This window comes from Sorex fumeus, unplaced genomic scaffold, assembly GCF_029834395.1.
Source record: "Sorex fumeus unplaced genomic scaffold, SorFum_2.1 ptg000093l, whole genome shotgun sequence".
Lineage (NCBI taxonomy): Eukaryota > Metazoa > Chordata > Mammalia > Eulipotyphla > Soricidae > Sorex > Sorex fumeus.
This window is the reverse complement of record NW_026606150.1, coordinates 9,791,354-10,067,777: the sequence shown is the minus strand read 5'-3', so window position 1 is coordinate 10,067,777 and position 276,424 is coordinate 9,791,354. Positions and strand designations below refer to the sequence as shown.

Below are 276,424 nucleotides of genomic sequence, written 5' to 3'. Positions count from 1 at the left end.
ACACATGGGGAATCAACACACACAAAAGGACAACACAGACACAATAGAAACAAATCCTTATAGAAATGACAGCTACTTGTTTCACTCAGGGCACCCCAGGGGGATCGGGTGAGAGCCCTCCCCGTCCCAAAGGGCCCAGCCCCAGCAGCCGAAAACCTCCACAATCCAATCACCGCCACACTCAAGGCCATTCCACACACTCTTGGACTGAGCCTCACGTAGAGTGACCATATTCCTGGATTGTGTGGCCACATTTGCGGCCGCATGACACATCATAAAATACTCCCTACCTATTCTCCATAAGTTCCACACCACATTTGATGGTGTTCAAATGGTAGGCAACAAATCATAGAGGGAAATATATATATGATTATATACATGTATATATAATTTTAGATATATATACGAAAACTCACATCACTCAACCTTTAACAACATGTTAGTGATATTCTAAAAAATATCTTAATGTCCCCTGCCAAAATAGAACAATCTTCACACTGTATCCTCTATGGATACTTTTTGTAGCATTTTCAGCAGTTTTCCATAACAGACAATACAAAATATATTATTTCGGTTGTGCCTTGGGACAGGGATTGGGGTTTGGGATGGAAACATCCCAAATTTGGTGATGGGAGGGTGTAATGGTGGTGGGGTTGGTGTTTGAATATTAACTGTAATCAAATATTGTGAACCACCTTATAAAATAAAAAAAGAAAAGAAAAAGAATTGATCTGAGATTCCAAACCAATGCTTGAAACCCCCCCAAAATTAAGTGTGTGATGTAATCAATCTTCATGATTTATATTATTAAGGATTATATTTGCTTTATCAGACTAGAATATGAATTTTGTTATGTATAGTTGCACATATCATATAACATTAAATGATGACCTATGATTTCGTGAACCAATATGAGGCATTAAAATATAAGCTAGTGCTTAAGCTATGATCCCAGAGACTCAGAAACAAATCTCAGAACCCAGCAGCTTTTGGCAGAAATGCATCCTGACTCTGCATTAGGTTACCAGCCCTGGGCCACCCCAGGTGGGAAAAGGTGCCAATCCACTGCCTGTTCCTACTGGCAGCTCAGGGTCCGCCATCTTCCAGATGCCAATAGACAGCCAGGTAGGGGCCCGCAGTGATGAGATACACAGGGCCTCATGGGATGGGGGTGGAACCGAACCTTTCATCCCCTGCCCCTATGAGACCCTGAGTCGCCGCCCACGAACGGGCCCTCTGGCTACTCAACAAGCTACTTACGCCATGATCCCAGAGACTCAGAAACAAATCTTGGAACCCAGTGACTTTTGGCAGAAATTCCTCCAGATTTAATTATTAAGATTTCAGAATTCCAAAATTGCGCTACTGCAGCCATGTGACATCATATACTATTCAAAATCAGCAATAGAAAATAAATTGTCTGATGCGCAGCTAGATCCAGCTCCTAGAAAGCTGGTTTTCAACCCCTGATCTGTGCGGGACGGGCACGGAGGCCCAGCTCTGGGCAACAAAGCTGAACGGCTCCAGTTCCAAACAGGTACAGCCCGCCCCCAAAGGCCTGGGACCCTCTCTGGGCATGCGCAGCTAGATCCAGCTCCTAGAAAGCCAGTTTTCAACCCCTGATCTGCGCGGGACGGGCACAGAGGCCCAGCTCTGGGCAACAAAGCTGAACGGCTCCAATTCCAAACTGGTTCCGCCCGCCCCCAAAGGCCTGGACCCTCTCTGGGCATGCGCAGCTAGATCCAGCTCCTAGAAAGCCGGTTTTCAACCCCTGATCTGTGCGGGACGGGCACGGAGGCCCAGCTCTGGGCAACAAAGCTGAACGGTTCCAATTCCAAACAGGTACAGCCCGCCCCCAAAGGCCTGGGACCCTCTCTGGGCATGCGCAGCTAGATCCAGCTCCTAGAAAGCCGGTTTTCAACCCCTGATCTGCGTGGGACGGGCACGGAGGCCCAGCTCTGGGCAACAAAGCTGAACGGCTCCAATTCCAAACAGGTACAGCCCACCCCCAAAGGCCTGGGACCCTCTCTGGGCATGCGCAGCTAGATCCAGCTCCTAGAAAGCCGGTTTTCAACCCCTGATCTGCGCGGGACAGGCACGGAGGCGCAGCTCTGGGCAACAAAGCTGAACGGCTCCAATTCCAAACAGGAGACGTTCCCAACTCCTCGCCCAGTGCTAGGGACTCTTTCCGGAATCGTGGCTGCTAATGCGGCCACGAAATATTTTCCCACTATGTATGCCATAGGAACCATAAGCTACCTTCTTAGATGGAAACTTCTCTATTTTATCTCAGCCAGTAGAAACACAGTAGCCAATAACTCATAAGCCTATCTTAACTCACACTGCATATCAAGCAGAATAGTAACAGTGAACGTGAAGGACTAAACCACACCTCTCACAATGGTAAAGCAACGCAAAAGCCCACCAAACTTTCATATTGAAGAGTCTAGCCCAGATGACACCAACAGTACTGTAGTGTTAGAGAACCTCTCTGACAAGGAATTCAGAAGGGAGCTACTTAGGATGCTTAGGGAATTAAAAGAAACAATGGAAAGCAATGCCAATAGAAGACAAGAGGATCTGAAGGCAGAAATGAGGAAAATGCAATGAGAAATGTCAGACCTGAAAAATCTCGTAGGCGAATTGAAAAGCTCAGTGGAAGGCCTCAGCAGCAGAGTAAGAGCTGCTGAGAACAGAATCAGTGAGCTCGAAGATGAAGTTCAGAGACTCTCCAGAAAAGAGCAGAAAATGGAAAAGAGACTCACAATTCGGGAACAGATGGCAAGAGAAGATCGTGATGAAGCCAAGAGGGGTAACATAAGAATTATTGGAGTCCCAGAGGTACAGGAAGAAAACCTTGATGAAGAAGAAACTGTCAAAGACATCATTGCTACAACGTTTCCAGAGCTGAAGAAAACTTGTGACCACATTCAGGAGGCCCGAAGGGTACCAGCTAGAAGAAATCCGAATAAAAATACCCCAAGACACATTCTGATCAAAATGACCAAAACCTTAGGCAGAGACAAAATTCTGAAAGCAGCAAGATCAAAGAAAGAAATCTCTTACAAAGGAGCATCCTTAAAATTCACAGCTGATTTTTCTGATGAAACCCTAATGGCCCGAAAACAGTGGTGGGACATAGTGAAAAAACTCAATGAAATAAATGCCTCCCCAAAAATACTTTTCCCAGCGACTCTCATTCATTATAGAAGGAACAACACACAGTTTCACAGACAAACAACAGCTCAGGAACTTCATAGACTCAAAACCATGGTTACAAGAACAACTAAATGGGCTACTTTAAGGCAAGAAAGGCCCGTCAAATACACCAAATTTTAACAGAACAATGGGACAAAATCCCATAACAATAATCTCTCTCAATGTCAATGGGCTCTGACGTTAGCTTGCGGTTGCCTGAGGCATGCGCCAAACCACGCTGGCGAATTAGCTCAAGAGTTTTCGAAGATAGGCGATTTTTGTGGCTATCTCTCTCTTGGCGTTCCTCGCACATTCATGGAGGTGCTGAACCAGTCGATCGTATTCCTCGTCAATGTTGTCAACAATGGCATCTTCCCATGTTGCCGCAATAGTACCAAAGAGTTCCCAGTTGGTGGTGATTCTGGGAGTTCTCTTTTTGAACTTTGCAGCCCTTTCTCCCCGCTCTGTGAAGTAGAATTTTGCACGAAGGAGACGGTGGTCCGATCCCGTTCGAAATTTTGGGACAAAATTGCAAAGCTTTGCAAAGCAGTGCAGAGATGCGATCAAGGAAGACCTCAAAGAGAGAAGAGCAGAAGTACTGGTAGATGCGGCAGAAGCCGGGAAAAGTATTCATAGCGCCCGCCTGTCCTTCGCCAACTATAAGACCAAGATGACTGCCCTCCGACGTCCTGATGGATCCATCACATCCTCCAGAACGGCAATGGAGAAGATTATCCATGACTTCTACTCAAATCTCTTCGATAGCCATGTCCACTTGCCGACATACCAAATTCCACAGGATGGGTACGTCGTTCCTAACGTTCTCCCTTCCAAAATCCGACACGCCATTTCGTTGGTAAAGAAGCAAACAGCACCCAGCCCAGACAAGGTCAGACCTGAACACCTGAAGAACCTGCCGTCAGTACTCATCAATACACTGGCTCAGCTCTTCACTCGCTACCTGTCTGAATGCAAGGTTCCGTCCCAATGGAAAACCAGCAGGACCATACTACTGTTCAAGAAGGGAGACATCCATGACATTGGCAACTATCGCCCGATCTGCCTATTGTCTGTCATCTACAAGCTGTTCACTCGAGTCATCCTGAATAGGATTGGCAGAACACTAGATGAAGGACAACCATGCGAGCAAGCAGGGTTCCGCAAAGGATTCAGCACCATCGACCATATCCACACGGTAACCAAGCTCATTGAGGTTTCTCGGGAGTTCAAGATGCCGCTCTGCTTAACGTTCATTGATTTAAAGAAGGCCTTTGATTCTGTTGAGACGGAAGCGGTCATTGAAGCCCTAGCCAATCAGGGCATTCAAGCCCAATACATCAGGATCCTCCATGAGCTGTATTGCGGATTCACTACCAGGATCTCACCATTCTACAAAGAAGTGATCGTTGATGTCAAGAGAGGGGTGCGGCAGGGTGATACCATTTCACCAAAACTCTTCAGTGCCACCCTCGAGAACATCATGCGACGACTGGAATGGGAAGGAATGGGAGTGAAGATAGATGGTCGGCAACTACACCACCTCCGCTTTGCTGATGACATTGTTTTCATAACACCAAACATCAGCCAAGCGGCACAAATGCTGGCCGACTTTGACCGTGAGTGTGGAAAGGTAGGACTACAGCTGAATCTTACGAAGACAATGTTTATGAGAAACAACCTTGTTCCTGATGCCCCATTCACTCTCAATGGAACGACCATCTCCGAATGCAACAGCTATGTGTACCTAGGTCGAGAGGTCAACATGAGAAATGACCTGGCACCCGAGCTGCGCAGGAGGAAGAGTGCGGCTTGGAACGCCTTCAAGAGCGTCGAAGAAATAGCTAAGAGGACGAAGAACCTCCGGCTCCGGGCACATCTCTTTGATTCCACTGTTCTTCTTGCATTAACATATGCCTCAGAGACCTGGGCCCTACGCAAACAAGATGAGAACGCCATTCAGGTCTCCCAAAGAAGAATAGAAAGAGCTATGCTTGGAATATCACGTTTCACTCAAATGAGAGAAAGAATCCGGAGTTCTGACATCCATCGACGATCAAGGATCAGGGACGCTGTCTCATATGCCAAGGTGTCGAAAATCAGATGGGCTGGTCACGTAATGAGATTTAAAGACGACCGTTGGACTAGAGCTGTTACTGATTGGATTCCACGGGATGTCAAGAGACCGCGTGGCCGCCCACCTACCAGATGGTCAGACTTCTTTGTCAAGATCATGAACGATCGGTTTGAGGCCCTCCATGTTCCCGGAGCGAAGAGATGCCATTGGGCTACACTAGCACGTGACAGGGACAAATGGAGACGTTACTGGTGCCCGCTCGAGCAAATCGACGACTAACGGGAAGTTAAGTGATTAAGTGAAGTGAATGTCAATGGACTAAACGCACCAATTAAAAGACATAGAGTGGCAGGATGGGTTAGAAAATTGAACCCAACATTCTGCTGCCTGCAAGAAACGCATCTCAATCGTCAAAGCAAACACAGACTCAGAGTCAAAGGCTGGAAAACAATTCTACAGGCAAACAGCTCCCATAAAAAAGCTGGGGTAGCCATACTTTTATCAGACCACATCGATTTCAGAGTGAGGAAGGTCATAAGAGACAGTGAAGGCCGTTTCTTATTGATCAAAGGATCTGTACAACAGGAAGAACTTACAATAATAAATGTATATGCACCTAATGAGAGACCAGCAAAGTACTTAAAACAACTACTCATAGATTTGGAAAAAGACATCAATAGCATCACAATACTAGTGGGAGACTTCAACACTGCTTTGTCACCTCTTGATAGATCAACCAGACTCAAGCTTAGCAAGGACATACTTCATTTGAGGGAAACAATGGAAGAAAGGGACTTAGTAGATATATACAGGACACTTCATCCACAAAAAGCTGAATACACATTCTTCTCAAGCGTACATGGAACATTCTCCAAGATAGACCACATGCTGAGCCACAAAACATGCCTCCATAAAATTAAGAAGATAGAGATTGTATCAACAATCTTCTCAGACCATAATGCGCTGAAATTAGAAGTAAATCACACACAAAAACAGAAAACTAAATCAAACACCTGGAAATTAAACAGTGTACTATTGAACAACCAGTGGATTAGACAGGAAATCAAAGAGGAAATCAAAAGATTCCTAGAAATGAATGAAAATGAGAACACGAGTTACCAAAACTTATGGGACACAGCAAAGGCTGTGTTAAGAAGAAAGTTTATAGCTCTACAAACATTCCTCAGGAAGGAGGAGCAAGCACACATAAGTAACCTAACCTCACAGCTTAAGAGCTTGGAGAAGGACCAAAAAAAGGAGCACAACCCGAACAGGAGAAAGGAAATAATAAAACTCAGAGCAGAGATTAACGAGATGGAAACCCAAAAATCAATCCGAAAGATCAATGAAACTAAAAGCTGGTTCTTTGAGAAAATTAACAAGATCGATAAGCCTCTAGCAAAACTCACAAAGAAAGGGAGAGAGAAAACCCTAATAAACCGAATCAGAAATGAAAAGGGGGTCATTACAACAGAAACCACAGAAATTCAGAGGATCCTCAGGGAGTACTTTGAGAAGCTTTATGCCACGGAACATCAAAACCTCGAGGAAATGGATAAATTCCTAGACTCCTACAGACTCCCAAGGCTGAACCAAGAAGACCTGGAATACCTGAACAGACCTATCACCATCAAGGAAATTGAAATGGTAATAAAAAGTCTCCCCAAGCACAAAAGTCCTGGCCCGGATGGATTCACTAGTGAATTCTTCCAAATCTTTAAAGAGGACTTACTCCCAATGCTCTTTAAGCTTTTCCACGAAATTGAAATATCAAAAACACTTCCGAACAGTTTCTACGAAGCAAATATCACACTGATACCAAAAGCAGACAGAGATACCACAAAGAAAGAGAATTACAGGCCGATATTCCTGATGAACACAGATGCAAAGATCCTCAACAAACTACTAGCACATAGAATCCAACTACTCATCAAAAAGATCATACACCATGACCAAGTAGGATTCATCCCAGGGATGCAAGGATGGTTTAACATTCGGAAATCAATCAACATAATCCGTCATATCAACAAAAGAAAAGATAAAAAGCATATGATTATATCAATAGATGCAGAGAAAGCATTTGACAAGATCCAGCACCCCTTTATGATGAAAACCCTAGCCAAAATGGGTATAGAGGGGACCTTCCTCAACATAATTAAAGCTATCTACCACAAGCCTACAGCAAGCATCATCCTCGATGGGGAAAAACTGAGAGCCTTCCCTCTAAGATCAGGGACGAGACAGGGATGCCCACTCTCTCCACTGCTGTTCAATATAGTACTGGAAGTACTTGCAATAGCGATTAGGCAAGAAAAAGATATTAAGGGCATTCGGGTAGGAAAGGAAGAAATCAAGCTCTCACTATTCGCAGATGATATGATACTCTACTTAGAGAACCCAATAACCTCCACCAAAAAACTCCTAGAAACAATAGACTTGTATAGTAAAGTTGCAGGTTATAAAATCAATACCCAAAAGTCCATGGCTTTCCTATACGCAAACAGTGAGAGAGAAGAAAGCAACATGAAAAAAACAATCCCGTTCACAATTATGCCCCAGAAAATCAAGTACCTAGGAATCAGCTTAATTAAGGAAGTAAAGGACCTGTACAAAGAAAACTACAAAACGTTACTTCAGGAAATAAAAGAGGACATGAGGAAATGGAAAGATATCCCCTGCTCATGGGTTGGGAGACTTAACATTGTCAAAATGGCAATACTACCGAAAGCATTGTATAAATTCAATGCAATCCCTATAAGGATACCCATGACATTCTTCAAAGAAATGGAGCAAACACTCCTGAAATTTATATGGAACAATAAGCCCCCACGAATAGCTAAAGCAATTCTTGGGAAAAAGAAAATGGGAGGAATCAACCTCCCTAACTTCAAACTGTACTACAAAGCAGTAATAATTAAAACAGCATGGTACTGGAACAAAGGCAGAACTGCAGACCAATGGAACAGGGTTGAATACACTGACATCTCCCCTCAATCATATGATCATCTAATCTTTGATAAAGGTGCAAGTAATGTGAAGTGGAGTAAGGAAAGCCTCTTTAATAAATTGTGTTGGCATCACTGGATGGCTACATGCAAAATAATAGGCTCAGAACTCTGCCTAACACCATGTACAAAAGTAAGATCAAAATGGATTAAAGACCTCAACATCAGACCAGAAACCATAAGGTACATTGAAGATAAAGTTGGCAAAACCCTCCATGACATTGACGCTAATGGTATCTTCAAAGATGCCACGCCACTGGCCGAGCAAGTGAAAACAGAGATAGATAAATGGGACTATCTTAAACTAAGAAACTTCTGCACTGTGGGAAGCTGGCCCTTTAACTGACCAAGGCCTAAGTGCCTGTGCTACGTGACCTGCAACAGGCACAGCCTGTGCCACGTGACTTGCAACAGGCAAGGCCAGTGCTAGGTATGGTTACCTTGAGGCATGGTGATAACAAGAAGTAACTATCTCTTGCCTAGTATGTGATGCCTATAAATCATACGGACATGGCCCTTTGTGTAACAAACCTCCCTAACCATATTTGGGCACGACCTTCTGTGTAGCTGCCTCACTAATGAATATATACTCTGATTGCCCCCAATAAAGTCTGTCCCTTTTTCTCTCTGTTTCTGAGCTACATTCTGTCTCTTGTGTCTCGTGTTCATTCGGTCGGTCCTTCTCAGCACCTACGGATCCTAGGGCCACCTCCGCAGGCCAGAGAGTGGTCTGGCGGGGCCCCCCGCACTGCACCTCCAAAGAAACAGTGACCAAAACACAAAGACAGTCTACAGAATGGGAAAGGATATTCACTGAATACACATCTGACAAGGGGTTGATATCCAGGATATACAAAATACTGGTTAAACTCCACAAGAAGAAAACATCCAACCCCATCAAAAAATGGGGCAATGAAATGAACAGAAACTTTCTCAAAGAAGAAATCCGAATGGCAAAAAAGCACATGAGAAAATGCTCTACATCATTAATCATCAGGGAGATGCAGATCAAAACCACAATGAGATACCATCTCACACCTCAGAGACTGGCCCACATTCAAAAGAACAAAAGCAACCGATGCTGGCGTGGATGTGGCGAGAAAGGGACACTCCTTCACTGTTGGTGGGAATGTCCACTGGTTCAGCCCTTCTGGAAAACAGTATGGACGATTCTCAAAAAATTAGAAATTGAGCTCCCATTTGACCCAGCAATACCACTCCTGGGAATATATCCCAGAGAGGCAAAAATGTATAGTCGAAGTGACATCTGCACTTGTTTGTTCATTGCAGCACTCTTTACAATAGCCAGAAACTGGAAGAAACCTGAATGCCCAAGAACAGATGACTGGTTAAAGAAACTTTGGTACATCTACACAATGGAGTACTATGTAGCTGTTAGAAAAGATGAAGTCATGAAATTTACATACAAGTGGTACAATATGGAAGGTATCATGCTAAGTGAAATGAGTCAGAAAGAGAGGGATAGACATAGAAAGATTGCATTCATCTGGGGGATATAAAGTAACAAAGTATGAGATTAATACCCAAGAATAGCTGAGTTCAGCACCAGGAGGATTACTCCATAACTTAGAGGCCAGCCGGGTATCCTAGAGGAAAGGGCAGCTCAGATAGAGAAGGGAGCACCAAATAAAGGATGTTTGGAGGATCCTCCCAGGAAGGGAGATGCATGTCGAAAGTAGACTATGGACTGAACAGGTTTGCCACTCAATGCCTCTTTTGCAGACCACAACACCCAAAAGGAGAGAGAGAACACAGGGGATTGCCCTGCCACAGAGACAGAGGGGGATGGGGGGATGGGGGTGGGGGGATATTATCCATGGTGGTGGAAAATGGGCACTGGTGGAGGGATGGGTATCTGATCATTGTATAATCGAAACCCAAGCACAAAAAATTGTAAATCTACAACTGTAAAAAAAAAATTTAAAAAAATAAAGGGAAAAAAAAGAAAATAAATTGTCTAATGTTGCCTTTTTGGCAGATATGAGTGTTGGGGTAAAATCCCAAATAATAAAGGTGAGTCTAGTGTCAAAATATTGAATGTAATCAAAATAGAGAGAGAGTAATGTGTAAATTTCTGCCACACATGTAGAGGAGGATGTGGGGTGGGGGGTATACTGGGGTATTTGGTGGTAGATAATGTGCTCTGGTGAAGTGATGGGTGTTTCATCATTGTATGCTGAGACTTAAACCCGAAAGCTTTGTAACTGCTTTCACAGTAATTCAATAAGTAAATTTATTAAATAAATAAATATTTTAAAAATAAAGTATAAGCTACTGGCAGAATGTCCTGATCCCGTGCTAGGCTGTCTTCACCGGGGCACCTCAGAGGGGGCTGGGTTGAGTCTCCCTCCTTGCCCCAAGCAGAACCCCGGCAGCCAAAAACCTCCAGAACCCAACTGCCATCATACACAAGGCCAGTCTCTACACACTCGGACGAGCATCACCCAAGATGGATGAACCTCACCCAAGAGCAGACCAGTCCTGCCAGATATGCGAGATCCCATGACTAGATCTCCAAGCCCGCTCGGATCGGGACTGGGCCTCCTCCGCCCAGATCCCCAGTTTTCCAGGAGCTTGGCAGTCACACTCACAATCTGCCCCTGGCGCCATGTAGTCTCATCAACAGCCAAGACCCAGAGACTATAAACTAAATCTCCTGGAAGAGAACGACACAGAATTTTCTGGACACTATATTCTATCCGTAACAAGCAGTACAAAACAAATCATCTAGCATGCCTTCTCAGCAGGTTTGAGTGGTGGTGGGAGTGGCGTCGAAATACCAAATGTAACCAAAGTAGAGGGAGTGTATGGGGGAAATTGTCTCCCACACAGGCAGGGGAAGGGTTGGAACAGGGGTGGGGTTGTGGGGGCGAATATTGGGGATTTTGCTGGTGGAAATGTGCACTGGTGAAGGGATGGGTGTTTGATGATTGTATGACTGAAGCTCAAACATGAAAGCTTTGTGACTGTATCTCATGGTGAATCAAAAAAGGGGGGGATAATAATAAAATAATAAAATTAACATTCTGAGTAAACAAAGTTTTAAAAGTAATAAAATTTAAGCTACAAAAAATAATAAAAAAAAAAAAAGAAATAACACCTACAAAGCCAGTATATGAAACTGCAGAGTTTCCATGCACAGTGAAGTAGCAGCGGATCTAAATCTCTCTTACAGTGCTATAAAAGGAAGTAACTTCCTGGGGATCAACTGTGTGCTGAGGTCACCAGAGAGGGAAACAGCAAGAGAACACTGAAAGACCAGCACCAGGGTGGAAGAATTCACTCTCTCAGGCTGGCCATCTCACCACAGCCTTATTCAGACTCAGGGCAATCCATACAGCCACGGGAGCGTGGACACACCAGCCACGGGATCACGCAGCCACAGTCACACGCAGTGGACGGTCACATGCTGTACCACAGTGGCCTATACCTGGGCTGTGCCTGCACCTGGTCTCTCCTCGTGCACGTGCTCCTTCTCTTTACGTGGTCCGGGGTCTCTGGTGCATGTGCTTCTTCCCTTCGCGTGCTCTGGAGCCTCTCCGTGCATGCGCTCCTTCACGTGGTCTGGGACCTCTTGGTGCGCACACTCAGTCGCTGCTGCTTCTCTCCCTGCAACAATCCTTGCTGTTTCCTGTCCACCTGCTCCTCTCTTGCTGCCCGGTCTGGCTGTTGAACCCCCATATGTTGCCAGGGCAAGACCAGAGGCTCTAACCTCAGCACTCTTCACATTTCCAGAGAGCCCATGGGCTTACGAATCCCTTGGACCTAATCCTACTTCTCTTGGTCTAGGAGTGCTCAAAACCTCTTCTTCCCTGTGTGCCAGCATGTATCCCTGGCGCGGCCCAGTTCTCCCAATGGCCCAGCTCTATGTGCCAGCACACGTCCTTGGCATGGCCCAGCTCGCCCTGTGTGCCAGCACATGTCCTTGGCATGGCCCAGCTCTCCCTATGTGCCAGCACATGTTCCGGGCATGGCCCAGCTATGCCAGCACATGGCCCTGGTATGGCCCAGCTCTCCCTGAGACCTACCTATCTTTGTCCTCTTCTCCTGGAGAAAGTGACTTTTCTTCTCACCAGCGCCCCCTGCTGACAAGCAGGCATCACTACTAGCCTTCCGACTGGGGCGCTTCTGCCCTCCTGAGCACTTCACCTGCTCTCTGCTCTGGGTACTGGAAACCTCGTTTGTGTGGCCCTCCCCTCCTCCCTGTCTAGAACCAGTGACCCCACCTTCTGAGCTGCACACTGGGCAGTGTGCACCCCTAGCACCTTCCTCAGAAACAAACTCTGGCTCCAAGCTGGCAGGAAGCTGCCCCAGTTCCACTGTGCTGTGGCTTTGCAGCCCTCTGTCCCATCACCATGTGCCCCTCACAGCATGCCCCAGGAGAAGTCCTCCAGCTGTGCCGGGTGCAGACGCATCTGTGGGCCGAGCCAGGCCTCCACTGTGGACTCAGGACAGGCTGCAGGCATCACGCAGCCTCGAAGAGAAAGGGGCTCAGATAGGAGCTCAGATCCTTGGACGGAGGTGGAGAGAGCGCCGTGGGGAAGACACTGCCCTGCACATGGCACCTGGATCTGATCATAAGGACCCCCAAGCCACATGTCCCCCTGCACCAAACATATACCCACCATACCACACAGGTAGACCATGCCCTACACAGACCCCACCTGAGAGAGAGGAGACTGTTCCACACATAATCACCAACTGTACACACAGGTGAGACCATCCCCTCAACATATACATCTGTCCACATAGGTAAGACTATCCCCTGTGTGATATCATCCTTCACACAGACCCCACCTGTCTGCACAGGTAAGATCATCCCTGACACAGACCTTACCTATCCACACAGCTGAGACCTTCCCTCACCAGAACCAACCTGTCCACACAGGTGAGACAATCCACTAATAGACTCCACCTGTCCACACAGGTGAGCTTGACCCCTCAAAGACACCACCTTTTCATACATTCCAGAGCGTCCTCACCATATAACCCACCAGTTTATACAGGTGAGGCCATCCTCCCCATAGACTCAGTGTGTCCACATAAGTTACCCCCTCAAACAGACACCACCTGTGCACACAGCTAAGACTATCCCCTCGGGGAGACTCCTGCCCAATAGCTGAGACCATACACTAACAAACCCCACTTGTCCTCATGGTTTAGACCATCCCCAACAGACTGCACGGGTGAAACTATCCTCTAAGAATACCCACCTGTTCACACAGGTGAGACCATCCCCTGCACAGACCCCACTTACCACACAGATGAGTGTGTGGATATTTCACACAGACACTACCTGTCCAGACAAGTGAGACCATTTCCCCACAGACCCCACCTATATGCACAAGTGACCCCCCATCAAACACAATCTGGATCTGCCCTCACAGCTGAGAACATACCATAACATACCCCACAAATCCACACAGGTGAGACTATGTCCCCTTCAAACACCACCTATCCAGACAAGTGATACCATTACCCCACAGACCACAACTGTCCACACAATTGTCCTCCCCCCACCAAACACAGATCAACCGGTCCACAGAGGTGAGACCATGCCCTTCACAAACCCTACCTGTTCACAAGATGAGACCATTCCCACACAGACCCACCTATCCGCACAGGTGAAACTATCCTCCACATAGACTCACCTGTGCACAGGGTGAGACCATCCCCTACTTAGACCCCACCTGTTCACACAGGTGAGACCAACTCCTATGCAGAACTTACCTGTCCACACAAGTGAAGCCATCTCCCACACTGACCCCACATGTCCACAGAGGTGAGATTGTCCCTAAAACATCCCACCTGTCCACACAGTTGATACTATCTCCCACAGAGGCCCATTCTGTCTATACCACAACACCTTCCCCAATGAGACCCTACCTGTCCACACAGGTGAGACCTTTCTATACACAGACCCACCTGTCTACATAGGTAAGACCATCCTCTACACAGACCTCACCTGTCCACACAGGTGAGATAATTCACCACACAAACACCACCAGTCCACACAGGTGAAACCCTCCACCCCCCCACACTCACATACTTATCCCACCTGTCCACACAGGTGATACCATTCCCTAATAGACCTGACTTGCCCGCATAGGTGAGACCAGCCCCTTACACAGTTATGAGCCAAAACTAAATAAAGAAATAACATGTGTCCCAACATGTGTACCAGAGAGAAAAAATATTGGAGATAACCAAGCAAACTATGTTAAGAAAGTAGAAAAGGGAGCTGGGGAGATGGTACAGCAAATTGGGGTCTGCCTTGCACACAGTCAACCCAGGTTCAATTCCTAATGCTATACATGGTCCCCCAAACCCTGCCATGAGTGATCTCTGACAGAGCCAAACAAGCAGAAGTAGAAAAGGAACAAAGAGGAAAAGAACAAAGAAGGAAAGGTGACAATGAGTAAAAAAGCTTTCAGGTACTTAACAAGGACAGAGAGATGCTCAATGAGGTGGAGAACAGAATTGGCATGTGTTCTGGTTCAAGTTCGAGAACACATGGCCCCCCCAAGCACTTCCAGGAGTGATCCTGAGCACAGAGCCAGAAACAGCTGTCAGTCATAGCCAGGTGTGTGGCGCGGGCTGGAGGGATAGCTAGATGGAGATAGATACGGATGTAAACGAAGACCTGTAGAATCTAAAGCTGATATTCGAAAAGACTAAAGATACTGAAAACAATCAAGAGAGGAAAAGGAAGAAGAGAGAATGTGCTAATCAATCCGGAGCAGGAATACAGACAACACCAAGTACAGATCCTCGGGCACAGGGGATGAGAGGCTGGAGGGGGTGGTGCATGGCACAGGTGCCTGGTCAGACAGCGTGGCACAGGTGCCCGGTCGGACAGCATAGCACAGGTGCCCAACTGGACAGCATGGCACAGATGCCCGACCAGACAGCGTGGCACAGGTGCCCATGCAAATGGCAACAGCGAATCCTGCGTGGCGCAGCACAGAGAAGAAAACCATCCTTTCCTTTTCTTTTTATTGCATCCTGAGAGAGAATCAAAGTGACCCTTTCACTAATTATTTTCATCAGATCATTCTATTCTGTACGGAAGTCGATTCCGTGATGTGTGTCAACCGCACCTCCAGAAAGCTCAGAAAAATAAAATAACCCTACCACCAGGAAGGAAAGAGGCTAGTGCACTGCCTAAGAACATGCAGAGAAATCTCACCTGAGGACGCCAGAGCCAAGTGCAGCCCCCGCCCAGGCAGGGCTCCCGGTGCCTGCTGACCTGAGACTGCTCGGTCCTACTGAGAGATGCAGGGAGGCTCTGTAGACGCCCAGCTTCCGGGCCAGGGACGCCAGGACGCGCCCATCCATCTCATTAGGGTGCGATCCTGATACCAGCAGAGGGAGGGGCACTGGACAGATTGAAAACCTCAAAGTCATCCCATAAACCTAGATATAAAAAGTATTTATTAGCAAAGCCAATCCAATAATGACAGGCTGTACTAGTGGTATTTGCCTCGGGCACACAAGGATTACTTATGTCTCATTTTATTCAGGGGGCGGCAGGAGCTTTCCAGCTGAAGGGCCTGGGGGACACACCCTGAAGACCAGCCCAGAGGTGCTGGAGGTGTTGGAACCTGTCCAGGGCCTCGTGCCTGCCAGGCCTGTGCTCCAGAGCTTTGCACTGACCCCCTAGCCCCCAGGACTACTTACACTTTCAATATCCACATCGGTCATTTTGAACAAAGGGTCAGTTCACCGAAGAAGGACATTGAATAAAGTTCAATAAAGTTCACTGGAGACGTTTTGGCAAGTTAGAGTGAAAGGATCTGCCTTCATCGATGAAGTTTTCACCCAACAGGGCTGGGGCGGTCCCTTAGTGCAGGTCTGACACCCTTCTCTGGCACCTGCACACAGTTACATGAGGGGCCTGGATTGATAGGACGGCATGCAGAGCACCGGCCTTGCCCGCGGACAACTTGGGCTGGACCCCTGGCATCCAGCTTGTCCCCCAAGTTTGCCAGGAGTGATCACTGTGCGGTGACCTGGGGAGGAGTCGTGCCTGAGTGTGGCTTAAAAACAAATAAGCAATCACAAGAGACCTTTCGTTTATGTACCTGGCTTTGGGGGCCACACCGGCGGTGCCCAGGGCCTACTCCCAGCTCTGTACTCCAGGAATCACTCCTGGCGGGGCTCAGGGGAGCACACGGGATGTGAGGACTGAAGCCAGGTCGGCCACGTGCGAGACACATGCCCTCCCCTCTGTACTATCACTCCAGTTCCTGCAACAGGATGTTTAGTGTCACTGTATCCCGGCCACCACCAAAGGGCCAGCCTCCCTCCACCGCTGTCCCTCTCAGCCCTCCCACTTATGTGAGCTCAGGTCTGGGGGTTGGTCTTCGCTTGACGTTGTCTCGTCCCTGCGTTTCATCAGGCCCCCCAGGTGAGGCGTCTGCCTGTGCTTGTCCTCCTCCAGCTGACCTGCCTCCCCGAAGGCAGGTGTGTGTCTTTCCTCACGGCTGAAAAGCCGCGCACCTTTCCCACGCCTTCTTTTTCTACTCATCTGCCGCCGGGCCCTGGCGCGGTTCTCTTGCAAGTGGTTCTGCAGTGAACACAAGCAAGCATGTCCCTTTTCAAAGTGGTGCCTGTCTGTTCTCAGGACAGAACTAGGAATGCATCGCTGAGTCGTATTGTTACCGAGGAAGCAGGAAAGAGGGCACTCAGGTGATCAAGAGGAGCTAAAATTATTTTTTTATTTATTTTGGGGGGGTTGTTTTTGTTTGGATTTTGCTGCTGTTGTCTTGTTTCAAGGCCACACTTTTGTGCTCAGGACTTCCTGGCTCTGCACTCGGGCGTCACTCCTGGGGGGGGGGGGGGGGGGGGGGGCTTGGAGGACCATCTGGGATGCTGGGGATGGAAATCAGGGGGCTGAGTGCAAGACGAGCGCCTGCTCCCTGTCCTGTCTCTCCACCCCCACCATGAGGCATTTGAACCTTGCTTCCCTGAGGCACGAGCAAGCCAGATGGCAGAACCAGCCCAGAGGCCAGCATCCTTCGCTGCTGGGGCCAGAGCAGAGGTGCTGCCACAAACTGGCAGGGCGGGAAAAGCGCCCACACACGGACGATTCAGACTGGTCGACAGCAGAGACTGTGAGAGGAAGACAAGGACTCAGAGCAGGGACGAGGCGTGTGGGGCAGGGCTGGGCGGGGGGCAGACGGGGTGGGAAGGGACTGTGGCAGGAGCAGCTGAGGGGCAGAGCTGCGGTGAAGATGTGAGACTCGCCTTCAGCGGCTGTCCACGTGCAGACGCAGCCCGGAGGTGCCCAGCCTGGAGCTGCTCCTGGACAGAACCGACGGTCTCATGGTGCAGCCTCCCGCACACAGGGACCTCAAGCTCGCAGCGTCCCCTGTGACCATTGATCCAGACTGCGGGCGAGGCCCATCTGCTCTCCAGAGGCCACGAGGGGCTGAAGCCCCTTCCTTCTCCACCGGCCAGGCCAGCGAGCAGCTCCAGGTCTCAGTGGGTCTGGTGCCGTTCAGGACTGGCACATTGCCTGAACCCTTTTTCATTTTTTCTTGGCAGACGAAAATCACCAGAGAAAAACAGAAAAGCAAAGGAGCCATAGTAGAGAGGGGAGAGCCGTTGCCTTGCACGTGGCTGATCCAGATTCTATCCCCAGCAGCCCATGTGGTCCCCTGAGCTAGCTCTGCTAGGAGGAATTCCTGAGCACAAAGCTGGGAGTCACCTCCAAGCACCGCTGGGTGTAGCCCAAGACCGAAAAGGAGGGAAGGAAGGAATGAAGGAAGGAAGGAGGGAGGGAGGGAGGGAGGGAGGGAAGAAGGATGGAAAGGGCCACTCCCCACACACTCGGGATGAGCCTCACGCATGAGTGAAGTCCATCCAAACCCAGGTAATGTGGAACTTTGTGACCCTGGACTCTGGGCTCAACAAGAGTGGGAGAAGAGATCCTCTGTCCATTTCCCCCAGTCTCCAGCAACCCAGGGGTCACTCCCATAAGCCACCTTCTGCCGGCGCCAGATAATCTCATCAGCCACCATCCAGATCACATGGCTTTCTCTCCCAGAAGGGAGCAACATGAAGCCTGCCATAGCCATGCCACTGAACTCCGCAGCAGGCTGTTTCACTCAGAGTGCCCCAGAAGGGGGCGGGTGAGAGCCCTCCCCGCCCCAAGAGACCCAGGCCTGGCAGCCTAAAACCTCCGCAACCCAACGGCCACCACGCTCAAGACCGCTCCCCACACGCTTGGGCTAAGCCTCACGCATGAGTGAATGTATCCCTGGACTGCGACGCGACACCTCATAAGACACTCCCTACCCATTCTCCATATGTACCATGATACATCTGATGTGGTGCAAATAGTAGGCAACAAATCCTAGAGGGAATTATAAATATATATATATGTGTGTGCATATATACATATTTTCAGATATATATACAAAAACTCACATCACTCAACTTTTAACATGTCAGTGATATTCTAAAGAATGCCTTAATGGCCCCTGCCAAACTAGAAAAATCTTCACACTGTTTCCTCTATGGATACTTTTTTGGAGTATTTTCAGCAGTTTTCATAGCAGACGATACAAAATACATCATTTCTGTTTTGCTTGAGACAGGAATTGGGGCTTGGGATAGAAACAGCCCAAATTGGTGGTGGGATTGGTGTTTGAATGTTAAATATAATCAAATGTTGTGAAATACCTTATAAAATAAAAAAATTTAAAAAAGAAGGGCGGGCGGGAGGGAGGGAGGAAAGAAGAGTCAGACTGGAAAAGGGTAGATGCGAGCACGTTATGGGTTTGAATCTGGAGAATGCATTCTGCTGTGATGAGGCCCAAGACAAGCTGCCTCTAAAAAGCACAGTTGAAATGACATCTGCACTTCTATGTTCAGTGCTGCACTGTTAAGGTAAAGGTAAAGGCCCTCCCGTTGATCGTCGATTTGCTCGAGCGGGCCCAGTAACGTCTCCATTGGAGACTTTGTTGTTACTGTGTCTGGCATATCGAATACTCTCGGTAGCTTGCCGGGCTCTCCGAGAGGGGCGGAGGAATCGAACTTGGGTCGGCCATGTTGGCCGCGTGTAAGGCGAACGCCCCACCCGCTGTGCTATCGCTCCTGCACTGGTAACAATAGCCAAAATTTGGGGAAAAACCCGAGTGCCCGAGAACAGATGACTGGTTAAAGAAACATTGGTACATCCACACAATGGAATACTATGCGGCTGTTAGAAAAGATGATGTCATGAAATTTACATACAAGTGGTTCTACATGGAAAGTATCATGCCAAGTGAAGTGAGCCAGAAAGAGAGGGACAGACATAGAAAGACCACTCATCTGAGGAATATAAAGTAACAGAATGGGAGTCGAACACCCAAGAATGATTGAGCTAAGTACCAGGAGGTCTGCTCCACGGCTTGGAAGCCGCAGCAGATGCTGGGGGAAAGGCAGTTTAGATAGAGAAAGGAACACCAAGTAAAGAATGTTTGGCGGACTCGCTTGGGATGCGAGATGCGTGCTGAAAGTAAACCATAGACCAAACATGATTGCAACTCAATGCCTCTTTTGCAAATCTCAGCACCCCAAAGGAAAGCGAGAACAAAAGGGAATGCCCTGCCACAGAGGCGGGATTGGATGGGATGGGTGGAGGGTGGAAGGGATACTGAGATCATTGGTGGTGGAGAATGGGCACTGGTGGAGAGATGGGTACTCAATCATTGTATAACTGAAACCCAAGCACAAAAACTTGTAAGTCCACAACTGTACCTCATGGTATTTCACTAATAAAAATTTTTTTAAAAAAGACAAGCTGCCTCTGTCATGTCTCCTCATCTTGTTGTGGTACTGAGACCTGCTGACCATTGCAATTATCAGGAAAGAGATATTAATGGTATCTTGATGGGAAATGAGAAAGCTAAACTCTCTCTAGGCAGTCAACGTGAGAGTATACTTAGAAAACCCCCAAAGACTCCACAAACAGTTCCTGGGAATAACAGACCTGGAGGTCCAGCCCTTGGCCACCAAAAGACAAGTCAAGGCTGAAGGACCACCAGAGGGTCCCATCCACCACTGGCGCCCTCCCTGCCCATTCACAAGTATCCAACTTCTGCAATATGACACAATCCGAGGGACTATGTCTTCATGGAATTTTGTGTTGAAGACAGTAAAGATGTTAATGCAAACTTCGAAAACTCTAAACTTACATTCAGCCTTTGAGATGACGAGCGTCACAGCGGGGGAGGGGTGGGATGTAGATTTTCCAGAGGTAGATGGAGCACATGATGATTCACAGGGCAGCGACATGAATAAATGGAGGAAGAAAGGCCATCATCACCATAATTTGAGACAGAAAAAGACTTCTCTGCAAGATTTCATAACTGAGAACTCTGAGTAGCTCTGAAGGCTGATGCTGCATCTGCCTCTGTAACCCATTTTTTAATCTGTTGGGATGTTTTCTTTCTTTTTAATTTAATTTTTGTTTTATTCAATCAAAACACTGTGATTTGGGGCTGGAGTCATAGTACAGTGAATAGGGCTTGCCTTGCACATAGCCAAGGCCAATCCCCCTTAGCCCTTAGCCCCGAAGTGACTCCTGAGCCAAGTCAAGAGTAATCCCTGAGCATAGCCGAGTGTGGTACCCAAAAAAGCACCATGATTTACAAAGTTATTCATAAATGAGTTTTAGACATACAACATTTCAGCACTGTTGTTCCCACATTCCCTCCCATAACCGCCCCCTCCAGCCTGCCTTCCTGGCAGACACCTCTCAAAGTTTGGTTGCCAAGGTTTGGGTCTCCTGATTTCAATGCTGCTGACGCTTGGGTTTGGATATCTGGCTCTATCACTTCTTAATAAGCTGGAGCGATAGCACGCAGGTAGGGCGTTTGCCTTGCACTCGGCCAGCCTGGGTTCGATTCTTCTGCCCCTCTCGGAGAGCCCAGCATCTCGGTACTGCACAGCAGAGCCTGGCAAGCTCCCCGTGGCGTATTTGACATGCCAAAAACAGTAACAACAAGTCTCACAATGGAGACGTTACTGGTGCCCGCTAAAGCAAAATCGATGAATGGATGGGAGAACAGTGCTACAGGCAGTGCTACTCCTTAACACCAACCTTTGTACCTTGAGCCCCTGACCTGGCCCCTGTTGCTTCTCATCTGTCTCTCCACACCCTCCACCATTTCTTTCCTTATCCCTATATTCTGAGGCCAAGGCTGATCTTGCAACCCCCCTTAAGACATCACATTTCCTCATCCAGTCATTCTATGTACTACACATAAGTGACATCATCCTGTGTTTATCCTTCTGGTTTACTTCATGCAACATGCATTTCCGTTCCATCCATGTTGCAACAAATTGCATGATTTCATCATTCCCTACAGCTGTGTAGTATTCCTTTGTATCATATATATATATATATCACATCTTCATGATCCACTCATCTGTCATTGTACATACAGTCGCTAAGATTTGGAATCAACCTGTTTGTTTTAAAACTTCACTAAGGGTTGATATGTACCATTCAATGGGGTGATTTTAAGTCAGTTAAGATAAAAATGTTCTGCGTGAACATTTCCCAGATTTCCTAACACCGTTGAGGTCCTGGGCAACTGACATCATGGTTATGATAAAGCATTTCACCTGCTTCCTTTATTTCATAACTTAGATAGATATATTTCTGTTAGATGTCATCTAATAGAAAGCTCCTTTTTTACAATGTAGGAGCACTGCTATTTATTCAGCCATTGATTAAGCTGATTGAATTGGGTATGAACTCCACATTACTTTTTTTAATTTTTTAATTTTATAAGTTGTTCACAGTGTTTGATTACATTCAATATTCAAACACCAATTCCACCACCATTACATATTCCCACCACCAAATTTGGGATGTTTCCATTCCAAACCCCAATTCCTGTCCTAAAACACAACCGAAATAGTATATTTTGTATTGTCTGTTATGAAGAACTGCTGAACATGCTTACAAAAATGTGTTCATAGAGGAAACCATGTGAAGATTGTTCTAATTTGGCAGGAGCCATTAAGACATTCCATAGGATATCACTAACATGTTGTTAAAGTTTAAGTGATGTGAGCTTTGATATTATCTGGAAATATGTATATATGCATATATATTTCCCTCTATGATTTGCTGCCTACTAACTGAACCCCATCAAATGTGGTGTGGTAATTATGGAGAATAGGTAGGGAGTGTTTTATGATGTGTCGCACGGCCGCTTTCAGGAATATGTTCACTCATATGTGAGGTTGTCTTCATGAGATTCAGCTGTAGTACGATCTTTCCACACTTACGGTTGAAATCGGCCAGCATTTGTGCCGCTTGACTAATGTTTGGTGTTATTAGAATGATGTCATCAGCAAAGCAGCGGTGGTGTAGTTGCCGACCATCTATCTTCACTCCCATTCCTTCCCATTCCAGTCGTTCTCGAGGGTGGCACTGAAAAGTTTCAATGAAATGGTATCACCCTGCCAAACCCCTCTCTTGACATGGATTGTCACTTCTTTGTAGAATGGTGAGATCCTGGTAGGGAATCCATAATGTTTATGAGAAACAATCTCGTTATTGATGTTCCATTCACTCTCAATGAGACGAACATCTCCAAATGCAACAGTTATGTGTATCTAGGTTGAGAACTCAACATAACGAATGACCTGGCACCTGAGTTGCACAGGAGGAAGAGAGCAGCTTGGAACGCCTTCAAAAATATCAAAGAAATAGCTAAGAGGACGAAGAACCTCCGGCTCCGGGCACATCTCTTCGATTCCACTGTTCTTCCTGCATTAACATATGCCTCAGAGGCCTGGGCCCTACGAAAACAGGATGGGAACGTTATTCGGGTCTCCCAAAGAGGAATCGAAAGAGCTATGCTTGGAGTATCATGCCTCACTCAAATGAAAGAAAGAATCCGGAGTTTCAACCTGCATTGACAGTCAAGAATCAGGGACGCTGTCTCATTTGCCAAGGCGTCGAAAATCAAATAGTCACAAGTTGCCCCCCATGAGCGGCTCTCCGGCACAGCCATAACACCAGACGCACAGAAACCAATCTCATAATTATCTGGCTCTTTGCAGAAATCCAAAATCGCACAGCCACTATTGCGGCCACACGACATTATATGATTCTCAGAACCAGCTATAGAAAACAAAGCTTTTTCAGCAATTCTGATTGTTGGGGGAGAATTCTAAACAATAATGGCGCATCTTTTGTCGAAATAATGAGTGTAATCAATGTAGAGAATAGTTAAGTAGAAATCATCTGCCTCACAGGCATTGGGAGGGGTGGGAGGAGAGGTATATTGTGGTTCTTGGTGGTGAAAAATGAGTACTGGTGAAGAGAAAGGTGTTTGATCATTGTACGACTGAGACTTAAACCTGAAAGCTAAGTAACTTTTCCCACAGTGATTCAATAAATAAATATAAGAAGAAAAAATAAATAAAATTATGAAAAAAAAAGAAAATCAGATGGGCTGGACACGTAATAAGATTTGGAGATGACTGCTGGACTAAAGCCGTTACTGACTGGATTCCACAGACATCAAAAGATCGCGTGGCTGCCCTCCTACAAGATGGTCAGACATCTTTGTCAAGACCCTGGATGATAGGTTTGAGGCTCTTCGTGTTCCTAGAACGAGCAGACGCCATTGGGCTACACTAGCACACGACAGGAACAAATGGAGACGCTACTGGTGCCTAGTCAGGCAAATTGATGAGTAACAGGATGTCAAGTGATCGAGTGACATGTGAGATTCAGCCCAAGTGCGTGGGGAGCGGCCTTGAGCATGGCGGAAGTTGGGTTTTGGAGAGTTTTGGCTGCCGGGGCTGGGTTCTCTGGGGAGGGGAGGGCTCTCACCCGCCCTCCTCTGGGGTGCCCCGTGTGAAACAGTCTGGCATGGAGTCCAGTGACATGGTTATGGGGGCATCATGTTTTGCTATCTTTCAGGAGAAGCAGCCGTAAGATCTGGACAGTGACCGATTACGAGATCATCTGACAATGGCAGGAGGTGGCTTATGGGCGTGACCCCTGAATCGCCAGAGACTGGGGAAGTGGGTAGAGGATCTCCGCTCCTAGTCCCGTTGAGCCCAGAGTTCAAGGTCACAAAGTTCTGCATTACCTGGGTTCCGGAGGACTTCACGCATGCGTGAAGCTCGGCCTGAGTGTGTGGGGGAGCAGCCTTGAGCATGGCAGCAGTTGAGTTGTGGAGGTTTTTAGCTTCACTTGGGGCAGGGAGGGTTCTCATCACCCCACTCTGGGGCACCCATGTGGAACAGCCTGGTGTGGAGCCCGGTGGCATGGTTATAACAAAGATAGCCTCATGTTATGCTATCTTTCAGGAGAAGCAGCCATGTGATCTGGATGGTGGCCGATCTCCATATTACTTTTTTTTTAAATTCCATTCTGAATGTTAATTTTATCTGATTATTTTATTATTTTCCCCTCTTTTTTTGATTCATCGTGAGACACAGTTACAAAGTTTTCATGTTTGAGCTTCAGTCATACAATCATCAAACACCCATCCCTTCACCAGTGCACATTTCCACCACAAAAATCCCCAGTATTACCGCCTTCCCCGCCACCGTTCCAACCCTTCCCCTGCCTGTGTTGTGCTTATATAGCTGAGCCAGAGGTGGTTTGTGGGCATGGCTACCACATACCTAACTTTTGGCCATTTAATTTCTTGGTAAACTTGGTCCCAAGTTGTTGGGGTCTGGCCAGAGGCACAGCAGCAATTTTGGGGTATCAGGAATCCTGAAGGCACCATCAGGCACCATCCTGATGCACTCACCCCACAGGTACAGGTTGACCTGCTGGCGGCATCATCCCCCTAAAAGAAAGTTCTTGACTTAGGGAAAGATAACTAGGTTTTAGAAAATGGATGAAATACATTGGTTGATTACCAATCAACCGTAACCTTTTCCCTCTGGTATATCCTTCAGGATTGTTCCACTGAAGTTTTTAAATTTTGCTTCACATTATTGTATAGAAGTAATCACTTGTCAGTGTCCCAGACGTATCTTAGCTAAAACTAGCAAATTCCCCCACTTAGATGATTTTTGAAGCCTAGACATTGGAATTGTTTGACCCTTAAACTTTTACATTTTTAGCATGGAGGATGAAGAAAGGCTGTACAATGTTTCTTGAGTCTGTACATTTAAACCAAATTTGTATTTGCACTGTAAGAGAAACAAGAGAAAAAAATGTTCATACACCATTGGATTTTGTAATCTTTATTTTAACATTCAGAGTCTCCTACCCCTGCGCCTGGCTGTCCTCACTGGGGCCTCTTGGAGGGGGGCAGGCTGAGTGTCCCTTCCCCCTCCCCCGAGCAGAGCCCCAGCAGCCGAAGACCTCCAGAACCAGCCACAGTCATGCTGAGACCACTCTCCACACATCCGGACAAGCCTCATGCGTGAAGGAACCGGCAGAGGAACCCAGGCATGCAGGTCCCGGGGCTGAGATCTCCAAGCCTGCTTGGATTGGGACTGGGCCTTCTCCTCCCAGATCCCCCATCTTCCAGTAGGTAGGCGTCACACCCACCAGCTGCCGCCAGCGCCAGGTTGGTCCCATCAACGGCCAAGACACAGAGACTATAAAACCCAGCTCCAACTCCCGGAAGTGCGTGGCCACATTTGCAGCAGTGCGACATCTTATTATCTCATTTTTCCTTTGGAGAACCCAGCAGGTAACCAAAAGTATCCTGCCCACATGGCAGAGACTTGCAAACTTCCCGTGTTGTACTCAATATGCCAAATATCAGTAACAACGATGGGTCTCATTCTCCTAACCCTGAAAGAGCATTGAATATGGCTCTTTTAAAATCTCAGGACTGGGAAGAAGGAGACGTTACTGGTGCCTGTTCGAGGCAATTGACGAACAACAGGATGATCATAATCGTGATTTATTTTTTTTATTAAATAATTTATTTCTTTATTGAATCACTGTGGGAAAAGTTACAGAGCTTTCGGGTTTAGGTCTCAGTCATGTAAATATCAAACACATTTCCCTTTAAAAAGGTAAGGTAAAGGCCCTCCCGTTGATCGTCGATTTGCTCGAGTGGGCCCAGTAACGTCTCCATTGGAGACTTTGTTGTTACTGTGTCTGGCATATTGAATACTCTCGGTAGCTTGCCGGGCTCTCCGAGAGGGGCGGAGGAATCGAACTCGGGTCGGCCATGTTGGCCGCTTGTAAGGCAAACGCCCTACCCGCTGTGCTATCGCTCCAGCCCAATTTCCCTTTACCAATACTTATTTTTAACCACGAACCCCAATAGAACCCCACCTCCCACCCCTCCCAATTCCTGTGAGGCAGATGAGTTCTAGTTAATACTCTATCAACTTTGACTAGATACATTGTTTCGATAGAAGATGCACCATTATTGTTTAGAGTTTACGACCCTCCCCCCAATCAGACATGCTGAAACAGCGTTGTGAAATTATTTGCTTTCTACAGCTGGGTTTAAGAATAAAATGATGTCGCGCGGCCGCTATTGCAGCCGCGTGGTTTTGGATTTCTGCTATTTTACTTATTAACCCTGGAAGTATTTCTATTAAAAGTTAGATAGTTAAGAGATTGGTTTCTGTGCTCTGGAGTCGTGGCCGTGCCGGAGAGCCCCTCGTGGGGGGCAGCTGGTGACCTCGGTCGGGCGTGAAAGACGGCCCAGAACGCCCCCCTTCCCATGAGGTCCCTGCCACCCCCACCCCCGGCTCAAACCTGCTGTCCACAAGGCTCCCGTGCGGCCGCCGTCTTTCTTTCCAGAAAGGAGCAGGCGAGTGGGTCAACACCCTTTCCCCTCCGGGCAGGCATGCTGGCGCGGTTTAACACATAGTCCATTTGCTTTTCTGCTCCAAGCGGGTGGCTTTCTGTGCTAAGTCCTTGTGCTTCTGGGGCTGTGGCCGTGCTGGAGAGCCGCTCGTGGGGGGCAGCTGGTGACCTCGGTCGGGCGTCTAATCGTGATTTTAACATTCAGTTTATATTAGGGTTGAAACCCTCAATTAATATTCATGACAGTGGGGTTTTTTTTAATTTCTACATTCTTTCTAAAAACTGTTGAAAGATTTATTTAAAAAGAATAGACCTATATAGTAAAGCAGCATGTTATAAAATCAATGCACAGAAATCTATGGTTTTCCTTCATGCAAAGAATACAATAAGGAGAGAAATTAAAAGTTCAGTACATCAAATTGTGCCTCAGAAAATGAAGCATCTCGGAATAGCTTAACGAGGGGTGGAATTCTTATACAAAGAAGACTAGAAAACACTGTTAAAAGAAATAAAAGAGGAGCTAGAGACACAGTACAGGGTTATTCACTTGCATGCTTCCCATGATCCAACTTATGGCTCCACATATGTTCCTCTGGGTCTGCCAGGAGTGTGCAGAACATATTCAAGACAAGCACCCAACCTTCTCTTGTCTTGCCCTACCCAAGACACGCTCAGGCCCCAGGTGCTCAATGTTGGTAAGTTAGCCCTGAGCACAGGTAGGTGTGGCCCCAAAACAGAAGAGTTAAAAAGAATGAATAGAATGGACACCAGGAGGGGGTGGAGCAACAGTACAGTAGGGAGGGTGCTTGCCTTGCAAGCGGCAGACCCGGGTTTAATCCCCGGCATTCCACATGGTTCCCCCGAGTACTGCCAGGAGTAGTGCCCCAGTGCAGAGCCAGGAGTAACCCTTGAGCATCGCCAGGTGTGGCCCCAAAACAAAGCAAAAGAACACTAGGACCATATGGTTTGCCAGGGGGCTGATTCGGGTCCAACACATCCAAGCGTCCTACCTGCTGTGCTATTGCTCCAGCCCCAAGGTTCTCAATTATGTTAAGCAGGTGACACTCGAGGACAGCAGAGTCACAGAAGCCATGAAACACGAGAAAACCTCAGTGGCATTGTCTTGTGGCTGATGGAATCCAGAGAGACAGAGATCTCAGCCCTAATGGCCAATGGCTTGGCCAGCTCTCCTGACAGCAGGGCAAGGAGCGTCCAAAGCAGCAACAAGGAAGAAGAAGCACAGGCAGGAGATGGAGGAGCCACAGGAGCAGAGAGTGCGGAGCTGGATCGCCCAGCCCTCGAGACCCTCCTGACAGGCAGCACTGAGCTTCCAAAAGCAGCTCTCAGAGATAAAAATGCAACATCCTCCAGAGAACACACAAGGGTGCGTGTACTCCCCGGGGACTTCCTGCTGGCCTCAGCAAGCAGGCAGGTCCCAGAGCAAATGTAGAGCAGCTGATGACACACGGGTCACACCCAGGTCTCAGGAGGGAGATGAGGAGAAAGGCCCCAAACGTGGCGTAGCAGGAAGGACGACACCACGTGCCCAGTGGCAGAGCAGAAAGAGGAAGTGGCCCCGTGACCAGCAGCTCAGCTGAACTGCGGGGATATAAGGCCCCGCCCCCAGCACCCTCCTCACTCACCCCTCCTCTCTCCTACTCACCTCCTCCACCTCTGACCCCGTCCATCTCACTCGCCAGAACCATGGGCTGCTGTGGCTGTTCCGGAGGCTGTGGCTCCAGCTGTGGGGGCTGTGGCTCCAGCTGTGGGGGCTGTGGCTCCAGCTGCTGTGTGCCCGTGTGCTGCTGCAAGCCTGTGTGCTGCTGCGTGCCCGCCTGCTCATGCGGGGGCTGTGGCTCCAGCTGTGGGGGCTGTGGCTCGTGTGGGGGCTGCAAGGGCGGCTGTGGCTCCTGTGGGGGCTGCAAGGGAGGCTGTGGCTCCTGTGGGGGCTGCAAGGGAGGCTGTGGCTCCTGTGGGGGTTGCAAGGGAGGTTGTGGCTCCTGTGGGGGCTGCAAGGGCGGCTGTGGCTCCTGTGGCTGTTCCCAATCCTGCTGTAAGCCCTGCTGTTGCCAGTCCAGCTGCTGTAAGCCCTGCTGTTGTTCGAGTTGTGGCTCCTGTGGCTGTTCCCAGTCCTGCTGTAAGCCCTGCTGTTGTTCTGGCTGTGGCTCCTGTGGCTGTTCCCAGTCCTGCTGTAAGCCCTGCTGTTGTTCCGGCTGTGGCTCGTGTGGCTGTTCCCAGTCCTGCTGTAAGCCCTGCTGTTGTTCTGGCTGTGGCTCCTGTGGCTGTTCCCAGTCCTGCTGTAAGCCCTGCTGTGGCCAGTCCTGCTGCTGTGTGCCCGTTTGCTGCCAGTGCAAGATCTGACTTTCCCTTTTCTTAGACACTCTTAGTAAAACTGATCCAAGCCTAAGAGTCCTGCTCTAATCAGGCTCCTCTGCCTTTCCCTGACAACCTAGGAACACCTTCCTCCCAAGGATGCATAGTTCTCTCGGACCTCCTGCAAAGAAGTGCAGGACCTCTGACCCAAAATGGCTTCCAGGGCTCCTCACCCCACACCCTGCTACCCCTTGGCCAGCTCTTACAGCTGGCCGGGCCCACCCTGCCCAGTCCCAGCATGCCCGGGCCCTGCCCCATCCCCACCAGCCCTGTCCCTTACCCTGGGGCTCTGACTGTACCTGATCAGCCTCCTGGAGCTGCTGGTGCAGCCTGGCTCTGTCCTCTCAACAACCAATAAAGCATTTATTTGCCCTGGAACCCCACTCTGCCGTGTCTGTCTGTGTGTCTGTGTGACCGTGTGCCGCTGCCCAGCCCAGGGGGCCATCTAGACATGCTGTGCATGCTGCCTGGACATGTTGTGTGTGTGCCGCTGCCCAGCCCAGGTGGTCCCTGGACATGGGCATGCACTCTGCGCAGCAAGGGGCAGTGGGGGTGGTTGTGCGCTGCTGCTTGGCCAGGGGACCCAGAGATGGTCAGCCGGCCTGCACACAGGAAGCTGGGTGCAGGCTCACACACTGAGATATGAGCAGCCCCAGGCTGGCCCACCTTGGACCTGGAGCCATGGCTAATCTGGCCTCTTGGCTTTCTGTCTGCACCCCACACTGGGGTCGCTGATGAGAAAGTAGTTTGTCACGTGGGACTCAAACCTCCATGGAGCCATGGCGACATGAAGCACTCCAGTCAGGTCCATCCAAGAAAATAGACAGACCAAGAAATGGGAAGGAGGGAGGGAGTGGGGGAACACCACCTGAGATGCCCGAGAGACCCTGAGTCCCCCCATGTGAGACCCTCAGTCACCCCAAGTGAGACCCTGAGTCTACCCATGTGAGACCCTGAGTCTCTCCTCGTGTGACACCCTGAGTCTATCCCCATGTGAGTCCCTGAGTAACTCCCCATGTGAGATCCTGAGTCTCTCCCAGTGTGAGACCCTGAGCCTCTCCCCATGTGAGACCCCCCATGTGAGACTCTGAGTCTCCCCATGTGAGACCCTGAGTCTCTCCCTGTGTGAGACCCTGAGTCTCTCCCTGTGTGAGACCCTCAGTCCCCCCAAGTGAAACTCTGAGTCTATCCCCATGTGAGACCCTGAGTTTCTCCCCGTGTGAGACCCTGAGTCCCCCCATGTGAGACCCTGAGTCCCCCCATGTGAGACCCCGAGTCTCTCCCCGTGTGAGCCCCTGAGTCTATCCCCATGTGAGACCCTGAGTCTCTCCCCGTGTGAGCCCCTGAGTCCCCCCATGTGAGACCCTGAGTCTCTCCCCGTGTGAGATCATGAGACTCTTCCTGTGTGAGACCCTGAATCCCCCCATGTGAGACCCTGAGTCTCTCTGATGTGGGATCCTGTGTCCCGCCATGTAAGACCCTAAGTCTCACCCCGCAGCCCCCCACTCTTACTCACTTCATAACTCAGCTCATCTACACCACCTCAACGGCCCCCTGCTCACCCCCGATTCCTGCCCTGTCCGGAGGTGCTGTCCGGTCCCTGATGTGCTCTGGTCATCAGTCATACAGGGCTACTTCAGGGTGCACTGTCCCTCTGCGGAGCCTGAAAGGCCGCCTTTTTCAGATCCCCTAGAGGAGTGTCCACCCTCTCTGTAGTCAGCACAGCTCTGTGATGGGTGAAAGCAGGGCGGCTACAGGCTGCATGAGGGGGAGGGTGTGACTGAGCTGCTGCCCTGTAGGGTTGGTGACTGTGAGGGGTAGCAGGTGTGACCCCGCGGTGCTGCATGCATCCCCCAAATGCAGATTCAGACCTGCAGAGGCGCGGGGCTTTGGCCCTTCACTCATTCCCGCCCAGTCCAAGCAGCTGCCCGGCCTTAGCTGCGGACCAGAGGCTGCCAAAGTCACCAGGTCCCCCAGAGAAGGCACCGAGCAGAGAGCCGTGTGCACACGAAGGATGGGGGAGTGACCAGAATCTGGACAGCCCGAGAGATGTGGGAAAACAATGAGGAGGGCACAGTGGGGACACCTACACAGACAGGGGAGGGGACAATCACTGGCATGGGGAACACACACACGGGGGTACACGGGTACAGCCAGAGAACTGGTGGACACAGAAGGTGAGATGAAGCCAGGAAGAAAAGGTGCTTCTTCAAATCCTGAACAGTGCAGGACGGACTCCTGACACTGATGAAAGGGAAGAACAGGACGCCAGGACTGTCCCCGCTGTGTGAGGAGGGCCAGAGCCGCAGGAAACCGGGACTGTCCCGCTGTGTCAGGAGGGTCAGAGCCACAGGACACAGGGACTGTCCCCGCTGTGTCAGGAGGGCCAGAACTCTAGAACGCCACGACTGTCCCCGCTGTCTCATCTGTCTTTCATATCGGTTTGTCTTCCAAGCTACGGTATTTGTGGATGACAGAATAACTCGTAAGATGAAGACTGAGTGGGTCTTTCCTCAGGAAACAGACAAGTCGGTAAGGTGGGTGACAGACGCTGCCTTCAGGCTCCCGCTGTGACAGGGCAGTGAGGATGGATGTCAGCATGCAGGGAAGAAGGCAACTGCAGGGAGTTGCGCTGTACTGTCCAGGGTCATCCTCAGGCTCTCTCCAGGCTTTGTGCTCAGGGCTGACTCCTGGCTCTGTGCTCAGGGCTCACTCCTGGCTCTGTGCTCAGGGATCACCCCTGACTGTGCTCAGAGATCACTCCCGGCTCTGTGCTCAGGGATGACTCCCAGCTCTGTGCTCAGGGCTGACTCCCGGCTCTGTGCTCAGGGCTGACTCCCGGCTCTGTGCTCAGGGCTCACTTCAGGCTCTATTCTCAGGGATCACCCCTGTCTCTGTGCTCAGGGCTCATTCCTGGCTTTCTGCTCAGGTGCACTCCTGGCTCTGCTCAGGGGTCACTCCCGACTCCTAGAGGAGCTCAGGGGAGCCTGTGGGGTGCTGTTGGTGGAACTGGGACCTGCCACGTGCATGGCCATCACCTCACCCCTGTCCTGTCTGGCGGGCCCAGGTACATGGAAGAGGCAGATGGTTTCCTGTGCCTCCGGATGCCGCTAGGTGGCACTTGCAGGAAGAAGCCCCCTGGTGCATGTGCATCCCTATGACATCCTTAACATGTGCTTCCCTGAGGGCCAGTGGCCCGCGTGGCTGGCTACCTGAATGGAACTAAAAACTCATCTGCGGTCACCAAGCAGAAGACCAGAGAGCCGCGCCTGACATATTTTGCGGAAGGGCTGCTGTCCAGCACCTGGCACGGTGGGCACAAAGGCCGTGAGAAGCACAGCACACCCCGTCGGGTTGACCGCGCAGCGCGCACTCCCGGCCGTGCCCACCAGAGGGAGCTCGAGTGCCGGGCAGCACCTGTGCCCTCTCCGGGCACAGGTAAATGGGGGCAGAGGGACAGGGCAGAGACCCCTGCCCAGGGCTGCAAATCGCAGCTGCTAAGAACTGCCATCGAACCTCCCCTGAAATAAAGGGAAATACAAGAAAACAGTGTGAGAAAACTAATGCAATAGGTTCTGCCCTGGGAAACGGGAGGAAAGTAACCCGGAGTGTGCAAGGCCTAAAGCGAAGGGCTCAGGGCAGGGTCTACCACCAAATGCAAGCCTGCGTGACCACGGGAAAGTCCTACCTGAAGCACAGGAAGGAAAATAAAGCTAGGGAAATAAAGCTAGGACCAAGCACGAGAAACGCAGATATTCAGACCTATTTCTGGATTTGCAGAAAGGGAAGGAAGAAACCACAGAAAAAAAAGAAAATCTTTGGGGTCTCCCACTTGGTGGCCTGGAGGCCCAGGACTCTCACCAGGCCGGGGTCAGGATCAGGCCCTTCGGTGCTGGGGACCCCGGGCCTGCACCGAGACACACACGTGCCAGGCACGTGCCTTAACCCTTGTACTACCTACTGAATCCAGAAATCATCATGTATTTATTTATCAGGAACTGGACCACACCCTGCGGTACTCAGGATCTATTCCTGGTGGACAGCCACTCCAGGAAGGGTTCAGAATAGAACCCGCTGCCTCGACCACTGGACTATCCACTGGAGTTGGAGCGACAGTACAGCGGGCAAGCATTTGCCTTGATCCCTGACGTCCCATACAGTCCCCAAGTATCACCAGGAGGAAGCCCTGAGTGCAGAGCCAGGAGTAGTCCCAGAGCACCGCCAAGTATGGCCCAACAACAACAAAAAAAAAACAAACAAAACACTTTTTTGATTATTCTTCTTGGCCCACCACACCCGTAGGTTCCCAGGGTTCACTCCTGCGTCTGCACTCAGGTGTCTCTCCTGGCAGGGACGGGGAGACCATGCTGAGTGCTGGGCATGGAACCCGAGCCGCAGGAGCCACCCCAAAACAAAACAAAGCTGACAGGGGGGTATGGTGCCGCCAGCAGGTCAATCTGTACCCGTGAGCAAGTGCATCAGCAGCCTGATGGCATCTTCAGACTTCCAGATACCCCAAAATTGCTGCTGTGCCTTTGGCCAGACCCCAAAAACTTGGGACAAAGTTTACCAGGAAAGTAAACAGCCAAAAGTTAGGTATGTGAGAGCCATGCCCACAAACTACCTCCGGCTCAGCTATATAATTGGAGGCAAGGTCTTTCTGGTTCCTGATCAAACTGCTTAATGGCCATGATCCCAGAGACTCAAAGACAAATCTCAGAACCCAGTGGCTTTTCGCAGAGATGCATCCGGTCCCCGCAACGCATTACCAGTGCTGAGCCACAAAGGGAGGAAAGGGTGTTGTCCCTCTACCTGCTCCCCCCTGGCGGCTTGGTGGCCATCCAGAGGCCACTGGAGAGTCAGGTTTGGGCCTGCAGTGATGAGACACACCGGACCTCATGGGATGGAGGTGGAGCCGGCCCTTTCCTCCCCACCCCAATGAGAACCGGAGTTGCCATCCATGAATGGCCTCTCTAGCTCCTGATCAAGCTGCCATGATCCCAGAGACTCAGAAACAAATCTCAAAACTCAGCGGCTTGGGCTGGAGTGATAGGACAGCGGGTAGGGCGCTTGCCTTGCACACGGTGGACCGGGATTCGATTCCCAGCATCTCATATGGTCCCCCGAGCATCACCAGGAGTAATTCCTGAGTGAAGAGCCAGGAGTAACCCCTGTGCATCGCTGGGTGTGACCCCCCCAAAAAAACCCAGCGGCTTTTGGCAGAAATGCGTCCGGACCCCACAGTAGGTTACTGTTGCTGGGCCACTCCAGGGGGAAAAGGGTGCTGTCTCTCCGTCTCTCCACCTGTTTCCCCTTTTTGGGTTGGTGGCTGCCATCCTCCAGAGGCCATTGGACAGTCAGGTTTGGGCCCGCAGTGATGAGACACGCAGGGCCTCACAGGATGGGGGTGGAGCCGGCCCTTTCCTACCCACCCAACAAGACCTCGAGTCACCGCTCACAACAGCCTCTCTGGCTCCTGATCAAGCTGCTTAACAGCCACAATCCCAGAGACTCAGAAACAAATCTCGGAACCCAGCAGGTTTTGGCAAAAATCCCTCCAGATTTAATTGTTGGAATTTCGGAATTCCAAAATCGTGCGGCCACTACTGTGGCCACATGACATCATATGTTATTCATAACCAGAAATAGAAAACAAATTGTCTACTGTTACCTTTTTAGCAGGGCTGGAGCGATAGCACAGTGGGTAGGGCCTTGCACACAGCCAATATGGCTGACCCAAGTTTGATTCCTCCTCCCTTCTTGGAGAGCCTGGCAAGCTACCAAGAGTATCTCGTCCGCACAGCAAAGTCTGGCAAGCTACCCATGGTGTATTCAATATGCCAAACACAGTAACAATAAGTCTCATGATGGAGACGTTACTGGGCCCGCTCAAGCAAATCAATGAACAATGGGAGTACAGTGACAGTGAAGTGACCTTTTCAGCAGATCTGAGTGTTGGGGTAAAATCCAAAATAATAATGGTGGGTCTGGTGTCGAAATATTGAATGTAATCAAAGTAGACATCACCATTCTACAAAGAAGTGATCGTTGATGTCAAGAGAGGGGTGCGGCAGGGTGATACCATTTCACCGAAACTCTTCAGTGCCACCCTCGAGAACATCATGCGACGACTGGAATGGGAAGGAATGGGAGTGAAGATAGATGGTCGGCAACTACCCCACCTCCGCTTTGCTGATGACATTGTTTTAATAACACCAAACATCAGCCAAGCGGCACAAATGCTGGCCGACTTTGACCGTGAGTGTGGAAAGGTAGGACTACAGCTGAATCTTATGAAGACAATGTTTATGAGAAACAGCCTTGTTCCTGACGCCCCATTCGCTCTCAATGGAATGACCATCTCCGAATGCAACAGCTATGTGTACCTAGGTCGAGAGGTCAACATGACAAATGACCTGGCACCCGAGCTGCGCAGGAGGAAGAGAGTGGCTTGGAACGCCTTCAAGAGCGTCGAAGAAATAGCTAAGAGGACGAAGAACCTCCGGCTCATCTCTTTGATTCCACTGTTCTTCCTGCATTAACATATGCCTCAGAGACCTGGGCCCTCCGCAAACAGGATGAGAACGAACGCTATTCAGGTCTCCCAAAGAAGAATAGAAAGAGCTATGCTTGGAATATCACGTTTCACTCAAATGAGAGAAAGAATCCGGAGTTCTGACATCCATCGACAATCAAGGATCAGGGACGCTGTCTCATTTGCCAAGGTGTCGAAAATCAGATGGGCTGGTCACGTAATGAGATTTAAAGACGACCGCTGGACTAGAGCTGTTACCGACTGGATTCCACGGGATGTCAAAAGACCGCATGGCCGCCCACCTACCAGATGGTCAGACTTCTTCGTCAAGATCACGAATGATCGGTTTGAGGCCCTTCATGTTCCCGGAGCGAACAGATGCCATTGGGCTACACTAGCACGCGACAGGGACAAATGGAGACGTTACTGGCGCCTGCTCGAGCAAATCGACGACTGACGGGAAGTTAAGTGATTAAGTGATTAATCAAAGTAGAGAGAGAGTAATATGGAAAGCCTCTGTCCCACAGGTAGGGGGAGGGTGTGGGAGGAGGGATATACTGGGGGTTTTGGTGGTGGAAAATGGGCACTGGTGAAGGGACAGGTGTTTCATAGTATGACCAAGACCTAAACCCGAAAGCTTTGTAACAGCTCTCATGATGATTCAATAAATAAAATCATAAAAAAAGGAGTTCATGCCCAATTCAATCAGCCCCATCAATGGCTGAATAAATAGCAATACTCCTACATTTAAAAAAGAGAGAGAGAGAGAGAGAGAGACAAAGCAGACAAAAGTGTTTCTTCTTTTGTCTTGTTTGTTCTGTGGGGGATGCAGCACAGGTCCAGGCTCTTCTGCTGAGGCCCCCACACAGGACCAAAGTACGACCCCACGGGCAGATTCCAGGCAGAAAAAGCGCTTTCAGCCCCAACCCCAACTGAACCCGCCCTTAGTCCCGCCCCCGCCCGGCCCCACCCCTCCCACCCTCGGCCCCTCCCCTACAGTGCTTGGTCCCGCCCTCGGCCCCGCCCTGCCCATGCTCGACCCCGCCCTCGCTCGCCCTTGCCCGCCCTCAATCACGCCCAACAGCTCTAAGCCTGCCCTTGGTTCCGCCCCTGTTTGCGCTCGGCCCCGCCCACACCCAGTCGCGCCCGGCCCCGCCCCGCCCACCCTCGGCCCCTCCCCTACAGTGATTGGCCCCGCCCTCGGCCCTGCCCCTGCCCGTGCTCGACTCCGCCCTGGCTTGCCCTTGACCGCTGCCCTCAGCCCGCCCTTAATCACGCCCAACCAACCGCTCTAAGCCTTCCCTTGGTTCCGCCCCTGTTCGCGCCAGGCCCCTCCCCTAGAGTGATTGGCCCCGCCCTCGGCCCCGCCCCTGCCCATGCTCGACCCCGCCCAGGCTCGCCCTTTCCCGCCCTCGGCCCCGCCCCTGCAGCGCTCAGCCCCGCCCTTAATCACGCCCAACCGCTCTAAGCCCGCCCGTGGTTCCGCCCCTGTTCGCGCTCGGCCCTGCCCACACTCTGTCCCGCTCGGTCCCGCCCCCACCAGCGCCCGGCCCCGCCCCTGTCAGCTCTTGACCCCGCCCTCGACCCCGCCCCCGACGCGCTCAGCCCCGTCCTTAATCACGCCAACCGCTCTAAGGCCCTGCCCTTGGTCCCGCCCCTGTTAGCGCTCAGCCCCGCCCGTGCCCGCCCTCGGCCACGCCCCGCCCGTGCTCAGCCAGGCTCAACCCCTGGACCCGGTGGACACCGAGTCACGCCCCCCAAGCCCGGCGTGGCCCACGGAGGCCTGCGGAGAGCGAGGGGCGGGGCCCATGCAGGCTGCGATCCCCGCAAGGTCCTGCACGCCCCCGCGCCGTCCGCTGGGATCCGGCAGCACTGACCGCCCGGTGCGGGGGACACACGCGCCCTGACTTCCGCCCCCCCCCCCCCCGCACAAAACGCCGAGGACAAGAACGGGCCGATCTGCCCTGTCCAGGAGCCTGCCCCTAGGAACGCCCGGCGCGCGGCCACGCCCGCCGTCAGCGCCCCGCCGCGCGGACCCCAGAGGCTCCGACAGATGCCCACGTTGCCTGGGTCCCCGGGCACCGCCCTGCACCCCGGGCACAGGCTGAGCAGAGCAGGTGCCGGGCGGCCGGCCCGCGGGGCCCAGGGGCGCCGTCCTCCCCGCAGGCGCTGGGCACCCGTTCTCCGACCGACCGCCCCCGGGCCGGGGTCTCCCCTCCCCCAGGGCCGCCCGGGCCCCACTGCCGGCGGGGCCCACCTCCAGCGAGGCGGAAGAGGGGAAGGGCCCTCCGCGCAGCCCCTCCTGGCCAAACGGGCTCCCTGGGGTCCCTGCGGGGGAGCCCCCACTCCGCGCGTCCGTCCGCGCTGCTGCCTCGAAGCCCGACGCCAGGGGGCGCGCGAGCAGCGCCCTCCGCCCACAGGCGCGGCGGGCCTGGAACCGCGGAGCGCGCTGGACGGCGCGTCCGGCCGCCCCCTCCGGGCCGGGACCACCCCGGGCGCCCCCTCTCCGCAGGGCCACTCTCGCGGGGGCTGCGGCCGCGCACGCCCGGCCCTCCCCGTCTCGCCGGGCCCGACACTCACGTGCGGCGGCGGGCAGGGGGCTCCCGGGGTCCCCGCGCCGGGCACGCGCGCAGAGAGCGGGTCCCGGAGCCGCGGCGCCCCCGCCCTGCCGGGGCCACCCGGACGTGCCACTCCCGGGCAGCCCGGGGGGCGCGGCGACCCTCCCGCGGCAGCCGTCGGGCGGCGGGGCGCCGCGGGACGGCCCGGCCCGCGGAGGAAAGCCCGCAGGGCCCGCGTGACCTCTGCGCGCCCGTCTCCCCCCGCGTCCGCGACCCGCGGGGCCCCCGCTCCGGCCCCTCCGGCTCGCGGCGCGCCCCGCGCGCACAAAGGACGGGGGCGGCGGGGCGGGGGGCCTTTGTTCCCGCCGCAGCCTCCCCGCGGGGAGAGGCGCCTCGCGCTCCGGAGCCCGCCCGCCCGGCCCCGCGGAGGGAGAGCCGGCGAGGCGCGGGGGGCCCTCGGAGCGCACGCCGGAGGCCTTGCCGGAGGCGGGGTCCGCGCGCCGCACGTCGCGCGGCCGCTTTAAGAGCGGGCGCGGGGCGCGGGGCCGGGGCGGAGGGCGGAGGGCGGCTCGCCGGGCCCGGCCCCCGCCCCCCGGGCCGCCGCCTCTAATCTGCACCCGCGGCCCGGCTCCGGCTGACGTCACCCGCCCCGAGCCGCGCGCGCTGATTGGCTGCGGGTGACGTCAGGGCCTTTTTCGCTCCGCATGACCTCATCCCCCGCCGCCCGCCCAGCGCCCGGGCCTGTCACCGCGGCCGAGCGCGGCGGCCCAGCCGGCCCCGCGCCCCCGCCCCGCCGCACGCCCGCGCCGCCCGCGCCCGGCCCGCGCCCCGCCGCCCCGGCCGCGCCCGCCGTGGGATGCGCGCCGCGAGCGCGCGTGTCCGCCCCAGTGCGCGCGCCCCGGCCCGAGCGAGCGCTGCCCGCGGCGGCGGCCACGGCCACGGCCACGCGACCCGCGCGGTCCCCCGCTCCCTGCCCCGGCGGCGCGGGCCCCCCGCGGGCCCATGGGCGGCTCCGGCGAGCGGGCGCCCTGAGCGCGGCGCGGGTCCCCGGTGCGCGCCGGCGGCGGCGGCGGCGAGCGTGAGCAAGGTGAGCGGGGGCGCGGGGACCGGGGGGCGCGGGGACTCGGGCGCCGGCTGGAGGGCGCGGGGCCGGGGAGCGGGGACCGAGGCGCGGGGACGGGGGCGCGGGGACCCAGGCGCCGGGAGCGCGGCGCGGGGAGGCGGAGCTGCGGGGATGCGGGGCGCGAGGATGCGGGGATGCGGGGCGCGGGGCGGCTCTCCCGGGGGGCCCACCCCTTGCGCCCTGCGCCTTCGGGGCGGCTGCGCTCGGCAGGCCCCGGGAAGAGGACGCGGCCCCGAAGCCGGCTGACAGGGACGTCCCGGTACGGACGGACATCGCGGTGCCCGCGTCCCCCGCCGCCCCAGCGCCCGGGAAACCCTGGCCCGGCCCACCCCGCCCGCGGCTTCCCCGGGGGACTCCTTGACGAAGGACCCGCGGCCGCCGAGCCCCGCGCGCCCGCACCCCGCACTCGGCCCTCCGCGGGGCCCGACACCGAGGCGCAGGACCGGGGGCGGCGGGCCACCCCGGGGCCCTCGGGGCGAGACTGCTCTACCATCGCCCCGTGCGGCCGCGCGCCACCTTGGGCCTCTGCGGAACCGAGGCTGCGGCGCCCGCCACGGCTGGGGGAGGGGCTGGCAGTGCCAGGCTGGGCGCCCGCAGCCTCCCTCGCCCGCAGCGCCAGCCCCGCTCCAGGCTGGCCTCCCGGAGGGGAGCGGCCGACAGGGCCCAGGCTCGCCGGTCCTGGCCGCGGCCGCCGCGGGTGGGGGCAGGCGCAGCGCTGGGCCCAGCTGGGGTCTCCATCGGATGGGCAGCCGGGAGGGAGGGCAGGTCTGGGGAGGGGCGGGCCGGGATCAGGGCGCCCCAGTGGGTCCCGGGAGCTGCTGAGGCGGACTGCGGACTCCGGACTCCGGACGGGCCTGACCAGAGCAGAGCCCCGGAGTGGCCCAGCCAGCACCTGTGCCTTCCGCGGTTTCCCCGCCTGTGTCATATGTGGCTCCTGGGGAGGGTGTGTTATGGCCAGAGGGCCTGCGCCTGTGACACCAGGCCGGCTGCACCAGCCTACCTTTGCCTGCTGGGACTGTGGCTACTGAGGCCTGAGCGGGCCTGGGTCTTGTGGGAACTGTGGCCGTGGCCGGGCAGGGCCGGGTCTTGTGGAGACTGTGGCCATGGAGGCCGGGTGGGCCTGGGTCACTTTCCTGGGCCTCCCTGGTGTGGGAGGACAATGAGTGGACCCAGGTCGGTCGTGGGGACAACAGTGGGACAGTGCAAGGCCACAGACCGGTGAGGGGCACAAGCCACCAAACCAGACTTGTGGGGTCCTGAGCTCACCTCTCCAGGACTCTCCCAGCTGCCCCCACACCAGCTCAGCCTGGGACAGTGTGGCCGAGTGTGCTGGGGCCAGCTGGGGCGGTGAGGCTGAGTACTGCAGACCTTGGGGGTGCCCGTCCCGTCAGCTCCATGTGCCACTGCCCCAGGGGCTCCCCTGAACCCCCCCGAGGCCAAGGACACCCCTGGGTGAAACCCCCACCCACTGTCTCCGGTCCTGGCTGACCTGTGTGGGACAGTGAGCTCAGCCTGGCCTGGAGGGCTGCGGGAGGCGCTGCCCAGCGGGTGGTTCATGGCTGTGTGTCCTGCAGGGGGGAGATGTGCATGTGTGTGTTCACACCTGTGCACACTTGTACTCTGTGTATGTGTGTGCCACCTATGCAGTGTGTGTGCAGTGTGTATGTGCATGCAGTGTAGATCTGTGTGCCATGTGCACGTGTGTGAAGTGTTTCTTTGGGTCATGTGCCATCTGTCGTGTATGCTGTGTTGCAGTGTGTATCTGTGTGCTATATGATGTGTATGCATTGTGTACATGTCTGCCATGTATGTACCTGTGTTTGTGTGCAGTGTGTACGTGTGTATGCAGTGTAGGTGTCTGCCATCTGTGTACAGGTGTATGTGTGTAGTGTGTACATGTCTGCTGTGTGTGCGCTGTGTGTACATATACGTACAGTTGTGTCTTCCTTGTGTGTACATATGTGCAGTGTGTACATGTCTGCCACGTGTGTATGTGTATATGTGCAATGTGTAGCTAACTGCCGTGTGTGTGCTGTGTGTACATGTGTGAGCAGTGTGTATGTGTCTGCCTTGTATGTAATGTGTATGTGTTCAATGTGTACATGCCTGCCATGTGTATATGTGTATGTTGCACTGTGTACATGTGTGCCTTTCTTTGTGTGTGCCATATGTATTGCAATATGTGTGCAGCATGTATATGTCTGCACATGTGTGCAGTATGTGTGCATGCGTGTGCCTGCATTTGTACTTATCTGTGTGGTGCACTCATGAGTTTATTGTGTGCCTTGTATACATCTGTGTGCATGTGTCTGCATGTATGTGGTGTGTATGTGCATGTGTCTGCAGGTGTAGACACAGGAGTACACAAGCATGCACATGTGTGCACTAGTGTGGTGCAAACATGTATTCATGCACATGTTTGGTGCATTGTGTGCTTGCACACATGTCTGCATGTGTGTTGTGTGTCCATGTGCATGTCTGTATCCATGTGTCTATGGTATGTGTGGCTACATGTGTCTGGCACATACATAGATGTCTGCATGTGTGTTGTGTGCATGCGTACGTGTGTGGTGTCTGTGTGCATATGTCTGTGTGTGTGGTGTGTGGCTCCGTGCATCTGGTGCATACACGTGGATGCACATGTGTCTGCATGTGTTGCTGTGTGGTAGTAGCACAGCAAGCAGGTGTGCTGGACTGTGCGGTGGTCTACGTGTGGTGGGTCCTGTGGCGCCGAGTCCTGCTTTCTGGGTCCTCATGCTCTGGGCGGGGGCTGCTCTCCCAGAGTCACCGGCCTGTCCTGGGAATGACTGGTGTGCCGGCCGGCCGGCTCTGGACCAGCAGGAAGACCAGGCCTCTGAGGCTGTGCCCGGCGGGGGCGTAGGGGTGGGTGCGTGAAAGCAGGAGTGGGGGGTGTTCTGTGCGCCTCCCCATCAAGGCCTGAGCCCTCAGACCTCCCCCCACGTCTCTGGGGACTTATCTCCCGTGGCACCTTCGTGCCAGCAGCCTGTGTGCCCCAGGCCCTGGGGAAGCCCCTGGGAGAGGGCGTGGTGCGGAGGAATTCTTGCACCCCTGGGGGTCACCTGTGGGGTGGGAGCGAGCTGGGACTGGCTCCTGCCGCACTGCAGCGGTTGCCATGGTGACGCCTGAGGTGCTAACTTGCTAATGAGTCCCCTTGGGCACGAATAACAACACCCAGCCTGGAGGGAGGCCTGGGGAGGGGAGCCCCCTTCCCGCTGCTTCTGCCACTCCAGGTGCCAGACCACCCACCCCAGCAGAGCTAAGGTGCTCTGGTCAGACCCCCAGATTGAGGTGCCAGCACCCCACAGCCCTCACCCCGGCACCACACACCCCTCACCCCAGCGCCCCACACCTCTCAGCCCAGACCCCTCACCCCAGCACCCCACAGCCCTCACCCCAGCACCCCACACCCTCGGCCCAGAACCCCTCAGCCCTTACTCCTCAGCCCAGCGTCCCCAAGTCCCTCGACCACACCCCTCCGCCATCCTCACACACCCCTCTCCCAGCACTCCTGGAGCCCTGCTGAAGTCCCAGCCTCCCGGGCCAGACACAGGCCTGCAGTGGCCCCGCCCTCAGCTTCACTGCCCTCTGCTGGCCTCCATCTGCCCCCCATCTGCGGTCTCCTGCCCCCCAGCACCCTGCTCTGGCTGGCCCACTACCACATGCAAACGCTCCAGCTGTGGGCTCTGTGGGCTGTGTCCACGTCCATGTGGGTAACGTCTATGCTACATGTGCCTGTGTGTATTGTGTGTATACCGCGGTGTGTATGTCTCTGCATGTGGCATGTATGTAATGTGCAGGTGTGGTTGTGTGTGTGTGGTATGGGTATGATGGCTCATTCATGTGGTGTATGCACATATGTGTGCTGAGTGCATGTACGTGTGCACTTCTGCATGTGGGCTGCGTGTGAAGTGTGTAGTATGCGACCGTGGTGTGTAGGGGTTTGACATGTGAGATGTGGTGTGCACATGTGTGATTTAGGGTGTTTCATGTGAGCACATATGTGTGGTGTACCTGTCATGTGTGTTTGATGTGTGATTTTTGTAGTATGTGTGCACATGTGTGATTTAGGGTGTTTCATGTGAGCACATATGTGTGCTGTACCTGTCATGTGTGTCTGATGTGTGATTTTTGTAGTATGTGTGCACATGTGTGATTTAGGGTGTTTCATGTGAGCACATATGTGTGCTGTACCTGTCATGTGTGTCTGATGTGTGATTTTTGTAGTATGTGTGCACATGTGTGATTTAGGGTGTTTCATGTGAGCACATATGTGTGGTGTACCTGTCATGTGTGTCTGACGTGTGATTTTTGTAGTATGTGTGCACATGTGTGATTTAGGGTGTTTCATGTGAGCACATATGTGTGGTGTACCTGTCATGTGTGTTTGATGTGTGATTTTTGTAGCATGTGTGCACATGTGTCTCGTCTGGTGGTGTATGTTTGGCATGTGGTTTGGGTGGTGTGTTCATGTGTGGTGTGTATGACACATGTATCTTTGCTGTGTGGTTGGGTGGTGTGTGCACGTGTGCACGTGCATGCTATATATTTGGGATGTGCACATGTGCAGCTCCCAAGAAGGCAGAGGCAAGGGAGCATTAGGGGAGCATTCTGACCTCCACATCATCTGGGGTCCTGGGCTTGGATGGCGTCTGCAGACTGGGGGGCGGGGGGCGGCATGAGGGAGTGTATCCAGCAGCGGCCCAGCCACCCAGCCCTCCTCCCCGCGGTCCCTTGTGCCTGGCTGTCCCCAAGGCTGGCATGGTGGTGGGGAGATGGCGCGGCTTGCCGCTGAGACCAAGCCAGAGGTGACCCTGCTCCTCTCCAAGGACGGCCCCTCTGAGCTCCTCCTCGCCCTCAGGTGTGGTACCATGGCCTCCCACGCCCAGCTCTAGGCCACAGCCACCAGCCAGCAGCTGCTGCCCACGCAGGGCCACGCCCGCCCCCACCCACTGCCACACCATGGCTGGGGACCGGCTTCCCCGGAAGGTGATGGATGCCAAGAAGCTGGCCAGCCTGCTGCGGGGCGGGCCCGGGGGCCCGCTGGTCATCGACAGCCGCTCCTTCGTGGAGTACAGCAGCTGGCACGTGCTGCGCTCCGTCAACATCTGCTGCTCCAAGCTGGTGAAGCGGCGGCTGCAGCAGGGCACAGTGACCATCGCCGAGCTCGTCCAGCCTGCCGCCCGCACCCAGGTACCGGGCGCTCCTGACCCCACTCCCCGAGAGGCAGCCGCTGCCCCTTCGCCGGGCTCTCTGTATGCGAGTGAAGCCTGGGCTCCTGGCAGCACACACAGACACACAGGTGCACGTACAGCTTGGGGTCTGGAGCACAACATGCGCGCACACACGTGCACACATAACCTGGGTTCCTGGGGCACATGCAGGCACACACACGCACACACACGCACACATGTGCATACACAGCCTGGGCTCCCAGGAGCACACACAAAGACACAAAGACACACACACATACACATGCACACGCACACGCACAGCCTGAGTTCCCCGGGACCACACACGTCCAGGGGGCACACACAAATACCCACCCCACACATGCACGCACAGTCTTGGCTCCCAGGGGTGCACGCGCGCGCAGACACACACACATACACACACACTGCCTGGACTCCCAGGATCGCATGCGGGCCCAGGTGCCCAGCCCAGGACCCCAGGGGCCTGACTGGCTTCTCCGGGTGTGACTGAGGGCAGCTCCCTCAACCTGCAGCTTGTTCCAGCAGCCCCCTCCGATGACTCGGTTGTCCAGTGCCGGGAGGGACCGCTGGGCGGCTGGGCCGCTGGGGGGTGGCCTGCAGGCCGTGGGAAAGGCCCCGCCCCTGCACGGCTGGGACGGAGACCGCGTCCCGGGAGCCCCTCGCCCAGAACTGCCGCCTCCCCGCAGCGCGCCCTCCCATTGGCTGCGCGCGCGGTCAGTCTGCGGCTGGCGGCCTGCAGGGGCCGGGACCGGCGGTGGGTTTCCTGGCCGCCCGCAGCGTGGACACCCCCCGCCCTCCCGCCGCCCGGCCCGCCGCCGCCCTGAGTGCGCCCTGGCCCCCAGGTGGAGGCCGCGGAGGCGCAGGACGTGGTGGTGTACGACCAGAGCACGCGGGACGCCAGCGTCCTGGCCGCGGACAGCTTCCTCTCCATCCTGCTCAGCCAGCTGGACGGCTGCTTCCGCAGCGTGGCCGTGCTCACAGGTGGGTGGCCCCGGCAGCGCGAGCCGGCACGGGGCAGGGAGGGCGCGACACACACACACACGGCTCTCACGACCGGGTGCACTCATGCAGGCTCACAGGGGCACGCATGCAGCTCAGACACGCGCTCACAGACGCACGCGGCTGACTCCAGAGTGTCTTACATGTGCATGCGCAGGCTCACGCCCTGATGCTCACGTGTGTAAGCACAGGCTCATACCATAGTGCTCATGTGTGTATGCACGGGCTCACACCCATAGTGCTCACGTATGTATGTGCACACCCACAGTGCGCTCACGTGTGTAAGCACGGGCTCACACCCATAGTGCTCACGTGTGTACGCACCTGCTCACACCCACAGTGCTCACGTGTGTAAGCACAGGCTCACACCCACAGCGCTCATGTATGCATGTGCAGGCTCACACCCATAGTGCTCACGTGTGTAAGCATGGGCTCACACCCATAGTGCTCATGTGTGTACGCACCTGCTCACACCCACAGTGCTCACGTGTGTATAAACACATGCTCACACCCACAGTGCTCTCACGTGTGTATGCACAGGCTCACTCTTACAGTGCTCATGTATGTATGTGCAGGCTCACACCCATAGTGCTCACGTGTGTAAGCACAGGCTCACTCCCACAGTGCTCTCATATGTGCAAGCACAGGCACACACCCATAGTGCTCACGTGTGTATGCAGTCTCTCACCTACAGTGCCCTCGCGTGTGGATGCACACGCTGACACTGTGATCCCAGCACAGGCAGGGGGTGGCGTCTGGGTACTGGGCTCCTGCTTGGCTCAGCACCGTGGCAGGAGTGGCCGTGTCCGCTTCCTCACTGCCTGGCCTGGGCCCTGGGCAGTTGTTCCTGCTGCGGCACAGACGTGTCTGGGTGTGCCTGCCTTGTGTGCCTGTGGGAGCCCACGTCCTGACTGCTGTCCCCGGTGCCTAGCCCTGCTCCCCGCTGTGGTCTCACTCTGTCCGGGCAGGGCTGGGATGGTGGCCGGAGCTCGTGCACCTGAGGAACCCAGCAGGACCGGCTGGGCTGTGGACCTTCTGTTCTGCTGCTTTTGTGCCGCTTTGGGTTTGGTTTGGGACCACGCCTGATGCCGCGGTGGGGCTCACCGCCTGGCTCTGTGCTCAGGGGACAGTGTGGTGCTGAGGGAGGAACTTGGCTTCCCACTAAGCCACGAGTGAGGGGCACTGAGTGAGCACCTTCTGCCCCTCCGCCCCGCAGCCCTCTGGGGGGGTTCTCAGTGCTGGCAGGAGTCGCATGTGCGGTGGAACTGGAGTGGGAACTGGAGGGCTCTGGGAATGCCCAGTACTGGGAGGCACCCTTCCAGCTCTGGGTGAGGGCAGATCAAGACCAGCGGGGTCTTCCTGAGACTCAGGACCGAAGGGACAGGCGGGGGCTGGGCAGCTGCTGGCACAGTGAGAAGAGCCAGACAGCTGGACCCCACTGTGGGGCAAAGGGAACTGGCCCTTTAATCCCCCCCATGCTGTGGGCACCCCACCTCCGGAGCCAAGGTCACCCAGATGAGGGCTATGTGGGCCCTGCTCAGGGCATGCTGGTGGCTGAGACCACCAGGGCTGAGAGACAGGGCAGCGTGGCTGGCCTGGGACCTCCCCAGCACCCTGCGGTGCCCAGAACACTGCAGGGTAAGACCTAAAAACACCTGTCCCGCAGTGACCTGCTCTCCCAACTGAGGGGGGGGCTGGCCAAAGGGATCTCCCAGCCCTGCTATTGGCCAGGCTGAAAGCTGTGGATTGGTCGGCCACTGGGGGCCGGGATCTGCCTCTGGGGACAGTCAGATGGGGTCTGCTTCTGGGCACAGTGGAGTGGGGGTCTACCTCTGGGGACCCGAGCTCTGCCCCATGACTCCCGGGCTCCTCTGGCCAGTGTCCCAGCTGGTCAACCAGAAGCTTCTGCGTGCTGTGCCTGCCCCTGTGGGTGGAGTTAGGCCTTGGGGCACAGCCTGGGAGGGGACCCTCTTGGGAGCACTGTGTAACACCAGGGGGTGGGAGATAGGCCTGACCCTCACTGGGGATCCCTGTGGCCTGCAGCCCACGCCCAGCTGGGCCTCAACCCTCACCTCACATTTATGAGCATCACAGCAGCGTCCTTGGGGCCAGCCCCTAATTAGCGTGAGGAAGGACGTGGGTGGCAAGGCAGCTGCTGGCGCGGCCCACCCAGTCTCCCAGCTCCGCAGCACCCAACGCCACGAGGGGCTGGGTCAAGGCTGGCAGCTGGGCATCAGGGCTGGGCTGGACTGGGGCTGGGGTCCAGGCTGGGTGTGGCTGAGAGGTGCTGGGTGGGGTGGGGGGTGGGTTTGTGCCATGCCAAGCCTGACCCTGTCCACTTCCACTACAGGGGGCTTTGCCACCTTCTCCTCCTGCTTCCCCGGCCTCTGTGAGGGCAAGCCCGCCGCCTTGCTGCCCATGAGCCTCTCTCAGCCCTGCCTGCCCGTGCCCAGCGTGGGCCTGACCCGCATCCTGCCTCACCTCTACCTGGGCTCCCAGAAGGATGTCCTGAACAAGGTGTGTGTGGGCTGGGGGCTGAGGGCTGGCGGAGGGGAGGCACAGCTGGGCCCCAGGCCCTTGCTGATGCCCCTGGCCCGCAGGCAGGGCCTGGGGGAGTGGCCCAGCTCCTTGCCCCAGGCCACCAGTCCAGAGAGCCCACATACCAAACTGCTGAGGTCACTGGGCTGGCCTGGGTGAAAGAATCCCGGGCTTCAGAAATGGGGCGAGGAAAAGAGGGCGCAGACACCGCCTGCCACGGCCGGATTCCTGGGAGTCCAGGAGCTCGCCGCAGGCAGGGCGGCCGCGTCCAGGGTGGCGGTGACCAGAAACCACTTACACCCCGTCCTCCCACCCCAGGACCTGATGACCCAGAACGGAATAAGCTACGTCCTCAACGCCAGCAACTCCTGCCCCAAGCCCGACTTCATCTGCGAGAGCCGCTTCCTGCGCATCCCCATCAACGACAACTACTGTGAGAAGCTGCTGCCCTGGCTGGACAAGTCCATCGAGTTCATAGGTGAGGAGGCAGGATCCCCTCGGGTGGTGCTGAGGGGATGGGGCGTGGCCAGGCGCCAGTGGATGGGCGGGAGTGGGCGGGGCGATTGAGGGGCCGGTCATTCGTTGGGCGTGGTGGCGTGGGCGGGGCGCGGGTGATAAGGGCAGGGTGGGCGGGGCCATGAGGGCGGGGGCGGGGAGTTGTGGGCGGGGTGCCGACGGTGGGCAGGCCGCTGTGAGCGTGGCGAGGTTTGGGCGATGGGGGCAGGGCGGGCGGGGCCGTGCGGGCGTGGGCGGGGCGATGAAGGCAGGGCGGGGCGATGTGGGCGGGGTGCCGACGGTGGGCGGGCCGTTGTGAGCGTGGCGAGGTTTGGGCGATGGGGGCAGGGAGGGCGGGGCCGTGCGGGCGTGGGCGGGGCGATGAAGGCAGGGCGGGGCGATGTGGGCGGGGCGATGAGGGCGATGTGGGCGGGGACGAGGAGTTGTGGGCGGGGTGCCGACGGTGGGCGGGCCGCTGTGAGCGTGGCGAGGTTCGGGCGATGGGGGCAGGGCGGGCGGGGCCGTGCGGGCGTGGGCGGGGCGATGAAGGCAGGGCGGGGCGATGTGGGCGGGGCGATGTGGGCGGGGCGATGAGGGCTATGTGGGCGGGGACGAGGAGTTGTGGGCGGGGACGAGGAGTTGTGGGCGGGGTGCCGACGGTGGGCGGGCCGCTGGCTGTGAGCTAGGCGAGGTTCGGGCGATGGGGGCAGGGCGGGCGGGGCCGTGCGAGCGTGGGCGGGGCGACGAAGGCAGGGCGGGGCGATGAGGGCTATGTGGGCGGGGACGAGGAGTTGTGGGCGGGGTGCCGACGGTGGGCGGGCCGCTGTGAGCGTGGCGAGGTTCGGGCGATGGGGGCAGGGCGGGCGGGGCCGTGCGGGCGTGGGCGGGTGATGAAGGCAGGGCGGGGCGATGTGGGCGGGGCGATGAGGGCTATGTGGGCGGGGACGAGGAGTTGTGGGCGGGGTGCCGGCGGTGGGCGGGCCGCTGGCTGTGAGCTAGGCGAGGTTCGGGCGATGGGGGCAGGCGGGCGGGCGGGGCCGTGTGGGTGTGGGCGAGGCGATGAGGGCAGGGCCGGCAGGTGTGGGCGGGGCTGATGACGTGGGCGTGGTCATGCGGGCGGGGCGGGCGGGGCGGGGTGCCGGCGGTGGGCGGGCCGCTGGCTGCGAGCGAGGCGAGGCGCGGGCGGTGGGCGGGGGTGGGCGTGCGGGCGGGGCACGCGCGTGCCGGGCGCTCGGTGGAGAGGCCAGACAGACCCGGTGCGGGAGGGGGGAGGGCCAGGTGCCGAGCGGCCAGATCGGGGAGCAGCGCCAGGCGCCGGCGAGCCGCGGAGGGCGAGGACCGGGGCTGGGACGGACGGGGCGGGAGCCGCGGGCCCGCCGGGAAGGAGGGACCCCACCCGGGGGGGCGAGGGCGGGCTTGTGCAACGGCCGCCCTGCCCCCAGATAAAGCCAAGCTGTCCAGCTGCCAAGTCATCGTCCACTGTCTGGCCGGCATCTCCCGCTCCGCCACCATCGCCATCGCCTACATCATGAAGACCATGGGCATGTCTTCGGACGACGCCTACAGGTAGCCCCGGCTCCCCGGGCGCGGCGGGGCGGGCGGGGGCGGGGAGCCCGGGCCCACGCAGCCGTGCCCCCGCGCAGGTTCGTGAAGGACCGGCGCCCGTCCATCTCCCCGAACTTCAACTTCCTGGGCCAGCTGCTGGAGTACGAGCGCAGCCTGCAGCTGCTGGCGGCGCTGCAGGGCGAGGCGGCGCCCCGGCCGGGCAGCCCCGAGCCGCCGCCCCCCGGCCCCGCGGCCCCGCCGCCGGCACCTACCTCAGAGGGCGGCGCGGCGGGGGGCGCCGAGCCCCCGGGCCCCGCCGCCAGCCTGCAGCAGGGCCTGCGCGGCCTGCACCTCTCCTCCGACCGCCTCCAGGACGCCAACCGCCTCAAGCGCTCCTTCTCGCTGGACATCAAGTCGGCCTACGCGCCGAGCCGGCGGCCCGACCCCGGCGAGCCCCCGAAGCTCTGCAAGCTGGACAGCCCGTCGGGGGGCGCGCTGGGCCTGCCCTCGCCGGGCGCCGACGGCCCCGACGCCGCGGACGCGCGCCCGCGGCCCCGCCGGCGGCCCCGGCCCCCCGCCGGCTCCCCGGCGCGCTCGCCCGCGCGCTCGCCCGCGCGCTCCCCCGCGCGCTCCCCGGCCGGCGCGGCGCGCCAGACTCCGCGGCGCGCGCTGCCCGGCCCGCCCGGCTCGCCGCCGCCCGACGCGCGCTGCCGCTGCGGGCCCGACGCGCACTTCAAGCGGCGCAGCTGCCAGATGGAGTTCGAGGGCGGCCTGGCCGAGGGCCGCGCGCGCGGCGAGGAGCTGGCCGCGCTGGGCAAGCAGGCCAGCTTCTCGGGCAGCGTGGAGGTCATCGAGGTGTCCTGACGGCCCCGCGGGGCGCAGGGGCGGGGCGGGTGACGGCGGTTTTTATCGAGAAGCCAATATTTCGATTTTTTATTTATTTAAGCTGTCCTTCTGCAGTGACTGGCAGCCCCGGAGCTGTTTTTACTGTCTGGTATTTATTTAAAAACTGAAACACAGTTTCTAAGCAATACGGGCCGCCTGCAGTCTCGAGCCGGGGTCCGGGCCTGGGGTCCCCTTCTCCGCCCCCTCCCGCAGGACACTCTGACTGCCCAGCTTTCGTGCACTTTTTACATAAGAAAAAGGAAAAAAAGAAAAAAAATCCTTTGCCACAAACTGAGCCGCAGACTCTCCGCCCGCCCTCCCCCGCCCCGCCCTGCCCCTCTCTCCCCCTCTTCCCCTCCCTCCACCCCCCTCCCTCTTTCTCTGCTCCTCTCCCTTCTCCTCTGCCCCCAGCCTGGGGGGGGTCTCAGTTGGGTGCGAGCCGCAGGGCTGCACCCCAGGCCCAGGCACCAGGCCCCGGGGCAGTGGGGTCTCCTGCCTGGCCGGTTTCCAGGGATCTAGTAGAGAGCACAGGACAAAGGTGATGGGGGAAGTGTCTCCCAGTGAGGCGGGACCCCCGCTGGAGCTGGAGAGCCCTCCCTCCTGCCTGAACCCCAAGTCTAGTTTCAGGGTCACTAACTTCCCTGTGTAGATGAAGGGGGACCACCTGGGGGACCCAGAGTCCAGGTGTGTCCCCACAGGTGGGGGTGACCTGGGACTCAGGTGTATCCTGCTGGTGGGAGTGATCTGGGATCCAGGTGTGCCCTCGCAGATGCGGGTGACCCTGCAGGTGGGGGTGACCCAGAGCCCAGGTGTGTCCCCGCAAGTGGGGGTGGCCCTGCAGGTGGGGGTGACCCAGAGCCCAGGTGTGTCCCCGCAAGTGGGGGTGGCCCTGCAGGTGGGGGTGACCTAGAGCCCAGATATGTCCCCGCAAGTGGGGGTGGCCCTGCAGGTGGGGGTGATCTGGGATCCAGGTGTGTCCCGGTCAGTGGGGACGTCCCTGCAGGTGGGAATGATCCGGGACTCAGGTGTGGGTAACCTGAGTCTAGGAGGGTCCCATAGTTGGGGTCACCCAGGGCCCAGGTGTGGCCCCTCAGGTCGGGGTGTACCTACCAGGGAAGGGTGGTTACCTAGGACCCAGGTGTGTCCCAGAGGTAGGAGTGATCCTGCAGGTGAGGCCTCCCCCAGCACTGTTGAGGGTGGGGCAGATAGACCTCTGCTGGGCAGCTGGGTGGGAGGTACCCCATTTTGGCCCAGTCCCAGGGGACCCCTCTGGGGCCTCTGCACTCAAAGGTTTCCTCCCCCACATCTTCAGGGTTTTGCTCTGGTCCCTACCCAGCTGATTTTCTGGCCCTGGTGAGTGGGGGGAGGGGGAGCCACAGCCCCCCAGCCCTCTTGGTCGTGGGGCCCTCTGGGCTCCGGGGGCACCTGGCGAAAAGACAGGATGGCCCACGTTGGGGGTACAGGACTGGGTCCTGGGGAGCGTCCCTGCTGACCCCTTTGTTTTCTTCACTATACCCCTCCGTCCTGGTCCTGTCCACCCTGTTCCCAGAAGATAAGCTATCATCGTTGTATTTGCAATCTCTGGATTAGCAGTTTAAGTATTTATTATTGTTTAATTATTATTATTATTGTCGTTGTTGTTGATTATGTAAATTCGCCTTCTGTCTATCGCATTGGATTTCCGAGGTGACCCGAGTGGAGGACGCCCTGGTCCCTCGGCCGCGTCCCTGTGCTGTCCCGGAGACAGACACTGAAGGCAGGTCCCGAGCGCGTCCTTCCTTCCTGTTAACCCCTTCTCCAGAGCTGTCAGACTTAGGTGGTCCCCGGCTCCCCCAGGGAGAGCCGGGCTGGGCGGGGCTGTGCACTCCCTGGCCCCGCCCCCGTCCTGGGCTGGAGCCCCGTCCCCCAGGGACCTGCCCCTCTGTTATTTGCTGGAAAGTCCAGCGGAGGAGGGGGCAGCCCCACCCCTGACGGCTCCCGGTCTCTCTGGACTGGGCTGTCCCCCCTCACCCTGCCTCAGGACCCCTTCCCCAGTGCATCCACACCACCACCCCTGCTCCATGCCGCCCCTTCTTTTGTATTTGGAAACAATGTGTTGTAATAAATCCTGAGATGGGTGTTTTCTCCCTGCCTCTCTGCTGCCTTCTTCATGGTGGTGGGGGGAGGGGGCCTGGATCACGGCCCTGCAGCCCTGCAGTGTTGGGAGGGCAGTCCCCGTGTCCAGGGCCTTTCCTCGTCAGTGGTGAGGTTTTATTTGATTTTGCTTTATTTTGTTTGGGGCCACAGCCTCAGTGCTCAGGGAACCCAACGCAAAGACACATCCAGTCCACTGGTGAGACTTTGAATAAGGTAACAGAGAGACAGGCGCAGGGCCCCCCAGGCAGTGCTCAGGAGACCTGGAGTCTCCTGGGTGATTCTCAGCCAGGGCCACGCTGGGGGTGGTGCTCATAGGACCACGTGGTGTCGGGTGGACGCCTGGATGGACATCTGCTAGGTATAGTCTGAGCCACGGTGCTGTCTCCTGGCCCCAAAGGACTCAAAAGTCATCCACCCCACTCCCAGGGAGCATCCACAACACCCCCGAATGTGAGTGCATACGTGTGCAAGCGTGTACAGGTGTGGGAAGACCAGGCACGCAGCAGGTGAACACCTGTGTGGACCAGGTGTGCAGAGTGGACACACGTGTGCAGGTCCGTGCATGCAGGTGTGGTGTGGTCATAGCTGGAGGGAGGCGGGAGCTGACAGGCTCTGTGGGCCCGAGGAGGCGGGCTCTCCGATCCCCATCTTTCCTCCTCAAAACTGCAGAGGAGAGAATCCTGGCCTGTCCACCAGCGGGGCTATTTTTAGCTCGGGAACATCTATTTATAGCCTGGGCAGCCCCTGAGAGTCAGTGAGTCCTCGGGAAGTGGCTGCTGGCTGGAGGAGGGAGTGGGCGGGGCCAAGGGCCGGAGGGCTCTCTCAGGGCGCCCTGCAGGGGCAGGATGAGACCCCCAGAGCAGTGAGCAGGTGTTAGACCCAGGCCCCGCTCCTAAAGGTCAGCCTAGAGGTCAGCCCGTCCAAGACTGGCCAGCTGGTGCCTGAGGGGAGCTCGGGAGGCAATGTGTTGTCCCTGATAGTCCCCGAGGTCGGGTCCCTGGCCCTGGTCTCCAGGATGCTGGTCCTCGCTTGTCTTTGTCAGCTATCCAGCGCAGGGCCAAGCACCTTGGCACTAGTGTGCTTTGGGGTGTGGGTCAGGGAAGACCGTGGGCTTCTCTGCCTGTGGGTAGCTGTGCCGTCCGCAGGTGACGCCTGGAGCCCTCTGCTGGGCTGCACACCAGGAAGCTGGAGTCACAGACACTGCCCACCAGAGCTGGCATTCTTGCCACTGGGATGCCAGACGCGCTGAGCATCAGCCCTCAGGGTGGAGGAGAGGCCGGCTGCTTCCGGTCTGTGGGGTGTGGCCTGGGGCCGATGGCGAGGTACCGAGGGCTTGGGGGCTCTCTTCACTGCCAAGACACAGGAGCAAGAATTAAAGCATGCGAAAGACGTGGGCGCTCAGGGTTGACGGAAAGGTGACCAGGCCCTTCAGCAGTCACCCAGACGACCAGTGTTCAGGAGTCTTGGATGCCCAGTACGCAAATACTTCATATCAGGACCTCCTTCCACTGAACAAAGTGAATTGGCAGAATTTTAGGCTCCCTGAGTGGGAGAGAGTGAGTGTGTGAGACAGGGTGGAGAGATGGGCGGAGAGTGAGTGACAGGTGGGGGGGGTGTAGGTGGATGGATCCACGGTAAGCCAGGGAAGTGAGCAGCCTGAAGCATTGGTGAGTGATGGAGAATGAGTGGGTGGGTGGGTGTTGGAACGGAGAATGGTGGATGAATGGGGTGGATGGGTGCTAGGAGATGGCTTACAGAGGTAGTTGGGTGTTGAAGGGCAGGATGTGTGGATTGTAGAAGGGTTTTGGAGAGATGAAAGGTGTTGGAGGGAGGATGGATGGATAGACGGGTGGATGGTATTGGAAGAGAGGAAGAGAGGGATGGGTGGGAAGTGGGAGGAAGACAGGCAGGGAGGCTGAGTCACGTGGTTGTGGGTGAGTGTACAGTGCAGCCCACCTCCGGTCCCTCTGTGCATGTGGTTTCCTTTTGGATGCTAACGCGGGGACGGAGGCCAGCGGGTGGGCGTGGCAGGCACGTGCCCCTCCTCCAAGCCCCTCTGCTGTCTCCTTGTCTCCCGCCAGACAGTCGACTGCGCCCGCCCAGTAAACACACCACAGTCTGGCAGCCTCAGAGCCCCGGCTGGAGCCTTCATAGCCGAGGAGGGGAGGGAGGGGAGCCGCCTCGTGCCCCATCTCAGGAGTCAGAGAGACCTTGGGCTGCTGGGCGGAGCTGTCCTCAGAGCCCTGGAGCCCCCCTCAGCAGCCCCCAGTCGTGGCCCTGGGGAGAGGTGCAGACTGGGGGCGCAGAGCGGAAGAGGGAGGTGACTGGTCCCTGCTCCCGGGAGCACAGGCTGTTTGTTCATGTAGGGCAGGGCAAGGGGCCACCGCAGACCTAGGGGAGGACGGAGGGACAGAGAGCATGGACATGATGAGGCAGCTCTGGCAGTGGGGGCTGGGCTTGATGCTGGCCTAGGAGGGTCCCATACAGAGGTGGAGCCTCTCAGGTCCTAAAGTCACGAACTTGGGGATGTCCAGGAAGGGGTCCGGCATTGACCAGGACTAAGATAGGGACAGTCCTTGAGGTGCAGGCTCTCCTTACCCGCCTGTGTGCCCGCCTTTCTGGAGAGGGGCAGCTGCAGAGAGGAGGGGCCTGCAGGGAACTCAGCCCGACTCCTGATAACCTGGAACTTGTGTGGGAGGGTCCTGGTAGAGTGGGGGCGAGTGGGAAGTGTCCGGGAGGCGGGAGGCCGTGGACCAGGTCTGCTTGGGATGGACGGTGGCTAGGGGCTTCTGCCTCCACCGAATCCCTCCTCCTCCTCCTCCTCCTCCTCCTCCTCCTCCTCCTCCTCCTGAGTGTTGAGTGGGGCCAGCCACACGGACGCCTGCACGCTCCCAGGCTTAGGGCTCCAGGGACGCCCTGCTTTCCCCTCGGCACCTCCCGGCCGGGCTGGGTTACCTGCTCTGCGGGGCGCAGAGCTGGACGACAGACCCCCGGGGCGCCCTTCCCCTGGAGGAAACCCCCCCCCCCAGGGCGGCTGGACTGCAAGGGCGGGATTCCCACCCGGGACGGGGCGCGCCGCCCTCGCCTCGCCGCTGCGGCACCTCCCGGCTCCCGGGGAAGCGCCCCTCTGGGCGGCGACCCCCAGACCTTCCTGCCCCGCGCGCCGCCCAGCTCCACGGGCGATCCAGGGAAGGGCGGCTCACCGCGGCCGCCTTAGGGGTCCCTAGCCCGGTCCTGCGCTCGCGCCCCCGAACCCGGCCCCCGCGCCCCCTAACCCGGCTCCCTGCGCCCCGCAACCCCGCTCCCGCGCTCCCGCACCCCGCTCCGCGCGCCCTTGCGTCCTAGGCGGGCGCGGGCGCATCGCTGCGCCGGCCCCGCACGCCGAGGGCCCCCGTCTCGCCTCCGCCCGGCCGGCGCGGCTCTGCAGTGCCCCCGGCCACTGCCACTCGAGTCCGAGGCCCGCGCGCTCCAGGAGTCGGTCCCGCCCCGAGCCCGAGGCGCAGCGCAGCCCCGCGCCGCCCGGCCTCTCGCGCGCCCGCGCCGCCTGCTCTCCGTCTCCAGACCCTCGGACCAGGGAAATCGCCCGCCCGCAGAGCCGGGCACTGCGAAGCGACCCCTACCCCGCCCACAGCGCCGGCCACCTCCGGGCTCCTCCCTGACCGGGCGTGTCCCCTGCCGCGCCCGCCTCTTCCAGCAAGCCCCGGGCAGAGTCCGTCTGCATCTGCCAGGGCCTGGCCCAGGTGGCGTGCCTGAGAGCAGATGCTTCTGGAACACCCACGCCAAATCTTTAGAAGCCCCCTCGCAAAGCCGGCAATTGCGCCCCCAGTTGAGGACTGAACTGGGAGGGCTGAGGACTGGGGCCACCAACCCAGCTCTCCCCAGAACAAGCCTTCTGACTGGGGACCTGGGATGGGGGGGGGGGGGGGCGGGGAACCAGCCTGCACTGGCCTCTGAGGCTCATGGGGGCACGGAGAGTCCCAAGCAAGAGGACTGGGGCCTGAGAGGGAGCACTGCAGAGCAGGTGCCCCAGACAGACCTTCCCCCTGCTCCCCTGGCCTGGCAGGAACTCTCCAGGCAGGGTGGACCGGCTCAGAGGGTCCTCCAGAGGCAGAGGGTATAAGGGCCTGGCTCAGCTGTGGAAGGACGGTCCCTTCTCCCCCGAAGGCTCCCGGGAGGGCAACAAGGGCCCTCGGCTGGGGCCCAGCACCCAGCATGGTGCTTGAGGCTCTGCAGGCTGGGGTCCGGACTAGGTCGTGGGCGTAGAGGTGGTGTTTATGTCCAAATGTCCCCTCCACGCTCACTGTCACCGGGGCTGGACCCACAACCCCTGACTCTTATTCAGTCTGAGCCCGGGAGAGTCCTGGAGGGAGAGGAGGGAGCCAGCATCCGCTGACCATCCCTGTCTGAGCTCCCTGGCCAGCCATACAGGGGACAAGGCTGGTGGACATCCAGCAGGATTCAAGCTCCGAGTGGCTGTGACTGCTGCAGTTGTCCGACTCCCTGGAATCAGAGCGTCCAGAAATCCCCGAACCACTGCAGGCCGCCGGCTCTCACACCCTGCCATGATGTACAAAGGGTCCCCTGGGTGGGTGGCACCATCCACGAAAGAGGGATACATTGGGCACTGTGTGAGCACCTGTGGAGCAACTTATACCCTCACTCACCTCACCTATACCCTCACCACCTCACCCCTGCACTATACCTATACCCCACTGCACCTCACCCTCACCCCACACCAGCACCTTCCCTCACACCCACACCTCTACCCTCATCCCCACAGACCTATACCTTCACCCCCACACATGCACCCTCACCCCATCCCTGCTCCCACATCCCCACACCTACACTCTCACCCCACGCCTCCTCCCCCGCATCTCCTGGGCCATAGAAGTAGTTCAGGGGATGTTCAATCATGGATCCAAATCCTCCAGCCAGGAAAAGGCAGCACTGGGGATGGAGCTGCGAGCAACCGGGGCCCGTGGAGCATGAGGAAGGGGCAATGGAGGGGCTGCGGGAACTCCTCCTGCAGTGCTCAGTGAAAGCAGAGTTGCTGGACCAATGTCCCGGGAGGCAAAGTCGGCCCCAAGGTAGGGGTTGGTGTGGGGCGTGGGTGCTCCTGCGGAGGTGGAGAGGATGCTTCCTGCTGCCTGCTCCAGGAGCCCCTGGGCACCACTTGGCGTGCCTTCGGGCGCCCCTGCCACCAGGCAGCCCACAGCACCGCAGGGCCACAGCAGGAGAGCGCTGGTGGGATGGGGCAGGGGCGCTGCTCTCCCACGAGGCCGGGAGAGGCAGCCGAGCGCCCCTCTCCGCCCTGTGTCCTGCCCGGCAGACCTCTGCTCCTTCCGGGCCTGTTCCCGTTGCCCTCAGCACGCCCCTGTCCGCTCCCCTCCCGCCGCCAGCCCGGCAGGGCCCGGTGGCTTCGGGCAGAGGCGTCAGGCAGCCCGGTCTGGGCCCCAGTTTCTTTCCGTTTTATTCATTTGGGGGGACCGCACAGTCGTCCTCAGGGTTCCTCCTGGCCCTGTGCTCAGGCACCGCTCCTGAGGGGCGGGGGACCACCGGGTGCCGGAGTTTGAGCCCGGGCTGACCCTGCGCAGGGCGCGCGCCGTCCCCGCCGAACGACGGGGTACCCAGGGGCCGGGTGGCCAGGGCCCAGCGCAAACGGCGGGCGCAGGACACGTGGGTGCGCGCGGCCGGTGCGTGGGGCGGAGCCGGAGCGAGGGCGGGGGACGGAGCTGGACAGCGGGGCCGCAGGTGCGCGGGCGGCCGGCGAGCCCGGAAGCGGCGGCGCGGCCGGACTACAGTTCCCGGCGGGCCGCGCGCGCACTTCCGGCGGCGCGGGCGCGGCGAGTGTTTACTTCCGGCCGCCGGGCCGAGGCCGAGCGTGTGGGCGCGGGCGCGGGCCCCGCAGCCATGGACTGGCTCATGGGGTGAGTGGCCGCGGGCCCGGGCGGCGAGGGGCGCCTCCGCGGGCCGGGGGCGGCCCCGGGGGCGCGCGGGTCGGCGCGGGCCGGCGCGGGCCGGGCGGGGGCGGCCGCTCGCGCCCGCGCCGCGGGAGCCGGTTCTGGAGCCCGGCGGGACCCGGGCGCGGGCGGCTCGGAGGGACCGGGCGGGGGCGCGGGGCACTCGGGGACGCGGGGTCCTGGGGGGCGCGGGGCACTCGGGGACGCGGGGTCCTGGGGGGCGCGGGGCACTCGGGGACGCGGGGTCCTGGGGGGCGCGGGGCACTCGGGGACGCGGGGTCCTGGGGGGCGCGGGGCACTCGGAGACGTGGGGTCCCGGGGTCCAGGGGGCGCGGGGACCGGGGGGCGCGGGGGCCAGGGGGCGCGGCGCACTCGGAGACGCGGGGTCCTGGGGGCCAGGGGACACGGGGACCTGGGGGCGCGGGGCAGTCGGAGACGCGGGGTCCTGGGGGGCGCGGGAACCCGGGGGCGCGGGACACTCGGAGACGCGGGGTCCCGGGGGGCGCGGGGCAGTCGGAGACGCGGGGTCCTGGGGGCCAGGGGACACGGGGACCCGGGGGCGCGGGGCACTTGGAGACGCGGGGTCCCGGGGGGCGCGGGGCAGTCGGAGACGCGGAGTCCCGGGGCCCGGGGGGCGCGGGGACCCGGGGGCGCGGGGCAGTCGGAGACGCGGGGTCCTGGGGGCCAGGGGACAGGGGGACCCGGGGGCGCGGGGCACTCGGAGACGCGGGGTCCCGGGGGGCGCGGGGCAGTCGGAGACGCGGGATCCCCAGGACCCGGGGTGGGGCGCGGGGACCCGGGGGCGCGGGGCACTTGGAGACGCGGGGGCCAGGGGGCACGAGGACCGGGGGGCGCGGGCACTCTGAGACGGGGGCGCGGAGAGCCGGACACTCGGGCGCGGGCGCGGGGACCGGGGCGCGGGGTGGGGCCCTCCCGGCCGCTTCCTGTCGCCTCTCGGAATTGGACCGGCGGCCGCCGCCTCCTGACAGTTGTCCCGGCCCGCCTGGCCCGGGCGGTGCCGCTGCGGCTGCGCGGCCCGGGCCTTGAGTGGCACCGCCGGGGTCAGCTCTTGCCCTGGCCGTGGCCGGGTGGAGCCTGGACAGGCCGGAGGGAGGAGAGGCGGGGCGGGAGGGGCGCCCCGGCGAGCGCGGGCCTCGGGGGGCTCCTGGCCGGGCTCTGCTGACCCTGACCGGGCTGCTCGGTGACGGCACCTGGCCCGGCCCAGGGAGGGAGGGTGCTCTGCGGGTGTGCAGGGGTGTGCGGGGCTGTGAGTGTGCGAGTCTGCGGTTGTGCAGGGCTGTGGGTGTGCGGGCTTGTGAGACCTGGGGTGTGAGACTGCGGGTGTGCGGACTGGGGTGCATGGGGCCGCGGGTGTACCTGACGGCGCTTGTGCATGGCTGCGGGTGTGTGAGGCCTGGGGGGTGAGGGGCAGGTGAGTGGGACTGTGAGTGTGAAGCCCGGGGTGCTCGCTGTCTTTCGGACCACTCAAGGCTCCTGAGTTCTTAGGGGATCCTGAGCTCTGTGACTGTGGCTGTCACCCCCAGACTCGTCTGGATCCACTTGCAGGAGGCTTGAGTTGGTGGGCTCGTGGGCTCCCCTCCCCTGCCTCGCGGTGGGAGACGGGAAGCAGCAGGTAGCTGTGGCGTCAGGGGCGAGGGCTGGGCGCAGAGACCCCCAGAACGGGACCGGCCGGCCCGCCCTGCACCTCCCTGCCGCCTCAGGCCGCCTGATCCTTTTCTTGGGTTTCACCCCGTGAGCGTGAGCGGAGGAACTGTTTTCTTGCTAATCCCCAGCGCTCAGTGTCAGCCTGGCTGTGCGGGATCTGGTTCTGGGCTGTCGCTGCTCCGTCTCAGGTGACCTGGAGGGAGCTGGCAGCCCCGCCTGCCTTCGGGGCCCTGAGCCGGCCGCCCCCTGGAAAGCCTGGCTGGCTGCTGAGTAACGCTCGCCTTATCTCAGCCCGGTTCCGGCGCGGCTGGCGCGAGTGGGGACTTGCTTGTGGGTGCTGAGACGCCCGCACCCTGCCGGGTGCTCCGGAACCTTCCCTCTGCTTGGCACGGTGCTTGCTGTTGGAGGAGGTGGTGGCTGGTCTGTCTGTCCACAGGGAGCGCGTCCTGGCTGAGGATGGTGCCGTCTGCCCTTCCGTGCCCGGCTGAGCTCCCCTGCGGGAGGAGGTGGGCAGGCGGTGCCGTAGGGTAGGGCATGAACGCCCAAAGAGCAGTTCCTAGGAAGTCAGGAGCACCCGCCCTTCCCTCCCTGCCGGGGAGCGTTCCGGCAACCCCCACCTGGGGCAGGAGGGAGCCCTCACCCGAGGCCTTCAGCCCCCCCCCCCATGGAGGCATGTAAAACGCACTTGTGACTTACACAGTAGACCTCCGCCGAGGGTCAGAGAGATTCTTTTTATTGTTAAGATTTTCAGTCCTGTGACCCCATCTGGGATCGACACCCCAGTTTGAGAGGCAGAAGAGACGGCACAGGGGCCGGCCAGGTTCCTTGTCCTGGAGCCCCCAGGGCACCCACACACCCAAGGGACCCCGAGCGCAGCTCTGGCCGCAGCAGGAGAGTGGAGTGCGGCTGGGCGGCTGCCCTGTCCGAGCTCGTCTCTGCGGGCTCGGGCCGCCCTGCGCTATTTTCCCTGTGCCTTGCCTCCCGGCAGGGAGTCAGTGCCGGTGGCCAAGGCGGAGTCTGGCTGTGAGGTCAGCAGGCTGAGCGTGCTGGTGACTGCAGCGTCCTCCAGGTGTAATTTACGTGCCACCGTGCTGACTTGCTTCCCGCGGGGTCCGAGTGTCGAGCCACCAGCAGCAGTGGAACGCCAAGCTTTGCCGTCAGCCCAGAGGCTACTCTGCTGCTGTCTCTCCACCCAGGGCCTGTCCAGGGGGTCTCTCAGGGCTGGGCCAGTGGGGGCTCTGTGGCCTCTTACCGGGAAGGACCTTCTGTCTGCAGGCAGACCCCACAGCCGTGGGGACGGACCTGGCCCTGGGCCTCCAGCTGTGGCCCTCGCTTGTGCCCCTGCTGGAGCCCGTGTCCTCGGGGATGCTGGAGCTGCCCGGCCTGTCCACGTGCTTCTCAGCTGAGCCGGGACCCAGGGGACCTTTGTCTCGGGCTCCATACCCGGAGCAGCCTTGGGGAACTGCGAGGGAGGGTCTGGCCGGCTGCTCTCTGCCCAGTGCACCGTCATACTGGTGGCGGCTGGAGCTGGGGACGTCCCCAGCTGGCTGTGGGCTTGCGTGACTCGGTCCTCGGCTGCCCCCTGAGGAAGGCCGGGAGGAAAGGAGGGTGCGGCCCTGGAGGGGCGCCAAGACGCTTTCCACCGATTCCTCCAGGGATGTGCCCGGAGCAGGAAGTGGAACAATGAGACCGAGAATAAACGGGAGAGAGGAAGGAGGCAGTGGGCGGGGGGTGGGCAGGTGCCTTCCCACGTCAGGGTCCCTGACGTGCCACGCCCGCAGAGGGTGTCTCCGTGTCAGGGGGCCTGCGTGTGCGGGTTCTGACGTGGCGCAGGGCCGAGACAGGGCGGGCCGCCTCTGTCTGTCCCCACCATGTGTGCCCCTGTGCCGCGCTGCCCCCCCAGGAAGCTCAGCTGTCTGCCAGCCCCTCTGCTGCCCACAGCCCACCTGGTGGTCCAGAATCTCCTTGAGGGTGGTGGCCTGTACTGTCCGTGGAGCTGAGGCTGTCGGTGGTTGGGACCCTGCCAGCCATGGGGACAGGGCTTGTGCCTGCTGCCTCCCTGCCCAGCCCAGCTCCCTACCCGGGGGTCCTCCAGGTGTGTCCTCCCCCATCCTGTCCCTACCCCATCTGACGCGGCCTGGGGGGTCGCCGAGGACACTGCCGGAGGGATCGGACACTGGAGATTTCCGTGGGCCTGGGGCCGACGGGGCAGAGCAGGGGATCCCAGCCTGGAGGGCTTGTGTCGGAACAGCCCGAGGTGGTGCTTGCACATGGACCCTCTGAGGGGCCAGTCGGGTTCTTCCCTGCCCCCCCCCACCTGCTCCTGTCTGAGCACGGGGCCAGGAGGTGGCTCCAGCCCTGCCGAGGGCCAGCCCAGGGCCGCTTCTCACCCGCTCTGGCCCGGGGAGGGCCGTGCCCGCAGCGAGCGAGCCTGCGAGTGGGAGGCGGCCCACCGCCAGCCAGTCAGAGCTGCTGCTCCCCGGCCTCAGGTCGCTGGGTGTGCGCCCACGCGGCCACACATGGCATGCACTTGGTCACACGGATTCATCCCAGGCACGCGCGGGCATGTACACGGGCACACACGGAGACTCGTTTCAGGGCCCGGTGCAGGTCAGGGCTGGACGCGGGGCCCCGCCTGGCTGCCGGGGGCTGCGGTCACGAGGCCCTGCCCGGCCCCTGCAGCTTCCGGCCAGTGTGGCAGGAAGCAGGGCCCAGACTCAGCCGTGTGGTGCCGAGTGACTCGCTTCCCGCGTCCCCAGGCCTGGGGGCAGGTCTCACCTGGGAGGGGCCTTCCGGGTAGTGGCTCCCTGACTGCACCCCACTTTCTTTGTGCCGGGAGAGAGGCGGCAATGCCGGCTTGGGTGGGGTGGCAGGCCTGTCCCGAGGCCCCTTTGGTGTCCGTCTCTCCAGAGCCTCAGGCAGCCCCGGGGATGGCCAGTGGCCAGAGTGGGGCCTTGCGCTGTGGTCACGTGGGGTCCCGGGTCTGGCCCCCCCAGGCCTCGTGAGCTGCCCCTGGGAACTGGCGTGGCTCCCGCCTGCCCTCCCCTCCCAGGCGTGGCCTCTGCCATTTCCCATTCCGACTCTCACTGGCTGTCTTGGCCCTGCCCTGGGCTGTGCCCGCCTCCTGCAGTGAGGAGGGCGGGGCCCTGGGCTTGGTGCCTGCCTGCCTGGGCAGGGGCTGGAAGGGGCCGCGGGGCGTGGCACCTCACAGAGCGCCCGTGGGCAGGCACAGTGGGCTGCGGGGGGCCAGGCGGCCTCGCTGCGCTCGCCTGCCCCATGCGCCCTTCCAGGGTCTGTCCTGGACAGGCCTGCGGGCAGCTGGGTGGAGCTGAGACCTGCGCGTCAGGGCCTGTGTGTACGTGAGCCGTGTCTCTGTACACACCTGTGCATCTCTCCATGTGTGTATGTGCCTGAAAGCTTGCCTCTGTGTCTGTACCTGTCAGGGTTTCTGCATCTGTGGGCACGTCTGTTCACGTGTCTTGAGTGTGTGCGTGTCTGCGTACGTGCGTGTGCATGTGTGTCTGCAGTCATGTCTCTGTATGCCCCCTGTCTCTATACACATCTGTATGATTACGTGTCTGCGTGCATACACACCGACACGTGTCTGCCTGCACATCCGTGTGTGCATGTGTGTGCATCTCTCTATGACTGCACGTATCTGCATGTGTACGCATCTATGCGTCTGTACATGTCTGAACATGTGTGCACATCTGTGCATGTATCTGTACATGACTGTGCACATGTGCAGAGGGCCTCCCATACCAGTGACAGTCCCTCAGCCCAGCCTGCTCCCCACAGGGTGGGGGCTTCAGTCCACAGACTGCCCCTTCCCGAGCCCCCAGCTCCCAGCCCCCAGCCAGGTTGTCACCTGGGCTTCTGGATGACCCGCGAGACACTGGTTTTCACATCTGCCTCGTTGATTCATTCCAGAGTCACACGTATCTGACCATCCAGCCAAGCCTCCATCTGGGCCCGTTGCACCCACTCTGGGCCCCTACTCAGCCCCTCCTGTGCCAGTCATCCCTCCTGGCCCCGTCACCCCTCCTGGGCCCCCAGTCAGTCCTCCTGGGCCTGTCACCCCTCCTGGCACCCCACCCCGTGTTGGTGAGCTTCCCTTAGTATTTCTGTGACAGGAAGTCTGAGGGCCGTGTGCAGCTCTGTGTGAGGACCGGTGTGAAGACTCGCCCCACCCACCACTCTCGGCCTGTCTGGCCCTCCTGGTGGACGCCAGTGTCCAGCACTGCTACCTGAGTGTACTGGACTCTCCTCTGGATTCTGCCCTACAGCTTCTGCCTTAGACCCTGGCCTGCTCGTGGTGCTGATTCCATGTGTGTCCACGCCCACTTTGCTGCTGCCCTGTGGCTCTTCTCGGGACTCTGGACAGTGGTCAGAGTGAGCTGGCGCCTCGGAGCTGCCCTGGTCTGCACCCTGGGTCGGGGGAGCCGGTGCTAGCTGGGGGCTCTGGGGATGCTGCCCTGAGTGTCAGCACTGCAGCCTGGCGAGGGTGGCCACGGCGGGCGCCCTCCCGCACGGCTCCGTGGGGCCGACCCCCTTTATCTGGGCCTGGCCGCTCCACGCTTCCCGGGAGAAGTCTTGTGTATCTCTCCTTCGGTCCGTTGCTGACCTTGAAACATCTGTCGTGGCTGAAGGCACAGGGGCCACGGCGTGCTGGTCGCTGCCTGCAGCATCCGGACCTGTGCCCTGTGGTGTGTGGGGAGGGCAGGGGCACCTTGCCCTTGTCCTCAGTGGACGCTGGTGAGCTCCCGGCTTGGGGCACTCTGCAGTGGGATGCGGCTGATCTCACCCTGCGTCCGATCAAGGACGTTTTCCTCCAGAGGTTTCCGAAACGTGGCGGCTCCTGTTCTGGGACCTGCCTCCTGGGACCAGGCCGGGCTGCGGGCCGCAGGGTTTGCTGGGCCACAGGGTTGGGAGAGTCGGTTTGTGTTGGGGTTTTTGTGGTGCCTGGGGTTCAGAGCCCCTCAGCCTGCCAGGCCCGAGGATGTGGGGGGTCAGGCCCCTGGGGCTTCAGGAACCGCACGGTGCCAGGCCAGGACTTGGGGCTGTCTTCCTCACATGTGCCCTCACGCTCCCTCACGTGGAGCCGGGCTGTGCTTTGCTCAGGTCCTGCCACCCACACCTGCTCTGCCCCAGGAGGGGCTCTGTCCTTAGTTCAGATTTTCTTTTCTTGAGGTTGCTTTGGTCCTTGTGTTGGTGAAGCCTTGTGGAGCCCGGGTTCTGCGGTGGGGGGCGGGCACAGAGGGGGTGGACCTGGGGGTGGACACGGGGTGGCCACAGCGGGGCTGGGCCTGGGCATGGACGTGAATGGGCACAGCAGGGGAGGGGGGGTGGGCCCGGCTTTCTGTGCACGCCACACCGCCTCCCTGGCCTTTGCGCTGGGTCACTCGTGTCACCTCCTCCTGGCCCTGGTGGCGCGGGGTTCGTGCCGCAGAGAGCGAGCAGTGGGCAGTCAGGCTGGGAGTGCTCTCCCCGGACGGTCTGTGCTGTGGCCAGCCGCTCCTTCCTCCTTGCCTGCGGCTGGCGCCCGCCAGGGGCCCTGACAGGGGAGCTGGACTCGGACTCGCAGGTGGGGTTGCTGTTGGGACCCACTCTTGGCTCTGGGAGTTGAGCTCACTCCACTGGACCCTCCCTGGCCCTGCCCTGCCCTGCGCTGCTGTGCAAGGGGTCACAGCCGCGGCTCCGGGTGTCTGTTCTGTGCCGGAGGCGGGGCGGGGCGGCAGGGACTCGGAGCTGCAGGTTCTGTGCGCCTGCTTCCACCTCGTGCCTCTGATCTCCCTGGGACTTCAGGCTCCACCACGTGCGCCTGCCTTCCCACTGTGTCTTCCTGCCTTCCCACTGTGTGCGCCTGCCCTCCTGCGCGTGCCTCTATCTCCCCGCTACACCTGTCTGCCCTCCTGCATTCCAGTGTGCTCCTGCGCCTGTTTGTGCGCGTGTGTGTGTGTTTATGTGTCCATGTGGTGGACAGGCCCATCCGGGCCCTGGGCCCCTCCTCCTCCTGCCCCTCTGTGGTGCCACCAGGCCAGTGTCCTCGCCAGGTGCAGCTTGGGGCATTCTGGAAGATGCCTGCAGAGGGGAGCCCCGGTGTGGGGGCAGCCCTGGTGATGCCTCTCCAGCCTTCCCCCGGCTTGGCACCCAGCCAGTCAGCCCCCGTGCCAGGCACGTGGGAGGGGCTGGCCAGAGATGGGGGCTGGGGCGCCGGGGCGGTCCTGCGGAGCCAGGGCTGTGGGGGCTGTGGGCTCAGGGACCCTGTGGCAGGCACGGGTTTGTAGACAGGGTGGCCTGGGTGGTGGAGTGCAGGCCCTCGGCTCCCGGCAGACCCCGGGGTCTGTCCAGTCTCCCCCAGGCCCCCCTTCTCGGCCCGCTCTGGCTCCCAGCACGCTGCCACCCGCCTGGCATTGGGCACGCAGCCGTGCCCGAGTGGAGTGTGGCGCCTTTTAAGGCAAAGCTGTGCGGAGCGAGCCAGAGGGAATGTCCCGGCACTGCAGAGCTGTTTCCTTTCTTCTCTCGAGTAAACCATGAGAACTTTCTAGGCAGGAAGAGCAAAGGAGCTGTGGTGGGGCGCAGGGACTGTTCCCCCAAGCCCAAGGGCAGGCTGACACCTTCCTGCCGAGAGTGGGCGGCAGTCCTTCGCCTCTGCCCCTCCCTGCTGTGGCCTGGGGACCTCCAGGCTGCTCCTGTCTGCGGGCATGTCCCCAGGTCTGCTCTGGGCTCTGCCTGCAGGAGGCGCCACCAGGTGACCCGTCCCACGTGGGGGACTGTGAGCGTTCCCTGGAAGAGGCATCACCCGCAGGGATCCAGAGCTACCGGAGAACAGCAGGCCGGGACCTGGTGGTGATGGGCTGGGGGTCCCCTTGCCCCCTCGGCGTCCAGAAGCCCCTCTTTCATCTGTGACCCCCACGTGTCTTCCAGGAAGTCCAAAGCCAAGCCCAACGGGAAGAAGCCTGCAGCCGAGGAGAAGAAAGTGTACCTGGAGCCCGAGTACACCAAGGCCAGGGTCACCGACTTCGCCTTCAAGGAGCTGGTGGTGCTGCCCCGCGAGATCGACCTCAACGAGTGGCTGGCGAGCAATAGTGCGTGTGTGGGCGGCCCCCCGGGGTGCCTTGTGCGTCTGCGTGTGTGTGTGTGCGTGTACGTGTGTGTTGCACCTATGTGCATGTGTGCGCTCCTGTGCATGCATGTATGTACGCTAGTGCACACGTGTGTTCATGTGTGCATGTATGTGTTCGTGTGTGTGCTTGTGTGTGCTCATGTGCGCATGTGTGTGCGTGTGTGCATGAATGTGCCTGCTCGTGTGTATATATGCTTATGTGCATGTGTGCTTACGTGCATGCTTTTGTATGTACGTGTGCTCATGGGCAAGTATGCACTTGTGTGTGCGCGTGTGCTCATGTGTGCATGTTCGTGTGCTTGTGTGTGCATATCTGTGTGGTCATGCTTAGGTGTGTACCTACTGGTGTATGTCATGTGTTCGTGTGCACGTATGAGTGCGTACCCACATGCATGTATGTGTGCAGGGCAAGGCCTTCCCCTCCCTCCCCACCGCCCCGTGGCTCAGCCCCAGGGTCCCAGATGAAACTGTGCGCCTGCCTGGGGATTCTCCGTGGGCGTTGGTCCTTCCCAGAGGCCTGGGACCCCCTGTCCTGGCTCCACGTCCTGAGGGAGCACAGCTGGGCGTCATCCCCCCCAGGCCCATGCAGGGCCGGCGCCCAGCCCTTTGTGGCCTGTGCCTGCTCTGTGCAAGGGGACCGGGCACGGAACGGACTGCAGGTCCTCATGCCCCTTTTCCCACAGCGACAACGTTCTTCCACCACGTGAACCTTCAGTATAGCACCATCTCCGAGTTCTGCACCGGGGAGGCCTGCCAGACCATGGCCGTGTGCAACACGTGAGTGGGGGTGGTCGGGTGGCCTCCCCTCTCCTCCTCCCCCTCCTGGTGCTGACTCAGTGAGCAGGGTCCCCAGCCCCCATGTAGCCACAGTGGCAGGGCCGGGGCTTCTCGCGCCAGTGTGCTGGGAAAGCTCCCTTGGGAGTGAGACTGCGCTGGAGGCCGGCGTGCGGGAGGGGCGGGTGTGTAGGAAGGCACAGCTGCAGGACGGCATGGAGACCATGTCCACTCCACTGGTGACCAGAGGGGGGAGGCGGCATGCAGGAAGTCCCATGTGACCAAGTGGGAGTGCCCGGCCCTGGGGCGGGTGGGGACAGGCCGCGTGCTGGCTGGCGCAGAGTGCCAGGCTGGGCTGTCCGAAGTGCCCCGTGGTGCCTGGAGTCGGGCAGCCCCCACCGTGAGCTCCGAGCCGCCGGGAGACACGCGGAGGCCGCGAGAGCATGGGGCCGGTCTGAGGAGGGGCAGGCCTGCTGGGGCGAGGACCGCGTGCAGAGCCGGTGTCAGCAGCATCAGCCGCTGCACCCTACGCACGGCCCTGCCCTCGCCCTGCGAGAGGACCGGTGTCACGGCCCTCTGGGCAGTGCAGGGGCTGCTGACGTCTGAGCCGCCTGACGTGGGCCCCACGCGATGAGGCTGCTCCAAGCCTCAGCAGGATGTGAGCGTGTCTTGGCGAAGACGGCAGAGCTCCGGCGAGGAACGGAAGCTGCCGTCCTCAGGAGCTAGAACAGCACTGACCCTCCTGGAGTCGAAGGACGTTAGAGGGCTGCGCCCTTGGGATCGACTTCTCAGAGGGCAAGGCCAGTCCCCAAACCCAGCCTGTCAGGGAGTTTCCTGAGGGGTGAACCCTGGGTGAGGCCGGCCCGCACACAGAGGGGTGTGAGGAGGAGGAAGGGGTGCAGGGGAGAGCAGCAAGGAGGGGTGTCGGGAGGGGAGGGGCAGTGGGGGCTTCAGGGAGCGGGATAGTAGGGATGTAGGGACGGGAGAGGCAGGGACAAATGTAGGGAGGGGAGGAGCAGAGGAGGACCCGGAGGGGAAGTTCCGGGAAGGAATAGCAGGGAGGGGTGTGGGGAGGAGAGCAGGGCAGGGAGGGAAGGTTCAGGGCCGTGAATAAGGTGGAGGGAGGGGAGGGGTGGAGGGAGGGGAAGTTCCGGGAAAGAAATAGCAGTGAGGGGTGTGGGGAGGAGAGCAGGGCAGGGAGTGGAGGTTCTGGGTGCAGGAATAGCTTAGGAGCCCCTGGGGGGTGGGGGGGGAGACAGACCCTGAAGTGCCGCAGACAGGACGCATAGAATAGGGAGTCCGCCCTCTTAAAGGCTGGAGGAAAGGGTCCCTGGGACCGCCTGGGCTTGTGGTCCAGCTGAAGAGAGGAAGGAGTCCTTGGCCCCCCAGATATTGCGGTCAGCCTGGGCTGGCCGTGGCGGACGGCAGCACGGAGTGCCCTGTGTGACCGTCCCAGCGCTGCCCCGGGCCAGTGTGGCCCTGGCAGGGCACTGAACGCTGAGGAGGCACTGTCTGGGGCAAACTCTCCCAGTGTTCTCTCCAGCCACAGGCTGGCACCTCTGGCCTGCCAGGGCCCCGTGGGTGTCACTCGTGGTCACGGCTCATTTCTACCTGGCTGTCACTCGTGGCCCAGCAGTGCAGCTGGGGCCTGTCCTGCCTCGAGTGAGCCAGAGCCGGGTGTCCTAGGCCTGACAGCCGCAGGCTGAGGTGCCCACTGGCGGCCACTTCAGCCTTGCCGAGAAACAGGCCCATTGCCCACTCAGGAGAAAGCCTTGTCCAGTGGAGCAGACCCAGCTGAGAGCAGGGCGCTGAGTCCAGGAGGCCGCAGCCCTAGCCTGTTCCCGGGTGGGGCTGGACCCCAAGGAATCCGGAGCACGTCCTGGCCGGTGTCCCCACCCCACAGGACCAGCTGGTGCTGCTGGGAGCTTCTGTGTCTCTGCTGGTCCTGGGCAGCTTGGAGCTCCCATGGGCTTCCCTGGAGGGTGGCCTGGGGGCGGCTGGGCCTGTCTCCCTCCTGGTGCCCCAGGGTGGTCCCATGCAGGCAGCTCAGGGCTCAGTGGTCTCGCCTCGGTTGGGGCTGGGCTGGCCAGGGAACAGGTGGGCCCACCGTCCTGACAGCACGTGGGGCCAGGGAAGGGGTCCCTGAGGGCTGCCCCTGGGTACCTCCCCCACGGGTCCAGGCTGAGTGCCTGGTGAGGGTGGAGGCCCGGGAGCCGCATGTCTGGGCAGGGCCGGTCCCCAGGAGGTAAGGACCGGGGGACTTGGCCTTGTGTGTTCTGGGGGTCAGGGGTCATGGGGACATAGATGCATGCACAGCTGGTGTGCCCGAGCCGGCCCATCTCCCCTGCCCCCCGCGGGGGGCTGGACCCAGGGACTGGCCAGGGCCGCACTGTTGGTTGAGGACTTCCTGCCAGGCCTGGGCCTTGTCCCCGCTGGGCCTGGGGTGACAGCCTGTGCCCACAGGCAGTACCACTGGTACGACGAGCGGGGCCGGAAGGTGAAGTGCACAGCGCCCCAGTACGTGGACTTCGTCATGAGCTCCGTGCAGAAGCTGGTCACCGACGAGGACGTGTTCCCCACCAAGTACGGTAGGTGAGCGCAGGGTCGGGGCGAGGCCGGGGAGGGGCGCCCCAGTGACACGCCTGCCCCCCAGGGCGGGAGTTCCCCAGCTCCTTCGAGTCGCTGGTGAGGCGGATCTGCAGGTACCTGTTCCACGTGCTGGCCCACATCTACTCGGCCCACTTCAAGGAGACGCTGGCCCTGGAGCTGCACGCCCACCTCAACACGCTCTACGTGCACTTCATCCTCTTCGCCCGCGAGTTCAACCTGCTCGACCCCAAAGAGACCGCGGTCATGGACGACCTCACGGAGGTGCTGTGCAGCGGGGCCGGCGGGGAGGGGGCCGGCGCGGGCGCAGGGGCACAGAACCACGTGAAGGAGAGGTGAGCCCCGGCCCCGGCGCGCGTGTGCAGAGACGGTGACGGGGCTGCGTGTGCGCACACGCGCGGGGCGTGCTCGGCAGGAGGCCTGCGAGGGGACGCCGGCTGCGCTGACGGCCCCGGTGTGCGGGCAGCCGTGGGGCCCAGCTGCCAGGCGCGGGCTCTCCCCGCTCTCGGGGCTCATCGGAGGACGCGCCCGGCCCCGGGTGCTGGCTTCGCGGTCTGCTTGGACGCTTCCAGGCATCCCTCCCTCCCCCAGCCGCGCCTGGATCTGACTCTCGGCGGCCAGGGCCTGCCGCCCTGGTCTCTCCTCCGGACCCTGTTCCCCAGGAGGCCTCTGTCCAGAACGTGTGGGGCCCAGGGCCTCGCGTGGAGCCAGTGGCCGGGAGGGCGGGCGGCACGCTTGCTCCACTCACCTGCTTGGTGGGAATAAAAAGAATCCTGTCAGGTCAGTGCCTGTGTGTGCGTCTTGGGGACTTGCGGGGCCCCATCCCTGGGCCCAGCAGGCAGCGGACACTCGCTGGAGGGAGACCCAAGAAGCTGGCCCTTGGGGCCCAGGTACGCAGGACCCCCAGCCCCTCCGCACCGACCCTGTCTTCCCGCTCTGCAGGGGGCGCTGGGGGCCAGAACCGGGGCCGGGGAGGGGCTGTTCCCCGGAGCTGCAGTGACCTCGGGCCGCAGGGAGTGTCTGCTCTTCACATAGCCGGCGGTGCAAGGCAGGGCCAGGATATCTGACTTCCTCGGGGTCCTGGCCTACTCGTGCCCCCGGCGTGTGGTTCCACCACACAGACTGGCCCAAAGCACAGTACAGAGGGCTGCCCAGGGGCCTCGTCACCGTCAGGTCACAGCTTTGAGGGGCCCAAGGCTGTGTCTGGTTGCTGTGGGTCACGGCCCCGAGGGTTGTGATCAGGGCCCTGGGGCATCGGTCACTGTGGGTCATAGCCCCAAGGGTGTGTGTGGTCACTGTGGGTCATGGCCCCGAGGGCTGTGATCTGGGCCCTGGGGCATTGGTCACTGGTATGGACTGTGCATGTATCAGGGGACTCGGTGAAGGGGTCTTAGAGGATCCTTCATGATGGTCCCTGCTCTCAGGTCCTTATGGGAGTGATGTGGGGACAGTGCTCACATCTGATAACGGCTGGTACTGTGACTGCAGAAGGGTTGAACGGGTCCCCCCTTGCTGACCTCACAGCTCTGGAGTCAGGGCTGAGGGATGGACTCAGCAGGCAGGGAGTGCCAGCCTTGCCCCTGCGCCCCTCTGCTGCCCCCCGGAATGGGCAGGGTCCCGTGGCCTGAGGGACAGGGCCTGGGCCACGCGCAGCCACCACACCACCGCCCACAATCCAGTGCACACTTGGGGCCCTGTGTGGGCTGGGGGGACGAGGGGTCCTGACACCCTGCGCCCTCCGTCTCCCTTCCAGCCCTGCGCTGTTACTCCTCTCCAGAGACCGACACCAGGCACAAGCTGGTCACAGCTGGTCAGGCATGAGCCTGGCAGGGAGTGTCAGGCACCCCCAGCCCCCGCTGGCATCCGAACTGCCCGCCTCTGTGGGAGGCAGCCCCCTGCGCCCGCTTCAGGGCACGGCAGGGTGGGTGGGGCCCGTCCCCCTGGGAGGTCGCGTGGTAGCTGCCGGCGGGCTGCGGAGCGGGCATTCCCCGCCCCGCCCCCTCCCCCCCAGACTGCGTCCGAGTCTTCACTGAAGGAGTTTATTGTTCCGGAACTAAGGTTGCTCACAGTTACTGGAAGGGGGTACACGGGGCGGGAGTGTCCAGTTCTGACGTCTGCGTGTGTCCGGAGGACGGAAGTGGAGCGCTAACGAGAGGTATTGCTTTGGGGCCCCTCCGTGGAGGAGCCTCTTCCCGTGGCCTGCGCCCGCGGTCCGGGGGCCGAGTGTCGGAGGTCGGAGGTGGATGGAGCCGAAGCGGCGGCCCGCGCTGGGCGCCGCGGAGGCATGCAGCGGTTGGGTGGCGGCGGCAGCTCACGCTCATCGTCCTTTGCTTTGCTGTCTTCGTTTTTCTTTTTTTTTTCCTTTTTTCATTTTCATAAAAAACCCCCGCGGTGCTGCCATCGGCTGTGGCCTGTGTGGGTGGGGCCACTCGGGCCTTCGTCCTGCCCCTTGCTGCGGGCAGGCAGCCCGGGCCTGGACAGGGGCCAGAGCGTGCCCGGCCCGGGGCAGAGGGCTGCGGGCTCTGAATATAGAGATCTATTTATATGTGTGTAGAAAGAACCAAGAGCAAGAAACGGAAACAAGTCTCCCGCCCTCGCCACTCCCCACCCATCCCAAAAACAACCGAGAAAAAAGTTTATAAAAATATCTTGCAGGAATTCTTTAAAGTTTACAGTAGCGTTTCGGCGCCGCCCCCCCGCCAGCCCCCCCGCCGCCCCCCGCAGCTCTGTCCAGGAGCACCTCAGCCCGAGACAGGACGGATGGACGGATGGAAGAGGACAGCGCTGCCCTTCCCTGAACAGAGAAGTGAAGAACCTCGATAAGTTAAAACAGCGAATAAATAACACTGATCTCGGCCAGCCGGGGGGGTGGGCGCTGGGTCTCCAGGTCTGTGTCCGCTGCGGCCAGGCCTGGGCACTGAGAACCCCAACAAATGGTGATAGGATGCAGACTTGGGGTGCGGTGGTGGTTGGGCGCAAGTGCTGTGGACGGGGCCCCAGCGAAATCTGTGGGCGGCCGCTTCCGGGCCACGGCCCTGTTGTGGGCAGGCAGCACGGAAGTCGGGCGGGCTGCCTGGAGGAGGTGTCTCCTCTAGCTGGGAGCTCCCTGTGGCCATGCGTGCTGAGACTGGGCGCAGCTGCCCACTGGCAGCTGGACGCAGGCGGGCAGGCCTCGCTGCCACGGGCAGCAGCAGCAGGGGTCCATGGCAGCTGCCTTCGGTCAGCTGGTGTCCGGCGCGGAGCACAGAGGCTGGCCTCGTGGAGTGGCATGTTAGCTTTTCGGGGCAGTTCCTGGTATCAGAGCGGAAACAGTGAGTTCGTCAGACAGGCAGAGACAGACAGCGAGAGAAAGCGCGGCCCCCTTTCCTTCTCCCCGCTTCACGTCTCGGGCAGACGCACAGCCCAGTCCACGCAGGGCGGCGCCGGGGGCTGAGCTGGGGGGCTACACGTCTAAGGCTGCTCGCGGCGGGCGGCGGGCGGCCCCGTCCTAGCTGTGTCCGTGCCCGTTGGGTACTCGGCGTCCCCTCCAGGGCCAGGGCCAGCGGCCGCGGAGTCGCCGAGCTGGCCATGGGCACTCCGCTTGGTGGGGGTGCTGGGGGCCTGGGCCGCCTGCCCGTTCTTCTCGTCTGAAAAAAGTTGTTTAATTACGTCAAAGAAGTTACCCAATGGGCTGCCTAGGCACACAGAACAGAAGACAAAAGAAATAAAAAAAAGGGGGAGAGAGGAAGGGAGGGAGAGAGAGAGAGAGAACAAACAAGCCAATGAACGGAAGGGCCTTGTCCTTGAGCGAGAAAACCCGGGAGGTGAGCTTGGAGGGGTAGCGGGCGCCTGGGGCATGGGGATTCCTCGCCCCCAGGCTGGCCAGTCCCCACCACCGCACTGGGCCGGCCACTGTCCAGTGCCAGCTCTGGGTCAAGCAGCAGGTGGGATGCAGTGAGGCTCGGCTGGGAGCTGGGGTGGGGGTCCTTACTGGGATGTCCTGTCTCCCCCCTCCCAGGAGGCCTACAGCCCCTTCCCCAGGTGCCAGGTGTGAATGGGGGGCAGGGGGAGGGTAGCGGCAGACAGACAGATGGACAGATGGCGGGTACAGGCATGGAAGCCCAGGAGCGGGGCTCAGGCAAGCAGAGTGGATCTCAAAGGGGGTGTCCTGAGGGCAGGGAAAGGGCAGAGACAGGCAGCTGCGCCACCAGGATGCCTCAGCTGTGTGGGCCTGAGGCCAGCTCCTGCCCCAGGGCTCTCCACACTGACCCCGACCCAGGCCCTCCTTGGCCTCTGCTCCTGCTCTGGCAGCCGAGGAGGTGGGGTGCCTGGGCAGAGCCGCCTGTGCCTAGACCCCAGGACAGCCGGGGTGGGGGTGGGGGGCAGCACCTGGCTGGGAGCTGGCTGCAGGCGGGGGTGCCCGGCTGAGCGTGAGGGGTTCTTACCACATTTGGAAAGCCTCCCCGTCATCATTTCCATACAGTTAGTGGTGTCTGGAGCACAGAACGGAGAGAGGAGGGAGGGACACGTGTGAAAGTCTTCCCAAGGCCCACGGGCAGGGCGGGGTTTCACACAGGGCCTAGCAGGGGGAGACTGGACAGAGGGAGCCCAGAGTGGGCGGGGCTCGACGGGGAGGGCGGAGCCCGCGGTGGGCGGGGCCTGGTGGGAAGGAACTGGGGTGGGTGGGGCCTGATAGAAACTGGGAGTGGGCGGGGCTCGATGGGAGGGCGGAGCCTGCAGTGAGTGGGCCCTGATGCGGTTCAATGGGAGGGTGAGGCCCGAAGTGGGCGGGGTTTGACGGGAGGAACTGGAAGTGGGCGGGGCTCGACCGGCGGGCGAAGCCCAGTGGGCGGGGCCTGAGGAGAAACGGAGTGGGCGGTGCTCGGCAGGAGGGCGGAGCCCGCAGCGGGTGGGGCCTGACGGGAACTGGTAGTAGGCAGGACTCAATGGGAAAGCGGAGCCCGCAGTGGGCGGGGCCTGGTAGGAGAAAATGGGAGTGGGCGGGTGTCGACAAGGAGGTGGAGCCCACAGTGGGTGGGGCCTGATAAAAACTGGGAGTGGGCGGGGCTCGGCCAGAGGGTGGAGCCCGAAGTGGGCGGGGCCTGGTGGGGAGGCACGGGGGAGTGGGCGGGGCTCAGATGAGAGGATGGAGCCTACGGTGGGTGGCGCTCGCTGGGAACCCAGAGAGGGCGGACGGAGCCAGAGGGAGTGGGGCCTGATAGGGCAGAGCAGGGTGGGTGACCCCAACTGAGAGGGTGGATCCTGGAGTGGGCGGGGCTTTTCAGGGCAGAACTGGGCGTGTCTAAGGCCAAGGTAGCGGGCAGACCCACGTGGGCGGGACTGAAGGCGGAGCCTGGGTGGGCGGGGCACCACTCGAGAGGAAAGAGCTCTGTATGTGCGGCATTAGAGGGGCCAGCCTGGGGCAAGGTGAGCTCAGAGTGTGGCAATTGAGTCGGTGGTCACTGGACAGTGGAAGGCTGCAGTTCTGCCCTCTGCTCTGGGCCCTACCTCAGCTCTGTTCTGGGACGCCCGGGCGTGGAGGCCCTCGGAAGCCTTATCCCCCACTGGCCCTCACGTGATGGTGTCCTTTCCTGGTCTGACCCCCACTCTGCTGGGCTCGGTATCGGCCCTTCTTAGCCTCCTCTGCTCCTGGGAACTGCCAGTGCCACCGGAACCCAGACTTTGCTGTCATGCAGCAGGTCCAAGACTGGCTGAGGACTTGGACCAGGGACCACGGGCTGGAGGCCTAAAGTGGCCGGGATGGGGGCCTGGCACAGGCCACACGGGTGAGAGGTGGGTGCAGCCCTGGGGAGGCATGTGCGCTTGCTCCTGGCTGGGCCTTGTTGGCAGATGGACACAAGGACCCAGAATACACTGCGCTCTGGCCTCGCCTGCCTCGGTTTCCCAGCCAACTGGGCCCCAGGGCAGGAAATTAATCTGGGGCGAGGGCCTGGGTGGCCTAATGGGGTGGGGAGAGACGGTTTCCAGCCTGACTGTCACCCATGGGTGACAAGGCACAGGTTGGGGAGCGACAGACACAGACAATGGAATGAGGATGGTGAGAGGGGGCTGGTGGCCGGTGGGCCTCCAGAGCCCCACACAGAAGCACAGAAGGAGCCCTGAGGTGGGGCCCACACTGGCCTCCGCCTCCAACCTGGAAGCCTGCCTGCCTGCCTGCCTGCAGGTCCTCAGGGCACCGAGGCCCTAGGACTCAGCACCCAGCACCTCCAGCGGCCGCTCTCCTGCGCCCCTGTTCCGGCAGGCCTGGCCGTAACGAGGCCTCAGCCACAGGCCTGAGGTGGTGAGGGCGCCGGGGCCCAGGGAGGGCCGGGGTCAGTGCTGCCCCAGGACCTGCTCTCGCTGCCTGTGGCCTGTGGGGGCCTGGAGCTGGCCCCTGGACATGTGGCGGGGCGGGGGCGTGGGCGGCCCTGCGGGCCAGCCTGGCTCTCCCCCGGTGGCCCTGCCCGCACCCCCTCCCTGCCCCAGTGGCGGGGCCGGACACCTTACCTGCCAGTGTCAGAGGCTACTCTCGTAGCTGGTGGCCACCTTCTGGCCCTTAAGCCCAGCGCCTCGGCTTAGTCCTGGCGCTGGTGGGGGGGGTTCTACAGTGGACAAGAGGCACCTTTCAGTGCGAGGTGCTGGGCCTGGTGCCTGGGTGCGGCCCTACCTCAGCACGGGTCTCACCTGACAGGTGCGGGGCGGCGGGCGGGCTGTGCGAGCTCAGCAGCTGCGTCTGGATGGTCTCCACCACCCTCTTGAAGCGGCGGCTCGGGCCTGGGGGGACAGGAGGCAACATGTGGCGGGCCGAGGGCGGGGGGCGCCGCGGAGGGACCGGGAGTCTCACCTGAGAGCAGCGTGAAGGTGACGGAGTAGATGCCGTTCTCCTTCTGCGCCTCCCCGCCCTCCGTGTACGTGATGTCCACCTGGAACCTGACCGGCTTCTGGAACACGGCGGGGCCCCCGCTCGCCTTGTACTCGGCCCGGAAGCTCGTCTGCGAGATGACGCTGTGGCCGAGGCTGGGGATCTGCAGGGGTGGACGGGACACCTGAGGGCATGCTTTGGCCCGCGCCGCCCAAATGGTGCCCGAGCCAACCTGCCGGAGGTGCCTGCGTGTCGGGGGACCGTGGGGGGCGGCGGGGGGTGGTGCTACGTGGGGTCCGGGATTCAGGGGCTGGTGAGGAACCGTGGGTCGTGTGAGGGGGACCGGAGGAGCAGAGGGGACTCTGGGGCGTGTCCTGAGGTGGGTGGGATGGGGGGGGGGGGTGTTTGTCCCACACACGGCCCTCCCAGGACAGCTGTCACAGGAGACTGCCTGACCCGAGCCCCTGCGGGGTCCTGGCAGAGCTGTGGGCACACGGGGACCTGGGGAAGGGGCTGGACATGGCTGGGGACCACGGCTGTGGCTGCAGGCGCAGGTCCAATTGTGGGGCAGCCCTCGTGTGGCCCAGGAGCCCCCGGCCTCCAGGAAAGGGGCAGCCACCACAGGCGCAAGTCTCACCGACAGGAAGGCATGCACGATGTCCGCCTTGATGGAGCTCAGTGGCTTGTCCTTGATGACCACAAAAATCTGCTCCTCCTTCTCCAGGCTGATGAAGTTGCCGAACCACGACTTTTTGGCCAGCCTGGGGCAGGGGCATGGTGTCAGGACATGCTGTGCCTCCTCCTGACCCTGACCCCCAGCCAAACCTACTACACCGAACCCCATCCTTGATCTGATCCCTCCACCCTGCGCCCTGACCTCCACCATGCCAGATGCCTGCTGGGGTGGGTGGGGATAACACGCAGGGAAGGCCCGGACGGACAGCGGGGTCTGGCCACCCCCTGCCCCGCAGTGGCACCAGCAATAGGGTCGCTCCCGTCCGGGGTTCTTGTCCCATCCTGTGGGGCACCCAGTGCCCCCACAGCAGCACTTGGCACCCAGACCCCTCAGGACCCGGGGGCAAAGGTCGGGGCCCCACCCGCAGCCTCTGCACAGAGACCAGCAGCCCTCAAGGGTTTGCACCCCAAACCGCATGCAACTCTGAGCTCCAAACCCTGACCTCCTGGATAGACCCACAGCACTGCCCCCTGACCCTGGGATCAACCCATAGTGCGGACCCCCTGATACACCGACACACAAGCCCGTTTGCTGAGCAGGCCACCAGGCAAATAGATGCCCCTGCTTCCCACATTCCCCGTGTCCCTGTTTCCCACAGCCCCGTGTCGCCCCATTTTCCTCAGCCCCAGGTCCCCACTTCTCACAGCAGCACTATGGGGTGGGCCAGAGCATGGGGCCCCTGCAAGCGAGCGGTCCTGTCGGGGCTCCCAGTCCAGCAGCCAGCCGGGAGGGCCCTCTCTGTCAGACCTGGTTTCCCGCTTGCTCTGCGTTCCCCAAAGACGCCCAGTCTCGAACGAGGGTCGAGTTAGGTCAGTGCCAGCAGCGAGCCCTCAGGGCAGGGGGTGTGGGGTGTGCTGACTCCCTCCCCGGCAGGGCAGGCTCAGAGGACCAAGAGAGCCCAGTGTCCAGTCAGCGGGTGACGGGGGGCAGGCGTCACGCCTTGGGGCGGGCTGTCAGCCCCCCCCCCACTGTCCTCCTGCTCCAGGCCCACACGACAGGTCACCAGTAGCAGCTCCTAGAAGCCACCTGCAGGGCCGGTGTCCCCCCGGGAGGGAGGGCATCAGGCCACCAACGGCCCAGAGCCTGGTTGTCAGCCACCCCCACCCAGTGACCACAGCGGCCGCTGCACCCCCGGGCCACACTCTGCCTCCTTGCTGCCAGGACCCTCGGGCTCCCCCCCCCCCCCCCCCGCTCTGTGCCGTCCGTGGCCTCCCACCACCTCGGCCCTCCTGCCGCACACTCCAGGGAAGCAGGCGCCAGCCTGGCCTCCAGTGGCAGCTGCCGGGGGGGTGTGACCAGGCCCTGGAGCCGGCCCCATGCTGTGGCTACTCCCCCAGCCCTTCTCAGGGGAGACGCTCGGAGGCTCCCAGGAGCCCGTGGCACTTACTCGGGAGACGACTCTGGCGTCAGGTTGGACATCTCCTCTGGCGTCGGCACTGCACACGGGGACGGGGACAGAGCAGGAGAGGGCTGAGTGCTGGCCAGGCCGCCTGAGAGGGCCGCCACCCATCCTGGGACTGCGGAGGAGGTGGAACCACGCGGGGCCACTGGGGCTGCCCGAGGACACCTCTGCCCTGTACTCACCTTGCAGTTTCCGGCGGTGGAAACGTGGGGAGCCCAGGAAGCTGTTCTTGATGGAGTTGAGACGCGTCCTCCAGGGCACACCCCCGACGCTGGGGCTGGAGGGGGGTGTGGGGGTGGGCGTGCCCGCTGGGCTGTCCTTGGGCGTGTGTACCGGCGTCCCCTTGGGAGTGGGGAGGGGACTGCCCCTCGGAGAGGGATGAGGGGTCACCTGCATGGTGGGGACAGAGCTGGCGTCGGCCCCAGAGCCCATGGGCAGGAGCCGGGCCAGCTGTGGGCCCCTGAAACCGGGCACTGGGGGCCAGGCCTGGGGGCAGGTCGGGCCAGCGTGGACCGTGGCAGGCGGCGGCATCAGCTCGGCCCTGGACAGCAAGGGCTGGGGCTTGGGGCTGGGCCGCGGGGCAGCCTGTGCGGGGAGGACGCGTCCGGGCCAAGCGAGGCTCCGACCAGCTTCTGGCTCCACAGGACGGGGCCCCGGGGGCAGGGGCGGCAGGACAAACTTCCTGACAGGCTGCGGGGTGCAGGACAGGGGCGAGAGCCAAGCACATGCTCCCCGTGCAGGGCAGGGATGGGTAAGGGCACGGGGCACAAGACATAGGACATGAACACAGACAGGGACACAATAGGACAGAGAACGTGCAGTTAGCAAGAGCAGCCCAGTCTGCGGGCCCCTCCCGGTGCTCTGGGGGCCACGCCACGGGGTCCACTCACCCGAGGGCTGGTCAGGGGGCTGGTGGAGAGGCCCGAGGAGGCGCCGCTGATAGATCTGGACCTGTGGGTGCAATGTGAACAGCTCAGGGAGAGGGGCTGTGGGCTCAGCCCTGGCCCAGTGGGCCCTGCAGGCTGGGAGAGCCATTGGCCCCTCCTCAGGACCCTGTGCTCCCCCCATGGGTGCCCCAAGCCCTTGCCAGGGTCCAACCCTCCTGGGTGCTCCCTACTGCATGACCCCAGAGTGTAATCTGTCAGCGAGCTTCCAGAAGCTTCCATCCTGCTCCCCAGGGTCCAGGCTGGCCCAGTAGCAGTCCCAGAGAGTGCCAGCCACACACGAGCAAGTGACAGTCACTAGGACCAGACTGCTTGCCCTGCTCTGTGTCGATGCTGAGGGAAGCAAACAGGGCAGGGGTGCCCAGTGTTTCCGGTGCCCAACAGTGCTTGGGGTACAGGCCTCGCTCGCCACAGCCTGGCCTGCACTATGGGCTGAACTCCAGCGGGCCCCACGGCGCCAGAGCTGAGATGGGCCCAGAGCCCCCAGGAACCGACTGGACAGAGCTGCCCCTACTGTCACTTGTCACTTGGGACAAGACAGAACGAGGGGGCAGGGAGCACCCCAGCCTCTCTGCCCAGCGCCTGAGCCACAGCTGGGGCAGTGCTGGCCCCCAGAACAGCATTCGCATGGGGTAAGGAGGCTGGGAGGGCCTAGCCCACCGAGTTCCCCTGGGTCCCCAGGCAGGTGTACCAGAGAAACAGCCGGCCCCAGGGCCCGGCACAGCACAGAACGGCAGCCTAGCTGGGCCCCGAAACCCACTCCTGAGCCTCAGGCCTCCCTCGAGCCGGGCCGGGCAGGAGCCAGGCCCAGCCCTGCCGCCAGGCCCGCCCTGGACGCGGGGGCGGGGGGCTGCATGTGTACCTGTCGTCTTTGCTGAATTGGGGGTGGGCTTCAGCGATATCCAGGCTTTTACTGAACAATGTCTTACTATAGCGGGAACAAAGCGAGAAGAGAGAGTTACTGCCCTGCCGCAGACAGGGGGCAGGTGAACAGGAGGCAGAGCCGGGGCCCTTGGCAGGAGGCCTGGTCAGGCTGAGGGCCAGGAGTCACCACCAGCCTGAGTGGCCAAGCCACATGAAGAAGCCACAGTGGACTGGGAGGGCCTAGGACCAAGGGTGTTTAGGGGGTGTCCAGAGGGCGCCCCATCCCCACACAGCCCTGCCCCACAGTCTTGGAGGGGTAGTGCTGGTGGGGAGAGGTCGGAGGTCAGGGAAGGCAGGAGGCCAACAAGAACAGTTCACCCCAGCAAGCAAGAGAGGAGGCAGCCAGGGCCGAGTGCAGGGGGGCTCCTCCTGCCCCCCATGCAGAGCCCCCACCCCCCACAGGACCAAGCATATGGAAAGAGGGTTAGGGTCCCAGGCTGGAGGCTGAGGAGGCCTGGAAGGGTCTTGGAGGCGGTGGTCCCTGACTCCCCGAAAGCACGCTGGAGGCCTGACGGAGCCCAGACCACAAGGCTCATCAGGGGTGGCCCGGGGCTTTCTCCCAATCTCCCACCCAGAACTGGCTCATGGTTGAGCCCCCAGGCAGGCACACAAGCCAGGGCCAGGGGTGCACCCAGCCCTGCAGACCTGGAGGTCTATCTCTGGAGGCGTGGGGAACATGTCTCACCTGCTCAGCCCTCTGAGTCCCATGTCTGCCCCCATACTCTCTCCAGCCCACCTGGCAGTGGCAGACCAGCACCAAGTGGAGCAGGTCTGCTGTGCTGGGGCTTCTCAGTATGGCCAGCCCCACCCAGCCCCATCCAGCTCAGCCCAGCTCAATTCAGCCCAGCCAAGCATAGCCTAGCTCAGCCCAGCCCAGCTCAGCCCAGCTCAGGTCAGCCAAGCACAGCCCAGCTCAGCTCAGTCCAACCCAGCCAGGTTCAGCCCAACCCAGCTCAGCAAAGCCCAGCTCAGTTCAGCCCAGCCCAGATGAACCTAAAACCAACTCAGTCATGCTCAGTCTAACCCCGCTCGGACCAGCCCAACCCAGCTCAGTCCACCCCAACCCAGATCAACCAAGCTCAGCCCAGGACTCAGCTGAGTGCACAGACCCAGCCCAGCCCAGTCCAAGCTTGCCCAGCCCATCAGTTCAGTCCAGCCCAACCCAGCTCAACCCAGCCCAGACTCAGCTAAGCCCAGCTCAGGTCAGCCCAACCCAGACCAGCCCAAACCAGCCCAGCCCAACCCAGCCCAGCCCAGCAAGCCCAGCCCAGCCCAACCCAGCTCAGCCCAACCCAGCCCAGCTCAGCCCAGCCCAGCTCAGCCCAACCCAGTCCAGCTCAGACCAACCCAGCTCAGCCCAGCCCAGTCCAGCCCAACCCAGCCCAGCCCAGCCCAACCCAGCTCAGTCCAGCCCAGCCCAATCCAGCCTAGATCAGCTCAACCCAGCCCAATTCAACCCAACCCAGCCCAGCTCAGCCCAACCCAGACCAGCCCAAACCAGCCCAGTCCAACCCAGAGCCCAGCCCAGTGCAACCCAGCCCAGCTCAGCCAAGCACAGACCCAGCCCAACCCAGCCCAGCTCAGACCAACCCAGCTCAGCCCAGCCCAGCCCAGCCCAGCTCAGCCCAGTCCTGCCCAACCCAGCCTAGATCAGCCCAGCCCAACCCAGCCCAGCCCAGCCCAGCCCAGCTCAGCCCACTCCAGCCCAGCTCAGACCAACCCAGCTCAACTCAGCCCAGCCCACCCCAGCCCAACCCAGCTCAGCCCAGCCCAACCCAGCTCAGCCCAGCCCTGCCCAACCCAGCCCAACCCAGCTCATCCCAGCCCAGCCCAACCCAGTCCAATCCAGAGCCCAGCCCAGTGCAATCCAGCCGGCTCAGCGAAGCACAGACCCAGCCCAACCCAGCTGAGCCCAGCCCAGCCCAGCTCAGCCCAACCCAGCTCAGCCCAACCAAGCCCAGCCCAGCTGAGACCAACCCAGCTGAGAACAACCCAGCCCAGCTCAACCCTGCCCAGCTCAGCCCAACCCAGACCAGCCCAAACCAGCCCAGTCCAACCCAGAGCCCAGCCCAGTGCAACCCGGCCCAGCTCAGCCAAGCACAGACCCAGCCCAACCCAGCCCAGCTCAGACCAACCCAGCTCAGCCCAGCTCAGCCCAACCCAGACCAGCCCAAACCAGCCCAGTCCAACCCAGAGCCCAGCCCAGTGCAACCCGGCCCAGCTCAGCCAAGCACAGGCCAAGCCTAACCCAGCCCAGCCCAGCCCAGCTCAGCCCAACCCAGCCCAGCCCAGATCAGCCCAGTCCAGATCAACTCACCCTGGACCAGCTCAGATCAGCCCATATCAACCCACCAAGTCTGGCAGGACAAGTCTGAGCTTACTCCAGCAGTGCAGCTGAGCTCTTACCCTGTGAGCCCAGCCCAGCCCCGTTCCGCCAGGACAGCTAAGCAGTTCTTCCCAGAGCAACAAAGTAGCCCAGCACTTTCCTCAGTCCTGAGTCCAGGCTCATCAGTCCAGCGCAGCCCGGAGAGTCCAGCTGGCCCAGCAGCCTGGGAGCTATGTGTCCAGGTGACAGGGCCCAGGAAGCAGAGCTGGGCCAGGCTGGTGCTGTGCTACCCAGGGAGAAGAGGTCATGCCAACACTGTGCCACCCCAGGACGCTGCACGCACCTCTGGCTGTGCTGGGCCATCTCGATGGCGCGGCGTGCAGGCACCGGGGAGCCGCCATCAGTCACGCTCAGCACCTCCATGGACTTGCGCTCAGGCCTCCGTTTGCCATGCCGGTTCAGCATCGGGGAGTCCACACGCTTCCGAGGGGGGTCTGTGCACACAGGAGGCGTCAGGACCAGGCTCCGGGGCGGGGTGGGAGCTCGGCAGGCCCCTGGAGGACCAGTACCTGTTTCATTCCGGGGAGGCAGGTCCTCGTCCTCGTGGCTGGGGTACCTTTCCTTCCGGTCCAGGAGGAGGAAGTAGATCATCTTCTCCTGGTTCTCCCTGCAGCGGCCGGGACAGGGCCAGAGGGTGAGTCCCGGGGAGCAGCCCGGAGACGCCCACCCTCCCGTTCGGCACACACGCACTCCTCAGAGAGCAGGTCCTGCAGCAGCTTGTTGCGGTCACGGAAGCAGCCGAGCGAGTGCATGCTGTCCAGCACGTCGGGGTCGATGTCCTCCAGGCTGGGCAGTGAGCGGATCTGCACCTTGCGCGGGGCGGGCTGCTCTGGCTCCGGCTCGTTCTTGCCCCCTCTGTGGGCGACAGGGCCGGTCACTATGGGACAGCCAGGCAGGGGCATCGGGGCCCCGGAGCCTGCTGCTGTCCCTGCGCCCAGCCCCGCACACCTGTGTCCTGCCTGCGCCCCGACCCGTGGACCACAGGCCCTGAGAGCTGGCCTCCCCCCTTCCCTAGCAGGCCCTCGGCCATGGGCACAGGCAAAGCAGTTGATTAGTGGGAGGAAGAGCTACTTACATATACCATGTGTGTTTCTGAATGTGCTCTAGCTACAAGGAAAGAGAGACAGGTTAGTACGCGGAAAAGGAGGGGCCCGCGTTAGCCGGGGAGCACGGGGATGGAGCAAGCAGGAGTCAGACAGGGGCTCAGCGGTGAGGAGGAGGGGGAGGGCGGGAGGGGCGGGGAGGGCTTGGTCCCCGGCCGGTGCCAGCAGAAGAGGAAGTGCCTAGAGAGAGAAGGAAGTGGGACGCGGGAGCTGCAGGAAGCCTGCTCCCAGATGCCTGTGCTGGGGGCCCGGGAAGGAGGTGGACGGGGCTGGGCTGGGGTGCGGGCGCTGCCAGGGGTTCCGCCCTGCTCTCCACCCAGCGCACGGGTGGCCCAATCCCCTTCTGGAGCTTCCTGTTGCCCAAGGACACGGGCCAGTGAAATGGGCAGCTGTACCCCTGACCCTCATGCTAGCGGGGTGGGCCTGGAACTGTGCCCCCACACTCAGGCACACGCCTCAGGCACCTGTGCACACCCACTGCACACATGCACACACCATGTGCTTTCTTTGAATACGTGGACACGTTTGTGGAAACACCCACGATGAGTGATGTGTTCTAACGTACAGATGCGTATGAGCAGACACCCAGGATGTGAGTTCTGACGCACGGATGTGTATGAGCAGACACCTATGATGTGTATTCTAACACACGGATGTGTATGTGAAAACACCCATGACGCATGTTCTAACACGTGGATGTATACGTGCAAAGACCCATGATGTATGCTCTGACACATGGGCGTGTGTGTGCAGACACCCATGACATATGTGTGTTCTACCACACAGACGTGTTTGTGAAAGCACACGTCTCTTACATAACTCATAACCATGTACACATACACATATCCATGATGCGTGTACATGTGCACCCTGTGAACTCTAACATGCCCAAGTTCATCCACAACACACCTGTAGATACCTGTGTGCACTGACATACTTGAACACGTCGATGTACACGTATGCATGCACACCCATGTGTTCTACATTCATGAACGTGCCCGTGGTGTGTACACCTTCTTGTGTCAGAACACACAGGGACACGCACACTCATCCATGACACACATGCATAAAAACCCATGTCATAACATGCATTAGCATGTCCATGGATGCACACGTGTCCATGACACACATATACACCCTGGTGTTCTAAAATGAATCGATGGACTCGTGCACACACGTCCATGACACACAAGTACCCCCACATCCGTATGTCCTAACAACCCACACACAAACACTCACGGCACCTGTGTCTACGTACCTTCTGGCGTGCAGACAGGTCCAAAGCAGATAGGTGCCCATGCATTCATCCATGTCAAGCGTGCGTATGTACTCATACATGTTCCGGCACACTAACATGCCAATGCATGTGCAGATAAGCATGCAAACGCACCCCTGGAATATGTATGTGCTCGCTCATGTGTGTTCTAACACCTGCACACACACTGGTACCGCCGTGAGGACACACTCGGGTGTGCCAACACACACACAAGCCCACGCGTGCCGCAGACACCCACACGAACACACCCCACATTTACCGCAGCCAGGAGTGTCTGCGTGCTCGCCATATGCACATGCGTGCATGCAGCTCCCACACGCTCAGTCGCGCGCGCACGGGTGCTCACATACACACGTGCAGTGGGGGGCGCCCTGCCGAGCACGGGCTGCCCGGGAGGCGGAGCCAGGCGCGGAGGTGGCAGGCGGTGGGAGCTGCCCCCGGGACGCACCGTGAGGCGCCGAGCGGCGTCCACCTCGATCATGCCGCGCAGCAAGCTCTGGCAGTCGGGCGGGATGAAGTGCGGCATGTGGAACACGCCCCGCTTGACCTTCTCCAGAAGCTGCCGCAGGTTGTCGTCATCGAAGGGCAGAGCCCCCTGCCGTGGGGGAGGGGCCGTGAGGGCGGCGGCAAGAGGGACAGGGGCGGAGAGGGCGGGGAGGGCGCAGGGGCACTCACCACCAGCAAGGCAAAGAGGATGACGCCGCAGCTCCACACATCTGCCTTGCGGCCGTCATACTTCTCCCCCTGCGGACGGCAGGTCCCAGAGGTCAGCGAGGGCAGCGGGCTTGGGGTCAGGCGTCACGGCGGGAGGCAGCGGGTGGAGGGCCCCAGGGACAGGGCTCTGGGGCGCGGGACTCGCGACTTACCCGGATGACCTCAGGGCAGGCGTAGTGGGGGGACCTGCAATTGAGGGATGGCTGTGAGGGACCGAGCCAGCAGGCGCCCCGAGCCAGGGCAGGGCCAGAGTGGCAGCCAGCGGCCGGGGCGACAGTGACGTGAGGAAGTGCGGGGGAGTGTGGGGGAGCGAGGGGTGAGAGGTGAGTGGGGCCGAGTGAAGTGAGCGGGGAGTGTGGGGCAGGGGTCCGCGCTCACCCGCAGCTGGTCTCCAGCAGGCTGTCCCCGACCTGCAGCGAGGCCATGCCGAAGTCGGCGATGCGGATGTTATTCTTCTCGTCGAGCAGCAGGTTCTCGGGCTTCAGGTCTCTGTGGCTGAGGGCAGGCGGCTGGGGTCACAGGGCAGCCCCCTCCCCACCCGGGGCCCCGCCGCACCCTCGACCCCAGTGCTCCCTGACTGGGGGCCCCACACTGACAGGCCCAAACCCCTCCAAGGGGCCAGAGGCGCGTGGGGCTCTGCGGGGCGCGGGATTCCCCCACACACCATATCGAGTGGCTGTGGCAGAAGTCGAGGGCGGAGATGATCTGCCGGAAGAACTTGCGGGCTTCCTTGGGGGTGAGACGCCCCTTCTTGACCAGGTAATCGAACAGCTCCCCTCCGGACACGTGCTCCAGCACCAGGTACCTGCAGTGGCAGTGTCACACGGCCCCTGGGGCTGGGCCCGTCCCAGAAGCCACGGGACAGGCTGGGGTGGTGCTGGGCTGGGTCCTGTTCCCCCGGAACCTCAGAGGGTTGCGTGTTTGCTCTGCAGGTCAGGCAGGGGCAGGTGCAAGGCCCCCGCGGGCAGGGGAGACGAGCACTTCCAGAAGGTTCTGGGACGGCTAAGGACAAGGACACGGCAGGCACAGGGGACACGGGGAGCAGCTTCTGGTCTTGTAAAAATCAGGGCTCAGGGATGGGGCAGACTCTGGAGAGCAAGAGGCATGTCTGAAAAACCCATCAAGGGAACCTCCTCAAAGCCCCGAAAGCCCCCACCCCACGTCCCTCCTCATGAGAGTCGGAGCTGAGGCCATGGGAAGTTCCTGCCCTTCCAGCATCCCCACACCACAGACTCACAGGACTGCGCACCCCAATACCACAGACCTCACAGAGCTGGGCATCCCCATACCACGCATCTCACAGGGCTGCGTACCCCCATAACAGATCTCACAGGGCTGCGCAGCCCCATACCACAGACTTCACCGAGCTGCGCACCCCGATACTACAGACCCGACAGTACTGTGTATACCAACATTGCAGAACTCAGAACCCCTCAGGGCACTGAGGGGCCCGACCTGGCCGAGGGGAAGAGGGAGACTGTCCGCGCCAGAGCACCCAGAAGCTTCGGGGATGGTGATGGGCACCCTGCTCAGTGGCTGTGGCACCTTCACCTTCAGGAGAGTGACCTCTGGCAGGCAGGGCCATACGCTGACCCCACCCGCCTTCCCTGTTGGCCCCCGCCTTTGGTTGGGCAGTCGTGCCCCTCGGCCCCAGGCTGGACAGCTCCCGAGTCCCCAGCAACAGGATGGTCTCCACCCAAAGCAGAAACATCCGACCCCTGGCCAGCCAGCAGCCCCAGTGCCTGCCCCGGGGCCATCCCAGTCCACAGGACCCAACAATACCTACAAATATTTTTTGTTCTCGTACACGTCGTGCAGCTTCAGAACGTGGGGATGCTCAATGAGCTTCAGGATGGCGATCTCCCGCTCCACCTGCATGGGGGGGACAGACTTAGGGGGTGCCTGAGGCCCCACCCTCCCGCAGCCCCGCCCAGGCCCCGCCCACAGTCCCGCCCGGCCACGCCCACAGCACCACCCCTGTGTTTAGCAGGCCCCGCCCACAGCCCCGCCCACCAGGCCCCGCCTTGCCCACACCCCACCCCGTCTATAGCCACGCCCACAGCCCCCCAGCCACGCCCACAGCGCCACCCCGTGTTTAGCAGGCCCCGCCCACCAGTCCCCGCCTTGCCCACACCCCACCCCGTCTGTAGCCACGCCCACAGCCCCGCCCCACACGCCCGCAGCCCCGCCCTCACCTTCATCAGCACAGACTCGCTGAGTTTCTCCCGGTTGACGATCTTGATGGCCACCTTCTGGCACGTGACACAGTGAATCCCCAGCTTCACAAGGCCTGAGGGGAAGCACAGGTCAGACCACCCACGTGCCGGACTAGGCATGCTGGACCAGCACCTGCTCCCCCCCCAGCTTCCTGCGGGGTCTGCCAGTTGGACCTCCACAGCATCGGTTCTCTCGCCGCCTGGGTCCCCCACACAGTCCTCCCCTTCCCAGCAACCCAGAGCGAATCAGACAGGAGCACCCCTCCCACGTCAGCCTCTGTCCTGGGACCGACACCAGGCTCCCTGTGGCGCAGGGGTGCTACTGGCTCTTCCCCTGGAAGCCCCAGCCACCGTGCTGGCCTGCTGCGAGACAAGGACCCGGGACACCCCCACACCCTCCTGAGCCACATACCGCTTTCTACAGGCATGGGACTGCTGTGTCCCCGCAGCTGCCACCAGAGGGCGTCGGTGGTGGGGGCCTCTGGCAGCCCGCAGCAATGGTGGACTGGGCAGTGCCTCCTGCCTCAGGGCACCCCGCCCCGTCGTGTGGCTTTTTGGCCTTCCTGTCTTGCAGGAGACCTGGTTTGCATGGCGACTTTCACATGTGTGTACCTGCATGCACGCCATTGTGCGTGTCTGTGTGCACTGTGCATGGATGCGTGTGTGTGCTCTCACCAGTCTGCAAGAGACGATTGATTTTTACAGGAATCAGCCTTCTGCTATATGTACTGAAAAGGTGTCTCCTTTCCCACCGTGCTGACTGCTCTCATCCTTCCCTGGCGTGAATGCACCGAGTCAGCACTTCCCTTGCAGCTGTGCAGTGGGCCACATGGTGGCACTGCAGAAGCTGGACAGCCACGGGCTACTCTGGGCAGACACTAAACAGGTGCCTGGGGACTTAGGGAGCGACCAACAGCTGGCAGGCAGAGCTCGGAGCACTGCTGGCTCCAGCTGCCTGAGTGATCTTTGATCTGCAGTAAGCCCGGTGGCCTGGGTCTGATCTGCAGTAAGCCCGGTGGCCTGGATCTGAAGGAACAGCAGAGGTCAGGAGTGGCTGCAATGCCAGACCAACCCTTGGAGAGACCCAGGAAGCAGCCTGGCAGTGCACGGTACAGCCGAGGGCGCGAGCAACCCCTGTGGGAAGAACAAGTCCAGCAACCCCAAAGAGAGGGCAGCTGCCTGCACGGACAGCCAGGGCTGCAACCGAGGGTCAGCTCCCACTGCCCAGGTACAGCAGTGGGCATGCCTCACCCCAGCACATGCTCCATACATGCCTCATCCCTGCACACTCCACGCACACCCCCCTCCCTGCACATGCTCCATATACTCTGCACACGATCCACACGCCTCACATCCTGCCATGCTCCACACATGCCTCACGCCCAGCACACGTTCCAGACGTGCCTTGCCCCTGCAATGCTCCATGATTACACCCTGATCACACTTCATGAATACCTCACCCCATCACACACGCACACCGAAAACACCTCACCCCTGCACGCACTCTGTACACACATCACCCCTGCACACGCTCCTATACACCTTGAGGTCACACAGATGTGGGTGAACGTGGCCCTCAATGAGCTCCTTACAGTGGGTTACCGTGAGCATGGGACAAAGACACAGGACACAGACACAGGACATAGGCAGGAGAGACAGAGGACACGGGACAGACACAGACATGAAACACAGGACAGACACGGGACACAGACACAGGATATAGACAGGAGAGACACAGGACACAGACACGCGGCTTTCTCTGTAGGCAGGCGCTGGCCTAAACAGCACCCACCCCCAGGTTCCCCAGGGCCTGGGGGCAGAATATATCCCGAGCAGGCAGGAGCTGGCAGAGGATCATGGGAGCTTCAAACTGGCTCACGCCTCCCCTGGGGATCTGGCAGTGGGGACCCTGGTCAGCAGGCCTCCTGCTGAGGGGTATATGGAGCATGGGGCCTCCCCACACCCTCTGTTCCAGGCCACAGGGGGCCAGCAGGTGGCACCCCCCCCAAAGAACCCTCTTCATGCACCTCCCCACACACACTAGCTAAGCCTGTCCCAGGAAGGACCAGCCCTCTGCCTGACTCCTGGACAGAGTGGCGTCCTCAGGTGTACACTCTGGAAGATGTGGCTGCTCCCCTTTCTCGGCACCTGGGGACATGCCACCAACTGGGGCTGGACACTGGACCCCATCGAGTCATACAGCCAGAGCACTCTGCTCCCAACCTGACCCAGGAGCACCGACGGCAGGGGGGCAGGTGACAGGAAGGTAACAGGGCAGGTGATGGGCAGTGATGAGGGGCAGGTGACAAGGCAGGACTGCAGGGCCAGGTGACAGGGCCAGGTGACATGGGCAAGTGATGGAGCAGGAGCAGCACCCTCTTGGCCTGGCCCCCCCGGGACCTCAACCCGATGGCTGACGATGATGAGGCCCCTCCATGAGGAGTGTCCATAGCAGACCTAGACTGGGCAGTGCCGTCCTGGACTTGCCCCGACGCAGGAGCCCGCGAGTCCCCTACAGACACCCGCCAGCTCCCAGGAGCCCCGTCTGTGCTCGTCTGACTCGCTCTAAATCCCTCAGATCCAGGCTTAGCAGCAACAGCCGAACAGCCGCCCTCCACCCCCCACTGCCTCCACCATGCAGGAGCCCCCGGACAGCATCTGGGAGCGGGGGTTGCTAGGCAGGAAACTGCAACCTTCCTCCTGGGAGCCTTAACACCTGAGCTGTGTCACCCCTACCCTGCTCCGGGGTGGTCACTCACCCATCATCACTTGCAGTGGTCACCCACCATCTCTGGGGGTCACTCACCTGTTATCACTGCGGTGGTCACTCACTGTCTCTGGGAAGGTCATTTACCCACTGTCCTGGGGGGTCACTGTGTCTGCGGGGATCACTCACTGTCATTGGGATGGTCACTCACCTGTTATCACTACAATGGTCACTCACTGTCTCAGTGGGATCACGCGCCCAGACTCAGGGTCACTCACCCACTGTCTCTGGGGTCACCCGCTGTCACTGAGGTGGTCACTCACCCACCATGACGAGGCTTGGGGTGCACACAGAATGGGCGGCCCAGACTCTCAAGCAACAGCCTGCCAGCAGCCCCACCTAAGAGAGGCATTGTCCTTTGCAGAGACCTGTGTGCCCTGGAACTCAGGGCCTGGGTCACGGGAGGTCAAGGATGAGGGACCTGAAGTCACATGAGGTCGTTCTGGGCTGGAGCAGGGTCAGCACAGGTTCCAGCCTCATGGCCAGTGCAGGAGGGCCTGAGGCAGGCAGCACTGCAGGATTCATGGCCAAAGCCCGCCAAGTGACGGGCCCCCAGAACTGCTAGACACCTCGGCCTGAAGAAGAGTGGGGAGGGTGGACAGGGAGTGGGCAGGGCTGATGGGGGCCGCTGGGGACAGGTGTGTGGCAGGGAAGGAAAACTTCAGCACCGGGGCGCTGGACAGCGCCACTGCGCCTCCTGGGCTGAGGGGTGGGGGAGGAGCCGGACTAGAGGTGGGGGAGCCGCTCGGGTGCCTGGAGGTGAGCGAGGGCTGGGGTGCCCTGGAGCCTGAAAGCTCCTTTTGACATAAGCATTCAGGGAGGGGCTGCGGCTCCTGTGACCCCAAGTGCCCCTGAGTCTTCCACCCCTGCGACAGAGTCCCCCCATGACCTCAGGTCCTCCAGCCCAGCGACGCTAAGTCTTCCAGCTCATGACCCTGAGTCCCCTGCTCCTATGACCCCAAGTCCCCCAGGAGAGGATGGGGCAGAGCCAGGCGGCAACTCCCTGACCAAGCCCCCGGCAATGCGCCCCCGCGTCTGCATGGCGGCAGGAAGGACCCCTCTGCTCAGAGCCAGAGGCCAGCAAACACTGGGGCTTGGCAGGTCCCTGGCACACAAACCAAAGAGCCCGTGACCAGCCAGGGGTCAGGGAGACACGAGCAGGGACCGGCCAGCCTCATGTCCTCCGGAACTCAGCAGTGCCAACCTGAGCTGAGAGTGCGACGCCCACCGGGGCAGGGGTGCTGCTGCCTGTGGGAGCCTGGACTCGGACAGAGGGATGGAAAGATGAATGGAGGAACGACAGGCAGACAGGCAGATGGATGGCGGACGGATAGCTGGATGGGTGGGCAGGCGGCGATGGAAGGGGCTCCCCACCCCCACCCGTCGCAGTCCGGGATTCGCCCAGATAATCGGGGGTGCGACCCGGCCTGGTGTCCCTGCCACATCCATGTTCCAAATGTGGGGGGTGGAGGGAACAGCCACTGCTGAGACAGCCACACCACAGGCCTCGGGGCAGCCTGGGAACCAGGGTCACAGCTCAAGAGGCCCGCAGCACCCCCAGGCCTGTTCCCCCCAGGACGGGGCAAGCCCAACGCACAGCACAGGGACCCTGAGGGCAGACTGGGCACCTCTGGGGGTGTCTGTGATCCAAAAGTACAGGCGTCCTAGTGCCCCAGGACACCTCCATGCTGCCCAGCAAGGCCCCCCCACCAGGCTGCCCCCAGTCACGCGGCAGCTCCCGTGGCACCTAACTCTGGCTGCTGTGTGCGGGGCCGGTGTCCCGTCAGCACAGAGGGCTGCCCCACCCGGCTCTCCACCACCAGCTCTGGGGTCCCCCGGGCCACATTCCGGGCCCAGCAGCCGTCCACCGCCCCCACAAACCGTCCTCGGCTGGGAGTGTGTGCAGACTGACGTGTCCCCAGCTTCTATGACGTCACCAGCCCTGCCTGTCCGCCTCCGTCCTGGGCCATGGCCAGTCCTGCCCAGTGGCGCCCCGGGAGCAAGTGACCAGGGTACAGCCCGGGCTTCTAGGCCCTTGTGGCCATCAGGGGCCCACATCAAGGCAGGGGTGCCACCAGGCCCAGGTGTAAAAGGACACGTCCTCTCAGGGGCTGTGGTCAGGCGGTGTCCCCAATCCCACCAGCGCAGGGAAGAGTGGGAAGGGCGGCTTCTCCCGGCGAGTGTGCTTGGAGGCTGGGGTTTCCCAGCGGTTGTGTCCAGGCTGGGTTCTCAGCAGCACGGCCACAATCCCTGCTTTGTCCTGTCCCTGCCCCCCCCAACCCACAGCCCATCTGAGCCTGAGTGACCAGTCCCACACAGCAGCACCCCAGCTGGCGACGAGGCCTTGGCCAGGCTCACACGGCCTGCCTGCAGGGCCCTGTGTGGACTCACAGAGGTCCAGAGCCCACAAGGCTGACATCCACGCGCCCCCATGCATACCAGACCCTGAGCACTGAAGCTCCCAGAAGCAGGTTTGGGGGCCGGAGAAATAGCACAATGGACAGGCCTGGCACACGGTCGATCCAGGTATGATCCCTGGCACCCCGTACGGTCACTGAAGCCCACCAACAGTGATTCTGTTTTTTTTTTGGAGTCACACCCAGCAATGCACAGGGATTATTCCTGGCGGTGCTCAGGGGAACATATGGGATGCAGGGAACCAAACCCAGTTGGCCGCGTGCAAGGCAGACGCCCTCCCCACTGTGCTATCTCTCCAGCCCCACCAAGAGTAATTCTTGAGCACAGAGTCAGGAGTAATCCCTGAACATCACTTTGTGTGGCCCAACAACAACAACCCCCCAAAAAGCAACAGGTTCTGTGGGTTGCTGAGCTGAGCCGAGCCAGGCTCCAGAACACCCAACCCCCTGAGACAGGGTAGTGGTCACAAATGCCCTTCACCCAGGGGCCCCAGACCAAGCAGCACTGCCCACTGGGCCCAGGGGAGCATCTATGTCCAATGGTCATGAAGGAACAGTGGACGCCAGACTCCCCAGCAGTCTGAGTGCCCACACCATGGGTGGACAGCATGGAAGGTGCTGGAACAATCACGCCAGGCACAGAGGCTGCAGGTGACTCTGGGTTTATAGACTTGCTGGTATTCCAGGCCCACACAGTGGCCTCCTGGGCTTGGAACGCCCTGGACAGCCAGCACAGCCAGCTGCATGGCGACCGGGTCCACAAGGGCTGGAAGGAGAGGGATGTCTCATGGGAGTCCACACACATGACCGCCTAGCACGAGGCACCCACAGTGGGGGGGACAGGGATGGGGCAGGGGCTTTGCCAGGACAGGCACCCCTGAAAGCCTGGGGTCTACCAAGAATCAGCCGTCACATACTAGCTGGCTTCTGGAAGGTTCCAGATACCTACCATGCACACCCCAGGGTGACGTGAGGGAGGCCCCTGGGTGCAGCTCGCTCCACCCTGCTCCCATGAAGACCAAGGACCCCCAGTCTGCATCCGAGCACTGCTTGCCTGGAGGACCCTTGGCAGGCTCTTGTGGGCCCCTCGGCAGTGGCTGTCCAGTCCCAGAGGGGGCCGAAGCCATACTGCATCAGGAAGGAAACTCACCTTGCGTGCAGACAATCCGGGTTCAATCCTCAGCACCCCACACGGTCCCTCAAGGTCCACCAGGACTGATCCCTGAACACAGCAGGTGCAGCCTCCCCCCAAACAAAAACAAGGAAGGGAGGGAGGGCCCAGAGGGTCTCAGAGCATTAGGGGCCACAAAGACCAGTGCCCCAGCACCCACACTCTCCCCTCCCGGTGACCCACTACCACCTACCCAGCTGCCCTCCTGCACCTGGAGCTGCTCGTGGACACAGGGCTGTCCCTGACCCCCAAGATTCTAGATGGACCCCGAGAAAACTCTGGGCATCCACCCCATTCCCAAGGAGCAAGTGGAGCTTCAGCTGGGTCCTGCGGGCGGGCTCAGGCAGGTCACAAGGTGGGCGGGAGCAGACGCCGTGGCAGGGTGGCCCCTGCTCTCCTCACTGCCACCCCCACCCCACCCCATCTCCAGCTGCTGCTCATCGACCCCCTGCTTCCAGTACTCACCCCTGCCCCCCACTCACCCAATCTGTTCTCAAGGTGCCTCAGGCTCCAGCACAGGACACCCAGCCCACACCTGACCTCCCGCTGCACTGTACTGGGTCAGCTGGACACCTCTCGCTGCTAACTGCACCTCTTCTGAACCTCAAGCCTCCTGAAGTCTCTGGGATACTTCCCCGAGGAAATCCTGGCCAACGCCCCAAGCAAGAGGGGTGTCCAGAGGCCAGTCAGCTCAGGGCAGAGCTGGGGGGGTCAGACACGGTTCCCAGATGGGACAGGGGTGCTGAGGGCTGGCAGCAACCCAACAGCACGGTCTGAGAGAGCACAGGTATGCCTGGGATCTACATCAGTGGGGATGTGGAGAGACTCGGGGTTCACATGGGATCAGGTGTGGGACACTCGGAGTTCACATGGGATCAGGCGTGGGACATTCGGGTTCATGGGGATCAGGTGTGGGACACTCGGGGTTCATGGGGATCAGGTGTGGGGACACTCAGGGTTCACGTGGGATCAGGTGTGGGACACTCGAGGTTCATGTGGGATCAGGTATGGGAACACTTGGGGTTCACATGGGATCAGGTATGGGACACTCGGGATTCATGAGGGATCAGGCATGGGACACTCGGGGTTCACATGGGATCAGACGTGGGACACTCGGGGTTCACGTGGATCAGGCATGGGACACTCGGGGTTCACAAGGGATCAGGCGTGGGACACTTGGGGTTCACATGGGATCAGGTGTGGGGCACTTGGGGTTCACGTGGGATCAGGCATGGGACACTCGGGGTTCACATGGGATCAGGTGTGGGGCACTTGGGGTTCACATGGGATCAGGTGTGGGACACTTGGGGTTCACGTGGGATCAGGCATGGGACACTCGGGGTTCACGAGGGATCAGGTGTGGGACACTTGGAGTTCACATGGGATTAGTTGTGGGACACTCGGGGTTCACGAGGGATCAGGTGTGGGACACTTGGGGTTCACATGGGATCAGGCATGGGACACTCGGGGTTCACAAGGGATCAGGCGTGGGACACTTGGGGTTCACATGGGATCAGGTGTGGGACACTCGGGGTTCACGAGGGATCAGGTGTGGGACACTTGGAGTTCACATGGGATTAGTTGTGGGACACTCGGGGTTCACGGGGATCAGGTGTGGGGACACTCGGGGTTCATGTGGGATCAGGTGTGGGACACTCGGGGTTCATGTGGGATCAGGCATGGGGCACTTTGGGTTCACAAGGAAGCAGACATGGGGGTGACACTTGGGGCTCACCCAGGAATGGACGTGGGGGTGGAGTCCCAGGGGTTCTGGTGTGGGAGATCCTCAGGGGTGTGGGGGAGGGTCTCTGGGCGTTGACGAAGGAGGTGTGGGAACACTTGGAGTCAAGGCCAAATGGGAGTGGGGCAGGCCGGCACATCTCCCTGGGCAGGCCCAGCTGGCCAGGGCACCCTTATCTGTGGGCCAGGCCAGCCGGGACACTGCGCCTCTGCCTGAGCGTGTCCCAGGACCTGCAAAAGGGTCAGCAGTGCCAGAGGCGAGCCCGGGCAAGAGGAGCGAGCGCCCGGGACTCTTCGTCACACCCGCAGAGGGGGCCAGGGCCCCGCGGCCGCCGGGCGAGGGGGTGCAGCCACAGGCGCTCCCCCAGCACCGGGTTCCCCAGGGGGAGAACCGAGTGACCGAGTCTGGCATCCCGGCCCGGCCCTTCTCCTCGGGAAGGACCCACTGCGGGACGGCTGGCGCGGGGGAGGGGGTGGGGGACACCCAGGCCGCCCGCCCCTGCGCCTGGCCCACTTTCTCCCCAACTCCACCTCGGGGCCCCACCCTGCGCCCCCTCCGCCCCTTCCCGGCTCCCCACCAGAACTTCCCGGCGCGGCGGGGGCCGGGGCGGCCTCCGGGGAGCAGGGAAAGGGCCGGGCCGGCCTCCACAAAGCCAGCCGCGGGCCCGGGGGGCCGGGACCCCCGCTCCGCGCCCGGCGCCCGCCCGGCGTCCCCCGGGAGCGCGGCGAGCGGCTCCCCGGCGGCGGGGGCCGGGCGGGCCGGGCGGGCCGGCCGGGGCGGGGCGCGGCGAGGCGCTGTCCAGCGCCGCCAGCGCCGGGCGCCGGGCGCCGAGCGGCGGCCGGGCCGGGGGCGCGGGCCGGGGCGCAGCTGCTCGGGCCGCGCGCCCATTAGCGCGGCGCGGACGGCAGATGGGCCCCCGCGGCCCGCACAAAGGGCCCGGCCGCCGCGCGCACAATGCGGCCGCCGCGCACCTGCACCGGCCCGAGGGGCGCTGGCCGCGCCGTGCGCCCCCGCGCGCGCCGCGTGTCCTTGGGCCGCGCCCGGCCGGGCGCAGCGCGCGGCCTCGCGGGGCCCGGCGGCCGCCCCGGGCCCATTGTTCGCGCCCGGCCGCACTCACCCGTCTGCCCCTTGCCCAGCGTCTTCTCCAGCCGGTAGGGCCCCACATACTGCGCCCCGCCGCCGTCCTTCCCCGTCGATGTCATCGCGCCCGGGCCCGGCGCCGGCCAGGTGGGCGCCCCGGGCGGGCGGGCGGCGGCAGGGAGGGGCCGCGGCGCGCGTCGGCCGGTCCGCGCGTCCGTCTGTCCGCGCGCTGCGCCGGCTCGGCGGCGCCCCGCGGGCCGCGCTCGCTCCGCGCCCCCCGCGCCTCCCCCGCGCCGCCGCCCCCCGCGCCCGCTCCGACGCGCCCGGCGCGCGCGGTGCCTCCGCCTCTCGGAGAGGACAGGGCGGGCGGGGGCACCAGGCTTCCGCCGCCGCCGCCGCCGCCGAGGCCCGCGCCCCGCGCCCCGCGCCCCCCGCGCACGCCCGTCCGCCCGCGGCCTCGCAGCCGAGCCGAGCCGAGCGGAGCCGGCGGCCGAGCCGAGCCGAGCCGAGCCGCGCCGAGCCGGGCCGAGCCGAGCCGAGTGGAGTCGGCGGCCGAGCCGAGCCGGGCCGAGCCGGGCCGAGCGGAGCCGAGCGGAGCCGGCGGCCGAGCCGAGCCGAGCCGAGCCGCGCCGAGCTGCGCCGAGCCGAGCGGTTCCCCCGAACCGAGCCAGGCGAGAGCTGGCAGTTGCCAAGACAGGGGCGAATGGTTCCTGTGCCCGCCAATCAAAATATCCGACCAATCAGAAGCAGCCGAGCTCGGAGCCCCGCCCCCCGCCACCGCCCGGCGAGCTCTAGGCGAGCCCAACTCCCGAGGGCGCGGCCGGCTGGAGCTCGGCTGCGTCGAGGCTGTGTCCGTGCCGGCTCAGAACTAGACCGGTACCAGACTGGGGATGCACCCGGATGGGTCAGAACTGGACCAGGGTTGGATCGGATTGGCCCGGGGTTTGGAAGCCGCCTGGGTCGGAAAGGACCGCAGTTCTGTCGGGGCTGGCGCTGTCAGTCTGGAGGCGTCTGGAGTGCGGACTGCGTCGGGGCTGCCTGGCCGGGGGCCGCTGAGCGCTCCGGCAGGTGCAGCGCCGGAAGCGGGTTTCCAGAGCCCTGAAGGGCAGGGGTGCTAGGTGAGAGTGGGGGGCAGTGCGGGCTGCAGGGGGGCAGTGGGTGAGAGTGAGGGGGCAGTGCGGGCTGCAGGGGGGCAGTGGGTGAGAGTGAGGGGGCAGTGCGGGCTACAGGGGGGCAGCGGGTGAGAGTGAGGGGGCAGTGCGGGCTGCAGGGGAGCAGTGGGTGAGAGTGAGGGGTCAGTGCGGGCTGCAGGGGTGCTGGGTGAGAGTGAGGGGTCAGTGCGGGCTGCAGGGGTGCTGGGTGAGAGTGAGGGGGCAGTGCGGGCTGCAGGGGAGCAGTGGGTGAGAGTGAGGGGTCAGTGCGGGCTGCAGGGGTGCTGGGTGAGAGTGAGGGGGCAGTGCGGGCTGCAGGGGTGCTGGGTGAGAGTGAGGGGGCAGTGCGGGCTGCAGGGGAGCAGTGGGTGAGAGTGAGGGGTCAGTGCGGGCTGCAGGGGTGCTGGGTGAGAGTGAGGGGGCAGTGCGGGCTGCAGGGGTGCTGGGTGAGAGTGAGGGGGCAGTGCGGGCTGCAGGGGGGCAGTGGGTGAGAGTGAGGGGTCAGTGCGGGCTGCAGGGGTGCTGGGTGAGAGTGAGGGGTCAGTGCGGGCTGCAGGGGGGCAGTGGGTGAGAGTAAGGGGTCAGTGCGGGCTGCAGGGGGGCAGTGGGTGAGAGTGAGGGGTCACTGCGGACTGCAGGGGTGCTGGGTGAGAGTGAGGGGTCAGTGGGGTCTGCAGGGGGGCAGTGGGTGAGAGTGGGGGTCAGTGCGGGCTGCAGGGGCTCTGGGTGAGAGTGAGAGGCAGTGCTCGTTGCAGGGGCAGGGGTGGGGTGCAGAGTCCCCAGACTGGGCACTGCCTGGTGACAACAGACAGGTCCTCAGAGGCAGTGCAGAGGTTTGGGCAGGGAGGGGGCAGGTCAGTTCTCTGGGTTCCCCCTGCCGACTGCAACTTGCCCACAGGTCACTGCTGTTCTGGGGCTGTGGAGGCACCTGCCCACCCACCCCTGAAAACCGCACTCCTGCCCACTCCTCTCTGGGACAGCCTCATCCCTGCCCCCCCCCCCTTCTGGACAGCCTCATTCCTGTCCAATCCCTCTGGGACAGCCTCACCCCTGCCCACCCACCTCTGGGACAACCTCCCCTGCCCTTCCAGGGGTGTCAGCTCAGCTCACTCCTGTGCTCCCGCAGGGTCTGTGGCAGTTTCTCCTGTGTGATATTGTGGTATTGACTGCATGCCTCACAGGCTTTGTGTGTTCCAAACCTGCGTGGGCTAGAGCAGGGCCCAGCCTGACATGCCGGCGGGACATGCAGACATGTGACAGCTGAGTCTTGGGGCGCGCTGGGGTTCTGCCTGGCCTGGCTGGCATGTCACCATGCTTGCAAAGCATGCCCGAGGCAGCAGAGAAACTGCTTGCATCCCTGCCTCTCCACCGCCCACACACTGACTCTATGATGCCGTCCCCGGGATGTGACTTAATGTCGCCTGGAGCTCAGCCTGACTGAGTGCAGTGGCAGGGCCTCCCAGGACCCCAGAGCCTGGGAATGAGCTGATGTCCGCTCAACTGGGTCTTATTATGAGTTTGTCTCGCAGAATTAGGAACTGGTCACAGGGCCCCAGTGCAGTAGCTGTGCTATCAAGTGAGGTCGGGGCTCAACAATGGAAGGGGGGCCTGGCTGTGGGCAACTAGGGTGGGGGCTGCAGCCTCACACACACTGCGGGAATCCGCGCCTCAGGGGCCCGCCAAGACCGCACCCACACGCCATCTCTGTGCCAGCCGCTCCCCACCCTTGTCCACACCCTTGTGGGTGCCAGACTGGGCTGGGGTGTGGTCACCCGTGTCGGTTACCTCCTGCCGAGTGTGTCTGCACACACGTTCACACACTCATAGACTCACCCACATGAATACATGTGCTAATATGCCCACATGTATCCTCACACTCATGTGTTGTGCAAACATGTTTACAGAATTCATGCACATGCACTCACACCTGTGCTCACACACCCCTGCTTCACACCCATGCTTACACCCATGTTCACACTCATTCCCATGCTCACACACACCCATGCTCACACACCTGTGCTCACCCCCATGCTCACACTCACTCCCATGCCCACATACACCCCTACTCACGAACCCGTGCTTACACCCATGCTCACACTCCCATGCTCACACACTTGTGCTCACACACATACTCATACTCTTACACACACCCCTGCTCACCTGTGTTTACACACATCCATTCTCAAACACCCCCATACTCTCACACTCACATCCATGCTCACACACATGTACTCACACACCCCAGGCTCATATATACCTGTGCTCACACTCATCCATGTTTACACAACATCCGTACTCACGCATATCTGTACTTACACACGTCTGTGTTCAATCATCCAGGCTCACACTCACATCTGCACTTACATGCATTTATATGTGCTCACACTCATCCGTGCTCACACTCCACCCATTCTCACACTCATATCCGTGCTCACACACATCTGTGCTCATATTCCATTCAGGCTCACACTCAGATCACACACATACCCACTCTCACACTCATCCCACTGTGCTCATATTCCCGTACAGATTCACACCCTTGCATCACTCACACACGAGGGCGACTGTCTTGCCATCCTGGCCAGGAGGGACTGCAGCCGAGCTGTGGGGCCCTGCAGGCGATGCCACAGGCCCCGGGCACTGACGAGAGCCATAGGGGACACCAGAGCAGGGGTGAGAACAGGAGCCCTTTTCTGCTTCCTCTACGGTTCCCCAGCAGGCTGGGACCCATCAATAACCAGTAGCCTCTCTGGGGTGAAATCCTCTTCGCGGATGGGGACTTGGGGTTCTCTGGCTGCAGCAATGGTCACAGCCGTGAGTTCTCAGAGTGACTAGCCCCAAGTGCCCCATTGCAGAACAGAAGTGGGGCAGGCACTGTAGGGGGTGGCCAGCAAGGTCCTCAGGAGCTTGGTCTGTCCCGGTCCTGCCTGCCTGAGTGCTGCTCCCTCAGGCCCAGGCCTCACACCCTTCCCGTCCCAATTCACTGCAGTCAGGGCTCCTGGGCACGACGCACATGCCCACCTTGTCTCGGCACATCCTCGGCTCCGTGTGGCCCCTCCCCATGACCCCCACTCTCTGGCTCTGATTCACCCACCTCAGGGCTCAGTAGCTCGTACTTAAGAGGCCCCAGAGCCCCCAGCTTCACCTCCGCAGACTCGCCGCTCCTGGGCCTGGCCCTCTGTACCCATCTGCTGCTTGTCCTCTCTGTGGGGTCTGGCCCACTGCAGCCTTCAGTGAAGACCTGACTTGGGGTCCCCCACACCATGTCCCTGGTCTCCCTCTCTCCCCGGATCACTGACTCACATGACAGTTCTCTGTGCCTGGGGCTCGGTGGAGAATGGTGGGGATCCTGGGAGCTGGTGGAATTTCTCCCAAGAGGAGGGCTGGCCACACACAGACCCACTGGACGGCCTGGCTCAAGGGTCCACTGGAGGGCCAGGTCCCAGGGGTCAGGAGGGGCTGGCTGAGTGTGCTGCTGAGAATGCCCCAGGAGATGAGTGTGTGACTCCATTTCCTGCAGGGAGTTGTGCTGGAAAATGTGACCAGGAGCAGTGGGGTCCTCAGATGTCCAGGTCCTGTGAGAAGAAAGGCCAGGACACAGACATACACAGAGAGACCAGCAAGGGGGGGGGGGGGAACGCAGGAGAAGAGAGGCCTGGGCCCAAGGCCCAGCCTCTGGGCGGGGAGGTGAGGTCTGTGGTTTCAGCCCCCTCCTCCTCCCCTGCTTTACATCTTAGTCCACAGGGGGGCTGAAGGAGGGCGGGGCTACGCAGGACCCCTAAGTGCTGGGAGTCCTGGTGAACCTCCCAAAGAAAAGCTATTTCCTGCTCATGCTGGTGCCTTTGATCCGGGAGGCGATACCCGGCCATGGGTGCAAACACGCCTCTGTACCAGCTGTCATGGGGATCCACGACCCAGCCAGTATACCAGTGACTATGGGGACAAAGGTCCCTTCATCCAGGCCCTGAGTGCCCACAGGAGTGGCTCGAGTCCCCGTGACCTGGTGCCAGAGCAGCCCCTCGTGCTGGGTGACACCATCAGGCTGAACGCTGTCCACCTGCCTGTACACAGCCATGCATGGGCCCCCTCAGGCACACACAGTCGAGCTCACACATGCATACAGACGTGCTTGCACACACACGAATATGCTCAACACATGACCTAGCATGTGCACAGACATGCTCACACATGAACACGGATGCACTCACATGCACAGTGATGTGCTCACACACACATGGACACAAAGACAAGCTCCCATACATGGATGTGCTCACACATGCACAAGGCACAAACATGCTCACACAGACACACACATGATGTGCTCACACAGGCACATGGCACAAACATGCTCACATAGACACACACGTATGTGCTCACACACACGGATGCAAACACATACATGAACATGTTCACATAGATGCTCACATGCTCACACATGGACATGGTCACACACAGACCTCATAGGTCACACAGATGCACTCACACATGCGCACAACATGCTCATACACACGTTCACACACACAGGGCCCAGGGTGCTGTGGGACACACTGTGCACCTTGTGAGGTGTGATGCAGGTGCGTCTCCCGGTGAAGCCCCTCCTCGCTGTGACTTTCCTGTGACTCACGGGCTTCAGGGCCACCAGGGCTGGAACTCAGGCACAGAGAGAAGGTGAAGAAGGGCAGGGGCAGAAGGCCAGCTCTTCAGCATGGGGGACCCAGAAGACTGGACACCGCCCTCCCAAGAGACCCAAAGAAGGAGCCAAGTTAGTGGTTGGGAGATAAGAGAAGTTCAAGGCCCCAGGGGAGCCTGATGGACAGAGATAAAGAGAGGGAGACAGAGATACAGAGACACAGATTGAGAGACAGGACAGAGGGAGACTGAAACATAGATATACAGAGAGACAGACACACAGAGATAGAGACACAAAGTAAGGCACAGAGAGTCAGAGACACAAGGACAGAGATAGAGACAGATAGATGGACACAGAGATTGGAGTGGGGCGGCCTGACGGGAGGATTCAGTGCCCACTCCAGAGGGATGGACGAAGGAGGAGATGAGTCGACAGGACGAAGTGGCCCCGCAGGCAGCCCTGGCACCAAGCCAGACCAGGTGTAGGGCTGCGGCTGTGCAGGTTGCCTTCCTCCAGGAAACTGCCAGGTGGGGGTGAAGAGGCTTCCAGGATGCACAGGGAGGGGAGGATCGAGGCCAGAACTGCTGACCGTGAGGTGCTGGGGGAAGAGAGGTGGAGGCAGCAAGTAGGGAGCCCCGGGACTGTGTGCGCACCACCCTGCACCCCACTCCCAGCAGGGAGGTAAAGACTCAGTACTCAGGATGCTGGGGGCACGGGGATCAGCGAGCACTGACTGACAGCCAGAACCACCCTTCCCCGTTCCTGCCAGGTGCATGACCCAGCGCTGGCACTGCGTGGGCTCAGGTAGGGGCCAGGCCTGCCTGGGTTCTACGCAGACCTCTGTGGCCCGACATCTCCTGCCACTCCCGCTGACCGCACTGCAGAATGGTGGGTGTGTCTTTGGAACCTTCGAAATGGGGGGAGTGTCCCAGCATCAGCCGTGACTTCTGCAAGTGCCTCTGGAGCACCTTCACCATCAAAGGCACAGCCTGTCTCCCTGAGCCTGCCTGGACCCCTTTGTCATCCTGCCGTCCTGCCTTAGCCCCCCTTCCTGCCCTCCCTACACCTTCTCAGAGGAGCCGGATGTTCCAGAAATGAAGATGTGTGGGGACAGAGGGCTTATGCCTTCTTTCAGCAAAGTGCTCCTGAAACCCACCCTCCTTGTCTGTGCCAATGGCTCTTCCCTGTGCACCTCACAGGGGTGAGCGCGTGGCTCATTCCACAGGGTAATGGGCTTGAGGGGGCCTGTTCCCAGTCCTAGGCAAAGCCACCACCAAGATTCTCCTTCTGGACACATTTTCTGTGGGAGCTGTGGGAATTGCAGGGGGTGGGGGTGGGGTTGTTTGGCACACAAGCCTCTGAGGAACTTAGGTTTCTGGCGTGATGGGAAGGAGCCCAGGGCTGATCTGCAATCAGCTGGGTGTGACCCCCCCCAAAACATTCAGTAACCAGAAGCCGAGCCAGTAGATGGCTCAAGAGTAGAGCAGAGGCTGGCAGGAACCGGGCCCTGAGCTCTAGCCCCACCTCACGAGGCTCCTGAGCACTGTCCGAAACACCTCTGATTTTAAAACACAGAAATGAGGAAAAAGGAGCAAGAACTGAAACCTTTTAAGAAACCACATGGCTGTCTTCACAGTAGCCCTGGGAGAGACTGGGAGACAGTGCAGGGACGAGGCACCTGTCTTACACAGTGCGGGGGTGAGGCGCTTGCCTCGGGAACAGTGCAGGGGTGAGGCGCTTGCCTTGGAGGACCAGTGCAAGAGTGAGGCGCTTGTCTCACACAGTGCAGTGGAGAGACTCTTGCTGGGGAGGAATAGTGCAGGTGTGAGACATCTGCCTTAGACTGGGAGTGCAGGTGCGAGGCACTTGCCCTGGAGATCATGTAGGGATGAGACTCGACATGGAGAGAGAGTACAGGGGTGAGGTGCTTGCCTTGCACATGACTGACCCACTTCCGTGTCTGGCACTACGTCTCTGGTTCTCCAAGCCTGCCAGGAGTGATCCCTGAACACAGAGCCAGGAGTAAGCCCTCAGCATTATGGGGTGGGGTCTTTCATCTGCTGGCAGTGCTCCTGCTCCCCTTGCGTGGCCCCTCAGAGCCTGCTCCCTTCTCCAGCCTGTGCCGTGGTACTTCTCGTGGCTCCCGTTCGTCCTTGGCCCCGACACTCTGAACTCCATCTCCTCCTGTTCACACACCACTCAGATCTTTGCCAAAACCATTTTTTCCATGAACTCAATTTTAAAAGACTTTTTTTTGCTTTTTGGGGTCACACCCAGCGTTGCACAGGGGTTACTCCTGGCTCATGCGCTCAGAAATTACTCCTGGCAGTGCTCGAGGGACCATATGGGATGCTGGGGATCGAACCCCAGTCGGCTCTGTGCCAGGCAAATGCCCTACCCGTTGTGCTATCGCTCCAGCCCCTTAAAAGACATTTTTGCTGAAATAACATTGCTTTGCAACGTTATGTAAGTTTCCTGTATGCATCATTATAAATCGACCTGTTTGGAATTGGGCCATCTTGTCCTGGTTTAAAGCCTTCTTGCCATGTTCTGCAGACAAACCCTTGATCAGATACGCATTTGCAAATGCTTGCTCTTGGCTTGTATTTTTTCTCCTCTTTTTCAATAGTAACTTTGAAGGGCAGAACCTGTTAAATAGTCATGAAGTTCCAGGGCTGGTGAGATAGTACAGTGGGTAGGGTGCTTGCCTTGCACAAATCCCACCCGGGTTGGATCCCTGGCACCTCATAACATCCCCTGAGCCCTGTCAGAAGTGATCCTGAGTAAGATCCAGGAATAAGCCCTGAGTACTGGAGAGTGTGCCCCAGAGCCCAAAAACTAATGATGTTAAAGTTAAGAGTGTGTGTGTGTGTGTGTGTGTGTGTGTGTGTGTGTGTGTGCGTGTTTTGTGCTCTGGCTGTTGGACCCAGGAAGGCTTTACCTAGTTAGAGATGACGAAGACATCCCGTTTTTTTAGACCTTTGTTCTTTCATATTTAACACAAACATTCAGGGTTCATCTTCGTGACCTTTTCCATAAGGGGTGAGATACTAAAGCAGGATTGTTTTTGTCTTTGCATGTGGATCCCCAGCACTAGTTTGGACACGACTCTCCTCTCCATTGAACTGCCTTTGCAGTTGTGTAATATTTAATCAGCCACTTGCAGTCATTCGGCAGGTAAGAGGATAGATGCTGGCGGGTTGGAGGAATAGTCAGTGGTTAACTAAGGCGTTTCTCTGCCTGCAGCTGAACCTGGTTTGATCCCGGGCTCTGTATATGTTCCCCAAGCATTACTGGGTGCGGTCCCCACCTCCCCAGAAGGGGAGACATTTAGAGGTGCTGCTGTCCTAATGGGACGAGATCACCAGGCAGTCTGCAGGGCCCTGGGCAGTGCATTCATAGTCCTGGGACCCCATCGCTCGCGTGGTGCTCTGGGAACCCAGCCTCCACCACCCGATGTTTAGAGTCTTGGACATGGCTGCCCCTCCATGTGCTTAGTCTGGACTGGAAAATAAATCTGCTCTGAGAACATCTCCTTGTTTCTCCTGATTGCACAGTGCTCCCCAGTGCCAATCCCTCATGCACATCCATTCCCCTGAAGATGAACAATTAGGCTACCAACTTCTGTTGCACAAACAACCGGGCCACAAGCAGCCTTGAGCACGTCCTTGGGGGCACCCATGGGAGATTTTCCAGAACGCATCTCCAGAGAGCGCCAGGCCACACTGGTGTCCCTCCACTCACCCCCGCCTACTGTCCCCCTATTTCTGAGCCTCTTCTGAGAGGGTGCACTGATCTCCCTTGCATTGGGGGGGTGAGGGTTAGCTGACTTGAGGTTTCTTCCTGTGCTCCCCTGGCACCTGGCACCCTTGCCTCCTGGCGGACAGGAGCTATTTGGAGATGGCAGAATGTCTGCCTGCTGCGTCCCATGCTGGGCAGTTTTGCATCCTTCTTCTGGCGGTGCTGCTTCTCTGTGGTGGGCAGAGTGAGAACTCCAGGCAGCAGGAACAGTGTGTGCACTGAGAGGTTGGTGTGAGTCCTGAGGATAAGATCCGGCTGGCACTGGGCATCATTACTCACCAACCCCACCTGCAGAGACACAGGACCTGTCTGAAGCTGCTTCCTGGATGGGGGGGCGGGGCAGAGCCCCCCACCGTCCTGTCCCTGAGTCCCAGCAGAGATGTGTCTGCTGTCTGGGCCACAGTGCTCCACTCCAGAAAGCCAGATCTTGCTTGAGACGAACCCGATACCTGCTCGAAGTTGGAAACCCCTTTTTCTGCTCCCCTCACTGGCTTCTCTGTTTATTCAGGAGAGCTGGTCAAGGCCCTGCAGTCTCTGTCTGGCTGGCTGTAAGCTCTTCTTTCAGAACTGGCCATGACTCCTCACCAAAGAGGTGATGGAGACCAGCAGAAACGGCCTGGGGAACTCCCAATAGTGCTTGGGGGGCACAGGCCCACTCCCAGTGAGGCTTGGCCATGCAGGCTGGACAGTTTGGTGCTCAGGTCCAGCAGCGATCTGCTCACTCATCAGGGCGCCCTTTGGTAGCAGAGATCAAACTGGTCCCTGAGCACGCAGCTCGCATCCCACAGTGTGAATGCTCTTCCCCAATACCTTGGGATTTTAGGTCTGGCAGAAAACGGGGTCCGTATTTGGGCCTGTGCGAGCATATCTGTCGAGCATATCGGTTCCCAATTGTGCCATCTCGGGGCCACTGTGTCAGTGACCATAGCATGTACATCCCATTGTCACTGACAAGGGCTCACAAAGGCCTTTCCACGCCTCTGCCAATGCCTGGAGCCCCCTCTTCTTCTTTCACTGTATTATCCAATCTTTGTTTTTCTGTGTAAATTTTGGAGTCCGTATGTAAGAATTTATAAACATATCTTGGTTGTCTTTTCTTTGTTTTGGGGCCACACCATGGTGGTGTACAGAGCCTACTCCTGGTTCTGGGCTCAGGATCACTCCTGGTGGTACTCCAGGGAACCATACGTGGTGTTGGGGACCAAACCAAGAGCCCTCCCTGCTGTACAGTCTCTTCGGATTTTAAAGGGGATCCCTTTTGTAACACAAGAGGGTTGGGGGAGACAACATAGTTCTAAGAAGAAACCCATTCTTTCCCTGACCTCAGTCGGGAGGTCTCCACAGTAGACCGTAAGGGTTCATAATTTCCTCTTAGGACCTCTGCTAATCCATCAGGCTACTTTAGGCTCAGGCTCTTCCATTCTACAGCTGCCTTGTCTCGGGTCCTTGAGGCCACTGCTGAGCTCGGGAGCCCGTGTGGACGGTTCCCGCTGGCCTCCAGCCCCTTTCACCTTCTCCGCTCCCTGAAACGAAGCACCAGACCAATGAGGGGCAGAGGCCGGCCGCGCTCCCCATCCCTACACAGGTTATGGTTTGGCTATGTCTCTGCTGAAGGCTTCATCTTCTGCCAAGGAAGGCCTTAGCTCCCCAGACACTAGTGGCCCTGCTGTAGGCCTCTGAGTTACGGAGGAAATGAGTAGAAGGTTCCAGAAAAAGGAAGGAGGGGCCAGTTGTCTGATAGCGCATATTGTAGACCCTTATAAGGACATATACAATCTGATTGGTCATCCTACAAACCTTATTTGCATATGGCATGAGCTCATTGTGCTGCTCCTTATAAGGGCATGTGTGATCTGATTGGCTGTCCCACAATCACCTTATCTGCATGAACAATTGATTGGTTATTCCAATCGGATGCCCTCATAGGGAAAAACCAATCAGATAGCACAAGCAACTAAGGGGCGGGGATTATGAAATGTATATAAACTCTGGTCACTGCACCCCGAGGTAGTTTGGAAGGAAAGAGAGAAGGGGTGAGCGGTTAGTTATGACTTCCAGTGGTTCCTGTATTGCTATTACAGGCCATCCACGAGAGCGCAGAGCTGACTGGTATTCGCTGGACTTGTCCAAGGGTAGGCTATTTGCGGCTTCCCGAGGCTCATGTTACCTGGAACTTCTCATCTTGCTCAATTCTGCTCATCCTTCATGAGCATTTCACTTACGAAAATCCTTTCAAAGATCAGAACGCGCCCTTTGTCTCTTGCTGGGAAAGAAAATGCCCCGGAAGCGGTCCCAGGAACACACTCTGAGAATAGAGACTCTGTGCTGGTGTTGGTGTGTTTGATGAACAGGAGACTAAAGTCCTTGCAGGGGAAACTCAGCACTGGTACTCTGGCATCCTGGCTTGTGAAATGATTGCAGGGGATAGCAGGGACTCGATGACACAGGACTGAGACTGTTGTTATGACCACATGGTGACCAAAACTGCGGTGGGTTAGACATGTGCTGGCCCTGCCTAGAAGCCACGAAGGAAAAGGTCCCTTGGGTGTTGGTGGTTTCCGGGCAGAGCCCTGTGACAACCCTCAGCTCCCAGCTGGAATGTATGCTTACTGCAGGAGTACACGCGTGGCTGTGCAGGCTGACCTACCCAGCAGGCCAGGCAAGACAACTCCGTATATAGGCTTCTATGAGTGCTTGTGGGGACCGTGGAGGAAGCAGGGTTCAGCTGTGGAGGCAGCCACCAGGAAACAGGAGCTTTTTTGGGGGCGTCATGCTCTGAGGTGCTCAGGGATCACTCCTGGTGGGGCTCAGGGGACCATTTGTGGTGCTGGGGATTGAGCCAGTGTTGGCCGCGTGTGCCCTACCTACTGTACTATCTTTCCAGCCCCAAGAGGCGTGTTTATGCAGGAGGAACGCAGCGATAGGCCACCGTTCCCGTGCAGCCGCCGCGCAGCAGCCAGGTGGGATGAATGCCATTGGGTGGCGCTGGCGGGGGCCGCGTGCTCTCAAACTGGCTAGCCTGACAGTGGCGGTCGCCTTCCTCCTTGGAAAAGTGAGCGGGCTGCTCAGACACCACAAACAATTCTTGCTCTGCGCTGTTCGGGGCAGCTCTGCCAGACAGCAGGGGGGCCGGGTATCCACGGAGGAGGAATGAGGAATGAAGGGTTCATTTGCAGGAAGATGGAGCATCGCTCGGTTTGGGGAGGCTGATAACTTCCCAGACAAACGACTGGTGCACCTCGCTGTGCCTCGGCAGTGCTAGCCAGATGGACTCTCCTCATCGAAACCTGGTGTGGACTCTTCCACTGGCAGCAGCTAAGCGCCGGTCATGGTACCCACACACGGACCCGACCGTGGGGCCAGCGTCCACGTCTGCCGCACTCTTCAGCCCGACCCACCGCGGGCGTCTACTCCGCCCCGCTCCTCCCGCCCGCAGCTACCCTGCCGCCCACCGGTCCGGCGCCCTACGGGGCGTGGCCTCAACGCGGGGCGGGATTTCAGGCTTAGCGGCCGACGGGCATGCGCAGGAAGGCACCAGGCGGGGCGCCATCTCGCGGGGCCGCGGGCTCGGGGAAGGGACTGCGCAGGCGCCCGCCGGAGCGTGCGTGCCGGAAGGGGCGGGGCCCGCGGGCGCCTGCGCGGAGAGCGGAGCCGGACGGGCGGGCCGTCAGCTGACTGTGGCGCGGCGCTTCCGCGGGCGCAACCGGTGGCGTCGCGACTCCCGGCGTCGGCTCCCCGGGGCGAGGCGCGGGCACGATGGCGACCACCGTCAGCACGCAGCGCGGGCCGGTGAGTTCTGGGCGCGACCGGGGAGGCGGCGGGAACGGCCCCCGAGGGAGGGGCTCGGCCAGGCGGGGCCCCGGGTGGCGCGGCCCCAGGGCTCCCGGTGGTCCCCGGACGGGGTCGCCTCACCCGCTCGGTCCCCGGATGGAGGCCGGCCCGGCGGCTGGCGCGTCGGAGGGGCCCGAGACCTGGGTTCGGTGGCGGGTGCGCGCGCGCCGCCGCCGAGCCCAGAGGGAGACGTCGGGTCCGGCTGTGCCCCTCCACCCCTCCCCTCGGCACTGCGCCCCCGCGACCCCTCCGCAGCCCCGCCCCGCCTCCTTTCCACCCCTCGGTCTTGCGGGCCTGCCCTCTGCTTCCCTCCCCTCGTCTCGTCTCCCCAGGCCCGCTTCAGGTCCGCGCCCCCCCCCAGTCTCTGCCCCTGCGTGGTGGCTGCGCGTGGGGGACCCCTCGCCACACTGCTGAGCCGACCAGGCCAGACTGGGCCTTGCTCTCTGTGTCCCCTGCTGCCCGGCCCAGGTAAGGCCGGGAGTGGCAGCCGAAATCCAGGCCAGCTAGGGCGTGTGCCCGGAGGTGCCCACGCAGGAGAGGGCGGCCAGCGCACCCACTGCGTCCCAGTGCTTGCCCTGCCGGGGGACTCTCCACCTCTCCTACTCCTGGGCCCGGGTCCGCGTGCTGGGGTGGATACATGGCCGTGGGGTCGGGGTGTGCAACCTGCAGCGCTGTGTGTGTTTGTGTGTTTGTGTGTCCTGCCCTGAGAGGCTCCCTGAGGTGGAACAGAGGGGAAATCTTTGCTGTTCGTCAGGAGTCTGGCAGCTACTGCGTGCCCCAATCTACATGGGACGGGTTGGCAGGTGGTGCCCTCTCTGCCCCATGCCTGCCAACCCGTGCGGAGTGAGGGTGCTCACACAGGCAGAGGCCACTGCCCTTATGCTGTGTTGCCGGGCTTGCAGGACACCCTGGGGTGGCACCACCCATGCCCTCTTCGGTCTGTTTCCTGCCCTCTGCTTTCCTGCTGAAGCTTCAGGGTGGGGTGGCGTTGACATCCAGCTCTATCAGCTGTGCTTGGCGCTGTGACTCTTGGCCTCCCTGGAGGTGACCAGGCCCTCAGTCTCCTGTTCTGTATGGTCCAGCCTGGGCCGGAGTAGGCAACTGCTTCTGGGGAACTCACAATTGGGGGACGTGCTGTAGGGGGTACTTATCTGCTCAGGCAGGAGTGTTCCTCTGTCTCTCCTTGGGCAGGGCTGGAGCAGCTGGGCTGGTCTCTGCCGTGTCACCATCCAGTGTCTGGGCCCTGTACTCAGCCAGCACTATGGCTCCTGGCTGCGTGTCTTCTCTCTCAGGCTGTGTATACCATTGTTCCTCCAACTTTTGTCCCCCTCGTCTGGAACACTCATTTGCCTCCTTGTCCTCTGCCCCTTGAGTTTTCCAGAAGTGTCCAAACACGGGGCTGGAGTGATAGTACAGCGGGTAGGGCATTTGCCTTGCACACGGCCGACATGGATTTGATTCCAGCATCCCGTATGGTCCCCTGAGCACTGCCCGGAGTAATTCCTGACTGCATGAACCAGGAGTAACCCCTCTGCATTGCCGTGTGTGACCCAGAAAGCAAAAAAAAAAAGTGTTCCGACACCTGCTCAGGGTCCAGGCAGGCACTCCTTTCCTCCCCCCAACGCCCGGGACCTGCCTGGCTTTGACCACAGCTGCCGGGTCCCATACACCATGGCGTTGGCCTTCGATGGGTCCCGCTCTGCTGAGAAGGTGATCTGCCCCCGCAGCTCTTGATACTTTTGATCTGTTCTGCTCTTGGGAAAGGCCTGGGAGATGATAGTGTTGGGGACACAGGAGTTGTGCCCCACCCCTGGGGCAGCTGGACTGTTCGAGCCCTTGTCCTTGCTGATTGTGTCTCCTGCCCACACACCTCGTCCGTTAGGGGAGTTTGGTGGGAGGAGGGGCCAGGACCTCTCTGACCCCTGGGCAGAGGCACAGGTACGGCAGCAGCAGGGGGGCTGGACCCGCAGGGCACCCTTTGACCTACCTCTTTGGTTCTGAGGTCCTTCCCAGCAGCAGGCACTTTGTAGGATCCTCCTAGCACTGCAGAATGTTCTAGTCTTGTCTAGTTTCCGCACCGTTTGCCTCGAGGCTCAGGCACAAACCAGTGCCCTCTGGCCTGCCGAAGCATGGCCTCCAGAGCAGGCTGGGAACCTGGACTATGTAGCCTTTGGTGCCCACACCGGGCACCTCCTGCAACGAGGCCTCTGCAAAGCTAGCTTGGAGGGTCCACTGCAGCCCACACCTGTCCCTTCACCTGGCCTCCCCTGCTATCGTGCCCAGTGCTCTTGGCATTCTGCCCTCCCTGCGCTTGCTGTCCTGTCCAGGCCTATCCCAGACCCTTGACCTATTGTGGGCTTGTCATGCCTTGGACAGCCTCCCTGATGACCTCCCTCTACTCCCAGTGTGCCTCCCTCCACCCCTTGTCTTAGACTCATTCTCACAGCTGCTTCCTCCTGTTTCTGAGAATGGTGGGTGAGGCACATCCCTGAGTGTTTGGGGGTGCAAGTCTCCCCACAATTTCATGCTAGGGAGGGTGTCGAGGTGACCACAAGAGTAGCTGAGATTGGACCTGCTGGGGGCTACCTGGGGTGCCAGCACTCTACTGGAAACTGGCCTGTGGTCCCAGGGAGGATGGAGGAGACTGATGGGCTTGCTCTGCCTGCCTCTCACCCCGGCCTGCAGGTACAGACGGGCTCTCCCGGCTGCTCGACCCCACCTGTGCCACCCCTGAATTTGGCTGTCAGTCTCCTGCTTCCATCTGTCTGCACATGCCGCTGTATTCTGGGCTGGTGGATCGCCATACGGGGCCTGTGCCAGGGTACTATGGGACACCCTCTGACCCATGAGCAGAGCCCAGCTCAGTAAACGTGGGGCTCTGAGCTGAGTCTCTTGCCAGTCCTGAGTCTGAGCGCGCGCGTGTGTGTGAGACGCCGCCCTCCAGCAGGATGCCTCCACCTACATGGCGCTGAGACTACCTCTCAGACCTTCTTTTTGGGGCACCTGTACCTCTTTGAGACCTGGGGACTAGGGGATGTGAGGTGCCTTACTCTATGGGAAGAAGGACCCAGGTACCTGTGGGAAGAAGGGTGTGGGGCTGTAGGATGCCCCTAGTTCTCTGTGGGGCTGTGGAATTCCCCTCATTCTGTGTCCCAGGGCACGGGCCTGTCCTCAAATGCTGATGCTCTGGTGCTCCCTAACAGCTGCTGAGGTCTGGGACAGGTTTCTCTGAGCTGCCTAGACACGCTGCCCTGCATCTAGGTTGTTGAAGCCTTGCAGCCTGTATATGTTTTCTTGATAGGAACTTCCCTAGGAGGTGCCCGAGCCTCCTGCCCGGGCTCTCTCCTGGTAGTGTTTTTCTGCATGCAGTGAGGCCGCGGGGGGGGGGGGGGGGGGACGGGAGAGGAGCCTGGTGGGGGCATCCATTGCGCTGGCTGCTCTGGCCACCAGCGTCTGCCATATGTTGACCCTGGCCTATGACTCAGTGGCTGACACCACCCCGCGGGAGGCCTGTACCAAGTGTGTGCGCCTGCCCAGGAGGCTCCTGCCTGGCAACCTAGGGCCCTCCCCTGGGGGCCACAGTGCCAGTCGTTTGGGCAGGAGAGGAATGAGCCCTAAGTGCAGCAGGTTGGAGAGTGGATAGGGCTGTGCCTCCCTAGGCAGTGCTCAGCTTGGACCATGTGTCCCTCCCCATGTCCCCAGCTCAGCACCCTGGTTTGGGAGTTGGGGCTAGGGAAAACCCAACCTTTCTGGGTTCAGTTGCCTTGGGAAGGGAGGCATTATTCCCTGGGTGCTAGGGAACAGAGGCCTCACAACCTTCTGGACCAAGGAATGTCTGCTTATGTGCAGTGTCCGTTCAGGGGGCAGAGCCTCGTACGCTGCCTTTGGTCTTGTCCACTATCCTGGTTCTGGTCACCAAGTAGGTCATTCTGGGGTGCTGGGCTTGGGGTGGGGGTTGCCGTGGTGTCTGCTGCTTCCCGAGGCCCCAGCTGGCCTACTGGGCTCTGCTGTTCTGCGACATTGTGTGCTCTGGGCACCTCCACGGAGCCTGGCCTGTTAGGTGTGTCTGAGCTCACATCTTGTCCTGTGTGGGCTTGGATGCTGTCCGTCCTGGGAGTGCTGGAGAACTGTGCAGTTGAGTGTGTGTCTTTGTCTGTGTGGGGCAAAGGAGGGGTAGGGCGTAGTGGCTGCCCTCACAGTGCCAGCCCCGGTCTTGCAGTGGGCAGTCATGATATCCGGGAAATAGACATATGGGCCTGTGGTCAGACTGTGGATCCCAAACGTGATGTGTTAAAATGCTGTAACCCGACCCTTGTTCATGGGCCTGAGACTGGTGGTGTGGTCACACGCCGGGAAACTGCAGGCTATGGTGAGGGCCAGGTGGACGCAGGGGTGGGATGGGGATGCACAGGCTCTACCCACTGATGTGTGTTGCTGGGGGCCCCAGGTGTACATTGGCGAGCTCCCACAGGACTTCCTGCGCATCGCACCCACACAGCAGCAGGAGCAGATCCGGCTGGATGCACAGGCAGCCCAGCAGCTTCAGTTTGGGGGCGCCGTGGGCACCGTGGGCCGGCTCAGCATCACTGTGGTACAGGTGAGTGCCCTGCTTCTTGGTGCTGCAGAGAGGCTGACATGGCCAAGGGGCATGAAGCCAGCATTGGTGCTGAAGGACTCCCCCCCCACCCCCAAGTTCTCATGGTGGTTCCTGAGGCCAGGACAGATCCCCATGTGGCCGGTGTGTACTGACAAACAACTCGAGAAGTGTGGCGGAGAGTCCTCCAGAATCCGGTGATGCCCCAGAGACACCCATTCTCTTCTGGGTGTCCCTGGGCGATGGCCAGTGGTTGTGACTAAAGGCAGCCCCTGCTAGGGGTGTCACAGTAGGTCACCTGTGTGCAGACGGGACAGGAGGAGAGGACGGTGGAGACATACTGAGTGAAGGCCGATAGCAGCCCAGCAGGCCTGGAGGGAGCAGGGCAAGCAGAGCGTCAGGGCAGGTGGGGAGTAAGGAAGAACCTCCACGTGCTTGGGGTTCACAGTGCTCTGAGCAGAAGTGACAGGCATGTCTCCTGACACCCCTGCTCTGAAGTTCAGGCAAGCCCAAGTGCTGGTCTCCAGAGTTGTCCGCACCGACAGTAGCAGGAGGGGCAGTGCTGCCGTGCCAAAGACACAGATGACCCAAGATAGCCCTGGGCTGGGATTGAGAGCAGCTGCCCACCCCTGTCCTGGCCTCTCAGGAGCCTGTGAGGGGACAACCGGCCATCCAGCGCCTGCTATCCAGGGCAGTCTTGCTCTTTGTACCTTGTGGGCAGGGCAGGGGGGTATCGAGCTGTCACTGTACGGAATCTGGCACTGACCTTGCTACAGGCTAAATTGGCGAAGAATTATGGCATGACCCGCATGGACCCGTACTGCCGCCTGCGCCTGGGCTATGCTGTGTATGAGACACCCACAGCTCACAACGGGGCCAGGAACCCGCGCTGGAACAAGGTCATCCAGTGCACGGTGCCCCCGGGCGTGGACTCCTTCTACCTAGAAGTCTTCGATGAGGTGAGGTGCGGGCTCACCACGGTGGCTTCTGGGTCCCTGTCTTCCGGGCAGGCGTTCCCTGCAGGTCTCTCAGCTAGGCCCTGGAGGCACTGTGTAGTGAAGACCCTCAGGCCATGCAGACAGGTGACATGACATCACCAGAGACAGCCACATCACTGATACATCAGTGCTGTGTGGGCGGGACACATGGAGCGGTCTGGTCAGTAGTGGCAGCATGTTGGAGTCCCTTAGGAACGCTGCAGCCTGTGGTGGTATTTGCTCACTTGTGTGCCTATGCGTGTGTTCCAAAGTCTGTGCTCCCTGGGCCTGCCTCACGGAGGATGTGGGCCCGTAGGGTCCAGAGGAGCCTCAGCCAGGCAGCAGGCAGCATCTGCAGGGACTTTGGGACTGAGAGGCGGTGGGGGTGTGTGTGTGGTCACGCCTCCTTCCTGTTGCTTCCCAGCGAGCCTTCTCCATGGACGATCGCATCGCCTGGACGCACATCACCATCCCTGAGAGCCTGAAGCAGGGCAAAGTGGAGGATGAGTGGTATAGCCTGAGCGGGCGGCAGGGTGACGACAAGGAGGGCATGATCAACCTGGTCATGTCCTACACGGTGAGCCCTGCTCTGCTCTGCCCAGCCTTTCGGGCTCCCTTGACCTCCTCCTCTTCCACCTCCCCCACCTCTGTCCTGCTCTCTCTGGCGTTCCCCTCTGCCCTACCTCTTCCTTCTCTTCTTCCCTTTGCTGTTGGAGGCCCCATGGTAGAGGTACCTTCCTGGCAGTTGGCTCTGGTCTGCAGAAAGGTATCCTCCTCCCTGGCCCCTGGTTCTCAGCAGGCTCCTGCCTTGGTGGTGGTGGTGGTGGGGTGGTCCCTGAGTCCAGCTGTTGGGCACTTGTATGAAGTGTCAGAGCCTCACCAGCAGCCTCAGGCCCGGGCTTCTGAGAAGGGCTAAATGTGCTGGCGCTGGCTGTGTCCATGGCTCCCGAGGTGCCTCTGAAATGGAACCCGTCCCTCTGTCTTGCAGCAGGGTGGGGTGGAGACCTGCTGAGTCTGAGCGTCCGTCCCAGATGGTGTTGAGGGATGGAGGAAGCGGGTCCAGTATGCCTTTGCCATGACCTGCTTCATCCTGTGTTTCAGTCACTGCCCGCTGCCATGATGATGCCACCGCAGCCTGTTGTGCTGATGCCCACCGTGTACCAGCAGGGCGTCGGCTACGTGCCCATCACAGGTGGGCCTCTTTGCTCTGGCGGGCAGGGTGATAGGGTTGCGGGGGTTGTTTCAGTGAATGCCTTTGTAGCACGGAATAGACTTTTCCATCCCTGATAGAGGGGAGGGTGGGAATCAGGGAGCTTAGGATCCGTATCTTCTTGCTTCTGTCCTGTGGATGAGGTAGATGTCCCATTATCCCCACTTGGCTCTCCTTACTGGCACATGCTGCCTGGCACAGATCCTGGACTATGGGAGCAGGGCACTGGCGTGCCAGCCTCCCACTTCTTGACCTGAGACTGGGCTCAAGGGCAGACACCTGTGAAGAGGAAGGGTCTGGGGTGCCAACGTGCCGGAGCGATGGTGGGGGACAGGGGCAGTGCCCGTGACTTGCCCCGAAACAGTAGAAACCCCCAGCCAGATGATCCTGTCCCAGCTGCTGCTTCTGCAGGCTTCAGCTTCCTGGCACCGTCGCCCTAGTCTCTTCCAAGAGTGCCGTCTGGGAGGGCCTCAGCTGCATACAGATCCTTCTTTTTTTGGGTCATACCCGACGATGCACAGGGGTTACTCCTGGCTTTGTACTTAGGAGTTAGTCCTGGCAGTGCTCGGGGGACCATATGGGATGCTGGGAATCGAACCCAGGTCGCTGTGTAAAAGGCAAACGCCCTCCCCGCTGTACTATTGCTCCAGCCCTGCACAGATGCTTCTGGCGTGAGGCCCTACTGCCTTGGGGCTAGTCACCGAGCTGGAAAGTATCAGTGGAGACAGGGCTCATGGTTTGTGCTCCCACAGTCGCTCCTCTGCCTGCTGCCCGGGGTGTGCTTCGTGCCCTCAGCAAACCCCTGCTGAAGTCAGCCATACTGCACTGGAAGTTTTTCTTTTTCTTTTTTTGGCTGTATGGGGGGAACAAGGACATGCCCGCTAGTGCTCAGGGCTTACTCCTGGTGATGTTTGAGGAACCCTGTGAGGTGCAGGGGAGTGATCCTGGGTTGGCTGCATGCAATGCAAACACCCTATTTCTTATATTATCTCTGCAGCCCCAGAAGTATGGTTTGTGACCCTCAGTACTCCAGTACTGTTCTCCTTTGGATGAGGCCCAACCAGTGTAGTTACTTGTTAACACTGTCTGTTTCATGTGCCCGTGGCCGTCAGTATCTAGGCCAGCCCCTGTGCATAGCTGACTCGGCCTTGCTGCACTGGCCACATGGACGCCCTGCCCATGCCTGCTTGTGCCCGTCCCCCCGACCACATGCAGCCATGTGCTGCTCACTGGGCTTGAGGGGGAGCTGTGGGAGGCACCTCCCAGCCATGGGGTGAGGTCCCGTGACCTTCAGGCCCCGCCCTGAAGAGAGGGGCCATGTAGAGGACCCCAGCGCTGCTCGGGGCTGGCTGTGGGTTTGTTCGTTTGCACGAGGGTCTGGTCAGTGGGTACTACTGTCTGGAGGGTTTGTTGGGGGGTCGCCATCCTCTGAACACCTTGTGCTTCCGGCAGGGATGCCCGCTGTGTGTGGCCCTGGCATGGTGCCCATGGCCGTGCCCCCCACAGCCCTGAGTGCACAGCCCCGCTGCCAGGAGGAGGACCTGAAGGCCATCCAGGACATGTTCCCCAACATGGACCGGGAGGTGATCCGCTCCGTGCTGGAGGCGCAGAGAGGGAACAGAGACGCGGCCATCAACTCTCTGCTGCAGATGGGCGAAGACTCCTAGGACTGTGGCCCTTCCTGACTTGCCTGGCCCACCCGTGTCAGATGCATGTGGTTCCCATGCCTGCCAACTGCTCATGATGGGGCTGGAGCCCAACGGGCCATCCTCCCGGTATGCTGATGGCACGCAATCCTTTGCCATAATGGGGTTGTCCTACTAATCCAGGCACGTCCATTACCTTCTGTAGGGGTCATTCTGGAACCTTCCCACTGAAAATCTGCATCCTTCCCTGGGCATTCTTTGTGGGCTAGGCTCCTTGTTGCCTGCCCCAGCCAGAGGCGACCCTCTAAATGGCGGGTGAGGGCGCTGCTCTCTCCCTGTCGTTTTTGGGTCCCAGGGGCGCTTACGGCTCCTGCGTTCGTGTGGCACGGTCTAAGCTTGGGGTGTGAGTGTACCTGCAGGCTTCGCGTTCTAAAGGGTGATTAGAACTGTCCTCTCATGGCTGGGGTGATGGAATCTGTCCCGGGTGCTGGGTGTGGGTCCATGCCGTCATTTGCCTGTCTGTAGGGAGAGACTGTGCCTACCCCTGGACGTTCCTGTTGGCTCTACTCACGGGCAGGGGTGGGGTAGGGACGGGCTGGGAGATAATCCAGTGCCAGTGACAGGTCTGAGCCACTCCCCAAGCGATGCACTTTATAAACAAACAAGCCCACGTTGAAAACTCATGTGTCTGTGGTTCTGCAGTAGGCCAGGGTCCTTGCCCTTCTGAGTCGATGTCCGTCCAGACCTGGTGTGAACTCGAAGGGACACACAGCTGTTTTCCACGGCCTCTGGTGCTGGCTGGCTGCAGTGCGCCCAGGAGCGGAGGAAGGGAGAGGGGCCGGTGAGCGTTGCAGTTGCAGGCAAGTCCAGCAGCTCGAGTGAGGACCTGCTCCTGGAGCCCTGAGACTACAGTGGGGGGCACGGTCTGGTCGGCCAGTACACTCAGATCAGATCTGGTGGTGTGGCCACAGTGCCAGGCAGGTTCAGAGGCCGATGGAGGAGTGATTGGCAAGGGAAGGGGGCACTACTCTGTGCCCCACTGGTCAGCCTACCTGAGGTGGCCATTCAGGACCACCATGGGGTTGGGACTGTACTTCTCAGATGCCACGGGTTGCGGCCACGTGTTGGCATTTGTACACCTCCAAGCTTGCTCCCACCTGATAAGCAGCTGACCTGTACTCCCCATCAGCTTGGGCCCACCTGTGACTTTCTGGCAGGCACAACCCCTGTTTCAGGGCCTGGCACCTGTGCTCGTCCATGCCTGGCATCCCAGTCCTTGACTCACAGTTGCATTGATGGCCAATACTTTCTCCTGTCCTCATTTTCCCTCCTTGGCCCCTTTGTGAGCCGCCTAACAAGTGAGACCTTAGAAACAAGGAGTTTGGGAAGCCAAGAGAGCAATCAGGCATGATCAGGGACAGGCTCTGGTGCTTCTTCCTGTCCACCCCCACCTATGACAGAGCCAGCCAGCACCAGCCCAAACCAAAGCCCAGCCAAGTCTGGCCACGCAGCTGCCCTGGGAAAGGTGTGTGTCCAGCAGCCTGTCAGTCTCCAGGGCCCAGTGTTGGCAGGAGGGCCATGAAGAAGCGGGAGAGTCCGAGGGCAGAGCCCATAGGACACGGCCCTGGGGAAGGGGCAGCTGTGCACAGCCAGGGCCCATACGCATGTGCCTTCGAAGGCAGAAGCAGCCTGGAGAGCAGCAGGGTCAGGTGCACACAGAGGTTGGAGCAGTGACAGCTGCCCTCCCAGAGCACGTGATCTGAGGTGACATGAACCGAGCTCCAGGACAGCCCGACGTGAGCAGTGAAGCCTGAGTGGGAGAAGGTTCCTCACCAAAACGAGCTGGGAAGCAACAGGTGGGTAGTCTCACCCAACTCTGGCTCCCGGGAGCCTTGCACCCAGCGGAGCGTCCTTTGGGTGCACGGGAGGCTCCTGGAGCACCAGAGCTGGGGCAGCACAGAGGGGTGGCATGGCCCTGGCGAGATGCCAAGCCCCTAGGAGCATTCTGCAGTCAGAGGCTTGACAGTGTGTTGGAAAATTCACCTTTACGAAGGGCACTGCATGGGCAGCTGCTGCTGCTACATGACCCGCACGTGCCCGCGCACTCAGCCACAATCCACCAGGAGAGCGCACTTGTCCCCAGTGGAACCCTTACACGTAGTTGCGCCTGGTTTGCAGCAGGCTTTGCACTGTCCCCTGAGCGCTGCGGGTGTGGCCATAAGGAAGGAGAGGAGAGCGAATGTTGGTTGGCGAGGCTGTGAGGAGGCCCGCGCCCCAGCTAGCCCTTGCCACGGTGCAGATTGGCCCGCCCGAGAGCAGAATGCATTTCAACTGCATTCTTGTTTGTTTTGGGGTCACGGCCAGCGGTGCTCAGGTGTTCCTCCTGGTTCCGCACTCGGATCACTCCTGGTGGTACTCGGGGACCACATGGGATGTGGGGGATTGGACCTGGGTTGGCCATGTGCAAGACAAGCGCCCATGCCGCTGTACTATCACTCCGGCTCCTCTGGATTCTGAAGTTTGTGACCCTCTGAACCTCTTCTGGGGACACCCTCCAAATACTGAAAGCAGGACCGGAAGTGTGGCAGCCCCCACATGAGCCCCGGAGATGGCCACGGTGTAGTGAGTGACTGGGAGGCTGCGGTCCTGCCCTCCCCCAGGTCACAGGGAAAGTAGAAGGTGGTCATGTGGTCACGTGAGCACAGTGGGCTTCCAGTATGGGTCGCCACCAAAGGGGACCGGCCCTGAACCAACAGCAGGAGGCAGAGGGTCAGTGAGAAGAAAGTGGAGGATGCCCCTGGGGTCCCAGGGCAGGAGCAGGGATGGTAACTGAGGCAGGAAAAAGGTAGGACTCTGCCTGTGCGACCTGGGATGGGGGGGTGTGTGTGTGTGCACATGTGTGCACGTGCACCTGTGTGTTCCCCCTGCCTGTGTTTCTCTGACCCGTTTCCCGCCCCTCCTGTGTTGCCCCCTGATTTCTATGTGTTCCTCCTGCTTGTGTGTGTGTCCTCAGACCCGTGTGTGTCCCCCTGCATGTGTGTCCCTTCTGCTTGTGTGTGCCCCCTGACCTGTGTGTATGCCCACTGCCCTGCCCCATGTGTGTCTGACCCCCAACCCGTGTGTGTCCCCCCTGCCTCTGTGTTCCCTGCCAGTTCTTGTATGCGTCCCCCCAGCCTATATGTGTTCCCTCCACTAGTGTGTGCCCCTGCCTGGCCATGTGTCCTCCCCTGGCCTGTTCCCCCTGGTGTGCGTCCCACCCAGGCTGTGTTCTTCCCAGACTCTCTGTGTCCCCTTTGCCTGTGTGTGTCCTGCGTCTCATGCTTGCTCTGCCGTAGGCAAGCTGCATTGGGTGTGGATGCCTGGACCACCCCATAGCAGCCTTGGTGGTGACTGGTTCCTTTGCCATCTTCCTGTGGGGGGCAGGGGCCAGGCCACCTCACCTCTGGCCTTCCTGGCCTCTGCTTGGAGCAAGCCAGTGGCCTGGGGCATCCCCACATAGCCTCCTCGTGGGCGTTGGAGCTTCGCCAGCAGTTTTCTTGCTTGGTTGCAGTCATTGACACTTTAAAATGGCTTTATCAGGCCTAGTGTCTGGGGAAGCCTGGCGCCTTCTCTTTGGAAGCTGAATGTGAAAGTCAGGGTCTGACTTGTCTCTTTCATTGTGGGGTCTTTGAGGCCCCCTCAGGCCGCGGTGGGGTCTGCAGCTGTCACTGAGCCAAGGGGCTGGCATCTTTCTCTGTGGGGTGGCAGGATTGAGGGCAGGCTGCCACAGGAAGCAGATGCCCAGCCAGGGGGGCACACTGCCAGAGCGGTAGTGGGGGGGGGGGTCCTGGCCACGGGTGCATGCTTACCACCACATGCTTCATAATTTTTTGGTTTGGGTGTGACCTTGGGGGAGCTGGCACCATTGCCCAAGTCGGGGGCCGGGCCTAAGCAGTGCCCCTTATGTAGCTCTGTCCTCCTGGATCAGGCCTGACCCCCCACCCTGCCCCCTTCTCCCCACACTTGGATACCTCTTCTTGCGGGGGGTGGGGGCGCCTGCGGGCCTGCCTGGTGCTTCCATGCCCACCCAGCTAGCCTGCCTGGGCTCCAGAGCGAGGCATGGACCTTAGGACCAGAAACCCTGTCAGAGGCCAGGCGAGCAGTTGGTGTCCTGCAGGAAGGCTGGCGGGCAGGCTTGCACACCTGCTAGGCAGAGCTGCTCCTACACAGATACCAGGGGCCACAGCTCTGGGGGGTCTTTGGACCCCATGGGTGTGTCCTTGTGGGACTTCCTCTCTCCTCTGTAAACAGGTTTTTGGATGCGTGGTGGAAGTGAGTACCCCTCAGCTAATCTTGCCCCCATGTAGACTGACCGCAGGCTGCTGTGTTTCTGCCTTGTCAGCGCCCCACCAGGATCCAGCCGGAGACCCCCAGGGCTGAGAAGATGCCGAAGCAGAAGGTGCACAGGATGCTCCTTTATTTGCGCCACGATACCCCCCTCCTCAGCTTCGGAGAGACCCAGGCTGCGTGCCTGTTGGCACCTCTGGGCTCCAGGCACCCCTCTGAGGGTGAAGAGCGAGGGGAACTGGGATCTGCTTCAGGCGGGGGTGGGCGTGGAGGGCCTCGCAGTCGCTCCGGCCCTGCTGTCCGAGTGGGGGGAAAGGGCATCCGCATTGATGGGCCCTAGCGGGCCAGCCAGCTGGAGCTGAGTTGCTGCGGTCTGTCAGGGGCAGCCTCAGGGACGCAGGCCTGCTCGCAGTCGCACGCATCCACGTAGGTGTAGCTGTGCTGGATGGTGGTACTGTCCGGGCAGTGCAGGGTCACTGTCCGCTGGTGTGTCCGCAGCTCCCGGCAGCACGTGCAGTGGTGCTGCATGGTCTGGGCGTCCGGCGAGTACCTGCAACATGGTCGCAGTGCCATCGTCTGGGGGCAGCCGCCCACCCTCCCTTGACCAGTGCTGCCCACAGACCCTCCTTCCCACTTCTCTGCCCTGCATTCGGCCACCCGCAGCCTGGGCCTTCAGGAATGGGGACACCTCAAGGGAGCACCACGACTGCTGCCTGCCAGGGGGTCTTGGGGGTCTCTGAGCCCAGGTTCCTGTGGAGACCCCAACTAGGGTTGCCTGGTCCCTCCTCCCTGTCTGGATAGGGCAGAACCCTTGAGATCCAGTGGGCATTGAGCCAGGGACAGCATATGACCCTAGACATGGGAGACACTCACCTGGACATGCCTGGACAGGAGCCTTCGCAGAAGGGGACATTGACTGCCACTTCAGTGACACAGTCCCCGTGCTGCAGGACTGTCATGTTGGTACGGACATGGCAGGAACCTGAGCAGAGGGAGGACAGTGGAGGTATCTGAGGACACTGCTCTGCTATGGTGCTGCCTCTCTGAGTCCCCCCAAAGCCCAGCTTCCAGGGCAGAGCCTGGCCAGAGCTGGGGTGTGGGCAGACGGGCCGGTCTCACCTTTCACATCTTCCTCACAAGTATAGCAGCACCCAGATTTCCTCAGGATGCCCTGTAGGGGGACGGGGTGGAGGGTGGGATTTGCATACTGGGTCCAGGTTGCACAATATCTGCAGGGGTCCCTTTGCCACAGAGCCTGCCCCTCCCTCATCAGTCCCTCCCACTGGGAGCCTCCACAGTAGGGTGGGTGGGTAGACCACACAAGGGCGGCCCTCCTGGGGTAGGACCTGCTGGAACCAGGCTATAAGCAGATGTCCAGGGAAAGGTGGGTCCTGAATCTTGGGGCACATACCCTGCAGCTGGACACATCTGGGCAGGCTGTGGGCCTCAGCATCAGTAAGAAGCGCCCGTTCTCAGCCTCGCAGTGGTACTCTGTGCAGTTGTCCAGGCTGTTGGCCCAGGTCTCATTGGGCTGAAATGCAAAGGGAAGAGGGGGTAGAGGCCATGCTTTGGGCCGTCAGGCGGGAGAGGGGGGCGGTCTCTGGGCCCCCGTTACCTGTATTAGCCCACCGTCAGGCGTGAAGCAGGTTGACTGCAGACACTCCCCACAGCACTGCCCGGCTATAGTCGTGTAGTGGAAGCCCTGGAAGATAGGCCAAGCTTATCCCCTGCACCAGTCCTGCCGGCTGCCTGAGTAGTGCCCCGCACAGGGAGGCTTGCCTCTGCCCAGGACTGCTGTGGCAGAGGGCCTGGCCCAGCCCCCACCTCTGGCGTTACCTGGGGGCAGGTGGTCATGCACGTCTCCTTTTCACAGTGTATGGTCGGCTCTTGGGTGCCCGTGGACAGACAGGTGCATGTGTGGCAGGGAGTGACTGCTGGGAAGGTGGCACCAACCTGCAGTGGGCGAGGGGCCGGGTGGGGTCACTGAGGGCTCTGGGGACCAGACCCTCCCTGAGTCTGAGAGTACCCTGGGAGGAGGTGAGGTCACCGCATGCTGTGTCTGCTGCCCTGGAATCTGGATGTGCCCTTGGCTGGGCATGGGGCAGGGCAGGTCTTGAGGATGCTTCCCCCCCCCAACATACACATTTCCCCAAGTCCTGACAGCAGCCGACACCCTGGGCCTTCCCACCACCAGTTTCCTCAGCTCCGAAAGTGTTCACATGAGGACTGGTGGCCTAGGGGACGTGGAGGCATGTGCATGTACCCTGGCTGCTGGGCCCTTACCCCGTAGACTGTGCCGTTGTATTCACACAGCTTAGGCCCTGCAAGCAAAGGAGGTACTGAGCACTTGCCCAGCAGTGGGGAGCCCCGCCCACCAACAAGCCCCACCCGCCAGAAGGCCCGCCCACCTGGCAAGCCCAACCCCTACCATAACGCTCCACCCAGAAAGCTCTGCCCCCGAAGCCCGGCCCTCATCAGCTCACGGCAGGTGAAGGTGGGGCAGCAGTTGCCCCCCTCCTGGGTGGGGATCAGTTCCTCTTGCGGCCCACATTCTGGAGGGTTCTGCGGGCAGGTGGTGATGTTGCAGACTGTAGGAATGGGGGAACTGTTGGGGTACCTTCAGCTTTCGTCGGCCCAAGCGCCCCTTTTCTCTGAGCCTAAGGGAGCTGACTGCTTGCGAGATCCCTGACGCATGGGACCCCTCCGCTCATTTCCAAAAGCCCGTTCCCAGTGCTGAGCCCCTCTCCCGGCCCGGCCCGGCCCTGCCCTAGCTCACCGCACAGTGTCTCTGAGCAGCAGGGATTGTCTGCCCGGGGTCGGGTCACAGTCACGAAGCCAGCCAGGCCACACTCAGGGGGCAGGTCCTGGACTGGGCAGGGCAGGGGGGTGCAGCGCACCGATACGGGGCTCCCTGCACACTCGCACTCCTGGCAGTTGCTCACCCACCGCTCCCCTGGCTGTAACACATTAGGGCAGAGTCCCCCAGGGCTCTTGACCCACAGGCCCCTACCTTGGCTGCCCTTTGAGCGGCCCACCTGGGCACCCCCCTCCAGCCCCCAGGAGCCTGCCCCGCCCTGCTTCAGCCAGCATGGAGGTAGGAGGCAGGACAGGACCACTCACGAATTTGGGGTACCCATCTGGTCCCACGCAGGCTGGAAGGGAAAGAGAGGAGGGTCAGTAGGGGGACTAGTGGCCTGAACTGGGCCATGGGAGTGCAGAGATGTGTCCTTCCCTGTAAGCACCCCTACCTCAACCCCCAGGCTGCTGCCTCCCTTGGGGACCCAAGGGCTGAGGTGTCTGATAGGGCAGAACAGTCAGCAGGACACTGAGCAAGGGCCAGGACACCTCCCTCCTGGCCCTGAGCTGTGATGCCTCCCTCCCTGCCCTCGGCCACCCGCCCTCCTGGCCCTTGGACACCCACACTCACGGCACTGGGGCACGCAGACGTCCGTGTATGCATTGAACAGGGTCTGGCCATCTGGGCAGAAGCAGCCCTCTGCTAGTGCTGTGCTAACGGGGCTCTGGGCCCTGCAAGACAAGGACACGGTGGCGGGACCCTCCCCACTGGAGGGCACCTGGTGCTGGGGGTCGCCTGGATCCCCCGTACCATGGTGACGCCCGCTGTGTGTGCTCACCTGGAGTCACAGGTTGGCGGCTGTGCAGGGCCACACGGCTCATAGACTTTCCCGGGTGGGCAGGTGAGGTCTGGGAACGAGAGGGGAGTCAGGGGGGCCAAGGGAAGCAAGCCCCCTGCTGTCCCCACACTCACCGCAGAGCCCGCCTGTGGCATTCCTCCAGTCGCTACACACGCCCCGGCCCCGGCACAGTGCAGCGTAGGCCTCCAGGCTCTGGCAGGGTGTGGCCGGGTGGCTGGTCTGGCAGCCGTCGCTGAGGCAGGCACTGAGGAAGGGCTCGGGTGGGATGAGGTCCTGGCACTCGGCGAACACCCTGAGGGCAGGGGCGTGGGTCAGAGCCACCCTCGGACTCACCCGGAGCCAGGGCCACAGCCCAGCCCAGCCCACCCCACTGGGAACTCACTCGCTCAGCAGCAGCTCACAGAGGGGTGCCGGGGGGCATGGGGTGGATGTGGACATGGTTGGCGCCGGTGAGGGGCTGGCAGTGGGGGGTGGGCTGGGCGGGGCCCAGCACCCTTCCTTGTTGCTCTCGGGGAACAGCCAGGAGCTGGCCATGTCCCGGCAGCTGGGGGCCATGGTACCGTCTGGCCGCCGACAGTCGTCTGCCTGGCTATTGGTGCAGGTGCCTGGGAGGAGGTGGCGTTGGGGGGGCGGGAGCAGGCTACTCACCCCACAGTCCTGGCTGCCGCCCCTGTCCCCGGAGACCACTCACCCCACAGTCCCTTCTGCCGCCCCCTCCCTGAGGGCCTCTCACTGCACTGACCCTCCTGCCACCCCTGGCACTTACCACACTGGCCCTCTGTGTTGTGGTGAAAGAGGCCGTAGGGCAGCTGGATCTGGAAGGCCTGGCCGTCGAAGGTGATGCTGATGCCGATGACCGGGATGACCAGGCTCATGGCTGTGGCCACCGTGGCCGACACCTGCACACCATTCTTGCTGAAGCTCTGGGACACCCGCATCTGGTCAAACAGGATCTGGGACAGACAGGGGTGTCACCGTGGGGGCCGGTGAGACCCTGCCTCCTGGGCTGGCCTCTGCACCCGCATTCTCACACTCCTGCCCTGTCCAGCCCCCGCACCAGGCTCTCCCGCTGGCCGCTGGGGCTGGTGGTGGTGCTGAGGATGACTTCTGTGGATTGGTACCGCACACGGAGCGCGCGGGGGCAGCGGGCAGCAGGTGGAGAGGCCTCGCAGAAGGAGTTGTCGAGGAGGACGCTGAGGTTCCTGAGCTGCGGGCGGATCTCCCGCACCAGGACGTAAGTGCAGTTGTCGGAGAAGGAGTAGCTGGTGCCGTCGAAGGTGGAGTAGTGGGAGTTACCCCAGCCACTGCAGGAGCCTGTGGGGCGGCTGTGTCACTGTGTTGCGTGATGTGGGCGGGGACTTGGGGGACGTGACCCCGTGGACGGGGGCAGAGAACCGGGGGTGTGAGTGATAGCACTGGGGGCACTTAGCCCTGAAGTGGAGAGATGGGGGTGGGAAAGGAACTCTGCTGCATGCAGTTGCCCAGCTGTGGTCACTAGCTGGCTGACCCGGCTCCTGTGGACGCCCCGTTCTCTGACTCAGTGACCTCAGTTTGTGATGTCTGTACTCGCACGGCCCAGCAGGGTTCCAGGGGGCGTCCACCCTCTACCCGCGTCCTGCACTCACACTCGCACTCGTAGTGGTAGTCGCATGGCTCATCCTCGTGGCCCACTTTGACTGGCGGGAGCCCGTTCACACAGGTCACGGGGGCCACAGGCGTGGGTTCCAGCAGGACGATGTGGTTGTGTCCCTCGCAGCGGGCCACGGTACAGTCCTCGAGGGTCCACGACTCATTCACCTGTCACAGGGCAGTGTAGCGCTGGTGGGGCGGCCACACAGCACCCCCCGCAAGAGCTCCCCAGAGGTGTGAGGAACAGTGGACTGGAACTCTCCAGCCTCATGCGTGGCAGGAGGCAGCCCCGAGGGAGGCACCTGTCGGGGAGGGTCGACGAGGTCGCAGCCTGGAGCCGGGGAGGGCAGAGGCGTGGAGACGGAGGGTGTGGGGGGTGAGGGGCTGGGACAGTCGTCCTGGAAGCGGTCGATGGCACAGTGCTGGTTGCAGATAGCATAGAAGCGGCAGCCGGCTCTGTCCGTCTTGTTGTATACCACATCCCCTATGAGAAATGCAGTCAGCAGGTGGCAAGGGATACTGGCCAGAGGGGCAGGGCCAGCACAGAGGCAAGGACAGAGGCCCAGAAACCCCAAGAGCATGGAATGGAGGCTGGGTGGCAGCCGGGCACTCACCGGGCAAGAAGAGCTGTCCGAATGCCTGACAGAAGCAGTGTGAAGTGGGGGCCAGAGAGCTGGGGCTGGTGGTGGGCTCCAGACTGAAGGCCGTGGGGTGAGCGGTCGACAGGCTCATATCTGGCTGGCCGGAGGAGGTGGCCCCGGTGGTGGGGACCACAGGCGTGCGGGTAGTGGCAGGGGTGGTGGCGCGAGTCGCGGTGGTGGCGGCCGAGCTGGCGCACCGGCTGTAGTCACAGCAGAGCAGGCGCACGTGGTAGTTGTGGCAGTAGGGCCGGGGCTGCGGCTGCTCACGGTTGCGACACACCAGCCCCACACTCACATTGCACATGACCACCTGGTCCAGCTGCTCCAGGGCCACCTGCGGCTTCAGTTCCGAGCGACACTCGATGTCCTCTGGCTGCTCGCAGAAGATGTGGCCGGCGGCTCGGAGCACTGCTAAGGTCTCAAAGTCTCCCCCGTTGGGGCCTGGCGTGGGGTAGTCCTCATCGAACCAGTCTGTCCATGCGCACTGCGGCTCACAGCCCTGGCTGGGGGACGTGGCCTCGGGAGGAGTGGTGGAGCTGGGCTGTGAGGGCAGGGTGCTGGTCGAGGGTCTCCTGGTGCCTGGGAACCTGGAGGTGGTCTTTATGTGGGCAGTTACCACGGGGGAAGTGGTTGAGGTCAGGGAAGAGGCTGGTCTGGTGGATGCGCTGGGGATTGTGGACGAGGGAGAGGGACCTGGCACAGAGACCCTTTCAGTGGTTCTGGGGGACGAGGCTCCTGTCTGTGTGGTGAATTCAGTGATGCTAGGTGTGGCCCTTGGAGAGGAAGGTCCAGTCAGCGTGGAGGACTTAGTGGCGCTTGTGGTGGGTCCTGGTGAAGAGGATCCTGCTTCCGTGTTCGACATGGTTATCCAAGGAGTAGCCTTGGGGGTGGATGCTTCAGTTTCTGTGGCGGAAAAGGTGGTACTTGTGGTAACCCTGTGGGAGAAGGATACTGTCTCTGTGGTTGATTTGATGGCACTTGGTGTGACTCCTGGAGAGGAAGGGCCTATTTCCGTGGTTGCTTTGGTGGCACTTGATGTGGCCCCTGGAGAGGAGAGTCCTGTCTCTGTGGTTGACTTGGAGGCACTTGGTGTGGCCCCTGGAGAGGAGGGTCCAGTCTCAGTGGTTGATTTGGTGGCACTTGGTGTGGCCCCTGGGGAGGAGGGTCCTTCATGTGTGGTTGATTTAGTGGCACTTGTTGTAACCCTTGGAGAAGAGGGCACTGTCTCTGTGATTGCTTTGGTGGCACTTGGTGTGGCCATTGGAGAGGAGGGTCCCATCTCCGTGGTTGATTTGGTAGTGCTTGGTACCACCCCTGGGGAGGAGGGTCCCGTCTCTGTGGTTGATTTGGTGGCACTTGGCGTGATCCCTGGAGAGGAGTGTCCTTTCTCAGTGGTTGTTTTGGTGGCACTTGGTGTGGCCCCTGGAGAGGAGGGTCCAGTTTTCGTGGTTGATTTAGTGGAACTTGGAGTGGGCCCTGGAGAGGAGTGTCCTGTCTTGGTGGTTGATGTGGTGCCACTTGGCATGACCCATGGAGAGAAAGATCTCGTCTCAGTGCTTGATTTGGTAGCACTTGGTGTGGCCCCCGGGGAGGAGGGTCCTGTTTTTGTGGTTGTTTTAGTGGCACTTGGTGTGGCCCCTGGAGAGGAGGGTTCTTCATGTGTGGTTGCTTTGGTGGCACTTGGCGTGGCCCCTGAAGACGAGGCTCCTGTCCCCGTGGTTGATTTGGTGGCACTTGGTGTGGCCCCTGGAGAGGAGGGTTTCATCTCAGTGGTTGATTTGGTGGCACTTGGCGTGGCCCCTGGAGACGAGGGACCTGTCCCCGTGGTTGATTTGGTGGCACTTGGCGTGGCCCCTGGAGAAGAGGCTCCTGTCCCCGTGGTTGATTTGGTGACACTTGGTGTGGCCCCTGAAGACGAGGCTCCTGTCCCTGTGGTTGATTTGGTGGCACTTGGTGTGGCCCCTGGAGAGGAGGGTTTCATCTCAATGGTTGATTTAGTGACACTTAGGGTGGCCCCTGGAGATGAGGCTCCTGTCTCCGTGGTTGATTTGGTGGTACTTGGCGTGGCCCCTGGAGAGGAGACTCTTGTCTGTGTGGTGGACAAGGTGGCACTTGCGGTGGCCGCAGGGGAGGAGGGTCGCGTCTGGGTGGTGCCTGGTGTTCCACTATGTGGCCCCTCTGATGTGGGCTGGCCAGTGCTGGTCCCGCTGGTGGTGGCGGTGGGTGCGGGCGAGCTGGTGCAGTGGCTGTAGTCATCACAGCACTGCACGCGCACGTGGTAGTTGAGGCAGTTGCGGCCCCACACCTGCCAGCTGTTCCTGCAGATGAGCCCGTAGTGCACGTCACACTGCACCACCTGACCCAGCTGCTGGAGCTCCACCCCCGGGAAGAGCACAGCCTCGCACTCAATGGCCACTGGCTCAGCGCACAGCTGGCCATGGACGCTCTCGATGTGATAGTACGTCTCGATGTCACCCCCATAGCGGCCAGGCAGGGGCTGGTCCGAGTCCAGCCAGTCGGTCCAGCGGCAGGCAGGTTGGCACCCAGAGGTGGTCCCGGCAGGGCCGGTGCTGGGTGACATGGGTGACAGTGTGGAGGTGCTGGTGGGCAGCGGGGAGTGGGGCCGGGTGCTGGGGCCGGCGATGGCGGTGGTGGCCGGGGTGCTGGGGCAGTGGCTGTAGTCACAGCAGAGCACGCGGACCTGGTAGTCGAGACACATCTTGAAGCGGCCGACCTGGTCACGGTTGCGACACACCAGGCCATCCTGCAGCCGGCACTGCACCACCTGGCCCAGCTCTGGCAGCGGCACGTCAGGCAGAGCCGCCGCGCGGCACTCCAGAGCCACGGGCTGCTCGCACAGGACGTGGCCGGCAGCGCGGAGGCTGGCATAGGTCTCAAAGTCACCGCCAGTGGCCCCGGGCACTGGGTTGCTCTCATTCAGCCAGTCCGACCAGGAGCAGCGGGGCTGACAGGCTGTGGTCCCCGAGCCGGGGGTCACGGAGGCGGCAGGGGGTGCTGAGGTCAGCAGGGGCGTTGTCTGGATCAGGCCCGGGGTGCCTGAAGCCGTGGAGGCAGACGTGGAAGGGCCAGAGGAGGTGCTCCCTGGAGAGTCTGTGGCCTTGGGTGTGGGGGACGGTGGGAGGGACCTGGTGCTTAGCCCCACTTTGGCGGTATTTGGAGCTGTGCCAGTCTCTGTGCTGGGGGGCGGGAGCGTGGTCCCAGGGGATGCTTCTGGGGACAGGGACTGGCCAGGGGAGGTGGCCCCGGTGGTGGGGACCACAGGCGTGCGGGTGGTGGCGGGGGTGGTGGCGCGAGTGGCGGTGGTGGCGGCCGAGCTGGCGCACCGGCTGTAGTCACAGCAGAGCAGGCGCACGTGGTAGTTGTGGCAGTAGCCGAGGGGCTGCGGCTGCTCGCGGTTGCGACACACCAGCCCCACACTCACATTGCACATGACCACCTGGTCCAGCTGCTCCAGGGCCACCTGCGGCTTCAGTTCCGAGCGACACTCGATGTCCTCTGGCTGCTCGCAGAAGATGTGGCCGGCGGCTCGGAGCACTGCTAAGGTCTCAAAGTCTCCCCCGTTGGGGCCTGGCGTGGGGTAGTCCTCATCGAACCAGTCTGTCCATGCGCACTGCGGCTCACAGCCCTGGCTGGGGGACGTGGCCTGGGTGGGAGTTGAGCTGGGCTGTGAAGGGCGGACGGGCAGTGTGGTGGCTGAGGGAGTCACTGTGACTCGGGTGCTGGAGGTGGTCTGTATGTAGGTAGTAGCCACAGGGACAGTTTTTGAGGTCAGGGAGGATGCCGGCCTTGTGGATATGCTGGGGACTGTGGGAGAGAGAGAGGGACCAGGCACAGAGACCTTTTCAGTGGTCCTGGGGGATGAGACTCCTGTCTGTGTGGTGGATTCAGTGGCACTTCGTGTAGGCCCTGTGGACGAGGGTCCCATCTCCGTGGTTGATTTGGTGGCACTTGGCGTGGCCCCTGGAGACGAGGCTCCTGTACCTGTGGTTGATTTGGTGACACTTGGCATGGACCCTGGAGAGGAAGGTCCCATCTCAGTGGTTGATTTGGTGACACTTAGGGTGGCCCCTGGAGATGAGGCTCCCCTCTCTGTGGTTGATTTGGTAGCACTTGGCGAGGCCCCTGGAGAAGAGACTCCTGTCCCCGTGGTTGATTTGGTGACACTTGGCGTGGCCCCTGGAGACGAGGCTCCTGTCTCCGTGGTTGATTTGGTGGCACTTGGTGTGGCCCCTGGAGAGGAGACTCTTGTCTGTGTGGTGGACAAGGTGGCATTTGCGGTGGCCGCAGGGGAGGAGGGTCGCGTCTGGGTGGTGCCTGGTGTCCCAGTATGTGGCCCCTCTGATGTGGGCTGGCCAGTGCTGGTCCCGCTGGTGGTGGCGGTGGGTGCGGGCGAGCTGGTGCAGTGGCTGTAGTCATCACAGCACTGCACGCGCACGTGGTAGTTGAGGCAGTTGCGGCCCCACACCTGCCAGCTGTTCCTGCAGATGAGCCCGTAGTGCACGTCACACTGCACCACCTGGCCCAGCTGCTGGAGCTCCACCCCCGGGAAGAGCACAGCCTCGCACTCGATGGCCACTGGCTCAGCGCACAGCTGGCCATGGACGCTCTCGATGTGATAGTACGTCTCGATGTCACCCCCATAGCGGCCAGGCAGGGGCTGGTCCGAGTCCAGCCAGTCGGTCCAGCGGCAGGCAGGTTGGCACCCAGAGGTGGTCCCGGCAGGGCCGGTGCTGGGTGACATGGGTGACAGTGTGGAGGTGCTGGTGGGCAGCGGGGAGTGGGGCCGGGTGCTGGGGCCAGCGATGGCGGTGGTGGCCGGGGTGCTGGGGCAGTGGCTGTAGTCGCAGCAGAGCACGCGGACCTGGTAGTCGAGACACATCTTGAAGCGGCCGACCTGGTCACGGTTGCGGCACACCAGGCCATCCTGCAGCCGGCACTGCACCACCTGGCCCAGCTCTGGCAGCGGCACGTCAGGCAGAGCCGCCGCGCGGCACTCCAGAGCCACGGGCTGCTCGCACAGGACGTGGCCGGCAGCGCGGAGGCTGGCATAGGTCTCAAAGTCACCGCCAGTGGCCCCGGGCACTGGGTTGCTCTCATTCAGCCAGTCCGACCAGGAGCAGCGGGGCTGACAGGCTGTGGTCCCCGAGCCGGGGGTCACGGAGGCGGCAGGGGGTGCTGAGGTCAGCAGGGGCGTTGTCTGGATCAGGCCCGGGGTGCCTGAAGCCGTGGAGGCAGACGTGGAAGGGCCAGAGGAGGTGCTCCCTGGAGAGTCTGTGGCCTTGGGTGTGGGGGACGGCGGGAGGGACCTGGTGCTTAGCCCCACTTTGGCGGTATTTGGAGCTGTGCCAGTCTCTGTGCTGGGGGGCGGGAGCGTGGTCCCAGGGGATGCTTCTGGGGACAGGGACTGGCCGGGGGAGGTGGCCCCGGTGGTGGGGACCACAGGCGTGCGGGTGGTGGCGGGGGTGGTGGCGCGAGTGGCGGTGGTGGCGGCCGAGCTGGCGCACCGGCTGTAGTCACAGCAGAGCAGGCGCACGTGGTAGTTGTGGCAGTAGCCGAGGGGCTGCGGCTGCTCGCGGTTGCGACACACCAGCCCCACACTCACATTGCACATGACCACCTGGTCCAGCTGCTCCAGGGCCACCTGCGGCTCCAGCTCCGAGCGACACTCGATGTCCTCTGGCTGCTCGCAGAAGATGTGGCCGGCGGCTCGGAGCACTGCTAAGGTCTCAAAGTCTCCCCCGTTGGGGCCTGGCGTGGGGTAGTCCTCATCGAACCAGTCTGTCCATGCGCACTGCGGCTCACAGCCCTGGCTGGGGGACGTGGCCTGGGTGGGAGTGGTGGTGCTGGGCTTTGAGAGGCGGGCGGGCAGCGTGGTGGTCGAGGGGCTCCTGGTGCCCGGGGACCTGGAGGTGGTCTTTCTGTGGGGGGTCACCACGGAGGCTGTCTCGTCGTTCCTGGATGAAGCCCCCCAGGTGGTGGTGGCTTGCGAGCCGGGTGTGGACTTGGAGGCCTGCTCGTCCCCGGTAGGCGTGGTGCTGAGCTCGGGCTGGGTGGTTGTGCGGGTGTGTGCGGGCTGTGCCGTGCTGGGGCAGTGGCGGTAGTCGTCACAGCAGAGCACGCGGATATTGTAGTTGAAGCACATGTTGAACGGCCCCTTCTGGTCCCTGTTCCTGCAGATGAGCCCCGTCTGCAGGCTGCAGGTCAGCACCTGGCCGATCTGGTCGATGCTCACCTCGGGGTAGTTCTCCGCGCGGCACTCGATCTTCTGCGGCTGCTCACACAGCCGGCCCCCTGCCGCTCGGATGTTCTCAAATGTCTCGATGTCACCACCCATGACGCCAGAGGTGGGGAAGTCCACGTCCAGCCATTCTGTCCACTCGCACCTGGGCTGGCAGCCTGTTGTCCCTGTGCTGGTGGTGGCCTCGGCGGTGACCGGCACTGTCTCTCTCCCGCCTGTGCTCGTCTCCTTGAGGTAGGGAGTTGGGGAGCCCGGTGGGACGGTGCTGGTCTTGCCCACCTGGGCCCCTGTTGCTGGGCGAGTTGTGAATCTTTGCACTGTCACCAACACAGGGGTGGGCTCTTGGGAGGACGCCTCCATGACCTTCTGTGTGGTTGTGTGACTCGGATGGACAGACGTGGCCTGGCCCGGGACGCTGGTTGTAGTGGTGCCGGGAGCAGACGTGGGGCTTCCTACAGTGGACGATGACGTTCTGCTCGGGAGACTGGGGAGCAGTGATGTGGCTCCTGCCGGCAGGGAGGAAGGCGCTGTGGTGCTGCCCAGGGTGGTCCCTGGCATGGTCCCAGGCTCTGTGGCTGGCAACTTGGTGGTGGGCGTGGCTGAGCTGGTAGTGGCAGTGTTGGCCATGGTACTGACTCTGGTGGTGGAATTGGCGGTGCCGGGCCCTTGGGAGGTGGCACCGTTGACCGTGGTGGTGGTGCCCGCGTTGGCTGTGGTCGTGGGCAGCCCGCAGTGGCTGTAGCTGCAGCACAGAATGCGGACCCTGTAGTTGTAGCACATCTTGAACAGGCCCGGCTGCTCCTGGTTCCTGCACTCCAGGCCGAAGTTGACGTCACAGTGCACACGCTGCCCCAGCTCCTCTGGGGTCTGGTCCGGGAAGTTCTCTGCCCGGCACTCGATGTCCTGCGGCTGCGCACACACGTCCCCTCCCGCATTCCGGATCCTGTCATACGTCTCCATGTCCCCGCCAGCCTCCTCGGACTGGGGGTAGTCTGTATCGAACCACTCTGTCCACTGGCACCGGGGCTGACAGCTGGTAGCCTCTGGGGCCCCGCTGGATGGGGCCTGTGAGGGGGAGGCCGCCGTGGACCGGAAGGTGGACGTGGCCCCTGTGGGGGTGGGCTGGGATGCCGGGGGTGGCACCGGGGTGGTGCTGCTCTGGATGGGCCTGGGAGTAGCAGGGGCTGGGGATGTGGCGCAGGGCACGTAATCGCAGCACAGCACCCGCACCTCGTAGTTGTGGCAGAGGGGGGGGCTCTGCTCACTGTTGAGACACACCAGTCCCCGGGCCAGGCTGCACTCCACCGTCTGGCCCAGCTCGGCCAGGGCCAGGCTGGGCAGCTGCTGTGCGCGGCACTCCACCTCGACCGGCTGCGCGCACACCGGGTAGCCCTTCTGCCTCAGCCCCTCGAAGGTCTCGAAGTCTCCGCCTCCCAGTCCGGGCAGGGGCCGGCTGCTGTCGTACCAGCTGGACCACTGGCAGCGCTGGCGCACGCACACAGTGGAGACGGTGGGCGCCCAGCCTGTGGGGGGAGCAGGACCGCGTCGGTCTCCCCCGCGTCTCCCAGACAGCCAGCACCGGAGGGAGCACCGGTCCCGGGGCCCCGCAGCGCCCAGCTCGCTCACCCCTGGCACCTAGGCAAGGCTGGCTCAGGGCAGTGGACGCAGAACCGGCGTGTCCCCAGCCATACCTGTGGTCGGGATGGGGGCTTCAGTGGTCGTGAAGGTGAAGGGTGTCGTGGCTGGGGTTCCCGGACAGTCCACGGCCGTGCGGGTGATGGTGCCGTTGTCTCCGCAGACGGCGAGCAGGCAGCCGCCCAGCCCATCGGTCGTGTTGTAGATGACTTCCTTGTAGCCGTAGGTTCTGCCCTCGTAGGTGCAGGTGCAGGCTGGGCACAGGACGGTACAGGCGTGGGTCACTCAGAGACCCTGGCACCAGCCCCCCACCCAGCAGCCCCTCCTTACCCTCAGGGCTGTGTGTGCACTGGACGCCAGCAGCGGTGCAGTTGCTGTGGGAGAGAGCAGAGCCCTGAGGCCCGGCTCAGCCCAGGACAGCACCGTGGCCCCCACCCCGCGCCCTCCCTGCCCCCTCCCCGGCCTCCACGGCCGCTGCCCACAGCCTCTCACCAGCGCTGGCAGTTCTCCACTGGGGGGATGCTGGTCCCAATCTCATAGTAGTTGTCCTGCTCGTCGTAGCAGCCACACCGCGCCACACAGCTCATCGCCTCCTCGCTGAAGAATGGCTTGCTGGGAGGACACTTCGGGTAGCAGCCTGGAGCCGGCACAGGCAGGACGGAAACCTCGCAGCCGCCCACCCACCCTCCCATCTCTGCCTCTCTCCCGCAGGGGGTTCCAGGGTCCCCGGTCGGGACGGCACTGTGACAGGGTGGCGCTCACCTTCCAGGCCTGGCAGGTCCATCAGGCAGCGCCCACTGGGGTTGCGGCAAGTTTTCAGGCAGGGGGCCCCGCACGGCTCGTAGTGCCACTCACACTCTCCGTGGGGGTTGTAGTAGTCGCAGAACAAGGCTGAGCACATACAACAGAGGCTCAGGTGGCCTTGGGAGTCCCCGCTGCCCTGTCCCGTCTCGCACCCCTGCAGTCCCCATCCCTCACGTAGCTGTCTTGTCTGGGGGTTTTACGCACACGAACATGTGCACACGTGTGTACTGCATGTGTGTTGGTGTCTGCGCGTGCACACACCTGCTGCTTGCATCTCACCCTGCACCAACCAGTACCACTCAGAAAGTACCACAGGCAGGGCTGATGCACCCCTGCATGGCAGTGCAGCACCACAGACACGGCCCACCCAGTCAGCACCAGGCAAACGGACAGAGCCGACCCCCCCCCCCCCCCCGGCACTGCAGACAGCACCAAGGACAGCGTGTTCAGCACCACGGACAGAGCCGGGAGCCGGTTCAGCACTGCAGGCGGAGCCCCACTCACGGCAGATGTCGGGGCTCCTCCAGGACACGCACACGCCCACGTCGCGGCAGGCCTGGGCGTAGGCGGCCACGGCTGTGCAGAAGCACTCGCAGTCCCCGCCCGAGTCGCAGGCGCACGCGTCGCTCACGCAGGCCTCGTAGTACTTGGAGGGGTCGACCTGGGGGCCGGGCCAGGGGCTGCTCAGCAGGGAGCGACGTGGTGGCCAGCTCGGCCAGGCCCTTCCACCCTCAGCTCCTCTGAGGGCAGCGACAGTTGAGGCGGGGGTCCTTGTCGCTCTCCCCTCACCCTGTCCCTCTCCCGGCCTCTGCTTGGCACCTCACTTGGGGGCACCTGTCCTCTGGCCACTTGCCGTGACGCTCTCCGGAAGGGGCACCGGGGGAAATGGGACCTCCACGGTCACGCCTGCCTTTTCTGTGTGCCCCCACTTGTCCTCCCGGACTGGGGAGCAGACCCCGGGTCCTTGTTAGAACAAGGAAGGACTTCCCAGAGCACTGAGGCTGCCCATCGACTGTCCACACATGAGGTCATCTGACCAGAGCTGTGAGCAGGAGGGGCCGATCATCCCAGGGGTCCCTTCAGGGCCAGACCCAGCTCCTTCCTGGGTGAGCAGCCACAGTGCAGCCCACCTCCAAGCCCTGCCTGCCATTCCAAGGGCCCCCTGCCCCACCTGAGGGTGGCAGGCGGCGAAGGTGGCACTGTTGATGAGGCTGCACTGCTTCTGGGCCCACGACTTGCGGTAGGGGTTGGCCGTGCAGGGGTCTCTGGGGACGGGTGCGTCCGGGCAGGACGGGGAGAACTTCCAGCTGTTGCCGAACTCCAGGGCGTTGCCCACCACGGACTGGCCCCGCGTGGTGAAGTCGTTGATGGCCTTGTCGTCGAAGTTCCCGCAGAGCCCGCAGACCCTCCCCTGTAGATCAGAGGCCGTGAGGGGGTGGGGAGCTGCCGCTGCAGGGCCAGCCCGAGGGGACAGCTAGCGGCCAGCTGGAGAAACGTGAGGACAGTTTCCCTGTTTCCCCCGAGATGGCCAGTGAGTTTGCGGGAGGGCGGAGCAGAGCAGACGCCCAGCGTGGGCTCCTGTAGCAGTCCGGTGACTGGGGCCAGAGGGCAATCGGGTCACCCAGGCACAACTCATCTCCAGGGGTTCGGACCCAGCTACCACCCGCCCCTGCCGCGCTCTGCTCCTGCCCCTTGCCTTGTAGTCCTGGCGCAGCCGGATGAACACGCTGGTCCTGCGGTCCCAGGACACCACCAGGCCGTGGCGGGTCTCTACCACCAGGTAGATGCCCATGAGTCGGATCTTGTAGGGCAGCTCCTCGCCAGGTCCCCTCTGCACCACTTTGTGGGTCCCCTCGTGCAGGATCAGCTCGTAGCTCTGGCAAGGGGCACACGGAGCTGAGGGGCTGGCCTCGGGGTGGGGTGGGGCTGTGGGTGGGGCTGGGCCAGTGGGGGAGGCAGAGCCCACCCCTCCTGCGGGGGGCAGTGTGAGCCCAGAGGAACTGTTGTCAGGGTCGAGTGCCCTGACATGGGGCCTGGGAGAGCCTGGACGAAGCTCTGCTGCCAGCAAAGGGAAGTCAAGGGGTGAGCCACAAGGGGCCACGGCTCTCTTCAGCACTCACCCCTGGCCACGCCCCTTCCCTGCCCACTGCTGCTATGTGAAGCCCCGGGCAGCGGCCCCCAGCCAGCTGCTCTGCTCTCTCCCGGAGAACTACTCTGTCTGTGGGAGGTGCCCCAGGTGTGGTGTGCTGACCACAGCCCCTGAAGTCCTGTGCCCCAGCCTGTGCATGTGACCTCCCGGGGGAGGGTCTTCACAGGTGGGCGACTCTGGCTCAGAGTGGATCCAAGTCTACTGAGCTGTGTTCTTAGGAGGGGAGGACCCAGGGAGAGGCTGAGCTGGGAGACTCCAGCCCGGGGATGCCGTGAGGCATAGGAAAGACCCGAGTGCTGAGCCCAAGTCCAGCCCCGGGGCGGGGGTGCATTTCCAGCGGGGGTGGTGTTGGTTCTGAGGTCCTCACCTCCAGGAAGATCTTGATAGCTTTGGAGCAGGTGACACCGGTGGTCCCACAGGGCACATTCTCGGTGACGACGCGGAAGGTCCCATTGGTGGTGCTGCTGCCGCAGTGGTCCTGGGGTGGGAGATGAGCTGAGCCCAGCCCTGTGCGGGGAGGGGTGCTGGGCCCCTACCCAGGCGGGGGTGGGCGCACCTGGGCCAGCGTGTACTCGCAGCTCCCGTCGAAGCTGTACCGCTCGCCGTCGAAGGTGATGAAGTGGCCGTCCCCGTAGGCCACACAGGTGCCCAGACAGGGCTGCCGGCTGCACTCCCAGCGCCGGTTCTTGCAGGTGCTGCGAGGCATCAGGTGTCGGCCCACGGGCTTCGGTGGCAGAGCTGGGCCCAGGGCCCGCACAGGGACAGCACCCCCAGCCCCATGGTCCAGGGAGCCAGGGCACCCCCCACCGTGGGGCGCCTAGTGAGGCCAGGACGCAGCACCTGGCCCACCCTCACCCCTACATCAGTCTCCCCATCCTGCGCACTGCCTGGTGCTGCCTGTGCCCTCCTAGATGGCCCCATGTGTCCGCACGCCCCCCTGGGGGCCCTGCCCCTTCCCGACTCACCAGGTGTTGCAGTCCACCCTGATGGTGTCCCCAGGCCGGTAGGTGGCGTCGTTGTGCAGGCAGGGGCAGTCCTCCTCAGCCACGCAGCCTCCGTTCCCATCGGACACCAGCCCCAGGGGGCATACACAGCCGGACACACAGTGTGTGCTGAACTGTGAAGAGCAGGGCACTGTCAGCAGCTGCCCAGTGCAGGGACCGGCCAGTGGGGCTCCCAGGTCGGTGGGCCATGGTCTTGGGGCACACTCACACAGTCCACGTCCAGCGTGTGGCAGCTCCTAAGGCACTCAGCCCCCGGGGTGCCAGCCGAGGCATTGTTGCAATCCAGGTACACCATGGGGGCCACACACCCTGGGGACAGGAATGCGTGGAGAGGGACCCCACCAGGACAGCCCCCCTGGACTGGACAGAGCCGAGGCCCAGCCACAAGCACCAGCACGAACCCCGCCCGGTTCCAGTTCCCTGGGATTCTCGACGCCAGGCCGTCCACGGAGTTGGGGTAGCTGGGGAGTGGTGTATGGGCGGGGCTGGGATGTGGGCGGGGCGAGGAGGGGCGGGGCCAGGGCGGAAGGGGTGGCAGGTACCTCTGCTCTTCTGCTCTGAGGCTCCCAGGCAGCTTAATTTGCCGTTGGAACACGAGCTAGGACAGAGGACGCCGTTTCAACCCACAACCGCTGCCCCCTCACATCCAGAACTCCCCTGTTGCCCCAGCCTGGTCCTAAGGTGTTGACCGGGACTAGGGAGGGGACAGTGGAGACCTGGGCACAAAAGCGCCTGGGAAGGAGGCTGAGCTCTATCTGTGGAGGGGACCGGTTGCGAGGTCCACCGTGGCCCTACAGGGACAGCTCCCTGGCCCTCTCCTTCCCCATCCGTCCTCTGTGGGCCCAGAACCGTCTGCACCCCCTGCTCAGGGGTGGGTTTCCGGGGAGACTGAGAGAGATGCCTTGGGAAGCTCCTGCATAGTCCAAGAGCCTTGGGGCAGGCTCCGCTGGTGGGTGCGAGTGGGCTGTGGCGAGGGGCCCGGGTCTCTCACCAGACTATGCCGTTGTCATGCACCACCTCCCCGGGTGCCACCACGGAGCCCCGGAAGTAGCAGGGACAGGCCTCGGCAGGCACGCAGGCGCCGGCATCATCCAGGAAGGTGCCTGGGGGGCAGGTGCAGCCGTCCACGGGCACAAAGTCCACAGCGCAGGTCACGTCGGCCTGGCTCAGGGCACGGCAGGTGGGCTGGCAGCTGTCCACCATGTAGGCATAGCGCTGGGACTTGGGGCAGTTGCTCATGTACTTGGCTGGGGGTCGGAGTGGAGGACACTCAGCTGCGTCCCAGACACCCTCCCCTCTCGTCCACCCTCCTGCCAGGAGGAGGGTGGGGCCGGGAGCGGCGCAGGCCACTCACTGCAGACGCCGTCCCTCCAGCCGTCCAGCAGCACGCCCTTGGCGGCGCAGGCGCGCACGTAGGAGGACAGGGCCGCGCACATGCAGTCCTCACTCTTCTCGCAGTTGCACGTGTCGAACATGCAGTTCTGGGGGCGAGCGCGGGCGTCAGGGCAGCCCGGGTCACCAGGGGCTGCCCCCCCATCCCGGCAGGCCCTGCACCCAGGGGGTCTCACCGAGTGGAAGGGCGTGGGGTTGATGACCCCATGGCAGGCTGCGAAGACGCTGGCGGGGTGCGTGAGCAGGGAGCACCAGTGCTGGGCGTAGTTCTCTGGGGGCAGGAGGGAGGCTGGGCTCGGACCCCGCTTCCTTCCTTACGTGCCCCCGCCGGTTAGAATCTGGGCGGGCAGCTGCCCCTCCTGGCTGGCCCCTCCCTGCTTACGGGTCCACCTGCGACCCCTCACCAGATCCAGCCCAGCCCTCCCGGCACCCAGCAGCTCCTGCTCTCCCGCTCCTGGGCGGGGGGTACCGTTCTCCACGCTGAGGGAGCAGGGGTCCTCGAAGCTGTTCCTGACATTGGGGCAGGAGGCCTGGGTCTTCCAGGTGTTGGCGAAGGCGGCGGCGGTGCCCTCCACCACGCCGCTGAGCGCGCGGAAGTCATCGGCCTGGTTCTGGTTGAAGTTCCCGCAGAGGCCTGCGGCGAGGGACGGCGGGGTCAGCCGCCCCGGCTCTGCACCAGCGCCCCGTGGGGTGGAGCAGCTGCCCTCCCAGCGACCACCTTCCCCCATGCCACCTGCAGCCCCCTGGATCTGAGTCAGGGCAGGGTCTCTGGGTCTGGGCGGAGCCCCGCCCGCCTGGCCCCGCCCCTCCCGGCCTGGCCCCGCCCCGGCCCGCCTTACCGCACATCTGGCCTCGGTGCTCTGGGAGCAGCTGTAGGAAGACCTGCATGAGTGGCACCAGCTGCACCTGGACCTGCAGCCCGAGGGCCGTGTTCAGCACGATGAAGAAGGATGTGGGCTTGAAGATGGTGATGTTGGCTGTGGGCAGGAGCGCCATCAGGAGCTGCCCACACGGCCGTGGGGCCCCAGCCCAGGGCAAGCTGGGGACACCTAACCCCCACCAGGGGCAGGAACACCAAGCATGAGCGTGCTGGGCACAGGGTGCTGACCCCTGCCGGAGGGACCACAGACGGTCCCATGGATTATTCTGGAACTCTCTAGGGACACGAGGGCCAGCAGAAGTGGAGGGTGTGGGCCCACCCTCGGGTCCCAGAAGCGTACCTGCGGACACCGGCAGCTGGGTGTAGATGCTGTTCATGAACACTCCCCCACTGGACTGGATCCGGATGGTCTGGGGTGGAGGGGGCGGTCAGAGGGGAGAGGCCTGCCCCGGTGCCCTCTGCCCGGGCAGTGTCTGGGGTTGCCACTCACCGTGTCCCCGCCATCCAGGCTGAGTGTCACGGCTTTGAGGCAGTTCTCGGTGTCTGTCAGGCCACACTTCCGCAGCTCGGCCAGCACCGTGAAGCTGCTGTCTGCACATTGCTAAGGCGCAAAGCCCAGGGCGGGAGGGGTCAGCGGGCTCCCCGGGCCAGCGGCGAGGGCTGCTGGGGCCCCACCCCCTGTGAGTGTGAGCTGGGGTTTCCCTCTCTGCGGGGGGCGGGGGCAGTGGCTGGCAGGGGCCTGCAGGGAGGGGCCCAGCCTCACCTTGGACAGGACGTAGCTGCAGTCTCCGTGCAGGTCGTACAGCTTCTCGTCATAGGTGGACACGTGGGCCCCACCCTGGACGGAGCAGGTGCCTGGGCACGGGAGGTCCTGGCACTGCCACCGACCCCCGGAGCAGGTGCTGGGCGAGGGAGGGAGCAGAGGGTGCCGTGAGGGGCAGGTGGTCTACAGGGGTCCTCAGAGCCCTCACTGGGACAGGGCTGGCGCCTACCAGGAACTGCAGCTGGAGGTGAAAGAGGCGCCTGGGGCGTAGGTGCGGCCGCCATGGGTGCAGGAGCACTGCTCCAGGGGCACGCAGCCCGTCTGGCCAACGTCGTCCCACACGGTGCCTGCAGGGAGGAGCGGGTGAGGGGGCGGGGCAGGGGCAGTGGGCGGGGCCTGGACCGGGAATGGAGGGGGTGGGGCCAGCAGTGGGTGGAGCCGGAAGCGGGCGGGATCCAGAGAGGGGCGGAGCTAACAGTGGGCGGGAGTCTGGAGAGGGGCGGGGCCAGCAGTAGGAAGGGCGGGCCCTAAGTGGGCGGAGCCAGAGGTGCCAACACGGTGGGCGGGGTCTGAAGAGGGGCGGGTTCCAGACAGTGGGCGCAGCCCAGGGTTGGGCAGGGCCAAGGAAACGGGCAGGCTCAGAGAGGGGCGGGGCCAGTAGTACGCAAGGTCGGGTGGGGTGGGGTCAGTAGCGGAGCCCAGAAGTGGGCGGTGTCAAGACAGTGGGCGAGGTCTGGAGAGGGGCGGGGCCCAGAAAGTGGGCGGGGCCAGAGGCGGGCGGGGCCAAGACAGGGGCGGGGTCCAGAGGGCCGGGGCCGGGGCAGGCATGACGCAAGCCCCAGAGGGGCGTTGCCACTCACCATCTGGGCAGAAGCAGCCGTCCACACAGTGGTCCTCGCAGAGCTGGGCACGCTCGGGGTTGGAGCAGGTGTCGGCGCAGGGCGAGCCGCACTCGAGGTGCTGCATGCCGAGGGGGCAGGTGGCGGCTGCGGGAGGGAGAAGATTTGGCCTGGACCACCGTTCCACACTGCCCCGGTCTGTTCCTCCCCCCAGGCCCCAGGCCCCTGCTGTCCCTTCGCTCTCTGGCACACCCGGCCCCCAGCCAGATCCCTGTGTCCAGGCCAGAGCCCCCGTCCCAGGGTCCCGGAGGAGTACGGGCACTCACGACAGAGGTCCGGGCGCCTCCAGTTCTGGGGCTGGCCCCCGGCGTGGGCACACTGGCGGGAGTACTCGGCAAAGGTGGCGCAAGGGCAGGTGGGACAGCGGCACAGGTCCTGGGTGCAGGCGGCCACGTAGGCCTCAGGGTCCACCAGTGCGTGGCACGGGCTGAAGGCGGCGCCGAGCAAGGTGCGGCGGCAGATGTCCTCCTGGGGGGCACACGGCTGCTCAGTCCCAGAGAGGGCACCCCGCCCGCAGTTCTGGCCCACTGGGAAGTGGCCGCTGGGCGCCTCAGCTGGGGACACGGTCGCCCCCAGCGTGAGCTGTGGAGGAGGGCAGCTGCGAGGGGCAGAGACGGCCCCTGCCTCTGTCCCCAGCCCACTGCCGTCTGCCCTCGACCATGTCATTTCAAAGCCATGAGCTCCTTGGTTTCAGGGGGTCCCGGCCTGCAGGCCCAGTGGAGCTGTGTGTGCATGTGCTGCACCCTCAAGGGACACACGTGTGCACTGTCTACACACTTAAGACATGCGTGTAGAGGAGCAAAGTGTGGGGGGTCACAGCAGGGAGAACAGGGGGTCGGGGAGAGAACCTGTGTGAGTCCCTGCCTTGAAGGCCCAGCCAAGGAAACTGAGCCCCACTCCCAGCTGCCCCTGTGGCCACAGTGGGGTCCAGAGCGGGGCCTGGGCTGGGCGGGCCTGGGCACTCGCCTCGTCTGTGCAGTTGTCGGCTGCTGAGGGCAGGGGGTCCTGGCACTGCTCTGTGGGCCCATCCATCTTCTGCAGGTTCCCGAACTGTAGGGGTGTCAGTCTGGCGTCTGTGGAGAGAAGACCCTCCCGGGTCGCTGAGAGGCCCTGAAGCAGGGTGCGGTGCTTGAGGGACCCCACCCAGGCCCAGGATCTTTGACACCGTTTGGATGGCATTGCCGACTGGATGCTGCCCCCACCGTCTTGCTTCCTGCTCGAAGCTGGGGGCCCTACCCCACCCACACTCCTCCCCGCCCCTGATGGTCCAGCTGAGCCAGGGGCCCCACTCACTGTGGGCGTAGAACTCAGACGCCGCCGGGAGCCCGTTGAAGTCTCCGCATAAGCCGCATGTCTGGTTGATATACTTGGGATCCAGCTCCAGCTGGGGGCGGGAAGGGGTCAGCCTCTCAGTGCCCCAGCTGGGGGCAACCTCCCCAGGGCACCATCCCTGGAGGGGCGCACTCCAGCAGGGGAACGGAGGGGCCAGCCTCTGCAGTGGGTGTGGGGGTGCCCCAGCGTGGGAATCCTCACCAGGGCGCTGTCCCCGCCGTTCCACATGAAAGTCAGCACCAGCCGGACGCTGACCTTGATGTAGCTGCTGCTCTTCTCCACCAGGAGGCCGGCACGGGCGAAGGGCAGCTTCACCCTGGGTAGAGGATCTCAGTTCTCCCTCTGCAGGGCCGGGAGGGCCGCGCCTGCCCCGGGCCCTGGCCGCCTGCTCACCGCTGCCCATCCACGAGCACGGAGCCGTTGGAGGCCTCCAGCACCAGCCCCTGGCTCCTGAGGACCACGCGGGTGATGGTGGGCCTGGAGTTGGCCATGCCGCGCCGCAGCTGCACGTTGAAGTCCTCGTAGGCGCCGCCGCAGTGCGCAGACAGGACGTAGTTGCAGAGCCCGGGGAAGCGGAAGACGGCGCCGTCGAAGGTCTTGTAGTGGAAGTCGCCCCACGTGCTGCACACCCGGCCGTTGTGCGCGGGGTTCGGGGCTGTGGGGATGTGAGGAGGCGCCCGTCAGGCAGCACAGTCTCCTGCTCTGCCCCACCAGCTGCCCAGAGACCCCAAGACCCCGAGACCCCAGCGTCAGAGCCCGGGTCTGTGCTCCCCAGCCCCCAGAGTGGCACCCACTTACGGCTGATGGTGGGGAAAAGGATGGCAGGGGGGATGAAGTTCAGCTGCTGGGCTGCAAAGGACAGGCAAGTCACACGCCAGCACCTTGTCTCGGGCCACCCCAGGGCCCCGATTCAGCCCAGGTTGCTCCCGGAACAGTGACCTCTCCTGGACCCTCCTGCCTGCCCCAGACGCTCCTTTTTTTTTTTTTTTTTTTGCTTTTTTGGGTCACACCCGGAGATGCACAGGGGTTACTCCTGGCTCTGCACTCAGGAGTTACGCCTGGCGGTGCTCAGGGGACCCTATGGGATGCTGTGGCTTGAACCCGGGTTGGCCGTGTGCAAGGCAAATGCCCTCCCTGATGCACTATCACTCCAGCCCCTGCCCCAGACACTCCTGCTCTCGGCTTTCCAGACATGTGCCACTGAGCATGCACATGAGTGTATGTGAGGAAGTGGAGTGTGCACATGTGTGTGGAGGTGTGAAGGGAGTGCGTGTGCATGAGGTGTGAAGTCTACAGGAGGATGTGTGCATGGAGAGGTGTGAGAGGAGTTGTGAGTGTGGGTGTGCGCCTGAGGAGGTGTGAGTGGGTGTTATATGGGTGGGAGAGGAGGTGTGACCAGGCATGCACGGGTATGAGGAGGTGTGAGTAGCTGTGTGTGAGGTGTGGGTGTGTGAGAAGGTGTGAGCGAGTGTGTGAGGAGGTGTGGGTGCATGTGAGGAGGTGTGAGTGGGTGTCTGTGAGGTGTCGGTGTGTGTGAGGTGTGAGTGGGTGTGTCAGGCGGTGTGAGTGTGTGAGGAGGTGTGGGGGTGTATGAGGTGTGGGTGGGTGTGTGAGTTGTGAGCATGTGTGAGGAGTGAGGGGGTGCAGTGCGCAGGTGTGAGCAGGTGTGTGGGAGTGTTGGACTCTGGTTCAAACCTAAATTCTCTCCGTGCACCACCCCACCCTCACCCTCCTCTGCCCTTTTGTGGCCAGGGGACCCCAGGAGGGTCTCTGTGACATGTGGGTGGTTTGGGAGCCCCCTGCCCTTACTGCAGTCCACGACTGCCCCCAACCCCAGCGTACCAAAGTCCATCCTCTGAGGGTCCACAGAGGCCTGTGAGCCCGCCCAGCTGGGCTGTGCTTCCTGCTGGGTATCTGTGGAGAGGGAGGGAAGGGGGAGTTCTGAGCAGCTCTGGGCGGCACCTCTGCGGGCTGCATGAGAGGCAGGGGTCATGTGGACAGGCCCTGTCCCCATGGGCAGATGATGAAATCAGGAAGGTTCCGGCAGGGCACTGTGCCAGTGGCCTGGCGCTGACCCCTGCCGTCCGTGTCCCCGGGACAGGGCCACTGGGCGATCTGCGGGGCGTGGAGTCAGGAACAGGCATTGGCACCGCTGCCCCTGACCTTAGGTGAGGCCTGACCGTCCGCGCGTCCCTCGGCCAAGGACAAAGACACGCTTTGTTGGGGACACGGACATGCGCAGGGAGGCTTTCGGACACGAGTCAGCAGAAAGCCAGGCCGGGCCAGCTCCTCAGCAGGACCATCACTGGGCAGGAGGGCGGGCGGGAGGCGGTGAAGGCTGGGCCAGGCCCTGCCAGCTTGCCGGGGCCGGTGCTGGTGTGTCTGTCCCCCTCTGTGTCCCATTGGGGCTGGGGGCTTCTGCCCCTTCCTGCCACCCCACTCAGAAGCCACAGCACCCACCTGCAACAAACCCCTCACCGGCCACGCAGGCCACTCCCTCTGGACCCCTGTTCCAGCAGCTCCCTGCAACGTGGCAGCAGGGAGCCCTCGGGGAAAGGCCTTGCCTGGTGGGCACACCCAGGACCCACCCCCTACCGGGGGCTCCCCTCACTCCTGAAAACACACCCGGAGAAGGGGCACCCGTTCTGGGACAGGGAGGATACCAGTCCTTGTGGAAACCAAACCCGAGCCTCAGTGGGCAGGTGGGCAGGTGGACAGGTGGACAGGTGGGTAGGTAGGTAGGTGGGCGTTTGGTGGGGTTCAGCTTCCAGGACACCCCCACAATAGCTGGAGGAAGACCCTCCCACCCCTCACTCCTAGATAGTGGGCGTGGGGCCCTGTCAGACCCCTCTCCTGAACAGAGTCCCACCCCTGACCCTGAGTCTCGGCACCCTCCCTGCTGAGGCCCCGGGAGATAGACTGGGCAGGGCTATAGCCACTGGCCATCGCGGTCCCATCTCCCTGGAGGAATCCGGTCCCTCAGCGGGTCTTAAGGGGCAGAGGGAGGAGCCGTGCAGGGACCACGGGGGCCTTGGCCAGAGCCCCCGTCCCAACCCTGAACCTCGTCCTCTCCGTGGTGTCCGGAGGGACCCGGCTGCAGAGACTGAGGCCCTGGAAATGTCCCCGGGAGTGCGTCCCCTTCCCAGCAGGAACCTGCGGTGGTCTTCACCGCACCCCTGCACGCAGAATCTTCAGCCTTACCTGCCTTCGGCACCAAGAGCAGGACCCAGAGGGCCCAGGGCAGCGCCCAGTGCCTGGTGCCCATGCTGGGGGCCTGCAGTGGGTCTGGGGAGTGCGGCTTGGCGCTCGCTGGCCTGGGGGCCCTGGGGCTTATGTAGCAGGAAGTCTTGGCCCAGAGCCCAGCTGGCACTCGGGGCGCTGCCCGCTCCCCCCACTTGCCACGTATGTTTGCTCTCAGGAGGAAGGACCAGTGTGGAACCCCACCCCGCCTGCCCCGTCGGGGAGGGGTCAGCCTGCCCTGAGGCTGCTGCTGGGCTGAAGGTGGCCCTGGGGAGTGGCCAGGGGACCCTGATCCCCGGGAGAAAGGCGTGGTCACCTCCCCTCCAGGACCATCACGCAGCCTGGCAGTGGGGGTCGGAGGTGGCAGGGCTGGCCCGTGATGGGGATGCCTGGGGGGGGTCTCACCCCCAGAAGCCCCAGGTAGGAGCTGTAGCGTCCCACCGGATGCAGCCCCTTACCAGGCTTCGGCCCCCAGCACTGCCCAGCCCCACATCCGTGGGCCCCTGTGTGGGACCATCGGCCCAGCCAGGGTTGCCAGGCCTCCTGCACAATGGCTAGGGAGCCCCCAAAGGCCCACGTCCCTGTCTGGGGTCATGTGGCCTCATGCCCCACTGCTTTCAGCCCCCATCCCTGCTCCATGCCTGAGCCTGGGGGTCCCCACTGACCTTGTGGATGGATAATCCTGCTGACCACCCAGTGGGGTCCCCACTGACCATGAAGGTGGGGCCCCCTGCTGACCGCCCAGTGGGGCCCTCACTGACAATGAAGGTGGTGTTCCCTGCTGACCGCCCAGTGGGGTCCCCACTGACCATGAAGGTGGGACCCCCTGCTGACCGCCCAGTGGGGCCCCCACTGACTATGAAGGTGGGGTCCCCTGCTGACTGCCCACTGGGGTCCACACTGACTGCCCAATGGGGTCCCCACTGATCATCCAGGTAGGGCCCCCTGCTGACCGCCCAGTGGGGTCCCCACTGACCACGAAGGTGGGGTCCCCTGCTGACCACCCAGTGGGGTCCCCACTGACCATGAAGGTGGGGTCCCCTGCTGACTGCCCAGTGGGGTCCACACTGACTGCCCAATGGGGTCCCCACTGATCATCCAGGTAGGGCCCCCTGCTGACCGCCCAGTGGGGTCCCCACTGACCATGAAGGTGGGGCCCCCTGCTGACCACCCAGTGGGGTCCCCACTGACCATGAAGGTGGGGCCCCCTGCTGACCACCCAGTGGGGTCCCCACTGACCATGAAGGTGGGGCCCCTTGCTGACCACCCAGTGGGGTCCCCACTGACCATGTAGGTGGGGTCCCCTGCTGACCGCCCATTGGGGTCCACACTGACTGCCCAATGGGTTCCCCATTGATCATCTAGGTAGGGCCCCCTGCTGACCGCCCAGTGGGGTCCACACTGACCATGATGGTGGGGTCCCCTGCTGACCACCCAGTGGGGTCCCCACTGACCATGAAGGTGGGGCCCCCCTGCTGACCGCCCAGTGGGGTCCCCACTGACCATGAAGGTGGGCCCCCTGCTGACCTCCCAGCGGGGCCCCCACTGGCTACATTGTGTTACCTGTCTCTGCTGAGAAAGGGCAGGGCTGGGTGTGGGGTGCAGTAAGGGGCTCGGGGGCTCAGGTAAAGGGTTTGGGGCTCAGGTAAGGGACTCAGGTAAGGAGTTCGAGGCAGCTGGGGGGCCTGGGGGTCAAGTAAGGAGCTCAGCGCAGGGCCGTGCTCTGCCAGGACGCAGTGCAGCGGTGCCTCCCTGGCAGGGGGTGCGGGGCACCCACCTGGGCCCCGGTGGGGCTCTGGCCGCCCCACCCCCGGCACAGTGGGGGCGGAGCGGCTGGGGTCCTGGGGCTGGCGGGCGCAGGATTGAGACATCCCGGATGCGGCAGCCGCGGGAGCTGAGCCTGTTTGCGCTGCCCGTTTACATCTTCACACTTGAGGGAGCCGAGAACAGATGCTGCGGAAGGCCCGGCCCTGCCGGGAAGGGGCCGAGCCAGCGGCCTCCCGCGGCTCCCGGGACAGTGCCAGGAACTGTCCTGGCCGGGGCCTGGGCAGGAGGGGCAGAGGCCACGGGATGGGAAGGCCGGGGCTGGGACCCACATCGCAGCCCCGTGCTCACCGAGGTTCCCGCATGCTGCTCGCAGCCCCTCCCGCAGGTGCTGGGGCGTGGGGTGGGGTCCTCTGGTCTGCTGACACAGCGCGTCTCCCCTGCCCCCTCGGGTCCTCGGGGGTCCCGTGTCTCTCCTGTCCCCACACGCAGCCCCCTGTGTGGGTTCTCTTGCTGCCGGAGCTTCGGGGTCTCACCAAGGAATCACCGACACTGCTCGGGGCTCCTTATTTGCACCTCCCCTCAGCCCTCGCTTCCGGACCTTTGACCTAACTGAGCTCATTTTCAGTCAGCTTAGGGGTGGGGTCCAAATCCCTCTTTGAGATAGGTACCCCATTTCCAAAGCCCTCTTTGTGGCAAAGGCGGTTCCTCCCCCCTCACCAGCCTGAAGCCCAGCTGCTCCTAGATCGCGCCCCTCCATCCCGCCAGCCCACCCTTTTTTTTTAATTTTTATTAGTGAGACATCATGAGGTACAGTTGCAAACTTAGAAATTGTTGTGCTTGGGTTTCAGTTATACAATGATCGAGTACCCATCCCGCCACCAGTGCCCATTTCCCACCACCTCGGGTCCCAATCTTCCTCCCCCCCCATCCCCCCCCCCCCCCCCCGCCTCTGTGGCAGGGCATTCCCTTTGGTTCTCTCTCTCCTTTGGGGCTGTGTCGCCAGCCCACCTTTTCTCCCTCTCCCCTCTAACTCCTCCTTCTCCCCTTCCTTTCCTCTCTCCTCTTTCCCTCCCCGCCCCTCCCTCTCTCATCCCTCCCTCCCCCCTCCCTTCGCGCTCTCATTCTCCCCCTCCTCTCTCTCTCACTCTCTCCCTTCCCTCTCTCCCCGCTCTCTCACTCACCCACCCCCATTTGGCTCTTTATGCCAATGCTTAGCATTGTAGCTTTGTGTGACATATTGAAATCAGGGATTGTGATGCCTCCAATTTTGTCCTGTCCCAAGATATTTTTGCTCTTCGGGGTTCCTACGATTCTGCATGGATTTTAGAGAGAAGCCCTGCAGAGCGACCCTGGGATTGTGGCAGGAGCTGCAGCAGTTCTGAGTTCCTGGGAAATAGGGCCTCTGAGCACGGGGTCCTGAGGTCCATGCGGTCGGGGCTCTGTCATGGTCACCCGCCGGCTCTTGAGTGACCGTCAGTGGTGTTTGTCATCCTCATTTTTTCCGCCCTGGTTATGTGTATTGTTGAGTATTTTGTGTGTGGGCTACTCCCGGGAGTGACGGGGGCACATCTGGGGGAACACTTGCAGGAATGAACCAGAGGGTCCCCCGTATGCGCCCGCAGCCCCTTGGGTGTTCTCCTCACCCTGTACCTAGAGAGCTTATTCTTTGGGCTGCTCTTGCCAGTGAAATGGTTTTCTTAATTATCTTTTGAGCTTTTTGTTGCTCGTGTAAGGCAGGTCTGCTAAGTTCACTCATTAGCCTTGTCTTCGTCTGTCGGGCTGTTGTGCAGAGAGCTTATCAGCGCTAGCTTATCTGCACGGTTCTGGGGGGGTGGAGTCCCAGACCACAGTGCCAGCCTGCTCAGGTTCCACTGAGGCTGCCTGGGCGTCTCCGATTAACAGGCGCTCGCTCCGAGGGCTGTGAGCCCAGAGCAAGCACAGTCCCATCCCGTCACGTCCAGGCTCCAGGCTCGGGACTCAGCATCTGGATTGGGGGCGGGGGTGGGAGAACACAGACCCCAGCAAACTCGAACCATTGTTTGGGGTGGAATTTTCAGTTCTCAGAGCACATCATCTGTGTCTGGGAAGGAGAGATCTTCTCTTCTGTTCTTTGTGGCTACTTAAAAAAATCATCAGAGAATCTTGAAGTTCGGCAAATTACCTTCTGCATCACTTGCGTGGAAGCTCTGGACCTTTCTGTGATGAGATGACCCTGGTGTTGCGTGTTGTTTGTGTGTGTGAGCCAACTTCAATTCCAGGGTGAGCCCTGTTTGGTCTTCGTGTACAGCCTCTGTGGACTTTTCATCTACCCTGAGCCAGTTTGCTGGAGCCTGTTGTGGAATTTTGCACTCGTATTCACCATAATGCAGTTTTCTTTTCTTGTATTTCTTTGATTTCTTTTCCTGGCCATCATCAGGGAAATGATGGTCTCGTGAGATGAATTAGTGGATGCTCCCTCCTTACCAGTTTTTGCCAAGTTTAAGGGCAGGCATGATGGCGCTTTGGCCAGGCCCATCTCGATGCCAGGGTAGCACATAGCTCCCTGCTTGCCCCGGTTCCATCCAGTCCCTCGTCGGGACCCTGCTTTCGGGGGCGCTAGGAAGAAAGGGCAGCTGAGGCTTAGGTGAGATAACAGATGCCCAGGAGGAAAATATCACTGAGAGTCACATAACAAAAGCATACTGTCTTCTTGTGTCCATACAAAAAGGACATTGCTCTGAATAAACTATACAAAGGACTTAGGGAGAAGAGAAAAATAAGTCAACAGAGCACAAAGAAAGAAGTTACAAATAAACACAGAGGAATGGGAGCACTGTGATGGGAGCAACCCAATAAACTACCTGAGGCTATGCTGGAAAGACAAAACAGTGCTATCCTACACCCAGGTACTGGCCAGCAGTGGACACACACCAGGCCTCACAGGACACGAGAGGAGCCGGTTCCTCTCCTCTCTTGCCCCAACAGGACCCTGAAATGATGCCCACAAACAGCCCCCAGCTACTTATTAAGCTCCTTAACGGCCCTGATCCCAGAGACAGACAAACGAATCTCAGAACCAAGCGGTTCTTGGTGGAAATCTCCCCAGACCCTGTCACTGTCCCCGTTGTACATCAATTCACTCGAGCGGGCACCACTAACGTCTCACAACAAATTGTGAGATTTGTTGTTACTGTTTTTGGCATATCGAATATGCCACGGGTAGCTTGCCAGGCTTTGCCGTGTGGGCGAGATACTCTCGGTAGCTTGCCAGGCTCTCCGAGAGGGCCAGAGGAATTGAACCTGGGTCGGCGGTGTGCAAGGCAGACACCCTATCTGCTGTGCTATCGCTCCAGCCCCTCCAGACCCTAATTACTAAAAATTTAGAATTCTGAGACTGCGTGGCCACTCCTGCAGTCGGACGACATCACCATATGCTATTCATAACCAGCAATACAAAACAAACTGTTTAACGTTGCCTTTTTGGTCTGAGTGTTGGGGGAAATTCCAAATGATAAGGGTGGGATTGGTGTCAAAATATTGAATGTAATCAAAGTAGAGAGAGTAATGTGGAAATTATCTGCCACATAGGCAGGAGTAGGGGCGGGATGGGGAGTATACTGGGGGTTTTGTGGTGGAAAATGTGCACTGATGAAGGGATGGGCATTTGGTCATTGTATGACTGACACTCAAACATGAAAGCTTTGTAACTGTTCTCATGGTGATTCAATAAATAAATTTAAACAAACAAAAATGAAGCAAAACAAATCTTTGGTGAAATTCATCAGTTGCACTGGGCTTCTCTCCTCTGGGTAGGTTTTGGTTGCCAGTGACTCTTCTTAGGAGCTGCAGCTCTAATTATCTTCCTTCCCATGTTCTGAGTCCGTTTCGTTAGATGACCTGTTTCTGTGACTTAGTCCATTTCCTCCAGGGGACTGAGTAGGCCTCGGTTTGTTTGCGTTTCTCCTATAACCATCTGCATATAACACTGGCCTATAGCACGGTCCTCCCGTTGTTCATCGATTTACTCAAGCGGGCTCAGTAACGTCTCCATCGTGAGACTTGTTGTCACTGTGTTTGGCATATCGAATCCGTCACGGGGAGCTTGCCAGGCTCTGCCATGCGGGCGAGATGCTCTCAGTAGCTTTCCAGGCTCTCTGAGAGGCGCGAAGCAATCGAACTCGTATCGGCCAGGTCCAGGTCGGACGCGTGCAAGGTAAATGCCCTGCCGCTGTGCTGTCGCTTAAGCCCACCTTTTCATATGTAAAGTTAATTGGAGAGTCTCTATTTCTGATTTTAGTATTTCAGAGTTTTTTTTCTTCTCTCCTTATCCCATCTAGTTAAAATTTGGTCAGTTTTATTGCATTTTGCAATGAAGGAGCTTTTGGATTGCTTTGGATTTCCCGCCCCCCCCCTTTTTTTTTTTGCTTGCCATAGTTTATTTTATTTTATTTTATTTTAAGAGCAGAAGAGTAATAAATATTTAATTAAGGAAGAACTTAAAAAGATTTTTTGCATCTAAGACCTGTCTAAGGTTGAAGAATCAAAAAACAGCTATAACCATCAGGCAGGGAATACATTTTTAAGGACAGAAAATTGAATATCAGCCAGGAGTATTGGATGACATACAGGGACTTCCTGAACTTAGTTCCTTACAAATTCTTTATTTTGGGGCGAGGGTGTTTTGTGAGGGGATATTTGTGATCACTTTTTTCCCGTTTTATGTATCTCTGCTCTGACCTTTATCATTTCTTTGCTTCTGCAGACATAGAGTTACTTTGATTTTTCTTGTTGCTTCAGGTGTCTAGTAAGACTATTGGCTTGGGATATTTCTTCAATTTGATTGCAGGTCCTTACAGCCATAATTTTCCTCTGTGCACTTGTGCTTAACTCACCCATTTTGGGATAAGGTGTTGGAAAGCCCAGGGTCTGTGTTAAGAGGGGCATTTGGCTGGGAGCCATGAACCGACACAGGCTCTCGAGGCCGATGTGGTGGAGGCGTGGCTTCAACACACACCTCAGCGCGGCCAGTGACGCGTCCATTCCCGCTGAACCCCGCACCTGCCGGGCAGAGGCAGGCTCCCCAGCCACAGGGGTGCAGGTGCCACGGTGCCCTTACCCGGTGGCCGTGGCGAGGCCACGGGTCTCTTGCAGGCCCAGGTCTGAGCAGTGCTGAGGAGCTCTGCTTTCCCGTCGCTCGGTGCGGGGTTCCCTGGCTTTTCCTGGGCACGCTGGCGCCTGAAGGGTGTGTGACAGGAGTCTCATCCTTGTGACCTTAGTATCCTGTCTACCACTGAACTGACGCTTCACTCCTTTCTGGCGGAAGGTACTTTGCGTCAGTATGATTTCTTCACACTTGTTGAAATTATTTTGAAGTATAACAGCATGGCTTATTCTGGAGAATGTCTTATGCCCCCCTTTCTTCGGGGGAGAGTTTGTGTGTCCTATAAGGAATTGGTGGTTCAGGGCCTGTCCAAGCCTCCATTTCCTTATCGATTGTATGGCTACTCTGTTATTGAGAACGTGATAACAAAACCTCCAACTGAGGCTGGAGGGATAGCATAGCGGGTAGGGCACTTAATTGCACACGGCCAATCTGAATTCGATCCCAGTATTCCATATGGCCCCCTGAGTCCACCAGAAGTGATTCCTGAGCACAGAGCTAGGAATCAGCCCCGAGCACTGCTGGGTGTGGCCCAAAATTGAAACAAACAAAATTTCAAAAATAATATCTCCAACTATCTTCTTCCCTCAATTTTTTTTCCAAATTGGCTTTATGTATTTGTGGGTTATGTTTTTATTTTTTTTTTTTTGCTTTTTGGGTCACACCCGGCGATGCTCAGGGGTTACTCCTGGCTCATGCACTCAGGAATTACTCCTGGCAGTGCTCGGGGGACCATATGGGATGCTGGGAATCGAACCAGGGTCGGCCATGTTGGCTGCATGCAAGGCAAACACCCTACCTGCTGTGCTATCGCTCCAGCCCCTGGGTTATGTTTTTTGGTGCATTTATATTTATAACTGTTTTATCTTCTCCTTGACTTGAAGGCCTTTTTTTTTTAAATCTTATTGAATCACCGTGAGAAAGTTACAAGCTTTCATCTTTGCGTAACAATCACACAATGATCAAACCCCCGTCCCTCCACCAGTGCACATTCCCCACCACCAATCTCCCCAGTATAACCCTCCTCCCACTCTCCCCCGCATCTCCATGGCAGACAATATTCCGCATACTCTCTCTCTACTTTTTGGCATTATGGTTTGCAATACAGACACTGAGAGGTCATCATGTTTGGTCCATTATCTACTTTCAGCACACATCTCCCATCCCGACTGATTCCTCCAGCCATCATTTTCTTAGTGGTCCCTTCTCTGTTCCATCTGCTTTCTCCCCTCCGTTCATGAAGCAGGCTTCCAGCTATGGTGCAATCCTCCTGGCCTTTTTACCTACTGTCCTTGGGTGTCAGCTTCATGTTATGTTATTCCATACTACACAAATGAGTGCAGTCCTATGTCTGTCCCTCTCTTGCTGACTCATTTCACTTAGCATGATACTCTCCATGTCTGTTCACTTATAAGGAAATTTCATGACTTCATCTCTCCTAACAGCTGCATAGTATTCCAATGTGTAGATGTACCAAAGTTTCTTTAACTAGTCATCTGTTGTAGGGCACTTGGGTTGTTTCCAGAGACTTGATGGTCTTATGGGGAATTACTTTCATGGTTTTGTTAACTTTCTCTAGCCTTTCACCTGCCAGCTTGTTGGGGTCTCAGCAACCAGCCAGAGACCCTGGCCAAATCCCCTGACCTTGGAAACAGGAGCTGGCTGTGTTCATAGGGGCCCAGGGCCTTGTGCTGGCACTCACCCAGAAAGACACTCTGATTGTGAGGATAACGGGATGCAGGATGCACCTGTACCATCTGCCCATGTTAACACACCCAGCCCTGAAGGCGGGAAAGGTAAATCATCAACAAACATCTGTACTGCACCTGTACTGAGCTGTGTGTGCTGCCCTCGGGGATGTCTGTATAAATACGCCCGTGTGAGAGCCAATAAACGGAACCTGCTTGACTCCAGCGTTCCCCCCTCTGCGTGGTTCTTCCTCAGCGGGGGCGGGGGCCCATGGTGCGCAGGAGGCCAGGGCAGAGACCTCTTCCATTCCACTCCCTCACCTGCAGGGAGTAAGTCTGGTGGCTTGGGGGATCACACTCCAGTTTGCCAGGATCGACTGGTCAGGACACCGACATCTGGTGCCTCAAACAAGGACGGCGTGGACGTGGACGGCGCGGACGCTGCTGGAGCAAGGGATGAACCCCTGACCACCTCGAATCCGTGCAGTAAAATAGGCGACAGCATCAGAAATACCAGGCTGGTAATTCTGGTTGGGGCATGAATGGAGCTCAGGCCCTGCCCCCTGATAGTAAGGCAGACTATCAGAAGACCCTCCTTGAGTCAGGGCTGTTTCGGTCGGTTCCCACGTAGTCACTTTGTTTTCGCTTCTCCTCCCTCACCCCCTCCGCCCCCCACCTCGGGGTGCCTAGCATCTATGCATCTACTCTGTCATCCTCATCATCTTTCTCCTCTGAACGGTTTTCCTCTAGCTCAGCAGCATCCACAATGCCATTAGGGCGCCCGCTGCTTGAAGACTCCTGTGACAGGAGAAAGGGGTCACAGCCACAAGTCCCAGATAAACTCGCGTCCCCCACGGGAGAAAAACTGTGCAACTAGAGGGAACTCGTTGACAAGCGTTCCATCCGTCACCGCTTATTGCAGTCGCTGCCGAGCCTCTCCTCTGTATTCTTTCCTTTACCTCGGTGGTCTCCTAGTGGGACCATCATCTCTCCTGACCTTTTTGACCCGAGACTGGAAAAAGATTACTGGAAACCCCCCGGACCTTCCCGGTTAATCTCAACCCATCCGGAGCCCGGCCTGCAGTTTGGTATCCAGGGGAACCTGGGGACTTGAAAGAGTTAAAAAAAGGTTGTGGCTGAGAATGGGCCCAACTTCCAGGGACCAGCCCGTCAGCCCTGCACCACTGCAGACTGGAGAGCCCTTTGTCGAGCAGTGCCCCCCAGTACCCAGTTCGTAAGGTGGGGGCTTTCTTCTCCCCAACCCCCATAACACACGGCAGCTGTCAGGGACACTGGTCAGTGGCACACAGGCCCCCAGCAGGCTGCCATCCCGGACCCTTATCCAGACCGGGTTCGCGTCTTGGCATTATTAGCCTGGAGGTGGCTTGACAAAGGCCCTTCTGAGGCTCCCCCAGCTGGAATGCGAGAAACGACGGAGCACAGGACCGCTTGCGCGGGCATGAAAACCGACTCCATGGATACTTGGAGATGTGCTACCCAAGACTTAGGGTCCCCTACGCAGCAGACCCAGGTGCTAGCCACAGCCTTACAGAATCAGAATGAACCACAAGATGGGCAACCTCCAGACCCGTTAATAAAAGGGGGAGAAGAGCCCAATGTACACTGGAACATCCCCACTGTCCGCGGGGCACCACCAAGGATAGACGTGCTGCTGGACAAGGCCGCAGACAGGACTGTGATTGGGATCGAGGAGGTCCCCCCAGAATGGAATCCGAGAGCAGGACCAGGAGTCAGACGATAGAAGAAGGACAGCCAACCCTCAAGACCACTGATCTGGTCCAGTGGGTAGACCCCGATGGGATTAAAGGCTAACCTCATAAACCTTGACATCTTGCCTGGTGCCAGGGTTACCCAATCTCTGGAGTGACAGTGGCTTTATCATCAGCACCCCCAATTCTAAAGGTCGCTGCTCCCCAGGTCCCAAAAATTACATGGCACCCAGGACCTCCAGTATGGGTAAGAAGAGTGGCCACTAAATTTAGAGAAACTTAAAGGTTTAAGGAGCTTCTTAATGAACAACTAGCTCAGGGGCGTCTCAGGCAGTCTGCTCAGGCCCCTAGAACACCGCTGTGTTTAAAAGATTGACTTTTTCCCTCCTCCCCCTGCACCCAAATGACCGTGAAACATTTGCCTTTTCAATCCCTAGCACCAATTTTTCAGGCCCAGATGAGAGATATGAGTAGACAGTACTGCCTCAAGGCATGGCAAACAGTCCCTCCTTCTCCCACCAGTATAAACTTTGGCCCATGGAAAGGGCTGCACTAGATGAGATCCAGAAGGTTCTGGACAGGGATTATCTTAAACAAAAACGAAAACAAAAACAAAACTAAAGGCAGGTAAGATGTGTATCACTAAGGCAGCCTATCCCCATGTCTGATGAGAAGATACCAACTCCCTGCCTCAGAACTAACCTTGACCAAGAAAGAAAAATGCTAGCATCTGACCACCTTAGGTTTCAACAACTTGGAAAAGTTTTGCCGGCTCATATCAACAAAAGCGCTTTCTTGTCCCATTTTTTTTTACAAGCAGGAAGCTGGCTGGTTAGGTTGGGAAACAGAGGGGCCAAGTCCCGCGGCCGAAGTGGCTAGCTTTGCCCTGGGGACTGCTCCTTCCTTTCTCAGTCTATCAGTTGTCTCCCTGCCACTTTTGAAGGGTCAGATCGATCGATCAATTGCAGAGGTATACACATGTATGTGTGGTGTTTTTAGTCAGTTTATTGCTTATCTGTCTGTCTGTGTGGAACACGCGAGTGTTAGAGCCACTTAGAAGTCAGTAATAGAAATTCTGGGAAAATGAAATTATCAAGAGGTCAGAGTGACATACAGCCCAGCAATTTAAAACGTCTAGGTATTTTTGGAACTTGTTAGACCAGGTTTAAACAGATACTTTTTTTTTTTAGTGAAACACCATGAGGTACAGTTGTAGACTTACAAATTTTGTGCTTGGGTTTTAATTATACAATGATCCAGTACCCATCCCTCCACCAGTGCCCATTTCCCACCACCATGGATTCCAGTATCCCTCCCACCCCCCATTCCCCCAACCCACCCTGCCTCTGTGGCAGGGCATTCCCTTTTGTTCTCTCTCTCCTTTTGGGTGTTGTGGTTTGCAAAAGAGGCATTGAGTGGCAATCATGTTTGGTCTATAGTCTACTTTCAGCATGCCTCTCCCATCCTGCCCCAGAAAATCAAGTACCTAGGAATCAGCTTAACTAAGGAAGTAAAGGACCTGTACAAAGAAAACTACACAACTAAAAATTTTAAAGCTACTTAGCATAGGGTTATAAGGGGTTAATGTCAGGTGTCAGCCTGAGAGTCTTGATTTCTGCTGGGTCTGCCCATCCCCCTGCATTCCCACCCTGCACAGCCAGCTCTGCCTCAGTTAAAGACTGGATTTCCAGACCCTCCCTAACCTCGACAGTAAATTCTAATCACAGATAAGACTTGCTAATTTAGTTTGTTTACTCTTCCAGGTAATCCAGTTCTTGCAACTTTGTAAGTGAGAAAGGACTTGGAAAACAACAAAAGTGGGGAGAAAACCTCCTTGTAGGAGGAAAAGTCTATGCTTATATTTTAACAGATGACAGACCTACTAATACACTCTGGGTCCTGCTACGGCCTCATCTGGAGTAAAATTCATCCTCTTGGCTCAGCCCCCAGACCCCCTGGACGCCACAACCTTTCAAACTGCAACCCCAACAGATCTCAGCTGGAAGTCACAAGGAAATCTGAGGAAGAGTCAGTGATTACTAGGGGGACACAGGACCCCAATAGGGAAGAACAGGCTGAACTGGCCTGAGGACTTAGTAGAGGATTTAGATCTTTAATTGTGAGCATTGTAAACCTTTTGTTATTATCTATAGGCCTGATGCAGTGCTTGTGATAATGGTGCTGCAGAATAATTTGACATGTTAGATAAAATGATGGTCAACTTGTGTCCAAACTTGTGAGATCATGTTGCACAAAGTTCAGTGAGATTAAACTTGTGGGATGACTACAAGGAATATAGATGTGTGTCTTAAGTCAGAAAGATAATGGATAGAGATATCATCAGTGAGAAGGAGGAAAGCTGTCCTGTCAAAGTGTAGTTGGTTTTGAAGTGGAAAAGTTACAGGACATAATGGATGTAAATGAAGTTTGGAGTTGTGTTTTGAGGAAAAGAAACGATAATCAAATTATATTGTTGTAAAAACTCTTTAAAGTATATCTGCATGATTGTTCTAGTATCCAGACTCCTGCTACAGTGCTCTTAGAAAATTGGAAATCAATGTTTTCAACGTGGAACTAAATGAATTTTGTGCAATGGTCACTGCGCTTCCCCGAATCCTTTACTATGAAGGAGACTCTTTACCCCCACAGGTAACCCCTCAGCACATTCAGAAGGAGGTGATATCCACCCTGACCATAGCCACGCTGTTTGGAATTGGACTGGTGGGAGCCGGGACTGGTATTGCTTCACTTGCAACCCAGCAGAGCAGATTCTCGTCCCTTCGAGCGGCTTTCGATGAGGACCTGGAGAGGATCAAAACCTCCATCAGTCACCTCGAGAAATCCCTGACGTCCCTGTCAGAGGTGGCGTTGCAAAACAGGAGAGGACTGGACTTAGTTTTGTTGCAGCAAGGGGGGTTGTGTGCCGCGTTGGGGGAAGAGTGTTGCTTTTATGCTGACCACACAGGAGTTGTATGTGGTTCTATGGCTGAGTTGCGAGAGGGGCTAGCTAAACGAAAGAGAGAGCGTGAGGCGCAAGGAGGATGGTTTGAGAGATGGTTTGGCATGTCGCCCTTGTGTCTGCCCTGGTTGGGCCAGTCACTTTACTATTGCTACTTGTAACAATCGGGCTACTTGTAACAATTGCTTGTTACTATCGCTAGTAACGATTGCTACTATTGTTACTATTGCTAGTAACTATTGCTACTATTGTTACTATTGCTAGTAACTATTGCTACTATTGTTACTATTGCTAGTAATAATTGTTGCTATTGCTAGTAACAATTGCTACTATTATACTATTGTACTATTGTAACTATTGCAAGTAACGATTGCTACTTGTAGCTATTGCTACTTTTAACAATTGGGCTACTTGTAACAATTGCTACTTGTAACAACTGTATTGTAAACCGCCTTGTTCAGATGATAAGATCCTGATTTGGGGCTGTGGTGATGCTCACACATGCAGTAGATAAACTTGCAAACCCTCAACCAGGAGTGTCGCCTGCTGGGTGCGCATAGCCATGGAAGGGATGTGAGAAGCTGCAATATAGTCACCACGCAGGGAGAAAAAGCTGGGTCGGAGAGCCAGAGAGGGGTAAGACCTCAGAGGAGGCAACTTAAGACAGGCCCGACCCCAAAGGTCCCAGCGCGAGGCTGTCAGGTGGCCCCCGGCAGCTGGCTCTCTTATAAAACAAAAAGCGGGGGATGTTGGGGTCTCAGCAGCCAGCCTGAGACCCTGGCCAAATCCCCTGCCCTTGGAAACAGGAGCTGGCTGTGTTCACAGGGCCCCAGGACTTTGTGCCGGCACTCACCCATAAAGACACTCTTTTGAGAGGATAACGGGATGTAGGACGCACCTGTACCATCTGTCCACGTTAACACACCCAGCCCGAAGGCAGGAAAGGTAAATCATTAACTAACATCTGTACTGCGCCTGTACTGAGCTGTGTGTGCTGCCCTTGGGAATGTCTGTATAAAGACCCCTGTGTGAAAGCTAATAAACGGATTGCTGCTTGACCACCAGCGTTCCCCCCCTGCGTGGTTCTTTCTCGGTGGGGCAGGGGCCCGTGGTGCGCAGGAGGCCAGGGCAGAGACTTCTCCCATGCCACTCCCTCTCCTATAGGGAGTGAGTCCGGCGGCTTGGGGGATCATACTCCAGTTTGCCAGGGTCGACTGGTCAGGACCCTAACACCAGCTCTATGTCTTTCGTTCTGCAGCGAGTCCCTTGCAGTGGTCTATAGGGGGCTGTGAGCTTGCGGTGGCCTACAGGGGGCTGTGAGCTTGCAGTGGCCTACGGGGGGGCTGTGAGCTTGCGGTGGTCTACGGGGGGCTGTGAGCTTGTGTCAGCCGTGCCCTTTGGCCTCAGGGGCTGCGTCCATCTGCAGTCAGTGCTGGCAGGACGGGCTGCCTCTGCGTGTCTCTGCTGCTTCCTGAAGCCTCACTCTTGGGCGCCTTCTCCTCCACGACTGCCGCTTGACTTTAGCTGAGCTGCAGACACAGGCTCCATTCATCTAAAGCTCTTGTTATAACAAATCCCATCTTTTCCGCCTGTGTGCCCAACAACAGATTTATGGCCATTTTATGATTCATGTTTATAACCCTTTGTTGGGTTGAAAAGTGGACATACACCACACTCACACTCCGCTGTCCTTTCTGCTGGCTCACACTTGCCTGGCAGGAGACTCCGAAGCCTTTGCCCAGCTGCTGTCCTCTGCCTGCTGCCCCCATCTCTGCACTGAGTGCCAGAGCTCTCGGCTTTCACTGAGATGAAAACGGCTTAAATTTCTCCTCATCTTTAAAGGATTATTTTGACAGATGCAGAATTCTTGCTTGATTCTTTTGTTTGTTTTCGTTTGGGGGCCCACACCTGACTGCTCAAGAGTTACTCCTGGCTCTGTGCTCGGGGGTCTCTGTTGGTGGTGCTCAGGGGACCATATGGGGTGCTGGGGACCAAATGTGGTCGGCCGTGTATAAGACGAGCACCCTCCCCACTGTGCTATCTCTCCAGTCCAGATTGTTTTCTTCCTTCCAGCACTCCAAGTAAGTCATCTGCTATCTTTCTGGTTTCCAAGATTTTCTTTCTGTTTGTTTTTTATTTTGGGAACCCCCCTGGTGGTACTCAGGGCTTACTTCTGACTCTGCACTCAGGAATTACTCCTGGCAGGCTTGAGGGACAGGCTGGGGATCAGACCTGGTCGGCCAAGTGCAAAGCAAATGCCCTCCCACTGTGCTGTCTTCCTGGTGCCAGGCTTCCAAAATTTCTGAGGAGTTTCAGGATGTCTTGTATGTGGTGAATTTCTTCTCTCTAAGCGATGTGGGCTTCTTTCCTTGTCTCTGTCTTATAAGATATGCCATTATATTGATGATAAGGTCGTTCGATAGCAACTCCTATTAGCCTATCCTCATTGGATTTGGACTTGGTGGACATTTCCAGCCACTATTCTTCCAAAGAGAAAGTCCTCCCTTCCCTCCTCTCTGCCAGCACCCTTGTCCTGTGTGGTTGCAGCAGGGCCTCTGGGCTCCATCCACTCATCCCTCCCCCAAAGCTCAGGCAAGTTCTCCAAGTCTTTTTTGCATCACCTGAAATCTGCTATTGAATCTCTTTGTTGTTTACATTATACTTTTCAGCCCCAGAATTATTTTTTCCCTTTTTTATAATTTTATTTATTGAATCACCGTGAGAGCAGTTACAAAGATTTTGGGTTTAAGTCTCTGTCATTTCATTTTTCATTTCATCATCCTGTTATTCGTCGATTGCCTCGAGCAGGCCCCAGTAACGTCTCTTTCATCCTAGCCCTGAGATTATATTCAAGGCTCTTTAGGAGAATGAGACCCATCATTGTTACTGGTATTTGGCATATTTGGAACGCCACGGGGAGTTTGCCAGACTCTGCCCTGTGGGCAGGCTACATTCGATAGCCTGCAAGTTTATTGAAGTCTCTGTCATACAATAAAATACCCATCCCTTCACCATTGCCCATTTTCCACAACAAAAAACCCCAGTGTACCCCCTATCCGACAACCTCCCCCTACCTGTGGGGCAGATGATTTCCTCATTACTCTCCCTCTACTTTGATAGGGCTGGAGCGATAGCACAGCGGTAGGGCGTTTGCCTTGCACGCAGCCAACATGGCCGACACGAGTTCGATTCCTCTGCCCCTCTCGGAGAGCCCGGCAAGCTACCAAGAGTATATCGCCCGCATGGCAGAGCCTGGCAAGCTCCCCGTGACGTATTCGATATGCCAAACACAGTAACAACAAAGTCTCCAATGGAGACGTTACTGGGCCCGCTCGAGCAAATCGATGAACAACGGGAGGGACTTTACCTTTACCTTTGATTATATTTGTCAATATTTCAACACCAGACCCACCATTATTATTTGGGATTTTACCCAACACTCAGATCTGCCAAAAAGGCAACAAAAAGCTTTTGGGTTTAAGGTTTTCTGTTGCCTGTTACAAATAACATATGACATCGCATGGCCACAGTAGTGGCCACGTGATTTTGGAATTCTGAAATTTTAACAATTAAATCTGGAGGAATTTCTGCCAAAACCTACTGGGTTCCGAGATTTGTTTCTGAGTTTCTTGGATCATGGCCGTTAAGCAGCTTGATCAGGAACCAGAGAGGCCGTTCATGGGCAGCGACTCGGGGTCTCTCTGGGGCGGGGAGGAAAGGGCCAGCTCCACCAGTGGCCTCTGGAGGATGGTGGCCACTGAGCTGCCAAGGGGGAGCCAGTGGAGGGACATCACCCTTTCTCCCCTGGGGTGGCCTGACGACAGTAACCTAGTGTGGGATCCAGACGCATATCTCCCAAAAGCCACTGGGTTTCGAGGTTTGTCTCTGAGTCTCTGGGATCATGGCTGTTAAACAGCTTGATCAGGAGCCAGAGAGGCCGTTCATGGGTGTTGACTCGGGGTCTCGTTGAGGCGGGGAGAAAGAGTCGGCTCCACCCCCATCCCATGAGGGCCCGTGTGTCTCGTCACTGAGGGCCCAAACCTGACTGTCCAATGGCCTCTGGAGGATGGCAGCCACAGAGCCGCCTAGGGGGAGCAGGTGGAGGGACAGCACCCTCTCCCTCCTGGGGTGGTCCCACGCCGGTAACACACTTTGGGGACCGGATGCATCTCTGCCAAAAGCCACTGTGTTTTGAGATTTGTTTCTGAGTCTCTGGGATCATGGCCGTTAAGCAGTTCGATCAGGAACCAGAGAGGCCAGGCCTCCAATTATATAGCTGAGCCGGAGGTGGTTTGTGGGTGTGTCTCCCACATACCTAATTTTTGGCCGTTTACTTTCTTGGTAAACTTTGCCCCAAGTTTCTGGGGTCTGGCCAAAGGCACAGCAGCAATTTTGGGGTATCTGGAAGTCTGAAGGCGCCATCAGGCTGCTGATGCCCTCGCCTCACGGGTACAGATTGACCCGCTGGCGGCACCATACCCCCTCCCAGAATGAATTTTTTAAAAAATATTTTTGTCTTTGTTCATACTTGGTTTTGTCCGTATGTCATTTTCCACTTTACTTCCTTTGATTCTTTGTTCATATTTGTCTTTAGCTCTTTGAGATAACTGTTTAGTTTAGAGTCTTTGTCTGGTAAAAGCGATCTCTGGGTTTCCTCAGGGTGGTTTGGCTACTTAATTGTGTTCCCGTGAGTGGGTCATTTTCTCTTGTTTCTCTGTAAGCCTTGTCATCTCCTGATTGGAAATTGGGTATTTTGAAGCTGCAACCACTGAGCTTTGTAATGTCCCTGTCAAGGCAGCAGGGGTGAGGAGTGGGTGGTGGGGAGGCAGAACAGGCACTTTGGGGAGGGAAGTTCACAACGGTGGTGGGATTCGTGTCGAGACATTATAGGCCTAAAAGCCAACTATAAATCACTGTGCAAATCATGGTTCTTACAGTAAACAATAAATTATAAAAATTGTTAAAATTGTGTGTTTTGACTATTGTGTGACTCTGGAAATTATATATTTCCTGTCTCCAATGATTTACTCTTCATTCCCTCCCTTCTTTGTTCCTCCCTCTCTCTATTCCTTCCTTTCTCTTTTTTCATTTCTCTCCCTTCTTCTTCCTTCCTTTCTCCTTCCTTCTTCCTTCCTTTCTCTCTCTCTCTCTCTCTTTCTTTCTTTCTTTCTTTCTTCCTTTCTTATTTCTCTCTTTTGCGCATTCCTTCTTCCTCTTTCTTCTTCCTTTTTTCCCTCTCCATCTCTTTCTTTCTTCCTTTCTTCCTGAAAGATGCAGTGGTCTGCTTTGAGATTTGTTTTTCTTTCAAACAGATTTTGCAGAGCTTTTCTGTGTGTGTGGTCGTGGAAGCTTGTTCCTGTGGCCCGTGTTCCGGCCAGAGTGGGCAGTTCCCCAGCGAGCAGCTGCTTTCCTGGTCCTACCCCCAGATCTGTGCTGGGCAACACAAGGCTTCACAGACTTGCTCTGAGCGCCAGCCTGAGGTGAAGCTGTTCTGGGCTGGGGCCTGAGCTTGTCCAGCCCCTGGACGCAGCAGTCTCTGCTGTCCCAGGAGCTCTGTTGCCGGGACTCCCGTGAGGTCTGTCTGCATGAATGTGCAAGGCCGAGGAGCAGAGGGCAGGGGACAGTGTCCTGCAAGGGCACCAAGCCATGGGGCAATCCCAGAGCTGCCACGTGGCCTCCGGAGCATCCGGGGCCCGAGAGCAATGCCTGGACTCTGCGTAGCACAGCCGGGTCTGGCGGCCGTGCCGCGGTTCCGAGGGCGAGGCTGTCCTTGGCTGGCCCAGCCAAGAGTGACCCTGACCTGCTTCCAGGAGACGCCCCCAGTTTCAGGAAGAGGGAGCACGTCTCAGCCCCATGTCTCAGAAAAGGCACGTAGCTCCGGAGGGGGCAGAGCCAGCACCTGTATGGGTAAAGGGTGAGGCCTGTGCCCACGCATGGGTGCCCACACCTGCCCCACCTGCCCACCTGCCCCAGCTGGGAGGGCTCAGGGAGCCCAAGCTTTGCTGGAAATCTCCCCAAACAGGGGTTCTCCCCAGCCTGCTGCCTGGGGATGTGGACACGAAGCGTGGGAAGACACCGCGGGTGGGGCAGGGGCTCCATCCTGGGCAACAGACACGGCCAGGGAGGCAGGTTGCCCCTGCTCTGGGCCCACCCCACTGAGGCGGGCAAGGAACGGCTCCCCTCCAGGGCAGCATCTGGGACGCCCACGGGTGCCGAGTGGGTGGAGGGTAAGCCCAGAGCCAGCGGCAGCCCCGGCAGCGTTTGCTCAGGATTAGAGGCTCAGGAGAGCAAACAGGAGGGTGGGCCACGTCCTGGTCCCTGAGGTCCCCGGGTGTCAGCACAAACACCCGCGCTGGCTCTGTGCCCCGCACGCCCTGGCCCGGGGGCCGGACCCACAGTGACCCGTGACCCTTCGGATGACGCTGCTCTGGTCCTGCCCACATCCCCAGCGTGTCCGGCCAGGGCGGAGGACTGCCTATGGGTCCCACCCGGGCACTCTCCCTGCGCCCTGCCGGGGCCCTGCGTACCCCACACCCTGGTAAGTGGGCACAGGGTGAGTGGGGTCGTGAACTTTGAAGGCGGCCATGCTCACAGGGCTGGGAGCAGGGGGCAGAGTTCCGGGGCTGCCAGTAGCTGCCTGTGCACATCCTGCCGTCCCCGAGCGGGTCTGAGCTCGCTGGCCAGCCTCGGAGCACGGAGGGGACAGAGGACACAGCGAGATGCTCCGGCTGGCCACAGGAAGGGCAGACCCGCTGGGAGTGACGTGGTGGGGGCTGCCACCTAGGGCCGGGGGCCAGGCGGCATGCAGGTGGCCAAGAGGGCATGCAGGTGTAGGTAGGATGCAGGTAGAGGTGGGGGTGCGGGTGTAGGTGGGGGTGCAGGTGTGGGAGGGGTGCAGGTGGTCTGGTGGAAGCAGTCCAGGTCTTGACTGGGTGCCTGAGGCTAAGGGCGGAAGGAGACGCTCCTGCTTCCCCAGAGGGTGTGCAGGGGCCGGGGCTGCTGTGTCTCTGGGCTTCTGTCCTTGTGGCCGTGGGCATTGCTTCCTGGCCAGCCTGGTCCTGGGAGGGACTCGGCTGCTGTTCCGCCCCCGGCTAGCGGTAAGCTAGGACCAGGTCTGGCTGGTCACTGGCCGCTCAGTCCCTGCTGCCCAGCTCAGCCACCTCCCTGCCTCAGCGGCCGCACTCATGCTGGAACCTTCCTCCAGGGCCGCTGTTGGGGTCCTGAGGGACAGAGTTCTATCTGTGGGGTGCCAGGTGCCAGGACGCGTCCCCCATCAGGCATAAGACCTCCCCACTCTAGTCCTGCCCCAGCGACGTGATGTTTGGGGCCTGCACTATCCACACACCATGCATGGCCTCTGCCCAGAACCCGCCAAGGCTCACTGCCTGTGACACCTCGGCCCTGCATGCCTTCGTGCCCGGATGCGCGTGAGGGGCGTGGGACGGGGAGGGGCAGCAGGGATTGGGGCTGGGTTTGCAGCGCGAGGGCTGAGTGGGACCCCGTGTCCCAGGGTCGCTCCCCGTGCAGGCTGGCGTCAGGACGGGAGCAGCAGGCGGTGCCTGGGGTCTTCTCTCTGCTGACTGGGACCCTAACTTGAGGGTGTGGTGGGGGAGGCCGGGGGCAGAGGTCAGGAGGCTCAGTCCCAGATCCCGGTGTCCCTGTCACCCTATCTCGGGAGCCCCTGGGCGCCTTGCTGGCCCCTCAAACATGGACTGGACCTTGGTGCCCAGAGGTCCAGCAACGTGGCCAGACTGGAAGGGAAGCCCTGGCCTGACTCTGAGGGGATATGACACCCCGGCCAGCTCCTGAAGGCCCCATGGGACCTGCCCTCCGAGCAGTTGGCACAGTGGCCTAGTGGCCACACCCGCCGGCGGCTCCCCCAGCACAGAGCTTTCGTAACTGGGCCAGGGGCTGTGGAGAGGTCCTGCTCCGGTTACTTCCTGCTGCGCCCCGGTTCCGGGCAGGGGCCCCTCTGCCTGGGGGGTGGGGATTAGCGAGGAAGAGGTGGCTGGCTGGACACACGATCCTCTCGGGGGGTCATGCTCCCGCCAGGGTGTGCCCACGCGCGGGGTCAGCCGGTCACAGAGCCCAGGGCCGGAACTTCCTGCTGCCCGTGGTTTGCGGGGCCTCAGTGGGGCGGGAGCACTCGGAGGGCAGCGCTGCTTGGGCGGGTGACCCTCAGCTGTGCAGGGACAGCAGCCTCTTGACCATGGGGCCCCAGTAGACACAGGGCGGCACCTGGGTGAGCGTGGCCCAGAGCCCTCCCCGGGCAGTCAGACGGCCTAGTGGGCCTCCCTGGCTCTCGGTTTCCCTGAGATGTGGGCTTCCCTCCCCGCCACCACCAATGTCACATTGGTCCCGGAGCCCCCTCCTCACACGGCTTGGTCTGGCCCCGTGGCGGCTGTCCGAGGGCCCCACCAGTGCGTGGCGCCCTGCATCCACCTCTGCAATGTGGCTTCCCGGGGGCCGTCTGAGGGACAGGGCGGGGGAGGGGCTTCACCCCAGGCAGGTCTCGTTTTGGGGGGCCGAGAGCTCACACATGCACACACACATACACACGCACACAGATACATGCATACATACATGCAGGCACGTGTCCACAGGCACATACATGCGCAGGTGTATAGACTCATGCACACATATACGCCCACGTGTGCACACTGTGAGGTCAAAGGTGTCCAGGAGCCTGGCAGATGACAGGCCCCCTTCCTCCCTGTCTCAGACACCCCTCGTGTCAGGGGCACTCAGCGGTCACCTCTCCCGCAGGCCCTCTGACCAGTCCCGGTACTGGGCTGAGGACAGGCTGAAAGACCACACAGAGCCACAAGTGCAAATGCTCCCAGTGTATTGGTCAGGTCAGGGGCCCAGGTGGGGCCCAACACGACACCAGCTGAGCCCTACGTCTGAGTGGCGGACTGCATGGGGCACTCCGGGGTATCTGTCCCGATGGCCAGAGAACTGGGCACGCAGCCGGCCACTCCGCGCCTGGGCTGAGCTGGGCCTGGAGCTGAGGGGAAGGAAGGGGAGGTGTGTGTGTGTGTGTGTATGTGTGCGTGCGTGCGTGTGTTTGTGCGTGCGTGTGTGCGTGGCGGGGCACCCTACTGGTGAGGCGCGACTCCCCGGGGCCCCATGCGCCAGCGCCCAGCTGCCTGACCCGGCGCCTCCCTCGGCTGTTCTTCCCGCTCCTCGGCCCACTCCAGCTCCAGCTGCTGGGACTGGTCCCCAGGGCGGTGGCAGCGCAGGCCCACGCAGCCGCACTCCTCCACGTGGGCATAGCTGAACATCTGGCTGGAGCCGTCGGTGCAGCTCAGAGTCACGTTCCTCTGCGAGACCCGCAGCTCCTGGCAGCATCTGCACTTGTGCGTCAGCGCTTCAGCCTCCGGGGAGTACCTGTGGGCGGGTCCGCTCAGTGCCCCGCCCACCCCACTCGGAGCCCCGCCCGCTGCCCCGCCCACCCCTGCTCGGCGCCCCGCCCACTGCCCACCAGCGTGGGACTGCCATGACCTCAGAGGCCAGAGGCACGCGCAGTAGCCATCACCCCCAAGCAGACTCCGAGAGCACCCTTGGGCCTTTCCCCTCCAGGTCCGAGCCCTGGGCGGCTCACGCACATGGAAGCAGTGTCTCCGCAGTTGCCAGAGCAGTAGGTCAGGGACACAGCCTCGGCCGACCTGCAGCCGTTCTTCCAGATGACCTGGGTCCTGTTGTGCACTCCGCACCCTGGGGCACAGAGGTGGGCGAGGTCAGGGCTGGCTGGGGGGCCTGCCCTGCCTCCCCCAGGCACACCCACTTACTGGTCTGGGGCTGGGACGGGCACTTGAGACAGCAACCATCCTCACTCTGCACAGCCTCTTCCTGTGTGGGCAGAGGGGGCCATCAGGGCCAGTGCTGGGGAGACGCTCGCGCCCCTGCAGCTGACCCCAACCAGAGGCTGTGTGGGACCAGCAGGACAGGGGGACGGAGGACGTAAGGAGGCTGCGTGTGTAAGTGCACGTGTGTGAGTGAATCAGTGATTGAGTATATATATACTTTTTTGCTTTTTTGGGGGGGAGGATCACACCCGGTGACGCTCAGGAGTTACTCCTGGCTCTGCACTCAGGAATCACTCCTAGTGGTGCTGGGGCACCATACAGGATGCTGGAGATCAAACCCGGGTCAGCCGTGTGCAAGACAAACGCCCTCCTCGCTGTGCTGTCACTCCAGCCCCAAGCGAGTGCGTATAAATAAGTATGAATGTATGTATGTATGTGTGTGTGCGTCTATGAGTGTGAGTTACTGTGTGTGAGAGCCTTGTGAGCGTGTGAGGTATGTATGTGCGTGTGAGTGTGCAGGAGCTGGGGGTGGGGGCTGGCTCACCACAGAACAGCTGAGCGGGGGACACGCCTTCTTGGTGGTGACCACGATGAACCTGTCCTGGTGCTTCTCACATGTGTGACTCACACAGCTGTTGCCGGGCTCTGACCAGATCTCCCCGGGCTGCGGGGGGCAGGTGGGCCGGTGAGCACCCCTCCTCCAGGGCACCCACAGGTTCCAGTCCTGCCTTTCCACGAAGATCAGCTGCCCCACGGTGCCAGAGCCCACCTGCCGGCCCCCCTCCCACGACACTCACAAAGCGGAGCTGGGTGCTGCCATTCACGACACAGGCCACCTGGACACAGGCACCACAGCACTCTCCGGGCCGCAGCTGGTACTCGAAGCCCTGGGGGTGGCAGAGACATGCAGCCTGAGCCCGCGGGCATGACTGGGCTGAGGCGCAGCGTGGGGGCAGTGTGACACTCACCAGAGAGCAGTTCGAGTCACAGATCTGGGTCTGACAGCTGAGCACGAAGGTGTCCGTGGGGGTGCCCTTATGGGCTTCGCACCTGCAGGTCTCACACAGGCTCCAGGAGGTCACGGTGCCTGGCTGCGAGGGGCAGCAGTGCTGAGCTGGGGCAGGACCCCCCAGCCCCCTGCCAGCCGTCCTCCCAGGTAACCCCAGGAGCCTCCCCCTGGGCCCCCTTGGACGCCCCGAGACTGCCCCCCGCGGAGGTGTGCGCTCCAGGAGCCTCCCTGTCCTGAGGCCTCCCCAGTCTCCTACCTGGTACAAAGTGCCATTGACACTGCAGCCGGGAATGAGGACTGCAAGAGAGAGGAGCAGCTGACACCCACCCTGGTCTCTCCACAAGGCCCCCCAGAGACACGCCCCTCCCAGAGCTAGGCCCCGCCCCTTGGGCAGACCACTCCCCTGAGGTTAGGCCCCGCCCCAGAACTAGGCCCCTCCTCCGAGCGAGGCCCCGCCCCTGAGTTACGTCCCTCCCCAGGACAGGCTCCTCCCCCAGACTTGCCCATGGGGACCCAGTGTGGCGCCCCCAACTCACCACAGGTCTGGGTGGGACAGCAGGCCCCTTCCTGTCGGCTCAGCTCCAGGCGGAAGCCTTCGGGACAGTCCATAGGCTCTGGGCAGTAGCTGGCATTGCAGTCTGCAGCAGGCAGAGACTCAGAGCAGCGCCCCTCCCGCCCACCCCACCCCGCCGCCCCTCCACGGGCTCTCCTCCCTCCCTGGCATGGGGCAGCAGTGGGGCAGGAGTCGGGTGTGCGTCCCCCACACCGCCAGCACCCCAGACCCTCGCAGGGATACCAGCAGGCGCGAGTGTGTGACTATCACAGAGCTCACCGCAGCTGTAGGTGGGGCAGCACTGGCCAGCCTGGGGGACGGCGGGGACTGGAACGAGGCCAGGGGCAGGGCAGGCAGGAGGTGGCGGGCAGGTCTGGGGGCGGCAGGTGAGGGTCCGACTGGCGGCATCACAGGTGCACTCCTGGCAGTCAGCGACCACTGTCTGTCCGGGCTGCAGGGATAGTGATACAGTGAGCGGTCACTCAGCCCAGGGGACCCAAGAGAAAGGTGTGGGGGAGCCCCAGCCTAGAGGACAGTGTGGGTCCCAGAGATCGGGGCGAGAGGGGCCCTGCCCAGGGCACCCAACAGGGCTCCGGGGGACTCACAGAGGGAGCCTCGTCCTTCCCCGGGATCTCCCAGGGGCCACACTCACCTCCACGGGCTCCCCATGGTGCCCAAGGCATCCTGCAGGCAGAGAGGATCACGGGTCAGCAGTACTCCGGCCCAGCCTGGCCCCATCCTGCCCCCCCTCCGCCCCCGGCGAGGCCCTGCCCCCTCCGGCCAGGCCCCTCGTGGACCAGGACGCACCCGTGCACTCCGTAGACACGCAGATCTCCGTGCTGGTACTGAAGAGTATGCTGCCTTCGGGGCAGAAGCAGCCTTCAGAGATGGAACCTTCTGGAAGGGCCCTGTGGGCAGGAAGAGGGTTGGTGGGGACAGACAGGCCAGCAGGGATGGGCAGGGCCGGAGGGCGAACACTTACAGGAGGCTAGCATTGCCGTAGCAGTAGGTGGGGTTGGCAGGGCCGCAGGGCCGGTACTCTTTGTTGTCGGGGCAGGTGAAGGCTGCGGGGAGGAAGCATGGCTGAACCCGGGGAGAGGGGCCCATGGCCAGCACCCGTGCCCCACTCCCCAGCCTGGAGGCCCCCTTTCCTCCCCAGGGACCTCAGAATGGGCTTTGCCCCTCCTCCCGGAAGCCCGCCCTGACCACCCCAGCTGCTGTGGGCACTCACGGCACGTGTGGTTGGTGAGGCCTCGCCAGTCGATGCACAAGTTGTGGGAAGCACAGAGAGAGGAGTAGAGCTCCAGGCTGGAGCAGACCACGTCGGAGTTGCCCACGTGGCACTGGTCAAACACGCAGCCTTCATAGTAGGGCCGTGGGGGGATCACCGTGTGGCATGCCGAGAACACCCTGGCACGGGATGGGCAGCTCAGGGATGGCCCGGCCACTCCCCCCAGCCTCCCTCTCTGACACACCGCTGGAGCACCCTCCCATCCCTGCCAGAGCCTCACTCGCTCAGAATCAGCTCGCAGATGGGTGATGATGGGCAGGGGCCGGGCGAGGGTGTGGGCAGGTTCCAATGCGCCGGGGGCGGCCCTTGGCAGGATGGCTGATCCGGGGTGGTGACCTTCCAGTAGCGGGACATGTCTGAGCAGGAGGAGACCGTGGTGCCTCCAGGCAGGCGACACTCGTCCTTCTGGTCATTGGTGCAGGTACCTGAGGTGGGGGCGGGGTGGGGTGAGGCAGGGCAGGGTGGTCCAAGGGCTGGGTGACGTCCTGCGCTCACATCCCCAGCAGATGGAAGCTGTGAGGTTCAGGCAGGGGTGGGCCCGGGTGGAATCAGGTGTGGGGTTTAGGTGAGCTCAGGTTTGTGGTTCAGGTGAGCTCAGGTGGGCACAGGTGTGGGGTTCAGGTGGGTTCGAGTGGGCTCAGGTGTGGGGTTCAGGTGAGTTCAGGGGTGGGGTTCAGGTAAGTTCAGGTGTGGGTTTCAGGTGAGCTCAGGTGGGCTCAAGTGTGGGTTCAGGTGGGCTCAGGTGTGGGGTTCAGGTGAGCTCAGGTATGGGTCCAGGTGGGTTCAGGTGGGCTCAGGTAGCTCAGGTGTGGGATTCAGGTGGGCTCAGGTGGGGTCAGGAGTGGGGTTCAGGTGGGCTCAGGTGCGGGGTTCTGGTGAGTTCAGGTGGGCTCAGGTGTTGGGTTCTGGTGGGCTCAGGTAGCTCAGGTGTGGGATTCAGGTGGGTTCAGGTGGGCCCAGGTGTGGGGTTCAGGTTAGCTCTGGTGTGGGTCCAGGTGGGGTCAGGAGTGGGGTTCAGGTGGGCTCAGGTGTGGGGTTCTGGTGGGCTCAGGTGGACTCAGGGAGTCTGTGACCTCAGGGGTGGAGATCATGTGGGTTCGTGTGGACTCAGGGGGGCCTGTGGGCTCAGGGAAGGGGTTCAGTTGGGCTCAGGGTGGAACTCAGGGCAGCGGGGGCGCAGGGCTCACCGCACTGGCCCTCCGTGTTGTTGGCGAACTTGCTGAAGGGCACCTCCACAGAGAAGATGAGGCCGGAGAACATGACCCGCACACCCAGTTCGGGGATGCGCACAAACATCTTCACGCCCACCTGGGAGATGACCAGGCCGTCCTTCTGGAAGCCGGGACTGACCACCTCACTGTTGAAGAGGATCTGCGGGGGGATGAAACAGGGTGCCATGAAGGCGGGTGGGTGCCGTGCCCGGCCCACCCCCTCGGCACCCCACCCACCTGGTTGGTCATTTGTCCAAGCACGGGCCTACGGGTGAGGGTGACACGGGCCTGCCTGTACTCCACAGTGATGGCCTGCGGGCAGGAGAGGCCGTCCTCAGCGTCGCAGAAGTAGTTTTCGATGAGCACGCGGAAGTGCCCGAACACAGGCACGATCTGCTGCACCAGCACGTACGTGCAGTTATCCAGGAAGGTGTAGTAGGTGCCATCGAAGGTGATGTAGTGAGGGTCACCCCAGCCGCTGCAGACGCCTGTGTGGACAGCGCATCAGCAGGGCCCAGGACCCCAGCCCCACCCTGCACCCTGTGCCCTGGCTCACATTGGCACTGGAACTGAGGGCAGCAGCCATCCTTGTCCGCCGCTATCATTGCAGGGTAGCCATTGGCACAGGTGGGCATGACTGGAGGTGGGCAGGGCCGCGGGTACAGAGAGATGACGTGGTTCCCCTCACAGGTGGCCTGGGAGCAGTTGGCCATGGGCCAGGTCTCCCCTCTCTGCAGAGAGAGCAGCGTGCAGTGTCCACAGCCTGCCCAGCCACCACAGAACCCCAGAGACAGCCACAGGGGCACAGCAAGCATGCGAGGGCACGGGGGGACCCACACACGCCTGATCCCCTTGCCCTGTCCCCTCCTCATACCAGATCTGAGATTCCCAGTCTCTGCTGCTGCCCCACCGCCAGCCCGGCAGTCCCCTGCAACCCCAGCACTGACAACCCCACCAGTACCCCTGACCAGAGTCACCCGGGCACGTGCTGCATCCCAGAACAGCTTCTGGGTCCTGACCCAGGCTCTCCATGGTGGGGCTGGACTCACCTTTCTGGGTGGGACAGCATTGGGGCAGCCCACATCCGACACGGGACTGGGGGGAAACGAGGTGGGCACAGTCAAGGAGGTGGCAGGTGCTGGGGGAGTGCTGGTGTGGCAGGTCTGGTCACTGCCCCTGACCACGTGACAGTCCAGGCTACATACAGCATAGTAGCAGTGCCCGCTCAGGTCTTTCTCCTGGTAGATAATGGAGCCTGGGGACATGGACAGGAGTTGGGGAGCCTGCAGGTGTGGGGGGGCCCAGGTAGCAGTGCAGGCATCTTCCCAAATAAAGAAATTGGGATGGACGCCTCAGGGAGGCCTGGCAGAGGAGAGGAAGGCAGGGCACACACATACCTGCTGGGTAGAACTTGTCGGACACGCTGCAGAAGCAGGTGGGGGGCACAGAGCTAGGCGCAGGGGTGGAGGTCACGGTGTGTGTCACCGAGGTGCCGGGTGTGGTGTGGGAGGTCTCAGAAGTAGAGGCAGGAGTGGTAGTGGTTACAGGAGTGGAGGTTGTGCTGGTGGTGGGAGACGAGGTTGTGCTGGTGGTGGGAGACGAGGTTGTGCTGGTGGTGGGGGACGAGGTTGTGCTGGTGGTGGGAGACGAGGTTGTGCTGGTGGTGGGGGACGAGGTTGTGCTGGTGGTGGGAGACGAGGTTGTGCTGGTGGTGGGAGACGAGGTTGTGCTGGTGGTGGGGGACGAGGTTGTGCTGGTGGTGGGGGACGAGGTTGTGCTGGTGGTGGGAGACGAGGTTGTGCTGGTGGTGGGGGACGAGGTTGTGCTGGTGGTGGGGGACGAGGTTGTGCTGGTGGCCGGGACAGTGTGGGTGGGGGTCACAGGGCAGTTCTTCTGGGGCTCACAGCACAGCACCCGGATCTCGTAGTTGAGGCACATCTTGAAAGGGCCCTTCTGGTCCTTGTTCCGGCACACCAGCCCCACATCGGGGTGGCACTGCACCACCTGGCCCAGCTGGTCGATGCTGACATCGGGGTGGTTCTCGGCTCGGCACTCCAGCCCGTTGATGTAGTCCAGGTGTCCGCAGACCTTCTCCCCTCTGCTGATGATGTGCTTGTAGGTCTCAAAGTCTCCTCCGTGGGGCCCGGGGGTCGGGAAGTCCACGTCCACCCAGTGGGTCCAGGAGCACTGGGGCTGGCAGGCCGAGGTGCCGGGTGTGGTGTGGGAGGTCTCAGAAGTAGAGGCAGGAGTGGTAGTGGTTACAGGAGTGGAGGATGGGCTGGTGATGGGAGATGAGGTTGTGCTGGTGGTGGGGGACGAGGTTGTGCTGGTGGTGGGAGACGAGGTTGTGCTGGTGGTGGGGGACGAGGTTGTGCTGGTGGTGGGGGACGAGGTTGTGCTGGTGGTGGGGGACGAGGTTGTGCTGGTGGTGGGGGATGAGGTTGTGCTGGTGGTGGGAGACGAGGTTGTGCTGGTGGTGGGGGACGAGGTTGTGCTGGTGGTGGGAGACGAGGTTGTGCTGGTGGTGGGGGACGAGGTTGTGCTGGTGGTGGGGGACGAGGTTGTGCTGGTGGTGGGAGACGAGGTTGTGCTGGTGGTGGGGGACGAGGTTGTGCTGGTGGTGGGAGACGAGGTTGTGCTGGTGGTGGGGGACGAGGTTGTGCTGGTGGTGGGGGACGAGGTTGTGCTGGTGGTGGGAGACGAGGTTGTGCTGGTGGTGGGGGACGAGGTTGTGCTGGTGGTGGGGGACGAGGTTGTGCTGGTGGCCGGGACAGTGTGGGTGGGGGTCACAGGGCAGTTCTTCTGGGGCTCACAGCACAGCACCCGGATCTCGTAGTTGAGGCACATCTTGAAAGGGCCCTTCTGGTCCTTGTTCCGGCACACCAGCCCCACATCGGGGTGGCACTGCACCACCTGGCCCAGCTGGTCGATGCTGACATCGGGGTGGTTCTCGGCTCGGCACTCCAGCCCGTTGATGTAGTCCAGGTGTCCGCAGACCTTCTCCCCTCTGCTGATGATGTGCTTGTAGGTCTCAAAGTCTCCTCCGTGGGGCCCGGGGGTCGGGAAGTCCACGTCCACCCAGTGGGTCCAGGAGCACTGGGGCTGGCAGGCCGAGGTGCCAGTGGTTCTGTGTGTTGTGGCTGTGCTCGTGGCTTGCGGGGGCACATGTGGCGTGCTGGCAGTGGGAATGGTCTTCCAGTAGGGGGTGGTGTTGGAACCCTTGCACTCGTCCACCAGCTCGCAGCACTGGATGCGGATCTGGTAGTTGTAGCAGATGGGCGGCAGCTGGTCCTTGTTCAGGCATAGCAGCCCCACCTGCGTGTCGCACACCAGCGTCTGCCCCAGGTCAGCCAGGGGGGTGTCTGGGAAGCGCTCGGCCCGGCACTCCACCCTGCTCGGTGCCTGGCAGAAGTGATAGCCCTTGGCCCGCAGGTTGGAGAACGTGTCAAAGTCGCCCCCGTTTCTGTCTGGCTGGGGGTAGCTGCCGTCAATCCAGGACGTCCAGGAGCAGCGCTCATGGAGGCAGGACACCTGGTTGGGCGTGGTGTCGGGTGGAGCCGTGGTTGTGACTGGCGTGGGGCTGGGCATGGAGTGGTGGGACTTGGGCGTGGTCCTGGTGGTGGAGGAGACAGGGGTGGTGGTGCCCCCGCACTCGTCCACCAGCTCGCAGCACTGGATGCGGATCTGGTAGTTGTAGCAGATGGGCGGCAGCTGGTCCTTGTTCAGGCATAGCAGCCCCACCTGCGTGTCACACACCAGCGTCTGCCCCAGGTCAGCCAGGGGGGTGTCTGGGAAGCGCTCGGCCCGGCACTCCACCCTGCTCGGTGCCTGGCAGAAGTGATAGCCCTTGGCCCGCAGGTTGGAGAACGTGTCAAAGTCGCCCCCGTTTCTGTCTGGTTGGGGGTAGCTGCCGTCAATCCAGGACGTCCAGGAGCAGCGCTCATGGAGGCAGGACACCTGGTTGGGCGTGGTGTCGGGTGGAGGCGTGGTTGTGGCTGGCGTGGGGCTGGGCGTGGAGTGGTGGTGCCTCGGCGTGGTCCTGGTGGTGGAAGAGGCGGGCGGGCAGGCCCGGGGGCTGCAGCACAGCACCCGGACCTGGTAGTTGTGGCACAGCCCCGATGTCTGCTCCTTGTTGAAGCAGGTCAGCCCTGTGGCCAGGCTGCACTGCACACGCTGTCCCAGTGCCTCCAGTGGCACCTCAGGGGCATCCTCTGCACGGCACTGCACTTCCCGAGGTGCCTGGCATACCCAGTGCCCATGGGCACGTAGGTTGTCCAGAGTGTCAAAGTCACCACTGTCCCTGCCCTGTCCTGGGCGGCTGACATCCAGCCATGGTGACCACTGGCAAACCTCTCCACAGCCTGTAGTCGTGGGCAGCTCTGGGCTTGTCGTGCTGTGCTTTGGGTGGTCTGTGGTGGGTCTGGGGCTGGGGTGTGTGCTGGGTGTGGGCGTGGACTTCACCCCTGGGGGCAGAGAGCAGAAGGGGACAAGATGAGGGCCAGGTCTTGCCAGAGGAAACCTTGCTCACTGCCCTTTCCCAGGTACACCCCCAGCAGAATCTGCATGTGAGACCCCAAAAGTTAAGGTTCCTGGAGAAGCCCTGAGAAAGCCTTGGGGGGCTCACAGGCAAGGACTGGGAAGGGCAAATGGGTGCACCCAGGAGAGGTTGCACTGCAGGACCCCAGGTGAAAAGCCAGCTCAGCCCCGGGGCCAGGCACCCCCTCAGTGCTTTGGGGCCACACCTGGTGATGCTCAGGGGTTACTCCTGGCTTGCATGCAGGAATTACTCCTGGTGGTGCTCAGGGAACCACATGGCATGCCGGGGATCGAACTCGGGTCAGCCATGTATAGATAATGCCCTCCCCCCTGTGCTGTCACACAGGCCACCCCTTTCAGTGCTTTGGGCAGCACATCAGGACCCTGTCCTGCCAGGGACAGGAGGACTTCATGGCTGCAGGTGAGGCCGACACAGGCGAATCACCTTGGAGCAACCTGGCCTCCACCCCGTCCCAGCCCCCTTACCATGGGTGGAGAAGGTGAAGGTGGTGGGGGGTGGAGAGGTGGTGGTGGGGCACTCCAGGATGCGTCTTTCAATGGTGCCATTGGTCCCGCAGTGGGCATAGATGCAGCCGCCAGTGCCGTCCGTGGTGTTGTAGATGGAGTCGCCTGGGTGGAATCTCAGCCCTCCATAGGTGCAGACGCAGGCTAGGCACAGAGGGGGCATCAGGGACAGGGCCTGGGCAGCGCTGAGGCCAAACTGGGCGGGGCTTAAGGAGGTTGGGTTGGGCGGGGATTCAGGGGCTGAGCTGGGTAAGGCGGGTCTGGAGCTAAGTACCCCCCTCAAGCCCCCTGTTCTCCCTCCACTCACCTTCGCTGTCATATACACACGTCACGCCACTCTCAGTGCACATGCTGGGGACAGAGGAGGCGCGTGAGAGGCTGTGGCCACCCCCAGAGCCTTGAGTCCACTCCTCTCCAGTGCTCATCATCAACGATCCCCCTTTGCTGCCCCCCCTCCCCCCGTCCCCCCAGCTAGTGACAGGGAGGCGCATGCTCAGACCTGCCGGAACCAGGTGGGGACCTGGGTGAGCACGGAGGGGCCCCGCCCCGCGCCCACGCCTACATCGCCTCTCACCAGGACTGGCAGTTCTGCTCTGCAGGCACCTGTGCTCCGGGCAGGTAAACCTGGCCGGCAACTTGGCAGGGGGCGGGCGGCGGGGGTGGGCATGTGGCCACACACTGCATCTGGTCTTCATCGAAGATGGGAGCCTCTGGGGGACACTTGGGGTAGCAGCCTGCAGGGCAAGAGACCCCTGAGTCCAGCTGAGATGCCCTGCCCACGTAGTGGGAAGTCCCATCCACATCGTGCCGAAGCCCCGCCCACAACCGGGAAGTCCCGCCCAGGCCCGCTCACATGACACTGAAGCTCCGCCCAGACCCACCCACACGGCAGTAAAGCCCCGCCCAGTCCCACCCACATCACGGGAAGCCCCTCCCATGCCACGGGAGCCCCGCCCACGCCACGGGAGCCCCCTCCCATGCCCTAGGGAAGCCTCGCCCCAGAGGAGCCTCCTGGGCTGGGCGGTCAGTGAGTAGCGCTCACCCTCCAGGCCAGGCAGGTTGTGCAGGCAGCGACCGCTGGGGTTCCGGCAGGTCCTCATGCAGGGCGACCCGCAGGGCTGGTAGTGCCACTCGCACTGGCCTTCGGGGTTGTAGTAGTCGCAGAAGAGGGCTGTGGGGATGGGGAGGGCTCAGCAGGGGTCCCCAAGTCCCTCTCCCCTGGGCTTGTCCCCCTACCCAGTCCCTCTTTCCCGGATCTGCCGTCCAGTGCCCAGGTGAGAGATGGCTCTGCAGGGACACATGTCCAGGGGGTGAGGCAGCCCAAGCCCCGCCCTGGCTCCATATGGCAGGGCAACAGGGGTTCCAGAACCTTCTCTAAGCCTGCGACCTCCCTGACAGCCCCTTCCTCCAGACCCGCCCCGCAGGCCACTCACGGCAGATGTCAGGGGTCCTCCAGGAGACGCACACGCCCACATCGTGGCAGGCCTGGGCGTAGGCGGCCACGGCTGTGCAGAAGCACTCACAGTCCCCGCCGGAGTCGCAGGCGCACGCGTCGCTCACGCAGGCCTCGTAGTACTTGGAGGGGTCGACCTGGGGGAACACAGGCTCCTCAGACTCTGCAGGGCCTGCCCAGGCCCCCAGCCCCGCCGAGTGCCACCCACGTGCCCGTGCCTACATGAGCGTGGCAGGCGGCGAAGGTGGCACTGTTGATGAGGCTGCACTGCTTCTGGGCCCACGACTTGCGGTAGGGGTTAGCCGTGCAAGGGTCTCTGGGGACAGGCGCGTCCGGGCAGGACGGGGAGAACTTCCAGCTGTTGCCGAACTCCAGGGCGTTGCCCACCACGGACTGGCCCCGTGTGGTGAAGTCGTTGATGGCCTTGTCGTCGAAGTTCCCGCAGAGCCCACAGACCCTCCCCTGCGGATGCACAGCTGGTGACTTGGTGCCACCCACAGGGGCAGGGTTGGGGGGATCCACCTGTTGCCTGAGGCCCCACAGCACCCAGGGACACAGGCTGTGTCCTCTCAGCCTCCCCACAGTATGGGGCTCCTGTGGGGAGCCAAAGTGGGCTTCACGTACCCCCATGCAGGACCCAGAATGATGAGAGGTGAGTCCCTAAGGCAGGCCCCAGGACACTGACTTTGTCTTTGTGGGGACTAGACCTCTCCTGAGGATGGCCAGTGTCCACAAGAGGGGACAAGTCACATAGGGTCACCTAGTCCCAGGGGACTTGGACACACACACACACACACACACACACGCGTGCGCGCGCACACACACCAGCCCTCCTCTTCCCCCATCTCTGTCTCTGTCTTCATCTCTCTGTCTCAGTCTCTCTGTATCTCTGTCTCCATCTGTCTGTTTCTATCTCTGTGTCTCTGCCTATCTGTCTCTCTGTCTTTGTCTTCATTTTCTGTCTCTGTGTCTGACTCTGTTTCTCTGTGTCTCTGCCTGTTGCTGTCTCTCTGTGTCTCTCTGTCTCTCTCTGTCTATGTCTCTGCATCTCTATCTCTGAATCTGTCTCTCTCTGTCTCTGTCTCTTTGTGACTCTGTCTCTGTTGCTCTGCGACTCTGTCTCTCTGACTCTGTCTCTCTGTCTCTGTAGCTCTGTCTCTCTCTGTATCTCTAGATCTCTGTCTCTCTTTCCTGCTGCCCATCCCCAGGCCCTCGCCCGGTGTTTCACCTTGAACTCGGGTCCAAGCCTGAGGAAGAGGCTGGTCTTCTTGTCCCACAGCAGAACCAGGCCCACTTGCGTGTCCACCACCAGATAGATGCCCATCTGGCGGATGGAGAAGGGCGCTGCCCGGCCCGGGGCCTTCTCGATCACCTCTGCCTTCCCGTCACTCAGCCTCAGCTCGAAGCTCTGTGAGGAGAGGGTCACTCAGGGCTGCGGCACAGCGTGGGCCCTCGGGGTGCCCCACCCACCCCACTCACCCCCAGGAAGAGCTTGATGGCCTTGGAGCAGGTGGTGCCCGTGGAGCCACAGGGCACGTTCTCAGTGACCACTCGCAGGGCATCCTGGGAACTGCCATTGCCGCCGCCACAGTGATCCTGGGGAAGAGGGGCCGTTGGGGTATGTGGGGCCTGTGGCCCGTCCCCGGGTCTGTCCCATACCTGAGTCTGTCCCGTCCTCGGGCACTGAGCCTGTACCTGAAGCAGTGTGTACTCGCAGTCCCCACTGAAGCTGTAGCGCTGGCCGTCGAAGGTGAGGTAGTGACCATCCCCGTACACTGCACAGGTGGCCAGGCAGGGCTCGTCCGTGCAGCGCCACTTCCTGTTCTCACAGGTGCTGGGGGTGGGGGAAGCTGTTAGCCATGAGGGGCGTAGGTTCCATGGGCCGGGACGGCCCTGCCGCGAGAGCCCGACTGCACACACATGTACCACACACTGATGTACACAAAGAGACACACATGGCCATATGCATGCACACATAGAAACATGTACAAGCACATCATGTACATATGGCATTGTTTACATTGTACACATGGGCAAACATGTGCACAGACACATACATGCATACTGACACACGCATGCAGCATACAATACACATGGAAGCACATGCACACATGACACACATATGTATGCACAAACTTGTGTGCGTACACACCAGGTGTTGCAGCCCACGCGAATGCTCTGGCCACGCTGGTAACTAGCCTCGTTGTGCATGCAGGGACACTCCTCCTCGGCCACGCAGCCACCGCTGCCGTCAGCCACCAGCCCATCGGGACACACACAGCCGGCCACGCACTGGGTGCTGTACTGTGGGTGGGATTCGCGTCAGACGGGGCAGGGCAGGAGCCGCAGGCAGGGACATGAGGCAGCAGGGGCACAGGGAGCAGGTGGCACAGTTAGCTCTGGACTCACGCAGTCCATGTCCAGGGTGTGACAGCTCTTCTGGCAGGCAGCCCCGGCTACCCCGGGAGTGGCATTGCGGCAGTCGACGTAAACCATGGGTGGGGCACAGACTGTGGAGAGAGATGCTGTCAGGAGCCCCGGGAAGCACCCAGCAGGTGTGGCTTCCGAGCTAAGACTGCACGGTGTGGGTGTGCGCCTGTATGTGTTAGCCCAGATAACTCGGACGCTGGGCACCGGCCCCTGTGGAGAGCCCTTGAGCTTTGTGGGGGTCATAGGTGCCTCCTTGTTGCCCAGCTCACCTGGGGTGGAGCTCGGTTTTCCCATGCAGGTGAGCGTGCCCTGTGTGCAGGTGCTGTAACAACAGGGGCCTGGTCAGAGGGGCCACCACGCGCCTCCCCCACACCCACCCCCTGGGGCGGGCTCTCACCAGAGGGCTCCATTCTCATGCAGCGTCTCCCCACTGGGGACCACGGAGCCCCCGTGGTAGCAGGGGCAGCTGCTGGCTGGCACACACTTCCCTTGATCGTCCAGGAAGGTGTCAGGGGGGCAGGTGCAGCCGTCCACGGGCACAAAGCCGATGGCACAGGTGATGTCCTCACCACCCCGGGCTCTGCAGGTGGGCTGGCAGGTGCGGATGTGGTACTGGTAGGTGAGGGACTTGGGGCAGTTGGTCGTGGGCTTCACTGTGAGATGGCAGGGGGTCGTGAGGTGAACGCTTGGTCCCCTGAACTGACCCCCAAGCCTGTCCCAGTGATCCCTCAGGCCCATCCCCATGCCCACCCCCCGTCCATCCCATCCCCATGACCCGAACCCCCCCGGCCCAGCCCCTGCAGCTGAGCCCCAGCTGGGGCTGGAGTCTCCTGGACCCTCCGAGCCCCATCAGGGCCTGGGAGCCTCTGCTGCAGCCGCAGGGTCCCCAGCAGCGCAGGCCACTCACTGCAGGCGCCGTCCCTCCAGCCGTCCAGCAGCACGCCCTTGGCAGCGCAGGCGTGCACATAGGAGGACAGGGCCGCGCACATGCAGTCCTCACTCTTCTCGCAGTTGCACGTGTCGAACATGCAGTTCTGGGGGTGGGCGCGGGCGTCAGCAGCCCCCTGTGGCCCATGGCCCCTCCCGGTCCTCCCAGCCTTCCACTGGACCCGCCTCTGCAGCTGGTTGTGGACCTCCAGCCTCCCCTCTGAGCCAGTTCTCCCCTTGGACCCACATGAGCCACTGCCTCGTGGCGGCGAGCTCGTGGTCAAGACCATCAGGGAGGGTGGGACCGTGCAGGGTGCTGTGGGGGTTGAGGACCCTGGGAGGCAGCAAGGGGCAAGAGGGCGCCGGGCACAGGTTTACCGAGTAGTAGATGGTCGGGTTCAGCACAGCGTGGCATGGGGCAAAGGGGCCCTGGGCGTCTGTCAGTCTGGAGCACCAGCGCTCAGCATACTTCTCTGTGGACAGAGGTGGTGGGGTCACGACAGCCGGGGGTCACAGGCCCCGGGTGAGCCCTGTATGAGCCAGGGCTGCTGTGGCCTGACCATGTGCGAGTCGGTCCAGGCCCTGCCCCTCCACCCTGGGCCGGGAAACCCCTGTTGCCAGAGGAGCGGGCACACACCGTTCTCCACGCTGAGGGAGCAGGGGTCCTCGAAGCTGTTCCTGACATTGGGGCAGGAGGCCTGGGTCTTCCAGGTGTTGGCGAAGGCGGCAGCGGTGCCCTCCACCACGCCGCTGAGCGCGCGGAAGTCATCGGCCTGGTTCTGGTTGAAGTTTCCACAGAGGCCTGGGACGAGGGGACGCATGAGCCCCATCTGAGTGGCTGGGGTGGGGGGCTGGGGTGGGAGGGAGGTGCCTGCCTGGTACCACTTACCGCAGGTCTGGCCCCGCAGCTGGGGCTCCAGCTGCACAAACACCTGCATGATCGGCACCAGCTGCACTTCCAGCTGCAGACCCAGCTGTGTGTGGGCGACGATGAAGAAGGTAGAAGGCCGGAACAGGGTGACGTTGGCTGGGGGCACAGGGCAGGGTGACATTGGCTGGGGGCACAGGGCAGGGTGACATTGGCTGGGGACACAGGGCAGGGTGACATTGGCTGGGGGCCCTGGGGCCAGGCTTGCTGGGCTGGGAGGGCGTGGGGAGTGCTGGGGCGGGCTGGGGCAGGGGCAGGGTTGGCAGGGGAGTGGGGTGGACTGGGGCAGGGGGGCCCAAGGGGCAGGGCCCACCTGCAGACACGGGCAGCTGTGTGTAGATCTGGTTCACAAACACTTCCCCGCTGGCCTTGATCACCACCACCTGGCGGGGAGGGGGCATGGGGGCAGGACACTCACACCAGTCCCAGGGACCACGCCAGCACCCCCTGCCCCTCAATCAACCTCTCACAGGAGGACCTGTGTCCCTCAGCCATCATTTCTCGGGGGTGGGGCCATACCCAGGTGCTCAGGGGACCTGGCAGTGCGGGGATCAAGCCAGGCTACCCCATGCACTCAGTCCCAGGGGTCTGCCTTTGCCGACGGAGAAGGAGACGGGAAGCCCGGCTCCCTCCTTCCCGGACGGGCGTCTAGAGGCCAGAACCCCCAGGCCTGCAGTGGGGGGTGAGGGGCCATCCCTGGGGACACTGCTCACCGTCTGCCCTGCGTCCAGACTCAGCGTCACGCTCTTCAGGCAGGTCTCACTCTCTGACAGTCCGCACCTGCGCAGCTCGGCCAGCACGGAGAAGGCGCTGCCGTGCAGGGGCTGGGGGGACAGGGACAGCCGTCCTCAGCCCCGCCCCCAGCGGCCAGGCCCCGCCCCCAGCGGCCAGGCCCCGCCCCAGCAGCCAGGGCCCGCCCCCGCGGCCAGGCCCCGCCCCCAGAGGCCAGGCCCCGCCCCCAGAGGCCAGGCCCCGCCCCCACCCAGAGCCGTGCCCGCCCGCCCCCGCCTCCAGGGGCCCCGGCCCCGCACCTTGGCCAGCACGTAGCTGCAGTCCCCGTGCACCGTGTACTGCCTCTCGTCGAACGTGGAGAAGTGGGCGCCGCCCAGGACGGCGCAGGTGCCCGGGCACGGCCGCTCCTGGCAGCTCCACCGGCCCGCGACGCAGGTGCTGTGGGCAAGAGGCCGTGAGGCGTCCCCGCCGCGAGGAGGCCCGCGGAGAGCCCCCCGCCGCCCACTGCGCACGCGCGGGCCTACCACTGGGTGCAGTCTGTGGAGTAGCCCGCGCCGGGCGCGTAGGGGACGCCGTTGTGCACGCAGTGGCACTGGGACACGGGGATGCAGCCGGTCTTGCCGATGTCGTCGAACACCGTCCCTGGGCGGGGGAGGAGAGCTGCGGTGAGCGCCGCTTCCGTCCCCCGGAGCACTCTGCCAGGAGTCACCCCGAGGACCGCCGGGTGTGGCGGAGTCGCCCCACCCAACCGTCCCTCAGGAGACGACTGAGCCCAGCTGGGGGCAGGGGCGGGTGGGAGTCGGGGCGACCGAGGGGCACAGGGCGGGGCCTGTGGTGGGGCTGGGCCTGTGGCGAGGCGGGGCCTGTGGCGAGGCGGGTCCGGACAGGCGCAGGGCCTGTGACCGGCGCAGCCTGCGCCCGAGGCGTGGTCTCGTCAGGGGCGTGGCCCTGGTGAGGCGGGGCCTGTGGTGGGTGGGGACTCGGTGGGAGGGGTCTGTGCCAGAGCGGGATCTAGTTAGGGGCGGGGCCACGGGCAGGGCGTGGTCTCATCAGGACGGGGCCTATGGCAGGGCATAGTCTCGTCGCAGGCGGGGCCTATGGCAGGGCGTGGTCTCGGAGGGGGCGGGGCCTTGGTGAGGCTGGGGCTGAGATGAGGCGGGGCCTGTGGCAGGGCGGGGCTTGTGGTAGAGTTGGCCCTGTGGCGGGGCGGGGCCTGTGGTGAGGCGGGGCCTGTGGTGAGGCGGGGTCTGTGCCCCGGGCATGGTCTCATCAGGGACAGGGCCTTGGTGAGACTGGGCCTGTGGTGAGGTGGAGCCTGTGGTGAGAGGGGGCCTGTGGCGAGGCGGGGTCCTGACAGGGGCAGGGCCTGTGACCATTGTGCAGCCTGCGCCCGCCCGGGGAATGGTCTCGTCAGGGGCGTGGCCCTGGTGAGGCGGGGCCTATGGTGGGTGGGAACCCGGTGGGTGGGGCCTGTGTCCGCATGATCTCATTAGGGGCGGGGCCACGGGCAGGGGGCGGGGCCTTGGTGAGGCTGGGGCCGTGATGAGGCGGGGCCTGTGGCGGGGCGGGGCCTGTGGCGGGGCGGGGCCTTGGCGGGGCGGGGCCAGCGGCCACGCCCGGCCCCATTTAGGCCAGGAGGGCGGTTCCTGTCTCACCTTTCGGGCAGAAGCAGCCGGCCATGCAGTGCTCCCCGCAGAGCTGGGAGCTCTCGGGATTGGAGCAGGTGTCGGTGCAGGGCGAGCCGCACTCCTGGTGCTGCATGCCGAGGAAGCAGGTGGCGGCTGCGGGGGGACAGCTTGGTCACGCACAGTCAGTCCCCCCTCAGGTGCGGGCGGGCGGGGCGGGCGGGCACTCACGGCAGAGGTCCGGGCTGCGCCAGTCCAGAGGACGCCCTCCAGCGTGGGCGCACTGGCGGGAGAACTCGGCCAGCGTGTCGCACACGCAGCTGGTGATGTCGCTGTGCTCACAGGCGCACACATCCTGCTGGCACGCTTCCAGGTAGCCGCTGGGCTCCACCAGGCCGCTGCAGCCGGAGAAGAGCCGGCCAAGCAGGAGCTCCTCACAGATGCTCTGCAGGGGGGACTCGGGCTCAGTCCCACCCTCCAGGGGAGCAGAGCCCCCACCCTTCACTCCCACTTACGGTGTTGGTGGAGCAGTTCCTGGGGGGCTCGGGGACAGGGTCCTGGCACTGCTCTGTAGGGCCGTCCATCTTCTGCAAGTTCCCAAACTCCAGGGGGCTCACCCAGACACCTGCAGAGGCACAACCACAGGCTCTGTGCCCGCCCGCCTCTCCTCACCCCTGCAGCCACCTCTCCTCACCCCCACACGACGCTTCTCACTCCTATGTCCCTCCTCTCCTCACTCCTCCTGACGCTTCTCATCGCCACATCCCACCTCTCCTCACCCCCACACCCACCGCTCCTCACCCCTATGTCCCTCCTCTCCTCACTCCTCCTGACGCTTCTCATCGCCACATCCCACCTCTCCTCACCCCCACACCCACCGCTCCTCACCCCTATGTCCCTCCTCTCCTCACCCCCACCTGATGCTTCTCACCCTCACATCCTGCCTCTCCTCACCCCCACATCATCCTGCCTCTTCTCACCCGCACATCCCTCCTCTCAACTCACGCCCCCCTCTCCTTACCCCTCTGTCCCTCTTCTCCTCACCTCCACATCTATCTCTTCTCTCCTATCACTAGGCTTCTCTTCTCCTCACCCCTGCATCCCATTTCTCCTCACCCCGGCATCCCCTTCGGTCCTCACCACACGTCCCTCATCCCCACATCTCTCCTCTCCTCACCCCATGTCCTGAGCTGCCCCTCCACACCTCCCCCACCCCACTGTGGCCACAGCTGCACCTGCTCAGGCCTTTGAGGAGCCCGAGACAATGCAGAAGAACCCCCTGGGCTTCATGTACACAGAGGATGTGTACATGTGCTGGGCCGTGTGTACAGTGCCAAGGACTGGGGAGCAGCCCTGCGCCCCTGCTCAGAGGGCACGTAGGCAGCTCAGCGCCACCAGGAAGCTGGGGAGGGCGGCAGGACAGGGCAAAGGCTCCAGGGCCCAACTGGAGGCAGGTGCGGCTCCGGCTGAGGCTGTGCTGGGGTCCCTGAGGCAGAGCAGCAGCCTGAGAGCAACGGCAGCCAAGAGCTGCCCCAGTTCAGCTGACAGCAGGCAGCGTGCTGCGTGTGCACGCGTGTGCCAGGCTGTGCTGCTGGGCCGTGTAGGCATGTGTGCACATGTGCTGGGCTGTGTGTGCACGTGTGCACGTGTGTGGTAGGGCTGTGCAATGCGAGCACGGCCGTGTGTGCATCGGGATCATGTGTGCAAGCTTGCATGCAGGTGCAGGGGGTGGGGGTGGACAGCTGAGCGGGGCTCCGACAGGCCTCACCGTGGGGGAAGAACTCGCTGAGGTCAGGGATTCCGTTGAAGTCTCCACAGAGCCCGCAGGTCTGGTTCGCATATTTGGCGTCCAACTCCAGCTGTGGGGATACGCCAGATGCTGACCTCCCCAGGCCCCGCCCAGGAGGCAAGGACAGCGGGTGTGGGAGCTCTCCGAGAGGGACGAGGCCATGAAGCCACACAGGGCAGGGGGCCGCAGAGTCACCCTCCTCTGGGCCCGCCCTCCCACAGCCGAGGCCTTTGTCCCCCCCTCGGGCTCACCAGCAGGCTGTCGTCCTGGTTCCACATGAAGACCAGGCCCAGGCGGGCCAGGACTTTCAGGAAGCTGCCGCTTTGCTCGATGGTGACTCCAAACTGACTGAAGGGCAGCTGGACTCTGCGGAGAGAGGGTCGGGCTCAGGGGCTCCCTGTACTGGCCCGCGGGCTGCCGGGCCCAGGCGCCCTCTCCGGGGGGCAGACTCACGGGTTGCCATTCACCAGCATGACTTGCTGGGACAGCTGCAGGACCACGCCATCCAGCTTCATGGTGACGCCGCAGAGGGTGGTGGCATTGGCCTTGGGGCAGCGCCGCAGCTGCACGTTGAAGTCCTCGTAGGCGCTGCCGCAGTGAGCAGACATGACGTAGTTACAGAGCCCGGGGAAGCGGAAGACTGCGCCGTCGAAGGTCTTGTAGTGGAAGTCGCCCCACGTGCTGCACACCCGGCCGTTGTGCGCGGGGTTCAGTGCTGCGGCCAGAGCGGGGCCCACCTGAGGCTCGGACTCAAGGTGCGGGAAGGCTGGGGAGCCCCGGAGAGGGAGGGAGACCCCCGCGTCCCACCCAGTCTCGGGTCTCACTTGAAGACCCCCGCATCCCGCCCAGTCTTGGGTCTCACTTGGAGACCCCCGCGTCCCACCCAGTCTCGGGTCTCACTTGAAGACCCCCGCATCCCGCCCAGTCTTGGGTCTCACTTGGAGACCCCCGCATCCCGCCCAGTCTCGGGTCTCACTCACCTCGCACCACAGGGACAGTCCGCAGGGGCGGGAGCATGGTCACCCCACGCACTGAGTCACCTGCAGAAACGGGCACAGTGACCCCAGGCCTCAGGGAAAGCCCCTGGCCTGGCTCCCACATCCAGGCGCAGGCCCAGAGCCACCTCAGCCTGGGACACTGGCCAGGAGGGACCCCAGCCCTTGGCCCAATGGCCCCGTGTTCCCAGGGGCTGGATTCTCAGGGACACCTGGGCCAGATGAAGCCAGGGAGGGGCTCTCGCTGGGAGACAGCCCGGGTCGCCCCTCCCCCACCCCCCCCTCCGACTTGAGGGACTGGAGAGAAGTTCCCCCAGCCTGCCTCTGTCTCTCTGCCCACAGCATGACCCCAACCTGAGCCCTGGGGCGCAGAGGGAGGGCTCACCGGCTGGGCTCTGTGGCGTGCGATGCAGATCCAGGGAGAGGCCGAAGTCTGTGGGGCTGTGCTGGGCCAGGCCTGCAGGAGACAGGGGGTCTGAGCGGCAGGAGCTGGGGGGCAGGCTCTGGGGTCCCGGGGGGCCTGGACGTGAGTCCCTCAGGACTGCCACAGCTCCCTGTGGCCCTCACTGCATGGGAGGAGGTATGGCACTGGGCGGGGGGACGCAGGGATGGCCCTGACAGGAGCAAGGGACACGGCCGCCCCTGATGGGAGCAGGGGACATGGCCGCCCCTGATGCGAATGCAGGACATGTGGGGGCTGCCGGTTGGGAGTCAGGATGGCAGGGACCGGGGTGCACCCAGGGACTCCCAGCCACAGACAGAGCGGGTGGGTCCATTTCTGGGGTACCGGGAGCCGGGCTGGAAGCACGGAGCCTCGCTGGAGCCCCATCCAGAGACCCCTTGGCACCAGCAAGGGTGGGGAAGACCCATCCAACACCCTGGTGTCCTCTGCTCGGGACCCCAGGGGGGCAGCTAGAGTGGGAATGGGGGATCCTGGCTCTGAGCCCTGCGGGGCAGAGAGCACCTGGACATGCCCACCCCGCCCAGAGCCTGAGACCCCAGGAGACACTTCAGGCCCAGGCAGGAGAGGGGTTGGGGAGGGGCGGGAGGGGCAGTTCGCTGCAGAGGCCCAGAGTGAGCTGCGGGAAGTATGCACCCACTGCAGCAGCCCACAAGACCCTACAAGGTGGGGACAGCTACTACGTGGAGAAAGACCCAGCCACCGGGACCCCCGCAGTCAGGACCCCCCTCCACAGCCGGGATCCACTCAGCCCAGACCCCCTGCAGCCAGGGCCCCTGAAGCCAGGACCCTTTCAGCTGGGACCCCCACCATAGCCAGGACCCTTGCGGCTGGAACTCTTCTAGCCAGGGCCCCCGTAGCTGAGACCCCCACAGCCGGGACCCTGGCAGCTGGGACCCTCCAGCCAAGACCTGGTGCCCTGGCCGCCGACCCTCACCTGTGTGCCGGGCACAGGCCAGGGCCAGAGCCAGGGCCCAGAGGGGGGCCAGCTTCCTCCGGCCGAGGCCCATCCTGGAGGAGAAGTCGGCGCCTCTAGGAGGGGGTAAGGGTGCAGGAGCCTTTTGTAGGCCTGGCGCTGGCACCAGCCCTAGGGCTTCACGTGAGCAAGTGGGGCAGGGCCGGTGGGTCCCTAACCAGGTAAACAGTGGGCACTGACTTCGGTTGAGATGGGCGTGCCTGCCAGGCGCGGCCGGATTCCTGAAGGCTCCCCAAGTCCTGGCACACAGGCAGCCTGCCAGGCCATGGCCCAGCACCTCCCCGGGAAAAAGTCCCCTCAGCCTGGGCCCGGGCCGAGTCACCCCGGAGGCTGCTGCAGCCCAGATGCTAAGTGATGAGGATGGGGGGAAGGAGAGGATAGGTGAATGAATGGGTGAGTGGGTGAGTGTGTGACTGTTGAATGTGTGAGTGAGTGAGTGAGTGAGTGAGAGCGAATGTGTGAGACCGAGAATGTGTGAAAGTGTGTGTGAGAGTGAGCATGTGACTGAGGGTGTGTGTGAGAGAGTGAGTGTGTGTGAGAGGGAGAAACTGATGTGTGAGTGTGTGTGAATGAGAGTGAGTATATGAGTGAAAGTGTGAGTGTGTGAGTGACTGTGTGTGAGTGTGTGAGTGTGAATTTGGATGAGTACATGAATGTGCGAGAGGGAAAGTGTGTGTGACTGAATATGTGAGTGTGAGTTTGATGAGTATGTGAAAGTGTGAGTGTGAGTTTGTATGAGTATGAGAGCGTGTAAGAGTGTGTGTGTGAGTTTGAGTACATGAGTGTGTGAGTGAGTGTGTTACTGTGAGTGTGTGTATGTGAGTGAGGATGTGTGTGAGTGCGAAAATGTGTGTGAGAGTGTGGTTTGTGTATGTGAGTATGAGTGTGAGAGTAAGTGTGAGTGTACATATGTGAGTGTGTGTATGTGTGTGTGTTTGAGTGTGAATGTAATGTGAGTGTGCATATGTGAGGGTGTGTGTGAGTTTGTGTGAATGTGTGAGTTTGTGTATGCGAGTATGAGTGTGAGAGTAAGTGTGTGTGTGAGTGTGTGAGTGTGTGTGGAGGCCAGGAACCATTGCCTCTCCGGCCCATGGTCTGTGCCTTGCTCGAAGCTAGCTCGGGGTCTCTGGAGCTGAGTGGCAGCCTTGGTGGTGAGACCCTGAGGTTGGTCCCCGGCTTATGTGAGGGTTTCAGGTGGGCAGCTGAAGACAGGAGGGCTGAGTGGCTCCTTCTGCCCCTGGGGAGGACACAGGCCCCAGGGCCCACCATGACCTTCTCTGGTCTGAGTCGGTAGCTGGCCACAGAGGGGCCACACTGCAGTCAGAGCGGGCTGGGCCATCCAACCAGGTCATCCACCAGCCCCATCCCCAGAAGCAGTGCCGAGGCAGCTGTGGGGTCACAGGGGCCAACTGTGCCTGTGCCATCCCCATCCTGAGACTCCTGCCTGGACACTCAGCGATTCTGGGGACCCCTGGGGTATCACAAAGCAGGGTCCCCCCCCAGGACCCCGCCCCAAGCCGCCAGCCTCTGCTGCTTTTAGGGGCCAGGATGAGTGCGGGAAGGATCCTGTGGCCAGCCCCGCCTCTGAGCCTCAGTGTCCTCCTGGGAAGGGGGTCCCGCGGGGCAGGCACGTAGTTCCCCCTCCCTGACCTGAGGCTGAGCTGGCCAGAGGCCTGGCCTGCGGTTATCTGTGGCTGACGCACAGGGGACGGAAGTGGCACTGATAGCTGTGTTTGTGGGGAGCCGAGACTCCCTCCTGGTTCAGGTGAGGGGCATCCCCCCCCCCCCCGAGTCACAGCCTGCTCCTGGGCTCCTGGGGGCAGGGGTTGGAGCGTCCCAGCTGGGCTCGGGCGAAGCAGCCTTCCAGGACAAGGGCAGGTGGAGAGACACCCGCTCCCCACCCAGGACAGGGGCCCCCACGGGCCACGGGCCTGGCTGAAGCCCTCAGGTCTCAACCCCATCTCAGCTCTCAGGGGCAGTGCAGACCCAACAAACCCCAAGTAGGTGGTGGGTGTGGGGGTACAGAGGTGGGAGTGCAGGTGTGCGGGTGGGGGTAGGAGAGTGCAGGGATGGATTATGGAGGTGGGGGGCATGGGAGCATGAGGTGGGCGTACTGGGGTGCAGGGTGAGGGTGGAAATGCAGAATGGGGTATGCATGTGGGGATGTGGGTTGGGGGCAAGGTTGTGGGGTGCAGGGTGGGGTGGGTTGTTAAGTGTGGAGGCATGGGGTGTATGGGGTGGGGGGTGGGGCTGGAGGGAGGTAGTGGGGCTCTGGGGTATAGGAGTGGGTGGGGAGGGTTATAGAGATCATGGGGGTGCAAGGGTGGGGGTACAGGGGTGGGGAGTGGGGATGCAGAGGTGAGGCTTGGGTGGGGGAGCAGGGTTGGGGGTAGGGTGCAGAGAAGAGTGGCAGTGTGGGGTGTGGGAGTGGCCTGTGAGGAGAGGTGCAGGAGTGGGGTACGGTGTGGGGCCTGGTGCCCTCACGTCTCCACGGCTTTCAGGGTCTAATTCACTAAGTCCTTAACTATCAGCCCTGACGGAAGCAGCCGGGCACCCCTTTCACACAGGCACACGGGAGGTCCACAACTCTGCAAGAGGTCTGCAAGAGGTCGCCCTGCTGGGGGTCCCCACATGCCTGGTGCCCTCAGCAGGAAGTGGACAAGGGCAGCTCCTTACAGGAACCGTTGTCTGCAGCCAGGAAGTCCGTGCTGGGATTCAGGGGTTTGGGGAAGCCGCTGCGGGGAGCCAGGTGAGTCAGGGCCCCCCACACCCCCACCCCGGGCGGGGTGAGTGGGAGAAGGTGAGAAGGTAAATTTGATTTTCTGGCGGGGCTGCTCTGATTTGAACCGGTGTTTGTTTATTGAATCATTGTGCAAACAGTGTCCTTCCCTAAGCTGGCCACAAGAACCCAGGCTGTGCCCCAAGATCCCACCATTCCCAGTCCCAGCCCCACTGCCCACTGTGGACAGCAGCTACCGCTGACCAGCATAGCTCAGGAGACACCCCCACACCTCCCCACTTCCAGACACCTCGAGCATCCCACAGTCCCCTGGGGGTCTGTGTCTGCCAGTGATTCGGGAGCAGGGCTGCTCACAGACCCTCCCTGGCCAGTGCTTCAGCAGGAAGTCCTGAGGGCCTAGGCACCCCCAGCATCACCCTGACCTACCTTGTGTCCAGAGGACAAGCGCCAGCCCCGTCCCCAGCTCCCACGGGGACATCCTTGTCATTGTGGAGGAAGGAGCCCCGAGTCCATGGGCACACAGACAAGCAGGGGCCTGTAACCACGGGGCACCCCTCAACCTCGAGAGCAGCAGAAAAGACCTGGGGACACCAGCCGGACACACAGAAGAGATGTGTGAAGGTCCCACAGAGAGTGGCAGCTGCCCCAGCAGACAGAAAACTGAGGGGTGTTCCAGGACACAGTGCACTGGGAAGATGGAAACTTCTAGAACTGGCTGGGGCAAGGGCAGGGGAGCCTAGAACCATGCACCTGGCCCTCAGGTACAGGGAATATGGGGAAATGCATGTTACATGTTTGTATCTCAAAGAATTAAAGCACAAGGCTCTGGGCCCATTCCCTAGCCAGGTCATGGGCAGTTCCCAGAGTCCCAACTGGCCCCTGTACCGTGCTCTCTGCACTGTCATCCTGGCACCCTGGGCCCTCTTCTATGGCTTCTACATTTCCCCCTACCCCGTGGCCCCTCACCGTGGTTCCTGTTCTGTGGCCCTCACTGTGGGCCCTCTTCTATGGCCCTCACCGTGGTCCCTGTTCCATGGCCCTCACCATGGTCCCCGTTCTGTGGCCCTCACTGTGGGCCCTCTTCTATGGCCCTCAGCGTGGTCTCTGTTCTGTGGCCCTCACTGTGGGCCCTCTTCTATGGCCCTCACCGTGGTCCCTGTTCTGTGGCCCTCACCATGGTCCTTGCTCTGTGGCCCTCACCATGGTCCCCGTTCTGTGGCCCTCACCGTGGGCCCTCTTCTATGGCCCTCACCGTGGTCCCTGTTCTGTGGCCCTCACCGTGGGCCCTCTTCTATGGCCCTCACTGTGGTCCCTGTTCCATGGCCCTCACCATGATCCCCGTTCTGTGGCCCTCACTGTGGGCCCTCTTCTATGGCCCTCAGCGTGGTCTCTGTTCTGTGGCCCTCACTGTGGGCCCTCTTCTATGGCCCTCACCGTGGTCCCTGTTCCATGGCCCTCACCATGGTCCCCGTTCTGTGGCCCTCACTGTGGGTCCTCTTCTATGGCCCTCACCGTGGTCCCTGTTCTGTGGCCCTCACCGTGGTCCTTGCTCTGTGGCCCTCACCATGGTCCCCGTTCTGTGGCCCTCACTGTGGGCCTTCTTCTATGGCCCTCACCGTGGTCCCTGTTCTGTGGCCCTCACCGTGGGCCCTCTTCTATGGCCCTCACTGTGGTCCCTGTTCCATGGCCCTCACCATGATCCCCGTTCTGTGGCCCTCACTGTGGGCCCTCTTCTATGGCCCTCAGCGTGGTCTCTGTTCTGTGGCCCTCACTGTGGGCCCTCTTCTATGGCCCTCACCGTGGTCCCTGTTCCATGGCCCTCACCATGGTCCCCGTTCTGTGGCCCTCACTGTGGGTCCTCTTCTATGGCCCTCACCGTGGTCCCTGTTCTGTGGCCCTCACCGTGGTCCTTGCTCTGTGGCCCTCACCATGGTCCCCGTTCTGTGGCCCTCACTGTGGGCCTTCTTCTATGGCCCTCACCGTGGTCCCTGTTCTGTGGCCCTCACCGTGGGCCCTCTTCTATGGCCCTCACCATGGTCCCTGTTCTGTGGCCCTCACTGTGGGCCCTCTTCTATGGCCCTCACCGTGGTCCCTGTTCCATGGCCCTCACCATGGTCCCCGTTCTGTGGCCCTCACTGTGGGTCCTCTTCTATGGCCCTCACCGCGGTCCTTGCTCTGTGGCCCTCACCATGGTCCCCGTTCTGTGGTCCTCACTGTGGGCCCTCTTCTATGGCCCTCAGCGTGGTCTCTGTTCTGTGGCCCTCACTGTGGGCCCTCTTCTATGGCCCTCACCGTGGTCCCTGTTCCATGGCCCTCACCATGGTCCCCGTTCTGTGGCCCTCACTGTGGGCCTTCTTCTATGGCCCTCACCGTGGTCCCTGTTCTGTGGCCCTCACCGTGGGCCCTCTTCTATGGCCCTCACCTTGGTCCCCGTTCTGTGGCCCTCACTGTGGGCCCTCTTCTATGGCCCTCACCGTGGTCCCTTTTCTGTGGCCCTCACTGTGGGCCCTCTTCTATGGCCCTCACCGTGGTCCCTGTTCCGTGGCCCTCACCATGGTCCCCGTTCTGTGACCCTCACTGTGGGCCCTGTTCCATGGCCCTCACCATGGTCCCCGTTCTGTGGCCCTCACTGTGGGTCCTTTTCTATGGCCCTCACCGTGGTCCCTGTTCTGTGGCCCTCACTGTGGGCCCTGTTCCATGGCCCTCACCATGGTCCCCGTTCTGTGGCCCTCACTGTGGGCCCTGTTCCATGGCCCTCACCATGGTCCCCGTTCTGTGGCCCTCACCGTGGGCCCTGTTCCATGACCCTCACCATGGTCCCCGTTCTGTGGCCCTCACCATGGGCCCTGTTCCATGGCCCTCACCATGGTCCCCGTTCTGTGGCCCTCACCGTGGGCCCTGTTCCATGGCCCTCACCATGGTCCCCGTTCTGTGGCCCTCACCGTGGGCCCTGTTCCATAGCCCCTGCACTGTTGTTCTTCATCTGTGGTGCCATCACCAGCCTTCACAGAGCACCCGGGTGCTGCCCTCCATTTTCTCCTTTCTCTCCCACAGGTTCCCGCCTCCCCACTGTGACATGTGCTGGTTCGGTGCCTGTACGCCCCCATATCCCTCTGTGGTGATGCAGGGTACTTCCAGGACTCTGATTTGTGGTATCCTGTCCCCCTCACATGGCAACTCAGCCTGCGTGGTCTGTGGTATGGTCCTGGGCCGGTGTTCCCTGCCAAGTTCATGTTCCATTTGGGGGACCTTGTGGTCACTGCTGTATGCCATCGTGGATGACTTGTTCACTGTGGAGTCCTTGGACTTTGGGGTAGGTGTAGATTTCCTGGAGTTTTCTGTGGAGGTTCTGCGTGGGGCCCAGCCCAGAGCCACGCGTTTCCTCCTCTCCTCCCTCCTGTGGCTGTGCTCACCGCGTGAGAAATGGGTGCTGAGTGCTGGCTTCCCCTGCCCCGCTGAGAACTGCCCTCTTCAGAGACACTTTCTGCCTTGAAATTCTTTCAATTTACATTTTCATACTTCATCAAGGTGCTGTGGTTTTCCGTAGCATGAATGCCTGTTTCATGCGTGCGTCATTCCAACGCCACACTCGCCCCAGAATGCTCCTCGTCCCGCCAAGATCCGGATGGCCCCTCCAACCTGCCCCCTCCCCACCCGACTCACTTTGTGGGCCAACTCTCCAGTGCTGCTGCCTTCGCCACTCACGCCTCCCTCGCTCTGTCGCCACGGAAGCCATGCCCGAGAGAGGCCGTTCTGTGTCTCTCCCTCTCCCTCTGGCTGACGCAGCACCAGCTCTGCCCCCCCACCCCGCCAGAGAGGCAAATTGCGTGGCCTGTCCATTCCTACAGCTGTGTAGTATTCCGTGTGTAAACGGACCACCACTTCCTGACCCATTGACCCATGTCGGGCGTTTGGGCTGTTGTCCTGGGCGTGCACTGAACACAGACGTGACAGAACTCAGACACTTGCCAGAGAGGGTGTGTTCTCTTGTCAGGAGCTGATGAACTTTGCAGGTGCTTTCCCAGCCCGTGAAGGGGCCCCGTGGGACGTGCATGGTGTCCTGGACCAGTGGCCCCGTGCAGGGACCCGGCCGCAGGCAGCAGGGGGTGTCACTTGGTGAGGTCGGTGCTGCTGTGGCTGGGAAGTGCCCCACTCCTTTCTGGGAGACTGGATCGGGGCGCTTCCTCCATGTGGAGACCGGAACCTACTGTCGGCGGAGCCCTGGGCTCTCTCGAATAGAGCATCGCGACTTCCTTCATTTCTCTCATGGCCCCAGGGTCCCTCCTGGCGGCTGTGGGAGCTGGAGAAGCCCCATCTGGGGCTGTTGGTCTGTGCATCACCCCCAGCCCACCCTTCTGGCTCTCCCTGCCAAGTCCATAGGGACTGAGCAGCCCCTACTGGCCTGGACAGTCCCATTGCCCACCTAAGCTTCCAGGCCCCGGCCCACAGCCCATCCAGGTGTTTTCAGGATTCGGAGACTTTCCTGTTAACTTGGAAACCAGCTTCTGACGTGAGTGCACGTGAGGGCCAGACACCTGTGAGCGGTGCTGGGGCTGCAGCCCCTTGGGGCTCCCTCACGTGGAGGAGTCCCCAATGTGGCACGTGGGGTGTGGGGTTCCCCATGCAGGGTGGGTGTGACTGGCTGTATCCGGGTGGGAGCGGGTGGGGATGGGGCGGGTCGGCCCTGGGTTCCCCCACAGGCGGGAGCTGCATCTCCTCAGCTGCCCGCTGGGCCCTGCCCTTGCTGTTCCCCCACCGCCTCTGTCCACAGTGTCCGGCTGCCCCACGGTCCCTAAGGTTCCCCTGGCAGCCGCTGGCCCTCCTGGTGCCCTCCCCAGCCCCTCCCGACTCTGCCTCACAGACAGCGCCCACCCTGACTTCCTCCCTCGGCCCTTACCTTATGCGGGGTTCTGGAATGTTCCCCAGGACCGGAGTGGTATTGTGGGCTTCCTACGGCTGAGAAATGTCTGTCTGGAGTGACCCCTGACCCACACCCCCAGGTTCATGACCTTGGGCCTGCGGACCACTCGGGCTTCCTCAGGCCTCTGAACCCTCCAGAGATGTGCCCCCGATGACCCAGCAGCCAGTCCCCACGGGAGGGAGGGAGCAAGGGAAGGGGCGGGGGGAGGGCTCTGCCTGCCCAGGATCCACTCTCGGGGTCACAGTCCCCCTGTCCCCTTGTTCTTGCCCCCTGGGGCCTCTCGGATCAATGTTTTCTCTAAAACATGCTTATGGGGATGCAGACGCCGCGAGTCAGAGGAGCCCTGCGGCCCACGGCCCCGTGGGCTGGCACAGTCAGGGGCTCTCCTTCCTGGGTCCCCCCAGCAGCCGCGGCCGCACCCTCCCGGACGGTCCGCCTGGGAAAGCACAGGCAAGGTTAGCTTCTGGGTCAGAGGTTAAGCCTCTGCCTCCTTCAGCTCTGTTTGCTTTCCTTGGGGCCACTCCCAGCTCTTGCCCGCCGTGCTCTGAGGGAGGTGCTCGGGGGTCGCACCTGAGCCTCTCCCCACCCCTCCCTGGGCAGTTTCACCTGGGCAGAGCACCTGTGTGTCTGTTTGTCTGTCTGCCCGGCATGAGTGCCGACCGTCTCGCTGACTGTCCGTGCCTGTTTGCTCATGTCTCTCCACCTGTCTGTCCCGTGTTTGCTCTCACTCGTCTGTGCCGTGTTTGTTGACCTATGTCTGTCTGTCCTGTGTGTGTTCTCGTCTGTCCGTCTCTCCGTCTGCTGGGTTTGCTCCTGGGTCTTCCCGTGCTGCCGTTCCTGCGGCTGTGGCCGGGCTCACTCTCAGGCGGGACTCGCGTAGACGCTCACAGGCGCCACGCCTGCCTGTACCGCTCGCGCAGTGTGGCCACGGGGTCCCGAGCAGCAGTGCCACCCTGGCCGGCCACCCGTGGGGCCTGTCCACCAGCGCCCCCTCTACCCTACGGCCCTGCCTGCCGCTCCCCCTCTGCCCTCAGCCCCTGCCCACCGCGCCCTCTGCCCACGGGGTTGCTGTTGCAGGTTCTCCCACAGCTGATAGCCCTCAGGGGCGCAGTGAGTCCACGTGGCTGTGAGCTCTGGGGTGAGTCCTGCTGTGTCCTGACCGCCAGCGTGGGGGGCAGGAGGAACCTCACTTCCTGCTGCTGGGCCCGCGGACTTTCCCAGCCAGGCCTCGTGCAGGCCCCCCCATCAGGGCCCCTCGGGTCAGGCAGGCTCGGAGACCTGGCCAGGGGCCTGGGGGTCAGGGAGAGAGGAGGAGGCATTTGGTAGTGGAGTCCGTGAAGGAGCAGGGGGGCCGTTCTCTGCACCCCAGCACCCAGCCCCCAGCGCTGTGCAGACCAGGGAGCACCTTGGCGCTCACCCACACAGAGGCCCCATCTCCCGCTACACCCCTTTCCCCACGAACCTCCTTCTCTCTGCACCAGGAGCCACGAGTGGGGGGCCTGGCGGGCAGACTCTCCCCAGCGGGACGCGCAGCCCCCCACCCAGACCCTCAGTGTCCCAGGGCTCAGCTTGCCGCCCTCCAAGGGTTAGACCCTGGGATAGGGAAGCCATTGGGTGGCCCTGGCCAACCGCCCTCCGCGCCCCACCAGAGCCAACATCCTGCCTGATAAGCAGATTCACGTCACGCTCCCACGCGCTTATCACCGGGCGTGCCGGGAGCCCCCGCAGCACCAAGCGGGCACCGGCTGCTACCGTTCAGCACGGCCAGTGCCAAGGGCCGCCCTGCCGGGCGCTGGAACTGAGCCTGCCCAAGGTGCTCTGAGGCTGCCTGACCGCAGACTGACAAGGATGGGGGGCCCGGAATGGGGGACTCCACTGGGGTGAGACGGCTACACCCATGCTGGGGTCCCAGGGAGGCAAGGAGGTACTGCTTGTCCCCAACACCAACCTCCCAGACCTCCTGAAAGGCACACAGTCCCCCATGGGCCTCCCACCCACAGTAGCCCTTCCCCCACTCTCAGGCATCAGAGCCATACTCCAAACACCCAGGTAGGGGCAGGGCAGAAGCCCAGGAGGAGGAGAGCATCCCAGATCCTTGAGCTGTGAAGAAGGTGATGGCCCAGGTGACGATTCAGGGAGGTAACACCCAGTGTCAGCCCCTAACGTCACATCTGATAGACTCTGGGAAAAGGATGCTGACCCCAGCACCCAGGCCCCTGCATCCCTCCTGCCTCAATCTCTGAGGGGACGCAGGGGCCGGGGTGCTGGGCTTCCTTGACCCAGGTCAGCCCCTTACTCACATTCCTCCAAGAGTTCCTGTCCTGAGGGTCCCCTAGGACAAACAGACCCATCCTGCCGCAGGAGCAGGTGGCCGTGGCCATCCCGAAATGCAGTTCAGGAGCCCTGGAGGTGACACCTCACCGGTCCACAGGGACCACTCCACCTGGACTTGTGGGGCCCTGCACGTCTACTCTTGTCCTGCCTCAGTAGCTGCACATGCCACAGCTGGAGTGAGTGACGGGCCCCCGGGGAGGGCCTGAGCCCAGTGGGGTCCCTGAGGAGGTTGAATGGGGGGAATGTGGGTCAGAGCAGGAACCATGATCACCTGGAGCCCTGGGAACTGAGGCTGAAGCAACTTCCCCACAAGTCGTCCTGAGCCCCAGCTGCCGACCTGGGCACTCTGGAAGGCATTTCTGTTGTCTTCAAGTTGCCGGTTTGTATCATTCGTCACAATAGCCCAGTCAGGGTGCACCTCACTCCACAGGTGATGTTCTTTGGCTGTACTTGCCCCCCCAAAACATCACTGCAGTCCGAACATCAATGCCACTATCACCATAGCCAATACCAATTAACTGCTACCATCCAGCGTGGACCACTGTCAACAATACCAACATTCCCACCAACACCACCACACCGATGTCAACACCAGTGCAACCAACATCACCAACACCAATGCAACCTTTGACACCAATGCAACCACCAATACCAATGCAACTACTAACAACACCAAAACCAATGCAACCACCAACGCCATCACCAACACCAAAGCAAGCACAAATACCACAACGATGCCTCCACCAAAACCACTACCACGACACCACCACAACACTACTAAACTGTTGCTCCATAGGAGCTGACCACTGCCAGCAATATCGCTGCCACCACCATCAACACTAACACCAACACAACCATTAATGACAATAAACTGACCAGTACCACCACCAGCACCACTACTGACACCAATACCAATGCCAACAACACTGCTACCAGCACCAATGCTACAAGCAGTACTGCCACCAATGCCACAACATGGTTTGGTAACGGTATCGTGGGCACCAACCACAGACTCCCAACACCCACAACACCGTTAACAATACAACACCCAATGACCACCCCAACTGCCACCTCATGCTCCCTACACCGCAGGGAGTTTCTGCAGGTGGAGTGTGGTGCTGTGCTGAGCTTCTGCCCACAGGGGACTTGGCCAGCCAGAGCTCCTGGGAGCCTGGCAGGTCATGAGCAGACACACAACTCATTCCTTCATGTTCAGCCACTCCACAATGCTTGTCCAGCTCTCCCTGTCCTTTGCAGCTCACTGGGAGGGGGACAGAGTCAGTTCCTCTGAGGTGAGGCTGATGCCAGACTCAAAGAGATGAGAGAGTGAGAGACAGCCATCTCTGAACCTGAGAGGTGACAGAAGAGGGTACTGGTCCCCGTACCATAGGAGGCACTGGTCCCCGTACCATAGGAGGGTGGCATGAGACCTACTGGTGATGGGGTGGCAGAGGAATGAAGAGATGGAGGAGGAAGATGGAGACAGAGATGGAGATGGAGGTGGAGACAGAGACAGAGATGAAGGCCTGCAGGCGGGGCGCCCCAGCCTTTGTGGTCATGGGCTTAGCTGCTGCCCTGAGTGCAACTGGATGCGTCCCTGGTGACAAAAGACCCCGGGGCTGGCCCAGGATATCCCCCAGCTCGGCAGATGTTCCTGGTGCTGGGATGGATAAACAGGAACTCTGTGGGGCACAGCCAGCAGGCAGGCTCTGCCAGGTGCATCCCAGGCAGAGCACCGGGACCCTGGTAGCCCCTCTTAGTGAGGAGCTGCCCCCACTCTCGTAACACCCCACTTGGAAAGGTCCCTCTTGCAGTAGTCCAGAGTGGCCCGGGCCTGCGCCCCCATACTAGGCTGTACTGCGACAGCTTCACACCCGACCTGGGCTGAACTCTGGGAGGGAGGGGCATGGGGTGGGGGTGGGTGTAGGATGCAGGGGTGGAGCGTGGGGGCTGAGGGGGGCAGAGGGTAGAGTGTGGGGGTGGGGCGCAGGGGTGAGGCGGGAAGTGGGATGCTGGGGAAGGAGCATAGGGGGAGGGATGCAGAAGTGGGGGGCTCTGGGTGCTCCTGTCCAACGTGCCCCCAGGATGGGGTCAGCAGTGGGGCTTTCTGTCCCCTCAGCCAGCCGGCAGTGCCATCCTATCCCTGGGGCAGGCAGAGATGGGGACACTCGCCTGCGTCCCAAACCGTGTCCCCTCTAGTCTCCTGGGCAGAGGCCTGTCCCCTCCCATGTCAGCTGTTCCTTGTCCCTGTCAACCCCACATGGTGGCCAGTGCAGGGGCCTCTTGAGGATCGGGGCCGAGGGCACAGAAAGGACATGGGCGAGGGTGTGCCGTGGCCGGCAGGGCGAGGACGCAGTGAGGGCGTGCTGTGGCCGGGAGGGGAAGCGCTGGCCCCCGGGGCCCCCCTTGTCGCCCTACACCATCCCAGGTTCCCAGGAGCAATGGGCGGAGGCCGCGCAGATGACGGATGCGGCCTGTTTACATACAGGGCCGGCCCCACCACCTTGTTTAGCTACGAGAATGATGGGGTTTTAATGGAGCCCTATCTGACAGCTGCCGTGCAGACTGGGGCCGGGGGAGAGAGCCACAGACAGAGATAGACACGGAAACAGATGAAGAGACAGAGGGAGAGACGTAGAGACAGATACAGGTAGAGACACAGAGGCTGACTCAGAGATAGAGGCACAGAGACAGAGAGACACAGAGACAGTGATCGAGATGCAGAGAGGCAGAAACAGGCAGAGATCGAGACAGAAAGATACAGATGAAGATATTGAGGAGAGGTGGGCACATGTGAGGGCAGATGGGGGTGGGCAGGGCTGTCCAATGGGCGGTGAGTGGCAGAGGGTCCCCAAGGCTGGAGATTGAGCCTCAACTTCATGCTCGGCACCCCCCCACCCTGCTCTGCTGCGTCAGGGCCATCTACCCTGTTTGCTGCTGCCCGAAGACCCCAGCTCCAGGAAGTCAGAGGGAGGAGGGAGAGAGCCCCAGCAGTCAGAGGGAGGAGGGAGGGGTTGCCCCTGCAGGCAGAGGGGGAAGGGGGCAGCCCCCGCAGGCAGAGGGCCCTCTGCTCTCTGCAGGACTCTTCCCGGGTCCCCCAGACCCCACCAGGGTGCAGGCACAGAGAGGGTGAGACAGTGTCATCCACAGGGGCCAACAGAGGCCTGGAGCCAGTCAGGGTACAGGAAGGGCCCCCAGAATCCTGCCTCCAGGAGGTCTCCTGAACCCAAGGGCAGGAAGTGCTGAGCACTGGGTGCTGCGTGGGTGGTTCCCCAGAACCCCCACCTCTACAGTGCCCACGGGGAGTAGCTTATCTCGACTCTCAAAGATGTCCCCTGCACGTGCCCCTCAGTCCCTGCGACCCGCAATCTCCAGGCCCACAGGGTGCAGCGACCAGCAGTCAAGCTGCAGGCGTGGAGGGTCTGTGCCAGACAGGGCCCCCTGCTGACCAGGCACGGTTGCACCTGGCCCTTAGCCAGCCTGTAATCTCTGGCATGAGAGGAACACCGCTGGCCCGAGTCCTGGCCGGGCTCCCTGCCAGCCTACACTGGGCCCCACAGTCTCCCCAGGGCCCTGCCTGATAACCCGATAACCCGGTGACAGGCTGGGACACAGCAAAGAGGAAAGGGGGGTTTGAGGAGGGGCACCTGGGAATGAGGAAAGGTGGAGATGGGCTTGAAAAAGCACTTTGGGCAGAACATGGCGGGCCTGTAGGGCCACGTGTCCAGGTGGGAGGTCCTTGGGGCCTGGAGGAGAGTTGGGCTGAGCCCCTGGACAGGTCCAGGTGGCCAGGCCGCACTGCCAGCACTAAGCACAACCCTGCCTACAGGGCCACCTGCTGCCCCATTCGGGGGCCAACCTGAGTCCAGATCTGGTTACCCAGAACTTGCATGTGTCGGCACTGTGCAGCTCACATACAGAATACATATGCTGATGCATAAAGCCACACATGCACTCATACATATGCAAATAGTGCACACTCACCTGTTTACACATGCACACTTACACGCATGCAAACAATGTACACGCACACACACAAATGCAATGCACTCATATGCTTACACATGCAAACAATGCATTCACATGCTTACACGTTCATGCACACATTCACAGGCTCACAGCATGCACATCCACACATGTGTGCACACATGCTTACACATATGCACTCACACACTTGCACATACACACACAAGGCACATATGCAGTTGAATGTACAGGCACACGTGCACTCACATGCATGCTCACAGTTGCACATGCACACACAGACATACACGGTCATGTGTTTACTCACACTCGCCAGCCAGTGGATCCCGGGTGAAAGCCCAGGAAATGGAGCTAAGTTGCCCGGGCTCCTCAGGGCTCTTGGGAGTAAGCTTAGAGGGGCTTCCTGCAGGAACTCTGTGTTCCAGGGGCCTGGAGAAGTGGTTTTGGGGGTTGATTCTATAACCCCAAGTTTGCCTCCCGGGCCACCTTGTGCACATGGTGACCAAGGATAAGGTGCAGAGCCTGGTGTCCACAGCCCGAGACCCCTTTTGACACCCCATGGGCTGCTGCACACCAGGTACAAAGCAGCCCCCAACCCCTCCGGCACCCAGAGAAACACACACGCTTTGAATCTGTCAAAGTTTATTGCCAATGAAGCAAAGGATGTTGAGATTTGGAAAATAAATACGCAGAGAGAAAGCAGTTTAGGAGGAAAGGGTGCGCAGAGGGTCAGGGGGATGCAGCGGCAGAGCCTGCTCACTCCAGGCCTGGACGTGGGCCGCGGGGACCCGAGCGGCGGGTGCGGCCGGGGCCACGACGCTGGGGCTCGCAGCTGGTGTCCTGGCACAGGCAGCTCTCAATGTGGGTGTAGGTGTGCTTGATGGTGCTGCCCGTGGGGCAGTTCAGGATCACCTCCCGCTGGCTGGTGCGCTCCTCCTTGCAGCAAGAGCATTTGTGGTCCAGGGATTGCGCCTCCAGCGAGTACCTGCAGGAAGGCGGCTTGAGGTGCCTCTGCAGAGATGCAGGCTCCGCCCACCGACACTGCCCCTCTCGGCCCCGCCCACCGACAGGCTGGTCTGCCATTGGCCCGCCCTGGTGGCCCCGCCCACTGCCAGGCCCCGCCCCAGCCCGGCCCGTGGCCACGCCCACGGCCCCCGGGACTCACTTGGCAAAGGTGCGGCAGGAGCCTGCGCAGAAGTTCATGGTGACGTTCCGGGTGCAGCCAGCGTGCGAGACCTCCGTGGTGACGGGGACGATGGAGCAGGGCCTTTGCGTCTCATTGCGATGGATGCCTGCGGGGAGGCCAGGCTCGGTCCCGCGCCCGACCGCCCTCCCCACCCCCCTCCCGCCGCACGCGGCGCGCACCGGGCCGCCCCCACCCCCGGAGCCCCCGCGGCTGCCCACACCCGGGACTCACAGGTCTTGCAGCAGCCGTTGGGCATGAGCTTGATGGAACCCTGCGGGAAAGGGACGTCAGTGGCTGCCCCCTTGCACCTCCCGCCCCCACTCCACCGTCCTCCCGGCGGCTGCCTGGGCTAACAGGGACCCCTGGGGACACTCACAGGGACGCAGGCACTGGGGTCAAAGTCGGGGCAGGTGATGTTGGAGACAGATGAGATGAGCTGGTTATGGATCTTCACGCAGCTGAAGAAGGTACAGTTGTTGCTGGGGTCACTCTTCGTGTCTCCGGGCTGCGGGCAGAGACAGTGCTGAGGTTGGCAGGACCCCCCAAGCACACCCAGGGGGGTCCGGAGCACTCCCGGGAACAGGTGCCAGCTGCAGTGGGGGGATGCCCACCGCGGACCTGGGCTGTGCGGGCCTCTCAGGGAAGGAGCCTGGGAAACACACCTGCAGGATGAGGTGGTGGCCGCTGGGCTGCTTGATGACACAGTGCGTCTGTACACACTTCCCGCAGCACTCCCCACTGACCGGAACCATCTCGAAGCCCTGCAGGACACAGGGGCAGCAGTGGGCCCGGGGCAGCGGGATACGGGGTGGGGTGGGGGGAGTGAGTGGAGCCCAGGGCGAAGAGAACACGGGGTGAGGGGAAGTGGACCTGGACGAGGGTTCACGGGGCGAGAGGATGGGGGAGGGGACACAGGGTGGGTGCATACGGGGTCACAGGAGCTGGGGCAGGACACGTGGGTGCAGGAGATGATGTTGAGCTGTGTGGTGTTGTTCCTCTGGCTGGTGCAATTGCACTTCTGGCACTTGGAGGAGTAGACTGGGGAGCCAGGCTGTGGGCACAGAGGCCGGTCAGCACCACCGCCAGGCTGCCCCAAGGGGCCCCGCCCCCACCTCAGCAAGGGTACCAAAGTACCAGGCTCAAAGTACCACTCACCTGGTACTCGGCATTTCCCACCACGCACACGCCCTTGGGCTCTGGGGGACAGAGGGACTCGGGTCAGACAGGCTCAGCCACCCCTCCCCACCAGCCACCAGCCTGGCCACTCACCACAGGAGTAGACTGGGCAGCACTTGCCAGCCACGTGCTGCCTCTTCACCTGGAAGCCCAGCGGACAGGTGTGGGCTTTGTCCTCGCAGAGGCTGATGTTGCATTCTGGGGGAGGGGGGACGCGGTGGTGAGCGGGTGACCCACGGGCAGGCCTCACACCCGGGTCCCCCAGCACCAGAGCGCCTGGATCCCCCCTTACTGCAGGTGGTGGTGTTGCAGCAGGGCTGGGCCGGGTTGAGCTCGACGACGGGGTAGGTGCCCTCCTCCGTGCACTTGGGCACTGGGCTCAGCTGGCACTTCTTGGGACGGCAGACGATGCCGCTGCCACCCTCCAGACACACGCAGTCCTTGCAGTCGAACTCAAAGTGCTCCCCAAACTGCAAGAGGAAGGGGGTGAGCCTGGGGCCACCCTCAAGGGCCTGTGTCTGTCCAACTGCTTGAGGCCCGGTGACTGACTCTATGCTTGAACCCACCCACCTGCATGTCCCTGTGCAAGCCTGGCAGGTGACCAACGCACCATGTGCAAACACAAAAAACACAGCTCACGTGTGGACACCAAGTCACGTGATCCACGAGTTGCTGAGGTGGGGCAGGGATGGATGGACACGTTTGAAGGGGAGGGAGGGGGCGGTTGTGCAGTGGTATAGATAGGTGGTGGCTGGACAGATGGGTGGATGGATGGGGGTGGGTGGTGGGTGGATGGGGGGTGAATGGCAGATGGATGGTGGATAGGGATGCGTGGTGATAAATGGTGGATGGATGGATGGATGGTGGGTGGATGGGTATTGGATGGGTAGGGATGACTGGTGACAGATGGTGGATGGATGGGGGTGTATGACGGTGGGTGGTGGGTGGTGGTGGGTGGACTTCCCCTGCCAGCTCAACCTTTCATGGCTTCAATAACTCCTGATCTAGTCTTTGAGACTGCCTGGCTCTCATCTCCACCCGCCCCCAAGTTCAGGGCTCAGGGGAGAAGCACTTGCAGCCCCACAGGGGGACCTACCTCTCTGGGCACGTTGTCAGGTCCCACGCAGCCTAGAAGGGAGAAGAAACGCCCATGTTAGCAGAGCACAGCAGGCAGGGGCTGGCGTGGAGTGCGGGAAGGGGCACCCCTTACCGCAGGACTCCACGCAGACATCGAAGCCGGGGGCGTAGCTCATGGTGCCCTCGGGACAGAAGCAACCTTCCACCTGCTGGGTGTCGTTCAGCTCCAGGGTGTCGGGGACACTGCGGGTCACAGCGGGTCAGTACGGCCGCCCCGCCCACAACCCTCCCTCCACGCCTCTCCCCGACGCACACCTGGACTTGCAGGTGGGCTCCTGGGCGGGTCCACAGGCCCTGTACTCCCTGTGGGACGGGCAGCTCAGCGCTGTGGGAGGGGGGAACAGAGGGCGGCGTCAGGGGCAGGCCGTCCCGCACCCCCCGACTCGGCGCCCACGGTGGGGCACTCACAGCAGATGCCGTTGGTGTGGTTGCGCCAGTCGATGCAGACGCCCTCGTGGGCACAGAGGGTGGCGTAGGCCTGCAGGCTGGCGCACTCGAGGTGCTCGCCCGGCACGACGCAGCTGTCGAACACGCAGGCCTCGTAGTAGTGCTGGGGCTGCACCAGGCTGTGGCACTTGGAGAACAGGCTGTGGAGCGAGAAACGGAAGATGCCGGGGTCCCGCCTCTGCTCCCGCCGGGCCAGGCTCCCCCGGGACTCCCGGGCCAGAGAGCGGGGAGCGCCAGAGGTGGGCTCGGGGAGCGGACACAGACGCCCTTTGCTGCGTGGACACCGGTGTCAGGACCGCCGCCACACGGTGGGGGCAGGTTCCCCACCGCTCCCCGCATGTTCGGTCCCTGATCGGACCCTGATCAGCCCATCAGCAAACCGGCCCCGCATTAGCCCCGACAGACAGTTCGTCCCTGTCCATCTGGACGCCCCTCGGCAGGCCTGAGCGGCCTGGGCTCACCTGCCCATGATGAGGTCGCAGAGAGGGGAGGCACAGCTCTGGCCGGGGCTGCCGCCTCCAGGCGTGGTGAGGGCCGGGCGCTTGGTGGTGAAGCTGGACTGTGGGCAGTGGGGCTTGGAGGGGTCGTTCACCACCCACTTGTCGGCGGCCACCTCGCAGTCAGAGACCATCTCCCCACTGGGCAGCATGCAGTCGTCCGCCGTGTTGTTGGTGCAGGTGCCTGGGCGGACGAGGGCCGAGCTGCACCCCGGGACCCCGAGCCCTCTGGGGCCCTAGTCCGACCTTCCCAGCCCCGCCCACACACTCCCTCCGGGTCTCCCGCTCACCACACTGGCCCTTGGTGTTGTTGCCGAAGAGATGGTAGGGCAGCCGGATGGAGAAGGACAGGCCGTTGTAGGAGATGACCGCGTCCAGCCGGGGGATGGACACCTCGTGGTTGATGCCAGACTCGTACACTTCCAGGCCGAACTTCTTGTAAGGCAGGGCCACGGCCTGCTTGTTCACTTGCACCTGGGGACAATGGGTGTCAGAAGGCGGCTGGGTGGGGTTAGGTCCTGTGGGGGACCGGGCACGAACTTGTGGGCGAGACCAGCCCTTTGTGGGCGGGGCCAGGCCTGGGGTGGGCGTGGCCAGGCCCTGGTGGGCGTGGCCAGGTCCTGTTGGGGCTGAGCCGTGGGTGGGCGGGGCCAGGCCCTGGTGGGCGTGGCCAGGTCCTGTTGGGGCTGAGCCGTGGGTGGGCGGGGCCAGGCCCTGGTGGGCGTGGCCAGGTCCTGTTGGGCGTGGCCAGGTCCTGTTGGGGCTGAGTCATGGGTGGGCGGGGCCAGGCCCCCCGGTGGGCGGGGCCAGGCCCCCCCGGTGGGCGGGGCCAGGCCCCCGGTGGGCGGGGCCAGGCCCTGGGCAGACGAAGCTCGCCTCAAGGCCCAAGAATTCTTAGGCTGGGTCCTCGGGGAGGGCTGGTGGGCAGCGGGAGGGCGGCGGCACCTACCTGCACCACCATGGGCGCCATGCTCACGGTCTTGAGCAGCACCTCCTGGGTCTCGTGGCGCACGATGAGCGTGCGCGGACAGGACACCTGGTCAGTGGGGTCGCAGTGGTAGTTGTCGATGTAGACCCCGAAGTTGTCCACCGTGGGGACGATTTCCTCCACCAGCACGTACGTGCAGTTGCCCTGGTAGCTGTAGTACAGCCCGTCGAAGGTGACGTAGTGGGGGTCTCCCCAGCCCGTGCAGTAGCCTGCGGGAGGAGGGGCAGGTGAGGAGGGGCCGGGGGAAGCAGGGACACCGGGACAGGGCCGCGTGGGGGGGCTTACAGTCGCACTCCCAGTGCCAGCAGCAGCCGTCGGGATCCATGACGCGCACTGGCGTCAGGCCGTTGGAGCAGGTGGGCATGGGCGGTGGCTTGCACTCCACCTGCACCAGCTCCACTGTGTTGTCGTGCTTGCAGATGGCCTGGGTGCAGTTACACAGCCACCACGTCTCATTTTCCTGAAAGGACACCCAGGTGGGCACGGTCAGCCCCCACGGGTCCCGCGAGGAGGCCCACCAGGAGGGGCCGTGCATAGCCCAGGAGGCAGCCAACAAGGGCCATGCAGCCTGGGGCAGCAGTGTCCACAGTGCCTGCAGAGCCGTGCCCAGGACTGCAGGCCCTGGTGGGGGCAGAGCAGGGAAACACCAGTCCCCCACCCCAGTCACTCACCTGTCTGGGAGGGTCGAAGTCTGGGCAGCCGGGGATCTTGGGGGTGGTTGATGGGGTGGTAGTGGGGGTCTGGGAGGCAGGTGTGCTGGTGCTGGGTGACGAGGAGGGTGTGGGTTTGGTGGGCGTGGACGTGGGCGGAGGAGTGGAGGGGCATGACCAGTTGAAGAACTGGAAGGTGCAGTTCTCGGAGCAGTTGACATAGTAGCAGATGCCTCCGTGGGTCCCGTTGTACACCACCTCCCCTGCAAGGTCACATTCTTACCGCCGTCCACCCTGGGCTGCCCACCTCCTGCAGCCCCACACCCAGCCCCGGTGGCCTGCGCCCCGGGGCCCCGCACCTGGAGCGAAGTAGGTGTCGTTGAGCACGCAGCAGTACTTCTGTGTGGAGATGGGGGTGTTGGAGCCTGTGGTCTGACTGATGCTGGGCGTGACGATGGGGCTCACGGTGGAGGGCGTCATGCTGGACACCATGGTGGTGCTGGTCTGGGTCGTGATGGAGGTGTGTCCGGTCGCAGGTGTGGTTCCTGTGGTGGTCGTGGTCACAGTCGCAGGAGGGGATGTGGGAGTGGAGCCGGGGCTCGTGGTGGGCGAGGGGGGCACAGATGTGGTTGCTCTGCTGGAGGTGGTCTCTGGGGTGCCTGCAGGATGGGGGAGCCGTGAGACGGGCAGCATGTGGCAGGCAGGCCCACAGCTGCCGGGCTGGCATTCGGCCACACGGAATCCAGGTCTGCCTGTGAGATGCTGCCAAGGACCCAAAGGCCCATGCGCGGCCTCTGCTCCCACCCGGAGCTGGTGGGCAGCGCGCCCTCCCTGCCCTCAAAGGGGCACAGATGAGCAGGGGCCTCTGCAACACTCTGGGCGGGTAGCAGGGGCGGGAGAGTCCCCCCAGACCCCCATAGAGGTCGGTACCTGGAGGGGTGCTGCTTGGACGAAGCGGAGTCGATGGTGGCGTGCTAGAAGTCCCTGGAGTGGTAGGTCTCGTGGTGGTGGAGGACATAGGAGGGGTTCCGGTCGTGGTGAGCTCCAGAGGAGGTACTGTGACGGTCTCTGGGTGAGGACTGGTGACAATGCCGAGGGTCGGGGATGAGGGCACAGTGGTGGTGGCAGTGCGGGTGGGAGTCGTGACCTCTGAGGTAGTGGGCGTTGTTGTAGGAGTCACAGGTGATGTGGTAGTAGAGATAGTGCTAGGGGGTGGGGTCCCTGGGGTGGTGGAAGTTGGGGTTGGGGTCTCCGTGGAGGTGGTAGTGGGAGTTGGGGTTGGGGTCTCTGTGGAGGTGGTGGTGGGGGTTGGGGTTGGGGTCCCAGTTGATGTTGTGGTGCTCACAGGTGGGGTAGAGGTCTCAGGGGTGTTGGGAGTTGTGGTTCCTGGGGTGGGAGATGTGGTTCCTTTGGTGGTAGATGTTGTAGTTGGGGTCTCAGGAGAGGTGGTGGTGGATGATGAAGTTGTGGTCTCAGGGGAGGTGGTTGTGGGAGTTGGAGTTGGGGTCCCAGTTGATGTTGTGGTGCTGACAGGTGAAGTTGTGGTCCCAGGGGTGTTGGAAGTTGTGGTCCCTGGGGTGGAAGATGTGGTTCCTGAGGTGGTGGATGTTGTAGTTGGGGTCTCAGGAGAGGTGGTGGTGGATGATGAAGTTGTGGTCTCAGGGGAGGTGGTTGTGGGAGTTGGAGTTGGGGTCCCAGTTGATGTTGTGGTGCTGACAGGTGAAGTTGTGGTCCCAGGGGTGTTGGAAGTTGTGGTCCCTGGGGTGGAAGATGTGGTTCCTGAGGTGGTGGATGTTGTAGTTGGGGTCTCAGGAGAGGTGGTGGTGGATGATGAAGTTGTGGTCTCAGGGGAGGTGGTTGTGGGAGTTGGAGTTGGGGTCCCAGTTGATGTTGTGGTGCTGACAGGTGAAGTTGTGGTCCCAGGGGTGTTGGAAGTTGTGGTCCCTGGGGTGGAAGATGTGGTTCCTGAGGTGGTGGATGTTGTAGTTGGGGTCTCAGGGGAGGTGGTGGTGGATGATGGAGTTGTGGTCTCAGGGGAGGTGGTTGTGGGAGTTGGAGTTGGGGTCCCAGTTGATGTTGTGGTGCTGACAGGTGGAGTTGTGGTCCCAGGGGTGTTGGAAGTTGTGGTCCCTGGGGTGGAAGATGTGGTTCCTGGGGTGGTGGATGTTGTAGTTGGGGTCTCAGAGGATGTGGTGGTGGATGATGGAGTTGTGGACTCAGGGGAGGTGGTTGTGGGAGTTGGAGTTGGGGTCCCAGTTGATGTTGTGGTGCTGACAGGTGAGGTTGTGATCTCTGGGGTGGTGGGAGATGTGTTTCCTGGGGTGGTGGATGTTGTAGTTGTGGCCTCAGAGGAGGTGGTGGTGGGAATTGGGGTTGGGGTCTCCGTGGAAGTGGTGGTGGGAGTTGGGGTTGGGGTCTCCGTGGAGGTGGTGGTGGGAGTTGGGGTTGGGGTCTCTGTGGAGGTGGTGGTGGGAGTTGGGGTTGGGGTCTCCGTGGAGGTGGTGGTGGGAGTTGGGGTTGGGGTCCCAATTGATGTTGTGGTGCTCACAGGTGGGGTAGAGGTCTCAGGGGTGTTGGGAGTTGTGGTTCCTGGGGTGGGAGATGTGGTTCCTGTGGTGGTAGATGTTGTAGTTGGGGTCTCAGGGGAGGTGGTGGTGGGTGATGGAGTTGAGATCTCAGGGGAGGTGGTTGTGGGAGTTGGAGTTGGGGTCCCAGTTGATGTTGTGGTGCTGAGAGGTGAGGTTGTGTTCTCTGGGGTGGTGGGAGATGTGTTTCCTGGGGTGGTGGATGTTGTAGTTGTGGTCTCAGGAGAGGTGGTGGTGGATGATGAAGTTGTGGTCTCAGGGGAGGTGGTTGTGGGAGTTGGAGTTGGGGTCCCAGTCGATGTTGTGGTGCTGACAGGTGTGATTGGGGTCCCAGGGGCAGTGGGAGTTGTGGTCTCTGGAGTGGTGGGAGATGTGGTTCCTGGGGTGGTGGATGATGGAGTTGAGGTCCCAGGCGAGGTGATGGTGGATGACACAGTTGGGGTCCCAGTTGATGTTGTGGTGCTGACAGGTGGAGTTGTGGTCCCTGAGGTGGTGGGAGTTGTGGTCCCTGGGGTGGTAGATGTTGTAGTTGGGGTCTCAGGGGAGGTGGTGGATATTGTAGTTGGGGTCTCAGAGGAGGTGGTGGTGGATGATGGAGTTGTGGACTCAGGGGAGGTGGTTGTGGGAGTTGGAGTTGGGGTCCCAGTTGATGTTGTGGTGCTGACAGGTGGGGTTGTGTTCTCAGGGGTGTTGGGAGTTGTGGTTCCTGGGGTGGGAGATGTGGTTCCTGGGGTGGTGGATGTTGTAGTTGTGGTCTCAGGAGAGGTGGTGGTGGATGATGAAGTTGTGGTCTCAGGGGAGGTGGTTGTGGGAGTTGGAGTTGGGGTCCCAGTTGATGTTGTGGTGCTGACAGGTGCCGTTGGGGTCCCAGAGGTGGTGGGAGTTGTGTCCCCTGGTGTGGTGGGAGATGTGGTTCCTGGGGTGGTGGATGTTGTAGTTGGCGTCTCCGTGGAAGTTGCAGTGGATGATGGAGTTGGGGTCTCCGTGGAAGTGGTGGTGGGAGTTGGGGTTGGGGATTCCGTGGAGGTGGTGGTGGGAGTTGGGGTTGGGGATTCCGTGGAGGTGGTGGTGGGAGTTGGGGTTGGTGTCTCTGTGGAAGTGGTGGTGGGAGTTGGGGTTGGGGTCTCAGTGGAGGTGGTAGTAGGTGTTGCAGTTGCGGTTTGAGTGGAGGTGGTTGTGGGAGTTGAGGTTGGGGTCTCAGTGGAGGTGGTGGTGGTTGATGGAGTTGGGGTCTCAGTGGAGGTGGTGGGAGTTGTGGTACCTGGGGTCTTGGTAGTCGGGCTTGTGGTCTGACTCGATGTGGTGCCAGTTTCAATGCTGGGAGTTGGTGTTGGGGTCTCAGTGGTTGTTGTGGTTGTGGTGGGAGTTGTGACTTCTGGGGGCACAGATGTAGGAGTTGTGGTCTCTGTGGAGGTGGTGGTGGTAATGGCAGGGGTTGGGGTTGGGGTCTCTGTGGAGGTGGTGGTGGTGAAGGTTCTGGGGGTTGTTGTAGAGGGGGTAGTGGTGGTAATTGTGGTTTCTGGAGTGGTGGATGTTGGGGTTGGGGTCTCCGTGGAGGTGGTGGTGAAGGTGCTCGGGGTTGGGGTTGGGGTCTCCGTGGAGGTGGTGGTCGTGAAGGTGCTCGTAGTGGTTGGCGTTGGGGTCTCGGTGGTGGTAGTCGTGGAGGGTGGGGTGGTGGACTTCGGGGTGGTTGTGGGGCCACAGTGCCCGCAGCAGTAGACGTTGATCTCATAGTTGATGCAGAAGGGCTGAGGTATGGGTCCCCCTGGCTTCTGGTTCTTATTCTCGCACACCAGCCCCTGGGTGAGGTCACAGGTCACCTGCTGGCCCAGCTGCTCAAGAGGAACGTTGGGGTACATCACAGCTCTGCAGGAGATGTTCACTGCCCACAGGCCGTCTTCATTTTTGCAGACGCCCTCGACGGGTTCGTAGTCTCCTGGTCTGGAAGTGCCTGGTTTCCCGGAGTCCAGCCAGCCCGTCCATCTGCAGTCCTCATCACAGGTTGTTGTAGAGATGGCAGATGTGGTTGGAGTTGTGGGTGTCACTTGTGAGGTAGGGGTCACTGGTGTGGTGGTCGAGGGGATGCTTGGAGTCATAGGCGTCTTTGGTGAGGTGGTAGAAGCGGTGGTTGGAGAGTTGGTAGGGGTGGTTGTCAAGGAGGTTGGAGTGGTGGTCTCTGTGCTGGAAGGGGGTGCTGTTGAGGTTCCCAGTGTAGTAGTGGTAGGTGTCATCGTTGACGTCACCGAGGGAGTAGGGGTTGAGCTCTCAGTGATCGTAGTGCTGGGGGTTGTGGTACCTGTGGTGGTGGATGTTGGTGTCGGGGTCTCTGTGGAGGTTGTGGTAACAGTAGTGGAGGATAGAGTGGGGGTCACAGTTGATGTGTTAGTAGAGATGGTGCTGGGAATTGTGGTCTTTGGGGTGGTGGATGTTGTAGTTGTGGTCTCAGGAGAGGTGGTGGTGGATGATGAAGTTGTGGTCTCAGGGGAGGTGGTTGTGGGAGTTGGAGTTGGGGTCCCAGTCGATGTTGTGGTGCTGACAGGTGTGATTGGGGTCCCAGGGGCAGTGGGAGTTGTGGTCTCTGGAGTGGTGGGAGATGTGGTTCCTGGGGTGGTAGATGTTGTAGTTGGGGTCTCAGGGGAGGTGGTGGATATTGTAGTTGGGGTCTCAGAGGATGTGGTGGTGGATGATGGAGTTGTGGTCTCGGGGGAGGTGGTTGTGGGAGTTGGAGTTGGGGTCCCAGTTGATGTTGTGGTGCTGACAGGTGAAGTTGTGGTCCCAGGGGTGTTGGAAGTTGTGGTCCCTGGGGTGGAAGATGTGGTTCCTGAGGTGGTGGATGTTGTAGTTGGGGTCTCAGAGGATGTGGTGGTGGATGATGGAGTTGTGGACTCAGGGGAGGTGGTTGTGGGAGTTGTAGTTGGGGTCCCAGTTGATGTTGTGGTGCTGACAGGTGGAGTTGTGGTCCCAGGGGTGTTGGAAGTTGTGGTCCCTGGGGTGGAAGATGTGGTTCCTGGGGTGGTGGATGTTGTAGTTGGGGTCTCAGAGGATGTGGTGGTGGATGATGGAGTTGTGGACTCAGGGGAGGTGGTTGTGGGAGTTGTAGTTGGGGTCCCAGTTGATGTTGTGGTGCTGACAGGTGGACTTGTGGTCCCAGGGGTGTTGGAAGTTGTGGTCCCTGGGGTGGAAGATGTGGTTCCTGGGGTGGTGGATGTTGTAGTTGGGGTCTCAGAGGAGGTGGTGGTGGATGATGGAGTTGTGGTCTCAGGGGAGGTGGTTGTGGGAGTTGGAGTTGGGGTCCCAGTTGATGTTGTGGTGCTGACAGGTGGGGTTGTGTTCTCAGGGGTGTTGGGAGTTGTGGTTCCTGGGGTGGGAGATGTGGTTCCTGGGGTGGTGGATGTTGTAGTTGGGGTCTCAGGAGAGGTGGTGGTGGATGATGAAGTTGTGGTCTCAGGGGAGGTGGTTGTGGGAGTTGGAGTTGGGGTCCCAGTTGATGTTGTGGTGCTGACAGGTGGAGTTGTGGTCCCAGGGGTGTTGGAAGTTGAGGTCCCTGGGGTGGAAGATGTGGTTCCTGGGGTGGTGGATGTTGTAGTGGGGGTCTCAGGGGAGGTGGTGGATATTGTAGTTGGGGTCTCAGAGGATGTGGTGGTGGATGATGGAGTTGTGGTCTCAGGGGAGGTGGTGGTGGATGATGGAGTTGAGGTCACAGTTGTTGTGGTGCTGACAGGTGGGGTTGTGGTCCCAGGGGTGGTAGGAGTTGTGGTTCCTGGGGTGGTAGATGTTGTAGTTGGGGTCTCTGTGGAGGTGGTGGTGGGAGTTGGGGTTGGGGTCTCCCCAGAGGTGGTGGTAGGAGTTGGGGTTGCGGTCTCCGTGGAGGTGGTGGTGGGAGTTGGCGTTGGGGTCTCCGTGGAGGTGGTGGTGGGAGTTGGCGTTGGGGTCTCCGTGGAGGTGGTGGTGGGAGTTGGCGTTGGGGTCTCTGTGGAGGTAGTGGTAGGTGTGGCAGTTGGGGTCTCCGTGGAGGTGGTGGTCGTGAAGGTGCTCGTAGTGGTTGGCGTTGGGGTCTCGGTGGTGGTAGTCGTGGAGGGTGGGGTGGTGGACTTCGGGGTGGTTGTGGGGCCACAGTGCCCGCAGCAGTAGACGTTGATCTCATAGTTGATGCAGAAGGGCTGAGGTATGGGTCCCCCTGGCTTCTGGTTCTTATTCTCGCACACCAGCCCCTGGGTGAGGTCACAGGTCACCTGCTGGCCCAGCTGCTCAAGAGGAACGTTGGGGTACATCACAGCTCTGCAGGAGATGTTCACTGCCCACAGGCCGTCTTCATTTTTGCAGACGCCCTCGACGGGTTCGTAGTCTCCTGGTCTGGAAGTGCCTGGTTTCCCGGAGTCCAGCCAGCCCGTCCATCTGCAGTCCTCGTGACAGGGTGTTGAGATGGCAGAGGTAGTTGGTGAGGAGGCTGGGGGTGTGGCTGGCGTGGCTGGTGTGGTGGTAGCAGAGGTGGTCGGTGATGTTGTCGTCGGAACCGCTGTGGAGGGGGTAGACGAGACAGCTGGAGGCGTGTGGGTTGGCGTCGTGGTTGGAGATGTGGCTGGTGTGGTGGTAGAGGCGGTGGTGGGCGAGGTGGTAGAAGTGGTTGTGGAGACTGTTGGTGTCGCGGTAGAGGACGCAGTCGGGGAGGTGGTAGGTGAGGCCGTAGGTGTGGTGGTAGAGGCAGTGGTTGGAGCCGAGGAAGGCGGGGTTGAGGTTTCGGGACACTCATCCATTGGCAAGCAACAGTTAACTCGGATCATGTAGTCGTAACAGAGTCCAAATAATCCGTTTCCAAACTGGTCTTCGTTCTTGCATTCGAGCCCGGAGGAGACGTCACACTGCACCTTCTGGCCCAGCTCCTCCCAGCTGAGGTGGGGCTCCGTGGCCGACCGGCACTCAATGTCCTCTGGGGCCCGACAGACTTCGTCAAAAGTCTCGTGGTCGCCCTCGCCGGTGTGGGGGCTGTCCTCGTTAATCCAGTCGGACCAGAAGCAGCACACTTCTAGGAAGGGAGAATAGGGTTCTTATTCCTGGGGACCCAGGGAGCCCCACCAGCACTGCCTGAGGGCTGGATGAAGGCTGAGATGGCACCCAGAAGGCCCCCCGAGGGATGGGCCCGGCCCCCACACCCGCCCCGCCCCTCACCAGCCCGTTTGGGTGGTGGTGCTGACATGAGTGAGTCACAGAAGGGGCGTCCCTCCAAGGGGAAGGATCTGGTGGGAGTTCTGACCGATAGAACTGTCCCTCAGACTCGCTCAAGCCCCCTGCGCGTGGTCCTGGACTCAGTCCATCGAAACCAAGAGGCCGACGTGGGGCTGGGGGCCCCCACCACGCATCCCGGCTTCCCGGCAGGAGCCACCAGCAACTTACTCGGAGTAGTTGAAACAGTAGGTGACGCTGCAGCCGAGGAGAGGAGACAAAAGGGCGTTAGTTAGCCGGGCATGGAGAGAGCTCCCACCCACCCCCGAGCTCGCCATGGGCTGGCAGCAGCTGGAGCCACCCACAGAACCTGGGACACGGCTCCGCTGTCTCCACGGGGGAAATGCCAGCATTTGGGACCCCCAGGGCGCCTCCCTGTGTCCTGGCTGATGGCCAGGGCGTCTGCGGGGAGGAGCAGCCCTGGCCCAAGCTGTGTGGCCCTCACCTGTGCTGGGTGTCAGCACAGTGCTGGTGCTAGTGGTAGTGCTAGTGGTGGCCGCAGGGCTGGTGGGTGACGTTGGGTAGGTCGAAGGCGTCGGGGTGGACACGCAGATATTGAAGTGCGGCACCGTTGTCCCGTTGGGCCCACAGATCTCCCAGTAGCAGAAGGAGCCATGCTGGGTGAAGTTGAAAATCTTCCCTGTGGGGAAGGGGACGTCAGCACCACTGGGACAGGCAGACTTCCGCCCCCGCTTTTATCCGCAGAACCCTAAGGGACCCCTATCAGGCCCCAGGTGAGACCCCCTGGAGCCCAGGAGACCCCACGCAAGGAGCCGGAGTCCTGCACCTCCTGGGTGTGCCTCGCCTGTGACTCGGGCCCCCGGGGGGGCTGGACGCAGCTCACCTTCATCTGGGCGGCAGACAACTTGTGAACTGTTGTTGCATTCACTGCAAAACAAGCGCAGGGGTGCAGGGGACAGGTCAACCGCTGGCCGGAGGCCCCGCCCACTGAGCATAACCCCACCCACTGAGGCCCTGCCCGCCCGCCCTGTGTGCCGAGGACACACCCCCAGGCCGCCACACCCGGCTCGCTGGGGGTTCCAACTGCAGTCAGTGACCAGGCTGCCCAGGGAAGGGCGGGGGCGTGTGTGTGCACGAAGGCATGTGTGTGCCCAACTCCCCGGTGCACCCCAGAGTGTGAGCTCACGTACCAAGACTGGCAGACGTCCTCAGCAGGAATGGACGTTCCTGGGGGGTAGTGGGTGTCGTCCACATAGCAGCCACACTCCTCTGCCTTCACGCACTTCATCAGATCCTCGTCAAAGAGGGGCTTGTTCTGGGGGCACCGGGGGTAGCAGCCTGCGGGCACAGAGCATGAGCTCAGACCACCGTGTTCCCAGACCCTACCCATGGTCCTCACCCGGTCGGATGTCGCCTCGAGAAAGACCCTCGGAGCCAGGCAGGCCTTGCAGGCAGGGCTGCACGCCGATCAAGTCCCCCCATGACCTCAGCCAGCCCCCCCGACCTGAGGCCCTCCTGTGCCACCTCGTGCCCTCTGCTCTGGACCTCATGCTTGGGTGCCCCCTGCCCCAGCCCCAGAGCGCGGTGGCCGCTGGCACTCACCCTCCAGGTAGGACACGGAGATGTTGGAGTGGATGCCGTTGTAGGTCCTGCAGGTCTCCAGGCTGCGGTTGCCACAGGGCTCGTAGTGGAACTCGCACTCGTCCCGGGGGTTGTAGTAGTCGCAGAAGATGGCTGCGGGGTGGAGCGGGGGCCAGCGTTAGCGGGGCCTGAGCCCGGACAGCAGGGCCCAGGACAGACGGGACAGCCCTGGCAGATGGGCACTCACGGCACAGGTCGGGCGTCCTCCAGAACACGCAGGCACCCTCCTTGGTGCACTCCTGGGCGTACGAGGCCACGGCCGAGCAGAAGCATTCACAGTCCCCGCCCGAGTCGCAGGAGCACGAGTCGTGTACGCAGGCCTCGTAGAAGGGCCTGGGGTCCACCTGCGGGGAAGCCCCGATGCCTGGGTCAGTGCTGCGCCCCCTGCACAGGACCCTGCAGGTGCCGGCCGGGGATGGGGCAGAGCCCAGCACGGGCCTCCCAGACCCTCCGTGGCGCCGCCCAGCCCTCAGAGTGGGGGGGTGCCCGTCCTGACTGTCCCCACGTGGGTCTGAGGGCTGCCGAGGTTTTGGGGGCTCTGCACCCTTCCCACCTCCTCAGAAGTGAGTGGAGGCTGGGACCCCAAAGAAGGGCCCTGGGGAGCACCGGGTAGCAGCTCAGGGGTCCCGGGGACCGCTGCAGCTGGACGGCCTGCCCCAGGCACGGTCCCCACGTCCCACCCACCGCCCAGCGCTCTCCCCGCCCACCTTTCCGTGGCAGATCTCGAACGTGGAGCTCTTGATGATGCTGCACTGTTTCTCGGCCCAGGAGCGGCGGTGTGGGTTCTTGGTGCATGGGTCAGGGGTGCTGCTCACGTCGGGGCACGTGGGGGCCTCCTTCCAGCTGTTCCCGAAATCCAGCTCGCTGTCCACCACCATGTGGTCCCGGGTGGTGAACTCATTGTTGGAGCGTTGGTCGAAGTTGCCGCACAAGCCGCACACTGTGCCCTGCGGAGGGGGAACGCGGCAGGGTGAGTCTGGGAGGGCGGGGCCTGATGTGGGGCGTGGCCTAGGGGAATGGGTGGAGCCAGCGCCGGTGGGTGTGGCCTTGTGGGCGTGGCCTGGGCGTGTGGGCGGGGCCGGGAGGTGGGGCCTGGATAAGGTGGGGGCTCCGTGGACGGGTGGCCGCTCACCTTGTAGGAAGGGGCGAGCTTGATGAAGATGGTGGTCTTCTTGTCCCAGATCACGATGATGCCGAGGCTGGCCTCCACCACCAGGTACTGGCCCACTTCCCGAGTGGTGTAGGTCACGTGGTGGCCCTGGTCCCTCTGAATCACCACGCGGTGCTTGTCTTCCAGCTTCAGCTCTGTTTTCTGTGCCAGGAGAGAGGCCCTGTCATCGGCCGGCTCCGGGGGGTCCCCAAGACCGTGCGCCCAGAGTGCGGGGGCTCACTCACCCCCAGGAAGATCTTGATGGCCTTGGAGCAGGTGACGCCGGTGGTGCCGCAGGGCACGTTTTCGGTGACGATGCTGAAGGTGCCCCCGGAGGAGTTGTGACCGCAGTAGTCCTGTGGGTGCCGGAGAGCGTGAGCCAGGCCCTGTGGGCGCCCGGGAGCCTGCCCCAGGCCCCAGCCCTCCACCCCGCCGCACCTGAGCCGCCACGTAGGAGCAGTGCCCGTCGAAGTCGTAGTACTTCCCGTCGAAGGTGATGTAGTGGCCGCTGCCGTAGATGGTGCAGGTGCCGTAGCAGACGTTCTGAGTGCATGCCCAGCGCCCTTTCCGGCACGTGCTGTGGACAGCGAACACGGGTGTACAGGGGCCCGGCGCCCCAAGCTGCCACCCCGCCTGTCCTGAGGGACCCCCGCCGCGCCCCCACGTCAGCAGGAGGCCACTCACCAAGTGTTGCAGTCCACCTTGATCTCGTCCCCGGGGGAGAAGAGGTCCTTGTTGTGCACGCAGGGACAGTCCTCCTCCACCACACAGCCGCCCCGCCCATCGTCCAGCTTTCCCTCGGGGCACACGCAGCCGCTCACGCAGCCCGTGTGATACTGGGGCACAGAGGGGCGGGATGAGCAGCAGGCCCACCGAGACCAGGCCCCCTTCCCCTGCTGCCCCGGATGTGGAGAAGGCCAGCAGCCAGGCCTCCCCCAAAGGAACGGCATCCCGGGCAACGGCCTGGCCCCGCCCCCAGGGACAGAAAACCCAGTGCCAGGGGCCTTGGCCCCTCGGCGCCATGGGGTCACCTCCCTGCACTTACGTAGCCTGCGGCCAGGGTCTGACAGCTGATGGCTCGAGGACTCCGGGTGGCCAGGGCGGTCAGGTTGTTGCAGTCCACGTGGATCTTTGGGGTGGCACAACCTACAGGGCCCCAGGGGTCACTGAGCTTGAGAATGGGGCAGGCTGGGGGCGGGGCCTGCGGGAGGGCAGTGATGGGGGAAGGGGGGGACACATGGCCCAGCACACTTACTCTGACCCAGCAGCTTGACCTGCATGCAGTGCAGCCTCCCGTTCTTGCAGACACTATGAGCAAGAGGGAGCAGGGGTGAGCCGGGACTGGTTGCAGGAGGGTCTGGGGCAAGTGGTCCTCAGTGACCCTGTCCCTGCCCCAGTGCACCCACCAGCGTTCCTCCTGACGCAGGACCACCTCGCCGGCCTCCAGGTAGAGGCCATGGTGGTAGCAGGAGCACTTGGCCACGGGCACGCAGCGGCCTTTCTCGTCCAGGAAGGTGTGGTCGGGACAGCCGCAGCCGTCCACTGGCGCGAAGCCACGGAGGCAGTGGGAGTCGGGCTCAGACAGGGAGCGGCACGTCTGCTGGCAGGTGGTCAGGTTGTAGAGGAAAACCTGGGAGTTGGGGCAGGAGCCCACGTCCTTGTCTGCAGGAAGAACACAGGAGGGGTGAGTCACAGCCAGAGGCCCCTCTGCCCAGCCACCTCTGTCCTCCTCTGTCTGTGCGGGTCACTCCTGTCAGCAGAGATACCCAGGGTGGCCCTCTGCCATGCCGAGGGTGGCAGCAGAACCCTCCCAGGCACCCAGGGGGCCCGTGGGGCACTCACTGCAGACGCGCTCCCGCCAGCCCCACAGCATGACGCCCTTGGCAGCGCAGGCACGGGCGTAGGAAGACAGAGCCGCACACATGCAGTCCTCACTGTTCTGGCAGTTACACGCATCGTATTTGCACCTCTGGACAGACAGGAGGGGGGATGAGGGCCGCATCCCAGCACCCGACGGGTGCACACACACACGCACTCACGCAGGTGAGCACACACTTGACACACACCACACGCTCCCATGTACAGTCTCAGCCACCTGCAACAGGAGCCACCTGGCAGCAGGTCAGACCATGGGGTGGGGTGGGGTGGGGTGGGGCTGGCCGTGCGCACCTTGTAATACTCCGCGGGGTCCACAGCCGAGTGGCACCTGGCAAAGGGCGTCTCAGCCTTCCGGAGCAGGGAGCACCAGTGCTCGGCATAGTTGGCTGCAGGGGTGGACACTTCAGTGGGGCGCCCATGGCCAGTACCCCCGGCAGAGCAACAGCTGCCACTGCGGGTCCAGCTCAGGCTCCCCCAGGTCGGCCCAGGATGGGGCCAGGCAGAGAGGGGGCCTGGCTTCCCGGGTATGAGGGTGGCAGGCAGGCCGAACTGTCCAGCACCACAGCCTTTTTGGCCCAGCCCCCCGGCCAGGGCTGCCCTGCCTTGGCAGGTGGCAGTCTGCCATCTGTACCCTGGGCCCCGAGACCCAGAGGTACGTATGCAGGGGTGGGCCCCACCCTCCTCCAGGCCCTCCCAGCAGGAGCCCCCGAGCAAGGCAGGTGCAGCTCACCGCTCTCGATGTTGAGAGAGCAGGGGTCGTCCAGCCAGTCGAGCTGGTCATGGCAACTGGACTGGGCCTTCCAGGTGTTAGCAAAGCCAGCCCCAGTGGCTTCCACCAGCCCACCCGGCGTCTTGAAGTCATCACCCGCCAGACCGTTGAAGTTTCCACAGAGACCTGAAGGGCCAGAGGAGGTTAACGGGCTCAGGAGGTGGCATGCCAAGAATTGGGGTCCAAAGGGTCTCTCACCCTGAACGCCTGGGACCAGGGGTCACTCGCCCTGCACGCCCAAGTCTGGGCTGGGGGTCACTCGCCCTACATTCCCATGTCTCGGTTGGGGTCACTTGCCCTGCACGCCCAGGTCTGGGCCAGGGGACACTCGCCCTACATTCCCAGGTCTCAGTTGGGGTCACTTGCCCTGCACGCCCAGGTCTGGGCCGGGGGTCACTCACCCTGCACGTGGCCCTGTGCAGCCTGCTCCAGGCTCACGAAGAGCTGCAGGACAGGCACCAGCTGCAGCTGCAGCCGCAGGCCGAAGGCCGTGTTCACGATGATGTGGTAGGAGGATGGTTGGAAGATGGAGAAGCTCGCTGCAAGGAGGGCCAGACAGGGCTGCCAGGTGAGGTCTGTGCCCCAGCAGGAGGTGGGGGCGTCCCCACCCCCAGCCGCCAGCAGGACTCACCAGTGACATGTGGCAGGTTCACCCTCAGCTCATTCAGCAGCACACTGCCATCAGACTTGAAGGACACCACCTGTAGGGAAGCAGGGGACCCAGGGCTGAGTGGGCCTGGAGGCAGGGGCCAGGGTGGGGCGGGGCGGGGCGGGGGGGGGGGGGGGCGGGGGGGCACCCACGTTCTTCTTCCTGTCCAGGAGCAGCACCACAGTCTTGAGGCACGTCTGCTTGTCCGTGGAGCCGCAGGGGGCCAGCTCACCCAGGAGGGCATAGGAGTCGTTGTGCTCACCCTGCAAAGGCCGGAAGCTTGAGCCAACGGGCCAGTCCAGCCCCTCTCCAGCCCCGCGCCCGCCCGCCACCGCCCCACCTTACCTTTGCCAGCACGTAGTAACAGTCCCCGTGGAAGGTGTACTTCTTCCCGTCGAAGGTGGTGATGTGGGAGCCGCCCTCCAGGGCGCAGGTTCCGGGGCAGGGGAGGTCCTTGCAATGCCAGCGGCCAGCACTGCAAACGCTGGAGAGCAGCAGGGAGACCGTCAGGTCCCGCCCTCCTCCCCTGCCTCAGAAGAGCCCCACCCTGCTGTCCTCTGAAGCCAAAGTGGACGCTGGGCCCCGCCCCCTCCCGCCCAGGCCCCGCCCCTGCTGCACTGTCTGGCCTATGTAGATGAGCCCCGCCCCCCCACCCAGGCTCCACCCCCGCTGCGATGTCTGGCCTATGCAAATGAGCCCCGCCCCTCCCATCCAGACTCCGCCCCCGCTGCGCCGTCTGGCCTATGTAGGTGCTGGGCCCCGCCCAGACTCCGCCCCCCGCCCAGACTCCGCCCCCGCGGCGCTGTCTGGCCTATGTAGATGAGCCCCGCCCCCTCCCACCCAGGCTCCACCCCCGCTGCGATGTCTGGCCTATGCAAATGAGCCCCGCCCCGTCCCATCCAGACTCCGCCCCCGCTGCGCTGTCTGGCCTATGTAGGTGCTGGGCCCCGCCCCTCCCAGACTCCGCCCCCGCCCAGACTCCGCCCCCGCTGCGCTGTCTGGCCTATGTAGGTGCTGGGCCCCGCCCCTCCCAGACTCCGCCCCTGCCCAGACTCCGCCCCGCTGCGCTGTCTGGCCTATGTAGGTGCTGGGCCCCGCCCCTCCCAGACTCCGCCCCCGCCCAGACTCCGCCCCCGCTGCGCTGTCTGGCCTATGTAGGTGCTGGGCCCCGCCCCCTCCCAGACTCCGCCCCCCGCCCAGACTCCGCCCCCGCTGCGCTGTCTGGCCTATGTAGGTGCTGGGCCCCGCCCCCTCCCAGACTCCGCCCCCACCCAGACTCCGCCCCCGCTGCGCTGTCCCGCCTTTGTGAACCCCCGCCTGGCACGTACCACTGCTCGCAGTCGTTGGTGACCTGCTGGCCCGGGGCGTAGAGGTGGCCGTGCAGTTTGCAGTGACACTGGCTGACTGGGATGCAGCCACTGCCGGCAATGTCGTCAAACACGGTGCCTGCACAGTCAGCATGAGCCATTACTCTCAGGAGCCCCCGAGGTGGGGGAGTCAGGGGAGGCAGGCATCTCTGTGACCCCACGCTTGGAGCACAAGGAGGTGCTTCCACGGAGGACCCGGAGGGTGGCCCGAGGTGCTCCCCGGCGCCCCGCCGTGTGGGGACCTCCTCCCACTGCCTCCCTCCCCTGGCCGCGGTCCCCCGGTGCAGGGGGGGCTGCCTGTCTCCTGTGCCCCTGCCACGCACCTTCAGGGCAGAAGCAGCCGTCCATGCTGTGCTCCTCACACAGGCTGCTGACCTCCAGGTGGGAGCAGGTGTCCATGCAGGGTGAGCCGCTCTCCAGATAAACCATGTTCTGTGGGCAGCTCTTGGCTGCAAGACAAAGGCGCAAGTGAGGGGGGTGGGCCCAGGGGGTGGGGCCAGCCCGCCCAGCCTGCCCTGCCGGGGCCCCACTTACGGCAGAGCGTGGGGGTCCTCCAGTTGTCGGGGCGCCCGCCGGCGTGAGAGCACTGGCGGGAGAACTCGGCCAGGGTGCTGCAGACGCAGGCGTCGCCCTCGGGGCACTGGCAGCGGTCCTGCATGCAGGCCTCCACGTACAGCTCCCGGGCCACGCGGCTCTGGCAGTCCTCGAAGGCCGGCAGGCTCAGCAGCCGCTCGCACTCCTCTCGCTGGGGAGACAGGAGAGGCTCGGTGGCGTGGGGGTGCCCGGGAAATGGGCTGCCCGGCTCTGCCCCCGTGGGGGGTCCCCACTCACGTGCTCTGAGCAGGACTTGGGGGCCTGGACCTCCTCAGGGTCCTCACACATGGCCTCGGGCTTGTTGATCTTCTGCATGTTCCCGAACTCCAGGGCACTGAAGGACACCCCTGGGGCAGAGGCACCCTGTCAGCGGCCCCAGCACCGCCTAGCAGCCCCCCACCGCTGCCCTGGGAGCCCCCTCACCATCGGACAGGAACTCGGAATAGGTCTGATAGCCATTGAAGTCCCCGCAGAGGCCACACGTATGGTTCCGGAACTTGCTGTCCAGTTCCAGCTGTGGGGGGAAAGGGCAGGGAGTGGGTGGGTGTCCCTCGAGCCCAGTTGGCGGAGGGGCCCCGGAGCAAGGGCCCCGGTGCACCCAGCACGAGCGGGCAGGGCCCCCGTGCACTCACCATGAGCGAGTCCTTGCGGTTCCACATGAGGGACAGGCCGGCGCGCGAGTACACCTTGGTGTAGGCGTCGTTCCTCTCAATGAGGAGTCCCGGGCTGTAATGCGGCGTGCTGACCCTGGGGTGGACCGGCAAGCGTGCGGGGGTGTCGGTGTCTCGGCCCCAGCCGTCCTGCCCACCCTGCCCTTCTCCCCTCCCCCGGCCCCCACCCGCAGAGGGGTGCTGGGCTCCTTCCTGCAGGAAACCAAATCCCAGGATCAGAGAAAGGCCAAGCCTGCAGGTGGGGAACCAGCCAGGCAGGAAAGGGCTTAGAGGGCCTCATTGTTCCCCAGACAATGGGGGACAATGGCTGGGGGGGCCGCCGAGGCCCCCCGGGCACGGCCGGCCGTAACCCAAGCCCGGGAGCCAGCTCCAGGGGCCCCAGGGAAAAAAGCAGCACCCAGCCGTCCTGCCGCAGGGCTCCCTCTCTGGGCCGGGCGCAGGGCTGGGTGCCCCTGGGTGCCTCACTCACATGGCACCGTTCACCACGGCCAGCTGGCGGGTGAGGTAGACGGTGTCGTCCCTGACGGTGAGCAGGATGTACTCGAGCTGCGGGTGGCCGCCCTGGCCCGGCTGGCGCTTCACGTGCACCGCAAACTCCTTGTAGGCCCCCCGGCAGTCAGACGCAAAGTTGTAGTCGCAGAGGCCAGGAAAGCGGAAGACGTCGCCATCGAAGGTCTTGTAGTGGAAGTCGCCCCAGGTGCTGCAGACGTTGTGGCCGTGGTTCCGGGTCCTGCCTTCTGGGGGGCAGTGGAGGGTGAGCCCCCGCCGCCCAGTCCCTGCCCACCCTTGGCCCACCAGGCCTCCGGCCCAGCCGTGTCCAGCGTGGCCCTGCGACTCAACGCTGAGGGGTGGGTCTCCCTGCATTGCAGTCTCCGGGCTGGGGCAGGCCCCCATGACCGGACCCCGACCAGTGTCCCTGCTGCGGCCGTAGGACCACAGTCCCCTCCAAACCCCCTCTGCCCTCCCAGAGAGGCAGAGGAGCGCCCGTCCCCAGCCGCCGTCTCCTCCGGCTGGACACCGCGGGCCCCAGCCGGCCGCACTGACCCCTCACCTCTTCGGAGCTCGTCGGCCCCGGCCGAGGCCAGGGCCAGGCAGAGGGCCACCAGGCGGGCTGCAGGCAGCCCCATGGTGGCTCGGCAGAGCAGGCGAGACGGAGAGAGGGCCGGGGTCCCGGCCTTATATGCCTGGCAGAGGGCGGGCTGGGCGGGGAGGGCCGGGGGTGGGGCGCCTGCCAGCCTCCCAGAGGACAGCTGTGGGGGCTCCTGGGGAAATATTGATTCAGCTTATCTACGTTTATCTCTTTATGGCTCCTGGGCAGGTAACCCGTGGGATGCGGTGGCCCAATGACCCTAATTCTGACACACACCCGGCCAGCCTGACCCTCTGGGCCGCTGCCCTGCCGGAAGCCCTGGAGGGCCCCCGCCCTGCGGGCACTGCTGAGGGACGCCCCACTGCCTGCCCTGCGTGGATGTGCCAGGCCCCCCCACGGAGCCCCGGGGCGTCCTAACCGCGAGCCCAGGGGAGCCCCCACCTTCCCCACTCTGGGCTACACATTTCTGGAACCTCATGGAATCGGAACTGGGGAGTCGTGCTGGCCGCAGGCCAGAGCGGCCTTCCGGGGCTGCCAAGGGGTCCCTATGACCCCCCAGACACCCCAGGCCCCGACTTCCCCAGCCCTGGGGGCAGCTGATCTGCCACCCTCACCCACTCCAGGTGGGTAAACTGAGGCTGGGAATTGGGAGGGCTGCTGACCTCCGATCTTAGCCACATCAGACTTGAGGTCCGTCCTGTGCCCCTGAGCCCCAAGCAGGGGGGTGGATGCTGGTCAGTCATCCCCAACCACTGAGAAGCTGACAGGGACCACGGGGGGTGCCCCCTGGCCAGCCCCAGCAGCCTGGCGGGCTTCCCTGCTGCCCTGCCATGTCAGGCCAACGCCCACTCCCGGCCTCTGCAGGCCCAGGACAGGGTGGCAGGGCCACGGAGGGGCCTGGGGCCAGCACCCCACAGGGGCACCAGTGCCCAGGGAGGGGGAGGGGCAGGATTAGGAACCAGAGACCGCAGGCAGGTCCGGGAGTCGTGGGGCCGCTCCCCGTGGGGCCTGGCCAGCGGGGAATTTCCATGGCAGCTGCCCAGTCCAGGGACATGGGGACAGGCAGGACAGAGACCTTGCAGGCCAGGGGGACCAGCCCGAGGTGTGGGTCCCCAGTCTGTGGTACAGGGGCCCTGGTCTGTGGTAGGGAGTCTCTGATCTGAGATATGGCAACCCCGGTCTGTGATATGGAGTCCCTGGTCTGTGGTATGGGTCCTAGTTTGCGGTGCGGGGGTCCAGGTCTGTGGTAGGGGGTCTCTGATCTGAGATGTGGCAGCCCTGGTCTGTGGTATGAGGTCTCTGGTCTGTGGTAGGGGGTCTCTGGTCTGAGATGCAGGGCGCTGGTGTGAGATGTGGGGGTCCCTGGTCTGTGGTACGGGGTCCCTGGTCTGGGGAGGGGCTCGGCTCGGGGTGGGGCGTGTGTGCCGTGGGCAGGGACACCCAGCCCTGCCCTGACAAGACAGTGCCTGAGGATGACACGACTTTACGACATGACACGGGAGGGGTGCACGGACGTCACGGACACGGCCCCGAGGATGGTCCATCACTCTGTCCACAAACCCTGAGTCACCAGGAAGTGGGCGGTGGGGAGCAGCGGGGAGTGGGGGTGGGGAGAGGCTCCCACAGCCCCCAGACCCAGGCTAGTCGCTGGGGACCGGGCTGTGCCGGCTGAGAAAGGGGATGGAGACTGAGGGGCAGCACCCAACACCGTGCCCACCCAGACCACACGCTGACCCTCTGCTGCCTCTGTCTCGGCCCCTGCCCCCGCCCCTCTTCTGTCTGTGCCCCTTCTGTCTCCCTCGTCTGTCTCTCTCACTCCTTCTTCCTTTTCTGTCTCTGTCTCCCTCCCTCTCTCCCTCTCTCTCCTTGATCTCACCGTCCCTCTCTCCCTCCCTCCCTCCCTCCCTCTCTCCCTCCCTCTCTCTCTTCCTCTCTTCATTTCTCTCCCTCTCTTGCTCTCCCTCCCTCCCTCTCTCCCTCTCCCTCTCTCCGTCTCCCTCTCTCCATCTCCCTTCTCTCCCTCTCTCTCTCTCCCTTCATCTCTCCCTCCCTCTCTCCCTCTCTCCCTCTCCCTCTCTCCGGCTCCCTCTCTCATCTCCCGTCTCTGTCTTTCTCAGTGTCTGCTCTTCTCCCTACTCCGTGCCTCTGCGCTGGCCTCAGAGGTAGAGACCAATCCCTGCAGGTTCCCAAGGGGGACCCCAACATCCGCCAGCCAGGGGAACAGTCCCTGGAAGTGAGGCTCAGGCCAGGCGGGCACCAGCGTCCCGGGAGACGGCAGGAGGGGCCTTGGGGGGCAGGAGGTGTGGCTCCGCCAGGTCTGCAGGCCCACTGCTGGGCAGCACCAGGGTCGGGCGGTCAGCAGGCTGGGCACTGCCGCTGAGGAAGCCACACCCCGGGTCTCAGTCCACCTCGACTCCTGGCCGTCACCCCCTTCCCCTGACCAATGTCCTCACCACCGTGGCCGTGGCCGTTGCTGGCCTCCTGCAGTGAGCACCGGGAGGGGAGCCCAGCTGGGGACCAGCTCCCCCGTAGGCTGCTTCTGGGGGAGACGGAGGCAGGGAGGGTACGCGGCTGAGTGGGTGGACACGAGTGGGTGAGAGGCTGGTGATGGGGGGTGGCGGCTAGTGAATGGAGGGATGACGGATGGACGGATGGTCAGTGCTGGATGGATTCACTGGGCGGTGGGTGGGGGAAAGATGGATGACGGATTCAACGATGGGGGTGTGTGTGGACAGTGGACGGCTGGTGGCTAGGGGCGAGTGGAGTTTGAGCCTCTCAGGGTGGCGCTGCAGCCCCTGTAGACGGGAAGAGTGACCAGGAGAAACGGTCCTCGGGCCCTTGCGGTCAGGGCGGCGGCAGCCTGGCCACACTGCCCCGGGCAGTAACTCCTGGGCTCTGGCAGGAGCCAGTGGGAGCAGCAGAGAGCCAAGCGTCCAGGCGTGGGGGAACGCCGCAGGGACAGGGCCCTGGGGACCCAGAAACAGTCACTCAGTCGCAGTCCTGCAGGCCCTGACTCTGTTCTGCTCACTGTGCCGTGGAATATGGTGGTTCCAGCCCCCACGGCCCGGCAGGCCCGGCTCTCCCTGCACCGCCCCAGCCCTGCTCCCGTCCGGGGAGCTGCCGGCCACCACTCGTCTCTGACCCCTCTAGCCAGATCTCGGGCGGAGGTCAGCCCGGACCGAGCAGCAAGGGCCCGTGAGAGGAGCGGGGCAGGCAGCGGCTGGCCACAGGCCCCGGCAGGAAGTGGCCCCACGTGGCTCCCGTGGCCCCTTTCAACTTGGACCTTGGCCCCTTCCCTGCTCTGGGGTGGCCACGGGCAGTGTGCTTGGAGCGTGGGTGCCGGGCTGGACGCAGGTGACTTCTGCCCTGGTTGCGTCGCCACTCATAGGGGTCCCATGGGGTCACGCTCTCAGCTCCCGCCCCTTCCCTGGGCCCGAGCTGCTCCCCCGGGGTCTGGGGTCCGCGTCCGCTTCCCCTTGGCCCGCTGCACACGGAGTCTCAGGGAGGCGCTGGGGCCCACGGGTGCCCACCCACTGTCCACGCCGTCCGTCCCCCGGCGCGGGGCCCTAGTCCCAGGTTCACCCCTGAGGGATGGATGGATCTGTGCTCAGGGCTGACTCCCGGCTCTGTGCTCAGGGCTGACTCCCGGCTCTGACTCCCGGCCCGTCCTTTCTCCCCGTCCCCACAGTTCTCAGAACTCAGCGCTTCACACTGGACAGGTGCTGGGCACCCACAGTGCTGTGAAGTTGGGCGCAAGCTTCAGACCGACCTGGACGCCTGAGCCCCCGCCCTGGTCTGGCTGGTCTGTCCACCCCGGGGAAGGCGCAGCCCTCAGGGAGGGCGGGAGGGCAGCAGCGTCCTTCCTGTCAGCACCCGCTCCCTCACGAAAAACAGCAAAAGCAGCAGGCAGGTCTGCGGGATGACGGGGCAGGAAGGCTGAGCACAGCCGCGCGGGCAGGACCGGGACCCGCCAGGACACACACAGGGACACACACAGTGATGCTATGGGCCCCCTTGCCTCCCCCGGCCCAGGGCCCTGCTGCAGCCCCCGTAGCATCCCGCATGCAGCCCCCTGCCCGCCAGCCTCTGTGTGTGCAGAGCCACGGCTGTCAGAGGCGCCTCCTGGCCCATCTCCAGGGCAGCACCTAGAAACGCAGTGAGCTTCCTTCAGAGGATCGAAGTTCAGATTTTCGTTGGTTGATTTTTGTGTTCGGGACCCACACCTGGCAGTGCTTAGAGCTCACTCCCGGCTCTGTGCTCAGGGCTGACTCCCGGCTCTGTGCTCAGGGATCACTCCTGGCTCTGTGCTCAGGGCTGACTCCCGGCTCTGTGCTCAGGGGGCTGACTCCTGGCTCTGTGCTCAGGGCTGACTCCCGGCTCTGTGCTCAGGGATCACTCCCGGCTCTGTGCTCAGGGCTGACTCCCGGCTCTGTGCTCGGGGATCACTCCCGGCTCTGTGCTCAGGGCTGACTCTCAGCTCTGTGCTCAGGGATCACTCCTGGCTCTGTGCTCAGGGCTGACTCCCGGCTCTGTGCTCAGGGATCACTCCTGGCTCTGTGCTCAGGGCTGACTCCCGGCTCTGTGCTCAGGGGGCTGACTCCTGGCTCTGTGCTCAGGGCTGACTCCCGGCTCTGTGCTCAGGGCTCCCTCCCGGCTCTGTGCTCAGGGCTGACTCCCGACTCTGTGTTCAGGGCTGACTCTCAGCTCTGTGCTCAGGAATCACTCCTGGCTCTGTGCTCAGGGATCTCTCCCAGCTCTGTGCTCAGGGATCACTCCCGGCTCTGTGCTCAGGAATCACTCCTGGTGGCTCGGGCGGCTGTATGTGGTGCCGGTTATCATGCATGCAAGGCAAATGCCTGCCTGCTGTCCTACATCTCTGGCCCCTTGCTTAGTTTTTAAGATCGTAGTGAGAGAAACATGCTTACAATAGTGTTAACATTGATGGTCTTGATGCTCGGTCACCACACCGATGACCATCGCCGTCCACCACCGCCTGTCTCTCCACTTCCCCCACGCCCTCTCCCCTAGCCTGGTGATCTCAGTTACGTGATCCGAGTTGGTCTAGGGTTTGCCATCACTCAATACTGTCTGTTTCCTTGTTCCTGTGTGTGCCGCTGATGAGTGACAACGTTTGGCGCTTCTCTTTCTCCTGATGACCCACTTTGCCCAACAGAAGACTCTCATTTTCATCCCACTTGCAGTGAGCTGCAAGATTTCATGTTTTATATTTTGGCGGGCTTGTGGGGGGCTGGGCCACATCCGAGGATGCTCAGGGTTTATTCCTGGCTCTGCACGAAGAAGTTACTCCTGGCTTGGAGAGCCACAGAGGAGGCTGGGAATCGAACCCGGGCCAGCTGTGTGCAAGGCATATGCCCTACCCACTGTACTATTGCTCTGGCCCTGACTTCGTCTTTTCTTACAATTGCGTACTATTCCATTTTTCATAGATATCCCACAGCTGCTTTTTCCATTCTCCGATTGTTGGGCGTTTGGGTTTTTTTTCCCTGTTCTGATTGTTATACTCAGTAAGCACTGCAACAAACATAGGGGTCTTTTTAATTAAGAAACAATTTTTTAATAAAAATGTTGGGGGCAGATACTAAGAGGTAGAATCTCTTGGTCTCACGGAAGACTTACATTATTTTTTTTTAGAGAAATCTCCAGGCTGTTTTCCATAGAGGCTGGACTAACATTCCCAGACACAATGAAAGAACGTTCTTCTTTTCACTACACTCCCCCAAGACCGGTTGTTGCCATTCTTTCTCTCGTTGTACTTCTCAGCGTCTTGTCACTGGGATTTGCATTCCGTGACAGTACGTGGCAGTGACGCTTCCCATGCTACTGGCCATCTGTATGTCCTCTCCGAGAGGTGCCCCCCTCCCCTCTCCCCAGTTTGTGATGGGGTTATTAGTTTTTCCATTGCTGAGTTCGGGATTTTTGTTTGGCTTCTGGGCCACACCCGGGGCTCCTCAGGGCAACGTACTCCTGGCTCTGTGCTCAGGGATGCCCCTGGCGGCCTGGGGGGCCGTATGTGGTGCCGAGTCAGCCGTGTGCAAGGCAGACGCTCTCCCCACGGCATATCGCTCCGGCCCCCGGTGCGGGGTCTGTGGGGGCTTTGCGGACCTCAGCGCCTTTTATCTCTATTTCCTCCCGGTCGTGGGGGTCTTTCAATCTTAGCCCTTTGCTGCAGACCCTCTAGCTGGGTGCTGCCCCAGGTCCACCTGCACGTCTCTTGTCGCCCCGGAACGGGGTTCTGAAGCCCCCGTGTCTCTGTGCGTCTTTCGAGCCGGTCCGGCGGCCGGACTCCAGGGCCTCTTGCTGACCCCCGGTCCGGCTGTCCCCTCTGCATCAGCCCCCTCGCCCCGACACTGACTCGGCTGGCAGTGGCCGTCGCGGGCACCTCCTGCTCACAGGGCGCTGGGCGCCGTAGGGCACCTGAGCGCGTCCCCCGAGCAACCCCTGTCCGGGTTCTCTGCCCCCGCTTGGCCCGTGGTGACGTCTGTAGGGCGGCACCCCAGATGACCTGACCCTGGTCTGGAGAGTACCTGCTCCCGGGTGGAGAAAGTTCTCCAGCTTGTTTGCTGAGGGCTTTTATCAGCGGTGGGTGTTGGCTTGGGTTAAATGCTTTTTCCCCGTAGCTATGGCGACAGCCCTAGTTCTTCTGCCTCAGCATAGGGGCCCGGGGCCCAGGCCTGGGGCTGGAGTCCTCCTGTGCCCCTTCCTCAGAGTGAAACCCCTCGGGTGTGACTGTGGGATTTGGACGGCAGAGGGAGGAGAGGGGGGCTGCTCCCCCCTGGGCTGACACGCGGCTGCTTGAGACAGTCCAGCGGGTCGGGCTTGGCCCAGGTTCGATCCCTGGCACCGTACACGTCCCTGGCCGAGAGCAGTCAGCACTGAGCACTGTGACAAACTTCACATGAGGGCCGTGTGCCAGCTTTTCTTTCTTTCTTTTTTCTTTTTTTAGTTTTTTTTTTTTTTTTGGTTTGGGGCCACACCAGGAGCTGTGCGGGGCTGACTCCCGGCTCTGTGCTCAGGGATCACTCTTGGCGGTGATGAGGAGACCCTGTGGGGTATCAGTTACTGAATCAGGGTGGGCTACATGCAAGGCAAATACTTCCACGCTGTACTATCTCTCTGGCCCTACACCACTTTTCTTTTCTTTTTTGCTTATTTTATTTTATTTTTATAAAGTTGTTCACAGTAGTTGATTCGATTTAATATTCTAACACCAATCCCGCCACCATGATACCTTCCCACCACCACCATATTCCAGATGTTTCCATCCCGAACCCCAAACCCTGCCCCCAAAACAGGCTGTTGGATTTCACCCAGGAGCCATTAAGTCCTTCCATCAGAGATTAGTAACATGTTGCTAAGGGTTGAGCCTTGTGTGCTTGTATCCATATCTGTATAAATGTATTTTCCCCTAAGATTGCTTGTCCTCTAATCCCCATCAAATGTGGTGTGCTGCTCTTGGCATATTAGCGTACACTGCTTTTCTTAGCTGAAAGAACCAGCAGAAAATTTGCAGCGGCTCCGGATCCTCCCAGGATGGGAGATGCGTGCTGAAAGTAGACTGTAGACCGAACACGAATGCCACTCAATGCCTCTTTTGCAAACCACAGTACCCAAAAGGACAGAGGGAACAAAAGGGAATGCCCTGCCACAGAGGCAGGGTGGGATGGGGGGATGGGGGGTGGGAGGGATACCGGGATCCGTGGTGGTGGAAAGTGGGCACTGGTGGAGGGGTGGGTACTCGATCATTGTATAACTGAAACCCAAGCACAAAAATTTGTAAGTCTACAACTGCACCTCATGGTGCTTCACTAATAAAAAGTAAAAACAAAATCTGCAGTGGCTCCGAGAGGCAGCTTCCCCCAGGAACCACTGGCTGACTCAGCTGCCGCTGCCTTGAAGATGTTCCCTCAAGGCCTTGATCCAGCCTGTGCCTCTGTGCCCTGACTTGCCGCGCCGAGTCTTTTCTTGCTGCTTTTTCTAACTGGTGTGGTCCTCCCCCGTCTGCCCGTGGCACTGATGTGGTCCTCCCTTTCCAGGTTTGCCACCTTGTCCCTGGCCCCAGTCGTGTCCTGCATCCCGATTCGCTCTGTTCGTGTCATTTCTGATGCCTTAGGGTGGAACCGAGCCCAGGCAGGAGACACGCCGTCCTTCCTGTGTGGGCACCTGTGTGGGCACACTGGAGCCACACGTGGTTCCTTCCAGCCAGTGTCTGGCAGCCCAGCTTCACCCACCCCGGCTTCTGCCCACACGTCACTGTCCCCACACGTGCTCACCCCCTCCCCTTTGACCTCGGGCTGGCCTTGGGGTGACCCAGACCACACATATTCCCCTTAGCAATTCTGCGGGGGTTGGGTCTGGAAGGGTCCGGCAGGGGCGAGCCTTGTCACCAAATCGGACAGTTGACCACACCCCCGTTCCCGGGGGCCCTCGCCTGTCTCTGAGGAGTCCCTGGGGTGCTGTAGGGAGACCCCAGCTGGAGGGCTTCGGGGCGCCGCACCCCTGGGCCCCCCTCGGGTCACTTCTCTGGCACTGGGGCAGGGGGAAGGTCACAGCCCTCGAGCACTGGAAGTGCCGCCTGCACGGGGTTAGCGCCTTCACTCAGGGGACCCGAGACGCGGCACAGGTGGCGGTGGGGGTCTTACAGGGCCAAGCCTCAGGGTCTGGCTCCATGCTGGCTGCACGGCACCCTCGGAGGAGGCCACAGCTGGGCTCTATGCACCCCACTGCACCCCACTGTACCCCACTGTGCCCCACTGCACCCAACTGAACTTCACTGCACCCCGCTGTACCCCACTGTACCCTACTATGCCCCACTGCACCCCTCTACACCCGGCTATATCACTGCACCCCACTGTACCCGCACTGTACTCTGCTATACCCACTGTTCTCCACTGCACCCCACTGCACCCTGCTACACCCCACTGTACCCTGCTGTACCCCATGTGCCCCACTGTGCCCTGCACCCGCGGCATTCCACTGCACCCCGGGTGGGGCAGCGTCCACACAGGCCCGAGTCTGAGCCCGCTCTGTGCCCTTGGCGAGGGAGACTGGCGTGGCAACCTACCCCGGCCCTCCGGGAGGCCCCGCCCACACCCCGGCTGAGCCGAGAGCAGGGACAGAGGGAGATGTGGCCGGGGGGTTGTCCGCACTCAGGCCACTTGATGGGCAGGAGACAGGAGGCGCTGATGTGAGGGGCCCAGACTGCAGCAGCCCTGGGCAGGGCTCAGCCCCCCAGGACAAGCGGGACCGGAGGAGGGGGACGGAGACGGGGCAGGACCGACAGGGTCACAGAGGTGCCACCTCTGCCCCGGGGCCCCCAGTCCCAGGGACTGCAGGACGTCGGGGAGGCCAGGCTCAGGCGAGAGGAGCTGGGGGAGCAGTGGGGGCAGCGGGGGAAGGGCACCGGGCTCTGACTGTGGCCGCCACCCTTGCACCAGGAAGAGCCTCGGACCCCGCAGAGCCCGACTTGGCAGTGGGGACCAGCCCTTCAAGGAACAAACAGGCCAGTTCCTGGGAAGGGCCGACAGCTGGGGGCCAGGCCAGGGGAAAGTCCACCAGGTCACACCGCCGCCCACTTTATGGCCATGTCCTGGAGCGGGTGCGGCCAGCGAGCGCCCTGCCCGCAGCAGCACGGGGACCGAGCCCGGGCCTGAGGGAAGAAGGTAGCCAAGCCCCCCAGGCCACTGGGCAGGGGACTGGCCGTCCTGGGTGGCCAGCAGCACTGTGCCCCAGTGTCCAGGTCCACTCACTTGGGAGGGGCCCAGAGGGACTTCATGGCCCAGATGGGGGAGGGGGGCAGGGTGGGAGGATGAATGGGGGGGGGGGACGGCTGGGGAGGGGGAGACCAGGGTCAGGGTCGGGGCGAGGGGAGGATTAGGGAACCGGTCTGGGGTGGAGGAGGGTGGGGAGAACTGAGGCGGGGGGTGGGGGCTGGGAGAGTGGGGGTGGTGGGAATTAGGGTCCGGGGGCCCATCTCACAGTGCTGGCTGGGGGCACAAGGCTGGCGTGAGTGCAAGGGCTGGGGGGGGCTTGGGCGGAGTTGGAGGTGGATGGGGTGACCAAGGGTGGACAGAGCCTCCTGCCGTCACCGGTCATGCCTCCACTGGCCACTCACGTCCATCAAGGTGTGGTGGCCACCAGAGGGACCAACTGCCCAGTGCCAGGAGAGACTGGGTGCGGGGACCAGATGCCCCCAACAGCAGGGACACTGGGGCACAGCCGCTCCCCTGCCCCGGCCCACCCACCCCCCCCCCGCACCCCCGCACCCCTACCCTGCAACACCAGCTGTCGGCAGCAGGGGGAGCCCACGGTGGCCAGGAGGGGCCGGCAGGGAGTGGTGCCGAACCCCATTTCCAAGGCCTCCCACAGCCAGACCTTGATGTTGGGGTGCAGGGTCAGGGGACAGCATTGGCCAGTCAGCCTGAGGGGTCTGGAGCCAAGAATGGGCTGACCAAGGCCCTGACAGCAGCCCGGGCCCACGTGGGCCTGCTATGGCCCCAAGTGACCTGTCACCCTGGTGTGGGTCTGGGGAGGACCCCAAAGCCTGGGACCAGCCCCCAGCACCTCACACTGAGCTCCCTGGCCCGGGCTAGAGCCCCCCCACCCTGAAGAGACCCGGCCCCACACGTGGGCAGGCAGCCACAGTCACGGAGCCTGGAGCAGACTGGGGGACCTGGAGGTCCCCGGGGCCGCCTCCACCCCCGCCAGGTGGGCGGCAGCAGCCCCACGAGCTCTCAGGAGCATTAGGCCGGGGTGCGCGTCCCCCCCAGGCCCCTCGGGCTCCTGACTGGGGCCCCTCCACACGCTCTTCGGAGCTGAGCTCAGCCACAGGAAAGTCGGGGGCGCTGGCACCCTAAGCCTGGTGAGTCCTCTAGGGCCACGCAGGCCCTGGTGACCTCCCGGCTGTGTGACAGGAACCTGCCTGCGGAAAGTTCCAGAGGTGGCCACAGTCGCCAGCAGGTGGCGCCAGGCACCAGGCACTGGGCTTGCAGGAGTTGTGTGCGCATGTGTCTGTGTGTCTTGTGTGCACATTGTGTGTGTCTGTGCATGTGTGTCTCTGTGTGTATCTGTGGTGTGTGTGTGCATCTGTATGTCTGTATGTGCATGTGTGTGTCTTTGTGCATCTGTGTGTGTGCAGGTGTGTGCTGTGTGCAGTATCTGTGTGTGTGCATATGTGTCTCAGCCCATGGGTGCCCCCCACATCCAACCATACATAGACCCATGGGGCACACACAGACATACACACAACCCTCCCCACAGGCAGAGAGACACCCACACAGAGACACACAAATCTGCCCCCAGACACACAGACAGACACACACACAGAGAGAAACACACAGATCTGTCCCCGACACAAACACACAGAGACCCCCCAAACACACACAGACACACACGCAGAGACACCCCATACACACAGACACAGACAAACACACAGAGACACCGCCCAGACACACAGACACAAATAGACACACACAGAGACCCCCAGACACACAGACACAGAGACCCCCCAGACATACAGAATACAGACAAACACACAGAGACCCCCCCAGACACACAGAGACACAGCACACACACAGAGACTCCCCAGACACACAGACACAAACACACACAGAGACACTCCAGACACACAGACACACACAGAGAGACACTCCAGACAGACACACACACACACAGAGACACCCCAGACACACAGACACACACACACAGACCCCCCCCCAGACACAGACAGACACACATACACATGTGCATACACAAGACACAGACCCCCTTGCCCCCCACAACCCCCGTACCCACAGGGAAGGCAGACACTCAGGACCCCGGCACCCTCAGTCCCAAGACGGGCAGTGGCTCACCTCTGTGGACAGCTGACTGCTGGTGGACGTGGCCTGGACGGGCCAGGCCCTGCTCACACGGGACCCCACGGCCAGTGGCGCGTGGGTCCAGCTCTGAGATCAGGACAGAGAGGAGCCAGGTGCTCCAGGGCCCACCCCAGCCCCAGCACGGGCACCCTCTGTGCCAAGCCCCATGGCCAGGATCCTGCCAGACACAGGCAGGGTCGTGACGTGGGGGCCATGTGGAAGGAGGAAGCGGACGTGGCCTCTGCAGATTACAGGCCTGAGTCAACAGAACCGTCCAGACCATGTGAGGAGGCTGCCCGGCACCCTGCAGAGGCCACGTGTCCTGCACCAGCACGTCCACCTGCCACGGCCCTGACCCCAGGACGTCATAGGATGGGAGGATGGAGCTGGTGAACCCGGCCACAGCCCCCAGGACCCTCAGCACCCACCAGGCCGGACCAGCGGCAGCACCAAGACACCCCTTTCTTTTCTTGCCTTTTCTCTTGGTTTGGGGGCCATATTGGCAGTGCTCAGGGATCACTCCTGGCGAGCTTGGGGGACCCTGTGTGGTGCTGGGGATCAGTCCTGGGTCAGCCGGGTGCAAGGGCAAATGTCTTAACCCCTGTATGATCCTCCAGCCCCTGAATCTTAGCATTCTTTTTATTATTTTTTTAAAGTTGTTCACGATGATTTGTTGCATTCAATATTCCAACTCCAATACCACCACCATTACCTCTTTCTGCCACCATTATTTTGAATTAGGACCTGCCCCCAAAGCAGGTCCTAAATAATTAATTTTGTTAAGCTGCTTGTTAAGAAGAATCCGCTAAAACTGATTCAAACGTTTCCTTAGAGGAAAGTGTGTGAAGGTTGTTGTGGCTCACCCTGGACTCATTCAGCTCTTGTATAAGAGATTACTAACATGGTTAAAGGTTGAGTCTTGTGTGCCTGCATATGTCGTATATGTAATATATACAATATGTACATATGTATCGGGATTAGATTGTCTGCCTTCTACTTTACGCTCCATCCAATGTGATGTGCTACTCTCGGTATATCAGTGGTGTAGAGGATGAGACGTCATGCGACCACAAATGTGGCCACGGGCTCCAGGAACTCTATAATGTTAAATAGAGTGATACGGCTGGAGTTAAAGTTTTAACTGGATGGTGACTCTGGGGTCAGGAGGCATCTCTGCAGCCGTGGGCTCTTCCGAGGTTTATTTATGAGTCTCTGGATCATGGCCAGTAACGAGCTTAATTGGCGCCAGAGACAGTTTGTGGGCGTGACTGCCGGGCCCCCGGAAGAACAAGGAGATGGGAGAAAAGTCGCCCATTCCTGAATCTCAAAATTCGTAAAAGAGCTGTTCTTTCAGAATACAAGGAAGGGAGAAACAAAAATCCACATGCATGTTTGGGGACCACACCAGGGACTCGGGACTTACTCCAGCGGAAGTGTGTAAACACACAAAAAGGACGGGCAAAGGGACAGCAGCAGCCTCTCTCTCCCGCCGCCCGCGTTCGGTGGTCTCAGGCCGTTTCCCCACTCCAGGGAGGTCCAGGATGGCGATGGTCAGGCGAAGGAAGGAAGCGAGGGCCAGGCTGGTTGGTCTTAGTAGCAATTTATTACATGGAAGAAATGTATGTCGTGGAGGCCCCAGGATCTCTCAAGCACGTGCTCCCTTGTTCTCTCAGCTTCTGTCCCCATTCTCCCAGACCTGTCTCTTCGGTTCTCTCAGCACAACACCCCCGTTCTCTCAGGCACGTGTTCCCCCAGAGAGCCCTGAAATCTCCCTTGTATAGATCACGTACCTCTAAAGGGCGCAATACAGTGGTGTCACCAAAAGGTGTTACAGGAAGAACATTGAGGTGGCAAAACATACATTGCTTCTTTACACCTGCAGGCCAGTAATTTTGGCCTCCCGAAAGAAGATACAAAACCAAAACTGAAACCTTTCACAAGCACTTTCACAAGCCACAAACCCCGGGCCAGAGTGGGCCCAGGGCAGAGCAGCACCGACACAGGCAAGGCTGGGGCTCGGCTCAGCAGGAGGGGAGGGTGGAGGTCAGAGGCCCGACGGGCAGGACAGAGCCACGCCTGCCCACAGCCACAGCAGGAGTGAGCCCTGTGCCTGGCCAGGTGTGTCCCAGACACAAACACATGTCTGAGCAATGACACGGAGGGTCAGAACACTCCCATCGCACGTCTAAGCACACCGTGCTGATGTGGCCTCACCTGGTTCCCGGCCCGTCTGCATACGGCCTGGTGGCCAGGGCTCACAAGTCACCCTGGGTGCTCCGGGCCAAGGGGCAGGGACCCTCCAAAGCAGCCATAGGCACCGACTCCCAAGCACTCTGGAGCGGGGCTGGGGGCGCGGCCTTGTGGAAAGCAATGATTCACGTTGGGGGTCCCAGAAGCGGGCCCAGGAGCAAGGGGCCCAGCCGACCCTCGTCCGCCCACCCTCAGCTCCTCTATCTGCTCCCCCAGTGGGGTCACGGGCAGGGCCTGGGGGTCTTCTGTTTCTTCCCCACCCGAACCCCACTCCCACAAGGCAGGGGCCACCTCCCGCTGGAGTCAAGGGTGAAGGACACACTGCCCAGCTGGGCAGTGTTTGGGTGTCCACCCTGCCCACAACTCCAGAGTGCGGGGGCTGCCGTTCCTGCCCGTGGGGGTGCCAGGGAGTCACCCCAAACCTGCTTCTCCCAGAGCAGAGCTGTAGGGGCTCCTGGCTGTCCTACAGGCCCGGGGCACGGGGGCCCCCAGGACCGCCCCAGCCCACAGGCACTCCTGTGTGGGATTCAGGTGCAGGGTCCGCGGGGCTGGACCCCCATCCTGCCTGCCCCCACGCCTCCTCCACAGCCCCTGCAGGCCCTCCCCCCTCAGTCCTCAGTTTGCCAGACCCTGTCCCAGCTGGGCTGTGGGCCCAACAGGAACACCCGCTTCTGTCCAGGACACGCAGAGCCTGGGTGCCGCCCTCCCCTGAGCACCCCCAGTCCTGGGCCCGTCTCCTCCCCGGCGAGCCCAGCAAACCAGAGCACATCCGACTACGGGGACCCGCTCTGGCGGTCCCGGCTGGTGGGATATGCGGGGGTCTGGGGACCAGCAAAGGACAGCAGGAGCAGGAGGAGTGGGCCGAGGGGTGTGCCCCTGCCCCTCCCGGCCCTCCATCCAGGCCCCTGGACCGTCCAGGCCCCAGCTCTCCCTGACTGCCCTACCCCGGAGCCACCCTGCCACCCCAGCCTCAGTCAGGAGTCCTGGGCAGCCCCTGGGTGCGGTCGTACTGCTCCCCTCGGCTTCTGATGGGGCCATGCCTGCCTCCCACCCAGGCCTCACAGTTCAGCTCAGACCCCGAGCAGGGATGGGGTGGGGGCTCCCGGGGCAGCCCGGACTGGGCCACAGGCCCTGTCCCTCTCAGCTGGGAGAGGGGTGTGTGTTTGTGGGGGGGAGCCACAATGGCCCACTCGGTTCCGCTTCCCGCCACTCTTATCTCGGGGAACAAAGGTGGCTCACACACTTATCTCCCTGCTATTTGCCTGTGGCCTCCCCAGGCCGCAGGAGGGGCCCGACTCCCACCAGCAAGTGGGGAAGTGGCCAGAACCGCAGCCCTCTGCTGACCGACAACCAAGGGCAAAGCCTCCACTCCGCTGGTTTGCAGGAAACCCAGCCCAGTTCACATACCTGCATACTCACGGGTATAGTTGTGCACACACGCATGGGGACAGCCTTGTACACACACTCACAGGTACAGGCATGCACACATCCCAAGTGCAGCTGTGCACCCACAGGTAGAGGCGTGCACTCACAGGTACAGGCATTGCTCACACGGGTACAGGTGTACACACATATACCCACAGGTACAGGCGTGAACACATCACGAATACAGCTGTGCACCCACAGGTAGAGGTGTCTACTCACAGGTACAGGCATGCATATACAGGTACAGGTGTGCACACACAGGTACAGGGCACGCACATATACACCCACAGGTACAGGAGTACACACTCTCATGGGTACAGCCATGTGAACACTCCTGGTACAGGCATGCACACATCCCAAGTACAGCTGTGCACCCAAGGTAGAGGTGTGCACTCACAGGTGCAGGCATTGCTCACACAGGTACAGGTGTACACACATATACCCACAGGTACAGGCCTGCACAGACTCACAGGTATAGGCATGCACACACCACGAATACAGCTGTGCACCCATAGGTAGAGGTGTGCACTCACAGGTACAGGCATGCACACACAGATACAGGCATGCACACACTCACAGGTACAGGTGTGCATACATCATGAGTACAGCTGTGCACCCACGGGTAGAGGTGAGCACTCACAGGTACAGGCATTGCTCATATGGGTACAGGCATGCACACACCCACAGGTACAGGGCATGCACATATATACCCACAGGTACAGGAGTACACACTCTCATGGGTACAGGCATGTACACACTCCTGGTACAGGCATGCACATACAAGTACAGGCATGCACACACACTCACAGGTACAGACATGCACACATACACAGATACAGGCCTGCACACACCCACAGGTGTAGGCATGTACACACAGGCGCAGACGTGCACACACTCACAGGTACAGGCATGTGCACACACACACACAGGTACAGGCATGTGCACACACAGGTGTAGGTGTGCACACATACAGGTAGAGAGGGTCACACACATACACGCGTATGCTTGGGCACACACAGGCACATGCATGTTCACAGGTACAGGCACACACACATTCATTGGGCGCATTCACATGCACACACACGTAACAAACTCACGCGCACACTCAATCGGAACACTCACACTCCTGGTGCGCTCGGATGTGCCTCTGCTCGGCCCAGGGCAGCCCTGTTGCAGGCCAGGCGGTACCGACGCTGCCACAACTGCCTCCCTTGAATACGGACACGGGGGTGGGGGGCCTCAGTGTGGAGCCCCCGCTGTGCCCACAGGCTGAGGGACCTCTGGGCTCACACACCCCTCTAGCTCCATCCCTTCCTGCTATGGGGGGGGAGCAAGGCAAAGGAGAAGCTGTCAGCCATGGGGAGGGACAGGGCCAGAGAGCACTTAGCATACAGCACCCAGTACATAGCACCCAGCACTCAGCACTCAGTGCAACGTGAGAGAGGAGGGGAAGGGCCCTGGGGTAGGGGACTCTGCGTTTGGAACTGCCCCTTGTGGGGGAAGCAATCGGAGCGGGCACGGTAGGGGCCCAGGCCAAGAGAAAGGACGTGGGTGGTCAGAACAGCGCGATGTGACTCGACTCCAGCCTGGCCGCAGGGACCCCACAGAACCTCACCTGCTAGAGGGTGCGGTGGGACCACAGCAGGGTCCGAGGCAGTGGGGCAGGGGCTAGGGCTAGGACTGGGTGTCCTGCCCTGGGCTGGCTTCCCTGCACGGGACTGTGTCTGGACACCCAGCTCCCCGCGAGAGCATCAGGACACAAGAGAGCATCGACCCCCAGGCCTGCCCATCGCCCACTCTCTGTCTCACTTCTGCAAAACCTGGCTGACAAGACCGGCAGCTGCATGGGGACCCCACAGGGAGTCCATGGGGGTCCCCGCTCCATGGGAGTAGCACCCCTGCTGGGAGCACAGGGGGGCCACGCCCCTGCAGGGAGCACAAAGAAAGCCTCGCCCCTGCTGGGAGCACAGGGGTCCTCACCCTGCAGAGAACACATGGGGGCCTCACCCCTGCAGGAAGCACAGGGGGGCTTCACCCTGCAGGGAGCACAGGGAAAGCCTCACCCCTGCAGGGAGTATGAAGGAAGCCTCACCCCTGCCGGGAGCACAGGGGGCCTCACCCTGCAGAGAACACACGGGGGCCTCACCCCTGCAGGGAGCACAGGGGGGCCTTACCCTGCAGGGAGCATGGGGAAAGCCTCACCCCTGCAGGGAGCACGGAGGAAGCCTCATCCCTACAGGGAGCACAGAAGAAGCCTTACCCCTGCAGGGAGCACATGGGGGGGCCTCACCCTGCAGGGAACACATGGGGGCCTCACTCCTGCAGGGAGCACAGGGGGGCTTCACCCTGCAGGGAGCACAGGGAAAGCCTCACCCCTGCAGGGAGTATGAAGGAAGCCTCACCCCTGCCGGGAGCACAAGGGGCCTCACCCTGCAGAGAACACACGGGGGCCTCACCCCTGCAGGGAGCACAGGGGTCCTTACCCTGCAGGGAGCATGGGGAAAGCCTCACCCCTGCAGGGAGCACGGAGGAAGCCTCACCCCTACAGGGAGCACAGAGGAAGCTTCACCCCTGCAGGGAGCACATAGGGGGGCCTCACCCTGCAGGGAACACATGGGGGGCCTCACCTCTGCAGGAATCACAGGGGGCCCTCACCCCTGCAGGGAGCACATGTAGGCCTCACCCCTGCAGGTAGCATGGAGAAAGCCTCGCCCCTGCAGGGAGCACATGCAGGCCTCACCCCTGCAGGTAGCATGGAGAAAGCCTCGCCCCTGCAGGGAGCACATGCAGGCCTCACCCCTGCAGGTAGCATGGAGAAAGCCTCGCCCCTGCAGGGAGCACATGCAGGCCTCACCCCTGCAGGTAGCATGGAGAAAGCCTCGCCCCTGCAGGGAGCACATGGGGGCCTCACCCCTGCAGGGAGCATGGGGAAAGCCTCACCCCTTCAGGGAGCACATGGGGGGCTCACCAGCTGCACTCAGGCTCCTGGCATGCGGCTCACATCTTATTGGCCGAAACAATATAACAACCTGCTTTTGTCAGAGATTCTTCCAGAACTAACCCAGTCTCCCACCCCCCAGACCTGTCATCAGCTTCCTCTATGCACGGCCCAGCCTCAGTGCCTGCACAAAGGCTGTGGCTTGGCCCTGCTCCTGGGGAACCTTCCTGGGGCTGCTCCGTGTGGAGCCCACCTTCCCAGAGGGCTCTGGGGGTCTCTGGCTGGAGCCGAGGTCAGAAAGGGGAACGCTGGGGGTGCACGCAGCCCTCGAACCCTGTGGCCCTCCTGCTCCCTGGGGGCCCCGGGGCATCATATCCACACCCAAGGCCCCAAAGCCCGCCATGCACCACAGTGGCCCCAAGCCTGGGGTCCTTCCCAAGAGCGACGAAGACTGGCCCCTCCGAGGGGCCCCTGCAAGGCGAGAGGGGCGGGGCCGGGGGCCCTGGGAGCACAGCAGGGGCTGTTTGTAGGCCCCGGGGGGCAGCCGTTTTGTGGCATCTGCCACCAGAGCACGCACGGCTGATAAAGCCCAGATCCTGTTTGGCCGCAGGGCTGGAGCTGGTGGGGGGCCGCGGGCGGGGCGCAGGGCTGGGCACACGCCCCATAAAAGGCCCCGCGGCACCACACTGGGCCTGTGACGGCGGCAGGGAGCGGCTCGGGTCCCTCTCTCCCGCGCCATGCTTGGGGCTCCAGCGCTACTGCTGTGCTGCGGGGTCGCCCTGCTCCACGCAGGTGAGGGCCACCGCGCCCCTCCTCCCCGGCCCCTGCCCGCCGGCCTGGCCAGTCTGACCAAAACTGCAGGGACAGAGGACGGGGCACACAGGCGGCCAGGCGGCGGGCGGCCACACCCCCGGGACACGGTCTCCACAGGGGCCCCAGCCCAAAGTCCCGCAGGGCCCCGTGACCTCAGGAACTAGCTCAGAGTGGGGGGACCTTGGGCCTCAAGGAGACAGGCTATGGGGGCGCAGACCCAGGGGACAAGGACAGACCTAGGGACAGACCGAGGGGATAGATCTAGGGGACAGACCCAGGGCAGAGGACAGACTTGGGGACAGACCTGGGGAAGACTCAGGCACAGACCCAGTGACAGACCCGGGGTCACACCCAGGGGACAGACCCAGCTTCCTTCTTGCGCCTCCATTGTCTCTCCCTGCACGCTACCTGTGTTCTATGTGTACTCCAGTGTGTGTGCGTATGTGCGCGTGTGTGGTGTGTGTGCGTGTCTGCATGGAGTATGCATGCGGATGCCTTGTGCTCATGTATGTTTGTGTATGTCTGTGTTTCATGTGCATGCGTGTGACAGGCAGTTGTGCTGGTATGTTCTGGGAAGTGTCCTGGTGGCCATGAGCAGTGATGCCGAGTGGCTCGGGCCCCCCACAGCCTCCAGCCCCTCAGGCGGGAGGAGCTGGGAGCCAGGCCGCAGGGGACGGGGCTGCGGCTCGGGGCTGGCCCACCGCAGCCGCTGTCCTGTCCCACAGATCCCAGACCCGGCAGCCTCACGGACCCGGAGGAGGTCAGCAGCCAGAGCTCTCGTAAGGCCCCACGGGGGGTGCCTGGGGCTGGGGGGCCGCTGCTGGCCGGGCGGAGGCATGTGCAGACCCTGTCTCTCTGCAGCTCCGGGCCGGGGCCGGTGTTCCACATGGGGGTCCGGCCACTTCTCCACCTTCGATGGCCGCACATACGACTTCTCGGGCACGTGCAACTACGTGTTCGCGGCTGTGTGTGAGGGCGCCGCAGCCCCCTTCAGCGTGCAGCTGCGGCGAGGGCCGGCCGGGAACATCTCCCGGGTCATCGTGGAGCTGGGCGCCTCGGCCGTCACGGTGGACCAGGGGGTCGTCTCTGTCAAGGACGTGGGGTAGGTGGCACGGCCGCGTGGGCAGCGGGGTATGGGGAGGGGGGGTATGCTGACCGCTGTCCCCCCCCAGGGAGGTCACTCTGCCCTACGCCGGCAACGGGCTGCAGATCACGCCCTTTGGCCAGAGCACGCGGCTGGTGGCCAAGCAGCTGGAGCTGGAACTGGAGGTGGTGTGGGGCCCCGGCCCCCACCTCCAGGTGAGCACACGCCGGGGGCGCGGGGTGGAGCGCTCGGGTTGGGGGTGACGGACCGACCCCAACACCCGCCCCCCACGGCAGGTCCTGGTGGAGGCAAAACACAGGGGCCAGATGTGCGGGCTGTGCGGGAACTTCGACGGGGACAAGAACAACGAGTTCCTGAATGAGGACGGTAGGTGGGGCCCCCCGACCCCCGGTGCTCACCCACCCACCCCCAGCCTCGCGCTAACCCGCCCGTGCCCCCAGGCAAGCCCCTGGACCCGCACAAGTTTGCTGCCCTGCAGAAGCTGGATGACCCCCGGGAGATCTGCTCCACGGAGCTGGCGCCCGGACCCCGCGTCCCGCGGGCCGAGCACGTGAGTGTGGGACAGGGTGGGGAGGGTGCTCCGGCGGCCCCCGTGGGCCCCTGACCCTCGGCTGCCCCCGCCAGGCCCGCACCTGCCTGAAGCTGCTGAGCCTGGTGGCCCCGCACTGCGGCCTGCCCCGGGAGCCCTTCCTGCGGAGCTGCCAGGCCGACCTGGCCGCCTGCGTCCGGCCCGGCCAGCCCAACTGCAGCTGCGCCACGCTGTCCGAATTCTCGCGCCAGTGCAGCGCCGCCGGCCAGCCCGTGGGCCAGTGGCGCGTCCCCGGCCTCTGCGGTGAGCGCCGGGCCGGGTGGGCGGCGGGGGGGGGCGGGGCGTGCGGTGCCCACCCCTGACGCCCGCCCTGTGTGCAGCCGTGGGCCGCTGCCCCGCCAACCAGGTGTACCGCGAGTGCGGGGACGTGTGCACGCGCACCTGCTCCCACCCCCACCACGGCTGCTCCGGCCCCTGCACCTTCGGCTGCTTCTGCCCAGAAGGTGAGCTCCGCGGCCACGCCCCAGTGCGGGCAACCCCATGGTAGCCGGGAGGGGGGTCCGCAGCCTGTCGCTCCCACCTGGGGAGGCCAGTGCTGTGTCAGGGGGCAGGCAGCGCTTGGCGCGAGGCAGCCCCACCCAGGAAGCCCCCTCCGCAGGGACGGTCCTGGACGACCTCTCCGACAACCACACGTGCCTGCCGCTGGCCCAGTGCCCCTGCCGGCTGGGTGGGCAGCTCTACGCCCCGGGGGAGGTGTCCGTGGCGGCCTGTAAGAGCTGGTGAGCACAGCGGGGTGCTGGGGGGCAGCGGGTCCCCGGCCCGGCCCCCCGCAGCGCGCCCACCAGCCCTGCTCCCACAGCCGCTGCGCCGCGGGCCGCTGGGAGTGCTCCGAGTGGCCCTGCCCCGGCCGCTGCTCCCTGGAAGGCGGCTCCTTCGTCACCACGTTCGACGCCCGGCCCTACCGCTTCCACGGCGCCTGCACCTACGTGCTCCTCCAGGTCCGTGCAGGGGGACGAGGTCAGGGGGGCTCGGGGAGGGCCAGCAGCCGGAGCTGACCGCCTCTCCACAGAGTCCGCAGCTCCCGGCCGGGGGCTCGCTGGCCGCCATGTACGACAAGTCTGGGTATTCGCACTCCGAGACGTCCCTGGCGGCCGTCATCTACATGTCCAGTCAGGTGAGGTGGTGCCCGGTGCCCGACTGGTCGTGCGGAGGCCTCGGCCGACTCCCCTAACGCAGCTGCTCCCACAGGACAAGATCGTCATTTCTCAGGACGGGCTGGTCACCAACCACGGGGACACCAAGTGGCTACCATACACTGCCCGTAGGTGCTGGGCCCCCCAGGCCTGGGACGGCAGCAGGTGCAGGCTCTGAGCCCCTGCCTCTCCCCAGGGAACATCACCGTCTTCAGGCAGACCTCCACGCACCTGCAGATGGCCACCACCTTCGGGCTGAGCCTCACTGTCCAGCTGTGGCCGGTTTTCCAGGCCCACATCACCGTGGGGCCCCAGTTCCGAAGCCAGACCAGAGGTGAGACCCCCACGCCACCCCCGCGTGTCCAGGTCCAAAGGGCCCGGGTGGGCGGGGGGAGCCCTGCTCACAGCTCCGCCCACCAGGGCTCTGCGGCACCTTCAACGGGGACACATCAGACGACTTCACCACCAGTGCGGGCATCGCCGAGGGCACAGCTGCGCTCTTCGTAGACTCGTGGCGGGCGGAGAACTGCCCAGCGGCGCTGGAGCGGGAGATTGACCCCTGTTCCATGAGCCACCTCAACAGTGCGTGTCCCCTGCACTGGGCAGGGCAGGGCTGGGCTGGGCAGAGCAGGACTGAGCAGGTCTGGGCTGGGCTGGGCTGCGCTGGGCAGAACTAGGAAGGGCTGAGCAGGGCAGGGCAGGGCAGGCACAACGGGCCCCTCACCCCGAGCCTGTGTCCCCAGAGGTGTGCGCAGAGACGCACTGCTCGGAGCTGGTGAAGGCCGGGTCTGTGTTTGAGAAGTGCCACGTGGTGGTGGACCCCAAGCCCTTCTACAAGGTGAGTGGTGCTGGGGGAGGGCCGGGCCAGCCCCGGGGCGCGGCTGGGGCGGCGGCGGGTGCAGCACACAGCAGCTCTCTGTCCGCAGAGGTGCGTGTACCAGGCGTGCAACTACGAGGAGACCTTCCCCCACATCTGCGCAGCCCTGGGTGACTACGCCCACGCCTGCGCCTCTCGGGGTGTCCTGCTCACCGGCTGGAGGAGCCGCGTGGAAAACTGCAGTGCGTGAGGGCGCGGGGCGGGGCCTGCTGCGCGTGCACGGGAGGGGCGGGGCCTCAGGAGGGGCGGTGCCTGCTGCGCGTGCACGGGAGGGGCGGGGCCTCAGGCGGGGCGGGGCCTGCGCTTGGGCGGAGGGGCGGGGCCTGCTGCGCGTGCACGGGAGGGGCGGGGCCTCAGGCGGGGCGGGGCCTGCGCTTGGGCGGAGGGGCGGGGCCTGCTGCGCGTGCACGGGAGGGGCCGGGCAGAAAATTAGGCTGAACCTCACCAGCTGCTGAAATTCCAAATTCGCTGGGGGCGGGTGGTGGCCCCCACCGGCCCTGACCCCCTGTCCCCACAGCTGTCCCCTGCACGGGCAACCAGACCTTCAGTTACGACAGCCGGGCCTGCGGCCGCACTTGCCTCTCGCTGTCAGACCGCGAGGCCGAGTGCCACCCCAGTGCGGTGCCCGTGGACGGCTGCAACTGCCCGGAGGGCACCTACCTGAACCACAAGGCTGAGTGCGTGCACAAGGCACAGTGCCCCTGCCAACTGGACAGCCACGAGCTCATCCTGGCTGGCCAGTCCACTGTGGTCAACGGGGCCATCTGGTGAGCCAGGGGCACTTCCCCTCACCCTCCCTGCCATCGCCCCCCCACCCGGCTAAGGCTGGGCGCTCACGGGCATCTCTCTTCCAGCCACTGTGTCAACGGGCGGCTGAGCTGTCCGGAGCGGCCGCTGACACTCTTGGGTAGGTCACCTGGGAGGGGGTGACCGGCAGGCCTGCGGGAGTCCGCTGGGCCCTGGCAGACTGACCCACTGGTGCTCCCCCGACAGCATCCTGCTTGCCCCCCAAGACATTCCAGACCTGCAGCCAATCCTCCGAGAACAGGTTTGGGGCGGCCTGCGCCCCCACATGTCAGATGTTGGCCACCGGCATCCCCTGCGTAAGACTGGGCAGGGGGCTCCCGAGGGCTGCCCAAATGCCCGGATCCTCAGACCCCGGGATGGGGGGACGCCCACAACCCCCTGCACAATCCTTTGGGCTGGGGAGCTAGAGGGGGGCTGTGGGGGGCCTACCGGGTCTGCACACCTGCAGGTTGGGAAAGAGGGAGGCGCTGTGGCCCTGGATCACTGACCAGCCTTCCCTGAGGAAGGGGCGGCAGGGGGTTCAGGACTGGGGGGGGTGTCAGAAAACCCAGGGAGGGCAGCGGTAGAGGAGTCAGTGCCAAGGCCTTTGACCCCGCCCACCCCCAGGTGCCCACCAAGTGTGAGCCTGGCTGTGCCTGTGCCGACGGCCTGTACGAGGACGCCGATGGGCAGTGTGTGCCGCCCGAGGCGTGCCCCTGCGAGTTTGCAGGGACGTCCTACCCGCCCGGCGCCGAGCTGCACACCGACTGCCAGGCCTGGTGAGCCCCGCTGCCCCTGCAGTGTCATCTGGAGCCCGAGGGTGGAGTCCACGGGTAGGGTGGGGTGCACGCCCGCCCGCCCCTCGAGAGCTCAGTCCCCCCTGTCCACCTCAGCACCTGCTCGCGCGGAAAATGGACCTGCCGGAGGAGTGCCCACTGTGCGTCCACCTGCACTCTCTATGGCGAGGGCCACGTGGTCACCTTCGACGGGCAGCGCTTTGTCTTTGATGGCAACTGTGAATACGTCCTGGCCACAGTGAGACTGGGCGGGGCCAGGCCTCGGGGGCGGAGCCAGTGGGAGGGCGGGGCTACGGCAAGGGGCGGGCACAGGAGGGCGGTGCTGGGCTGTGGGCGGGGCCACAGAGAGGGCGGGGCGGGGCGGGGCGGGGCGGAGCCAAGGCGGCGGTGGTGAGGAGCGGCCCTGTGGCGCCGAGGGAAAGACCTGGAAGCTGGAACCTGGGAAGGGCGGGGCTGGAGGCGGGGCCAGTGGGAGGGCGGGGCGGGGCGGGGCGGGGCGGAGCCAAGGCGGCGGTGGTGAGGAGCGGGGCCCTGTGGCGCCGTGAGGGAAAGACCTGGAAGCTGGAGCCCGGGAAGGGCGGGGCGGGGGCGGGGCCAGTGGGAGGGCGGGGCGGGGCGAGGCCGCTCTGTGGGCCCGCAGTGAGGGAAAGACCTGCGAGCTGAGCCCGGGAAGGGGAGGGCTGAGGGCGGTCCGGGCTGAGCTGTGGAGAGGCCGCCCTGTGGCGCCGTCAGTGAGGGAAGCCCGGGAAGCTGGACGGGTTGAGGCCGCCCTGTGGCGCTCAGTGAGGGAAAGCTGGGGAAGCCGGACCCCCCCCAAAGGGCAGCGCTGAGGGAGGGCGGGGCTGAGCTGTGGAGAGGCCGCCCCGGAAGCTGGACGGGTTGAGGCTGCCCTGTGGCCCCGTCAGTGAGGGAAAGCTGGGGAAGCTGGACCCCCCCCAAAGGGCAGCGCTGAGGGAGGGCGGGGCTGAGCGGGGGTGGGGGGCGAACTGCGGGGACTGCGGCGGGGCTCGGGGGCTTCTCCCCAGCCCCCGCTGTGCTCTGCGCAGGATGACTGTGGCGCCCGGGACTCCCGGCCGACCTTCAAGATCCTGACGGAGAACGTGGTCTGTGGCAAGTCGGGCGTCACCTGCTCCCGGGCTGTCAGGCTCCTCCTAGGGGTGAGTGGCCTCCTCCTCCCGTCCGCCGTGGCCCCACTGCCCCGAGGACCGAACGCTCCCCCAAGCATCCCCCTCACCTGTGGGGCCCTTTCCACAACATTCTGGAACCTTCCACCGTGCTCCAGAAAGCGGCCCCTGCTCACTCTCGCCCCCTGGGTCCGCCCCACCGGGGTGAGGGAGGGCAGCCTGGCCCGGGTGGGCCTTCCGGCACTGGGGTGAGCGCCTGGACTCCCCCAGGGTCTGTCCATCGTGCTGGCCAACAGGAACTACACGGTGAGTGGGCACGACCCCCTCGTGAGCTTCCACGTGACGGTCGGCTCGCTGCACCTGGTGCTGGACGTCACCGTGGGCAGCGGGTACAACTTGACCCTTGTCTGGAACAAGCACATGAGTGTCCTCATCAAGGTGGCCCGGGCAGCCCAGGTACGTGCCGGGTCCCCCCACCCCGGCCCGCGCCCCGCGCCCCGCCAGCTGACTCCGGCCTTCCCCTGCAGGGCGCCCTCTGCGGCCTCTGCGGGAACGACAACGGCAACATGAAGGACGACCTGGAGACACGCAGCGGGTCCCTGGCGCCCAGCGCGCCGGATTTCGTGAACTCGTGGAAGGAGAGCCCGCTGTGTGGGGACGCGGGCCTCGCGCTGGACCCCTGCGGCCTCAACGCCTTCCGGCGCGCCTGGGCTGAGCGCCAGTGCGGCATCATCAACAGCCGGACCTTCGCCGCCTGCCACAGCCAGGTGGGCGCGGGGCGCTGGGCGGGGGTCCGCACTGCAGGGGCGTGGGACTCACAGCCCGATCTCGCAGGTGTACCGCCTGCCCTACTACGAGGCCTGCGTGCGCGACGCCTGCGGGTGCGACACGGGCGGGGACTGCGAGTGCCTCTGCGACGCCGTGGCCGCGTATGCCCAGGCCTGCCTGGACAAGGGCGTGTGTGTGGACTGGAGGGCCCCCGACTTCTGCCGTGAGTGGGCGGTCCGCATACCATGTGGGGTGGGGACAGCGGCCCCAGAGCGGGGGTTCCTGAGAGAGACCCTTCCTCGCAGCCGTCTACTGCGACTTCTACAACAGCCACACACCAGTGGGCAGCGACTACCGCTACACGCAGGAAGCCAACTGCACCTGGCACTACCAGCCCTGTCTCTGCCCAGGGCAGCTGTCCAGCGTGCCGGGCACCAACATGGAAGGTAACACAGGGACTGGGCCAGCCCAGGGCAGGGCTGGCCAGCCAGCGGAGGCCAGGCCAAGCACAGGGCACGGCTGGAAGGGGTGAGCCTGGTGCCTCTGGGCCTGTGGCCCCGTGGGTCAATGCCAGCACGGGTGTGAGGGACATGTGTCCAAAACATGGCCACTGAGGCGGGGCTGTCCCCGGTTGCCAACCTCCAGGCTGCTACAACTGCTCCCAGGATGAATACTTCGACCACCAGGAGGGGATGTGTGTGCCATGCGGTGAGCCCACCCTGATGCCCACACGTCCCACATCCACTGGAACCCCCATGTCCTGGCCACCCTGTGCCCCCAGCACTTCTGCCTGCATCCCTCTTCCCTGGAACTGGGTCGGACATAAGTGCCCACCTCTTGGGGCTAGGTCAGCCCTGGTTCCCATCCTCGCCTCCCCGCACCCCTACTCCTAGCCCCTGGCAGGCAGGTGCACCCAGGACTTCAGATAGGCCCGACCTGAGACCCAGGGAGGAAGGTGGATGGGACAGGGAGCCCAGCTGTCCTCTGCCTGCCTGAGTACCCCGAGCAGTGCCGTTCCCTCTCCTCAGGCCCCCAGTCCAGCGTGAGGTGCAGGGGCTGTCCCTGCGGCTGCTCTGCAGGAGGAGCGGGGTGACTGGAGGAGGGGGCCCCTTCCAGTGACCTTACATATCTCCTCAGGCTCACCATCCACAGAGGTGACCACCACAGCCGTCCCGAGTACCTCCAGACCCTTGCAGGGCTCCTCAGCCACCCCCGCAGGCCCATCCCAGACATCCAGTCGTCCGAGCACAGCCACAGCCTCAGGCCCCTCGTCCACACAGGCCGGGATGGCCTCCACCATCTCCACAGCAGGTAGCAGACCTCCAGCGGGGCGGGGGGGGTAGGCGTTGGGAGAGGCAGGGCCAAGACAGTGGACAGGGCTAGTGGTCAGAGTCTAGTGTCCTCTACCCAGCCGTCGACCCAACTTAGCTGCAGAGGGCGGCAGGGGGTGCTTCCTTGAAACTGGGTTGCAAGGCTGGGGCCAGCAGGTGTTGCCACCTGCGGGTGTGATACTCTCTGTACAAAGTATGTGAGAGCAGCTGAGCAGAAGGTTCTAGAGGATATGCCCCTCCTTCCTGCAGCTCCCACATGCATGACCCCCACTGAAGGACTTGTGGTACAACACACGTGTTCACTGACAAGTGCCAGCAGATGAGAGTGGCATGAGCGCCTGGGATGCTAGCAGGACATGCACGGGGATGGGGTGGAGGCTTTAGAGCTCAGTGGGAGCCTGGCACGGGGGCCTCTGAGGGGACAACAAAAAACACTGGCCTGTATCCATGTAGAGATGCCTCGAACTACGGCCTCCTACACCACACGGGCCACCTCAGCCCAGACTCTGGTGGCTACATCTGTGTCAACAGCCACAAGGCCCATGGTGACAAAAGCCACAACACAGTTCACTGCGCCAGCTCTGAGCAAAGCCACACAATCCACAGCTCGGTCCACAGTGCGGACCTCAGTATCATCGCCAGCCCCAACCGGAACAGGGACATCAACACACGCATCACTAAGTAAGTGGATCCTCAACCGGGCGAGGGACATCAATAAACATATAGCTAGCTAAGTGCACGCTACCCACATCGCCCACAAAGCCACATTCCAAGACTTTATTGAGGGGTGTCCAGTAGACCCCAGGCCTCAGTGCCATTCAGGCACAGAGCCAAGCACTGCCAGAAGACAGGGTAGGCAGGAAGGGCACACAAGAAACGTGGAGAAAGGGAAAAAAGGAATGACGGCTGTACAAGAAAAGAATCCTGGAAAGGAGTTCAGGCACCACACAACAGAGAGCAGACCCGAGACAAATAATTCAGAGCAAATAAGAGCACGGGAGGGAATAAATCGGGATCCATATACAAGTAGCAGAACGAAAGTCGGATTTTGAAGCGTAGGGAGAAAGACAGACCCATTATCTCCACAGCGACAACTGACATAGAGGGGTCATCCACAGCAGAGACGAGAGAGACCTACCGAACTGACGCAGTGATCATCCCAGACGGAAGCAGCAAACCCAGCACAGCTGGCACAAGCACCACCACCAGTCCAATGGAGCCTCCGACCACAGGAGGAGGGAGCCACATTAGCCCGGAATATCCACATACATCAGCCACCACATTGAGGACTCGTACAACAAAAACTGCGACTACACAAGGACCCTCTCATTCGACACACAGCCACTCTGATACAACCGTAGAGTCACATATCTCCAAAACATCCACACATCCATCCTACTCAAAGGCAGACACCACCATCACATCCATGTCAAACGATGCTGCCACGACCACCGCGGGACCCAGCTCTTACACTCCCACCGGGCCAAACACCCCCGCCACCACGTTCTCAGCCTCCACGGCCTCCCGTGCCACCAACACCCACACCACCGGCCCCCCGACCGGAACATCCTTCAACACCACCACCCTCGCGCCCAGCCCCTCACACCCACAATCCACAACTCTCACCACTCACAACCCTCCTTCCACCACCACCACCAGGGTGACACCTACTTCCCAGAGAGTTGTCATGCCAACGGGCCCACACACCCCGACCTTAGCCTCTTCCTCCAGCACCACAGCTTCCGGCAGCCCTGAGCCCACCACAGCTGCCAATGCCACTCCTCCGGGCAACTCCAGCACAGCCGCCCCACTCACACGAACCACCGCGGGCACCACCCACCACCTGGACTCGGTCAGCACGGCCAAGACCACCATCAGCACCACCAACCCGGGCTCACACACGGCCACGTCAGCCACGCCTGCTTCTGCCTCACCACCAGACACCACCATCTCCTCCACCCCCACCCCAACTAGTGTGTCCACCAGCAATGCGGAAACCAGCTCCCACACTCCCACAGGGCCACACACCCCCTCCACCACTCCCTCTGCCTCCACGCTCTCCCGCGCCACCAACACCCACACCACCGGCCCCCCGACCGGAACATCCTTCAGCACCACCACCATCGCGCCCAGCCCCTCACGCCCACAATCCACAACTCTCACCACTCACGACCCTCCTTCCACCACCACCAACAGGGTGACACCCACTTCCCAGAGAGTTGTCACACCAACGGGCCCACACAACCCCACCTCGGCGTCCTCCTCCAGCAACACGCCTTCCCGCAGCCCTGAGCCCACCACAGCTGCCCATGCCACTCCTCCGGGCAGCACCAGCACAGCCGCCCCACTCACACGAACCACCGCAGGCACCACCCACCACCTGGACTCGCTCAGCACAACCAAGACCACCATCAGCACCACCGCCAACCCAGGCTCATCCACGGCCACCTCGGCCACACCTGCTTCCGCCTCACCATCACACACCACCATCTCCTCCACCCCCACCCCAACCACTGCGTCCACCGGCACTGAGGGACGCAGCTCCCACACTCCCACCGGGCCACACACCCCCTCCACCACTCTCTCTGCCTCAACGATCTCCCTCGCCACCAACACCCACACCACCGGCCCCCCGACCGGAACATCCTTCAGCACCACAACCCTCGCGCCCAGCCCCTCACGCCCACAATCCACAACTCTCACCACTCACAATCTTCCTTCCACCACCACCACCAGAGTGACACCTACGTCCCAGGGAGTTGTCACGCCAACGGGCCCTCACAACACCACCTCGGCCTCCTCCTCCACCACCACGACTTCTGGCCGCCCTGAGCCCACCACAGCTGCCGATGCCACTCCTCCGGGCAACTCCAGCACAGCCGCCCCACTCACACGAACCACCTCAGGCACCACCCACCACCTGGACTCGGTCAGCACGGCCAAGACCACCATCAGCACCACCAACTCGGGCTCAACCATGGCCACCTCGGCCACACCTGCTTCCGCCTCACCACCACACACCACCATCTCCTCCACCCCCACCCCAACCAGTGCGTCCACCGGCACTGAGGGACGCAGCTCCCACACTCCCACCGGGCCACACACCCCCTCCACCACTCTCTCTGCCTCAACGATCTCCCTCGCCACCAACACCCACACCACCGGCCGCCCGACTGGAACATCCTTCAGCACCAGCACCCTCGCGCCCAGCTCCTCACGCCCACAATCCACAACTCTCACCACTCACGCCCCTTCTTCCACCACCACCACCAGGGTGACACCAACTTCCCACAGAGTTGTCACGCCAACGGGCCCTCACAACCCAACCTCGGCCTCCTCCTCCACCACCACGACTTCTGGCCGCCCTGAGTCCACCACAGCGGCCCATGCCACTCCTCCGGGAGACTCCAGCACAGCCGCCCCACTCACACGAACCACCGCGGGCATCACCCACCACCTGGACTCGGTCAGCACGGCCAAGACCACCATCAGCACCACCAACCCGGGCTCACACACGGCCACGTCAGCCACGCCTGCTTCTGCCTCACCACCACACACCACCATCTCCTCCACCCCCACCCCAACTAGTGCGTCCACCAGCAATGCGGAAACCAGCTCCCACACTCCCACCGGGCCACACACCCCCTCCACCACTCCCTCTGCCTCCACGCTCTCCCGCGCCACCAACACCCACACCACCGGCCCCCCGACCGGAACATCCTTCAGCACCACCACCCTCGTGCCCAGCCCCTCACGCCCACAATCCACAACTCTCACCACTCACAATCTTCCTTCCACCACCACCACCAGAGTGACACCTACGTCCCAGGGAGTTGTCACGCCAACGGGCCCTCACAACACCACCTCGGCCTCCTCCTCTAGCACCACGACTTCTGGCCGCCCTGAGCCCACCACAGCTGCCGATGCCACTCCTCCGGGCAACTCCAGCATAGCCGCCCCACTCACACGAACCACCGCGGGCACCACCCACCACCTGGACTCGGTCAGCACGGCCAAGACCACCATCAGCACCACCAACTCGGGCTCAACCACGGCCACGTCTGCCACGCCTGCTTCTGCCTCACCACCACACACCACCATCTCCTCCACCCCCACCCCAACTAGTGCGTCCACCAGCAATGCGGAAACCAGCTCCCACACTCCCACCAGGCCACAAACCCCCTCCACCACTCTCTCAGCCTCGACGCTCTCCCGAGCCACCAACACCCACACCACCGGCACCCCGACTGGAACATCCTTCAGCACCACCACCATCGTGCCCAGCCCCTCACCCCCACAATCCACAACTCTCACCACTCACGCCCCTCCTTCCACCACCACCACCAGGGTGACACCCACTTCCCAGAGAGTTGTCACGCCAACGGGCCCACACAACCCCACCTCGGCGTCCTCCTCCAGCAACACGCCTTCCCGCAGCCCTGAGCCCACCACAGCTGCCCATGCCACTCCTCCGGGCAGCACCAGCACAGCCGCCCCACTCACACGAACCACCGCGGGCACCACCCACCAACGGGAGTCGGTCAGCACGGCCAAGACCACCATGAGCACCACCGCCAACCTGGGCTCACCCACGGCCACCTCGGCCACGCCTGCTTCCGCTTCACCACCACACACCACCATCTCCTCCACTCCCACCCCAACCAGTGCGTCCACCAGCACCGCGGAAACCAGCTCCCACACTCCCACCGGGCCACACACCCCCTCCACCACTCCCTCTGCCTCCACGCTCTCCCGCGCCACCAACACCCACACCACCGGCCCACCCACCGGAACATCCTTCAGCACCACCACCCTCGCGCCCAGCCCCTCACGCCCACAATCCACAACTCTCACCACTCACGACCCTCCTTCCACCACCACCACCAGGGTGACACCCACTTCCCACAGAGTTGTCACGCCAACGGGCCCACACAACCCCACCTCGGCGTCCTCCTCCAGCAACACGCCTTCCCGCAGCCCTGAGCCCACCACAGCTGCCCATGCCACTCCTCCGGGCAGCACCAGCACAGCCGCCCCACTCACACGAACCACCGCGGGCACCACCCACCCCCTGGACTCGCTCAGCACGACCAAGACCACCATCAGCACCACCGCCAACCCGGGCTCATCCACGGCCACCTCGGGCACACCTGCTTCCGCCTCACCATCACACACCACCATCTCCTCCACCCCCACCCCAACCACTGCGTCCACCGGCACTGAGGGACGCAGCTCCCACACTCCCACCGGGCCACACACCCCCTCCACCACTCTCTCTGCCTCAACGATCTCCCTCGCCACCAACACCCACACCACCGGCCCCCCGACTGGAACATCCTTCAGCACCAGCACCCTCGCGCCCAGCTCCTCACGCCCACAATCCACAACTCTCACCACTCACGCCCCTCCTTCCACCACCACCACCAGGGTGACACCAACTTCCCACAGAGTTGTCAAGCCAACGGGCCCTCACAACACCACCTCGGCCTCCTCCTCCAGCACCACCACTTCTGGCCGCCCTGAGCCCACCACAGCTGCCGATGCCACTCCTCCGGACAACTCCAGCACAGCCGCCCCACTCACACGAACCACCGCGGGCACCACCCACCACCTGGACTCGCTCAGCACGACCAAGACCACCATCAGCACCACCGCCAACCCGGGCTCATCCACGGCCACCTCGGCCACACCTGCTTCCGCCTCACCATCACACACCACCATCTCCTCCACCCCCACCCCAACCACTGCGTCCACCGGCACTGAGGGACGCAGCTCCCACACTCCCACCGGGCCACACACCCCCTCCACCACTCTCTCTGCCTCAACGATCTCCCTCGCCACCAACACCCACACCACCGGCCCCCCGACTGGAACATCCTTCAGCACCAGCACCCTCGCGCCCAGCTCCTCACGCCCACAATCCACAACTCTCACCACTCACGCCCCTCCTTCCACCACCACCACCAGGGTGACACCAACTTCCCACAGAGTTGTCACGCCAACGGGCCCTCACAACACCACCTCGGCCTCCTCTAGCACCACACCTTCCGGCAGCCCTGAGCCCACCACAGCTGCCGATGCCACTCCTCCGGGCATCTCCAGCACAGCCGCCCCAATCACACGAACCACCGCGGGCACCACCCACCAACTGGACTCGGTCAGCACGGCCAAGACCACCATCAGCACCACCGCCAACCTGAGCTCACCCACGGCCACCTCGGCCACGCCTGCTTCCACCTCACCACCACACACCACCATCTCCTCCACCCCCACCCCAACCAGTGCATCCACCAGCACCGCGGAAACCAGCTCCCACACTCCCACCAGGCCACAAACCCCCTCCACCAGTCTCTCAGCCTCCACGCTCTCCCGAGCCACCAACACCCACACCACCGGCCCCCCGACCGGTACATCCTTCAGCACCACCACCCTCGCGCCCAGCCCCTCACCCCCACAATCCACAACTCTCACCACTGACAATCTTCCTTCCACCACCACCACCAGAGTGACACCTACGTCCCAGAGAGTTGTCACGCCAACGGGCCCTCACAACACCACCTTGGCCTCCTCCTCTAGCACCACGCCTTCTGGCCGCCCTGAGCCCACCACAGCGGCCCATGCCACTCCTCCGGGCAACTCCAGCACAGCCGCCCCACTCACACGAACCACCGCGGGCACCACCCACCACCTGGACTCGGTCAGCACAGCCAAGACCACCATCAGCACCACCAACCCGGGCTCACCCACGGCCACGTCAGCCACGACTGCTTCTGCCTCACCACCACACACCACCATCTCCTCCACCCCCACCCCAACTAGTGCGTCCACCAGCAATGCGGAAACCAGCTCCCACACTCCCACCGGGCCACACACCCCCTCCACCACTCCCTCTGGCTCCACGCTCTCCCGCGCCACCAACACCCACACCACCGGCCCCCCGACCGGAACATCCTTCAGCACCACCACCCTCGCGCCCAGCCCCTCACCCCCACAATCCACAACTCTCACCACTCACGACCCTCCTTCCACCACCACCACCAGGGTGACACCCACTTCCCAGAGAGTTGTCACGCCAACGGGCCCTCACAACCCAACCTCGGCCTCCTCCTCCAGCATCACGACTTCTGGCCGCCCTGAGCCCACCACAGCTGCTGATGCCACTCCTCCGGGCAACTCCAGCACAGCCGCCCCACTCACACGAACCACCTCGGGCACCACCCACCACCTGGACACGGTCAGCACGGCCAAGACCACCATCAGCACCACCAACCCGGGCTCACCCACGGCCACGTCAGCCACGCCTGCTTCTGCCTCACCACCACACACCACCATCTCCTCCACCCCCACCCCAACCAGTGCGTCCACCAGCACCGCGGAAACCAGCTCCCACACTCCCACCGGGCCACACACCCCCTCCACCACTCCCTCTGCCTCCACGCTCTCCCGCGCCACCAACACCCACACCACCGGCCCACCGACCGGAACATCCTTCAGCACCACCACCCTCGCGCCCAGCCCCTCACGCCCACAATCCACAACTCTCACCACTCACGACCCTCCTTCCACCACCACCACCAGGGTGACACCCACTTCCCAGACGGTTGTCACGCCAACGGGCCCACACAACCCCACCTCGGCGTCCTCCTCCAGTAACACGCCTTCCCGCAGCCCTGAGCCCACCACAGGTGCCCATGCCACTCCTCCGGGCAGCACCAGCACAGCCGCCCCACTCACACGAACCACCTCAGGCACCACCCACTACCTGGACTCGCTCAGCACGACCAAGACCACCATCAGCACCACCGCCAACCCGGGCTCATCCACGGCCATCTCGGCCACACCTGCTTCCGCCTCACCATCACACACCACCATCTCCTCCACCCCCACCCCAACCAGTGCGTCCACCGGCACTGAGGGACGCAGCTCCCACACTCCCACCGGGCCACACACCCCCTCCACCACTCTCTCTGCCTCAACGATCTCCCTCGCCACCAACACCCACACCACCGGCCCCCCGACTGGAACATCCTTCAGCACCAGCACCCTCGCGCCCAGCTCCTCACCCCCACAATCCACAACTCTCACCACTCACGCCCCTCCTTCCACCACCACCACCAGGGTGACACCAACTTCCCACAGAGTTGTCACGCCAACGGGCCCACACAACACCACCTCGGCCTCCTCCTCCAGCACCACCACTTCTGGCCGCCCTGAGCCCACCACAGCTGCCGATGCCACTCCTCCGGGCAACTCCAGCACAGCCGCCCCAATCACACGAACCACCGCGGGCACCACCCACCAACTGGACTCGGTCAGCACGGCCAAGACCACCATCAGCACCACCGCCAACCTGAGCTCACCCACGGCCACCTCGGCCACGCCTGCTTCCACCTCACCACCACACACCACCATCTCCTCCACCCCCACCCCAACCAGTGCATCCACCAGCACCGCGGAAACCAGCTCCCACACTCCCACCAGGCCACAAACCCCCTCCACCACTCTCTCAGCCTCCACGCTCTCCCGAGCCACCAACACCCACACCACCGGCCCCCCGACCGGAACATCCTTCAGCACCACCACCATCGCGCCCAGCCCCTCACCCCCACAATCCACAACTCTCACCACTGACAATCTTCCTTCCACCACCACCACCAGAGTGACACCTACGTCCCAGAGAGTTGTCACGCCAACGGGCCCTCACAACACCACCTCGGCCTCCTCCTCTAGCACCACGCCTTCTGGCCGCCCTGAGCCCACCACAGCGGCCCATGCCACTCCTCCGGGCAACTCCAGCACAGCCGCCCCACTCACACGAACCACCGCGGGCACCACCCACCACCTGGACTCGGTCAGCACGGCCAAGACCACCATCAGCACCACCAACCCGGGCTCACCCACGGCCACGTCAGCCACGCCTGCTTCTGCCTCACCACCACACACCACCATCTCCTCCACCCCCACCCCAACTAGTGCGTCCACCAGCAATGCGGAAACCAGCTCCCACACTCCCACCGGGCCACACACCCCCTCCACCACTCTCTCTGCCTCAACGATCTCCCTCGCCACCAACACCCACACCACCGGCCCCCTGACCGGAACATCCTTCAGCACCACCACCCCCGCGCCCAGCCCCTCACGCCCACAATCCACAACTCTCACCACTCACGACCCTCCTTCCACCACCACCACCAGGGTGACACCCACTTCCCAGAGAGTTGTCACGCCAACGGGCCCTCACAACCCAACCTCGGCCTCCTCCTCCACCACCACGACTTCTGGCCGCCCTGAGCCCACCACAGCGGCCCATGCCACTCCTCCAGGCAACTCCAGCACAGCCGCCCCACTCACACGAACCACCGCGGGCACCACCCACCACCTGGACTCGGTCAGCACGGCCAAGACCACCATCAGCACCACCGGCAACCTGGGCTCACCCACGGCCACCTCGGCCACGCCTGCTTCCGCCTCACCACCACACACCACCATCTCCTCCACCCCCACCCCAACCACTGCGTCCACCAGCACCTCGGAAACCAGCTCCCACACTCCCACCAGGCCACAAACCCCCTCCACCACTCTCTCAGCCTCCACGCTCTCCCTCGCCACCAACACCCACACCACCGGCCCCCCGACCGGAACATCCTTCAGCACCACCACCATCGTGCCCAGCCCCTCACCCCCACAATCCACAACTCTCACCACTGACAATCTTCCTTCCACCACCACCACCAGAGTGACACCTACGTCCCAGAGAGTTGTCACACCAACGGGCCCTCACAACACCACCTCGGCCTCCTCCTCTAGCACCACGACTTCTGGCCGCCCTGAGCCCACCACAGCGGCCCATGCCACTCCTCCGGGCAACTCCAGCACAGCCGCCCCACTCACACGAACCACCGCAGGCACCACCCACCACCTGGACTCGCTCAGCACGGCCAAAACCACCATCAGCAGCACCGCCAACCTGGGCTCACCCACGGCCACCTCGGCCACACCTGCTTCCGCCTCACCACCACACACCACCATCTCCTCCACCCCCACCCCAACCACTGCGTCCACCGGCACTGAGGGACGCAGCTCCCACACTCCCACCGGGCCACACACCCCCTCCACCACTCTCTCTGCCTCAACGATCTCCCTCGCCACCAACACCCACACCACCGGCCCCCCGACTGGAACATCCTTCAGCACCAGCACCCTCGCGCCCAGCTCCTCACCCCCACAATCCACAACTCTCACCACTCACGCCCCTCCTTCCACCACCACCACCAGGGTGACACCAACTTCCCACAGAGTTGTCACGCCAACGGGCCCTCACAACACCACCTCGGCCTCCTCTAGCACCACACCTTCCGGCAGCCCTGAGCCCACCACAGCTGCCGATGCCACTCCTCCGGGCATCTCCAGCACAGCCGCCCCAATCACACGAACCACCGCGGGCACCACCCACCAACTGGACTCGGTCAGCACGGCCAAGACCACCATCAGCACCACCGCCAACCTGAGCTCACCCACGGCCACCTCGGCCACGCCTGCTTCCGCCTCACCACCACACACCACCATCTCCTCCACCCCCACCCCAACCAGTGCATCCACCAGCACCGCGGAAACCAGCTCCCACACTCCCACCAGGCCACAAACCCCCTCCACCACTCTCTCAGCCTCCACGCTCTCCCGAGCCACCAACACCCACACCACCGGCCCCCCGACCGGAACATCCTTCAGCACCACCACCATCGCGCCCAGCCCCTCACCCCCACAATCCACAACTCTCACCACTGACAATCTTCCTTCCACCACCACCACCAGAGTGACACCTACGTCCCAGAGAGTTGTCACGCCAATGGGCCCTCACAACACCACCTCGGCCTCCTCCTCTAGCACCACGCCTTCTGGCCGCCCTGAGCCCACCACAGCGGCCCATGCCACTCCTCCGGGCAACTCCAGCACAGCCGCCCCACTCACACGAACCACCTCGGGCACCACCCACCACATGGACACGGTCAGCACGGCCAAGATCACCATCAGCACCACCAACCCGGGCTCACCCACGGCCACGTCAGCCACGACTGCTTCTGCCTCACCACCACACACCACCATCTCCTCCACCCCCACCCCAACTAGTGCGTCCACCAGCAATGCGGAAACCAGCTCCCACACTCCCACCGGGCCACACACCCCCTCCACCACTCCCTCTGGCTCCACGCTCTCCCGCGCCACCAACACCCACACCACCGGCCCCCCGACCGGAACATCCTTCAGCACCACCACCCTCGCGCCCAGCCCCTCACCCCCACAATCCACAACTCTCACCACTCACGACCCTCCTTCCACCACCACCACCAGGGTGACACCCACTTCCCAGAGAGTTGTCACGCCAACGGGCCCTCACAACCCAACCTCGGCCTCCTCCTCCAGCATCACGACTTCTGGCCGCCCTGAGCCCACCACAGCTGCTGATGCCACTCCTCCGGGCAACTCCAGCACAGCCGCCCCACTCACACGAACCACCTCGGGCACCACCCACCACCTGGACACGGTCAGCACGGCCAAGATCACCATCAGCACCACCAACCCGGGCTCACCCACGGCCACGTCAGCCACGCCTGCTTCTGCCTCACCACCACACACCGCCATCTCCTCCACCCCCACCCCAACCAGTGCGTCCACCAGCACCGCGGAAACCAGCTCCCACACTCCCACCGGGCCACACACCCCCTCCACCACTCCCTCTGCCTCCACGCTCTCCCGCGCCACCAACACCCACACCACCGGCCCACCGACCGGAACATCCTTCAGCACCACCACCCTCGCGCCCAGCCCCTCACGCCCACAATCCACAACTCTCACCACTCACGACCCTCCTTCCACCACCACCACCAGGGTGACACCCACTTCCCAGACGGTTGTCACGCCAACGGGCCCACACAACCCCACCTCGGCATCCTCCTCCAGTAACACGCCTTCCCGCAGCCCTGAGCCCACCACAGGTGCCCATGCCACTCCTCCGGGCAGCACCAGCACAGCCGCCCCACTCACACGAACCACCTCAGGCACCACCCACTACCTGGACTCGCTCAGCACGACCAAGACCACCATCAGCACCACCGCCAACCCGGGCTCATCCACGGCCATCTCGGCCACACCTGCTTCCGCCTCACCATCACACACCACCATCTCCTCCACCCCCACCCCAACCAGTGCGTCCACCGGCACTGAGGGACGCAGCTCCCACACTCCCACCGGGCCACACACCCCCTCCACCACTCTCTCTGCCTCAACGATCTCCCTCGCCACCAACACCCACACCACCGGCCCCCCGACTGGAACATCCTTCAGCACCAGCACCCTCGCGCCCAGCTCCTCACCCCCACAATCCACAACTCTCACCACTCACGCCCCTCCTTCCACCACCACCACCAGGGTGACACCAACTTCCCAGAGAGTTGTCACGCCAACGGGCCCACACAACACCACCTCGGCCTCCTCCTCCAGCACCACCACTTCTGGCCGCCCTGAGCCCACCACAGCTGCCGATGCCACTCCTCCGGGCAACTCCAGCACAGCCGCCCCAATCACACGAACCACCGCGGGCACCACCCACCAACTGGACTCGGTCAGCACGGCCAAGACCACCATCAGCACCACCGCCAACCTGAGCTCACCCACGGCCACCTCGGCCACGCCTGCTTCCGCCTCACCACCACACACCACCATCTCCTCCACCCCCACCCCAACCAGTGCATCCACCAGCACCGCGGAAACCAGCTCCCACACTCCCACCAGGCCACAAACCCCCTCCACCACTCTCTCAGCCTCCACGCTCTCCCGAGCCACCAACACCCACACCACCGGCCCCCCGACCGGAACATCCTTCAGCACCACCACCATCGCGCCCAGCCCCTCACCCCCACAATCCACAACTCTCACCACTGACAATCTTCCTTCCACCACCACCACCAGAGTGACACCTACGTCCCAGAGAGTTGTCACGCCAACGGGCCCTCACAACACCACCTCGGCCTCCTCCTCTAGCACCACGCCTTCTGGCCGCCCTGAGCCCACCACAGCGGCCCATGCCACTCCTCCGGGCAACTCCAGCACAGCCGCCCCACTCACACGAACCACCGCGGGCACCACCCACCACCTGGACTCGGTCAGCACGGCCAAGACCACCATCAGCACCACCAACCCGGGCTCACCCACGGCCACGTCAGCCACGCCTGCTTCTGCCTCACCACCACACACCACCATCTCCTCCACCCCCACCCCAACTAGTGCGTCCACCAGCAATGCGGAAACCAGCTCCCACACTCCCACCGGGCCACACACCCCCTCCACCACTCTCTCTGCCTCAACGATCTCCCTCGCCACCAACACCCACACCACCGGCCCCCTGACCGGAACATCCTTCAGCACCACCACCCCCGCGCCCAGCCCCTCACGCCCACAATCCACAACTCTCACCACTCACGACCCTCCTTCCACCACCACCACCAGGGTGACACCCACTTCCCAGAGAGTTGTCACGCCAACGGGCCCTCACAACCCAACCTCGGCCTCCTCCTCCACCACCACGACTTCTGGCCGCCCTGAGCCCACCACAGCGGCCCATGCCACTCCTCCAGGCAACTCCAGCACAGCCGCCCCACTCACACGAACCACCGCGGGCACCACCCACCACCTGGACTCGGTCAGCACGGCCAAGACCACCATCAGCACCACCGGCAACCTGGGCTCACCCACGGCCACCTCGGCCACGCCTGCTTCCGCCTCACCACCACACACCACCATCTCCTCCACCCCCACCCCAACCACTGCGTCCACCAGCACCTCGGAAACCAGCTCCCACACTCCCACCAGGCCACAAACCCCCTCCACCACTCTCTCAGCCTCCACGCTCTCCCTCGCCACCAACACCCACACCACCGGCCCCCCGACCGGAACATCCTTCAGCACCACCACCATCGTGCCCAGCCCCTCACCCCCACAATCCACAACTCTCACCACTGACAATCTTCCTTCCACCACCACCACCAGAGTGACACCTACGTCCCAGAGAGTTGTCACACCAACGGGCCCTCACAACACCACCTCGGCCTCCTCCTCTAGCACCACGACTTCTGGCCGCCCTGAGCCCACCACAGCGGCCCATGCCACTCCTCCGGGCAACTCCAGCACAGCCGCCCCACTCACACGAACCACCGCAGGCACCACCCACCACCTGGACTCGCTCAGCACGGCCAAAACCACCATCAGCAGCACCGCCAACCTGGGCTCACCCACGGCCACCTCGGCCACACCTGCTTCCGCCTCACCACCACACACCACCATCTCCTCCACCCCCACCCCAACCACTGCGTCCACCGGCACTGAGGGACGCAGCTCCCACACTCCCACCGGGCCACACACCCCCTCCACCACTCTCTCTGCCTCAACGATCTCCCTCGCCACCAACACCCACACCACCGGCCCCCCGACTGGAACATCCTTCAGCACCAGCACCCTCGCGCCCAGCTCCTCACCCCCACAATCCACAACTCTCACCACTCACGCCCCTCCTTCCACCACCACCACCAGGGTGACACCAACTTCCCACAGAGTTGTCACGCCAACGGGCCCACACAACACCACCTCGGCCTCCTCCTCCAGCACCACCACTT

At 61.7% G+C, this 276,424-nt stretch overlaps 7 protein-coding genes across 21 annotated transcripts; 3 read left to right on the top strand and 4 right to left on the bottom strand.

Moving 5' to 3' along the window:
* Positions 1-39,445: 39,445 nt before the first annotated feature.
* On the top strand, positions 39,446-53,467 carry DUSP8 (dual specificity phosphatase 8). Of its 2 annotated transcripts, XR_008794952.1 has the most exons (8): positions 39,446-39,614; positions 44,530-44,861; positions 45,724-45,862; positions 48,231-48,397; positions 48,737-48,896; positions 50,356-50,479; positions 50,557-52,130; positions 52,347-53,467. XR_008794952.1 is itself a non-coding variant. In XM_056131777.1 (7 exons), the coding sequence occupies exons 2-7, from the start codon at positions 44,631-44,633 to the stop codon at positions 51,320-51,322; spliced, it is 1,587 nt and encodes a 528-aa protein (XP_055987752.1). In that variant the 5' UTR covers positions 39,446-39,614; positions 44,530-44,630; the 3' UTR covers positions 51,323-53,467. The 2 variants fall into 2 exon arrangements, 1 of the variants encoding a protein (XP_055987752.1); XM_056131777.1 differs by having other exon boundaries at positions 50,557-53,467.
* Positions 53,468-59,322: 5,855 nt separating this feature from the next.
* MOB2 (MOB kinase activator 2) lies at positions 59,323-72,285 on the top strand. Of its 2 annotated transcripts, none has more exons than XM_056131779.1 (5): positions 59,323-59,406; positions 68,032-68,192; positions 68,914-69,007; positions 71,468-71,592; positions 71,707-72,285. In XM_056131779.1, the coding sequence occupies exons 1-5, from the start codon at positions 59,390-59,392 to the stop codon at positions 71,937-71,939; spliced, it is 630 nt and encodes a 209-aa protein (XP_055987754.1). In that variant the 5' UTR covers positions 59,323-59,389; the 3' UTR covers positions 71,940-72,285. The 2 variants fall into 2 exon arrangements, with proteins under 2 accessions (XP_055987754.1, XP_055987753.1); XM_056131778.1 differs by having other exon boundaries at positions 71,658-72,221.
* A 2,103-nt stretch (positions 72,286-74,388) lies between these two features.
* On the bottom strand, positions 74,389-99,773 carry BRSK2 (BR serine/threonine kinase 2). 12 transcript variants are annotated; one of them, XM_056131842.1, is made up of 21 exons: positions 99,367-99,773; positions 90,133-90,227; positions 89,724-89,809; positions 88,602-88,742; positions 88,316-88,432; positions 88,090-88,123; positions 87,899-87,967; positions 87,672-87,818; positions 85,920-85,951; positions 85,535-85,699; positions 85,354-85,451; positions 85,128-85,278; positions 82,397-82,462; positions 81,481-81,541; positions 80,773-80,980; positions 80,576-80,624; positions 79,090-79,213; positions 78,435-78,615; positions 78,275-78,364; positions 76,036-76,083; positions 74,389-75,285 (listed from the first exon to the last, which is right to left on the bottom strand). In XM_056131842.1, exons 1-21 carry the CDS (start codon positions 99,449-99,451, stop codon positions 75,062-75,064), a joined length of 2,271 nt encoding a protein of 756 aa, XP_055987817.1. In that variant the 5' UTR covers positions 99,452-99,773; the 3' UTR covers positions 74,389-75,061. The 12 variants fall into 12 exon arrangements, with proteins under 12 accessions (XP_055987817.1, XP_055987820.1, XP_055987825.1 ...); XM_056131845.1 differs by having other exon boundaries at positions 74,389-75,237; XM_056131850.1 differs by lacking the exon at positions 76,036-76,083 and adding an exon at positions 78,098-78,192 and having other exon boundaries at positions 74,389-74,902; positions 99,367-99,772.
* Positions 99,774-112,528: 12,755 nt separating this feature from the next.
* On the top strand, positions 112,529-121,850 carry TOLLIP (toll interacting protein). 2 transcript variants are annotated; one of them, XM_056131875.1, is made up of 6 exons: positions 112,533-112,700; positions 117,190-117,339; positions 118,113-118,295; positions 118,738-118,890; positions 119,415-119,505; positions 120,976-121,850. In XM_056131875.1, the coding sequence occupies exons 1-6, from the start codon at positions 112,668-112,670 to the stop codon at positions 121,188-121,190; spliced, it is 825 nt and encodes a 274-aa protein (XP_055987850.1). In that variant the 5' UTR covers positions 112,533-112,667; the 3' UTR covers positions 121,191-121,850. The 2 variants fall into 2 exon arrangements, with proteins under 2 accessions (XP_055987851.1, XP_055987850.1); XM_056131876.1 differs by lacking the exons at positions 118,113-118,295; positions 118,738-118,890; positions 119,415-119,505 and having other exon boundaries at positions 112,529-112,700; positions 120,976-121,181.
* Positions 121,851-125,831: 3,981 nt separating this feature from the next.
* Positions 125,832-171,648, bottom strand: LOC130039730 (mucin-5B-like). Its single transcript, XM_056131606.1, has 54 exons — positions 171,590-171,648; positions 149,337-149,419; positions 148,932-149,193; positions 148,740-148,854; positions 148,500-148,590; positions 148,173-148,279; positions 147,473-147,674; positions 147,168-147,293; positions 146,537-146,654; positions 146,308-146,446; positions 146,035-146,145; positions 145,885-145,954; positions 145,504-145,641; positions 145,134-145,298; positions 144,841-144,935; positions 144,627-144,753; positions 144,264-144,519; positions 143,815-143,870; positions 143,481-143,581; positions 143,234-143,385; positions 142,825-142,963; positions 142,636-142,746; positions 141,816-141,995; positions 141,291-141,530; positions 140,624-140,780; positions 140,078-140,206; positions 139,808-139,952; positions 139,646-139,689; positions 139,372-139,569; positions 138,361-139,203; positions 135,719-138,279; positions 134,207-135,106; positions 133,615-133,777; positions 133,480-133,510; positions 133,237-133,383; positions 131,395-132,356; positions 131,083-131,264; positions 130,777-130,948; positions 130,209-130,465; positions 129,918-130,104; positions 129,534-129,756; positions 129,265-129,443; positions 129,131-129,200; positions 128,923-129,023; positions 128,616-128,647; positions 128,272-128,452; positions 127,979-128,083; positions 127,779-127,816; positions 127,332-127,448; positions 127,111-127,197; positions 126,907-127,026; positions 126,615-126,666; positions 126,369-126,477; positions 125,832-126,045 (listed from the first exon to the last, which is right to left on the bottom strand). The coding sequence occupies exons 1-54, from the start codon at positions 171,646-171,648 to the stop codon at positions 125,832-125,834; spliced, it is 11,949 nt and encodes a 3,982-aa protein (XP_055987581.1).
* Positions 171,649-173,240: 1,592 nt separating this feature from the next.
* On the bottom strand, positions 173,241-196,345 carry LOC130039729 (mucin-5AC-like). Its single transcript, XM_056131605.1, has 51 exons — positions 196,273-196,345; positions 195,261-195,332; positions 194,861-194,920; positions 194,334-194,595; positions 194,132-194,246; positions 193,860-193,950; positions 192,607-192,716; positions 192,323-192,536; positions 192,122-192,247; positions 190,991-191,108; positions 190,766-190,904; positions 190,448-190,558; positions 190,048-190,117; positions 189,696-189,833; positions 189,444-189,608; positions 189,185-189,279; positions 188,787-188,913; positions 188,277-188,532; positions 188,149-188,201; positions 187,859-187,959; positions 187,602-187,753; positions 187,145-187,283; positions 186,929-187,045; positions 186,678-186,857; positions 185,672-185,911; positions 185,430-185,586; positions 185,039-185,167; positions 184,571-184,730; positions 184,304-184,347; positions 183,958-184,140; positions 180,333-183,398; positions 179,985-180,190; positions 179,492-179,666; positions 179,173-179,423; positions 178,912-179,095; positions 177,945-178,149; positions 177,665-177,843; positions 177,416-177,497; positions 177,241-177,341; positions 177,086-177,117; positions 176,713-176,884; positions 176,417-176,518; positions 176,137-176,177; positions 175,840-175,962; positions 175,660-175,758; positions 175,416-175,535; positions 174,854-174,914; positions 174,671-174,779; positions 174,165-174,452; positions 173,439-173,532; positions 173,241-173,300 (listed from the first exon to the last, which is right to left on the bottom strand). The coding sequence occupies exons 1-51, from the start codon at positions 196,343-196,345 to the stop codon at positions 173,241-173,243; spliced, it is 9,747 nt and encodes a 3,248-aa protein (XP_055987580.1).
* A 14,685-nt stretch (positions 196,346-211,030) lies between these two features.
* MUC2 (mucin 2, oligomeric mucus/gel-forming) lies at positions 211,031-233,983 on the bottom strand. The gene is made up of 49 exons (XM_056131840.1): positions 233,908-233,983; positions 233,326-233,593; positions 232,818-232,932; positions 232,609-232,699; positions 232,423-232,532; positions 232,126-232,336; positions 231,915-232,040; positions 231,553-231,670; positions 230,570-230,708; positions 230,377-230,487; positions 230,207-230,276; positions 229,977-230,114; positions 229,540-229,701; positions 229,098-229,192; positions 228,771-228,897; positions 228,335-228,590; positions 228,184-228,236; positions 227,974-228,074; positions 227,613-227,764; positions 227,367-227,505; positions 227,174-227,284; positions 226,911-227,090; positions 226,486-226,725; positions 225,966-226,122; positions 225,740-225,871; positions 225,328-225,475; positions 225,021-225,064; positions 224,616-224,816; positions 222,731-223,979; positions 219,737-220,150; positions 216,731-216,786; positions 216,393-216,634; positions 216,007-216,181; positions 215,683-215,930; positions 215,024-215,207; positions 214,698-214,917; positions 214,198-214,376; positions 214,045-214,114; positions 213,863-213,972; positions 213,749-213,780; positions 212,945-213,122; positions 212,746-212,850; positions 212,632-212,672; positions 212,405-212,527; positions 212,139-212,237; positions 211,853-211,981; positions 211,708-211,747; positions 211,456-211,582; positions 211,031-211,275 (listed from the first exon to the last, which is right to left on the bottom strand). The coding sequence occupies exons 1-49, from the start codon at positions 233,981-233,983 to the stop codon at positions 211,047-211,049; spliced, it is 8,121 nt and encodes a 2,706-aa protein (XP_055987815.1). The 3' UTR covers positions 211,031-211,046.
* Between the last annotated feature and the right edge of the window lie 42,441 nt (positions 233,984-276,424).

What these genes read in the sequence shown, in the direction of transcription:
- DUSP8 (XM_056131777.1), top strand. Translation starts at nt 44,631, where the DNA reads ATGGCTGGGGACCGGCTTCCCCGGAAGGTGATGGATGCCAAGAAGCTG. An exon ending in CAAGTCCATCGAGTTCATAG is followed by an intron (nt 48,897 to 50,355) that starts GTGAGGAGGCAG and finishes CCCTGCCCCCAG; the next exon opens with ATAAAGCCAAGCTGTCCAGC. An exon ending in TCTTCGGACGACGCCTACAG is followed by an intron (nt 50,480 to 50,556) that starts GTAGCCCCGGCT and finishes GCCCCCGCGCAG; the next exon opens with GTTCGTGAAGGACCGGCGCC.
- MOB2 (XM_056131778.1), top strand. An exon ending in ACCATGGCCGTGTGCAACAC is followed by an intron (nt 69,008 to 71,467) that starts GTGAGTGGGGGT and finishes CTGTGCCCACAG; the next exon opens with GCAGTACCACTGGTACGACG. An exon ending in CGTGTTCCCCACCAAGTACG is followed by an intron (nt 71,593 to 71,657) that starts GTAGGTGAGCGC and finishes CCTGCCCCCCAG; the next exon opens with GGCGGGAGTTCCCCAGCTCC.
- BRSK2 (XM_056131842.1), bottom strand. Translation starts at nt 99,451, where the DNA reads ATGACATCGACGGGGAAGGACGGCGGCGGGGCGCAGTATGTGGGGCCC. An exon ending in TACGAGAACAAAAAATATTT is followed by an intron (nt 88,743 to 89,723) that starts GTAGGTATTGTT and finishes CTGCCACTGCAG; the next exon opens with GTACCTGGTGCTGGAGCACG. An exon ending in CACCTTCACGCTGCTCTCAG is followed by an intron (nt 78,365 to 78,434) that starts GTGAGACTCCCG and finishes CTGTCCCCCCAG; the next exon opens with GCCCGAGCCGCCGCTTCAAG.
- TOLLIP (XM_056131875.1), top strand. Translation starts at nt 112,668, where the DNA reads ATGGCGACCACCGTCAGCACGCAGCGCGGGCCG. An exon ending in ACCTAGAAGTCTTCGATGAG is followed by an intron (nt 118,296 to 118,737) that starts GTGAGGTGCGGG and finishes GTTGCTTCCCAG; the next exon opens with CGAGCCTTCTCCATGGACGA. An exon ending in ACCTGGTCATGTCCTACACG is followed by an intron (nt 118,891 to 119,414) that starts GTGAGCCCTGCT and finishes CCTGTGTTTCAG; the next exon opens with TCACTGCCCGCTGCCATGAT.
- LOC130039730 (XM_056131606.1), bottom strand. Translation starts at nt 171,648, where the DNA reads ATGGCCGCCTTCAAAGTTCACGACCCCACTCACCCTGTGCCCACTTAC. An exon ending in GCCTGGATGGCGGGGACACG is followed by an intron (nt 145,955 to 146,034) that starts GTGAGTGGCAAC and finishes CCTCCACCCCAG; the next exon opens with ACCATCCGGATCCAGTCCAG. An exon ending in AGCCCCCATCCCGACCACAG is followed by an intron (nt 139,204 to 139,371) that starts GTATGGCTGGGG and finishes CTCCCCCCACAG; the next exon opens with GCTGGGCGCCCACCGTCTCC.
- LOC130039729 (XM_056131605.1), bottom strand. Translation starts at nt 196,345, where the DNA reads ATGGGCCTCGGCCGGAGGAAGCTGGCCCCCCTCTGGGCCCTGGCTCTG. An exon ending in GTCTGGACGCAGGGCAGACG is followed by an intron (nt 190,118 to 190,447) that starts GTGAGCAGTGTC and finishes CCTCCCCGCCAG; the next exon opens with GTGGTGGTGATCAAGGCCAG. An exon ending in AAAACCGAGCTCCACCCCAG is followed by an intron (nt 187,960 to 188,148) that starts GTGAGCTGGGCA and finishes CTCTCTCCACAG; the next exon opens with TCTGTGCCCCACCCATGGTT.
- MUC2 (XM_056131840.1), bottom strand. Translation starts at nt 233,983, where the DNA reads ATGGGGCTGCCTGCAGCCCGCCTGGTGGCCCTCTGCCTGGCCCTGGCC. An exon ending in ACCCCGCGGAGTATTACAAG is followed by an intron (nt 228,898 to 229,097) that starts GTGCGCACGGCC and finishes CTGTCTGTCCAG; the next exon opens with AGGTGCAAATACGATGCGTG. An exon ending in ACTTCGACCCTCCCAGACAG is followed by an intron (nt 216,182 to 216,392) that starts GTGAGTGACTGG and finishes GTGTCCTTTCAG; the next exon opens with GAAAATGAGACGTGGTGGCT.